The 288,358-nt window shown below is 39.6% G+C and overlaps 1 protein-coding gene across 2 annotated transcripts; it reads left to right on the top strand.

The window, feature by feature from the left end:
• Positions 1 to 47,538: 47,538 nt before the first annotated feature.
• Positions 47,539 to 236,929, top strand: LOC150084592 (uncharacterized). 2 transcript variants are annotated; one of them, XM_090376498.1, is made up of 4 exons: positions 47,539 to 48,016; positions 105,573 to 105,894; positions 203,477 to 203,660; positions 233,446 to 236,929. In XM_090376498.1, exons 2-4 carry the CDS (start codon positions 105,599 to 105,601, stop codon positions 234,880 to 234,882), a joined length of 1,917 nt encoding a protein of 638 aa, XP_090232624.1. In that variant the 5' UTR covers positions 47,539 to 48,016; positions 105,573 to 105,598; the 3' UTR covers positions 234,883 to 236,929. The 2 variants fall into 2 exon arrangements, with proteins under 2 accessions (XP_090232624.1, XP_090232625.1); XM_090376499.1 differs by having other exon boundaries at positions 203,477 to 203,648.
• Positions 236,930 to 288,358: the final 51,429 nt, after the last annotated feature.

A 288,358-nucleotide genomic window follows, 5' to 3' on the forward strand; every position in this document is an offset into this window, starting at 1 on the left:
TGTCACAGGGGAATATGGATCACCAAAAAGCAAATTAGAAATCGAATGAAATGCTCGAAAAGTTCTCTGACTTTAGATGAAATAATCTTTGTCCTCCTGCGCTTCCATAACAAGAAGAAACATCTTCCAAGCAGCCACTTTCTCAGCCTACGTCCGCCTAGATTCTTTTTTGAGAAAAAAAAAATATAAAATCCTACGAGCAGTTTACTTAGGCGATAAAATATACAGTATAATGAAAAAGTTTCTACTCATTCAAAGTTCCACTTCCCGAAGCATTTGAACATGGCTCTGCAACCCTCATTTATCTTCTTTTGGAGATAAGAATATTTTGCCACTACTTCTCCAGGGATAAACTTTACTTTATTGTGTGGCTCTTTCAGTTTTCTCCCTCCTCTGGCAACGCCTTCCACCCTTCAATGAAAGAATACACGGATACGAAGGCAGAAAGCCGCATTGACCGTCCGGAAGAGGATGGGGGGGAACGGACTTCGAGATATATTCTTCCGGTTCTGGAATAACTAAAAGATAAATATCCGTACTCCATCCCAATGTACGCTTATATTTATTGAAGTCTAAGGAATGGAACTACCCAACATCCTGATTAATTTCCCTGAAGGAACATTGAAAGGATGGTCAGTTCTTCCATTGAAGTTTGGAGAGATTTTCTTATCTCTCGAAGTTGTCTCGAGGGTTGTTGCTATATCAACACTGATAACGATGTCATGATGTAGAAACCGAAGGAGTTTGATCAGTGTTTTACCAACGTTGATGCACGAATCAATGAACTGGACAAGATCTTTTCTTAGAATGGAATTCTAGTTCTAATTCAGTGCTGCTGAGTTTGAAGTTCAACCTTTAACGAATGGGTACAGTAAAGTAGGTTTATTTCTTCATAAATGGCCGGGTGCTTCTGGTGTCAATGCGATGATGACCTAAACTTAATTGGAATTCAAACAGCATCCACTCAGCTGTTCTTGAACACAAGGGGTTACCGTTACGTTGTTCTCAGTGACTAATTCTGCTCAAGGACACTCCACCAGTCGTGATTGAGAGATCAGACTTATTCAGTCGTGGTCACGGTTTGATCTAGCGGTACACTGCGTTCACCTGGAGGGATACTTACTTTTTAAAGTTCATCCAATTAGAAATCTTTAGACGGATATACATCTTTTAACATTATCGTAAAGTTTATGGGCTGTTGCAGCAAGTCTGTACGAGCACATATTAACGACGCTTACTAAATGTCGTGAACATAAATCACGATCTCACGTGCGAACTTACCAACCACTCGTCCAAAGGTTGCATATTTCCTTGGGCAAAAGAAATATCCCACCTTTGGAAATACTGTAAACCATATCAAGGATTGGCCGGGTCTTTTATTGACCGAAATAGACGACAGCGCCACCATCAATGTTTATCCTCAGATAGAAATTAATAAATTAGTATCTAAAATAAATGAAATCGATCGCATTGTATGAATTATTTCCATGGTGTCTAAGGCCGCAGTGTATATCAATTGTGTTTGTGTTTGTTGGCGGATGGAAAAAGGAATTCAGCTGAATGAAGGCCTCCTTTGACTGATGCTCCATCTCTCACCTATGGAAATTTAATGTCTATAAGTACTCCAAGTTAATTTAAAGACATATTTGACTGATGCTCCATCTCTCACCTATGGAAATTTAATGTCTATAAGTACTCCAAGTTAATTTAAAGACATATTCAGATATATTTGATTAATACTTTAAAAAAAAAAATAGTTGGCCTTTCAAGTCCCGAAAATTTCTTGATGGAAATCGTTCCCAAAAGCCCTCGATATCAAAAACTACTTTTATGAGATGAATTATAAAAAGTGGGGAGGATATCTAAGATTGAAACTATAAAGGATCGACCTTTATTTGATCACGAGGTGGACTCACAGCCCAGATGTGCATGTAATATTAAGGAAACGCCAGGATAGGCCACCCACATGCACGTGAGAGAGAGAGAGAGAGAGAGACTATCGTCAGTCAACTTAATAACCTTAGCCATTTGTCATTTTGATGATTCTGGACATAGGCGTGTCACCAGCGGTGATGACAGATGATCGACCTGCCACCTCCACCGAAAACGACCAACGTGGTCGAGAGGTTGGGTAGACAGTCCAGGCATGGCAGGTGGTCAGTTGCGTCTCTCGTTCAACCATCAGCAGATAAGACAGGGATACGTGGGCCACGGCATACGGAAAGCAGAGGCGAATTCCAAGCAGAATTTGTCTTTTTGGTTGACAGCCACCAGTGACGTCATCTAAGGCAAAAACCCACTTTTTCTCATATTTTTCTAAATATTAAGGAGTTTTGTGAGTCACTCGCGTAATTGTTGAACATGATGAGCGATGGATATTCAAGTTCCGGCCTTCAAGCACGGTCTGGTTGTATAAGCGCAACACTTTAAAGACATTTATAAGTGATCCTACCAGTTTTTCAGATTTCGAGAGATGAAATTAAAATTTATAAAAATTATTCGACATGCATGGGTGGGTTTAAAAGAGTAGCACGCATTCTCTACCCAGCCTTGAAGGTTTCGCCTAAAGGCAGGGTGTTGTTGGTCACGTTTGTTATCAAGTTGGTAACGCCTAATAAACATTGGCCAGTACGAAACCTATTATTTGGGATTTAAAGCAAAATTCTATCGGTAATACGATGTCTATTGGTTTTTGATACTCTTTAAAGTTTTCTCTGTTACCAATATAAAAACAAAGGGAAGGCTGGAGGGGTTGAAATGGAAATCGAGTCCCTTTATTCCATCAAGGTATACGCCATACTTTGGGTTCAACAAGCGATTAGCAGTGACCTGATAATGATCGGTTGAGGGTGGGGCATTTCTGCCACTGTTCTTACAAACATGAGTAATGCTTCTGGATGCCCCACTTAAAGATATCTGGTTGGTCTTAGCTTCGAAGTACAGTTTGGGAGTGATATCAGAGTGGGTAACACCCTAAGTTTATTTTATTGTCTTAGGGCTGGCTTAATTTTAGCTGAGTTTAATTTAGTCGAAGTTGGGAGGGGGGGAAGAGTTGAGCTGCTTAAAAGATTTTAAGATAACGTAGTAAGCAAACCATTAATAATCCAGAAGTAACGGCTCATAATTATTAGTTTTCAAGGAACTAATATAATTTTTGGTTTCTTTGTTGAGAAGGGAAACTATTTATTTTCCAAGTTATTCGTTGATATCAAGGCAAATTACCACACAGGCAGTTTTTAATTGAATGGCAGGTGGTAAGTTTCTTAATGTCTGAAGTATGTGATGAGAAAGACGTGGACCTGAAATGAACTAAGAGAGTGTGCTGCTGCTATCAACGTTCATGTTTATTATGGTTGAGGGGGTGTGGTTGAGATTGAGGTGCTAGTTTTCCCACCAGCAGAAAAAGGTTATCCACGTTAGTTTGGAAAACTAGGGCATCTTTATTTAGGTTTAGAGATGGTGAAGATTTCAAGTCTTTGGAGAACATTGACCATCTAACATTAGGTTGCAACAGATCGGGGGGATACCGTTATTTTCTCAATACTGGCGAAACCCTCGATGATAAGAGGTAAAAAAACAGATTAAACTGGATTCATTTTTGAAATTAACCACTCTTCTACCATGTTGGTAATGTAAAAGTAGTTTATTAATTAAGCTAATTTCTAAATTTATTACAAAGGTAACGTTTCAGGACCCTTGGCGGATTCCATCATCCGACCATGAAGATTAGAAAAACAGGGACTGGATGAAGTATAATGGACCACATTGAAATAGACAGTCAGGGATCCAGTCAGCCGGATAATAATGCTGGATAAACTCAACTGAAAACTATAAGGTCGTTAAGCTTAGACGTGTATGCTACTCATAGAAAATATAATCCTAAGATTTACTGAGGAAATCAAAGCTAAACATGAAAATTAAATGAAGCTTGTAGATTGCAATTTAGACGAATAATCACAAATAACCTTCTGCGAATCGTCGACCAATTTGTTTCTTGCCAGAGATCTGCTAGCAAGCTTCAGTGCCATTTGTTATCCAAAAGCTCCAACCAATCTTCCATCTTAAAGCTTTGCGACGATGCGGAAAGGTTCATGCCTAAATAATGCCATCCATTCTCACTTCCGGTAAGCTTACCGGAAGTGTTTGCTTGTACCTATACAGATCATTGTCTGTTACTAGGCTACAGGAAATAAACAGCAGATTAGGTTAGCGGCTGCAGGGGACAAAAGCCAGCAGGACCATGGCAAAACATGATTCGTATAACAAGGATTGTTAATGAACACCAATAAAAACAACACCATTTTCATCTGGTCTTTATACTTTGGTTAGCGCAGTGTATACAGAGAACTGTCAAAGTCACTCCTGCCATCTTCAAGAATAAGTAACCCTCCCCCACAATGCCCAACAACAAAGTACAAGTTGTAAATTTTTAAGACAAAGACAAGAGCAGGTGTGCTTCTCCGAAGCGAGCGGATGGGCTGCAATATCCGCACCTAAGATCAAAAGCACGCGCAAACAGCACCTTTGTTCGTAGAAAAACTTCTTGCTGGAAATTTCAGTCTGCCACTACGAGTTCGTTACAAGTACATCACACAGCATTCGGGGTCTAAACAGAAGGTTCTAAAAACCCCCACTTTTCTGTTGCTTAGACTGAGAAAACATCTTAAAAATAAATCAAAAGTTTAAAAGTTGTATCTACTTTTCTTTTCTTCTCTCCCTCTCTAACTTTAAAGCGCTTGTCTTCCCGATGGACTTTGGCCGTAACTTTTCCACCGAAAGTGGCGATCACATCCTATAACTCGCGCGCAGACAAAAGGGAAATCTAATTTGGGCCGGCCTATTCCCTTGCGGGCTGGAGAGCCGTCGACAGCAGGTCACTGTATCGGAAAGGTGAAGGCTTTGAGAGATCCTGCCACTTGCTGCAGGTGATTAGATTTCTGGGCCACTTTATAGTGCTTCAGAGAGCTGTCAAAAGCACTGTCAGGGCACAATGACTGTTGCCGTTCGCGCGCTTCTTATCCCCGCTGTCTTCCGAATGGAACACGGTCCTTAATCGCGGTTTCATTATGTTATTCGGCATCTGAATCTTTGTGGGTAGCTTGCACGACTACAAGGACCGACATTAGTTTCCGATTAGGGGGGTCCATAATAATACGCTAAGTCTGACAGTAAGATAAGCACGTGACAGCAAGACTCGGCGTAAAGTCAACAATAGAAACAGCGGGAGGAATAGCAAATGGCCGGTTTCACTCTACCCCTCACTATTTCCATGGTAGTGGTTCTAAAGAACCAGTGCGAACTGGAACAAAGATAGTACAGCGGGCTATGATGATAAAGAATCCTACTAGAAGATGAAGAAAACAGTTCTTTCATTCGCTACGTAATGAAAGAACTTAAGTGCATTTCTGTAGGGTTTCTCCATAATTAGGGAAGATGATAGTCGCTTAAAATCGTTTGCATTCAGTTTCCTCATTGGCAATTCATCCAAGTGATCTCTGGCTCTCGAAAAATGTCAGGTTTTTGAAAGTACATGGATGGTTCTACGAAGATCCATACTCACCCGAATTCTTGTTTGCAGAGCATTGAACCGAGGCACAAATATTCCTCATCTGGCCGCTGGACAAGGACACAATTTTCAACCAACAGATATACCTCCGGAAGCCATTTTTGTAGAACACCTCTGGCTGTTCTACAAAATTTCAAGGAATTCTGAAATCAGGCTCAAAATTGCCGAGTTATCATATGGGAGATGCTTGCCACCCACAAAAGAATTTCAGGGATATTAACTGAAGAATTTTGAAAATTGTGAGATCGTAGTAATAAGGCGGATGCGGCAACATTTCTGTATGTTGCATTGGTTTTCCTCTGTGTAGGGACAGTGTGGTGGAGCGAGCATACCTTTGGATGGTCAACATTTCTCTCGTTTCTCCTTGATCTACAACCTAATGGGACAGAAGGTTGGAATACTATGTATCCGTGACAGCGGTGTCCTTCTGAAGATAATAAATAAGAACCAAAAAACACTGGTCCAGGAAACCAACAGTATACCTTCCAGAAGATTCATACACTCTTGAATTCTTCGTGAGTGGTTGTTGACAATGTTTCACTGTTCGGAAATACCTTCTGGTATTTCTATGTTTTCATAACTAAGTTTAATAGACAGGTTTCGTCCATAGCAATTAGCCAGGAAAAGGGGTTATTCTGGTCATTTTTAGTCATAAAAAATTTCTCTGAGCAATTATGCCTTACAACTTCTGAAAAGATAACAGTTGATGGATCTACACTGGCCGTGAAGAATGATTTTTCATGGTTTTGCACGGAGCCAATACTCAGATTAACCTCGTAACCCAATTTGCATACCCTTACATGATTCTTCCTTGACTACATCCTTCATAATCTCCTCTGTGACGACAGTTAATAAATAAATAAATTTTCTGTTTATACTCCGAGACGACCAAACGGTCAGAGGAGTTCACAAGATAGACAGAATACAAGAAACAGCACCGTATTCAGTAGTCACGGGCTTGAACCCCGGTCACTCAAGGCACGTGTACTTATGCACCCGCGCGCCTGACCACTATGCTACGGCTTGCTGGACGCTCTGGAATTTCTGCGTCACAAATTCTCATTAGAAACATCTTCTAGCTGTTTTTTTAGGTCTTATTCCCTTGGAGAAACCAGAAAACGGATGTTGACGGATCTGTGCTTCATTTTCTGCTTGGTCACACTTCCCTCGGCACAGCGCAGAGGAAAGCATAGTGTGAGAGGTTACAATTGTGTAAGAAACCAACGGCTACATTTGAACCATCATTTCCGAAGCTCATCTGTACACTCTTGGCATAATCTAGGTGGAGTACGATCCTATCCAAGTATCTTCTGACACCGAGTATATAATCGGCGACTTGAGGTTTAACAGATTGAGTTGCCTTTGGTCAATCCCAAGTTATAAAGTACTTTAGATTGTCCGCGTATTATTGGAATTTTCGGATGGCCGCTTAAAAGGAGCTTTATAACTGCCTCAATGGGGATAGTGGAGAAAATGCCACCCTATGGCACGCCTCTCCTGACGGGGACGACATCCACCGTGATGATGACATTCCATTAATCGCTTCCTGTAGGTCAGACGTGAACAAGATATTTGAAGAGGTAGGTCATCATAAGTCACTAAATAAGGTATCCAGCAAACTATTGGTAGTTGATCTCCACTGAGTGTATATGTGAAGATCTGTTTGCAAAAGAATGCTGGGCGAATGTACGTCGAACTGATTCTCAAAATCTGAAGTGTTGAATTTCAAATTGCAATTTGAAAATGATCTCTTTTTTTTTTTTTTTTTTTTTTTTTTTTTAAAAATTCGTATAGATGATGTTGTTAAAATCTTTAAACTCAGCTTCAAAGCAAAATATTTCAGTAAATGATTCATGGGACAAAAGACGGCAATAATGGACAAGGTTGATGAAAACATATCAGCTTTTAGTACCACTGGTTCAAGGACACCAAAAAGCACCATTTGTCACAGCTGAATCGATTCCAACTATAACCTAAATTGCCAAAGTGATCGAAACCACGTGATCTACTGTCCCAACAATATCCAATTTGTCCTTCTTGCTCTTTGGCCCATCCCAAGGTGGAGAAACCGAAACATGCCAGTCCCTAGGTGGCAATATTTCCCTCACCAAAGTCCCCCGAAGGCTCCTATTTCGGCACATAGGAAGGGGACACACAAAGCAGCAGCTCCAAGGAGCAAACTTTACGCCAGTTCACCTATCTATTGCGGGAACCAGTAACTCCCCTGCAAGTATTTCGCTGTTAACCTCCCACATGTAGTTTTCCCGCTCTGCTTTGCCGAAAGGCAAAGAGCTGTCGCCCACTGCCAGCTGCGTATGCAAATAAGCCATTGTGTCTCAATCAGACTCAGCGGTGTGAGAGTACTCTCCACGAACGGGGTTAGGAGAAGTTGGAGTTCGGGTTGGAGGGGAGAAAAAACGCGTTTATTGACTGCCACATCTAATAGACGTGTCATTTGTTGCTGGCGTATGAACACAAAGGGACCATACAGGCGGGATGGGCTTTGCGGTGAATAATACTGGAACAGAAAGAGACGGGGGGATCTGTTGAAAATCTTGTAAGCCTTGTTTCTGCGTGTGGGCGAGAGAGGAAGGAATCAGCGCGTGATATTTACTCCGCGTAAAACTCCCAGGACAATAGTTTAAACTGTCTTCCTTTCGTTCTTTCTTTTCGTCTTTTTTTTTTTTATACCTTCCCTTTTGTGTGCACCTCTGGTAGAAATCGCACAAAAAAACCGGAGGACATTCTAGATGGGGGGTACAATAGTTCGTGTACAAACTGGATGAACCTTCTTTTGTTAAGATATCTCTTTCTAAACACTCCTGCGCGTGGGAGAGATTGAATTTGGTGGTAAACATAGGTAGCAAAATAGAAATGCACGCTCTACTGTCTATGCTAGCTGAAAGCGGTGATTTTTCTCTTGCCCCTACAGGGATTAATTCTGGACCATTTAAATCCGCATGTAAAATATATTATCCGTAAAGAAGCAAATACAGCTTTTGAATTTAAGCTGAAAAACAGATGCAAGAATCTGACCTTTGTTATTTAAGTTTAACAATAAACATAATTCTGAAATTTGTAGGACCAGAAAACCAAAAATGGAAAAATTAATATTTAATCATTTTTAGCCTTAAAAATGATTAATGTATTAGCTAACATTGATATTTTACCGGGATTTTATCAATGCCGAACTCCAGTGCTCTATCATGTTTGTTGTACCATTCTGTCGGTCCTCATGGTGGTAACAAGATGCTCATGGTATTGATGAGTTACATCTACAGCCAATGACATGCAAATACATAAAAGAAATTGTGGTTCGGTCTACATTACCCACAATTCTTGAGCATTATGATTCAGATCCACTTCGTCGCCTGAAGGAGAAAGAAAAGTTGGTTCCGTGAGTTTGGAGTTGGAAAGACAAAGGGAGCATACAGGCGGAATGGTCCCTTTGTCATAGCCTTGGTAGAAATTGCACAAAAAAAACGGAGGATATCTAGATAAATGTGGACATTCCAGATTTGTTTGGGATGCCATTTTGGAAGACGAATGTCCATGGAAGCATCTCTAGAAAGGTCATGAAGCAGACTGCTGAAGGCCTGTGTGAAGGTGAAAAGGATTTGACTGAGGAATCATTAATTAAACTGACTGTCCTCTTTTCAATGATGTCTAGGATTTTAATAAAACCTTTTGGAGTACCACCGCAGATGTGGAAACAATATTTCATTGTAGGGTGGATTTGGGATTTATAGAGAGTTCGTAAGTGGAAATAAAGGCAATGCCATGTAATATAATCATTACATTACAGCCCACTTAATCAGTACAGCAGAGAAATATTCAATAATTCCGATACATAAAATTATAAACGTAAACTTATAAAGCTTAAAGTGAATAATACAATTTTTTAATGATAGCAGAGTCCTATCAGGAAATCAGTCTAGTACCAGTCTAGTACTAATCAATCTGAAAAAAATACAAAGTTCTTGCTTTTTCTTTAATCTGTAACTTGGAAAAATCTCAAGAGAGAAGGATGCGAAAGAGACTTTCACAATTCATAGATGCAGAAAGCTTCACATAGGCACAGTCCATCAACAAAATAAAGTTCCACATAGTCCTGTGAAACTCATTCCTGCGCAAAGATAGATACTCTATAAACACAGTCCTTCCACAGCAGGTGGAAAAGGTCCTAGTTCGAATCCCGTCAAGGAATTTTTATGGACTTTTCTCAAAGTGGCTGAGTTAGTCGGACTCAGGCAAGGGTTGTATGTTTTTCCTCCAGAAAACAGCATACGGACCGAACGATATATGCAATTACAGGAACTATACTAAGCCTCATAGCCTTAGTCTCATTGGCGCTTAACACATCAACACCTGGAGGTCAGCTGAAGACAAAAAATAAGACGAAAGCTTGCTTAAAAACCATATATGCACGATGATGATGCACGATCCACGAGCGAAGTTGATCAAACGTTATTTATGCATGATCCAAAGTTCCTCAAATGCCATTAATGCATGATCCAAAGCTTTTGAAATGTCAAGAGCAAGTGCTTGAGTTTTTCTGAGATTTCCCATGGAATTTATCCAAAGGTGGTTCAAGTCAAGATGGATAGACAACTGATGGAATCCATATTAGCAATCATTAATCAGATGTAAGGTAAGAGCGAGAGGCTGATGGACTTTAATTAATTTGAAAGAAGTTGAGGTAAGTGCAATGGGAAAATAACTGTAAGGAACCGATCTATCACACTTTTTAGGAATTAGTTGGATATAAGTAAATTTCTATGCAGATCTTTCCATTGGAAGAACAAAGGAGGTATTCAGTGGAACAGGAGGGGATTTCAAAGGTCATCAATGAGAGTAAGACAGAAGGTAAGATGCAAATATGTCAGCTTTATCTTTAGCTGAGGATGCAGTAGAACCATTACGATGATAAGAATAACTTTAAGGACAAGACCTGAGCAAATATTAGGGTCAGAAAAAACAGTAATCCAACCCAAGAAAAGAAATCACTCGGATCATCCGGCTACCCATTTTTCAAAAAGAGAAGGGTCTGAGAAAGGCTATCTAAAAGAGGCTCCATTGGAGGAGACCGCTAAGTTATGATCTGAGGTACCCACGAGAAGACTACTAACTGACTGTGGGTTGTGAAGGATTTTTAGCGAGGAAAACAGTGTAAGGTTATTACATAGGTTTAAAGCCCGCCCCTTATTTTTGTAAAACAATCATTTCGTCTGTCTCCGTGACAGTATAGCGCGTTCACCACTAATCCCATCTGAGACATCGAATGGAAGCCCGGTGGAACTCTTAAAGATCTGTTCACTGGGACTGTAGTTAGTTTATCTCAAAGTGAGCCAGTAGGATTTTCTCGGTTTTTACCCTTCGAAACATCGTAGATTGGCCAGTGAACACACGCTTCGTCAGACATAAAATACAAATCCATAAGAATTCTTTTGCGTAACTTTTCTTACGGAGTTCTTGCTTTGTCTTGAATCACAGGCCACAGTAATTAACCGGGTCGAAGATTTACTTCTAGCGTTTGCTTTGTTTGTTCTCCAACTTTCCTTCATTATCGAAGCACTGCTTGCTGTACCTGCGCTTTGTTTCTACCGCCCCCCCCTCCAACAACAGACACAATCGGAGAAGCACAAACATGACATTCAAGCGGGACCAGCTAGAGATGTCGTTCGCATGTTAAGAAAAAGCTAAAAATCGAATGAGTGAAGTCGTAACCATTATTGACGGACCAGCCGATCTCCCTTTAGCAGATGTAATAATAGTAATCAGCCAGAAAACCAATTGTGGGTGACTATGAGGATGATATTACATTGGGGTAATTCACCCGCGTATAACTGGTATGGTAATATCGAGACGCATCAGAGGCCATACGAATGTTTATTTTAAATGGCAATGATCTGAATAATTATAATAATTACTGGTTAGCTCGGATATTGTTCAGGACGTTACGAGTGATCCTTTAACAGGGAAAGGCGTACCTAATCCCACTTCAGAATTAAAACCTCGTCGATTAACGTTTCTTTCTACACCTCCCTCCTTCCCCAAACAACAATAGATACATCGCGACAGCCCTCCAATAACTCGAAGCTACGATATTTAGCTGTCACATTAATTTCGATCAGTCACCACTCAGCTCTGTTCTGCAGCTCATTATAACAGTCACGTCTATGATATTTGGCTCCACTCGTATGCAGTTGCGGGTTATTGATCCATTGTGACAATGAACTCTGCGAGTCCCGTTTAACTGTAAGGACGCCTGTCACGTGGTTTGCTTTGCGGTAATGATCACATTGTGTGACAGCGCACCCCACCCCTCCAACCTCAAAAACAGAGATGCATTCGTCCCGAAAACACCCCGATATTCTCTGTCCAGGTCATGCGATGGATCCATCGAGGGGCGCAAAAAAATGCGCCTCGTCTTCATCCTCTCCGCATAAGCGTTTCTGGTATTTTGCATTTATTTCCGGAGTTTATGCACGCTTTTCGTCCAGCGCGCCCTACTTTAGTAATCTATCCCTGTAATTAATCTCGACAGAGCTCAGTTTCCTGTTATTAAAGCAGTTAGTTAAGCTAGCAGATGGCAATATCACGTGGTCGGGCGAATGTTTTAATAGCTGGTCATGTGGCAAATAGCGCGAGCGACACTTTTCAAACGAAGCATCGAACTCCACACAAAAATAGACACGCATGTGCAAACACGGAAGTATGCATTACTAACACGAGGTTCTATCGCAAGCTTCCCTCGACACTGCTTTACTCCCAATAACAGCTGAACCATTTATTTTTTTTATTAACCTCAAGTACAAGAAGTTCCAGACTACAACTATTGTATATCATACTAACGATGGGTTGCATTCCTCTTCACGACAGAAACTAACTATTTGCTAAATAACTGGAACAGTTATATAAGTTATGAATCATCAACCAATAAAGCCAAGAAGAAACTGATGCATACTCAAAAGACAAAATTAGCGCTGAAAGGGCCTTACCTATCCACTCTTTTGTAACAACTGAAATTCAATTTTAAGGCGTGCATCAATGGGACCCATCCGACCCACCCTTAGCTTGGCAACTTTCCTTTGGTGAAAACCACTTACAAATGCATCAACAAGTCCATTTGAATAAGAGTCTTGTATCACAGACAGTGTATTTGGAACTTGAACTAAAAGCATAAGGTCACGTGGTTTTTGTCTCATGATTCCTCATACAAGTTGAAGTTTAGCTTCCTAAGACAAACTACATATTAGCTGCAGCTGAAAGTGTTGGAAAAGATTCTTTTTCCTTTGCACAATTTTCACTTAAACAGTCCACACTGGTTTCTTGTTGTATTACATAAGGGAACACTGAAAATTCGGTTGTGTTAAAATCCAGCAACAACCAGTCATTATCTGATACCCAAAACTAGAGTTTATTGTTTTCATAAAGCTCTGTGGTGGACACTCTGTCCTATATATTTGATGTTATATTTATGCCTAGAATTAGATTAGACTAAACTGCTGGAGAAAGATTTGGTGACCTGCTCCAGTATTTTTCACCAGTAAACTTTATGAACGAACTCAAGAATAAATCGATAATGCTAGGAAAGGTCAGTGGAATAACGAGAAAAGGTCGACACCATCAAAAGCGACAATGGCAGGAGCATGAAGGTCTTGGAAGAAACTGGACTGGACAGCATGGAGACACTCGTCCAAGTCTTCGAAAGTCAGCTGCGACTGAATGGATGAAAACAAAAACAAACCACTGTAAAATCTCTTGGATTTCGTAACCGAATTCAAGTTGCTTCAACCGCGTGGATAGCTTTTTCCTGTGTACTCTCATTTTCATTAAATTTATTATTCTAAGATGGAGGAAGACTTAGGTTATACGCCATAGTTTATTATGTCTGTACGAGTGTGTGTTCATGGACTGAGTTGCACGTTATGCGGGCTTGCTTAAAAATCCAGAAAGGTTCACTGGCGAAACCTATTCCCTCCGTTTGAGATCACCTAACTACAGCTTCGGCCTTGATTGAACAGCACTTAGGAAATTCCTCCATTTACTGACGGAATCGAATCCAAACATCTGCAATCAAGTGACGAATCCATTGTACTGTCATGGAGGACTGGCGATAGCGTACTCAAAAAAAAAAAAAAAGGAGAGAAATTGCTCTAAGTTCATCTGTCCAAGTCTTCCCTTAATTTAGGCCAACTTCGTCTCAGAGAAAAAAAAAAACTCCATATCATTTTGCCCACCCAAACCTCTACGAGCTTTCAAATATATCCTATCCAAGTCATCTTGTAGCTGTAAAGTCCGGCCCCACTCAAACCATATAACCGCGGTCTCCTTCCCCTTACACCCACGACTAATCTTATTTCTCTCCGTTGCATCCTTTCAAGAAGATTGGCGTCATTTCTAAGATGTGGCCTCCAAACCTGTATACATCCGCCATACGAGTAGTCCGACCAACGTTTACACAATGGTACAATCACCTCTTTGTCCCTAATAGCGAATTTTCTGTAATCATTGACAAAAATGCAAGGGCTGAGCTGGTTGTCTGCCTGCCTCCACTCCTGAGAGAGCTTCGCATCGTCCCTTTTATCTATCCGTACTTAATATAAGTGACCCAACATTCCCAGCTAAATTCATAGCGATGCATTCACCATGGCAGAGTTTGGGGTCTGTTTCTTTGTGGAGGAATGAAATTAATGGATTAGTTCATTGCTCTTTTTTTATTCTGCAGAAGGCTCAAAAAGCTAAATGACACAAACCACATGACCCACGTGACATCTACAATTCGCAAAGAGTTGCAATCCTGTCATTCTGAGTTACGCTTCAGCTCGGACGCAGAAACCATTTCATGAATGTGGCACAGAAACACAATTACGCTCATTTTTTGTGCTGCGCTGAGAGCGAGTCCCTCCCTCCCTGCCTCCCCTCCTCGTTCTTTCTTTGGCAACCTTATACCGAGGGTGTTCTAGGCGGCTAAGGGAGGGTTTGTCCTATGAAGTTTCCGCTACGGGAGATGTGGAGATCTCATCTGGGTCTGCGGAACCCTAGGGAGGAATGTCATCAAGCGCTGCTGGTGACGGCGATGTTTCCTTGCTTAGCGGTTACCCCCGAGGTCATCCTGCAAAAATGACTGTTCTGCAGCCCGGAAGCACCGGGATATTCTAATAGAAATTATCAGGAGGCAGAAGTTGCCAGAACGTCTGCTTTCTTTTCCGCTAACCTACTAAATATTGGTTGGGCAGCTTTTTATTTTTAATTTTGTTAATATGTTAATATCTGATTGTGTTATCAAGTATCAGAACTTCGAATACAATTTGATCATCTTTTGCGCCAAAGCAACTAAGGCTAAGAGGAGTCAGTCTATAAATTTCCATAGTCTACGGTGGTTTCAACTACTTGTTGGGAGGGATAAATCCCTTAATAAATCATTGGGTAAACCCCGTATCTCTGCTTGAGACCGGCTTACTCAAAACCGTGTGGAAAAGCCAGAACTTCCTGCTGTCTAAGATGGTGCTCGGACCCAGGCCTTTGCGAACGAGCGGCAAGCGACTGAACTGACAGAGGTCACATTGACCATTCTACATTAAATAATTCAGTGATTCAACATATTTCGACCATTAAAAGAATACAACCCTATTTTACCTTTATATTATGATACTTTAAATTATTACTGAGACCTCCACGTTTCTCAATCCCTGTCAGTGATTCTCGCGCATTTTCATATCACCTAAACCTCTCCTAACTAAATAAAACTGATTGGGATCTTTAGCTTTCTTTCCATCTAACATTTCATCCAAGATTCACTAATCCAAGCATTAAAATCTGCATGTTGGAGTAACCGTAGCCCCTCCTTGACGAACATGAAGGTAAATACCGTATTTCGAAAAATACTGCAATGGTGCCGTCCCTACTTAGAGCATCCTACTTCAGCGCGCGGTAGTCAATAGCGAAGCTTAATAATTGGGTACCAGCGAATTCACCTATCACCGCATTTTATGACCTTATCCGTGGACTCGTTTGTTACGCTCCAGCGCTTACTTGAACAGCATTTCAAACAATCCTTGAATAGAGGGAGAAGGGATACTGGCTCAGAGCAGGGGGCGAGGCAAGCTGACATTCGGTTGAACTCCGATAGCGCAAGAAAAATATAATAACGTGGCCTGAACACCCATTTATTCAGTGGGGCACATTGTGGCTCTCCATCCTCCCCGTACCATCTTACAAAACGAATTTCGAAACCTACAACACCCCCCCCCCTTCCACAGACATGCATCAACCCTGAGAGGTTTTAACCAAACTTTGGATCCTCCAATGCATCCACCTAATATGACTTTCCATAGACCGCTCTCTGCTCCCAGTGACTTCGCCAACACCCCTGCACTAGGGTACTTAGCCCACACGCTATAGATAGTGTCACTAGAAGTTTTTATAGCCCAGCTCCGGCGTTTGACGTCTATAAACAGACCCTACGTAAAGGATACACAGTTTACGTTCTCCGGGGGGACCACTAACAACTCCGTGCTGAATTTCTTTCTATACGCTACCGTATTCACTGCTCGAGGAACAATTTCTACTAGTGTACACTTAATTACCCGTCCATACGATGTGTTCCGTTTTGTAGCCAATATTCTATGGTAATGGAAGACGTCCCAGCTGAATCCAAGGTAATATAGGCTTAACATTAGCTCTAATATATCCTACACGCATGATACTATAGAAGATGGAAAGATCACTTGGACTACACTCGATGGATGCTGCGCATATTGCAAAAACATTACCAAAATGCCGATACTTTGATGCGCACATTGATAAATTATCCATGGGCATGCGCGGTGACAGTATCGACTGTTCTGGAAGAAACCTAACTGACATTTTGGATCTAAATGCCAACGGAATATTAACTATAGGTGGAGACAGAGAAGGATGTAATTCTACATTACGTTATGGATAAATGCATGAAGGGGCTGATTAAAACACTTTTAATGATCTTGTGAGAGTCGTGGAGACTGGGAGAAGTTCCAGATGGTTGGCAGTATGGTGGGGTAGTTAGTATGCGCACGAGAGAGGGGAAAGGGACAAATAAAACAGAATTATAGACCGAATATTCTTGTAGTAATGACGCCTAATGGAAAAATTAATTAAAAATCGAGTTTGTGGTTTTTGGGAAAGGGCTTCTTTCTTTTTCAGAAATTTGCTGTAAGCCCTTAAAGAAAGTTAAGTAAGAAATTACAATCAAGTTATGAATCATTAGAGATGTAAATTATGGAAACACCACTGGGATGTTATTATTATTCCTTTGGACATTCCTAACGGGGATGTTATTATTCCTTCGGATTATTCCTTTCGAAAAGTCTGATTGTAACGTTAATGTCAGTGTTTTGAAGTACAGCTTTGTCGGGAAATTGTCATCATGCGATATGAGGAAGTAATTTTAAGTTTGAACAGATGGCTAGAATGGAATGGTTTGAAGGACCACAGCTTTGTTCGTTTGCAACAATAAAATTTTATTAATAATAATATCTTATTATTTTATTAATAAGATTAATTACAAGATTAATGCACTTTTTTGTTTAAAATCTGTCTAAAAAACCTGGTATGGAAATTAGAACAGAAATTGGATTCAGCTGTGCAGTTTTATTAGGTTATATACACTCACTGGCCAAAAAATTAGAAGCCTTTATCCAATATCTAGTAGGGCCACACCTCTTGCACGAACTGGAGCCCGTAAATGCCATGTCTGGACTCCCCCAGACACCACTAGGTGTCTGAAGGAGTCTAGCGCCAGATTGGACCATTCTTCGATCAGGATATTTGAGAGCCTCTGTATTGTGTTAGGTAGAGAACTGCGTAGCCTTGAACTGCCCTCCCCAACATATTCTAGACATTCTCAATTGGATTCAGATCTGAAGAATTAAGAGGCCAGGGTAGATGGAAATCTTTGACAATGTTCCTCTGACCATTAAACATGCCATTTTTGCACGTGGGTAGTAGTGTTGTCATCTTGAAAGGATCCATCGAGATCAGGGCAAAAATTGAGTTTTGGGTGTGAAGTTGGTCATCCGCAAAATATGACAGAATGGAGGCAACACGACGTTCTAACAGTCTGAGCGAGTCAAGTCCGTACCAACAGAATATACCACATACCATGATGCCACATTCAGCCGCTTGACACGAAGCAGTTTGGATCTATGGCTTCACGAGGTTCACGACACACTTCCACTCTACTGTTGGTGCAAAAAAAGTGACTCGTCAGACACCGTGATCGTTTCCACTGTTTCGTCTGGGCGTTGGTGGAACCCGGTCCAGTCGAATCTTGATATTTAAGATAAAGAAGTCGCTTAAGTATACACACACGACTATCAAATCCCATATTCTTCAACCCCCCCCCCCCTCAACACAATTCCTTTGGAAATTGATCTTTCTTTGCCAAAATTGAACTCCCTTGAACTATTGTGGCACTTCTTACTAATAATGAAACACAGTAAGACGTGTTTCCCTTACAAAGATATCCCCGCACAATGGAATGTCTGGTAAGTCGTAGCAAACGTCTTTCGCTATGTATTAGCTTCGTATTCATCTCTGTAGGGTTCAGAGATGAATGCAAGCGGTGTACAGAGAAGGGGAAAGTCTACCGGCGGAACCAATATTCTTCCGCTTCGAACGCGATTAACTTTTCGTATAAAAGTTGTACGAAATCTTATAGAAAAATACTTCTAGCTTTTCTTTTCTCCCCCTCCTCCTAGGTTTATAAATTCGCCTCAGCAAGAAGCATCTCGCTTCGACATTGGTGGAGTAGGCAGAAATTCCTGACGGTCTGCTTTATATAAAGATTAATTCTTATAATCGCTTGCTTCACTGATCGCTGCTAAAAATGGAGTACCACCACAAAATCCTAATCAGACATTGAATAATCGGATGCTGGTAGAATAATATATATATGAAATGAATGAATAAGGGTTTAAAAAATTCAAAGTAGCATAAATTAAGTTCGTTTTATAACCGTACATAAGTGTAGTAAAGCAGACGACTGATAAAGTGTAGTAAAGCAGACGACATACATCGTGAGTCGTCTGCTTTACTGTGAGTCTAAATGAAAAGAATTAAATAACAACTGTTTATACTTTTGACACCTTCCCATATTTCAGATTAAAGCTTTTCAGAATGAAAAAAAAAAAAAAATAAAGATCAATCGGGAGTTTTTCTCTCCATAAAATATTCACTTCGTATTAGGTTCACCTAAAAGCAACCATAGTTTTACCATCGTTCTTTCTCCACTATCGTTGCTTTCTGGTGTGGTCAGTTTCATTAAATCGTACGGCGATATCGACAAAAGCATTCTCGCATTTGGCAAAGTGTACTTCGCCAGCCCAAAACAGGAACGCCTTTGTGGTAACTGTCTGTGAATTTCTCGCGAACGTGGTAAAGAAATTACACCCTACAGAGGTGTACGCCATTTACGGTAGAGACCCAAATGACTGTTATCAAATAAAGACCTTCCGACTGTTTCTTTGTTACGTCGGCCTGCGTACAGATGGGAATAGCCTCTTCCATCACTCACCCTCACCGCTCATCATACCAGTGGGTTTGTTTCGCAAGTTACGCGTAAAAACAATTGCCAGCTGCAATTTTCTTTTTCTTTTCTTTCGATTCGCGTGCCGATTTTCACTTAACATATTGGGCAGGGCGAACTTGATCCGATACGCGACAAATAGAGTAGCGAAGTGCGTCCACGGTTTGAGAAGGTCTCTTTTGCGAGGGAACAAAATAATCCCGTTGTGCAATGACATACAAAGACTGTATATAGCCATTGGTAGTTGAAGTCTGTAATGGATATTTAAAAATAAAGAAGTCCAAATCGCATTCTTGGTATCGTAGCGCAAGTCGGCTGCTTGACCTCAAAGTCGAAGGACTTCAGTTTAAATTACGCCATACTACTTCCACATTACGAAGAGTAATCCCTGATAAAAAAGAATGGAAACAGTTCCCATAAGGAGTACAGTGGAGATCAAACTTCGTCCATCTATAACAAATGCGCTCTGCTGAAACCCCTTTAAAGCGGATGATGAAACAAAGTGCTTCCGCCTCTTCAATACATCGCCGTCTGTGCGAAGCACCAGTACTTCATTACGTCGTTTCAAAAGGGGGATGGTCAGTAAAAGTCTCTTACAAAGGCGGATAGGCAAAATGTCGCTAATGCGTGAGCCATCTCGTGCGTGTAACTCCGGTGACATTTAGGAGGATTCATCGCTGACAGCCGTGCATGTTTCGAGTACCGTACACCTATTTATAAATGGGGTAGCCGTCAAGCGGTTTCCAAAACCTTCAACACTCTAATGAGAAACATCCCGAAAGGTGAAGAAACTCAAGTTTCTTTTAAGAACGAGTGTCTGTAAGCTTCTCAGAAATATACCTGTCACTTAGAAGGAAATAAATCTATCCAAGCATTGAACGTCTAAAAGCAAAATTAATATCGGAGCTTCGTCTCTTCCCCCCACCACCACGACTCCCATTTGTGTGCCTTCTTGTGTTTTGAAAGTGTGGTTGAACCATGAAAATCCCGAAAAAGATATAAATATCCTTCAGGGCAACGGTCGGCTTCATTGTGACGTTATCACTTTCGATTACGGCTACACAGCGACTAGACAAATGACTGAGAAAACGTTTCTCTGGAAACATGCTGTACGGTGAATTATGGCGTCTTCTGACCTTCCAGTCATTAAATGTGATTTTTTTCCAGTGAGTAAGAACAGGAAGATGTCTTCCAACTCATCTCCAGGCCTTAAACATGCATTTTTCCAGGCTGGAAGTAGAACGGCGTCTTGGGACTGTTTATCGGATACTAATAAGTCCTTGTGATTATTGTAAGCCATGCAATCGAGAGGGAAAAAAAGACAGCCAATTTCTTCTTGGTAGTCATTATTATTTAGTTAAGATTCAATTTGCATCTTTCGCTCGGTAAGAATATGCTCCGTTTGGAGAGAAACAAAGTGGAGTTTTTATCTATCGAGGAGTTTACTGACTGATCATTCTCTACCAAATTAAACGGTTTACATTGCACGGATTACTTTATTTGAAAAATGGTTAAATTCTATTTTAATCAAGAATAAAATTTAATGCTAAATCATAAGGGTTTTTTTTTAAATTTCAGATGTATTTATTCTTTCGCCAGTTTATTTGAAGGAAAATCTACAGTACCGGCGTATATCTTTCTTCCTTTCTTGTTTTTTTTTTTTCAATTCTTGGTATTCTAGGTGAGCAAGTGAACCAACCATGAAGTTCCAAGCCCCAGAGAAAACTTATAGGCCCATATATACAAACCAAAATCTGGCTCCCATTCGTAAGTGGTTGTTGGCTGTTAGAAACTGCTTCCAACTGGACATTTTGCTGTCAAAACCCTTGACCGCCCAGAAAATTTCCCTCTCCCTTTCAAAAAGGACAAATCCAGCGAAAGACAGGAAGATGAATATCGTTGCTCTAAGAAACTTCATTTGATATACGGCCTCATTAATTTTGTACCTTTCAGATGGAACCCAAATTCGGTTGATCGAAAGATCCATTTCTTTCACCACTGAGTTGGAACCATAAACAATTTTTCCATTTCTTAGCCATTCCAACAAGTTCGTTTCCCTCTTCAGAGCACAAACAACAGTGATACGTCCAGTGATAACCAATGTTTCGTAGATATAAACCACTTTGGAAAACAGGAATTTCCAAACATAATCCGCGAGTTTACAGATTACGTTGGCTTTATCTAATTTCTGTGCCAGAAATGTAATTTGAGTAGCTGGTATTTTTACGGTATTTTATAGCGATCATGTCATGTGTCATCCAGATGGACATCATTGACCTTCTAATAATGCTATTAACGGCAGTGCCCTAAATGTCAAAGAAACTAATTCGGTTACAGAGCATCTGGCTTTTGCTTTAAGTGCATCCGACGCTGTCTGTGGCAATTAGGGGATGTTTAAACACACGCAAGCCATGCAGTTAAAAAAAGTAAAAACACAGTTCGTTTGTCTCCTTCGTCAGACAATGCTGACAGTCAAAATGTTGTAATTTATACAAAAGGAAGCACGCCGGGCAAAGAAACACTTGAAACGATAAGTTGGGATGTCACTTTTGTCCACAATTTTCTGTCAAAACTAGCTCATTATTTCATTCGAAATCGGTCTTCCTTAAGGATATCACGCGATCATTCAAGGGCTATCTGACAGTTGATAACTTTTAGAACCAACAGCTGGACGAGTAATTTTTAACAATCACAATCCTGCTGACAAATCCCTTACCGATACCATCGTACCTATAAGGGATTTGACGTCACCGGTTGCCATGCGCAGTCGTATCTTCGCCTCACTACCTGTACATTACTGCAAGGAAGCTTCCTTCGTGTGTGAACGCCTGTTTCAGCGATCGCGACTATACCTTTTTCCTCTCAATCCGTTTAACCTGTAGAAATAAGTTGGGTGCGCATTTCTAATATCGAAGACGCATCAAGAAAACACATAAAAATCGATCACAACAATTTCTCGTCCTGAAAGAGCTTCCCCGGTGTTGGTAAACGAAGTTCATATTCGTGACTTCCTCTCATCTGCCGGAATCATTACAAAAACTCTGGAAATGTATTAGAAACTCATTTGCAGCAGGTGCTTCCCATTAATCAGACCATCAATAAATTTAGATTTATTAAAGGCTCTTCCTGTCCTTCCCTCCCTTCCGCTTTTAGGTCACTGAAACTTGGGAAACTTTGCGAAGAAAAATAATATTTGGAAGGCAAACCAAAAAGACAAGAAAAAGTTATAAAAGTTTCTGTGTGAATTTTGAAGCGAATCTGGAGACGATACTACAAGAGAGTTTAATGCTCGAGATAAAGTTTTAAGAGTATTTTATCAATGGAGTAAACTTAGATATTATAAAAGAAGCCACCACGAAAAATCGAGTTAAATATAATAAAGTTCTTAGCTCTTCTTAACATTCTAAGAAAAAAATCGTTGGGCTGTTTGTTTCAAGTTGTGGGATGAAAAACCAGGAAGAACTACAACTCCTTTCAGATGGTGGACTTCAATGCGCTTAAAAGAACAAGTTTTATAAAATTCCAAATCTCCATTTCCATTCCACAATACTGTATTTTGATTCTTCCTCCTTTTAGAGAAGACCTTTGCCAAAATGGATTCTCATCTCCTCTTTTCAGCAACGTTTCCCCCAACTTTCTGATTTATTCCCTTACCATAAAGGCTAGGTCGTTGTCTGCATAATAGGAACTGCTGGTCAGATTACAGTTGGGAGGGTTGTCACTGGGGTGTGTGACTGGTAGGGCTGACAAGTCCCAAAGGTGAAGTGAACTGTCTCGGCCCACACTAAGCCTACGCTACTATTAGAGCGAAAAGCAGGAAAATTAGCCATTAATTAGCATTCATCTATAACGTGTCTGTCCGGTCGGAATGAGTCAGCTTTTAGTTGCCTTCTCGCCTTAGTGGTCAGCTGATGAAGCTGTCAAGCGGCTGTCTCTTACACTGTGGACCAGGGGAAGGAAGGGAGGGAGGGACGAAGAGGGAGGGATCTATAGTCTCTCTTTCATTGTTGGAACTCTGCGCGCGCGCTTGTTAAGCCCATTACTCCTTTGTAGTTAGCCGTGGTCCAGCTCTGCCATTCACAACAAGGCTCCACCACCACCAACGCTCTTCCATATGGTGTTTGGTCTGCACGGAATCTGCTGATTTCGTAAGAGCCTCGGGCACCCACTTCCTGCCCATCCACGCTAAATTGCAGACATTACGTCGACTGCGTCCATTTGTTATGGCCAAGTAAACGAGACATTTTCGGTGTACTAACTGGCACACGACTCCTTTCTCAATCTTCTGCAGCTCACACCTGGCTGGGTTTCTCTGAAACTGCAGAAACTAACTGACCCTTCTTTTCTCCCGCTCTCTTCCTCCCCTACCTTCGCTACGACACTCATAATTCCGACCACCGGTTGATGAGGTATGCGAAGTGTCTGTCTAGAAGCAGGAAATTATCCCAAGCGGTAAAAGGGTAATAATCATTTTTGGTGTGGCGAATCGTGATTCAGATTTAATAATTTTTCGGCCGCTGCTCTCCTTTGGATCTCTTCTCTCTTTGTCATCGGGGGAGGATAATGTTAGCGTGTAATGTGAAGAAGTACTCGGTTGGGCAGTGTAGCTTGAAGGATGACTGTCATCTGGAGACGCATCCTTCGGAGATTTTGTCGACGTCGAGAGATTGTACTTAGAGGAATACGCGGGAGATAATTAGCCATCCGCGAATATGCGATCGCTCAAGCTTCACTATTTACTGTAAATGCAGCACTTGTTGGTCAAAGCACACCAAATACGGAAAAGTTAACAAATTTTGCCGATTTCAAAATGCTTGACTTCGAATCCAAAGTGTTTACGAGTTCAAATTGAAATGCATCTTTAGTAATGATGTTATTTAGTTCTGACTAGGCTATATAATAAATGTATTATTTATAAATTCTGCTGTTGTAATTTGTTTTCAAATCCACATCATTTATTAAAAAAAACACAACATTGTTGATGTCGTGTTCCACTCCCAGTAATATTAAAGATAAAGTAAAAATCCAATAATATTGCTCATAAAATTATGAGCAATATTATTGGATTTTTACTAATAAAAAGAAGGGAACTTTTTACAACTAAGGGGGAATTATATGAATCTCATTTAAATTTGAAAGGGACCTCAAGAAGTCATAAAAAGAGACATGAAAACCATCAGAGACGAATCGCATCTGTGCTATTTTTTGTACGCCGTTTATATTTGGTTTGATGGGATCAGTGCATGCCCAGTTATCTTGATGAAGTCCCAGTTATCGCTTGGACCATCATAAAACATTTACATCGCTTCATATCCTCTAAAAAACCTTCATCATTCCCAACGCCAGCTGCTTTACTTTTTTCCCCCTGCGTGCGAAAATAAAGTTCTTTTTCTACCCCTGGACAATGTTCATCGATGCGAGCAAAATTTCCTTCTGTCAAGGACTCGGACTGCATTCGTACAAATTGTGTTTATTTATACCCAGATAGGACCGCAAAAGCTCACGTGACTGCCGTGTCATGCACTGGTTCGTGCTGAAGCCTTCTCCACCTCTCACTGGTTTCCCTCATCAACTGAGAATGGGCCATTGCGTTTATGAGCTCGACTACAATAGCCTTCAGTGTTCCATAAGGAAGTGTTGAGCACCCTCTGTTACAATAACACCAGTCTTCCGTTGCTTGAAAACTTGAAATGTTTTAAATAAAATATTATAGAGGTTTTAAGGGTTTTTATTTTTTATATATACAGAATGTAGGGGGTTGTTGTTGTGTTATAAACCCCGCTATAGATACAGAGTAGGCTTAGAAGTTTCCCTGAGTTGTTTGCATATCACTGGATCCTTTGTTCATGGTCCTTTGGACCATACTGTTTCCATAGATAGCTGAACGCTATAAAAGCAGTCCTGGACAGTGCTTTGGGGGGGGGGTCTTCAGCAAGGTGGGTCCTTGGAAGATGCATGTCCGAGGCATCCAGATCTGCTATTTAAAGAGCGACAGTATGTAAAGAAATATACCGACTTTTAAAAATCAAAATCATGGTAAGGGAACCCCCAACGGTACTGTGTGTGTACCTTCGTGTCTCCTCTAGGACCGGCACCGGACCTTAAGAACTTCCAAGTTGCAATTAGGACCTGTCTATTATAGATGGTAGTCAGGGGCGTGCTGGATGTGACGAACCCGGACTATGTGACAAGAAGGAGTCCCAAAGATTTTGTCTTTCTAATTATCCATCTAAGGTGGAATTAGCAATCACCAAAAAGCTTACTGGAGAAAAAAGCAAAATACAGCAAATCAGAACCTAATTAGGCACGGATTAATACGATGACTTTACTTTTTCAGCTTCAGTGTAAATAATTTTGTTTTATTAGTAGTTTGTTTAATTTATTCATCCAAACGCGGAAAATGTCGCCAAAATCCGATAAAGACATCAAAATTAAGGAAAAAATCGATTAGGGAATTAACTCATATTCCATAATTTACATTCTTTTCATCCACAAAAAGAAAATTACAAAATATATACACAGTAGCCAAAAAAACAAAAAGATTCGATTCTTTTTTGAACCCGTTAATCATTTTTTTTTTCGGATTGTATACCGTTTTATAGCACTTAATTAATTAAAATTTCATGAGCATCTTAATTGGCCCATCATATGATTTTTTCTTATAAAAACAACAGTTCGTTATTAACCTTTATGACTAAGCTCAAGCGACATTTTTAAAGTCTGTCTGCGTCAGTTTTTACTCGCACTCTTTCCATAACATTCTTTACAATTTTCATTCCCAGTTGACTTTTACATCATCGTTAAGTCTTCGCCTTTCTTCTTAAAGCGAGAGAGGGTGTTTTCCGTTTTATAAATTCCCCCTGTTTATCCAGATCGGGGAATTTATAAATTTTCCAAGTGCACTGTTGAATAGCCCGGAAAACACGTACTTGACGTATTTAAAGTGCCGAACGAGCATAATGACACTGAAAAGCAAATAGCTCTCCGAAGACCCAGGGATATTTCAATGCACGCGGAGAAAGTCAAAGCGAAAATTCGCTAATACCGACACGGCTGTAATGCAGTAGTGACCCCGTGATTTCCAGCGTGGCTACAAATCACAAAATAACGCCACGCGCGTGATATTAGCGTTGGAGGTTGGTGAATGGGTGGCGTCTCGGTTAATGGGCCTAAATTCTCCACGGGATGGTGGGTTCTTTAGTGGGCCTAGTGAGGCGCCTCCGTAGCCAGGTGGGAAGGAGCAGCAGTGCGTAGCACACGCTTCTTGATGAGACCGGGGTTCAAGCCCGTCACCACCAAATACGGAGGATGCGGAAAGGTCAGGGAATGACCACCGCATATCCCGGAGCAATATGGCCTTAGTTGCTAATGCTCCTAAAAAAAAACCAAATAATAACCAAAATAATAGTGGGCCTAGTGAGTTAATGCCTCTGTCACTGATTTCCGTACTGGGCCTGTCAGACCAACGTAAGATGGAGGGATGGTCGGGATGCTCGCACGGGAAGTCGAAGAAAAGATGGATGCACGCCAGCAAACATTTTGTATCCCAACTCTACGTTCGTCTTCTACTTTCTGCATTTTGAGAATAAATAAACAAAACTCTCCGTTTCGTTTATTCTTAAAACAGAGCCGAATTGCCACACATCCCTTTGCACTGGAATCCTTTGTTCCACCCCCCTTTCTTTACCCTACATTTGGGGAAACATCGTAGCCAATATCGGCGCCACTTCCCTAGGCGGGTGGTGTTAATGGAGAAGTTTATTTCCTCGTAATCAGTTAAGAAGGAACCTCAGTCACTGAGCTGCCTTGGACAGATCGCGAGCCATTCACCCTTGTACGTGTGTGTGTACGTGCATGCCGACTAACCAGTAAAACCGGAGTCTAAAGTTTAATGGACCGGGTAACTAACTTTGAGCCGATAAGAGACAAGCTAAACTTCATGGCTACTATAACGTGCGGTCTCTCTGCGCGTGTTCTGCCTCTTGATCTTGACGGTTCGCACTGGATAAAGTTGTAATGACCCTAAGGTGACAAACGTGTTTGCTCATATTCGCTCACTACGTTTAAGCTTCCACAGATTAGGTGGAATATAGAGTGCGCATGTTGTTTTAACCAAATGACCTTTTCCGCTGCTCTTCTACGTCATTTTTACTGCTTGTGGACTGCTTCGGATTTAAGTAAATATGTGTATGTGTACAGCGGCTATATATAAATATATATTCTCAGTAAAGACGTGAATGCTACCGCCGTAAAGTCATGAACTCATAAATCCTCCCATCTACGTAAACACCCGAAGTGCGGTATATTTGTCTCGTGAGATGGCACAATAGTTCGGCAATTAACATTAAACGAGTAGACCAAATGGCGTTATAGTAAATTATTAAATTCAATTTGTATCTCCTTTAATTGGAGAGAGAGAGAGAGATGGAAGGAAAGAGGAGTAGAGCGCACCTACTATTCATTTACAACATCCACGGTTTCCAAGTAACATCGCCTAATTCAATAAAATCCCAATCACCTGACATGAAACTTACCTTATAAGCCTTCAAAGTACTCCCCCTTCAACTCAATACGCGGTTCCCAACGTCTAGTCCAATTTTCAAGTAACACTTCGAAGCCATATTAGAGAGAACTTCTTGCGAACGATATGCATTAGGCTTAGTTAGGCCTAACATTCACTTCTAACGTACAAACAAATGAAACACCATTACTGGCGTTCACTTCTGTGTGTACTCGTAATATCAGCGTGATTGTAATCCTAACTAGGTGGTGTCCACATCGCATTCCCGGCGCGCGATGTCTGTTCATCAAAAATACCTCTGACGTTTACCAATAAATAAACAGGTCGGCACGCGAAGGATTTTCTTGGTCGTACACAAAGCACTCAGATGAGAGTACACTCCGACAAAAGTTTTATTGGCGGCCATACCTCGTGTGTTCTCCTCTTGACAGGCGTCGTAGACACGACGCATGTAGGCGCTGCCTTAAATTAAAATGCGAGTTAACAGACAGCGCAAATATGACGCGGATACATCGAGTGAGCGTCGTGGGTTCAAATTACAACTCGACATAAGCAATGCACGCTGCTGCTATTGTTCAATGATGTAGCCTAACATCCCTGCTGTGTCCTGTCTCTTGTTGGCGTGTAATAGCGTCTCTTTGGTCTTGGATTCTAATGAAATCTGGCATCCGGCTTCCAGTGCAAAAATATTTGCTTCAGAATTCATTTTCTGTCCATGTTAGCATTCGAACTGTCACTTTGCCTACTACTGTACGTCAAATATATAGTTTCATCAGGGTCCCAACTGCATTGACCCTTCAGGTTAGGACCCCGATGTGTGGGTCTTAAGGATGAATACCCTAGTAATGTTATTGCACGTTGCATCATGGACAAAAAGGACAATATAATAAGGAGGAATGCAGTTATTGATTGATTCCAGTCCAAATACATCTTCAAATACACCTTCAAATACATCTCTTTTTGGTAGTGTCATCGAAATCCAATTTGGATCCTTCTTCTCTCCAGAGGAAGATGCATCAAGAATCCAAGCAAAGACTAATCGATTCATCAGTGAAGAGCACTTGGTTCATTTCTCCTGGGTCGGCACCAATTCAAACTCGCTATTCTGTCTCTGGGTCAGGGCCAGATAACGGCCATCTTGCGTGAAGGTGGCAAGAATGACGGTTTGTGTGTTTTTGAACTGCTTCTACGGTCTGCTTACAACGCTACAAGTCACATTCAACTACTTGACCATAGTTTTACTTACACTGTATGTTGCTTCTATTTTTCCTATTTCTTTCCACTTCAAAGAATCATCCAAAGGGTTTCTTTGTGACATTTTTATGCTTTATTTAAATGTCTTATTGAAAGATAGGCTAAAAAAGGCGTTAGGAGAAGCAGGCTAAAGAAAGTTATTCCTTGGTGGCAAAGATAAATACAGATTATGAGAAAAGTGTTCCAAAGTGGTGATTATAAAAGCTGCAACCGATAGGCATAAAACTAGTGGTGAAGTCAAACTGAATGTCCTAAAGGAAGAAGGCCTATGTTATCTACAGTAAAAGATAGAAATATTTGACCCATAAGAGACCGTGGAGTATTCGTTGAGGCTGAGACAAATGATGATCAGGCAAAGTTAAAGACGTGTTCTTAAAAGCATGAATTGGGGTTAAGATATAGTATCCCTAGACCGATATATCCAAGAATAGTACTTTTTGATGTAGAGCAAGACAAAGATCAGGAGGAGCTCTTGAGGCAACTATGGCAAAGAAACTTTAAAGAATACAAAGTGAGTGAAAATAAGTTTATAAAGATGGTGTCGAAATGTTAACAGTAAACAAGAATGATCTTTGGAAAATGGTATGTGGAAGAACGCGATTATCTGTTGGATGGTCGGCTTGTAAATTTAAAGTTTATTCTGTTACGCAGTGTTTTAAGTGTCTTACTTTTGGCAATGTCGCCAAGTATTGAAGAGGGAGATGCTATGTGGACACTGAGCGAAGATTGGTCATTCATATAAAGATTGTCCTGATCGTAGTAAGGAACCGATTTGTTGTAATTTTAAGACACGACATGGGCAGTCATATATTGATATTACAATGACAACATCTTCTGTATTACGGAATATTAGAGGTTGGAAAGTGCAAGAAAGTTATACCACGAGTGACCATAATGGCATTTGCTTCATTTTAAAGAGTAGTGATGATACTAGGTTGTATTACGATGTTGACAGATACGTGGTTAAAAATGCAGCATGGTCTAGGTTTGATACTGAATTTGTGAATTGGACTGAACAGGCCAAACATCTGATCAATATGTAGGGAAATTGACTGAGGTACTATAAAGATCTTGTATGGAAAAGTATGAAGGCTATGGGATGTGTAAATCCATATGAGTTTTGGTGGACGGTAGAATTAACTCAATTAAGTCTTCTTAAGAAGAGGCGACAATTCCAGAGGGAAAGAAGAAATGGTGATCACGAAGTTTGTGATATTTTGAGAGAACAATATCGTGAGTTAAGACTTGGCTACGTTCATGCTGTCAGCAAGACCAAGATTGCCAAATGGAGAGAGTATGTGAGGGAGCAAGGATGCAGAGATCCCTGGAATTCAGTATTCAAAGTTTTAATAAGTAAAAAGCAAATTTTCGAAGTTTCGTATACAATAGGATCGGGAGAAAATAAAATTTTGACTTGGAAGGACTTTGTGGATAGGATTTGATTTTGGGTTTACTGGCTCAACAGCAACCTAGGCTATAACGCGTCAACCACCAGATGATTCCAATGAAGTGGAAGAAAAATTTAGTCTTCAGATGCAGTAGACCATGCGAAGGTAGGCAAATCTCCGGGCCTGGACAAAATTGAGGTATTGATTCTTAAAGGAACATTTAGAATGTTACCAGAGTTATATGTGAATTTATACAATAAATGCTTCTGACCAAGGTGGAAAGTCGCACAAATAAAATTGTTAATAAAAAGTACTGATCATATGTTAAATGAAACAGGAGCGTATCGTTCCATTGCTCTTCTTTCCGTTTTGGCAAAAAACTTATGAACAGTTATGTATAAATGGACTAATGATGATTTATCAAAATAAAGGCTTAGCATCAAATAACCAGTTTGGTTTTAAGAAAGCTTTTTCAACCGAAGATAGCGGTGCACGGTATATTTGATGATTTTAAGGGTGCGTTTGATTGTTTGTGGTGGGATGGCATCTTACATAGGATAAAGGTTGCTGGTTGTCTGGTAGAGTCCCTGCTCATTATATGGTGCTCTTGTCATTATGATTATAAGGAAAACTTATATGGAAATTACATCTTGTCCAGATGAGAATAAAATATATAGTATTACTGATATCAAAATTGAAAAGAAAAGAATCTTGCAAGAGATAATGGTAAAATGGCAAGAAAAATGGAATATGACGGACAAGGGTAGGAAAACCTATGATTTTATTCCAAAAGTTGGAACTGTAGATACCAAAAAGAAAACATGGTTGCAATTTGGTTTACAGGCAATATTTCTGATAACAGGACACGGACTCGCTAGGAGTTTTATACCAGTTGGGGCTTCGGGAAAGCGATTCATGTAACTGCGGAGAACAGGAAACATCTGAGCACGTAATGTCTGAGACGTTTCCAGTCCATGACCTTAGGCATGGACTGGAAACGTCTTCTGGCATCCTGGAGAGGAAGACACTGAGTTCTATTTACGGAGAAGCGTCTTTTTACATATTTTAACAAATATGTTGTCGCTGTATTTAAAAGAAGATGGAACTTGGAACTAGATAGTAGAGGCCCGCCTCCTAGTGGCAGGGGCGGTAACTCTAGTTATTAGGATAGATGGAATACAATCAATATTATATTTTGCTCACGAGAGGCTAAGAGGCCAAATACTTAATATTTTGAGTTAAAATGTTGCGGTTGTTTTATTAAATTAAAATTAATTGCATTCTAAATACTCATTAAACCTAAACCATGAATAGGCTACGGCCTAGGGAATGGAGGCTTAATGGAGATTCAAATGGGAGTACATATAGAAACTGTTGACATTGGAATTTTTAAACGACTAACGGTTATTATGACCTTGAAGCAGCTTTTCAACCAAAATACGGTTTAAAAGCTGCTTCAAGAGGCTTTTCAACCTTATTTTATATTACGGGCTGTAATTCGTTCAAAATCCTCTACAAATCGCGAGGTTTTCATGATTAGAATGTTAGTGGTAGTGGATACTGCACTTGCTCTGATACGACCCTGATAGAACCAAGCTCCAAGGTTCTATCAGACAAAAGGCAACATCCACCTTGCAAAAATTGTATCTGAATGGTTCGAGGAACCTTCCCAAGATTTCCAACGTCTACCCTGGCAGCTTAATTCTTCAGCTCCGAATCCAACTGAGCATGTTTAGAATATATACTAGAAGGGGCAGTTCAAAGCTTCACAGTTCCTCTTTGTCGACCTCAATACAGCAGCTGATTATTCTGATGGAACAATGGTCAACTCAGATGTCAGATTTCCTCACTTAGTGGAATCCATGCCACGACGTTTACGGGCTGTAATTCGCGCAAGATATTAAATAAAGTTTTCTAAGTTTTTGGCCAGTGAGTGTATAAATAAACAAGTTACATAAAAACATGTCATTAATTAACGCATACGTTTTACTTAAACCATCTGGCCGTTGACTACTTCCGCCAAATAAAATGTAGTTCATATTTTTAGAAGAAGAACTCTTGTGTTCAAGTCAGCGAAGAATATGTAATTGTCAAGAAACAATTAACTTGCTTTGCTTAAGTTTCTAGAAATGTAGCGGAAGATTCATTACACCACCTCTCTCGTTAACTGAATAATAATAACTTAGAAGTGTCCGCTTTTTAACGCACTTGACCCTCTTTAAACATGCATGTCGGAAGAAGAAGAGTCACAAGTAGAGCAACAGAAGAAACCTGATAAATCCTGGCTTAAACTTGGCCGGACGAGTGCAACTGGATCTTCCACGATTCACCATTTCCTAATTACACACACGCACATAAGTCTTAATCACAGTTATTTGCAGGCCACATAAAAGAACAGAAATGTGTTTTTTGTTAGCGCTGTTGAGCGAGCGCGATGACTGCGAAGTTTTTGCTCTCCCGCTAACAGCCGAAGGTCGACATAACTATTCATAAAGGCACTTGAGGGCAGTAGAGGTATGTGGAGACATTCCCTCTTAATTCGGCCTTGACTTCCTAGTTTCGCTGCGAATCCACGCCAGCCTCGTTGTACACATGGTCGTATTTCTATTTTCTTTTGTCAGCTAATCGGGCACAATGGCCATTCAAGGATGACGAATTAATTGAAACCATATTCTTCAACTTCTACATTTTGAGAGGGGAAAAAAGCATGCAAAAATTATATTCTGTAATAGTAATAAGCGCAAACTAAAAGCATTCCTGCCACGAATATTTTACAGCTTTTAGTGGCATGTACATCAACTGTGATAGGCAATGTAGTGATTTCTGGTGTTTTTAACAGCCATAATTGATAAATAGAATATCTTCTGGTTAACTACTTAAGAGAGTGTTGCATTAAAGATGTCCACTGAAGGCAACGAAAGATGGGACAAACTAATGGCAGCGATAAGTCATAATGAACATAAAAAGACAACACCACGCTTTTACGCACTGATGCTAAGAGTGTCATTGATAAATTTGTGGTGCTGGTTTGATTAAGCAGTGCTGGCATCTTAGGAATATCATGGTGTTATTATGATATAGTGGATGCAGAATTTGAATAAAGCAAATACAACGTGCACAAGAGGGATGGACTTGACAGAAGGGGAGGAAGGATAATGATTTTAATTCCCAAGCATATAGATTCAGGACGAGTATATCCAGTAGAAGATTATATTGGATCAATATGGTGTGACATTAAGCATTGGGAAAACAAAGATGAGAGAGGAATGGGTAATAAACCAGATGATTTTTATGAGCCATCGTGCAGATCAGCATGTCTTATTGTTGGGTGGGGGGATTTAATTTTCCATTGGCTGATTGTAACTTGTGGATTGGATCACTCATCTATTAGTATAGTCAAAGAATTGGTGGATATTTGCTTCTTGCATCAGCACGTTAGAGGTGCCCTTGTGGCATAAAAGAAATATTCTTGGACTGTTTACTGAGAATACACCGTGTATTATGAATCTTCAAATAACCAGTGAAAAATAGTGATCGGTGTGTATTGAGGTGGGATCTATTTAAAGAGGTAACTACTGTCGAAGGAAAGGGAAAAGGTGATTGTTTTCACAGGGGAATACAGTGGTCTTAGACATTGTTTAATTTTTTTTTTTTTCCAGTGGGATCTAACTGCAACTTTAAGAAATACAAATACCAAATGGGATGTGTTTGAGGAAGTTATTTTGGGAGCTACTATTACCAAAATATATGACAAAAGAACTTGTGACATTAATGTGTCAGAGAGAGAGGGAAGATGCACAAGATGATTATAAACTATCAGAGGATCCTGAATCTTACAATTTTTATATATATAAATAACTCTGTAATAAGGTTAGCTGGGACGTTAAGCTTCTAAGATAGGTTAAGATAAGATCTAAGCTAAGAGCAGCAAGGATTTCTCCGCGTATGTTAGCAGTTAGGAAAAGAATTCACCCTACTGGTCAACTTTACACCTGTGGAAACAGTATAGATGATCCTGAACTGGTTGCTGATAAGCTGAATCCACATTCTATTTTGCATTCGCATTCTCTCTTGAGGAAGTCCTTAAATTTCGGGACTCCAGTGGTCTATCTCATAGTGATTGGTAGTTGAATGATTTATGACAATCGAGAAGGGACTAGAAGCAAGGTTATTACACTTAAAAGCGAAACAAGGAACACGAAGATGGCGGAATCGATCCAATTATGAGGAAGAAGGCAGCAAAAGATGTAAACAGAACTTCAGTTGTTATAATTGGGGCATGGTTGCATTGAGGCAATGTCCCTGGGGATTGGAGACGCCAACGTCTTTCTATGCAAAGGATGATATGACCAACTGCAGACTTGTCAGCTTAGCTTGAGTTCTGTGCCATTGATGATAATGGAGTCCTTAGTTAAGGACGCACTACAAGATAAATTGAAGTAGGTACTTTTAAGGGAATCACAACATGGCTTTGTTTAGAGCAGATCATGTCTGGCTAACCGAATTAGCTGCTATTAGGTTGTCAGTAAAGAACTGGATAGAAAGAATAACACCGGCATCATTTACTCAGATTTCAATTAAAACTTTTGATATGGTCCCATGTGAATGATTCTTGCACAAATTTGAGCAATTGACATTAACGAAAAGTGGACTATGGATAAAGGGATGGTTAAGTAGCAGTAGACAGAGTGCTTTTGAGTAGCCTCTGCTGTTCATGGACCAATGTTACGACTGGGGTCCCACAGGGTTCGGTTCTTGGCTCCTTTCTGTTTCTGATATTCATTAATGGTATTGTGTAGGTATTTCAAGAATAATATCAAAGATTTCCGATGATAAAAAAAGGTGAACAGGATAATGAATGACAGTAATCAGGGTTTTACTACTTTAGTATTAGTACAGTAGTTGCAAAAGAAAGAAAACATCAGCCAAATAAAACCTACACACTTCACCCATCCATACCCTCTATGAATTTGTCTAGTTGAACTTCCTTAAATTTATTCAAGCCACGCACTTCCACAAAAGGCAAATTTCCGCATATCTATCCTTCCTCAACTCGAATTTATGTCCCCTCATGCGAATAGTCTCAGAAAAAGGAAGAATGCCATCAACAGTTTGCTTACTCAATCAAGGCCTTGAACACCTCGATCAGATCTCTCCGCTGGTGCCTAGTCTCCAGACGCTGCAATTTGCAGAATTGAAGCCTTTCTTGATAAGAGAACCCTTTTGTTCCCTTCGCCAATCTCGTTGTCCTTCTCTGCACCCGTTCCAGCAGATCTACATCCTTCCTAAAATGAGGCTTACAGACCTGTATGCAATGCTCAAGATTTGCCTTATACAAAAGGGATAATCACCTCTTTATCCCTGCTAGCAAAGTTTCTGTATATCATTGACAAAGCCTCATGAGCCATCCTGGAAGCCTATCTGCACTGTTCACAGAATTTCATGTCTGACTGCACAATTACCCCCCAGGGCTTTTAAAGTTTCCACTGCCGCCAGTGTAGTACCACACAGTTGATAAGTTACTCTGGAATTACTGCTACCTCTATACAGCACCTTGCATATGTCAATGTTAATTTCGACTGCCATTTCTCAGCCCATCTGCCTAATTTTTTTATATCTTGTCGCAGTAGATCACCCTTATTACTGTCATTAACCATACTGCCAACCTTTTTATCATCCACGAGACTTAAATTAATGTAGATGTACCGAGAAATGGCAGCTGAAGTTTAATACTAGAAAGTGCAATATTTGCATTTGCTCCAAACTGAAGACCATAGATAAAGAAAAGGATTTAGGAGTAACTATACCATCTGATATAAGTTCTCTCTGATCAGTGTGGACAGGCTGCTAGGACAGCACAGAGTCAATGAAGTACAAGACCTTTGTCTGTACAGATAAAGAGGTGGTTATTCTATTATATAAAGCAATGCTTGGATTGCATATTCACTACTGCATAAAGATTTGGAAACTCCATTTGAGGAAAGATGTGAACCTGTTGGAAAGGGTACAGAGAAGAGCGATTGATTAAGGGAGCAAAGGGGTTTTCTTATCACGATTTTATAAGTTATAGTGTCCGGAAACCAGCCATCTGCAGGACGATCTGATCGGGCTGTTGAGGGGTTGAAGGGTTGAATAAACTAACTGGTAAGGGAATTCTTAGATCTAGTCACATGGGAAGGTATAAATTTAAACTAAGCCTCGATAATTGTAGACTGAATACTAAAAAATGTCCTTTAATCAAAGAGTGGTTGAGGGTTAAAAAAAACCATCTAACTTTGTAGAGGTTGGAAGAATATCTAAATTTAAGGAGGGGTTAGATAAATACTTGAAATAAATAGGTATAAGAAAGGAGGGAGGGTGGAGAAACCATCCCCAATAAGCCATGCTGAGTTTCTAAAGCCTAGAACTACGCCACAAGGGTTTCTTCACAATCCTCCTCCTTTCCTCCCTCCATCCATGTCTGCGTACATTTAGTCCCTTCTCGCGATATTTTTCCAGAGCTACCATTATTTCCTCACCAAGTCAACAGTAATGCAAAACATTGTCTTCACTATATTCTTTCTAGTTCTTGTTCCGTATTCAGTATTATTAGGATATTTCTCCTCACTAGTTCCTCGCAAAGTGGAAATCAAACGCATTCCTGCAACTGTATCATCAATCTATTATGGGCAAAGCAAGCGACTTCTAGAATTTTTAACAACCAAAATTGCCACAGAGTATTATGTTGAAGTTGCTCAATGAAGACAAAGATGATACAAGGGAGTATCAAAAAGTTCGTACCTTGTCTAGAAATAATAGCCCTAGAAAGGTGAAACTTCACAGGAACTTTAATCCTTTTCTATTTACTCTCCATGTACAGTAATATATTTATCCCACCCATCTATGGATCGGTTGTTTAATGCCTTGATCATAGAAGTCCGCACTTTTTGCCTGAAACCACGATTCCACTTCACTGATGACTTCCTGAGAAGAATTCAAAGCGACATCCACGCAATTTTTTCTTCATTTCTAGAAACAAGAAGAAGTCTTACGGTGCTTGGTCAAAAGAATAGGGTGGGTTCGCCCTAAAAAAAGTTCTCAACATCCGCATTACACAAATCTAACAGTTGGCGAGAACATTGCATTCGACATTGCTTCTGCAAAGGCATCAACAATCTTGGAACCCATCGTGCGGAGGCGTTAGACATGTTCAGATGGTCATAAAAAATGCTGTGGGCACACCCATAACTAATTCCCACTGCATTTGCGATGAAATGAATTGTCACACGTCTGTCCCTCAGCATCAGCTGCTCAACCTTTGCGACCGTCTCACTGTCTGTCTATGGATGTTGATAGCCTTCCTTCTCGTCAAAGACACTTGTACGACCGCACTGGAACTCCCGTTTCCACTTTTTTACAGTGCCATAGGATGGGCAGTTCTGCCCATACACAGGTTTCATTTCTTCGTCAATTTCTTGAGCTTTCTTGCACTGCAAATGCAGGAACTTGATCACTGCTAGATACTCCACTTTGTTGATCACCTACAGGAATGAAATTTCACATGTTAGCTGTTTAATATGTAGACAACTTATATCAAAATCGGCATCTTCCTACTAATGTTTTATCTAGGTCAGGGTACGAACTTTTTGATACCCCCTCGTATTACTAGAATCACAGTATTATACTGACCCAGTAAAACAACAGTATTTATATATCGATAAATGAAATCTTATTAGATGAAAACTTACTGAATACTTTTTTTTTGTTAAAATATTCTACTTCAAAACATTAAAAAGAGAACCGAAGCACACCAAGCTGAATCCCAAACGTAAGCTTAATTTTTTGTACGTATATTTTTTTCAAATATTCGCTCTTCCTTCGGTGAAATTTTGTTTTGTACGTGGCATTGGTAGTAGCCAAAATTCCTGTTGTTAACATTCCGTTTCAGTGAGCCACTGGTTCAAGCAGAACGATGCAACTCAACATGCCGATGGTGTCATGCTTCAGTTCACCCCGAAATATTCTTCAAGAACGTTCTATTTCAGCATTACCTTGAACTTTTTCTGAGTTTCAGAGAGAGAGAGAGAGAGAGAAGTATTCACTGTCCAACCAGTAAAGCGATTATATCATCGATATGGCTGTCCCGGTAATCGTATTGCCGAATATCCAGCAAACTTAGAAATGTATCTTTGAGATATTTGCTTCTTTTTTCCTTTAACCGTAATGAAAAATTCAAAATCAAGCACTTAAATTCCTTAACAGTCTTAGAATTCTGACAGAATCTTCAAGGTCTTTTGGTAGATTTAACAGTGGACTGCAACAAATGACAAAACAAATTCTTGCTGGACTAATTGGCTGAAGGTTCTCTCGAATTTGCGAAATATTTCGTCAATGATTTATATTTAAGGACCACATGATGCGAGGGTGGTTTAAGCCGGAACGGGAGTTCAAAGTCGCTTCAAGGCAACCTTCAACTATCACAGATTACAACTTCGGGTGAATAACTTTGAACTTTTGCCTCCGCCACTTGGTGACATTCTACTTCCCTCTTATCTCGCCAAATCTTATTGTTCTTCATTGGTTGTTTCCTTATAAGCGAACTCCAACGCGCTGGTGTACCGATAGCGCCTCTCTCGCACCCTCCCTCAACTACGCAAATAACCAGAGTCCTTCAAGAAATACGATAGTGGCGAAGTTCATTTCTGCTTACAGTCCTTAAGGTCACGTGGCTATCCGAAACGACATCGAGAGCATTCCAGTACACTTCTTGGGATTATGCTTAGAATATAAGTGCCCACAGGGGTCGCTGCGCAGATCGAAACGCGCCAACGCAAACGAAGGATTCTGGTTTTGCAAAACACCACAGATATATTCTAATTATAAAACGCAATTTGCGTGCCGGTCTTCGTTTAAAGTAATGACTTCCTTCGTCCGGTAGATGGCGCTGCGGTTCGAGCCGCTTGTTGGGTTTTTAGGTTTTAAAAGGATAGACTTATTTACGACGAAAAAATTCGATTTTTTTTTAAGGAAAATTGCAATGGAAAATGTTCAACGGGAAGGAATGGCCGTCCGGTGAGTCACTGTGTCGCTTTAAATGTCAAAGCACAAAAAAATAAGAAGATTTGCACGCGCTGATACCCGAGCTGTGACTCGTAAATGCGCATAGAATTAAACCACCTGTGTCAACAGCGCATTATCCCGTACCTGGTTTTTGGTGCAGCTTTCTAGGAACTGGAAGAAAGAGAATAACATGTGTCTCTTTTCAACGAAATCTATTCTTTTATCCTCTAATAAAAATTCAAAAATTTACGTCCAAAAAGAGATCGCAATTAGGACTCGTCTTATACTAAAAGGCGATGAAAATTCTGTCCGCAAAAGTTTACTATTATTAATTACACTTTTGCGCGAGCGACCACTTTTTCAAACCAGATGGCGCCTTTGTCTGTTCGTATGGAATTACCCAAATGCTCTTTCAAGACATTTGCGTTTCTTTCTTTATTTCTTTTCTTCTTCTTCTGCTTTTTTTTTTTTTTTTTTTTTTTTTTGAAGACACATTTGGCAAGTTTAAAGTTGAACAGTACTCCGCACACGGCTGTTTTAATGTCTCAATAAAAAAAAAAGACAGTTCGTCAGGGTGAGCCCTTTTTTGATGAAATGCTCAAGTTTACATGGTGGCTTCATCTGTTCTTACCTCTCGTTGTTATACGGGGAAACTCAGACAGCCATCCCCGATAATCGAGGTGGGCGGGGAGACAGAGAGAGAGAGAGAAAGAGAACAAGCTTGTGCGGAGTTGCGAGAAGATATTTTGAGTATCATAAATGGAGCGAAAAAATATTTACAGCAGAAAAGAAAAGCTGAGAAAGAGAGGATCTTAAACAGAAACACTTGCGTCAAATACATAACTTCGCCGTGTTTACAAACAACAGCCTGCAGAAGAGGGGATGGGGGGAGTGGAGAAAGGAAAGAAAGAAAAAAAAACGGCGGCCCCGGAGTTTTTGAGTTTGAAAATAGTCTTGCTAAGAATACTTGTTTAAACGGTCTAGAATAACAGTGAAGGACACTTCTAAGGCGTCAGAAGGGAGTCTGGAAGACAGCCTGCCAGACTGCAGAAGAAACAGTGACCTTGCTATTCAACGCAGAGTTAAAGAACTTTTATTATTATTATTATTATTATTTATTTTTGATAAGAATGAACTCACATCTTTTATTATTGAACGATGAAGGACTCGTATCGTTCATTTTATTCCACCCGCAGCTCATATACCCATTTTTAAATCCATATTTAACGAATGCGATCGTTGTGAAGGCATTCACAATATGAGATATAACTTAAAACGATGCCACCTTAAAAATTTTCTGTTTATTCAGAAATGGCTGTGTATTATGATGCTAAGCACTTTATATACATAGTCTAAATTTGTTCGCAGCTTGAGGCTCTAGCCCTAAATGCGCCTTAGTCCGAATGCGATCTGCAATTAACATCCGGGTCATTGCATACATTCCCTAAAGCTTGCCAACTTGCGAGTCCGTTGCGAAACGGATTACACATTAATCCCTTTGTAATCTTTCTGCAAAAGAATTAATATTGTAATCCTTTTGCAAACAAAAACATTACTTATTAACGCGTTTCCGAAGAAGAAAGGGGAAAAGATTGCACGCAAGAGAAACGGACGCACAATGTTATCCGATGACAAACAACCCATTTTGGGAGGCATTTATATCATTACCATTGACTTACCATTAAACACTGTCTCGTGTATTTATCATCGAACAAACACCGGTTTATTGATCTCCCAAGACTTTATTAATTATTAGAAAAAGAGAAGCCCAGTGTTCCGAGCGCGATAAAAAGTAACTCCGATCCGAGAACGGCCTTATCTTCTTCTCCTAAGTCAATTTAAGGAAGCAGGAACGCATTTAATCCGTCAAAATAACAGTTACCATTGCAGAAATATGACTCGTTTTTAATATCAAAATTCCATTTTCCTACACGCACGCACACACGCGCGCGCGCACGCACAAATTATTGTAGTCGGTGCTAAGAGAAAGAAGAACACAAAATAAAACCTTCGCGTCAATTTGCTCCTCTTTCTGAAACAGATGAGTCCTCTGGGCTTTGCGTCTTTTTCTCCCTCTCTTTTACTTTCCCCTGTCCTCTCCCCCCACCCACCCATCTCTTTTATTTCTGCGAGAGCCAAGTTAGAACTGCGTTCTGCCAAATGCCTAGTCCCTGATTTAGACAGATCGCGTTCTGTCAGCTGTCCGGCCACTTTTGACACCGCATTTAGCATATTGTCTACAGTAAGTTATGCGGAAACTGCTCCCACTAGAAGACTCTTCTGCACTAATGGATCCTGAGCAATGTTCGATGGCACAGTTAGCTAGAATCAGCAGCAGCAGGAAACACGGGAGGATTTTCGAATAGGGAAAAAGCTCCATTTCTGGACCCTGCACATCCCTAGCTAGCGCGTATGATATTCCTCGGATGCAAGCTAGATGCACGACACAAAGCCATTATGTGCCTATGGAAGCCACTGGCTACTGTTTGCGGGGCTTTATTCATCGCCAGGACCTCACTACAGCAGACAACCATCCGTCAATGTCGATCGTCCATTGCATTCTTCGGGGAGCTTCCATAAATATAAAAGTTTCTCGCGAGGAACACATATTGTGTACATTTTTTTGAACAAACAGAATATTCTCTGTACTTACCAGGATCACTATCCGGTCATCATGAAGCACATTATACATACGGAAGGCATTTACAGCTAAATATATAATAAAAATGCGAGGAGGTCGAAAAAAGTGTTCCAGATATTATAAAAGCCCTTCAAAGTGCTTTGCGCACAAGTATAAATAATAATAATAACAAAAAAAAAAAAACTAAATAGCTTTATTTTGCGAAAATGTGTAACCAAATTCGAAAACAACTCGAATGAATAACAAAATTGCGTACCAATAATATACACGCAACAATGCAGAAAAAAATTTGTTTCAGATTGTGCGCAGAAATTTTTGCTTCATTGTTGAGTTTGATTAAAGCTATTTAACAATACAACAATGGACAGAATTTTTTTCCTCATTGTTGAATTTTATTACACTTTTTAACAATACCATAATTAACAACAATGCACAGACTTTCTTTCCAAATTGTTCAGTTTGATTACAGCTTTTAACAATAACATGAGCCACAACAATACACAGACATTTTTCCTCATCGTTGGGTTTGATTAGAGCTATTTAACAATAACAGATCGACAATAATACACAGAAGTTTCTTCTTCATTATAGCGTTTGATAACAATACATCTAAGGCAAACGACAATGTGTGGAATAAAATTTATGTACTTTTGGCCACTAAATCATTAATATAGCACACATTGTTGTCATTTCAGCTAATTATTTCTTTATCTGCTCAAAAGACAGGGTCAGGTTTGTCTGGTAATCCTTAATCTTATTTAAATTCTGTAATTTGATGAAATAAAGCAATGACGTTGATGTTTAGCGATAGTTTGCATTTTACCACCAGTCCTGTTCATTATTTCCTCGGCCTGTTTTTACCACATGAAGACGACGCGCAAATTAAAGAGACGATTTTGTCGAGCAAATTCGGGGATATCACGCGAACCAGTAATGTTTTTCGTACCTCAAAAAACTCATTGTTTTTGATCATCATTTACCCGTAAAATTGTTTCTCTCCATCCGGACTGTTCGTTCTTAGCGCTGCGTCTTAATTCCATTAAGAGTGTTATAATTATGTGAACTGCTCGCTCAAGAGACAGCAAAGTGACTAATAAGACTGCCTGTGATGTCGGAAAGACCGAGCAATTTAATTAGACAATGTAGAGGTTGAATGTAACAATATCTCCGTATTCATAGCGTCTGCACTACACGTTCATTAAGGGAACACGGCCGAGAACACGCGGTTACTAACCGTACTGGTACACAGTGAAAGGAACAAACTTTATGAAAGATTAGTGCGTTGGTCCCTCCCTGGTTTAAGCTGATTAACGCGCAGGTGCGTCTTCCTTGAACAACTTTGCAAGAAACCAGATAGGCGAATTAAAATTTTTTTTTCGCCCTTTCTTTTTCCTCCCTCATGTTTTTGTCAGTTTTATGGTGGCGAATGTCTTTCTGTAGGTCTTTGTGTACTGCATGTTGTCGTACCTTAGGCCTATGGGTATAAGTATATTGCGGTACCTTTCTTAAGTCTTCCTCAGTGGCTTCTAATGATTTTACTCTGATAGAAACTATTCTCATCGCTTCATACATATTTTTCTTTGTATGCCAGTGGATGGAAAACCATACTATGGAAAAAAACTGACCCCCCCCTTCTCTCTCTTTAATTCCCTTTTCCCATGTTTATTTTCTCTTATCTCATAGTATTTTTCTGTCTCTTTTTATCCCTTTTTTTCCATGTTTTTCTTTTTTATTAATTTCTTTTTCTCCCTTTTATATATATTTTCGTTTATTTTTCTCCCTATACCACATTTTCTCTCTTTTTCTACATGTTTTCGCTTACTTTTCTCTCTTTTCTTCCTTTCGTATATATTTTAATTCATTTTCTCTCTTCTCTCTATTTTCCTTTTCTTTTTCTTCTTTTTTTTGTGTGTTTTAATTTATTTTTCTCTTTTTTCTCTCTTTTCTCTATTTTTCCCTTTCTTCCTTTTTCGTATTTTTCTCCCTTTTTGTTTATTTTTTTTCCTTTTCTCTATTTTTCTCACTTTTCTGTATATTTTCTATTCTTTTTCTCCCTTTTCTATATTTTCCATATTTTTTCCGACACTTTTAGGCAGGGTGCCAAATGCACAAAGCTCCTATTGTCCTTCTATCTCAGTTATATATATGTAGATTTCTTTGGCTCCTCAATAGAAGCACTATCATCTCTATTTCGATATTGGTTTAATTTTTCAATCTTCCTTGTTTCCATATCACGTGGTATTTAGTTTTCTTTATATTGATATCTGTTTTTTCGCCCTTTTCCACGTAACTCTTCCACATATCTTCGCATTCTTTCAATTACTGTTGTTAATTTTCATCCTTCTATCTTTCTCTTCATCTCTTTTAGAGTTTGTTCTTTAAAAAACATTTATCTCCTTTTCAATATTCCTCTTCCTTCTAATATATTTTTTTTAATCTAAATTTATATCCATTCCTTTTGAGTTCACAAATGCCGTTTTACAAATTGCAGTCCTCGACCTCAGCTGCTAGGGTCAAGAGCAGATACTGACACACCTATTCCTACGGTGTGCGCTGCTAACTGGACATTATCGATTGCCGAAGACATGTTAGGAAGCCATTCGAATAAGATACCATTCGTCATCAGTTGAAATGGCTGCATCGCAAAACGCAGACGACAATCACTTTCTTCACATATCTTATAGCTGAACCGACCTCCCCCTTCCCACCCACTCGTGCGACTAGCATGTTAGCAATCCAATGCTCTGCTGAAAATCAAATAGTTTCAAATCCAGATCATTAGTCTGGAGGCCTTAATTTCTTTCATCATCATATAGATGTCGCTAGTTGCATCTACGAATATTATTTGATTTTAATTCCCTTTTCTTTTTTCCTGTACAGTTATTTAAACGAATCAAATTTCCGCTATCGGAAAATACCCTCCTAAGTATTTAACCGCAATATCCATTGACTGCAAACGCAGAAGACCAATAAACAGTCGTATGCTCTGTTACGTCATACACCAATACAAAAAAAAAAAAGCAAGTACCATTATTGATATCTGTTTCTTTACCCTTTCAGAAAGAGACGCGAGTTCTTAAGTGTAAAAGAATATATCTACAACTTGGTTGTTGTCTGTCTCAGCCGGTGTATCCCAAAGTCTTTTTTGAGGAGGAGGAGGAGGAGGAGGAGGAGAGGGGTAGGAGGATCAGCGGTTTATTTGTCCTTGAGGGAATTCCCCATATTTCCTTTTCTGAATACATAAAAGAAATAACTCGTGCCTTTTCCACGCCTCCTAGGTTTTCTCCCCCACTCATCCAAATTCCCCAATGTTTTCTTTCCCCTTCGTACCACAAAGAAGCCGTTTGTTCGCAGGGGGGAGGAAGGGAGGGAAGTTAGGATACTCGGATTACATTCCTGCTCGTTTGTATTTGCCTTCTTACTTTCTGTCGGAACCAACAGTGTTTCCTTCTTATTTTTTATGATTTTTTTGGGGAGATGTGGGGAAAGGGGCGCATCGCAGAAATAACGCTGTGCATACCAGAAAGGATGGCCGATGCCGAGAACGAGCTTCCAGAGACCACATTACATAACCAAAGATGAACGCAGACTTTAACCGACAGAGCGTAAAAGAGAACGCTGCGAGGAGGGGGGGGGGGTGAGAGAGAGAGAGAGAGAGAGAGAGATCCCTCGGACTTTTACTCATGAAAACTTTATGTCTTGCAAAAATACAGGCGCGCGCGTGGTAATCCCGTTCAAATGCATCTGTTGGATTCAGATCATTAAGGAAGCGCAAGAAAAACATTGTTAGGAAGCACGCGCATTTGTAACCAGGAGAGCAAAAAGCACCAATTCCGTAGCTTTTGTTCATCATGTTAATCAAGTTTCCCACGTTATCAGCATGAAGCTCCAGTTGTGTTAAAGGTTTCTGAGACAAAATTTTCCCTTTTCATATTTTACTATTTTTATTTTTTTAAAGTAAATAAATCGTCTGTTTATACTCCTGGATGGTCACATAAGGTCAGAGATGTTCGCGAGATAGACAGAATTAAAAAAAAAACATCACCGTATTCAGTATCCCAGCGGGTTTGAATTGTGGTCAGCTCAAATGCGTGTACTACTGTACCCCGGCGTTTGAACACTCAACTACGGCGGCTTCTGTTTTTTTAACCAAAAAGTCTGAAGTTTTCGCAGACGAGAGAACCTGCAAAAAATTCTGAAAGAAAAAAAGAAAAAAATTTTTTTTAATTAAATCAGCCTATAACTGCTCCTCTCGAGTTAGATTTTTGCGCAGCGTGCAATATGGCCTTTAGTTGCCCATGCGCCGTAGAGCCTTTTAGAAAACAACAGCAACAATAAACATTACATTACAATAAACATAATATATTACTGATATTCTGACTGCGTTTTATTTTTCACCCTCAGTGTACTTTCGCCAGTGCGAATGCTCGTGATAATCTAAATCAGAAGTGTCTATTTTTATTTATATTATTTATTTATTTGGCTAGAGGCCAAAACATAAAACGGGGAAGGTGGCGGGCCGCGTGTGTTTTTGCAAACAACAGAACACGGGCCACAAGAGAAGTTCCTCAACTCTAATTATGCAATTTTCAAAATAGGATTCAGTTTTGTTGATCAGCGTTTATATTACAGTTCAATTGTTAAACGCGATAATTAATTAAATACCGAAATCCAGCACTTTTATAACAATAAGCATTCTTATTGCATTTTTGTAATAATATTGTTAAATCGAGGGAATTCACAAAGCATCATAAAAGCAGAAAATCGAATATTCTAAAAACAAATGTTTTTTTTTTTTCGAAATTGTGATAATTTATTTTTAAGCTCGGGGAAGAAGGGGGGGGATCAAATCCGCGTCCTGTTTGTCCCACATGGGGACAAACAGGACGCAGATTTGACACCCTTGAATATCTAAATATAAATTATCGAGTATTTAAAAGAAAAAAAAAACTTTACAATTTGTAATTGTTTTTAGTTTACTAAATACTGTACTGACGAAATTTCGAAGGAGAATCTCTCCTTCGTGCAATGAAAGACGCTTGGAAAATAATTTAAGAAGTCTGCCTGGGACTACGCTGTAACGTAGTCAGAAAAAGAAAAAGGGAAAATAAAAAAAAAAAAAAAAACAGCGAGCGAGCAGAAAAAGTAAAAAATCAAAGACCGGCGCCTCGTCTGATGTTTACGACTCCTCCAAGCCCGCGTGCCGCACAGGTAGCCCTCCTCTGTTCCCGTTCACAATCACGGCGATATTTCCCCGCAGATTTCAAAAACTATGTCCTCGCGCAAGGAGACGATGCTGTCCCGATCTTAATTACAGTTTCTCCATATCACTATTCGGGGGTCATTACGGAGTATGTGCCGGCGGTCTCGTACACTTCGCCAACTGTGGCCCCGACAAGAGCTGTGACACCGAGCGACCTCTCTAGCAACTGGAAGTATTCCGCCCCTCCGCACCCGGCAACCCTCTCCACCCCGTAGTAAGAGTCGACCTGTCCCATGGTGCCTTGGTGTATTGACCTGTCAGCTAACCTAACTGGTGCGCTCATTGAGTGGCTCGACGTCGTCCCGAGACACGCGCCGCTCTCTCTCTGCCTCGTCGTGTGCGTGTGTGTGTATTGTATCTGTGCTGTACGGCGCTGCCGTCGGTAAGCCGGGCCGTGGAGAAAAAAGAAAGAAAAAAAATAATAATAAAAAAAAAGGAGAAAGGGCGAGCAGTTTTGCTGTGTGCTACGTTCCTTCACTGGCTCCTTGTCCGGCCCTTTTCCCCGCAACTGACGGACAAGGGAGGCCACATGGGTCCGTGTACAGCGAGGATCTTTGCCGTGGTGTGCACCGTTTGTATGTTTCCGTCGACGGGAAAGACGCCTGCCATCCTCTATTAGAAACCGCAGTCGGACGGCGTGCGTTCTGTTCCAGCTCGCGCAGCGTGCTATAGCCGAGCACACCTTCACCCGCAGCTTTATAAAAATTTGGATGTGTGTTACCTGTTGTCGACGAATATGATATTTACCTCGCGGAGAAAGAAACATGGAATCAGGTAAGTCGTTTGTTTATTCCGCGCTGCACACACACCTTTCCGTCGTCAGGTGCTGAGACCCCCGCACCTCCGATTTAGCGTTACCTGAAACGTTGCGAGCCACCTCGTTATCAGAGATACACGCAGTCAGTTCGGCATTCGGTAATATCTCGAGAGGTCTCGCAAATCGCGACATTTTGCTGTTCGGTCTACAGATGACAACTGCTGATGAATGGCCGTTAGTGGGGATGTTTCGCTCGGAATGTTTGTTTTATCTGCGCGGTTAAATCGACGGACAGGTAATGCTGTCGAGTGGTTATTCGAGTAGAATGCATTTCGCACGCGTAATTCTTCTAGCGATGTCGGAGAGCCAGAGTTAGGCATTCCACCCTGCATGTTTCGTCTTCATAATGTTGGAATATCTCCAAGGATTTATTTGTCGACTTGCGCTAACAAAGGTCACTCTGTTTGTACAGTACCCAACTGGTTTCTTTAACTTACTGATGTCGTAGACCCCACGACGGCTACCTTCAAGTACCCGCCCTTTTATCCTGTTTTGAATACCAGTTTCTATACTATGTAGTTTAATATGAATCTTGGCAACCCTTGAGACATGAAATCTTTTTGTTTATCTCTCTAAAAATCCACGAAAACGTGTGAGATTGAATACACTTCCCGAAAAATATGCATGCCGACTTAAATATTTAAGAATCTGTACGTGGTATGAAGTGGATTTACTAAATTGGCTTTACTATATGTTTTGAATGTGGCAGTATTTTAAATCATCTATCCATCTGTTTTTCTTCAGTTTGCGAAGTTATCTGTACATACGTGATCATATGTGTATTGTTTTAGGTGTGTGTTAAGGCGTCAATATATATTGGACCTGTAAATGCGTGTATTTTTACAAGAAAAAACAAAAATAGAACTCGGATCTCTTAAAGGAAAGCTCACATACTCCTTGCCTGAAACCGAATAACTTGGCCACGTTTTCAAAAGCCCCTCGTTCATTGACAGCATTCGAACTTGAGTCTTTTCCACCTGGTGTGGAAGGATGGTGATTAGAACCACTCTGCTATATACAAGGGTTGTGCAACTTGTTAAAAATATACGAAGAATCACATCTCTCTAGAGGACAGCACAAATCCCAGAATTGAGAAACCCATGCCTTTCAAAACTAGTGCTCACTCCACGCTATGTTTATGATTGGTGTTTATAGTTTAAAATGATGTTTACAAATTAATGATGGACGTGCGTTCCGAAAATATTTCAGTCCAAATTAACCAAATATAAAAACTGAATGTATTTTTATAGTCAAATATTTTCTCTGTTTTTTAAATGATTTTGAACTAAATGCAATACAATAGCACTTCACAAACAGCGTGCATCCGTGGCTTGTTTCCATTGGCATATTCTTAATTTGTTTTCCACTTTAACTCACATAATTTGTTAGTCACGAGAATCTGATCTTACACCTGCGATCCTCACACATCTCAAAGAAGCCTGATGGATTGTCCCAGTTCACAACAGTATGGATATGATCTTCGACCTTCCGCTTCTATTCCCAGCACGATCCTTCGTCCTCCAGAAACTTCATAAATTACCGCGGGGTTCCTGATATGGGACGCTGTCCGTGGCCGTTGGTATTTCACGCCACCTCCACAACCTACCCGGTGTTTACATACAACGACTTTTAGCCTTTGTTCTTATTCTTTAATGGTGCTGCGCTGCGCAGAGTCTCAACCACTTTCAGCGACACTTCACTAATTAATATTATGCCATTAGACGTGGAAGAATAGTGCCACAAAACCCCAGGCATCGCGGACAGTTCCCTCAAAGTGTGGCACCTCTTTGGTTGGCCATGTTCGTTTAAATTTGTGATGTAGTCCGAAAAATTCGTTTCGCCTGGTGGAGTGCAAATCCTCTGAGTGTTATTCCGCAACTGATTGCCTCCCGAGGGGCTCTAAACGGTTAAGAACTCAGCACTGTTTTCTTTTCGTTAAGCCGATTGTTCCCACAGTTTCTTCTTTTGAAAACTTGCCGACAGTACATTCTTTATGGCGAAGAATGAATCCTGGCGCTCTCAGGCTTTGTAGAGTCACATAAGTAATAGAAAAATGGTAATAGTTTTTATGCTCCTCTTCCTGGCGTATTTTCTGTAATTTCTTCAATTTAAAGACTTCTCAGAAGTTAAGAAGAAAGCTTCGGATATTTTTAAAGTAGAATAAGCATTGATAGTGCGAAAGAAGCCGGTATTTCACAAGGGTCTGGATGAAAAATCTCTAAAACGTCTTTGAATGAAGCCAAAATGTTTCCAGAACCAGAATGCAGTGTTTGATTTTTTTTAATTTTTTTATTTGTGAATATTGTTCTTATTAAAATTAAACAATCAAAGAAAATTGTCCATGTTACAGGAACATAGAGCTAAAGTCAAATAGCAATACTTTTAGATAAGATTCAGATGAAGTAATTAGAAAAATAATTTAATTTCTGTATTGAATATGGCAAACGCTTTTAATGCGTATCAAACCTGTTTCAGAGGATCCGAATTATTTTTAGTATTTGAAACAAAATATGCTAGTATGGATTATTTTACAGCTTCTTAAAAGCTACAAGGTCTTTTCGGTGCGTGTATACGAAATAATCTGGAGTTTTGAGGGAAATAGTCCAGAAGTGAATTTTAACAACGAATATAATCAATGTATCAAACTGCCACAAATTATCCTCCACACAATAAACAAAAAATAATAATAAATAAATAAAAATTGAGGGACTCCCACTTCTCAGTTCTTCCAATGAGAATAACTTAATCTATAGTTATAAACACATTAACAATAATGCTATTTGAAGCTAGAATAGCAATAACTTAATTTATAGTTACGAATACATCAGGCTCAATCCACATTAGCAATAACTTTATTGGAAGTCAAAAAAAACAATAACTTCATTTGTAGTTATATAAGCATAACTTCAAATTATATTAGTATAATTATATATATATATAATTATATAACTAATAACTTCATTTGTAGTCAGGAGTACATTAGCAATACTGACATTTGAAATTAACAAAAGAAATTATGCTATTTTAAATCAACAGTAGGAATAATGTCCTTTGAAGTCAACAAAAGCAATAACTTCATTTGTAGCTACGAGAACATTAACAATAATACCATTTGAAGCAATAACAGAAATAACTTTATTTGTAGTTACTAAATACATCAGGCACACGCTGTATATTAGCAATAATATTATTGGAAGTCAAGAATAGCAATAACTTCATTTGTAGTTATATAAGCAATAACTTCATTTGTAGTTACATAATCAATAACTTCATTTGTAGTTACATAATTAATAACTTCATTTGTAGTTATATAACTTAATTTGTAGTTGTATAAGCAATAACTTTATTTGTAGTTAGGTGGAATACATCAACAATATTGACATTTGAGATTAACAATAGAAATGATACCATGTTAACAATAGAAATAATGTCCTTTGAAGTCAACAATAGAAATAACTTCATTTGTAGTTATATTACTTATTGGCAATAAGTAATATTGGCAATTCATTCATTGTTCACCGCCAATAACATTATCGTCATATTAGCCATAGCTTCTAAATGTTTGGCAATAACCCGAGAGAAATATGTGTTGCTGGGCACAGTAGTCACGATACCAGCTGGTTAACTTGATATTAGTAATGTGGGATGAATGGGAGGGTTTGTCCAGTAAATTCTGCCTCCAAATCTTCTCCAATTCTCCAGGAATAAAAGTTTAAAAGTGACAGTCGTGATTAGTGTTCATTTTGTCTCTTTCGCTACTAGCATATTACGGGGAAAGCCTTGTTAGCTGCCTTGGATAAAAGAAAAAGCCACATTTATCTTGTATTTCTGTCGGAGATCGTTAACAAATCTCACTGCCATTCTTCTGCAGCGACACGTTTAATGAGCAGCAACGTGTACCATTTCTACATAATAACTTGCCAGGGTAACATAATGTACTTTTCGTGTAGAGCGTTCGTTACATCGGTGCTCGATTGTCCCCTAGTTACAGTGTCGAGCGAGGCACTGGCCGTCCATCCGACATCGCAAAATCGATTTTTTTCTCTTTCCTCCCCCCCCACCACTCATCCACCAGAGAAACATTACATGGCGGGCTACATTTAGAAACTTAAAGTCGCCTTCGTTATTTGTGGTTTTAAGTCCATTTCTAGCCATCTGTACTAATGTGAGCTCGTGTGAGTTTTCTCGAGAATGGCGCGTTGGTAACAATTGGAACACTAACAATCGTCCAGAAAAGAAGTCGGGAAATGCAATAATGACACAACCGAACCAAGTGAAGTAGTGGCAACCAGCGAAGGAAAGAATAAATCTGACACCGGGACTAACTGGGTGAGTTACACAATGACCTGCACAACAGCAACGAACAGACTGTAACGATCGCAAGAGAAAACGAAATGACAAGCGTAAAAACTCACACCGATAACGGAGTAAAGGACACAACAATTGGAAAGGCTGACAGTGCAATGGCGGACTTTTCACCACCAGAAATAATCGCCGCCCGAACACTTTGGATAGTGAATAATTAGACCGATAGCATCAACTATTATCGAAATGCCAGCATTAAATTTTCAGCCGGATTCTATAATATTCAAGAAATTACCGACACATTAAGCGTGATGAAGTAAAAAAAAAAAGTTCCATGCTCATAAAAACGGCCATAATGATCAGGTGTAATGGGAAAGATTTAAATTTTGCCTATTTGGGAAATTGTGTAATGTACTCGCTCAAGCATGAAATGAAAAGAGACTATTTAAGCATCCTTGATGGGCTCATCAGGACTTGGAGGTGGCTCTAAATGCGCTTCTGAGGTTAAAGAACTCAAAATTGTGTTTAGTTCAAAGTTAATAATCTTCTGTATGCATAAGTACAACAATCTCGAATGCTCACTGAGAAGGAATCAGCTGAAATGTCTCTTTAGCCTGGTTGCTTTTCTTCATTACTACCAACTCATTTTGCTTTTGACCAAGGAGAATTTCCAACTCCCCGAACTCATATCTCTGATGTTGTATTCACAGACCGAGCCTAAAACGCCCTTTTGTTGTTTAGAGATTAAAAAAAAAAAAAAAAATTACACAAATCACACATGCTAGATATGCTGAAATAAAACTATTGATAATATAATATGTTATTTGGATAAATTTTTATCTCTAGTCATATTCACTTACATTTATTAATGTCTGGTTACATTGACCCTAACTGTATTTTTAGTTATGTTAGCAATATTTTAGATAAATTAGCAATAACTATTTCTATTTACAATAGCAATAACTATTTCTATTTACAATAGCAATAACTTTATTTGTAGTGTGTCTTTATTTCTAGTTACATCGGCAATATTTCTATTTACATCAGCAATAAATTTTATTCCCAGTATGTATGCCTTTATTTCTATTTACATCAGCAATAACTTTATTTCTAGTTACCTCGGCAATATTTCTAGTTTTATCAGCAATAACTTTTATTTCTAGTACGTCTTTATTTTTATTTATTCAGCAATAACTTTATTCTAGTTACATGAGGAATAACTTTATTTCTAGTGTGTCTTTTTTTCTTTTTATATCAGCAATAGTTTATTTCTAGTTACATGAGGAATAACTTTATTTCTAGTGTGTCTTTTTTTCTTTTTATATCAGCAATAGTTTATTTCTAGTTACATCGGCAATATTTCTAGTGTTATCAGCAATAACTTTATTTCTAGTTACATTGGTACTGATTCTAAATGCTCCGTACTATATCACAGAGAAAAATAATTACTCGTCTGTTGAGGACATAGATTTTATGCTATCTGTTTAACTTCACATCTGTATTCTTTTACAATGCTTGCTCTTCTGTTGAAATGTTATTATTAAATGATGCAAGGAAGCAGATGTCTGTTGCATCCGCAAAAAAATCGTTCATACTTTACCCATCACCAAAACGTTAACTTTAATTAGATTAATGTCTATTTTAATTAGAAATTTAAAGAATAATTTAATCGAAAATAATCTGTATATTTTCGCAAAAGTAACTTTGTGAAAATATACAGTTTTTTAAAAAATATTAGAGCTGTGGAAAAATCTCTTTCATCTCACTATTGATGGCAAAAACACCACTAATTGAAACAGATCTGGAGGTGTGAAGTTCAATCCTCGATTTTTATTATCTCCTTCCCAAAGACAGAATTAAGTTATAGAGTTGGAAGGGATGCTTCATCTACAGGAAATATAAACGTCGGATTTTTGTCAGTTCACGATGTGATGTATGCCAAATCGCAAATAAAAGGATTAAGATATAATCAGACTAGCACCTAAAGCTAACATTAAAGAAAAAAGTCGGAATTTCAGGCAGAAAACATCAATTTTCATTAGCGTTCAAATAACTAACATTGGTCAATGAATTGACATGTTATGTAAGCGCCAAACAGATTGTTTTTTTTTAAATTAAGATCTTTAGAAAAATGTCTTAAATTTTCAAGATCTAAAACGTTGAAGAAATTTATTAAAAATATTTATACAGATTTTATAAAGTTTGAAGATCGTTAACTATTTAAACATAACTGCTCTGAGATGTGTTCTTAAATTCTGAAAAACAAAATGGGATCCCAGAAGCATTTTCCACTTATAATCTCTTTGAATTGAACACGACTTCATTACTATTTTGCACATTGAAAGAACGCAAAATAATCTACAGCCTCCCTCGATGATTAGCGACATTTTGAAGTTATACCAATTTGCAAACAGTCGTAAACTGTAAGAGACAGCTCTGCGTGTTTTTTTTTTTTTTTTTCCGGAATTTCTTTCCTTTAGAAAAGAAAAGAATCTTTCTGAATAGTCCCAAACGACATTTTTCCTCCAAGAAAACAAACTTCTCATTACAGTTTTCACTGATGCGCAACACGCACTTTAAGATTTAAAAGACCATTGAGAAAATTACATTAACTATCGCGTTTCATGTCCATCCTTAAATATCTTAATTATGTACAGTCCTGATTAAACAGCCATTATTTACACCGAGTAACTTTTGAAAATTAGATGGTAATCGTTTAAAAATAAAAAAGAAAAGTTATTTTCCACCGAATTAGGCAAAAAAACGTTCTCAGTCATTTTGCCCGCAAAATGGATAAACGACCGCCCTCCGTGAATTGCCACAAAGGGAGAGGGATGTAAATGAGTTAACATAAATGGAGAGGAAACTACCATTGGACAAAGAAATTGGCAACAGTTTTGAGATTTATGTTATGCAAGCAGAGATTCGTGAGAGAAATGTAGATTTTTACCTTTCCAGTATACCTGTAGGAAGCTATGATCGATAGTGGCCACTACGGGGGGAAAGCGTTACCCTTCCTGTAGTCTAGTTAGCACACGTTACGAAGAAAACCATATGGTATCTATGGACGTGACCACACTGAAGAATTTGGGTGTTTCAGGGCTGTTGACCTTATTGATCCCACTGTGTATACGCAATTGACTTATTACTAGAGACGTGTGTTTGTTCTTGTGATTTATCGGTTGAACGTGGGTGGGAAATGGCGGCTAGAAATACTGGCCTCACACCACAGGCCTCAACTAGACTAATGGACGTCCTCTAAGAATAAAACTCTCCCAACTCCATTGGCACTCAAGGTCACGTGAATGGGGTAGTGAAACGTACATATCAGTCGCTTATGTACGAGAAGGGATTCTTCTCTTTGAATATTCAACGTACGCATTTATCGATCCACACTATTTTTGTTGGATACACAAAGGTTATCCATTTTGGCAAATTAAAAAGTTGGCGAACATCCGTGTAAGATAAGATTGGTTGTGTTAATTTCGTTTTAACAACATCCTGACTGTGCTTGGAACAGTTAACTACTTCAGCTGTCAGCAGTAAGTTGTTACGTTGTTGTGACTAAGCCTCTAAACGAAGGTTGCAATTTGATAAGCCGGCCCTTTGAGACATTTAACAGACTGACATACAACAAGAATATGCGAGACAGATTGCCTTTAAAGATTCCGGCAGCCGTTATTAAAAAGACTGCTCTCCAATAACAGCAGGATGCTTTTAAGCCAGCTATCTAAATAGACTTGACTTTGCAACATTTGGTGCATCTACAATAAATCTATTGAGTTAATACTCGGTCTGCTTAATATAAAATGCGCCTCAGCTTAAATTTGATAAACTGCGTGATGATTAAACATTCCTCGAGGGATTTAACCTGTCGTTAAGTCAGTCGAGCGAAAGGAGGTGAACTGACATGTATTACAAAATGCTCCCGATTATCCGGAATGATTGGAAAATAAATAAGTTCGGATAATCGGAAAAATGAAATAAAAAAATCTGTAAGTGTGACAAATATATATAAAAAAAAATTGTGTACGTACTGTATTCATACTTATAAAAGTACATTACAAGGTGAGAAGATTTGAAACGAAATTAAATAAGATTACATTTTTAAGCAGCTAAAAAGCTCATTCGAATGACAACTTTTAAACAGCTAAAGAGCTCATTTGTTGTTCATCTCCTGAATGACAACTTTGAAGCAATAGTAGTTTCTAAAGGTTGCTTTGAATCTGTCAAGCGGATATTTGCTGGTTTAATGTGGCGAACATAAATCTCGCGTGAAATGGTGCTTGTAAATGGCATTCCACTCTTTTTATGCTCGCTTATATAAGCCAACATAAAGGTCTAATGCGCCGATTTATGACATTGGTTTTTGCTAAAATACCGCAGCTGAACCATAAAGTTGACACCTTATGGCCTTAGCAGCCTCGCCGAGTATCCTAAACAACCCATCCGACTCTAAAATTCAGATAAATGTGCCCGTGAATGAAAAGGACTATTAATAACTTGCTGCCTCGGCAATAGTATGTCACCCAAGACATCAACGATAGTATCAAAGGTACTAATACAATGTATTTCTGAAAGCGTAACTTTTTAACTACTTGTTTGAGAGTCGAGAGGTGCTCGCTGCCTGCTGTAATCACTGTTTATGTCCCCTCACATTGCTAAAACACTATTCTCCGAATGGCAGCCATGAAGAACTACGTAAGTTTATTTCTGTTGTTTTTTGAATGGACTTGTTTACGTCTGATCGTCTTACATTGCAATAAATCTTCTGGAAAGAAGAGCTTGTTAGAACGAATGCAAAGCAGGTTATGTTACTGAATCAATACTAGATGGGGGAATAACGGGGATTGTTTGGTCACTACCACCATTCTGAATCATAAAGAGTACTTAATGATTAAGAAATACTGTTACAAATACGATAGCGCTTTGGACGAACTATACGAAAAATCAAAGATTGGCTCGCTAGATTTTGAACTCTTTATCTGGATATATACAACTGCTAAAATATTAGCACCGACTACCCATTGGTTAATCAGATTCCATCTGGCCTAGTCGTCTGTATGCAGCAAGAAACCATTTGCGCCTGCGGCAACCATTGAGACAGCTTCACCACGAGTCTAGATTCGTTATGAGGAAATGACTTCTAAGGATTAACAATCATGCGATCAATGTCATCAAGTGTTAGTTAGTAACAACGATCCCCATTTCCCCCCACCCCTCCCCGCCGGAATGAACGAAATGCCTCTTAAAGACTAATAGGTATTAGATGAAACAAACTTCAGTTTGTTCCTCCCATCTCTGTGCACTTCTCGAGGAGCGATTACGAATTCTGCCTCTGTCGAGATGATGGTAATTAGAATAACTAATGACACGAGGGAAACCGTAACCACACCATCCCTCGGTCTGAACCATTCCAACAAAGGTTGCATTCTCGTGCGCGTTCCCTTGGCAACTGCTTCAAGGTTTTGGGTGGAGTCTTGTGCCAAAATATACAGGGAGGCCAGCAGTCTAGTCCCGGTCTCATGCTCGAAAGCATTTGCCTTGCTGGTGGTGGTGGCGGCTAACACCCTTCGTATTTACACCTCTGAACACACGCGCTTCACCACAGGTGTGTAACAAGACTTACATGCAAAAGAATCCACTCAACTTTTACAACCCGGCGAGACCGCCTCAGTATCCCCCAAAGAAGTTTGTGTTGCAGGAATAGCTTTGTCCTTGAATGTGCCTCGCTTATCCCGAGGCCTCACCTTTGCCGAGCAGGATGTGAAGACGGGAAACCAGTTACGGAGTTATCTGGAGCAAAGCGGAGAAAGGTCATATCTCCGACTACTGCATTCTGCGGTTTGGCCAAAAAAAGAGGAGGAAAACATTAAGGGCACTTTTATCTCGTAGTGGTTTTAACGCGAGTCGTCTTAGATAATGTTTCTTACTATTGGCCACTGGTTACCAGTAAAGCGCTTCGGTTTTCAATCAGCGCTCACAAATGGCGTTCGTCTTCTGTGACGTCATCGCTCGGTTATTAGCCCACCACGACTCTTGGTTGCAGAAGTAAAGTCCAGGATCATCGTGATTTCAAACATTTAAGACAGGTAAGAAATTAACAGTGTACGTTTCCTTTAAAATTTCACCGTATTCTTTTCGAAAGGGGTGAAGTACCCTTCATGGTGTCTTCACTGCTTTCGAAATCAAGTCACGTCCCTGGTTCAACATCCCATGCATGGTAGAATGTGAAATTAGTTGGGCCATAATAGAAACTATTTTACTAACAGGATGGGAGTTTTACATTCGTAGTAGTACAATAAACAAGAATAAATCATACCGTACAATTAATTTTTAGAAAGAAACAAGAATAAATTGCACTGTACATTTAATTTTTAAAAATAAACAAGAATAAATCATACTGTACATTTAATTTTAAAAAATAACAAGAATAAATCGTACTGTACATTTAATTTTAAAAAATAACAAGAATAAATCGTACTGTACTTTTCATTTTTAGAAATAAACAAGAATAAATCGTACTGTACTTTTCATTTTTAGAAATAAACAAGAATAAATGCACTGTACATTTAATTTTAAAAAATAAACAAGAATAAATTGCACTGTACATTTAATTTTAAAAAATAAACAAGAATAAATTGCACTGTACATTTAATTTTAAAAAATAAACAAGAATAAATTGCACTGTACATTTAATTTTAAAAAATAAACAAGAATAAATTGCACTGTACATTTAATTTTTAAAAATAAACAAGAATAAATCGTACTGTACATTTAATTTTAAAAAATAAACAAGAATAATCGCACTGTACTTTTCATTTTTAGAAAGAAACAAGAATAAATTGCACTGTACACTTAATTTTAAAAAAATAAACAAGAATAAATTGCACTGTACACTTAATTTTAAAAAATAAACAAGAATAAATTGCACTGTGCATTTAATTTTTAAAAATGAACAAGAATAAATTGCACTGTGCATTTAATTTTTAAAAATGAACAAGAATAAATCGTACTGTGCATTTAATTTTTAAAAATGAACAAGAATAAATCGTACTGTGCATTTAATTTTTAAAAATAAACAAGAATAAATCGTACTGTAAATTTAATTTTTAAAAATAAACAAGAATAAATCGTACTGTACTTTTAATTTTTTTAAATAAACAAGAATAATCGCACTGTACACTTAATTTTTAAAAATAAACAAGAATAAATTGCACTGTACATTTAATTTTTAGAAATAAAGAAGAATAAATCGTACTGTACATTTAATTTTAAAAAATAAACAAGAATAATCGCACTGTACTTTTCATTTTTAGAAAGAAACAAGAATAAATCGTACTGTACATTTTCTAAATTATATTTTGTCTTCACTTGATAACCAATTCCCGACCATGAAATTTTAATTAAATTAATTCTTTTAATACCAAATAGCATAAATGGGTTCCATTGTTGCGCTCCCTGATGGGATACTTGCGCGAGTTCATTATGAATAATGGTTAGGAAAAATAATTCTACACGAAATTAAGCTTTTAGGCTTAAACTATCTATATTCTACATCAGTAAATAAATGAAAATTAATGTTTTCAATCGATTAATTAAGAAAGTATTATTAGTCTAATATAAAAGCAAGACAACAGCTCGTTTAATCCTTATCGACTTTAGTATTTACAGGATTTGTATTAATCCAAATATACCCGTGACGGATTGTGTTGATTAAGTTTACAAGAGAAGTTTGGTCTGAAAATAGTAAGCTCTGGTGTACATTATTTGAGCGTTGCCTAAATCTGTTCTGCCTCGTTCCTGCCAGTAGAGCGTCTGAGTTTGTATCGATCTCGTGGAAGGTAAACATAATTGCATGACTCGTCCTTCGAGAGCAGTCTCATTGCGACTTTCCAAACGTTCCTAACAACATATTAACAACACTCATTGGCGGTTTAATACTGTCGTTGGTAGGTGGCAGCACCGGGTTAATAGTGATGATCAAAATGAACTGACCTTACACGAGCAGAAAGCTGGTTAACTAGACCTGGAATTTGTTTCCGTCTTTGAGGCGAGATGAGAGAACAAAGGAATAAAGATTATATCAAGAGGGGAGGGGAGGATTAACCTTCTAACGTTGTTTCTTAAAAGAAATGTTGAAGAAATACAAAAGGGACTTTTTGGATTCGGTAAATGGCAAAATAAATGAGAAAAAAAAAAAAAAGAAGTCGGTGTTCAGAGTTTCGATTTGATTGGCTCGTTTAAGGTAATTGATCAAAATTAAGTCTGATCCCACCCCTAGTAATTATCTCACCCTTGAGGTGTTTTGAAAGTGTTTATGGGGCCCCACGTAGATTAAGGAAACGTGAGCCACGCTTTATAATATACAGTAGCTTTAGGAATTCCAAAGTTGCTGTTCGAATAAGATTCAGGTACCTTGACCCTCATTTCGAAAGACTTGGATCATTCGAAACGAGGTACATATTGACACAGACAGAGAGTTTGTTGTTTTTGAGAAACTGCTGGGGCAGCTAAGGATGTGAGGCATCGGAGGAATGTACAGCTTCAAATCCTAAAAGGCCAACTGGGATTGGCCATACGTGATTCTGCTGCCATTAATGCTTATACGAATTACATTTCGAAGGGTTGGTTATTAAACTCTCTCTAAGAAGGAAATTTTACATCGCGGAAATGCCCCTCATTCTCTTGCAGCACCCTAGTTGTTGGCTTGGTGGACTGCGGCCAGCCCAATGTGACATTGCTGTCAGTCAGGATGATCATTATAGGCTTCAGTTTCCATGCGCACTCCAAAATACGTAATTAAGGGGCAGGCTGCCACCCCGCATATAAATGTTTAAAGAGGGACACAATAGAAGAGTAGCTACGATAATGGAACCACTCCGACTCCATGGCGTCGGGCATCGTCGACCAGAGCACGTGGCCCTGTGCGCGCGCGCAAAAAAAAAAAAAAAAAAAGCTCCGGCAACTCGCGCCTCCCCGATATAGTGCTGACGGACGTACAGCTGAGGCTTTTCGGATCAATTAGGAACGGCTTGCCAGTGCAGCTTAGACTCGAATTGGTCTCGGTCACGTGATCTACGGATATGTCCGGATTTTTTTCGGGGGAGACTGCGTTGCTCGTTTCGTTCAGGTGATTTTCACAACTACCCCACCTACGAAGCGTGAAATTTCTCGGTGTGGTTTGTTCTCTTATTCCTAACTTTCCGTGATCAGTGTAGCAATAGCCCTGTCCGTGAAGATTTCGTAGAAACCCCACCTCGTGTGGCAATAGGTTTTATTCTGATATCCGAATAATAAAATCCATAAGGGATAAACGCCACTGCTGCATTTCTGGACCATTTTGTGATTTTGATTTCCTGTTTCGATCGAATAACATCTGTCATTCACCTCCCCCCACCTCCCCGGTTAATAAATGGACCAGTCCAGGTTAGGTACATTTAAGTGCGGGGAAGAAATCCGTAATAAATGCGAGGGTACTTTGGAAAAAAATTATGAGTTTCCCCTTTTCTTTCTTTCTCTTCAGAAGGGTGGTTAGAATGAAAGCCCAAAGTAGCCTAAACCTAATTACAAAAAGAATTTGTTTTTTTTTTTTCATTCTTTTGGTATGCAAACAGAAAATGCCATTTTCTTATCTTTGTGATCTTCAAATTTTTTTTCATATTTTAATGTAGTCGAAATTAAAACTAAAATAAATATTAGAACTAAACTACAACGCCACATTAATACTAATTTGTAACGTTATCCACTGGGCTGATATAATCTTTCAACAGCAAACTTATGCCCAGCCATCTTCCCACTGTGGTGATTTTCATCCTTTTGGTGCATTGGAATTCACTTTTGACTTTAATTGAATCCAATAGCGGGTGAAGTGGTGATGTATATTTTTGTGATGCGAATTTATTGATGTCAAATAATTCTCCAGAAAATATGCTGGAAAATAGCCCTCTATCGAGTGAAATATGTAGGGGGGATAAAAGGTAAAAATGGGGAGAGGTGGGTGGATTAATCCAGATGGGGTCAGCCATAGAATTGTTGTTTTATAAAGTGAACAGTGAAATAAGTTGTTTAACCGTATAAAATTTGGACATCCTGGTTATAGTGCGGTCATTCAACTAGACTTCTTTGAGCGCAATAAACCCTGGGGACTAATGGGGGGCTAAAGAACCGCCACCTTAAGAATAATTCTGTAGATGCGATAAACAATAGCCAGTATTGTTTACTGCAATCTAAAATTTCCTTAAATCGTTCATAATAGTATATTAATGTTTCTTTAATCATTATGAGAGTAGTTTTGTCATCACTGGTTAGCTTTTATTAGGGGTAATAGTTTAAGGCCTATGTAGTTGTAGTCGTATGACAAGACCTCATCAGTTGACGTTTCCAGGTGGGCGAAGGAAGTATTCATCCTAAGTATTCATGAGATTGAATGTTTCGATGGTAGATGAGGCAGCAGAAGCCCAGATTTCAGCTGCGTACAGGAATAAAGGGCGAATTGAGTCTGTATATGTTTTCTGCATCCTAAGTATATTATCTCTCGCGCACCACTTCAAGATATTCATGGAAGTGAAGTTTGGTGTTCAAGGTAACTCTTAAGTCGATATGCTGGATAACAATTGGACCTGATGTGCCTTGATGAGACAAGTTCCTAACAACAAGATCTTAGATTTGAATCAAATAAGGAATCTTACGTTTTACTCTACCAGAATAAGCTTTCGTTAATTTCTTGATTTATATCACAGAAACTGAGAAATGTATTTCCCTCTTCCTAGTTTTTTTGTACTGTATTATAAATAAATCAAATTTACAGAGGGAAAAAAAAAGCTGCCATTTTAGGGCCACTGGAGAATCAACTCATCTGTTCACGTGTAATATGTTTATAAATTGTGTGCATTCTCTGGTCGATTTCCTTATTCTGCTACACCAAAATCCAGATTTTGGGATTAAAAAAAAAAAACGTTATCTACGCTAGAGACCGACAAACTCAGCCATGGAGTGAAGAAAGTCCATAAAATTTCCTCGCGTCATTGATGGGATTCGAACCCGGGCCTTTTCCAGCCGGTTTGGGGCGACAATGATTATAACCACTGCGTTACCCGCGCAGACGAATGACTAATATAGAGCAATCGGACAGTTAATTAGGAATAACCCTAGTGTTGTATTAGATCTCTTATAACAGCATAAATGAAAAGTTTATATTGCCAAGTTCCTGGACAATTGACAGAAGTAGCTAATATCCCAATGGTCCCTTCTGTTCTCATCCTTTAACTTTTCTGCTTGGTGGAGATGCAACAACTGTGCGGGCAAGAACGTTGAGGAGCGGACACACACATGCTTCTAGATTCACTCTTGCATGATGCGTGCAAAAGTCATAACATATTATCCATTAGTAGTGGAGGGGAGATGGGAAGGGTGTCACTTATTCATCCGATTCGCTACAATTTAAATTATACCGCTGTCTAAGGGTTCGTCCACCTTCACGGCTGATTCCAGCTTAACTGGAACATAACCATAGCAACAAGCTATAATACTGCTCCCATCATCTTGTAGCTTTGAGCCATGACCGCGTTTTTTTTTTTTTTTTCTATACCCTGGTCCTGCCGTCTCCACCATGGATCTGTAACCACGATTTGTTGGACCAGCTACCTTTTCTAATTTTCCAGTGTCCACTTCCTCTGAACCTCGGTACATAGTAGGCATATCTCTTCGCTCTTTGTCTCTCCAATAAACAACAACCCTAGTCATTGCTGGTAAACCTGGTATTGTAATTTGTGATCACCCATCATGGTCCCATGTGTAAAAGGTCCACACCGAGTCTTTCACTCCTGGTGCTGAGAACCAGATTGCTTGGTAGACATTATTTTGTCGCCTATAATGATTACTATTGTTCTTAGGAAACTCTTGTTGTTAGGATATGTTACAGGGTGGACGAAGTTGCTCAAATAAAAAGAAAAAGCTTTATGTGATTTGTGAACGGCCCCATTAAAAAAATTCCTTAAATCGGTTATTCTCAACATCGAGTTTCACTGCATTTCAAAATTAGTGACGTCTGTATTAACCTAAAGTATTTATCAGGTTTATAATCTCCATCTGGACTTTACAAAAGATTTAAAAAAGTAATAATTAACAGGCGGAATTAAAAGGAAACAAATTTCGTTTAGACTGGAATAAAAAAGACAAAATCCGAGCGCATCAGTGCTTAACGTGTCACGCAACTGATAATCCTCTCGGAGCTATGACAGTGCACGTTTTGTTCAAAATAAGCCTTTAATGTACGTAAAAGATATCAAATTCCTGGTGCCAAGCAGGTAAAAATGCTTTTGAAGTTTTCTTTTTGGCTTTGGATGCTTTCGTGCAAATCGCTTTTCCTATCTCATGCCAACAGTTTTTTCAGCCAGTTGAGATCAAAGCTGTCAGAGGACATTTTAAACATAAAAATCTACTATAAACAACCGCCAGGAAAAAAAATCTTGTTTGTATGAATTTGAGAATCACAATTCAATGCTGGATTAAAAAATCTAAGTAAAAGAAAAAAAAAAAGATTTGTTTTTAGCTAATAACAATCTCAGTAGATTTTGAAAGCGTTGAGGATAATAAATAAATCCTCTGTTTATACTCCAGGATATACCACACGGTCAGGGGAGTTCACAAGATTGAGCGAATACAAGAAACAACACCGTATTTAGTAATCAGGGGATTGGAACCGCGGTCACTCTGACGCTTGACCACTCGGCTACTGGATAGCATCAGCAAAATGCCTTTTGAAGGTAAATACTTGCTGGAGATTGGAACAGGGCAGAGGAGAGTGTTGCACGGGTCTTCCTGGGATTTTACAGCCCACTGTGTCTTAGACTCTGATGTGGTCATGTCTAGAAGAATGGACATTGAGAGAGGATTTGATTTTAGGACATATGGCTCAGCACTTTCCTAATATTCCCTGCTGAGTTCAACTGGACTGGAAGTGGAATTTCAGTTTAATTAATTACAGTAAAATCCCGGTTATCCGAAACAGTTGGAATTAAGGGTATTTAAGATAGTCGATTTTTTCGAATAATCGATTTTAAATGCATTATTTTGAAGTATGAGAGGGGGTGGAGAAAAAGTGATGTTACCGAAGGAATGTGCATTTCATGAAAAGGGCAGTGCCTAATATAGTGTCCACTCAGTATATTCGTCATAAATATCTTCCCTTCATTTATTTTTCTTCCACCTCGTGTATTGATGATCTTGATAAATCACCTCAAACCATTCTCAGTACACTCCATTCAATGCCTCCTGTGGTCTTCCGTCATAAGGATGTCAGAAGGATTTTGATGAATCTGATGCTAAGAAAGCTCCAGGTCCTGATGGTAATTCTCCTAAAAACCTAGCCTCTGAGACTTACTCCTGTTTTGTGTTGTCTTTTTTCACTTTCTTATTCCAAAAGTGTTTTTCCTTCTGCTTGGAAATTTGCTCATATCCAGCCAGTTCCTAAAATAGGGTGACAAATCCCTTCCATCCAATTATCGTCCCATTGCGATTACTTCTACTCTTTCGAAAGTAATGGAGAAATCAATTAACCGCCAACTCTTAAACTACCTAGAAACATTCCGTCAGTGTCGTTCCACTGATGATTTTCTGGCTTATGTTACCCATTTATGGACAAATTCAATGGAAATGTTTATTGAAACTCAAGCCATTTCTCTTGACATTTCAAAGTCTTTTTATCGTGTTTGGCATAAAGGTCTTGTAAATAAGCTTCCATCCTGTGATTTGCCAGCTGTTCTTTGTAACTGGGTATCTAGTTTTCTCTGTTTCGCAGGCTTCTAGATTCCAACTGCAGGTGATGGTAGACGGCTCTCTGTCTTCTAATGCTGGTGTTCCCCAAGGTTCAGTTCTTTCTCCAACTCTTTTCCTCTTGTATATTAATGACCTTCCATTGACCGGAAATCCTATCCATAGTTTTGCTGACGATGACGCATTGCATTCCACCTTCCAGTTTGAGAAACCTTGCCCTGCTCAAACAGCTTCAATTTCTCGAGTATCCACTTCCAAATCCTTAAATGCTGATCTCCAGGTAATTCTCCAGTGAGGAAAAGATAACTTAATTTCAAATCTTCTAAAACTCAGCCTTGTCTTATATCTTGCAAAAAGGATTCTTCTGCTCCTATGCTTTTCTTCGATGACGCTCCGATTTCTAGGCAACACCATATATCTCTTTTGGGGGTCACCCTGATCACCTCTTGTCATAAGCACATTACAAATATTGCTTCCTCTGCATCAAAAACACTGGGTTTTCTCTTTTACTCTTACTTTACTTTTTTTTCCAAACAGTTGTTGACTTTATAAAAAACGCAAATCCGTCCTACCATGGAATACTGTTCCCACATCTGGGGCGGTGCTCCCACAACGTGTCTCTCGGGCTTCTAGATTACATTCAAAAGAGGGCAGTTAGGTTAATTAATGTCTAATCTCTAACAGTCTCTCCACTCTCTGTGTCATAGACTTTTGTTTCTATTGGGTGCCTTTTCTATAGATACTTGCATGTTCTTCTGAATTGGCTTCTATAATTCCCTCTGTCTTTCAAAGCAGTCCGAACACGTGCCTCAACCAGTCAACATCCATTTACTGTCCAAGTTCCAACTCACAGAACCAAGTTTTCTTCTTCCTCATTTATTCAACTTCAACTTTTCTTGTCTGTAACAAGTTATTATTATTATTATTATTATTATTATTATTATTACAATAACATACCTATGTACATCTAGGCAGACGCCATTAAAGAATTTTTAGTGCGAACCCCCTGGAACACTTTCGCGAATTCCCAGGGGTTCGCGAACCACCGTTTGGGAACCGCTGGTCTAGAGAAGAGTTCCAGTCTACAGAAACTTAAATAAAGTGGAATATACAAATCTGAAAAATGGATAAATTTCATTGGGAAAAAAAAATAAAAGCGAACAAAATTCAGATAATCATTATTGTAATAATTGGAATTATACTATAATTAAAATAATTAATTTTTGGATTCAGTAATTGTTTCTGGAAACTTTGCTACTAGGGACCCGTTCACAAATTTTGACGCAAGAGGGGGGAGGGGCGGGATAGTTGCACAAATATTACGTGACAGGTTATTTTCATAGAAAATAAAAAGATAAAGTGGCTTGAATTGATGTATTTAATTGCTTAATAAAGCAAATCTATTATTAGGAAGTGTTCTACAAAGTGGAGACTTTTTTTTTAAGAGATCGTGATATGTAATTTCTACACGTCCCCTGTGTTTTTAAGAAAACCTTTGGGACTGACACTGTCTAATAACATTTGCTGTACTTTTTCACGTGAAAATAATTTAAGATCCACATTCGTCTTTAAAAAATAAAAATGAACCGTTTGATTTTGCCAGAAAATTATTTTCGATATCCTCAGATTTTCCATTAGAAGAACCCCCTCCCCCCTGAAAAAAGGAATATTTTACAGCCAATCCCTAGTTGGCTGGCATCAGAAGAGCCATTACACAGAGAAAGACAGATTTTAGTATGCAGTTCATGCACGTGGCTGCTTTGCACACTAAAACGAACCCGACAGAGTGTTTTGAATCCAAGAATGCACTGAATAATGCTAATGGTGTGAGGATACTGATTGAATTAGTGCCTCGTTCCATGGGAATGGAGCGAGAGACCCCTCGCCTCCTTGACAATGCATTACCCCGTACTGGTAATGGGTTTTGACTTCTGTCATAGCAACCACGAGTCACCTGTCGTGGGTGCAAAAGTGCTGCTGCCACACCGGTGGCACATATACACAACCGACTGTCGGGCAGAGTTCGTCTCCCTACGGCACTAAGTGAAAGCCTAGCTCTCCCTGACAGGCTAGATTACGGAAAGCGGACTTCCTCAACCTGGTTGTTGCCATTGATGTCATATTCCGGTCTTTAGGCTGTCTCATCCATGATGTAATCGATATTAGACTCGTGTTTCTGTCACTTCATATCGCTACCCATAAATCACAGCGAAAGGCGAGAACGGTTAAGAGCACCCTCTGTCCTAGCGAGCTGGTCAGACGCGAGCCGGTAGGCCTAATGGCACTTTAACTGGTGCCTACTGAATATCGATTATTTTGCGAGCCGCTGTTGCTCCGTGTGTTCGGCTCCATAACCGTTGTCGAGGGTCTCTCGGGAATTTCCTGGGATGCGGCCGTTATTAGTGGTGCGGCCACCAGCATGACCACTGCAGGCGACGTCACGGCCCCCGACATTTAACATGACCGAGCGGTTAACATTTTATTTGCCAAACAGCAAAAGGTAGACTGCATCCGTCCTCAATAAATCCTCCAGACACAGCGAAACGAGCAGTCGCGCGCGTGCTGAGTTGTCCTCTTCGATCCCTTTCACTCCCCACACTGTTTCTAAATCAACCTCCCCCTCGCCCCTCTTCAGAAGAAGAATCTCCGCAGTCTTTATTTTTCTATCTCGTAAACTGGTAGCTTCTACAGTCCTCCCGATTGTCTCCCCCTCCCCAAACTTCCTTCATTGTTTGGGGAGGGGAGACAATCGGGAGGAATGCAGCGTCTTTGCCGTACACCTGTAATAATGGGTTGGATTACACTCCATAGTTCATTTTTGGAAGAAACATCCCTATGTGAGTCAGCTTAAAGCTTTTATTTACAAGTCTTTCCCACTAGGCTGCGCTGTGTGTTCACTCAAACCGGTTTTGAGAAGATTTAAAACACAAGGAGCTGGGAAGAAATAGGGATATAAAAATACCTGGAAAGCTGCGTATCAGAGGGTTGACACACATAAGCGTGTAATTAGACCCACTTAAGTTCGTGCGTAAATAACTGAGCTATCTGATCGGTACATTCTTACAGAGATGTGGCGAGATATCAAAACTTAATTCGTCCTCTTCGGGTCTCGTTGCCGATATCTCATCTTGTTTTCTGGATGTTTGTCACTTCATCTTCCATAGATACGCCACGTAGTGCCAAATAAATATTCCGCGCCCCCTTCTGATAAACATTTAACATTTTTTTCTGAAGTCCCTGAAGTTAATTGGGCACATACGAAGGTGCTTGTGTATTAAGTAACCCACAGAATTGGTCAACGGAAACTGGCCTTAAATCAAGGCAAAATTTGATATTTTCTCACTACTATACTCCACAGTGGGTTATGTAAACACAATAAATAAAGTACAAAATAAATGACACGGAGAAAAACGTGTGCTGCACATTTCTTTGATGGAGCAGACTCGGTTGGCTGGTTGCCAAACAGACTGCGTGGCATTAAGATTCCCTGGGTTTCAGTGCAGTTTCCAACACTTCGTCACGTCTAGTTCCAAGTATATTTGACCGATTGAAAGCCCAGACAAGACCGTTGTATTAAATGCCCCCGATGTACACACCATAAGGTGAAAGAATGGGGAACCTTGTGTCTACCACCACTGAAGAAGATTGTAGCGAGGACTGTAAAATGTCTTAGAATAAGAGTAGATGATAAACCAGACAAATGAATATAAACACTACGATGTTATTAACCGGTGTATAAGGTAACGGGAATTTTCTCCTAATCAGGAAAGATTTAGACGAGAAATAATCTTCTTTCATTGCCAAATCCTATCTGAAAGCGCTTTCAGAGCTGTTTGTGTACCCAAATTTATTTGCCATCTAAAAAAACTCAAAGGAATAAAAATGGTGCGTCGAATTTGGTGAGAAAATGTATATTAAGGGTGCGTGGCTAATTTTTATGATGTAGAAGTTCAATGCTCTGTGTGTGCGCACCATTTCGGAACGAGCAGTTACTCATCTGTCTATCTTACTGTGTCTAGATGCTAGCAATCTGTTTCATGTTGATGGAGGCCATAGATAGAATGGGAGAATATGGTGCGTTAGTGGATGATTGGCGTGATACAGTCACATTACATCTCGCAGGCAAGAGCAGGGGGATGTGTCTCCATGGCAACAGTAATGTCTTGGAGTAGTGGATGGGACCAGATGACATAGTACATTGGGGCTTGGGAAGCGTTCGTATAGGATAGCAAATGGGATCGTTTCCAACATATCTGTGTCGAACTGAACGTTTGGTATGGTAAAATAGGTATACTCAAACAGAAAGACCGGCTCAATATTCATATGTACACGGTGTTCTCTGCCTTAATCCCAGCTATCAGCCAGTAAATGCACCTTTTCTATCTTTAAAAGAAACACTCAGTTCTGGTGACCCAAACTATATTCAGCTCAGCTTGTTGCTGTGAGCAGACGATTCAGTGCGGCAGACGAACAATATTTCGTATTTCAAAAGGTTAACATTAAAGTGGATATAGTCTGGTAACCTACTTTTTTTTTCGTTTATTTGATGATGGTTCGAGGAATCTTCTTAAAATGTTTTGTGGATCATCAATATATGAATTTTTAATAATTTATTTGCTTACAGTTTAAAAATTTCCATTAACTTGCTGGAATATAATGGAGTAAATCTTGTGAGGAATAGACACGCTTGTTTGTCCACCCCCTCCCCTTTTTTTCTGTATCCCAAGTGCCTATCTACCTCCGGTATTTCCTTTTCAAATAAAAAATCGGCCCATCCACCGATACAGACAGGCAGTTAACAGGTTTCCTCCCTTTATCCTAACGTCCGATGCTAACGCCGCCTGTAAAATAACTACCAGCTGTCAACCGAGGCCTTAAAATATTTCTGGCAGAGGTCGTCGATAGCAAACTACCAACTTCTAGCTTTTGACATCGCCGGAAACCGTTCTGTCCCCCGCTGGGTGATGTATGCGATGCTACTCACTACAATATTGAGATTCGAAGAGCCCTGTCACCTGCTTGTTTGTTACCCTTCCCGCTTGTTTCGTTGGGTAAATACAAAGAGGGAGGGACGCATCTAAGATATCGGAAATGGTATTAATGTTGACAACAGAAAGATGTTCCATAAATCACTCCTGTGTCGGCATATTTCTTTTCCTCTTTAAGACTGGGTGAGAAGACAATCCCATTTCTTCCCTCGATTTTCATCTTGGCTAAATATGAAGTCTGGATACGCTGTCACTCTTAAATACAATCAGCTTTCGCCAGGTGTAAGCACATTTTAAGGCTACAGGATACTCTTAACTGCCAGCATATTTGCCTTATCCGCAGTTGTGTTGCCAGTCTTCTTCCGCACCACCCACTTACTTTTTCTTAATGATTTTAGAAGAAGCGCACGAATGCCATATTGAGAAAAGTGGTAAGCACTGGAAGCTATGACAGTTGAATATTTTTAAAACGGTATTAGACCTCACGCATGCCAGAATATTCCAAAATCTATTTGGAATATTCGGGCGTATTCATTTTAAGATTCATTTAGCTATTCCAGGATTAAATATTGTACAATAAATAATCCAAATTCAACTTACCATCTTTTGGGATCTGAAATGACAAGATGTTATTTTTTTTTTTGTATTGGACTAATAAGCTTAAACTGTATGCTGCTACATAACCTTTAGTGTACTTGCACTACAACTGCAAGCAATTGGCAGTTTGTCAGTTCAAAAGTTAATCTTCCGTGGCATTTGTCAAAAACAAGATTGCTAGTGAAGTATCGTGTCATAGTCTGCAGCAAAATGTTCGCGAGTTTGTTTTTTAATAGTGCTCACAAATTTAGAAAAACAAACAGAATCGAAAACCAATTATGGATAAAAGGTAAGCCCTTGTAATACAGAAGAGAAATGCCGACTTAAAAATTGGATCGTCTGCTCCTAATAATGGATCACCTTCTTTCTTTATTGGATCGTCTGCTCCTAATAATGTTTCACCTTCTTTCTTTATTGGATCGTCTGCTCCTAATAATGGATCGTCTTCTTTCTTTATTGGATCGTCCGCTCCTAATAATGCCTGTCTGTTCCTAAATGTCTACTCTTAAGATTGGAAATAATTTATGAGCTTGCGCCGTGTAAAGTGTATTTAGGGTCAAACAGCACCAGTGGTTCCCCCATTTCGCGTAGTATATACTGTCGTGTGTTACAGTACACTGTAAATGCTAGAGATTTAAAAGTGTATGGATATTGTGGCTTGCGCCATGTATGAAGTGGATGCAGACGAAAATTCCGTCTCCCCCTCCTAAACATGTGAAGTTCCGTGTTCATTTTGTTACCCCTGATATCAGGCGCCTGTGCGGCCACGGACTTTTCCATGTTTGCGAGGGAGAGGGGCGCATTTTCTTGTCTGCATCCAGGTACTTGGAAGTTTTGACACTGCCCTATCTGTATGTAAATTGTGGATACAGTCTGTAGACAGCGTTGACCTGCTCATATTAAAATGACACAACTTTAGAGCGATTCTAATTAGGCATTTGTTTGCCTGAAGCTCAGAATAGCTGCAGTAATTTTTATAAAAACAATTAAAAAAAAAAAAAAAAACCTGACCTTATAAAATGCAATTTTTTTTTTCCCCGCTAAAATCTTCCCTTATTCTCAAGGTTAGTATAATTCAAGTTTATAAAAGTATAATTCATTTTATAAAGCCCATGGCTTTATAAAATGTAATTCCTGGTACTGGCTTGCGTTGAATAAAATCTGATGACTTCCAGGTTATTGTGGTGGACTGAATTTTTAACTCTAACACAAAGATTTAGGTCTTGCAGTTACAAAACATTACAAAACAAAGTTATAGAAACAATGTCCTTGTTGGATTTTGTGCAGTGATGATTTCAGTTTAGCCTGAAGGAATGACTGCAAATCTGCAGCGAAAATTGCGTTGAATAATGCGCTACATTCAGGTATGCCATTGGTGATTAGATCTTTGAGTTCTATCGTGTTGTCAGGACCATCATTCTTTTATTAGACCTGCGATCTTATTAACAATAAAATCGTCAGTTATGATTTTATTATTAATTTTGAAGTGCTCGTGAAGGATTCTGTTATTGCTGGAGATTTCAAGTAGGGTGGTAATATTTTTTTTTCTTTCGATTATCTCTGTTGTTCAGGTTATGGATATTGGCCTGTATTTAGCTTCACTGTGGACACTGGAAAGATAGTGGGTTTTATATTCTCCATTTATTTGTGAGATAAGGATGCAGAATGGATTTTTCTTATGTGCACTAGGGGCATGACAATGTACTCAACGGTAGAGCAAGCGGGGGGAAGGGTTTCTAGAGGGTATTTTGCCTACTATTAGTTTTTTTTTACCTAGACATAGGCACTGATTTATCAAATAACACTTTCGCTATTCTCAAATCCGCTTTTCACCTCAAATATTCCTGTTCTTAGTCTACTCCTACATCGAAAAGACTATCCTGTCCAAAGTTGTTCCTTACAGTTCTTAGCCAAGAACAGTATAGCCTGTGGCATGTATTCTAAGGTCTGTCTAGTGGAACAAAACTAGCTCAACTGACCATTCTTTTCTTCGCAACCGATGTGAGGAGTGTACCAATCTCAAATTAAAACTTGGTTCATTACTAGAAGAATTTGAGTCACTGAAGAAAAGGGTTCTTTCCCTAGAAACAAATGCAGCTGGGAGCTCGTCAGGGCTCAAGTATCTCGTGAACTGCGAAGTGATGCACCGCCAACTCGGGCCCCAGAGCAAAATAGTCAAGTCCATACTGCTCTGGAGAAGGAGACTATTGTCAGGGAAACGGGTAATATTTTTTTGTAATAAAGATAGGTAGATCAGAGCCAGGGTGTGTTTGCCAGCAGCAATAGTTTGTCATATTTTAAGGGGGTAAAGAGAGAATCATTATTCTTGTTGTGACCAATGATATTAAACGACCTCCTGAATTTATTGGATAAATATAGGACCATGCTGAAAAAATGCCGCGAGTTATTTCAGAATGTGTATGTCTGCAATTATGGCCAGACACGATAAGAGGGTTTATATGCTGAAAGCCTTGTGGATTAGCTCGAGGGTCTCTGCGAGGATTTTGTAGGAAAATCTTTATCAGGGTGGCCCGCACTTGTGAGTAAAAGGAATCTATTTTGTAGAGACGGTATTCCTTTGAACAAACACGGTGCAAGTGTTTTTGCCTGTGTCATTGAGGATACCTTAAGGGTACAGGGAAACTGCTAGTTGGGGGGGGGAGAGGAGAAAGGTAATATAGACACGCGTTTATCTGATGATATGAGTCAACTATGGCATGTGTAATGTATTTAGGGAAGATAGAAAGAGTATTGTAGTCATGCTTCTTATCAAAAGCAGCCCGACCGCGAAAAGAGCTTTTGCTGGTATGATGCATACCACCATAGAAACTGTGTGATGTGAGTTAGTTAGAAGCAAAGGTATAATGAAAGATGTTGAAGTAGTTAAAAGTAAATGCACGGGATTTGACTGTTTAAGGGGCTACGTGGCATCTATTAATTGGGCGGATTGCAGAAGGAAGACAAATATATTACAATTATGGAATATCTTTAAAGCAATAATCATAAAAGCCATGAACGCATATGTACCATTAAGAAAATATAGCCGTGGAGGATGCCAGGATAGATGAATATGGAGCTGATCATTCTAATGGGACAGAAAAAGAACGCGTGGGAAAGGTAAACTAGCGAGGAAAAGTACTGAAGCATATAACAGTTGATGTCTAATAATACTACAAGATAAAGTTAGGGAGGCGAAGGCTGAGTACGAGAGCAAAGAATACCTTAAGGGGACAAGGAGTTTTTCATGTATGTGAATACAAAGAGAGAGATATGAAATTAGTAATTTCCAAATTAAAGATAACCATTTATTAGAAAAACTTTCGAGGCTAAAGGCAAGTAAGTCTCCTGGAGTTGATGGCATATACCCAGTAATTCTGAGGGAGGTGGCCAGAGAGAGAGAGAGAGAGAGAGCATTTGGCCATTAAAATTAATTGACGTTATCAATGCACTCAGATTCGTTTTGATAGGAGAAGTGCCAATGTGTTGTCAGTTTGGTTCTAAGAGTGAAATTGGCAAACATGGACCGATTAGTCTGACTTCAGTTATAAGTAAAATCGTGGAGGCAGTGATGAAGATTGTAATTCAGAGACACTTAAACAGGAATGGCATTCTGAAGAACACTCAACGTGGTTTTATTAGGTAAAAATCATGTTCAACTAACCTGGTAAGCTATTCTGACACAGTTACTCATGAGCTGGATGAAGGGAACAATTTCGACATACTTTATTTGGGTTTTAGTAAAGCATTTAACTCGGATCCTCATGAGAAGTTACTGTATAAGCTGGAACATGTTGGGATTACTGGAAATATTCTAAGATGGATCACATGGTAGCTGGAGGGCAAAATAAAGAGCGTTGTGATTAATGGAGTCTTCAGGTTATTGTATTGTCAGAAGTAAGGTCGCCCAAGGATCGGTTCTTGGACCACTGTTGTTTCTGATTTTTATAGATGACATCTACGAAGGGATTGAGGGCGTGATGCTAAAATTTACATACGATGTAAAGATTGGGAGAGGCGAGAACGATCAGTGCCAAGCAGCGTTCCTTCAGAATGACTTGAACAACATCTTCAAGAATGGTCGGGAAAATGGCAGCTATGTTTAAATGCAGCAAAATGCAGTTGCAGAACAGTAACTCCAACTTAACTTATACACTCGGTGCGGTTGAATTAAAAAAATAGAGGAAGAAAGGGATCTGGGAGTTACGATAGACAGATAAGTTCTCTGAGCAGTGTAAACAGGCCACGCGAAACTCATGGTGTGCTTTCGATAATTTATCGAACAATAACCTGTAGAGTAGTCCAGTCATAATCCCACTGTATAAAACAATTTTAGGACCGCTTTTGGAATATTGTCCCAAGTATGGAGAACTCATCTGAAAAAAGATATTGAGCTTCTTGAAAGGGTTTAAAGACAGGCAACTCGCATGGTGAGATCAGCCAAAGGTAAGATTATGTGGGCTATAGAGCTTGGCAACCAGGCACATTAGAGGGGGGGGGGGGGGGCTTGAGTGAATTTGGGCTCTGAGACGGATTAGTAAAATGAATCAAGGTGTGGAATTTTCACTGTTATACTAGATTTTAGGAAGTTTTCTTTTAGGCAGGGTTTTCTTTTACTTTCTTCTTAAATAACGCATTAATACAAATTTCTTTATAAAGTTTTCTGCCTCTCAGAATCCCAAAATATGCATCATTGCATTTTGCACAAAGGCAGAAGAACTGAATGTACTAAAGCTGTACGAAAAATTAGACCACTAAATATGCACAATACATATGTAAATATTAGAAATTTAACGCTATAGTAAATATTACTAGAAAGCGATATTTTCATCAGGCAAGCGACGTTACTAGCTTAGGATGTCTGAAGAGTGGGTTGTCATGGTTACTATCCATATTTCGAGTTGTGATGATCTAAAACAGATTATCACAACTTATTTGACTTGTATCAGAGGAATCGGTGACATTGATGATCATTTTGGCCCAGTGACGCTCATGCGGAGTAAACTTGAAGAATATTCATCCATCTGATTATACAATATTCAATGGAAAGATATTTACTCATATAAGTTGTTTCAGCCGAAGACGAAAGAGGAGAGGCGTAAAAAGATAAGAGGCCGCCGTAGCCTAGTGGTCAGGCGCGCGGGTGCATAAGTACACGTGCCTTGAGTGACCGGGGTTCAAGCCCGTGACTGCTGAATACGGTGCTGTTTCTTGTATTCTGTCTATCTTGTGAACTCCTCTGATCATTTGGTCGTCCCGGAGTATAAACAGAAAATTTATTTATTATTTATTATATTGGTATCCATCATGGTACTCCTCTTGCTATCACTAGATTTGCATGAAAGGTCTTGTAGGTAATTGGCAGGAACCTGGGCTCAGGGTTGGTTCTAATATTTTAAGAAGACTGCCAGTAATTTGTATTCCAGGATGTGGAATGGTGTCGAGATGGAAAAGCGATCACTTGTATATGTTACGTCTGAAAATATGATAACTCATTTAGCTTTTTGGGATCTTAAGCAGGATATCCAGAAAGTTTACGATTGTTGATATTTTGGGGAAATACAAATCATTTAAGGAGCTAATTCATTGGGGTGGCCCGAACGGTCTTTTCAAAGATTTTGAGCACAGCACAATCGACTGAGCAGGGCGTGAAGTCTTTGAGTGCCCTCAGATATCTTGTTTTAGGGGGAGGGTCTAAAAAGATAGATGTTGGGTGCTGTAGAGTGTAATGCCCTCGCTCATAGCCCAGTGTATATAATCACCGTCCTCTCCATACCTGGTGGAAAAGGTTCGAATCCCGTCGATGACGCGAGGAACTTTTATTGGCGTTTTTCATAACACGGATGAGTTAGTCTGTTTCAGGAGATGGTCGGATGGTTTTATTTTCTCCAGGAAACTTGAGTCTTTATCCAGAAAACCAACTGAAGAATACATGCAATTACAGACAGTGTTTCTTTGGCGTTTAACGTGCACACCTAACTTAGCAGGGATTAATTTTGAGGTTAGTATTTGATAGAAAATAAATAGTAGTGTCCTAAAATATGTGGGTTACGAATGATGTCTGTTTTCTTTAATGATACAAAGTTTGAAATGTCTGACAAACTTCAATAATCCCAATTAACTGGAAAACAATTTTCGGTATAATTAGAAAACTGCGAATTTTCTATCTAATTCTGAAATCTGAAGTTACCAAGTCCTCGGATGATACCAGTACGCTTTTATTTTGCTGAAGATTCAGAAGCACAATCCATTCTGTTAATCCTGTAGCGTTAATCGATTGTCTTGACTGGAAGCAATTTTAATTTTTAATGAGTTATGAAATGAATTAAATACATGGTGGGAAAACCATTTCTTCACTGAATCCAGCCTTCTGCATTTACATTCGTTAACTACTAAAGGGAGGGGGAATAAAAGTTAATGTCATCGATGACTGTGAGACTTATGGCAAGAGATGAATGCAGATTTATTCGCCACTTCTGCGCGCAGAGACCACGGACATGCTCAAAGACCCATTCGCGACAACTCTTAACAAAATCCTCTTTCAATTGGTTAATTTATTCGGTTAAAGGAAAGGTGTGTTCACGTGAATGGGGCATCCTTTCCGTAATAGTTAGCTGCTCTCTTAGGTGACCCAAAATACGTGGGGACAGCGTACTGGAGGAAGACGCTCCACATCTGCATGCATCAGCGCCCGAAGTCTCGACGGAGGAGCACACTATTTGTCAGGTCGAAGTTTCCCTCCTTTTGCCATCCCTCGTACTTAATCACTGTCGTTGCTAGATGCAACAATGATAATGTAGTCTACACAAAGTAATCGTAAGCTCCTGCTCCGTTGCTTTCTCGTGTAATCTTCCGACTGTGGTTGCCATGGCAATGCCACCTTCGTGTAGCTTATCTGGAAATCCAACATCGCTCTTCGAATCTCTTGTGTTCCACATTTTGTTATATCTACTTTAGAATGCATCGCTGCGAAGGACCCCGAGAAGGTGGCAAGAAGATGAGGTACCGGAGAATCTCTCTGTGTGCCATGGGAATGCCCACGTCGGTTCAAATTTGCAATTCCTCTCCCAGTCAGATATTCACTATGAGGTACGGCATTGTACCGCTGTCATGTACGCGAGTGTGTGTGACATCAGAGGTCTGCATGCAGTTAAGCACAGATTTCGTATGAGTCCGAGGTTAAGTGGGCGTTTTTTTCTTCTTTCGTCTCTCTCTCTCTCTCTCTTTCTTCTAAGCAATAATGCGTTGACAGGATTATGATGTTTGGCCTTAATAGCATAATTTAAAACAGATGGCACTCTTCCTGTGATCCGTTTATCGTATTCCATGCATTTGACCAATTTTATAAGGCCAAGTTGCATGCCAAACGTAACATAAAGATGGTAGATTTTTAACGGATTTTTAGTTCCAGACGAACTTCGACTAATCTTTCCTCGATTTACTTTACACAGAAATTTCCATTTCCATTAAAATTTAAATTAAAATACTTTTCAAGCGTTTCCATTTTTATCTATGTCAGTTTATCGATGTCTTTAACTTTATAAGTCCTGCTAAAGAAAACTGGAGACATCCATGCGGTTTGCTGATAGCTGCTTCCACCTACGGATTCTTTCCAAATTATAAATAAACTAAGCCTCGTTGAAGATACTTGTAAAGAACTTTGGAATTTTCGTTCTATTTTCGTTCTCCACACTGTTCTTTTTGTTGATGATGGAGTCTGTTTTCTTCCTGATGTTTCACAGACCCACTAGGTGAAAATAGCCCAATAAAATCGTCCTATTGTCATACCCGAGGTCTAGTAATTTTCTCTTTCATACTCTCTTTCCAGTCTTTAGTATTTTCTCTCGATGATTTGTCTCCAAGGACAAACAAAACTGTCACCTAACAACCGTACAAGTTTTGAGACATGACATGCATTTGAACAACAACCCGACGGAACTTGTTATCTTAAGGTGTTTTCTGTGGCCATTAGATAAGGTTTGGGGAATAGATGGTCGGCGACTTCTAACACTATAAGACATTTACGGTTCTAAACTTTTGTGTTTGAACTATTCGGGTGTTTTCTCTTCTGCCACTGTTATCAGCGTTCTCTTTAGACTAGATCGGAGTTACTAAACAAACAAAACAACTCCCTCTTGCTGGCTAGACAAAGCAAACAAAGGTTTAGCCAAAGGACAATTTTTAGAGATAAATAAATTTCACGTTGGAAATCCAGATATAACCGAATACCAGATTTAAGATGGGCTAATGGCTTACTTCCTCTGCAACCGTAAAATAAATTCAAAGACTGTTCTACTTTGGCTTCTGTTGCTTTCTCTTTTTTTTTTGGTTAAGGTGGCTAAGGCTATGAGGTGTCAATGTATTGTGTCTGTAAATCAGTGATGCTTCGTGTTTATCCACAACCAAATGAAGCGAGAGGGACCCTTAAAAGCTAACATCGATCATCCAAGATGTGTGTGAAATTCTGGACAGTGTAATTAGCACTTCACCAACTTTCCCTTGGGCAACTGCTAAATAAAGGCCGCCTTTTTTTTTACAAATGCCAGTTTGTGCTCTCAGTGCTAAAGTTTTCAGTTTTTTTTTCTTTCTTTCTGTTTCTCTCGCTTGTCGTGGTTCCAGGAAAAGTTCATCAAGCGGGTCTTTCTCTCACCCTTGGTCATTAGAAACGGAGAATCAAGGTCTCTAATTTTCAAGTCATCTGGTCTGTAGAACAAAGCAGCTTGACTCGTTAACTGCCCTGTCGCCAGGAGCAGATGTCTCCGAGCTGTGTGCCGATTTCTGACTTCTAAGCGTCCTCGCAAACACTGCTTTGTTGTAGTCAGACGAAGCCTGAACGAGACGAAATGCTCCGTCTGCGGTCATAATTAGCAGGAAGTTGAGGCTATTGAAGTCCGTAAAGTGGTGAGGCATCCCACTAGCCACAATGGGAGGGGGATGACGTAAAAGATGGATGAAGTGATGATATGCGGGCTGCTTGGAGCTACTGCACATCGAGAGAGTTATGTGAATGCATCTCGAGAGAAGGATGGGGGTGGACGGATGGGAGGGTAAGGGACAGAGAGAGAGAGAGCGAGAGGATGTAGTGATTGCATTTTTCAACCAAGAGTAATAACGAAATTTAAATCTGCCCTAACCTACAGCCGCAAAAAGGCGTCCGCTTTTTTATGGTTTTCGTATTCTTTTTAAAGGTAGGTCTTCCTATTACCAAAAGGCATATTTCCCTTTTTGGCCAGATCTAGTTCTTTTCATCGAGCAAGTAAGTTATGTGGTATTCTTGCGCTATCTGCTATCACACTCCCGTTGTTATGCAAATTACATTAAGTACAATGCAATACCAGATAGCTCAGAGGTACATTAAAAAAAAAAACTGGAAAAAACTTCGCACAATTCTTGGCCAAAAATATATTTAGCATGAACTTGTATAGCCAAAGAAAATAACTTCACCTGCAAGCATCAACCGCAAAGCCGAGTGATGATAATGAAGTCATTTATTTAGTGGGACTTCCATGGATGAAATGCGATGATTGATCAGCTTCGATTCTTCCTGGGAATCTTTTATTTGTGGCTTGTTGCTAACTTGGCAATGCCGTCGACCTATAAATAATTTGAAGTTCGCAGTACACTATACGATGCCTTTTAAACTGAATATGCAGTTTGAAAGAGTCAGGCAGTAGGACGCAGCATCCTGTTGCAAGAAAACTTGCAGGATAGGCAAACTGCATTTCTAGTTTCAAGACAAATTTGCGAAATAGGCAAACTTTTAAAGAATCAGGAAGTCGGCTGCATCTCTCTCTAATAGTATCCTGCCTATCTTCTAAGGCGACTGAAAAATAGGCAGGATCATTTAAAATCACGACTGGACGTTTATAATCAGCCAAAATCGTAACAGGATACTCCAAATTGAAAAAGAAGCTACGCAGTTTGAAATATTTACGAGGCAAGGACAAAAAAATCCCTTAAACATATTTTCTGACAGCTCAAAGGAAGAAAAAGAGGGGTGGGGAGGAACATTCTTATTCGTTTTCCTATAATTTACCAACTTACGATTACAACGTGCATCCGGGGAGGTCCTCATAGCGCGTGGGCTGGAATAATTTATTTATAAGGGAATAAAAATGTGGTCAACAACTTATTTTCATTCGGCGTATCGTCACGCTGAGCACCGATAACACGCTCGTGGAAAAGCATCGTAGCGCTACAGATAATTTCATAATCAGAAATTGTAAAGTAGGTCGCAAGGATTTAATGGCTGTGGAAGACATTTTTCTCACGAAACTTCCCAGCAAGGCGTAACGAGAAAAACACGTCCTCTCGTACTGGAAAGTAACGCAAGAACAAGGAAAGATCGACAATTGTGTATGAATTATATATCGAAGACCATCCCCGAAGGCAATGGACTCCCGGAGTTTGTAATAAACATGGAAATCACTCGCGTGATAGCCGGTGCTCTATTCAAATTAGATAGAAAACGACTTCGTTTCGGATCGCTGCATGAGTCACATATCCAAGGCAGAATACACACCGCCAATTCGCCTTCTCGTACGCAACTATTAAGCGCAAAATAGATTTCTTTTTCGCTGTACGGACAGGATAGAGTACAGCAGTGACAATGAAGTGTTTCAATTTCTTTCTCTTCATAAACGAAAAAGAAAGTTAGACAGCAGGTAATTAAATGTTTTTGGCCTCCATAGGAGAGGAATTCTAGAAGACTATTCCCTCTTATCTTCTAGAATTTCCTTCTTATCAAACTTCAATTTTTAAAAAAAATCTCTCACCATCCCCTTTCATACCAATCTGCATTTGGCCACTGTATATGGAAGGAACTTAAATTCTGTAGTTTTCATAGATCGGCAAGGAATGGAGGATTAAAATCCATCTCTGGGGGAGCCCCTCAGACTTGATTCTTCTTCCTGATGTTGCGCAAAAAATTCAGAAGTAAACGCGCGAAATATGAGACCGATGAATAGACAGACTGTGTAAGATATGTTTCTATTTGTGCACAGATAAACACACCACGGAGATAAATCCTGATGAGTTATTGCCCTGGATATGTCCCTAAGCCTTTTTCAAGGACATCGGAACACAACTGTTTACAATAATAGGCCGGATGTAGAAGGAGGGTTTCGAATGTTTGTGGGGATGTCATATTGCTCCATTTCTCTTCTCCCATTTCCATGTCCTGGTCACGTTCTCCGAGCAAACTGTGTCATTGTTTGCCACTTGACCTTAGGTAACACAACTCCACAGTGGACAGATGTGCAGAGCTATCTTTTGAACTCCGAGTGTACGGGCATCTTAGTCCCTGTGCAACTTCGACCTTTGCTCTCCGTACTCTTGTCATCACTGAACTTTGCCTGATCGGTCGTGTTCCATCACTCGCGAGATTTATCGCGTTCTTTCATACCGCATATCTCATATATCCTTTAGAAAGCATGACAAAATTACGTTTCGCTACTGGAATATTCCCTGTTGCCGACACACAACGACCAATCGGGTCTTGTAATCGCTCTCTGACATATCGAGGTCACCGAATCCAAAGGTTAACTTGAGGGTTTCGGATACCAGTTTCTCGCAATCCGCTGGTAATCATTTAATGCGTGAATTCAACCACTGCAGTTGTTGGTATCATAAGAAAATGCCCAAGACTTGATGAAAATTTACTTATTTGGAATATCTTCCTGTTTCTGGTTATCTTATATAAGATCAAAAACAAAATTTAAAAATAATATTTCGTCCTTCGATTATTTTAATAGTGTCCTACTGATAATTTCAAATAGGCAGACTTCATCTCTATAGTTTCAGGGTAACTGGAAACAGGCAAACTGAAATATGAGATGTAGTACTATCCTCTGTACATGAAAGAGATCGTTAATACGTGTGCACAGTTACGTGTTAAAATCTAGCCAATGATTGTAATAATTGCTTAAGGATTCCTTTCTTATATTTTCAAGGTTTTATCATATGTGATACCTTTTAAACTGTATCATATGCAGTTGAAAGGGTCAGACAGTAGGCTGCGCTCTTCGGCAAAAAATTTGTAAAATAGGCAGACTGATTTGATCTAGTTTCACGATGACTTGCAAAATAGGCAGGCTGATCTGATCTAGTTTCACGATGACTTGCAGAATAGGTGATCTGATCTAGTTTCACGATGACTTGCAGAATAGGCAGACTGATTTGATCTAGTTTCACGGTGACTTGCAGAATAGGATCAGAGAAGAGGCATGGAGGAGTTGCAAGACGATTTGCATTGACTGGCTTCGTTGTTTGTTATTTGGTTTTTAGGAGCATTAGCAACTAAGGCTATATTGCTCCGGGATATGCGGTGGTCATTCCCTGACCATTCCGCATCCTCCGTATTTGGTGGTGACGGGCTCGAACCCCGGTCTAATCAAGAAGCGTGTGCTACGCACTGCCGCTCCTTCCCACCTGGCTACGGAGGCGCCTTGACTGGCTTCATCCCTCCATTTGCAAAATATAAACTTCTCTACAAATTGGGGGGGGGGGAGACAGTAAGCTGCGACTGTAGAGGTTCAAGCCGACACTGATTTTACCCCTCACAGAAATCAATAAACATTGATCCATCGTGATAATTGATAGAAACACAGGTCGGGTAGGTTTTAATATTTTTAAAATATCATTTTTAAGGATTATATCAACTGTAGTAGAGATACGCTAACTTAACGTTTTCTTAATTCTCTTTCTCTCTCTCTCTCAAGAATTTCGAGAATAAAGGAGCTGCAGAGGGCAAATCTTGATTAAGTTCGTTGATTAGCTCATCTCTACCACACTAAGCACTGCTTTTATTCAATACATCTGAAATGATGTTTTAGCTTTGAGGAGGGACGGTAACTGCCATTCCCCTTCGGTGTCGCTTACCATTTTAGGGTCATTAAATTTCCCCATTACTCCATCTGCGCATTGACGAGACAGGAAGAAAGACAATCATTACTCTCACCAACACTAAGAGGGCGGGGTCGCTGTTTTTGTTCTTTTGCTTTCGGTGCATGCAAATGGTGTGAGCTGTATTTTTCCTGCGGCCGGACATGCGGCAGACGACCTTAATTCATGCAAATGCTACCTTTTATGTTGCAGCGTCTGGGAACGAGGTTTTCTTCATGTGCACTAATCTTAAGACATTGGAACACAATGCCGAAGAAGTTTATAATAATACTGGAAACAAATGCCGTGTCAATAGCTATTAATAACCCCTCTTGTCCCGAGTAACGTTCGCGTTGTGCATATGTCCGTGTGCTTTTCAACTATCACACTGGTTGGGAGGACAGGATTCATCGGGACTAACCACAGTCGCCACTTATCGATCGGCACATAAGTGAAATAGAAGAGCGAACTAAACAGACTTCAACTGCCATTGTTACAGGATAATGGTAAAAGGAATGAGGGACCTTTTGATGAGGGGAGGGGAGAGGTCGGTAATTTTTCTGCTGGCTGCCACGATAACCAAAAAAAAAAAAAAGAACTGACTTTAAACTACTGTTGGAGGCTAACGATCGATCTCAGTACTCTTGGCAAGTTATTTGAAAAGGCTTTTTCCTCAGCCAACGCATTAAAGTCTAAATAACCACACGCCGACATCCGGTAGATGATTATTCAGGGGTGATCCAGTGGAGAGGAGCCGTTATCAAAAGACACAAGATAACGTATTGTCTGTACCCTTGTAAGGAATGACTCATTACTTGGCCTTGCTAAAGATGACACTGCAACTTCTTTTTCCTCGTGATGGACTGTGAATCTGTTGGCCTCTTCTTTGCCGTCTGCTGGTCTTTTGCACCTCGGGGGACTGAGGGGTGAGAGAAGACAAATAAATTAGAGACTTTGGTCACTGTCATGGAAGTCAGCAATTGTCCACGTACTGTAAATCAAAGATGGCGCCGCCGTATCCCTTAGAGACAACACGGAAGGTGAACTTAAGGGTGAGAAAGACGTTTCCTTACCCCCTGCCCGTGCATTCCCAGACAGATAACAATAAAGCCATGACATATAGCCACTAACTTATTTCAGTAAAATGGCTTCTTAACGTAATCCTTAACATCTTCCTTAACTTACGATTGAGATGTTACCCACCGTTTCTTCTGCTGTCATTTTGGTCCTAATGCTCAGTTCTTCTAACTCGAATCGCAGCTTCAAAAAGGAAATACCAAAGCTCCCCTTACACGACCTCTTTTTTTTTTTGCATATAGAGATTACAGTCTTCTACATCCTTTTAAACCAGATTGCCTAATACTGAGAACATTCTCCCCCACGAACTGTGGCTAATAAAACGAATTAAAACATCCCTTTGACTATTATAAACCGAAAGTCAGTCAACTCGACATTTTTGTCTGATGTATCGCCATTTGTAGATAATTGCCATTTTTTTAACCTAATCTATAGGAGTCGCTACAGTGGAACACTCCGACAGAGAGAATGATAGATCGCTACATCCATCAAACCTGTGAAAGAGTCATCCTGTACCTTGACATGGAGAACCCTATCGTATAAAGTTATGGCGAAAAAAGTAGCTGAAGAGGAAGTGCCGTTATCCTCGCAAAAATGATTTGCCGACCAATGAACTCAAAGGAAAACAAAAAAATATTAGCTTACAAGAGGATGGGATAACTTTTGTTTATTTTCTGAGCAGAGTGATGGACAAAGCCAATACTTTTAATGAACCACTTCGGATTGCACGCCTCTGAGTCGTTAGAAACCGTGCTGCTTGGTCGCTATCGTCTTTCCGATGAGGTGGCAATAACCACCGAAACGGCTGGCTGAGGAAAAGTGGATAGGACTTCAATTTGATCATGAATTTCAAGAAAAAATATGACTGCTTTAATGTGCCTTCATTTATGTGTACTTATGATCCAGGAGCGGTCCCAGGTAGGGCCTACAGGGGCTATAGCCCCCTTATAGTCAAATTAACATAATTTTTAACCGCTACATAACGATTGAAGTTTAATAATTCTCCAGAACACTGTTTTATCCTTCCACCCCCCCTTTAACTACTTTATCCTCTTCCTTTAGCAAATCCTGTAACCTCCGTATTGCGATCCGTTGCCTTACTTTTCAAACATCCCTCGTATAAGGCTACTATAGGTTCTGGCGGTTTCTTTACAACACTTCGAAGTCAAAATTATGTAACCAAATCTCGCGATCTTCCATCTGTGTGTATGTGTGTGTGTGCACGCGCATAAAGTCAATTGTTTATTCCATTCATCTTTCCCAAACCTGAAGGCTAAAAAAAGAAACTGATAAATCCGTGAATGTGGAATGACGCATAACTCATCAAAGACATTCTTATCTTGATTTAAAAGAAAAATCTCTTTTAACGACGAAACAAACCCTCCGTGTTCAACCGACCAAGACTCCATTGTTCCATCCTTACAGCGAGAAAAGCCAGACGTATAAATATCATTTTATTTTTTTTTTTAATTGTTCGAAACCCCCACCGGAAATTGAAGTGAAAGATAGCATCTGTCACAAAGACCAGTAGCGAGGAGGTGACACTTGGAGACACCTCATACTCTCTTGGGGGGGAAGAGGATGTGGGCGGACTGTTCTAGGAACCTGTGGTGGTGGTGATGTACACTACGATATGTCATGTTCTCCAGATGGCGACATTTTTAATCTCCTTTAGCATTTCGACTACACCTAGTTCATTCAGCTTTGATTAAATCCAACCATCTCTTCCAATTCTGTTTATCCAGCATCGAAAATTGATGGCCGAGGATTCAACAGCATTATTAACGCACCTAAGAGAACGATTAAAGTCAGATATACGAGGAGGAGACCCAAAAATCGCTGTATAGACTTAAAAGAAGGAAAAAATAAGTTTTAAACTGCGAGCCGTTTAAAGAGAATGACAGAATTCGTTTTTTTCCTTTTTCTTTTTCCAATAAACCTTCGCAGCTGTTTGCGAGGAAGAGCAACCATGCCAACAGGCAGCCGAGCTGATACCGTGAATGCGTGGCACCAGATTGACAGTAATTTACGCCCCCTGACGGGGATACTAGAGAGAGGGCTTACATGTGGAGGTAGTTGTTGTGTTTGTTCTGGCTGTAGATAAGTCAATCATCAGCTCTTTTACCGGAATTCCTGGCAGTGCGAGAGGCCAGAAACCAGTATTTTACAGCGGGCTAGGTGAGGGACGTTCTTCTCCAGACTACGCTATATATTTCCCTGATAGGCTAAAGAAAGTGGGACGCATGACAGCAGATTAAACACAAGCCTCAGATAAACTAAGCTTTATGACAGCTGATGTCTTCTCTTTCCTACAAGTTTCCTGTGGAATAACAAACTTTTATGGTAGCCTGTTTCCTTATGAGGAACACGAAGACTAACCGCTGTATCTCCGATCTACTTATCACACCTGGTCTCACTAAATCACGCCTCAAGTACAGAAAAGAATCAGCGTTGTTCTCTGGCTGAAGCTATAAAAGCGTTGTTCTGATATTTTATATAAGATTGATTAATAGCAGTCGTTAATTGAGTACCGATAAGTCCATGTTCTCTTCAAATAGCGCGAGAATTATGGTGTTTAATGTCTGTGCCATTTTTTTCTGGCGATATTATAGAAATTTATAAATCGCATACGATACTTAGCCAAAGATGAATACCAACAGACAATCGTTTTCTAATCACTCAACAATCATCGGCTCATTGTTGAATTATTGTTGAGCATCAATAATGCAGTCTTTTGGTACTTTTGGTTGAGTTGTCGCCAATTGAAAGAGTATTTCTTTTTATGAAATTAAAATTTTACCAAAGACCTTTATGAGCAACCGCAATGAAATTTTTCATTCTTTCATTCATTCACTGCTGACGAAATCAGAGATAAGTATTCTGTAAACCTTTCTTTCTACGTGGGCCTGTTTCTAATGGATTTATTTCTGTGTACTAGACAGCATTCGGCATTTTAACAGTTGCATTCGTGCAACTTAACCCTGTACTTAACATTCTTTGTAGGACCACACATTGTGTGAAGGAAATCCATAAATTTTCCCTTCCATGTCCATCTTTTGAAGTGTGGGAAGAGAATGGGGTGGGAGTTGATCAGACCATCTGAAATGCGTACGTGACCAAAGCCAAAAAGACCTTTGTGGTTTTCTTCCCCGTAGGAAGCAGGGCTTGTTACTGATGAGTGATTGGGGTAACGAGTGATGCTCAACACGCCACCTCTCCTAGTCTGTTTGGGTATCCACCAAGAACAGACCTCATTGAGCTGGTTGGTTATTTATATGAGGGACGGATCAACACAGTAGTAACCTTACAGTTTAGTTCCTGGATAACTTAAGCGCTGTGAGCAATTAATCTCGAGCTGGGTATCCTTTGGAAGGGGGGTGGAGGGGAGGGAGAGTTAATAAAACTTTCGAATGTTTAAATAAATTAAAGAAAGAGATATTAACTGTTCAGCAATTAAACAATAGTTTATCGTTTATTAAATATACTTTGAAGAAAACTCTGGGGGTTATGGTAGAGTTTTATAATAAATAAAACCGGAGGAGGGGGGGGTGGAGGATCCTTAGATCCCTAAATTTGATCGCCGCTGGTTTATTGTGGGTTCCTATTATGATGGTTTAGTAGAACGTTGCGCGTTAATCGCCAAGGCAGTTTTGGCGAGAAAGGCAAATTGATCATAGGATGCACGCGACCTACAGGCATTATCCTGCCTGTTTGGCGGGATAAAATACCCAAGTTTCTGGAAGGGAGAAGACACGCGGGCTTCGCCCTAGAGCTATTAACTGTGCACTCTGAGAAGGAGGGTTTCAGCTGAGGGTTACATTGTTTTTCATCTCTCCAAACAGGCAAATTGATCATAGGATGCACGCGATCTACAGGCATTAAATACCTCATGGCCTTAGCTACTTTCGTGATAATGATAGATGAACTAATCAACTTTTTACAGTATATAACAGTTGACTATTAAAAAAAGAAAAGTTTACACCCTTGTTTTATATATCCACTCAGGGTTATTGGTACCGCCTCTTGTCCCGAAAAATTCTCGAAAATGATGAAATTACAATCTTGTAGTTATTAAGGAAATTTTCTATTTTTCCAGGGCCAAACGACAGTTTTCTAGCCAAACGCCATTTACCAAAAGGAAGTGACATAAAAGGGGAAAAAAAAGACATTACATGAATAAACTCGTGCCACGCGCTCAACAATATAAATCCCTAGAGTTGGTATCATTGTGTTGTCAGGATTATAAAAAAAAAAAACATATTAATGTTTGGCCTATTACAGAAAATCTAATTAGCGTCTGTCACAAATTAAAAAAAAAAAAGTGGGTGTGAGAGGAATTAACTTCGCTTACACCATGATTACGATAATGAATTCACTATGATAATGTCACTTTAGATGCTGTTGTGGCTGCAAGGATAGCTGGGCTGTTTGGTCCACCTAAAACGAGTCTACGTCAGCTGAAACCCACTAAGCCACTGTTCTCTTTATGGCAAGAGAGACTTCAGGAGCTCCGCTGAAGCATTTGGGGGATGCATTTGCTCGAACGCGCTCTTACTCATGCATCACAGAAATGGTTCTTTCGACATATGCTAGAGAGCGTCCTCCACAATGATCCGGGCAGCCCATCTGCTACACATATCTAACCTATTGAACTGAGAAGTGGATATAAACTATTGATTATCGTAAGCTTCTGCGTGTTTTTCTTTTCTTTTTTTATATCCCAATGGATCTAACCCTAAATGTATCCTTCGAACCACTCAGTATGGTATCTGAAGGGGAAAAAAATGCATACGTCAAGGACCGGCATCAACGATTTCCTAAGACAGGAACTTGGCTCTGCCTTTCTGGAAAGAGCCAAGGGAGGACTGGCTGGGGGAGGAGGTTGGTAAAAAAAGGAGTGAGTGCAAAAGAAAGCGCAGATTTGGCATGAGTCCTAGCGACTACATGAATGTCAAGTATTTATGTAAAAAGTATTAAAGAGTAGGAGCCATGACTTCTCTATAACATTCTTAAATGCCAGCCAAGCCAAGAAAATATGATTACACGAGAAAATAAAAGATTTCCTATTTTAGAATCTTTTAAAATGTCACGCTGTTTTAGGGTTGAAAATAATGGTTTTCTGTCTGCCTTCTCTATTAAAAATATGGTTTATTCTACCTACGCTAATGAATTGTCAGCTAGGAAGTTGGGGTTTAAAAAAAAAAATCTTTTTTTCCCTATTGTTCTACTTTTTTCCGCTTGCTTAGATAACAAAGGAAAGAAATTCGACTGTATGATATTTCCTTGCGGAAACAATTTATTTATCAACCGGTCTACGCAGACGAAAATAGAGAAAAGACTCTTTCGTCTGCGCGTGTAAAATGGCGTTTATCTGAAGTAAGAGAAAAATTTATAAAAAATGATATTTAGTTCGTAGAGGAAATCTGGCTCGAACAGCTGCAGAGAGGAAACTTCAACCAGTTAGTCTTACCTCAATTCCACTTAAAATATAACCGAAATACCTTTTAAAATTAATTAATGAGCTTAATTAAGTAAGATTTCAATTTGTATTCCGGCTAGAAAGGGTCTGGAGAATATTACAACTTCACTTAATTATGGAAGAGTATTTAGTGACTTCGTGCTGGATCCAACACGCGATATGTGCGGATCTTCTTACCAGCACGCTCAATGCTCGATGATAAATATATCAATTTATAATATAAAATTAATAGCTTTATTAATTTTTGATATATCTATCTCGGGATTTATAATTAAAAACCCAGGGCAATTCGTTTGATTATCTTCGTTCGGTTTTTGACTGACTTCTAATCGAGAAACGTTTTCCAGCAGGCAGCGGGTTTATGAGATTTTTTTTTTTTTTTTATTTCTTCGTAGTTCCACAATCTTATTCTCTTAAAGAAATAACTTTTCTCTGACACTATCGACCAGTTGACTTTATTCATCCACCATGATCACGTTCTCTAAGTCTCGATGATTTCTTGAGAAGACTCATCTCTTCCCGTGTTTTTGATTCGCCCCCCCTTCCCTCCACTGCCTTTTCGGTCTTCTATCGACGGCTGTGTGTAGCGGAAGATTGTACACACAGCCGAGAGCGGTACTTCTGTGAGAAGCTTGTAATCTGTACCAGATAACGCTCGGAAAACAAATTAAAAAATTGAAGCAAACCTGCCTCGAAGGCCGGAGGTAAGAGCTTGCCCGTCTGTGAGTCAGACCGAGGAGTGGGACCCCCCACATGTTTGAACAGCTGGATTTCACCAGTCTGGATTGTGTACTCGGAGAATGGTCCACTCGAAGGCTATAACTCCATGGCATCGCCGAATTTCCAGTGGATGATGGGATGCTTGTACTGAGCGAATCACCACGAGGGGATAAGCACTCCTGTTCTAGGATGCCGCTGAAGGATGATTGATTGGTCGCCTTCCCCCGCGCTCATTCCTCCCTGGTTGCTGCCGTCACCATCATGAAGGCAGCAGTCTGCGTTGGGAAAGCGGATGAATGCAACCAGCGCCCTCTGTCGCCGATAACACGAGACTGACTGTCATGTCGCATACTACTCGGGCTCTGTAAGGGCCAGAGGAAATAATTGAGACTTCTTATCACTATTTTCTCTGCGAACGGCTCCTTTTGTCTCCTTAGAGTCGCGCGCTTTTAACCTATTCATAAAGAAAGGGGGCGAGAAGGGGAATTTGTGTACAGGAGTTGACATCCGGTACTGTCGAAGAAGACAACTTGATTGATCACATTCTAAAAAGCGAGTTCTTTGTCGCTTAAGGTTCTATAGGACCTGATAACAGGCTCACATAAACGTTCCATCTATCTATCGGCGGTAAACGCCTTTGTTAAGGTATTTTTAGTCTTCCTAATATCGGATAATTCTGTAACATTTGCTAACAGTTTAAAATTACTTAGTTGGGTTACTTTCCTTGCATCTTCTGCTCGTGTTTTAGCCGTCTTATCCTGTTGCGCAGTTAATAATCAAAGGAGAAGATGCCCCTTGCCATCTATCTTCGATCAGAAAGGGGTTGTATTGCTCTTCAACAATGTCCTTTTTCTTGTGAGTTACGTGGCCGAGGAATTGCTGCGCGATTGGGAAATCTCTGATTAACTGAAGATTACAGAACCGTTCGATTATTCTTCGACGTTCATTGATCATCTTTGAGAACTGCATCTGCAATCCTTAATTCATATTTTCATATGAATTATAATCTGTTAATACTCCGGGACGACCCCACATGATAGATAGAATGCAAGGCCAACATTAGCATCCTACTTTTCCTCTGACTCGATGATCTCGCTAAAGCACTTCCTACCATACTAAATACATTCCACTCAATGCCTTCCGTGGTCATCTGAAAGGATGGTCCTGCGTGACAGTATAATAGTTTCGTCACTTGTCACTCGTTTCGGGAAGTCTGGGTTCGAGTTCCGCCATAGAGTGGATTCATTTCTGAAAGTCTCTTTAATCGGAGCTGAAGATAGCAGGTTTTTCATTCCTCACAATAAAGAAACCAGCATATAAACGCACACTGATGCACCTAAATGAAGAGTGGTACGATATAATCCAAGTTGTTGATGTGCCTATAAACCACCAACAACAGCCAACAGAAAGATATTAGAAGAATTCTGAACAATCTTGATGCTAAGAGGTTTCTGTCCTGATAATATTTCTCCACTTTTTCTCAAAAGAGCTCCATGTTGTTTTATATCGCTTTTTACACCACTAGTGTTTTTTTTCTCCACGCTAATTTTCTCAAATTCAACCGGATCCTAAAAAAAGGGTAACCAATCCCTCCATTCCAACTGTCCCTTAGCAATAACCTTAAAATTTCAAATAATGGAAATCCATCTACCACCAACTCTTAAAACATTTCCAAAATTTCCATCGGATTAATGTTCGTCAATATGGATTTGGTTAGTGTCACTCCACCGATTATATCTTTGGACACATTGAATGAAAAAGTTCGGTGAAACTGACTGAAGCAGTTGCTCTCGACTCTGGTGATAGCAGATGGCTTTGGGTCTTCTAACTTTTCAAGTAATGCCGGTATTTCCAAGATTGATTTCGTTTTCTCCATCTTTTCCTCTTGTATATTAACGACCTTCCACTGACAGGAAATCGTATCCACAGTCTCGCTGATGATCTCACAGTACGTTCCACTTTCCAATTTAAGTAATCTTGCCTACACAAGGAACTTCAACTTCACGAATATCCAGCGCCAGTTTCTTGAGCTCTAATCTCCAGGTAATTTTACAGTGGGGCGAAGAAAACTAAGTTAACTTCAGTCCTTCTTAAAAAATAAACTCAGTCCTACCATCGAACACATTCTTCCCATATTTGGGGTGGCCCTAAACTCCATCCAAGAGAAGTCAATCACTGATTCTTATTCTAATGTCAAAAAGTATCTTACTGATGTCAAAACATTATCTTTTGTCTTCTGAACTTTGAAACCCACACACGACACTAAAATTCTATTAATAATTTTTAACAATTTTTCAAAAGTTTCTGTTTATCTGCATTTCTTGGCGCTTCTTTGTCAATTTGGCTATGATGATTTCTGTATATAACCAATGAAATGATCAGAAAAGAAATAAAAGTAAATATGCGATAATAATAGGTCAGATTTATTAACAATGTTTAACATCTGTACAGAACAGAGTATTAATCTTCGCTACAAGTAAACAACAACCTAAAAAAATCAGAATACAAAATAGAAACCCTTCTCGGATTAATCAGGAGAAAAATTCCTTAAAAATGTGCATTTGAATGCCTTTGTCTTTTGTGGTCAGTTCATTGTCCCGAACCAGATAAGCTCGTCCATCATAGTTTCATCCCTCTTTCCTTGGTACCTTTTCATTAACTGTGTCCTGGTGGAATCTCTTCTCATGCTCATCACTAACATCACCCAGATTTGGGTGATGAGTGCAAGTAATAAATCTTCATTGATTTTTTCTACATCCCATTTTTCCATAATTTTCAATCAACTTCTCGACTACTGTGTCCCTTGCTGTTCAAGCAAGGGAACTTAATGAGACCACCTTACAAACCCAGAAGGAACCCCACCATCTTGAAGACACCACAAACATACCAAGTATACGGACCATACTTGATCTTCTCTAATATTTGCTTCACATTTCTGTAGTCTTCAATATTAACAGACTGCTCGTGGGTAGCACAGCTGGTAGAATCGCTGTCCTTCCCACACTGAGTGGAAAAGACCTGATCTCGAGTCCCGTCGATGATGGGAGAAATATTTATGGGCCTTTTTCACAACGTGGCCGAGTTAGTCGATCCCAGGCGAGGATAGCGTGGTTTTTATTCCCAGAAACGTGGGTTTTTCATCCAGCAAACAGAAAATCGACCACAGAACATATTCAATTTACAGACAGTATACACGGAGCAATGTGGTCTAGTCGCTGATGCTCCTAAAACCCTACTAGAACAACTTTGTTCTTATCAACGACTGGAATAGACATTTGAAAGAGTGAAGGTCGTGTGATTGTGGACGATTGCTTTAACGACATCATTATTGGTGATTTTCCCGGATTACGTAGTGTTTTCAATTAGCTTACTACTGAAGCTGCAGGTTGTTAAACGTGGTTCATTTCCAGATGGGGCTATCTGGACCAGAAGTTTTATTTCATCTACGATACAAGAACAGCTTCACTAGAATAAGCAACTTTATTACAAGGGCGAGGAACAAAAAGCCAAACAAGACGTCACCTTGCGACAAATCCGTATGAATGCGTCTAGAAAGATTTTTGTAATACAGCATGTAAGAAGGCCAATGCACCACCTCTAACACGAAATAAATATTCAACAGAGAGCTAGGCAGATATGTTAACAAAAACTGCTTCGATATTTGCAACTATGGCCATTTCAGCTTTTGCACTGAAAGCATTTATAACAGATGTTTGGACCGACAAGGGATTTGTGTAGTTGATATTTCAGCAAGCCTGGAGTGAAATTGTTTAGGGTTGCTATTTTGTTAATACTGAGCGAACTTTGCTAAAGTTGGAGCCTATATTCAGAGGTAAAAAATACCTCGGAATTGGCAAGCATCAGATGGATGGAGTTGATTGATATGCCAATAAATCACGTTACTGATTGTCTCAGCACTTCTTTAGGTGCCAAAGCAACTAAGATTATGAAAAGTAATTATAATTTGTCTAATTGCTGCCGAAAAACCCGAGTTTCCGGAAGAAAATATACCACGCCACCTCACCTGAGACCGAGTAACTCGGCCACGTTGAGACAAAAGCCCATTAAAGTTCTTTACAACATTGATGGGATTCGATTCAAGCTTTTTTCAACTGGTGTGTCTGGGAGGACAATTTTAACCACTGTGCTACCCGTCAAGGCTACTTTTGGTGAGGGGGGGGGAGGTTGTACAGGAAACTGAAATCTGTATTTCTTTAAAATCAGTTACATTTTAAATACTAATTTGATGTCACTTTAGAACATCTGAGAGGGAGAAAATTGCTCGGTGTGGGTACAGTTGGAAAAATGTATACTTTATTAAAATCTCTGATTAACCTCTTCCATAAACAGCGACTTATTGACGCACGCAAACAATTGATTTAATTCCACTCAACCAAGGTTTATACCACCATTATAACTAGTCATACAGTTACATCTAATTACATGTTTTTTATTACGTGACTGAATTTCCCTACACTACATTATTATAACAAAAGGGCATGAAAATTGATAAAGACTGCGCATATCTCGTTCAAGAACAGTTAATTTCTTTTTTTTTTAATCCTTAAATTGGAAAGTATTTTTTCTCTGAAACGTATTCAATGACATTCTCTATGAATTGTTTTTTTTGGCAACCCTTAATAAATTGAACTGTTATTTAAAATAAATAAATACTTTTTATACGTCTTAGACGACGGCACCGTCTAAGAATTTGATCTTAACTGATTCCTTTGATGTCCTCAATTTCAAGTAAGCGTTGTAGCCAGCCATAGATGAAAAGCAACTAAAATTTAGCCAACATAAAGAGAAATAGCGAAGGAAACATTAAAAGCACAGTCCGGGCGCAACGCTGTTTTAACACAAACACACCACCTCCAGAGAAACCCTGAGGATCAGTTTGAGAGACAATTCAGGTGCAATAATCGGAACGGTTTGAATGCACCATAAATCGTTGGACCTTTTTAAGAAACAGAAGAGACTCGGTCTGGTAATATTGGCATAATTAATGCGCTAAGAATAATTCTGGGATCAAACTTTTTAGCTCCTAAGAAAATGTAAGTTGTATTTCCCTCCCCGCCTTCCTCCTTCAACACCAGCGCGCGCGCGCACACACACCTTCCCGTGTAATTGCCGTCATGACAGCAAATTATCGATATTCATTATGTCGCTAAGATAATGTGAATTTCCAAATAAGAAGTCTGTAGCGTGGCGTAAGAATAAGAATCTCCAGACAGTGCCCCTTCTTTTTTTTTTTTCTTTTATCCATCTAGTTATTGGCAGACTCATTAGCGGAAGGTCAAAAAGACGCTCAACGGAAAGGAATTAGTGAACTTGTTGACTAAGAGGGCGAATTGCGCAAGAGATATCGTCTAAATATCAGTAAAAACGGCTTCAGAAATGTCTTGTCTGTTTTTAGAGCGAAATCGCGATTTGCCACAGGACATTGTTAGCGTAGATGAGTAGTAATTCAGAGGACATTTTCTTCAGTTGGATGAATAATGTAGATGGAGAGAACTGTTGTGCGAGGTTAGCTGGATGACGGTTGTATTATTTTGTTAATGATAACGCCTGGATATTATTTTCTGTTGATCTATTCGCCATGCACAGACGGTGCTAAGCTGCAGCTTGTTTTGTTGATGGTCTATGAGAGATCGATGGTGGGCCGAGATCCAGTGATTAGGGATGATAGAGGGCTTAAGCTCTGGCCACTCTCATCCTGATAGACTACTTTCACAAATAAAAGTAGAAATGGTGTACCCAGAACGGATTATAATCAACAATAATGTTTAGATTGAAATCCGATTCTCCCTTATCACGATGGAATAAGACAAGTATTCAAGTATTTGTGTTTGTTAGGCGGGATCCAGGGTTTCCCCTATACACCGCAGTGTACTCTAAAAGCATATCGCTGAGCCGGCAGAAAAAAAAAAAAAAAAAAAAACTTTTCAAGGAAAGAACAACTAATAAAATGTTTGAACCCGTTACTGTGTGTAAGTGTGTGTTCTGTTGTATGTTGTGTGCCGGCTCCTGGCATTTCGCAGTCTGGGGGCAGAAGCAATTTCCTTCTACCCCCAGACTCCCGTCCCTAGCCACGTGGAGGCAGCCAGGAACAACTATACTTCATACTGATGCAAAACATCAAGAATAAATGGGAAGGACTTAGTAGGAAAATAGTTAGAAGAAAGAAACGGAAGAAATAGGTTAGAAAAGGAAACAGAAGAGGAAAAAAGAATTTCCTCAACACTAGTGGCAAATAATTAAAAACATTTCAACAAATATTGCTTTAAAACTCTTACTATTACAAAATATTATTTATATTTTGTTATATAAAATCTTCCAATTGAAAGCAAAAATAAGTAAGTATATTCAACTACAGTTAAGTTAAATTTGATTCAATAACACCAATTAACTTATTACAACAAAATTCAGCAACTATTGGAACAACACTTAAGTAAATAATTACATTTACCATTTAACTTAATGAATCAACCACCAGCCCGAATGGGGCTGAAATTTACAAAATCTCAATTTCTGAGAAGAGATATACATATATACAAAACTAGAAAACAAACACAGAACAGACTCAAAAACCCAAAAACAAAACCAGGTAATAACTGTAAGTTACAATATAATACAAAAGTTCTAGAAGAGTTAAAACTTTGTTACATATTTACATTTAACTACGAGCTAAGACATCTCATTTACAACAGAAGTACAAGAAGAAAGACTCCACCCTAACCAGGGCAAAACAAAAACTGTGCATTATTATACCTAAAACACAAGAGTTAGATTCCTAATGGTGTCGATGTTATCTAAGAACTATCTGACATTAAGATTTTCCGACGTTTGAAAACCTTATCCGCAAAAGTTGAAAAAGGCCCAAACAATTCCAAAGAGGAAACCAAAAGAGGAAACTCAGAAACATCAAACACGTTTGTTATTAATTGAAAAGGAAGCCGTAAATCAACATATAAAGGACAGTCTAATATTATGTGTGGAACTGTTTCCAATTCACCACACAAACAGTTTGGAGAGTTAGCAAGACCGAAATGAAAAAGCTTAAAATTAATGCTACCGTGCCCAGAAAGAAGAAAGGTGAGATATAGACCTGGCGTAAACCAGGGAAAGTTATCCCTAGTAAAAATTTCTACTGTAGGTTTAAAACTATAAGTTACTCTTCCTTTTGTATTAAGATTCCAATCCTGTTGCCAGGAATCTTTAAAGAGTGCTGTCAACCTTTTACATTCCTCCTTATAGGTAAGATCCAAATTGTTAGAATACTGGTTCAATTGGACAAGAATACCTCGACTTTTATGGAACATAAGAAAATTTTGAATAACCTCATATTGAATTGGTAATTTCCCAGTTAAAACTAACAGGGCTGGGGTAGAAATGGTTCTGCAAGCACGTGATGTTGCTAAAAGGAAAAAACGTTGCGCTTGTATAAGATACTTTGCAACCATAGTTGTAGTACATTTACGGCCCCAAGCACCAGCAGCATAGACAATAATCGGGATAAAGATGCATCTGTAATATGTTCGAAGCACACTGGATTTTAAACCAGAAGTACATCTTGCTATATGAAGTATTTTGCCAGTGAGGATTTTAATTTTCTTTAGCAAGTATTTCGCATGCTGGACGAAATTTAGCTTATTATCCAGCATGACTCCTAAATAGATGGAATAAGACAAATAAGATGCAGAAATTATATTTTCTGATTGAATTAGACTGTGGAAGAGATAATTTAATAGTCCAATCTGTAAAGGGATTTTTAAGCCGGGCTCAGTTCTCTAATACTGTTAAATAAAAGCGAGAAGCTTGCCATCTACTCTACAATCGAATAGCTTAGCAGACGACGCAAAAAAAGATGGCGTACTTGTCGTTTGGATATAAATTTTAACTTCTTTGCTCATAATAATAAAAAAAATAGTTCTTTTAACGTCACGTTCTCAGTTAAATCACATATTAAAGTAATTTACGCAGTTTCCACTACTTTATTTCTTGCTGAGGACACGAAGATCATTGGCACAAACTCATTTAAACACTTTCGAATTTAGCGAAAGCCATATCTCCCCTTATTGGTCCACCAACTTTGTCAATAACACCAAAACTTAGTTTAATCTCGCATAATTCTCGTCCGTCGGAACGCCATCTGCCGGCGTCGGAGCGAAGGTTTATTCCCCCGGTGACGAGCTCGTTATTTCGTGTGCCCACGTGCAGCACGTGAGTAATTGCCACTGTGAGAAAGTAGAGGAATTATGCCGGTGATTTTTGAGAAAACCTATGCTTGATTACTCGTGAAAAGCAAGGGGAGAGAAAGTAAGGGGAAGTTCTTAATGCCACTTCTGCATGTTCCTTTGACAGCTTCGAGTGTCCCGCGTGTCACCCCCGCGACAGGCCTTGATGGATGTGTTGCGTGTAAATGACGCGTGTGTTGAGAAGCAGCGATGCCATCCTCCTCATAACTGTGTCCTTCCTCAGAAACACTGCCGCATCTACGTGTCTTGGGAGAGGGGGTCTGGATGCACGGAAAGTGCTTTGGAAGCGGCACAAAATATCGTAAATATCTTACAAAGAAGTGTAGGCGTTAGTTCCAGGTCCGAGATGTAACTAACCGCGAAACCTGGGTTGGGAATGGAATGAGGTATCTCTAAATTGTCTGTCTGGAGAAGCGCTAATCAACTTTCCCGGATTTTCCCTCCTTTCTCTCATATTCGCTAAACATTACTGCGTGGATTATCAATTCAATTCTTAAATTAATATTACACGGCTGCCTTTCAAAACCCATCATTCTATTATATTTGTTTTTCCTCTAAAATATACAGAACGTCAGTTTACTTAGATAAAAGCCTTCGCTTGTTTTTTTGAAGTGTCAATAACTGGTGCCCCTAAGAGGCAAGTGTGTGTTTAGAGGAGTAGAATTCTGTTTCCTATATTTATTTATAAACAACTATTTTAAAACACAAATTCATTTCTTTAGTGTGCGTACATATAAATATTTCAGTATAACGGTTGTAGATGCTTCTGCAGTATTTCCAGAGCGACTGAAGAATCGTCTTTTTGGTTAGGAGAGCAGTAAAGTAAATCCCTGGCTGCATGTCTGTCCAGAGTATAAAATAATATTGAATTAAAAATGTATGTGACTGAAGCACGTGAACTTTCACTGAGAAAGCTGTTCTTTTCATTACAATCTTTAAAAATCTTAAAAAGGTTAGAGGTGACTTCAACTGGAGCATATCGATAAATAAAAACAAAGCGCCTCTGGGGAATTAAATATATAATATAAAAGGCATGCACACTCAGAAAGGCACTGCTGAAACAGACGAAGATCCCTTCACAAGATGTGTGATATGGGTTACCAGACAGGAGAAAGACACCCAAGTCTAGGGCGGGATCCAGGCTCTCACTCAACCTGTTTTTAAGCAGAAGAAAGAAGTCTAGTCTTAAAAAAAAGCCAGAGCAGTCCTCAACCGGAAAAACTCAATTTCGTTAAAAATTGCACTGGCAGAACATTGGCTAAGGGAAAAGTTCCACGTCAAACGTCCATTAACCATTCTAGGCTCATCTAATTCCAATGGAAAGGCTAGAATTAAACGCACAGTTCACTTATAAAACGCCTAATGCTGCAAAAATCGATCCTGTCCATGGTAAACACCTTACGTTGCCGTCAGTTACTACAGAAGAATTGGTGGAGGAATAAATATGCTCCAGTCAAGCCATTAAGCATCGTAAGTGTAAGAAAACGTTGGTCTAAGAAAACCTACAGCATTTCACTGTCAAATATCTCAGTCCATACTTCTTGGATTCGACGATTAGAATAAAGACTAAATAATCCCAATGTGGTCTCGCATTTGCCTTATACTAAGATGACCTCCATCTAGACAAGAAAATTTCCGTTAAGGCTCACAGGGGAAGAAGTCATTGAAAATGTCTTTTTCCTAACTAGATTTTTATTTATTTATTTTATTATCCAATACATTTGGAGGATGGTCTATTATTATGTTGGCCTTATTTGTTTTTTATTAGAATAATCCGATTCCACCAACCGTAAATATTATCCTTGCTGATGACAATACACTAAATTCCACTTTCCCTTTCGATAACCCCGTTTCAATCCAGAAACCCTCAATATCCGATTTCCCATTTAAAAAATAAATTATAACGCAAGCTCTTTGGAGTCATCCTCTTTGGAAATAATTAAGAAAGAACTAACATACCGAATAATGAATTTCCCAACCAGATAAACGAACGAGACTTGATGCACCGCTCATGTATCACTGTTACAAGCTTCTGTGACCGAATTAGATAACTAAATTTATTCTCTCTCTCTCTCTCTCTCTCTCTCTCTCTCTTCATAGTTATTTTTTACAAAAATTAAATTTTTTTCTTTCTGGTGTAATCCGGAGAATTTTAATTGACCGAAGATGGCAGGGCATTGTCATTAAATCGAAGTTTGATCTCTTGCATCCCACTAGACATTCTGTGGTAATTAGCATCAGTTTCTTTGGTATTGTTGCGTGTTCGGGTTGCAAGCATGCGCAGTTGCAGCCCAAGATTGTCTAATGGACGTAATAGTATTAGATCCACGAATCATTTTAGAAATCAATATTCACTTCAGTACCAACTCAAAAACATTCGTTTCAAAATTATGCTCATTAGGCTTAATGAATTCGCTCACACGAAAGTGAGTACAAACAATGGGACAGATACCTTTTTGGAGTTAATTCTGACTTTTAATTTCGTCTGATATGAAGTTTTTTTAAAATCAAATGAGTCATAATTAGCTTGAAACGATCATTATCTGATCGTTCCAAAGAACCGGCGATGTAAGGATAGTAACACGTGACTCTGCATCCGGTTTCGTGTTTTACTTCTGATGCACAGATTAACTACTAATCTTACCAATAAAGATTACGTTATCGTGTGAATTGAAAACATCTTATACGTGGTGCTTTCGTGTCTACCATAAGGTTTTTTTTCCATTAAAAAGAAAGAAGCATTTATTAGGAACAGACTTCCTCCCAAGTAGAGCTTATATCTGCTTTCTGAAGAGTCACCATCCTGTTTGTTGAGGCGCCAAAGTCCTTCTGTGACGTCTTTTTATATTCTTTACTGATACCACGCTTCAGACCAGATAAACAGAGCGTTATCTCGCGAATCTCCAGGCAGTCAAATGTATCTATCGAGTTCTTTCTTGTACCGTTGTGTCCACGACAGTCTCTTTGGAGAAGCGAAAAGGTGAAAGGGACGAGCTGCCAAATAAAGGGAGCCACACGAGAGTCCAACTCTTTCCATTCCGCTTTCTGCCTCGTAGTACTCCATTGATAAATGGAGTATTAGCGCCAGAGCGATGCACGCTGGGAAATGTTTCGTTTCAAAAGCGTGACAGAGTTTAAAAGCGGATATCCCCGTTTCAATGCAGTCGCATGGAGGAGGCAGAATTCCGACTTGGAAGAGATAGGGAAGGCATTCAAATGTTTCTTTGGCGAGAACCTCCTTTCTTCGTCTTGGAAAATGTTAGCATTCATTAGTAACGGGCTATGTTTGCCGTGGCGAGTAAATGCATTCTCGTTTACGATAAAATAGAAATTTCATTAAGGGATGATCGCCTTCGTTTCCCTTGGAGGAAGTGTCTGTTTCGTGTTGTAAAGTAGCGTTTGATGGAGATTGTTTGCTACTTCTCCCTCCTCCGTCCCCCGTCTTTTACCCCCCTGCATCTCATTATGACACGCGATATTTATTTTAAATTCTGTTGGCGTCGTAGCTGCTCATGCGAAAATCGCTTCTCTCATTTTGTTCGGTATGTTCGCGCGTGTAATGCGATTACGACTTTAAACATCTCTGCAGAGACACAAAAGAAAGGTGAGTGAAGAGAAGAGAAAAGCGAAAGTACTAGGAGACGTCTCCCGTCCTCCTTATTTAGCATTTTGTCTAATGCAATTCACTCGTTCTCGTCTCTTGACTCACTCGAGGATACACCTCCTCCCCCCACTCCGGCACAAAAAAAAAAAAAAAAAAAAAGTTTCCATATTTTGAGAGCGCCACGCTAATTTTATAAAATCGGTTTATTTGTAAACATTTCCCAGTTTATTTATGTGTCGTCGGCGTATGCTAAGTTTATTTATAGTCTCGGTGGCTTTGTTTATGTCCTCATTTTGCTAATTTATTTGTGTATGCATTCGTCGAGAAAGTACGTGTTTGTATACAGATGTCGCTTCAGTCGGGTACTAGGAAAACCAGAGGTCTAATATCAAATACTGCACGATGAACTGCTAAAATATAATGACTGTTTTATTTAACCCAGCTTTTAAGAAAGACAGAAAGAAAAGATCTTCATGTTTCATTTTCTAAATCGGGACAACAGCATAATTCGGAGCTTTTTCTCATATAACTGAAAATAAACAGCGCTATTAAATCTGTCTATCAAACATGCAACAATATTAATGCCTCCATTGTTGTCCGCAGTCCTCCAAGTAATTATTGCAAAAATTGTCATCCTCCAAACTCATTGTTGCAAAAATTGTCATCCTCCAAACTCATTGTTGCAAAATTTACCCAAGACTTAGTCGGGTTCGAGAGTTTATTTTATTTTTACTCTTTCTGTTTCGCCATCCCCGAAGGTAAAGTTTATGGCTATAGGAACTCCGCTAATATAAAAGTCTGCGGATGGAACCCGTGATGAAACGAAGGCGTAATGGCCGCTAGATCCTACAGGAATGTAGTTAGAATAATATCCAGCCATCTCCAGCTTCCTCGCCCCAAGTCACTGCACTCACTTTCATCAAATTCTTTATTTTATTCGCTACTAAATCTAACTTAAAGGATGATAGCAAAATCTCTTCAGTAGCTTTGATTCCGGCACATTTCACTCGGATTAGATAACTCCATCAAGCTTCCTGTTTGGAGTACTTGTTAAAGATTTATCTGCTGACTCTGATCTTCGTGATATTTCTTTTGCCGAATATCTTTCTCCATTTTACCATAAATATAATCAAATTATCACGGCAGGTGCACTGTGCACATGCTCCGAATGGAAAAGAGACGGTATTACTTTGAAATGTGTAAGTCTAGTGTTCATTTCGGGCTCGATATGATATACTTCGTTGCCCGGATATAACGATAGCGTCCTAAGAAATAAATGATATTTGGATCACCGAAAAACCTTCACTTATCGCCGTCTGATGTTTCCCAAAGGGACTCGAATTGTACGCCTCGTATTAGAGCTGATTTCAAACTCGAGGTTTCCTCCTTTTCGAGGAATAAGGGCCGGATTTTGGAGTGACACAGATGCAGAAAAGATATTCTAGTGAATTCTGTATTGGTATCGAGAATTACATAAATTATTAACGTAAAATATTACGGGCAATTCGGTACGTGCTCCGATCTCGGAAGTTTTATGACAATAAGTTGAACAGTTTCAACTTCTTACGTCAAATGACTTGGTAGTCATTTTTTTTTTAATTAAACATGTGGACCTTTATTCAGTCGATGCCAGCAAACAGAAAAATACTGGATTTCTTCTGGAATGAAAAAAAAAAAAAAAAATATATATATATATATGAGGGCTGTTTAAAAAGTAGTGGCAACATAGTTAAATAATTTAAACATTAAATAAGTACGCATTGTTAAAAATGAAGCAATTCAAGGTTATTTTAAAGCGTGTTTTCTCATAAATGTTTTCTTCACTTACAGGTGCCTATCACTGACACGCAGTCACTATGGATCCTGAAGAGAGCCCTCTAGTGGACTTGAGCCCTTACTGGGACGTGGAGGATGCCGAATACGACTACTGCGATTGTCCAGGACCCCCTCCGCCTCCCCAGTTTATGATTCCACCACCACCACCTCCTCTCTCTCTCCAATGTCAAGGGGGAGGCGACGACCTCCAGTATTGCCACATGGAGCCTGTGGGGGCGGAATACACCCAAACGGCATTCCCTTCGTTACCTATCATCGCCGTGTGCTCCTCCGTCGTCTTGGTAGCCATACTGGTAGCCTCCTTCCTGTTATGGAAGTAAGTAGCTCTTCTCATCATTAGGCAACGTAACTATCATTCCGAGGAAATTAATAGAAGCTACGTGACTGCCTCGTATTAATGCTAACGATCTTTCTCCATTTATAAGACAATTCTCGTATTTGCTCTTTGTTTCGATAAATTACCCGCTTATTCTTCAATTTCTTATTTTTTTCAACGTCTGCCTTAAAATTTTATTTCACTTCAGTGGGAATTAATGATTGAGTCGTGACAAAAGGCTATCATTTGGAAACTTAAGCACCAACTCTTTAGTTTCCGTTACTGGAATGAGTTTAAATATCTTTCGAATTAACATTAGTCTGATTTTGATGAATACGAGTATTGTTAAGTCTTTTAAGAAGCTTAGTTTTGGGCTTTATAATTCCACGTCATTAAATTATGCAGTGTTCATTTATTTGGCAAAGAAATAATGTGTAAAAATATTTTAGAAAGATTTTATACATTTTAATGATAAAATTTTAAAAATCATAAGTTGCCCCTTTAGAAGTAGCTTTCCTGCAATGCCTATCCATTGTTTCACATCTTATGAATCATTCGCTTATAACTTTTCATTATTTGGAGCATTTACTATTATCAGCACGTTAGTTTGAAATGTGGATTATTTTGTGTGAAATCATTTAAAATCATGCTTCGATATTAATGATCAACACTCTTTTCCCAATTAATAAATGATTGAACAAGTAAATAACGCTTCTTTTACACTCAAAAATGGCAATTATCAATCTGAAGAGTTTCTATTGGCTTCCTTCCTCTTTTTTGAAATAAAAAATTGCTAAGAAGCAGTTGGCCACTTATTTATCGATAAATAGATTAATTCCTTGTTACCAACGTATAACCGGAAATGGATGATTCACGTTGATGCATTTTTTATACAGAAAGGGGGAAAAGAAAAAAAACAAACTTTTGCAGAGAATTCGCAGATTTATTTTTATATTTATTAGGACTTCCTGTCTTCTTTAATACTATATATTAAGACGTGTGGGTAGCGGAAGTTTCCTTTATTTAATGAGACAGGTGTTTCGTTTTTGAGATGGTGCCAGTGAAGCAGGAAATCCAAAGATAGACGGCGAGGATCTTTGCTGATTCCAGCTGATGGTTAAATGGATAAATGAAAAGAATGCTAATTAACAGACGCCACAAGCCAAGGTATTCTTCCATTTGTTGCCTTCGTTGGGACTACTTTTTCAGTTAACGGTTTAAAATCCCGCCCATAGAAACTCAAAGCCTCATCGATCCTTAAAAACTAATTTTTACTCCCCGCCCCCTTCAATAATTTGAACTGTTCCATTAGATTTTGCACTGTTGCCATAGTAATCTTCAACAATGACGACAGCATACGTGGTGGTGCGCGGCTATGAAAAACGCGCCACGCATGGAAGCAGACGACTTAACTGAGGAATTATTCGTCGGGATGAATTCGCTATAAACAGGAAGTGGAAGCGAGAATATTTCTGCACCGAACAAAGACATTTTTTTATCGGAGGGGTAGCTAGAAAAACGTGCGCATACATTCAGGAAGTTTACGCAGTTTGTTTTAAGCAGACGAAACTTTAAATCGGGAAAGACGTTGTCCTACGTACTTCTTGGCACCGAATACAGCATGTACGTCAGTCCGCGCGAGGTTTAGTCTCTTCCGAAGGCACGTGAACCTTACCATCCTTAGAAATTTATACTTTAGTATGTTGGAACGTCATTTGCAGACAGCAGCGTAGGTTTAAAAAAAAAAAAAAACTGCAACGTCGTGTTTTTATAGACTCCCCTAACCATTTCCAAATGAATAGTTGATGTTTATAAAGGCGCATCAACCCCGAAATCCTCACTAACCCCGGCACATCTGTTGGAATGTAGTCCATACCTCTACATACACTGGCACAGATAGAGAAGAGGTACAAAAAACTAATACTTAGTGACATTAACGTAATTAACTGTGAATCATAACAAATCACTCGGTCTATATATAGCAAGCATGGCTCCCACTCACTCACAGGAACCTCTTTCAGCTGTAGTTGGGCAGGCTATAGCGGCACACTGCTCTACTGTTCTAACAGTTAAGCCTGTTAAGTAATTACGGCGACCGAGGCCATCTGTTACTTGAGTGTCATGCTAGCATGGAACCAGAGGATTAAAAAAAAACAAAATTAAATAAAAAACAGCGAACCATCTGCTGTGACAAAGTACACCTTGGAGACCAATATTTATTCATTTTAATCAAACAATAAACTGCTTTAGGCAGTGGACCATTTTTCTCTTTTATCGGAAATCGAGAGCGTCTCGTTTTGGGCTATCTGTGGCGATACATACGGCACCTTTCTCATTAATAATAGATCGGATCAGGTCTGCTGTGCATGCAATCAAAACTAGCGGATGTCGCCGAGTCCAAGGTGAATCAACGTCACAATTCACTCGCCCCTCCTCTTTTTATCTTTCACGGCGATTTGCTTTCGACTTTTACCCTTGGATTCCCCCGGGTAGATTCGCCCCAGGTCCTCCTTAACTGAGGTTTCGAGCCAGAATGGAATAAACGTGCATTAAGGAGTAGAACGAAGATTTTTATTTTTAATTTATGCACGGTTTGCCACGCGGCATGTCTGAATTCGCAGCATCGTAATAACCTGACATAAAGTTGAGTATTTCGTTAAATTATAACGGGGAGGTGGAGGTCAAAGTTGTTGTTACAAACTGTTGCATTGGGAGGGTTGTTTGAAAAGTTAAAATATCCTGCTTCGCAATTTGTGAACAGTTCCTTAATCAGATTACCACCCTCTTTCTATACACCACTTTTTCAATGCTTCCATTTGATTCTCGAATTGAATCCGAATTTAAAACATTTTGGAAACATTAAACCGCGTGTATCTTAAAAACATATTTTGTAAACTTTGGAAAAATAAACTTTTCTTTTGTGTTACAGCAGACACGGACTCTAAAACTCAGTTCCAGTCTCGCTCTCAGAAAATACTAAGTCCCTCCATAACGTCCCTTAGGTACACGCTGTATTACTCAGGATTTCACTGTTAACATCCAGAGATCGGATTATCTGGGTCCTCTGCTGACTCGGCGATGGAAAGCCCCCTCGCGGCAATGTCGTCCGCTTCCGGAGATGGACAGTCCGCTGACGATGTGCGTTTCACTTTGTCCGGGTTTGCTGGAAGCGTCTGTCCCTCGCGATAGCTTTACGTAGTTACTTGCTGATGACTTGACGCATTCGGTACACGGCTGCCTATTTCCGGTGAGGGAATAGAGCGAAGACAAATCAATGACTCTTCTAAAACACGCGCTTTTGCTGGCTAATAAGAATTGCGAAGAGTTTGGTCTGGTGCTCGAGCGAGATTTCGTTTCGACTTCTTGATAGTCTCTGTGTTAAGTAGACACTTAATTAATGCCAGTCCTTCGAAACGACAGAAAGGTTGTCCAAGAACGCTATAAACTTTGTTAGGAATTTCAAAATAAAGTTAGAAGTGTCTGTTCAAATACAGAGTGGTTTTGTAAACTAACGTTGTTTGGTTTAAAGAGAAGAGATCGATGGAATGGGAGGGAAAAAAAGGAAAAGAAATGTTTAGAAAAAAAAAAAAAAACTAAATAAAATTTATAAAGGAAGTTCAGATCCGTTTCTAACAATTATGTAACAATTGAGTTGCGCGTGTTGACGCAGTGTTGAAATTTATAACAATGACTACCATATTGTTGCGTAACGGTTAGCGAATGAGCTTTCATTGACTTTGATTACCATCAGCTTTGCTCTGTTGACAGTTTTAGAAAATTTCTATGAAACGGTTGCCAAGCGACGCTTCTTCAAACGTGCATGTCATGCCAAATACAATTACTTTTCTCAATTCATCCGCACTCGTTTGTTAATGCATGACATATTCTATAGTCTGCATATCGGAAGATTTCGGCAACAGTATTTCCGGTCTTATCAGCAAAAATTGTATAACTCTTTTCTCGTATCTGCTTTACACCCCCTGTTTTTTTATATATATATATAATAGGCACGTGCTTTCTTTTCCTTTTCATAAAAAATTTAGTTCCATCAGAGCAACTAACCGTGTCCAAAGGTGATTTTGGAATCCAACCAAAACGTAGGCAGCGAAATAGCCTCGTCCACAGGATTTCCTGAACACCATAAATGGGAGCAAGCTATTAATGCTCAGAATTTATCTTTCAAAGTCGCGAAAGCCTATTTGGCCCCTAAAGCATACAAAAGGCCTTAGCCAATATATCGTTTGCCCAAAGAAGAAGAGGAAAAAAAAAAAAAAAAAAATTGAATTTTAGTACCAAGACATCCGTGATGTGGTTTATGGCATCTAGACCACTCTCCCACCACCAGTAGCTGCAACATTCTATCGATATCTGTGGCAAATTATTTTTTCTTTCATTTTAAACTGGCTCGTTGCTGTGATCAATAGTGCTAAAGCAATTAATCAATGTCCCAGATGAAAGATTCTCCAATTAAATTAGATAGTAAATTTAACCATATTTTTCTCTTAACGCTCTAGTTAACATCGTTTTAATTTGTTTGGTCAACGCGGTGCTAAAGTTTTATCACTTTTGGTGGAAAGAAATGTTTGCGTTCGATGTAACTTGCGCAGGAACAACAGCGAACCATAAACTCCTTAATTTTTCACTTATATAAATGAACGGCAAGCGGAGCAAACACATTACACCATGCCTTGAAACCAGTAGAACGTAAATAACATCAAACCCCTGGTTTATGGCCACTAAATTTCGCATCCGCTAAACGACACATTCTGACTAGGCAACGTTGCCAACTTAGTTATGTTTTAGTTCCAGAAAGTAATATTTCGGTTGCTTAAATGAAAGTATTAATGACGCAATATTATTGCTTCTTGTAAATAGACAAACTACAAATATAAAATGTCCACAATCTCCAGAATACATACAAAACAGAAGAAGAAAGTTCCAACCTGATTTCAGTGAAATTCTATTTGCATACACGATTTCAACGATTCTAGATATAAAATGATTTCAAACTACAAACGTAGGTATGATGTTTCTCAACAATTACAAACTACAAACGTAGGTATGATGTTTCTCAACAATTACAAACTACAAACGTAGGTATGATGTTTCTCAACAATTACAAACTAGAAACGTAGGTATGATGTTTCTAAACAATTACAAACTACAAACGTAGGTATGATGTTTCTCAACAATTACAAACTAGAAACGTAGGTATGATGTTTCTAAACAATTACAAACTAGAAACGTAGGTATGATGTTTCTAAACAATTACAAACTAGAAACGTAGGTATGATGTTTCTAAACAATTACAAACTAGAAACGTAGGTATGATGTTTCTAAACAATTACAAACTAGAAACGTAGGTATGATGTTTCTAAACAATTACAAATTAGAAACATAGGTATAATGTTTCTCAACAATTACAAATTAGAAACATAGGTATGATGTTTCAACAATACAATACAAAGGCGTCGTTTAAACTCACTAAAGTGGAATGTACGTGTCTGATGCAACCATTTATCGAACTTTTAGAATAACGCCGCCACATTTATCCGCTTGTTTAGGGACAGTTTCGTTGGATGACACGTTAGCACGCTGAAGGGCAATCTACCTGAACGCTAAAAATGTTTACGTCGGTAGAAGGTTAAAAAAAAAAAAGAAGTAAAATAAAATAAAATAGGAAAAGTAATCAACTTGTATGAGGGAGGAAGGGGAGGTGAAGGTTCCCCCTCCTACACCTGATATTATCTCCACTCGTATCCACAGTTCCAAGACCAACAGACGCTATAATCATAGGCGGCAGACAGCAACCATTACCTTCTCAGCTGTCCGCAGCAACAAAAAAAAAAAGTTTTCTTTTCGCGTGCTTCATCACCCTCTCTCTCTCTCTCGGCGGCTACCAGTCCGTCTAAAAGGCGTCGAGCAGTAATTTTTTGTAGACACACAGAGAGGAAGAGAGAGAGGAGTCATGATATTTCCTCAATGGTCATGCTGTCATGAACACCGGCCGCCATATGCTTTTTTTTTCTTTCTTTTTTCTCTTAGCTGGTAGCTGTTAGAAAATAGCCATTTAAGGAAGATGCTGGAAGGTTAGGCCACCAGTCGCAATTATTACAATCTACAGAGCCGACGGCCTCGCCATTCTACCCTCCATTGACCACACAACTAGCTCTCGCCACCCTCTCTGTCTCCTCCCCCGCTGCAGTTAAAGCCTGGCTATCATGGCAGGACCAGCTGCACGATACTGCTATAAAACCAGCTAACGGGCGCATATCTGAAGGGTAATTTCTGACTTTCTTGCTTATCGACGACATGTATTTGTTTCTTAAGTGGCGGGGTGTGATCAGGCCCGTCTTGAAGCGTTGGTTTACGCTTGTACAAACGCACAGGCGTAAACTTTCTTGGAACGGAAGATGGCAAGAGGTCACACGCACTATTTCTATTTCCCTCCCTATTCGTTTCCCCCCAGTTTCCCCTTGACATTTTCATCGTGAGCGTAGATTGACCATCATAATAACTCTGTAGGCCACTGTTATGGTATATAAAGAATAAAGAAAGCGGACATCTTAATATTCTCCGACCCTGCCTTATTTCAAACATTTCTACTGTGCTTGAAATCAGCAGAAATGTTTGAATCAGCCATCTTGAACAAAAAAGGAAATCTACCTTGAAGGTTAGAATTTAAAAAAAAAACAACAAAAATATATTATTTTTATATTCATACACTGATTTCTATCCTACTTTTTTAAAATTTATTCATGAATTGCAAAACATCCTTTACATTATAAGTTTTAAGAAATCGAGTAGATGGATTTCAACGTGGGCCATCGGAAGTCACCAGAAACAGACTTCTGAAAACAGGACGACCACACTTGCATAAACATTTATAATCAGTTTAATATCATTAACAATTTACATTCCCTAGTCTGTGGTTCTGAAATCTTTGGAGAAGATGCAAACTGGTTAACCTCCATTAGGATCTCTTTCTCATGAATATGGTTCTTAAATTTTATGGCTCTACTTCAGCCTGGATGACCATCACCAGGGTGATGGTCATCCAGGTCATCCATCTTACCAGAGACAACTCACCCTATACAATCCCTTCATCTGGATCTTTATTATCATTTTAACACTGATCAGTGGTTGTTCTACACCGCAAGAGTCATCAATGATAGGGTTCAAACAGCCTTGCACCCTCTGAAATACCACGAACTACTTGGGGACCTTGACAATCCTAAGAATTAATATATAGGCGCCTCCGTAGCCAGGTGGGAAGGAGCAGCAGTGCGTAGCACATGCTTCTTGATTAGACCGGGGTTCGAGCCCGTCACCACCAAATACGGAGGATGCGGAAAGGTCAAGGGAATGACCACCGCATATTCCTGGAGCAATATGGCCTTAGTTGCTAATGCTCCTAAAAACCAAACAACAACAACAATTAATATATACTGCAACTTACTGTATTATATTGTACTATGTACAATGAGTTGAACTAGAGAAAGCTAATGTACAGAGTTTTAATAAATTTTTCTGTAAAATTTTAATATACTGTGGTATATTCTTGGGTTTTGTGTACAGCTACATATTATTGCCAGTCGCTTTGGAGAATCAAAATCTGACCCTACGATTTTAATCCTTCATTCCGTTCACAATGTGTTTTCCATAATGTCACGCACGATTTGACGCTACTCTGCGCGTGACGCTTTGTCTCCTTGTCATACAAATTTAAAACAAAAGGGATATGTTACGGTTTGGTTAACACCATGATTTTTATTTGAAAAAAAAAAAAAACAAACAGATAATGAGATATGTTTGTTTTTTAACAATTATCAGCTACTTCCTTGATAATAGTTTACTAAATAGGAATTTATTCAAACTTTTTTCTGGTTGGTGGCCACACTTGGTTGCGTATATTTCCTGCTTTAGTTTGGCGACCTTAAACTTAAGAATCCGGATTTCCATGACTGGTTTCTTAACGGATGTCATTGATCTTAAATATCCCAATTAGACTTTTAATCGTTGCTATCTGGACAATATTTCCCTTTCTTTATATATATAAATAGTGTCACTCCCCTCGTGATGTATTCATTTCAAGTTTTTCAATTGTCTTTTTTATAAAGAAATGAGTTCGTTTAAATTAGGCTTACGTTCCAAATTTTGCTGGAAACAATATCAGGTGTCAACAGCTGAAAGAAACACATAATTAGACTATGATCTGATGAATTAGGACTACTGTCTTTATATAAACTAGTTGGTATTTATCCCGGGGAAAAGGGGGGATACTGACATCGCTCTATCATTAATATTCATGATCATTAGGCGAACTTGAATATTGTTTTTGTTTGCTAGCTAGAAACTTACGTTACCCTTTTACATACGTGACCCTACAGACTCCAACGACCCGAATTTGTAACAGCGAGGATTATTATTTTTTTTTCGAAATTATTAAAATAATAAAAAGCCATTTAATAACAGACTTAATATGTACAAAGTCTTGAAGAAGATGGGTGTTCGTGTCTCTCATATTAATGGAACAACCGCAGCAGGGTCCATAAAACAGAGGACTAATGGACAAAACGTGACGTTACAAATATCATCTAAACAAACAGCTAACAAGCAGTGTCGGCCTTTTGGACACGGAGAATCGTCCCCTTAAACCCCAACCACCCGTTCATCAATACCAGACCTATAGTTCCGTTAATGATTGTAGATCGTGGATCTCCCATGTGTGATTATAACCGCGTCTTCTGTTCTCGTTAATGAATGGTGTTTCTTTTGTACACTTCTAATGAATATCGCGCCCCCCCCCCCAGCGTTAACGACAGCTCCTGTTGGTATTCCTTTAACGTTTCCCTCTCTAAAATTCTCTCTCTCATCTTTTACTGATTGCCCCCCTTTTTCTCCCGTGCGCAAACTAAGAATTTTACCCCCCGTATCTAAACGAGCCCCCGGATCGCAGACGATGAAAGAATTACCGAAAAATTCCTTATAATTATTTACCTGGTCTCCCATGGCAACAGTGTTTTCCCAATGACCAAGTCCGCGCGGTTATTAAAAAAAGAAAAAAGCGGCGATTATACTCTCTCTTTTTTTTTCTCGGGTCACTACACGACAGATGAGGGTTTTTAGACACTTTTTATCCCCCTAAATTAGGGCGTCTAAGCGCTGAAGGTGTAATTACAATACACTCGGCTCGGGTAATATCGCAAAAATGATTCTTACATTATGTAATTGCGAGAATTCAGGCCGAAACCCGAAGACATTTGACGAAATCGATTCCGTTTAAAAAATGATCCCCGGATTGGCACTTTTCGCGGTGTATAATGCGTACGTAATTATCCTAATTATTTCGAATACTTTGCCACTTGCATATAGTTCGGATGACAGGGATAATGAGTTGTGGTGTGGTCGCTCCCTTCACGAAATTATGTAACCACCGAGGTGTTAGAGCGAGCGGTTTTTTTTTGAGTACCCCGCAACATTTTTATTATTTTTTTTATTTTTCGTTATTAAAGCTTTTTCGCTTTGTTACAATTTGCACGAATTAACCCGGTGGTCGGTTTTGGAAACGGCGGCTTTTATTCGTCGAAATCAAAGATGAAATCTCAACTCGGGTTGCTGAGGTTGGTCCTTGTAATGCTCCCTGTTCTGCTTGTTTTACGGGTAGTAATCAGCTACCAGAGGAAATTTGCTCGATAGTCATTTGGAAAGTGTAAATTTAGGAGTTCAAATATCATCTTTGGCCAGAGGAACTCATTCCTTTTAAATACATTTCAAAGTTATTAATTCATTAAGAAAAAGGAATTTTGGGGGGTTTTGCCCAAGTAGATGTAGTGTGTTTATAAAACCCTTTCCTAGTTTTAAAAAAAATGCTAACTCGAAAACTGTAGGGATTGTGTCGAAAAACTTGCAATATCGAACTTTATATAGTTATACAAACTTTATATATATATCGTAACTATTTATGACTATTGCTATTAATATCTATTTATAAATAATGCTATTTATAACTATTCTCATTTACTAACATCATAAATCATGCTATTTATAACTTGCTATTTATCACCATTCGTAAATAACGCTATTTATAACTATTAATAGCTATTTATCACCATTCGTAAATAACGCTATTTATAACTATTAATAGCTATTTATCACCATTCGTAAATAACGCTATTTATAACTATTAATAGCTATTTATCACTATTCATAAATAACTAGATTTATAACTATTAATAGCTATTTATCACTATTCATAAACAACGCTATTTATAACTATTAATAGCTATTTATCATCATTCATAAACAACGCTATTTATAACTATTAATAGCTATTTATCATCATTCATAAACAACGCTATTTATAACTATTAATAGCTATTTATCATCATTCATAAACAACGCTATTTATAACTATTAATAGCTATTTATCATCATTCATAAACAACGCTATTTATAACTATTAATAGCTATTTATCATCATTCATAAACAACGCTATTTATAACTATTAATAGCTTTTTATCACCATTCATAAACAACGCTATTTATAACTATTAATAGCTTTTTATCACCATTCATAAACAACGCTATTTATAACTATTTATCACCATTCATATAGTGATAAATAGTTTATAAACTATTTATTCACCATTCGTAAATAACGCTATTTATAACTATAAATAGATATTTATCACCATTCATAAATAACGCTATTTATAACTATAAATAGATATTTATCACCATTCATAAATAACGCTATTTATAACTATAAATAGATATTTATCACCATTCATAAATAACGAGATTTATAACTATTAATAGCTATTTATCACCATTCATAAATAACGAGATTTATAACTATTAATAGCTATTTATCACCATTCATAAATAACGAGATTTATAACTATTAATAGCTATTTATCACCATTCATAAATAACGAGATTTATAACTATTAATAGCTATTTATCACCATTCATAAATAACGAGATTTATAACTATTAATAGCTATTTATCACCATTCATAAATAACGAGATTTATAACTATTAATAGCTATTTATCACCATTCATAAATAACTAGATTTATAACTATTAATAGCTATTTATCACCATTCATAAACAACTAGATTTATAACTATTTATCACCATTCATAAATAATGCTATTAATAACTTACTATTTATCGCCATTCATAAATAATGCTATTTATCGCCATTCATAAATAACGCTATTTATCGCCATTCATAAATAACGCTATTTATAACTATTAATAGCTATTTATCACCATTCATAAATAATGCTATTCATAACTTGCTATTTATCGCCATTTATAAATAACGCTATTTATAACCATTGCTATTTACTACTATTTATATTTAATGGATAACTATTTATAGCCGCATAAAGCTTTGTAAAGTTCAATGTAGTTATTTATTTACATAAATTATAACTGATGGATCTCTTCACTTCTTCAACCAAAACTGAAAGGCACAGTGCGACCAAAAATACGGCATTTCTTAATGCTCCAATACTTCATCTCTTGCCCATTCAAAAATTATTAAGTCGAAATTAAGTTTAGTATTACGGGCATCAAGTAGCCTGTTTGGATATCTATTTATTGCTGACTCTACTGAAATCAAGTGAGGTTTAAAGTATCTAAACCAGATATTCCCAATGAAGACATTTAATGGATCATTTAATTATGACAAGCAAAGAAAAAAATGGGAAAATCTGCAAATATTTGGGAATAATATTAGACGACAAATTAAACTCTTCGCTTCATCCGGACGAATTGGCTAATAAAATCAGGGCATTCTGTGTTTCATTAATGAGAATAACTAGAGCAGATTGGGGTTTAAGTAAAAAGACATTAAGGTTATATTATAATTCAGTATTCTTGCCTATACGGTGCAGGGACCTGGTATAACCGGGTAATCAAGATTAGGTTTATAAATAAACTTCGATACAACGGACAGTTTTATTGGTTATGCAGAACAGTTTCCACTTATGCTCTGCAAGTGATAGCTCTAGGGTCTTGCTAAATGTTGTCAAATATATTTGTTTGCACTTGTTCGGACCTTGGAGGGGAGGGGGAAATCACGTGAATTTTACAAAAAATGTTAAATGTCGACTTTCCTAAAGATGACCAAGCCTAAGGGATCCCCTCAACCCGATTTCAATACCGTAGTCCAAACAGCCATTCACTCCTAATATGTTGTTGTTGATGATGATGATAAAAGAGATGATAGCAATGGATGCCAATAAGATGCTGACCAAGATAGTCAGTGATTTCTACCCGAGTTATTTCGGGTTAGATCGACCTTTAAACAACCACTGCGGTGTAATATATTCTACTGCTATATTGATTTTACCATCGCTATTGCCTACGTGAAACACAACGCATCCTTCATTGACAAAAACAGCTGGAATAACACCAGAACACCCTCGTGGGTAGATGTTTACCAAACCCCCCGAGTTCCAAAGAAAACAATCGGTTCTACAGCTGTCGATCTATTTGCGTTTCATCGCCCAATGTAGGCACGAAATGAACCCCGAGGTTGTTGTTCGACATCTCACACTTGGTTCAGCATCCCGTTTCTGACTTTGTGATGAACAGCCTCGTGCGAAATGCACATGCGCAGTTTAAACCACTTGTCAGTAAGCAGATGACTTCAGTGGGTACAAAACCTTTAACCCAATGTACAGGAGTCCGAAAACGAATAACAGGACGTGCAATATAGCGTTACAATATGACGTCACAAGAATAGTATTTTAAGCTCCAAAACATGCAAATCATAGAGGTGATAAAAGGGCTCGCTACTACCCCCGCCCCCCTTATTTTTGATGTAACGTAGTATCGAGCTCACCTAATTACAATTTCTTTTCTGTTAAAAGCAATTTAAATAAACTTACGGAAGATCTGAATAGAGGATGATCATTGGCGAATTGATGGCACATTAGCTGCAAGCTGATGTGCACTTAATGTGTCCATCCCAGAGTCTTAACGTATGAATAATAATACGTTCAAGGTTATGGTAAAAGCAATAGACGCTTCATTTCTAAAGCAAGTTCAATGTCGCAAAGAATTATAACGTTCCAGGAAGACTGCTGTCTAGTCCTACAAAGGTAGCAGCCAAGCAGCTCATCTTCACATCTTTGAGATAGGCTCTTGACTTCAATAACGAAGTCCCAGTTGGAGCTTCCCAGATGTGCCACAGACCAAGAATTTATTTTCATGGAAGATAATGTTCCACCATAAACAACCATAAAATCCCGAGCTTCACATGCAGCTCTGGATTTTATGGTTGTAACTTAACTCTTGTTCAGTAGTGTATGTTACAGTTGGACAATCAGAGGAACAGAAATATGAGTGGCTTTCTAACAAGTGAGAGGATGCCCTCTACACTGTACTATGGGTGTAATTATCCATCAGTTTCCAGATGAAGTGCTTCCAAACAGGTAGACTGGAAGGAATGAACCCATTCTGTGGTCATTATCTTCGCTTGACGTGCAACCCCATGAGCTTCCTTCTGAAGGCATGGAACGGACAGGGTGTACGTTTCATTCGTTCACTCGCGTAAGTTAAGAAAAAAGAACCGCGATTCAAATATGAGCCAATCCTTCCAATTTCGAACATCGTCTGGACGTTCTGCGAGTGATGAAAGGCGCCCATGTGGAAGTTCAAAACTTCAAGAGTTTCTTTTAAAATGCTAACCGCAAAGTGATGAACATTAAAATATTAATCTTCGAAGGATGATGATCCATCTCTGAGAATCTTGCAAATCGACAACGGAACGTCACGGATAGCTGCATGGTGGATTTCCTTCTTTCCACCCATCAGTATTTAAGGTCTTAGTCGATATTAATTTTTCTGCAATTGAGTTCATCTTACTTCCACAAACTTCCGTCAACGGTTCGCCAACAAGAGCTAATAAATAGGCCTTTTTTTTTTTTTTTTTTTTCAGGTGCGTTGGAATATATACATAATGCTCCCATTGTCTTCACTATGTCCGTCCACATGTACAAAGTCGACTCCCAAGTAGATGGATTTTCGCATAATTTTATATTTGGATCCTGTGAAAAAAAATTGTTGAGCCGTTCCGTATTTCACTAAAATCGGACCAATAGAAATCCGGCAATTTATTCCCCCCCATCCTCATATAATAACTGGAATTTAAGTAGATGGATTTTCATTAGAAAAATTAGTAAAATTCTCCCAAGTTTCTTTAAAATTGGACTAATAAAAAGCTGGAAATTGCTATGCGCTGGCTGGAAGGATGGACGGGAAATATGGCGGATGCGCAGAACGGATTTTCCAGCGAATCCCTTATTTGCTTTTCCCATGAATCCGCTTCTACAAGAAAGGTGGCAAGTTAATAATAAAATAGCGTCATTACCCCACTAGGTCTAGTTCGGTATCAATTTGATATAATTTATTTTTCACACAAGAAAATAGAGAAAACAAAACTAATATTTAGCCCGAGTTAACTCGGGCTATATATTAGCTCGTGACCAACATACTGACAATCCCGAGTTAACTCGGGCTAATGTTTACTTCATTTGAGAGCCCGGGAAACCTCTGGATAGTCATTGAGGAGGTCAACATTGTGTAATATGATTGATGTATTGTGCTTACCCAAAAAGCATTTTGACACGTGCAGAATTTACTGTTGAAATTAATTTTCCTCTGTAAATTCATTTGAGTCACAATATATTTAAATAGAGGGGAAAAAAGGAAAAGAAAAAGCTGGAGTCACCACTAAACTCAAATAAATGGCCAGTGGGACATGTCAGAAATATTTTGGGCATGCCTAACTTCATCTACTAGTTTGTTGACCTCCATCGTGATCCCATCCACGGCGGGCAGGCTAACTAACGAATGACGTGAAACTCAACGATTAGTTGACTTGAGCGGACAACCCTCTGGTTCACACGTGAAGCAGAAAGGAATGACAATCACGTCACTTCTCATCATCGTACTCTTACTTCGGGGCAGAGGTCAGCCAGGAGGCTCTTTTTTTAGCATTTTTTTTAAACCAAGTTTACATCCAATTCTTTTGCATGGGCGTAAAAAGAAACCGATTTGAGATCCTTTTTAGGGGACAAATTATTTCTCCTTTCTCTCTCTGGCATGACTTAAAGGGGTCTTTAAAACCTTCATTCTGATTTTGAATATCTTTTTTTTTTAATTGTTCATTGTGGGCAGGGGTATAAAAGAAATAAAAAAAGAATCTCCCGATCCTTCCGAATATATTCTGACGCATGCGTATTGGTACATTCTCGCTGTCTGTCCTGCGATGACTGTTTTAAGGACATTTTTCCTAACGGGAAAGTGAAGCGATCTGCGCATGCTCACATATATCATCTATCTTCGCGCATTCGTTGTTATTTTCATTTTAAATGGCAGCCTAAAGAATAATTGTGAAACTGAAAAAAAAAAAGAATGAGCAGTTCTAGTTTAAAAAAAAAAAGAAAAAAAGTAGCAGACGCCCCAACGGCCGTTTTAGTGATTATAATCATCTCATCGGACGAATTCACAAATAAACGGTAACATACTTGGCTTATTGAGAAGTACCCTTTATTGGACAATTTGGTTTTAACATATTTCATATATTTTCCAACTTGAGGACATTTCTGCATCCACAGATCCACTTTTTCGAGAATTAAATCGTTAACTCTTGCTTCTTTTTCAATTTGTGGTGTCTCTTGGTCCCATACAGTGTGGTTAATCATTGTCCTTTTATAAATCTTCAATCGAAACGGAGATGAAGGACAACTTTATCGCTTTCTTCCCGTTCCACAGATTCTATGACTTTCTTTTCTTCAACTGACTGTTATTTATTGGCGAGAGGTGGCAAAGCGATTCATCAGTGGGCAAATGCTCGTTAGCCAACTCTAAAGGTGCGCGTGCATCCATAACGAGTACCCCGATGGATACGTCCCACCCCCTTTTTTCCCTCCTCTGTATCACTTATGACAAGCATCATTACTCGGGTATGCCATGCCAACTTCTTCCACCCCCACCACCCCCACGCTGTTAACACTTGCGATGAAAAGTTAAACCGACCGTGTCTTGTAAGAAAACCGTCTTCTTTTCTTCGCGGCCAATGATCGCCCGCCAACCTCTCGAGGGCACCTTTGTTTAAGGAGGCTTTAATACAATACCGACAGTGTGATGAAGCTCCCGCTTTGCTCCCTCATGTATTCACTTTTATCGATATTTCCCTGGGAGATATTCGGATAACATTCAACCCAATCAGCACTCTACTTAACCCGGAATGCAGCCGTCCCTTTATTGGTAATGTTAGAATTATCGGTGGATGCTGGCGGAGTATTATATTCCCACACTAAACCCCAGCATTCCGTTGCCTCACTGAATGCAAGATGGCCTCTGTAGCCTATAAAAGTAAGAAGACAATCGAGCGATGACGTCATGCGCATTCTTGGAGAATTAAAAACCAGTTCGGCGACTGCATTTTTTTTCAGTACGCACGCACACACACACACAAGCGGCCTATACGTATAATTTCTGTGTCAGTCGACCTTCGTTCTTGTCTAAATCTCCCTCTACTTTTTTTTCCACGCTTTTATGAAAGGCACACTGAGTCTGAAAGCTCCCGGTCGGATGTATCATCAGTAGCGTGTCCACACACACACAGTCGGGGGGGGGGGGCTCGTAGCTTGCTAAATACTTCTTCCAGCGCGCGCCAGAAGCTGCACAAATGCCCAAAACGGAATGACGTATCCGCGAAGCGCAAATAAGAGCTCACTTACGTCGCGCGCGCTATGTTTTTCTGTTGTTGTTGTCGACACTTTTGTGACCTTTCTCGTCTAGTCAACTGCAGAGGGCCCCGGGGGAAAGGGGGGGGAAGTGTCCCTGCTCACGTGTGCGTGAAATGATGTACGAAACGAGAAGGGAAACGGCAGAGAGAGAGAAAAAAAGAAAGGAAAAAAACCACCAAAAGCTGCACTCGAGGAAGACAACATCAAGTGCATTGTCCGGGTGGATATTCAAGGGCAGTTAAACCGCAACACGAGGGGGCAGTCTTTTTTTTTTCCCTCCCCGCACTCTTCAAAAGATATTTTATGGCATTCCAACCATGAAATGAAGAGGACTTCTTCGACGCACAATACGTATGTAAAATAGCTACCGAACCCGTTCCTCTCTGCCACCATCTTTATAATTAAGTGGTAGCCATAATACGATTTTTCGTTTATGAACCATCAGGGGTCAGGGACCATCTTAATTTCTAAAACCAGACGTGCACGAAGTTGAAAATTAAGAAGAATTGCCCCGCAGAAATCATTTTTACGGCCTCTATAAACCTTTTGGCCGCAGAGGAGCATTCAGCTTCCTACCACCATCCTGTTACTGCCGTAATCACCAAGATCATTATCACCAAGATGCGTAGCCACACGGAAACACAATGAGAAGATCGTAATGAAATTAGTGGAGCAAGAACTCGTTGAAAAGACGCTTCTGCCATCACTGGCCTATTTGAAGTTGCCGAATGATTCACAACTTCTTTTTCTGGAGCAGCCGAGTTCATACGGTTCCGTAAAGAAACACGACTTCCCTATCATTAGCATAACCATAACTCATCAAAGCGTCTTTAAGAAAATACAGTTCTTAAATACCAAAGGAGAAACGGACTTTGAATCAAAGAAGACTTGTATGATTTTTGTAACAATATGTGGCCATATTTCAATGTGAAATAAAGGGCAAATTGGAAACGGACAGGACTTTGAATCAAAGAAGACTTGTATGATTTTTTGTAACAATTTGTGGTTGGATTTGAAGGTGAAATAAAGGGCAAATTGGATATTATCTTTCTAAAATGGCTTCTTTGTCAAAGAAAAAGTAATAATAAATAAATAATCAATAACATACTGGTATCGCGTTAAGATTCTTTTGGAATAATGAAGGCAATAAATCTTTGGTCATAAAAAGACCAATGCCCTAATAAATACGATAATTAAGGTCTAGAAAATGCTCGAGTCAGTGCTAGATAGCTGGTACGATAGATAGCCATGGTCTTCTTCAACCATAGAAATCCCCTAGTGGTTTGTAATGACTTAGGCCTTGCTACATACCATTGAAAGAAGACAAGACAGAGGAGGAAAAAAAAAAAAAAAAAAGGAAACACGAAGTGATGACGCCATCTGGGCTAGGTTGCTTTTAAGGTCATTGGCCACAAGACCAGCTTGCCCGAAGGTGGAATGACAATCCTGCTTTAATGACAGTTGTTCCACCATAATAAACACAGGCTTGTCTTTATAATACATAAACACGTCCTACTGGTAGGACAGGTGGTTTTGATATTTGTCCAGCAGTGCCGTCTGCAAACAGATTACATCACTGCTGATAAATGCACGTAATTTTTTCGCGTGCAGTTTCAAAGAAAACTGCTCGGTTTGGTTTCGTTAAATGGCTGATGATGGATGAAATAATTCAGTCCATTACCCGAGGATGGCCACAGGGAAGGACGATTCTGTAAGATGTTTATCGTCGGAGTACCCGGAATTGTGAGATCCAAAAAAAACTGCCTTTTATTATTTTGAATTGAAATTAATAAAAAATAAATTACAATATTTCTCATCAGAGCTACTTTGGTTGGCCGGACCTACCCAAACATTGTTACTAGCCTTTTTTTTTAAGTAATAATTCATTTCCTGTCGCTAGAGAGCGCTACCGTCAAACAGTTCCGTTGCTTTTCTTGAAGATTTTCACAATTCGTATAACAGAAGAACAATTTCAATGTTTAATTTCAAAATACAGAAGCAGATGCTGGAGAGAAGAGTACAAATCCCTAGATGGACTGCAGATAAAATTACATTGAAATTCTATTTCTCAGTAATTTTATCGCTCTCAGCTTCTGGATCTGATCTCGTAATCATTTAATGTCTTTCATCTTCTCCCACCGAGTTCCTCCTCAACAGTCTTTTGCTATTTTTAATCATAAAATAAACACCGAAGTCCTACAGCCAATTAGACGTGTCCTCTCGGTTGAAATTGCGCACGTGTTTCTCATAATGAGAGCTATTAAATATAGGTTTCGCCTTACGGTGTCACGTGGTTGCTAATTGAAACTAGGAATGGGAAGGGGAAATGGGGAAGGTGAAAATATTTGGCGCATATTTCCATCTTTGTTTAGCAGGTATGAATCCAAAGAGTTCCTGCGCTATTCTTAGATGGACCCAACGCTGAGTCACTGCCGACTCAAATGAGTAATGTGTCCAGAGATATAAATACAAACCTGCGATTTTCATGTAGGTGCGTTTGGTTAATTGGCTGCTAAGCACGCTTTCAGTTACAGTCCAAAGGATCTTAGTTTTCCAGCTTTGAATGATACAGATCCGTGATCGAACCTGTGACTTTCCACTCAGGAAACTGAAGTCGTTACTGACTGAACTCTGAGACTCACTTGAGTATAAATAGTTGAGTTGTCCAGCAATGTTTTTTTCTTGTTTCTTAAAAGAATGTTAAAATAAATTTGCTTTAATTGCCTAACTTTGTATCAGCTATAAAAAGATTGGTTTTCAGGAACCTTACAGCGAAGGGTTTGATTTCGACAGGTAAGTTTTGTGGAGAAAAGAAGATCACTGCTTCACAATGGGATTAAAAAAAGACAAACTGGCCAAGGAGGGATCGCGACAAAAATAAGTGGCACTCCTTCGGCCGTTGCTGCTCATTTTAATCTCTTACGAGCGTAGTCACGTGCATTCCACGCTCGCTTCATTTTGCGAAAACTTTTACGGCCTTGGAGAATTTAAATTCTCATAAACTCCACCTAAAACGGGAATCCTTCAAATCGCGCGCTCAAACACTTCGCATTTTTAGCGAGGGTTTATGGACTTTTGGAAAATACCTCAGCACGGCACACGTTGCCCCCCCCCCCTCCCAACACCCCCCCCCATGTGTTCGTTCGTCCTCATCCTTTACCTCCACGTGGAACGGAAAAGCAAAATTGCGAAAGGGGTGTACGGACTTTTGTCTCTAGTGACAGGTCATATTAACTGTAATCTGTTGTCAGTTGTGCTTTCCAACGGAGGTCACCCGGAGGTGGGATGGTTTCGGCGTCTAAGGTGCAACTCGTAATAAAGAGCGTTATTCAATAGCGGGACTGGTATTGCTGCAGCGTCATCCTCTGCTGCCTTCCCCCCTCCCCTTATCAACCTTTCTAGGCAGATAGGCGTTTGTTTGAAGCCCACTGCCGCTGCCTTTTGTTGCTGGAGGCTCAATAAAGGGTTCTGGCGTGCGGCGCGCGGATAGTGATAACGTAGGAGGTGCGGCTGACTCACCCCATCTGCGGCGACTAACTTGCAGCCTGCGACACATTAGTCCGGTAGTGTTTTACCGTGCACTGCAGGGAACCACTGCGGGGAAACATGACCTAGTTTTAAAGCGCAAAGGGGAAGGTGTAATTAATGTTTAAAAACCTGCTCCCGAAGCATGTATTTTAATATACTGTTGTTCTCCATCATTTGCCGGAATACGATTTGGGCAAAAAAATCTGATTACAAAGGCGGTAATAGCGTCTTAGTCATCACTCTTTACTAGCCGACTTAATTTTTGGTTTACTCTCTCAACTGACGGGGAAAAGCTTCCTCGGTAGCGCAACTTCAATCAATTATCGTCCATTATAAGTGCTCCCTTTCGTTTTTATTTTCATTGCAAGAACTAGTTTGCCCTTTAGTGCCTTATTAACGTAATTCTGTATTGGTTCACACAACGCCCACAGTTAATAAACAATAGTTTTTATTTAAGCTTCTTTACAACAAACAGAATAAAACTTAAATATAGCAATGGAGCATTCAAAAGAGCAGACGACGCACTGCGATGCGCTTTTGATTGTTGCAAATATGCAACAATAAAAAGTCTGTGCATTGTTACACTTAAAGCAACAGCGCCTGTAAATAATACTTTTAAGCGTATTTATAAACCTCTAACTTAGATCAATAAATGATTTTTTGTAGCCCAATTGTGTTTTGCCTTATTAACTAAGAATATTGATTTTGCTTGGTTACGTATGATGCCTAGGAACAATTACAAATTCAAAACTGTTATTTTTTATACCTTCCACGTGCAGTAAAAGCCGTTTGGTATTGAGTTAGGTTATTATAGTCGGATTTCAGATTCAACTGCAGGACGATCAGCGTGAGTATTTCACAACACATAATTTCGAAGTGGAAATACTGTAAAGCTTTCTTTTTCATTTTTTTCTATGCTATGTGGCAATTGGCCGCAATTGTAATTCTATTTAAACTCTCTTTTGCCGAGTTATTCTTGGGGGCAGTGAAGGGCAGGTGCGTGTATTCTTGGAGACTAAATTTAAAAGAAGTCCCAGACGGCTTGTCAGCTATCGATTGCGTAACTTCTTGGAAGAGAGAGTGCAGCCAGCAGGCACGAGAGAGACAGAGAGAGCATCAACTCGATGAGTAATTTATTTGTGAGGACTCCGTCCCATAATCCTCTTTCTCAGGTGTTATCATCGGAAGAGTGGAAGCGAACTGAGCAGTCTCCCGCTCACATGGCAAGTCGCGTGCATTATGGCAGCAGTCACGTGGCTGTAGTTAGCGGGACGCTCAGAAATGGGGGAATGGAATCGTTCGGTGGACTCAATCAGCGGGATTCTTCGACACTCTCCCCCCCCCCCCTCGATGCCGAATCACCCGTACGCGTCAGCAGCAAACAAAGTAAACGTGCTGTCTTGCAGCCCACCCCCCTGGTTTTTATTACTCCATCTTCGTACTGCCTCTCTTTTGTCTTCTCCTCCCCGCTATCCGTTTCATCAAATCCACCTAATCCCCTATTCCTCCGCTCCGTTTCCACCGGGCTTATCTCTCCCCTCATTTGGTTTCGGGGTCTTATCTTTTTCGCCATTCCTCGCGTGGTGCGGCAGACACACACAAGGGCGGATTGCAGACAGAGAGAAAGAGAAAAATAATTCACTAAAGCCCCGACGAAAACACTTGCCAGTTCAGGGCATCGTAGCTCGAGTGATTTGATGCACTCCCGGCCCCAGGGAGTTAATACCAGATTCCCTTTCAGCGCGATAAGATTAATTTGATTACAGTGGGCACGTTTTTTTCTGACCCACATTGGTTTCGGAGCAGGTTTAAAGTGATGATCGGTAGGCTTAACCCTTTCTGCCGGGGTCCAATACGTCAGGCGTTGCGGGGAAACGGTGCGGGCAGAAGAAAAGGTTAAGCAGAACACACCGCCATAACCGGAGTTCCTTGCTCCGTAGTTAAAGAGGATAGCAGCACTTATGACATACACTATCTGCAGGTGCACTTAGGCAGGGGAGTGGGAAGGGGTGGAAGAATGGGCGCATGCGCTTTCAGTTTCCCTGCCTAGTGATTTTTTTATTTTTTTTTTATTTTTACATTTGTAATCCAGTTTCCAACCCTCCAGCATTTTTGTCTTTTTGCCCTCCAGGAATCTTTCACTTTCGACTTTATTCGCCGTATACACGTACGTGGCGCGCGCTGGTCTCGGCGGTGGCGTCTTCGTTTCTCAGAGGACGCGGCAAAAATCTGGAATCCCCCAACTTCACATTTCTGAGCGGGAAACATTACCCCCTTGCGGGTTCCAAAAATGCTTGCAAAGCGGATACCATTATGTGTTCTACGGTTCTCGTGTCCGCCGCCGCCACGTAAATTCGGGCCGAGCCAGGTCAGCGTTTCGGTTAACTACGTTTCTTGCGAAAAAAGCGACCATTCCCAGAGGTAACGTGAGGTTGCCGAAATTGTGTTTCGCATTCCTGCGTGTGATGCTACGTCCCTTCCACCCCCTCGACTCCCCCTTGACATCGCCTCGCTTTCTGCTCCCTTGCTGACGGCTACAAGAAACCCGCTAATCCTGTTGCGATAAGTATCGAATCCAGGCTGACACTCGGAGCTAATGCGAGACTTGAGAAGACCCACAATTTCCAAGCAGGACGAGCTAAACTCTTGTGACAAGAATATCGACCCGCCAGACGTCGCAAAAGTGAATTGGCTTCCTTAAAGCCTCCCCGTGTAAGGCGGTGTTGTCAGGCGTCTGTCTTGTTTGATCGTCAAACATTAGTATCGTTAATAACGTGAATACTCCCTCGCATTTGCTATCGCGATCTCGCTAATCCCGAGATAAAATATCAGTCCTGCACACTCGTTATACAGTGTGACAATATTAGTCCTCAAGAATTCGATGCGTGCACACAATTGACTGCTTGTGTCACTTTGCAAACGTTCAAAGGACCGACTAAGCTCAACTACACACACCCTGGATGACATCTACTTCGAGCAAACTGCCGTAAGATTCTAATATCTGAGAATATCAAGGATATGTGTGTCCCGAGCACCCTGTGAATCGAACAACCTTAATATACTTCGTATTCAGTTCATCTAAATGCCTCCAAGAAGGCTTGAAATCACATTCTGTAATTTCCTTGACCTTCTGCAGTATTGAACGTGATTAATCATTGGCAACTTCTGCTTGATGAGATGTGGGATTTCTGTTATAAGAAGAAATAAAGGGCACGTTGACACTGGATCTGTTATTGATAGCAACCAGCTTAGATGCTGACAGGAAGCCCGATTCATTACAATTTCTAAAGCAATGGAAGTGGATGCTTGCCGATAACGGCAAGAGGAACTACTAGAAATTGTATTACGTTGATTGGACATTTGTCCAAAGCTTCTTGACGGACTTCCAACTCAAATGGACAAAGCGGATAATAAGCATCAGTGCAACTCAATTGAATTTTACATTACTGGAGTCAAAATTGCGCTTATAAAGACGAGTAGCCTTTGTACGCCTTGTGCCTTTTTTAGTATGAAGACTGCTTGTTAAAAATGTAGCACCAACTTTCCAAGAAAACAACGACGTAGCTCATCGCTTCGAAAAGATTGTTGTGAAGTGGACAGTAAACAGAACCATTACTCCAAACTTCAATCCAATGAATAACTTACTTTATGAAGCCGCTATTTTGAAGTTTGTTACCAAAGAACTCTTTCTGAAGATGGGACATTCATTACCGATGAGATCGAGTAGTCGTTTAGACAATAACGTCATTGATTTATGGTAAATACCATATCTATATGGATCCAAAATAAAATATTTTACAGGGTTCAAATTTCTTTCTTTCTTTTTGATGCTCGATATCAAAATGGCGGTAATTAGAACAGTTTGGTTACCCCTGTACTTTTTGACACTTGATATTAATACAGGGCGGTATAATGGGGTAGCAGTTCAGTATCTGAAGGTCAAGACGATCAATATTGATCACCTTAATGCCTTATTGATATAAGGAATTGAAATGATACAAGATGATGATGGATATAAAAGACTAGAAACCATTTTTCTCACATAGCAACACAATACAAAAGATGCACAATTATAATTATCCACGTCCTTATTCCGAGGTAATTTTCTTCCCAATGTCTCTCTGATCCCAAAGATCCAGACGAAAAGAATCTTAACCAAGTACAGAAGTGAGTATTAAAACACTAGCTGTTCGCTCGTGTGCGTGTAATGAGACCTGTAGAAAACCTCCTTCCTGTCTGAAATGTATCAGATGTTTCAGTCATTACTGAGGGAAATGGGTCTCTAATTGCATTAATTTCGCTTGCATTCCAACCACAACCCAAACCACCAGAACCTTAAACACTCTCCGAATGAAATACGGCCACCCCTTCACCCATTATTAACGTGGAAACGAAGACGACTTGGTTTGTAACTGTAAAGAGTCTGCATCAGCCCGAGGGACTTTTCTTCTGTCACCTAACTCCTCCTCCACCCCTTTTCTCCCCACCACATCACAGCCGCAATCGGAAATGTCGAGATTATATTTAATATCAGAAATATAATTATTCGTAAACTCAGGAAATGAGAAAAGTCCGCCGTATTCACACTCGTTCCCCTTTCCTTCCCTCCCTCCCTTCTTACCCTCCTTGGTTCCACCTTCTCGAAACGCCAAGACGAACGTGAGCGTTAATAACCTGTCGCGTTAATGAAAGCGAAATGTTAGCGAGCAATTCTTTTTCGATGGAAACTGTTTCCGCTCTGGGAGATGCAAGTTTTTATTAGGTTTGTACAACTTCGCATGCGAACGTTCCCGTAGTTCGCACAGACGCACACACTCCGCAGTTAGCAACACCAGTTGAGGCGTACATTGTGCTTTGTGTTAATTTAATAGAAAACCCTCTCTAAGGTGTACCGCCTCACAAGTCTCGAGCGTCTACTAAGACGATTATTTTAATCACAGATAAGCGAGTAAATATGTACTTACTGCTGTAGGTGGTAGCGAAGAATTTCTCAGTTAAAGTCTCAGAAATTACGAATGTTTCCAGAAGAATTATAGTTGCAGGACGAGGAAATTGTTGGTAACAGAGTGCGAGACTTGGACTGGCTGCAGGTACTACCTTTGTAGCCGAAGAATGATTTTGTAACTTTTGACTTTCTTTTCCGATAACTCTCATCGTTCAGAATGCAGATTTAGTCGTAGTTGCTAATGGATATGTAACTGCAGGATGCCAATGTAGTTGTAGGATGCGATTGCACATGCAATTGCTAATGGATATGTAGCTGCAAGATGCAATCGCACAGATAGTTTCAGTTGCTAATGGATATGTAGTTGTAGTTGCAGCATGCGATCGCAGAGGTAGTTGCAGGTTCCTAATGGATATGTAGTTATAGTTGCTAACGGACATGTAGTTTCAGGATGCGATTGCACATCTAACTGCAGGATGCCACTGCAGACGTAGTTGCAGGATGCAGACGTAGTTGCAGGATGCAGACGAAGTTGCAGGATGCAAACGTAGATGTAGTTGCAGTTGCTAATATGTATATATATGCAGTTGCAGTTGCTAACGGACATGTAACTTCAGGATGCGATTGCACATCTAACTGCAGGATGCCATTGGAGATGTAGTTGCAGTTGCTAATGGTATGCAGTTGCAGATGTAGTTGCAGTTGCAAATGTAGTTGCAGTTTCTAATGGATATGTAGTTGCAGTTGCAGATGTAGTTGCAATTTCTAATGGATATGTAGTTCAGGATGCGATTGCACATGTAACTGCAGGATACCAGTGCAGATGCAGTTGCTAACGAATATATAGTTGCAGAATGCAATTGCTGATGTAGTTGCAAGATGATTTTTCAGCTTAAAATATTCCAAGTTCTGCGTGAATGTTTTAAGCGAGAATTCTGTTGGAAAGAAAGCACAACGTAAAATTATGACGTTAATTTCTTTACGATCTGATATGCAGAAGCCATTAGCACAGGAAAGGAAAATAGTTCCAGCCTACCTTCATCATACACACACACGTGTCTGCAACAAGAATGGAATCTTTAACGTGCTCGGAGCTGGCCTGTATTAAAATCTGCTTGTTCAATATTTTGTATCGGCAGACTAACGCTACCAGGGTAAATAGCTGCACTGCATATCGAGAGTAAGCATGCGTATCACATCGGGTTTTTTGCTCCGTAGTTAATAGCCCGTGGTTTGCATTCAGATTCCAGAGACCAGTTATCATTAAAGAAGTGCACTTAGGAATCGTTCTGGGCTTCTCTTAAAAATAATCCCAGAAAACATTGCAACGTTATCTCTTCTTATTGCTCTTAGGATAATACAAGAACACGAGGTAATTCAACCCTCTTAGACACATACAGAAAACAGCAAAACGATGCAAATATTTTAGAATAACAGTAATAACTCAAATCCACATAAGTAGGCAAAAATCTAGAGAGATTGGTAGGGACTAAAGAGGACTTAACAGTAAAGTGGATGCATTGAAGGGAATTTTCGTGATCTGCTACGCGTATTTATTCTGTATTGCCACTGGAAAGAAGCAGTATGGATTCTGAATACATAAATTAGTACGTTGTGGTAAAGTGGTGCTTACGGAAAAGCAGGGTTCGATGGGAATTCTCTTGTCTCTTGCGATTGCATAATAATAAATAACGAATTGTCCAAAAGAGGACTATCAAAATTGAAATCGGAAACTCCCTCCTTGAGAAATAGGTTTATTCGAACCTAAATGTTAAAATATGAGATGGACATTTGTCAAGAATCTTGGAAAATGTCTTTCATTGGTTGATCAATATCCGGGATATTACTTTCCTAAATCCCTGTCCAAAATTGGTAATTATACATGGATTCGCGACAGATATTTATGATTTAGAATTATGGCAGAGCAATAAGACCCCCCCCTCCCTTCCCCCAGTAAAAGGCAATGATATTGCCATTAAGCCAGCAATCTTTATTTTCAATAAAGATGATTGGCGAGATTAGGACTTCAACTGTTCTGAAAATTTCAGCATCACAAGCTCAAATGTTTGGATGGTTCTAAGGTGAGTATCAATGTCCTCTGTACCTGTGGCACTACGCAGTGGGTGTAGTATTCCAATTAGTGGAGCGGATCTAGTTTTTATTGAAAATGTCAAGGTTTTCCTAATTACAGACCTGTTTCATCTTTCTAGGTGTTTTGTACAAAATATAAAAAAAACTTGACGAACCACTAGTTGGAATTGCCTTTTTGTTCTTTGGTGTCGCAACCCCTTGTGTCTTAAACTCCCTCGGAAACCTTGTGAAAGCGAAATTTCTCAGAATAGTCCTTTAATATTATCCTTCTCACCGGACTGTGGGTTAATTATTTAACGTCCTTCGAGAAGGCGCATATTTTGCGTTCAGATCTGAAAATGATTCTTAGATGGACGGTAAAGATTAGCACCACGTCCTCTAGACGCTCCGTGACTAGATGTGGGGGAAATAGGAGAATACAGCAGACATTTCGCCAGGGGTCGTGACTGTATCACGGTCACGACCCCATAGTTAGCGCCAAAATACTTGAAAAGGCGGTAGAGCCAGCTCGGCTTACAAGTATTCTGAAAACTCATCAATTGAACTAATCCGAAAGTCAAAGGTTATAGTGGTGGCGGGGAGAGGGAGGGGTTTTGGGAATCACTCGAAAACCTATTTTAGTGTACTATATGCTAAACTGAAGACTGCTGATGGAAACTTTCATTTTTTGGGGGGAAACACAATGAAGGTTATATTATAAACCAATTTTAAATTAATTTTACAATTTATTTTATACAAAATGGGACAGTCGTGTGCATAATTTTTGTTCAAAAAATTTAAATCGCGATAATAGTTGTTAAAATGGGCACATCCAACGCAGAAGAGAGGTGGGGAGAACGGATCGAATAGCAGAGCCACGTGATTTTGTTATTTTTTGCGTCTTAACACGGGAAGGTACCACAGAAGGGCCAGATTGATGCGCCACGTTTAATCTTTCTGCAGGTAATAATTACAAATCCGCAAAGGAATCGCTATTTCCGCAGACTTGAGAAGACTCCACTCGCTGGAAGAACCATTAGGCGACTGACCCGCCACCTATCCCGACTTCTAACCAAGTCGTTTTCTGATGATAATCGCTGATATGATTCCCTCCAGTAATTAGAATCAGGGTTCGGTAAATCGGAATTTCATTGAATTCTAATCGATGTATTCCAATCCACAGATAACCAGAAGTGCCATTAATCAAGTCAAGGAGGGTCTGCCTGCATGATTCTGCTCGACGCAGATATCTCCGTTCAATTAGGTTTTCTTCTTCGCGCAGATTTTTCCGCTTCTTTTACTTTGTTCCAACTCCACCTACCTCCGGTTTAGAAATTTGTTGCCTGCCGCACCTCCCTTAGCGGGCATCTCTCTCTCTCTCTCTCTCTCTCTCTCTCTCTCACAAAGAATAAAACCCTCAAGTGCGCGCGCCAGAGCAAGCGATTATATTTTACATGCAATTATTCTTAGTCGTAATAAATAATGGAACACGTGAATATTTCTGATTTTGATGTTTCCCACAGCAGAAAGTAACCTACGCGTAACCCAGGGCAACGCTACGTCACACAAATAATGATAAACAGCGCAATAAAGATGAACCTCGATTAATAAGAAAAGTTTCTTTGTTTTGTTTTAACTTTTACGTAAGGTAGCGGATTAATCTTTTTTTCTCTCTTAGAATTTGGGAGAATATGATCATTAACTTTTCTCCTGGATGTTGTAGATGGTTATTCGTGCGCGAAATATTCAAGGGGTTTATCCTCAAAGGGTTTAATTGAACAAAAGAAAGAAGCATGAGACAGTTACAGACAACTACACGATTCCGATTTGTATGAACATTATAACGGAATAGATTGCAAAAAAAACCTCTTGGGGTAAGGTGGAAGAAAGCTGATTGGGAGACCATCTCGACAAGAAAAGTATCTTGAATAGATCCAGGGATTCGCTAAGGGGGGGGAAGTCTTTTGACGTTATGTACTTAGACTTCACTAAGGCTGATGTATAAACTGGAAAAAGGTTGAAGTTTTTGGTAAGGTCTCGTGATTAAAAGGTAGGAAACAGATTCATGGAGGAACAGTGTAACAAATGTGGTCCATCCGGTCTCGAATCCCCCCTTTGGATTCCTTCCTCTTTCTTATTTTCAAAGGTGATATTGACGAGGGTATCCAAAATAAGCTATATCAAAGTCTTCTGATAATTTGAAGATGGGAAAGTTGGTTAACAATGCGAGCCAGGCCATGTTTCAAGAAGACTTGGATCGGTTGCATATAAGTCCTAAAAATGGCAAATAAAGTTTAATGCTTATAAATGTAAGGTTATTCGTGTGGGAAACAGCAGTCCTGGACTCGTGTATAAGCTGGAGGAAGCTAATAGTGGTTCAACACACAAAAGACTTGCTATGATTGAATTCAAGAAGGTGTTATGATTCCATCTGACATGAACTTTTCCTCGCATGTAATTAAGAAGACTGCATATGCTAGGAAGACATATGATGTCCTGTCTATGGTATATAGGACCTTTGCTAGTAGTGAGAATTATCCCTCTATACAAGCTGATGGTTAGACCGTATTTTGAATATCGTATCCGGGACTGGAGAACTCACCTAAAAAAAAGGCAACTTTTGGAGAAAGTTCAAAGGCTGACCAGGTTAGCGATAAGTGCAAATCGATACGCAGAAGGGATTGAGTAAAATGAATGGGGGAGGTCTGTTCTCCTTCGTAGGTGAAACAAAATCCAGGAGGCACAAGTATAAATTCTCAGAGAACAGCGAAGGATTTAAAATATTCACTTTTAGCCAACTGGTTGTCGAACATTGGATTAAGCTTACCAAAGTGACAGAGGCAGTGAGTCTGGCTAAGTTCAAAGGGGAATTGGATGGTTACTTTGTGGGAATAGTATAAATATTCTCTTTTGTTTTATTTTTCAGCTGACGCACAAAAGATTCTCTTCCTTCCATTATTTGGCCTTACAAATAATATTCATAGATTTCTTTTGTGTTCTTACAAACCGATACAGAATCGAAACAGCAGAAATGACCCCCCCTCCTCCCTTCTGCTAGGCGCCTCACATCCTGTCTATTTGTTCAGCTAAAATAACCTGTTTTACTTTGATACCGCGTTGTATTTTTCAACTATAATTTGTATCCATCCAGTTTTCCGTTAGAAATGCATTGATACATTCTGGCGGATCGGAACTTCTAATTTACATACAATAGCGCAGATCGTATGGAGTTACGCTCGTGACTGACTGCGCTACGCACACACTGCCCGCTAGTCTTAAACACACATTAATAATGTGCCCGCGTACACGTTGTCCGTCCCTTTCAGTACCAGCTGTACCGTTAGAACACCTGCAGCATGTCAACGGTTCCTGCACCCTTTCTTTCAGCTGTTCCCGTAACCAGCATCAGTCACCGCTGGCACTGATGTTACCTTCAATGACAGTCCCGAAGAGGGGGACTACGGGAGGTCCTTGCTTAACAAATTGAATTTTGAAACTTCCCCTGCCCGTTTTCATTCGTGACAAATCGTATTGCGGAACCTCAACATCTCGAATATTCGGAATTAAATCAACGAGGCCATTTTGACTCCGAATTTTTAACTTTAAGAAAGAACACTGCCATTTTCTCCCCCCATACATCAACTGGAAATGTTCATTGTTTGATATAACAACGTCGAAAAGACGACTGAATTTATTGAACAGACGACTGAATAGGCAACAATGGTAAAATAAATGTTTTTCAGTCTGTCTGCTTAAGATTTGTGCGATCTTTTTTTACTTAGAAAGCCCCGGGCCGTCTTGTCCCTAAAACAGTTTCGTTATAGCAAAGGTCATTAGTAAGCGCGTGTTCTTTCTTATTATCAAATCAAAGTTTGATTAACAGTGGAGAGCAGACGACTCATACGCAACAATGAAAAAAAAAATGGATGAAAGCGCATTAATACAGAAAGAACGAATGGAAAAGGAGGAGGGGGAGAAGATGGGAAGAAGGTGGGGAGGGTGTGGAACCCACTTCTATCCGATGTCCAGAGCGCATCAGCCCAGTTGCAAATGGCGACTGTCGGATGCTTTGATCAGAATGGCTTAAACAGGTAGCTCGGCTATCATGGCATTTCGGCTCGGAGGCAGATGGCCCGTGTCAATCATAGCCATGGCAACAGGGTACAGTCCTAATGAGATACATTTACAGTCCGAAGCTGCTGCTGCCACCGATCAGGTCTTTAGTTTGCCTAGCAGGTCCCCGGGGCTCCTCAGAAGGAATGCACACCACGCCCTGTCTGGTATAACGTCGCCAATTCCGAAACTCGTGGCTCTGGTGCAGTGTGCAGATAAAGAGCCCCGAGTCAGTCTGACAGCGAGACGTATTACCTGTCACGGAGAGCGACTGTCGTGAGAGATGAACTGTTCCCGTGGAATCATTCGGACATGACGTCATCTCGTGACAAAGTTACGTGGAGGTGTACGATTGAATTGTGTGTTACGGGCAGTACGGGGTGTGTGCGTGGGGTGGGGGAAGGGAGGGGAGTCTGGCGTCAGGAGATGGGAACGGTGCTGGCGGTAGAAAATTGTATTTTTTTTTTTTTTTTTTTTTTCTATTAGCCCCGAAGCCAAAATCGGACAGTTTGATGGTCCGTGGATCGTTGCCGATGTCGCTGAGATTTGCTCATGAAATGGCAATCTGAATCCGCATTCGTAATGAGGTGGAAAACGAGATAAAAATAGCGGTAGACTATACAGAATTCGTTTACAGCTCTGAACTGTCATTGCAGAGTCACGCGGTTTTATATTGCCCATGGAGTTCACCTATAGAAAGATCATTTTGTGAATGAAATATTAAATACTGGAGGTTTAGTTAAATTTTAGGTCCCGAAAAATGATTATTTAACTACTAGTGAATAATATATAGTACTTCTAAGATACTACAGCTAGCAAGATGTGGCCCGGAAAAGAAAAACAAGGGATCTAAAAATATCATGGTCCCTTGGCCATTTTTTTTTTTTTAAACTTGAAAGTTGTCGATTTTTTTTTAATCATTTGATATTTTAATTCGTTTTTCAAGTAGTTATTATAATTGCGTACCAAACTGGTTAATGTCGACTTCATTCTGAAGGAGAACAGAATTGGAGTCATAGGTTGGAAAGATTGAACAAGATTGGAAAGGAAGACAAATGTAAAAATCTGATAATGACAACGATTTTATTGGTGGATGAGTTCTGAAGCCTCTACCCTGTGGATAACAGCACACTGATGGGTTTATAACAAGCTGATAGGGCGAAATATTTTTACGGACCTCAGTAATCCGAATCTCGTTAATTCGAAGTGTCAGATTGAAAAATGAAAAACATTATAACCACGTAATAACCTTCATGGATTGACCCGTGATGACGCGACATATTTTAATATGGCAGAGTCCAGACAATTGGACACTCATTAATCCGAGGTAACCCTATCAAAAAGAAGCAATTCTTACCAAATCATGGATTCACATATCAGAACGAAAATACGCAGATTCAGAGGGATTTTTAAATTAAAAACTAGTTAAACGTTGGCTTAAAAATCATGTAACGCACTTTAATTATGATTTGAAAATTATTAATTTTTTTTAAGTTTATGTAAAATCCTACAGCGATGAACGATCGCACAGATTTCTTTTGGTTAGATGAAAATTTAAAAAAAAAATTTTTTATCGATTAAAATTTTAACATTAAGTTATACATTAAGTCATTTAAGCACGACGATAACCAGTCAGAAGATTGGTAGACTTTTCACACGCTCAGTCGACATTATCTTTTTTTGCAGAACATTCAACCAAGCTGAAACTTAATGAAGGCTTCATTTCTACTAAAAATAGGAATAAACTTAAATATTTAGATAATAAAAAAAGTAATTCCCATTTAATATAATTAACTCGCGAGTTAATTTATTGTTAATTTAATCTCGCTTATCATCTGGCTGCAATTTGCGCTTCTCTCCTTTGAACGAATATTCCTGTAAACAATTACAACAGGCGCTCGCCAGACATCGACCATGTTTATTGTTAAGCGAATCTCTAAAAGCACAGCTCGACATTATCGTGTAAAGCACATTGTCCTTTCCATTTATTTACGTACACGAAAATGTTGCCTTGGACGAGACCAAGGACCTCCGTTACAGCCACTCTTGGAGTTGACAGTTTATCTTGTCAAATGTAGAACTGTCGCGCCATTCGGAAACTGCAGTTTTAGTTCCTTATTAGGCACAAGAAACAGTCTGCTTTTTCCCACCAGTTTTTTTTCTGTTAGTGTTCCCTCTAATATAATATTCTTGTTTGTTCTTTTGAATTTTAAAACTTAATTAAAGGTATTAAGCTGTAAAGGTACATTCGTGTAGTAATATTAAGTCATGTTCCCCTATGGAAAAAAGGGAAGTGACGTCGGTATAATATGAAATAAAAATATCAAGTTCATTAGTCAAATTTCATTGTTGTTGATAAAAGTAGAAGTGTCGTCTGCTTGAAACAACAAAAACTCATTGTTGGCTTTCAACGAGTCAAATTTTATTGTCGATGATAAAGGTGGAAGTGTCGTCTGCTTGAAAAACAAGAAACATTCATTGTTGAATTTCAACAATACCCGAAAATGCACGCAAAAATTATTTTTTCTAATAATGTGGAACAAAATTATAAAACTGCTCTTGTTATAAGCAAGTAAATATGGACCTGGCGACTGCAAGAGTACTATAAAAGAAAAATATATCTAAGAAGTGGGGGTGAGCAGTGTCTCTGAAAATGAAAACGCGTTCATTTTCAGAATGTGTGTGTTAAAAAATACTAGGGAATGTCGGCCGCAACACGCTGGTGATGTGGAGTATCGATTGTTGGCGAGACGTGAGAGAATGCTTTCAGTGTCATTTAAGGACAATATGAGGCCATCGTCTGCCCGTTTTTTTTTTCTCTCTCTCTCAGAGGGATATTAAGATTTTTTTTCTAAAGCTTTTCGTTTTAAACGTATGCGCCTGCGTACTTTCTTTAATCACGCATTGATGGAATACTTGCCATAAGCTGATTTCTAACACATTCAGATTATGGTCAGATAACGATCTCAAATACTACTCGGCTCAAAGTGTCACCACATTTCTCCTTCTACGTCACCGGGCAGGCATCTCCTGTTGCCTCACTCGGCGTTAGATGACAGCTTGAAGTCCAACATTCTAAGGAGTGCCACTACACTTGGAGGGAAACGGGGGATCAAGATGCATCGCTATCCCCGGTAGGTTTGATCACATTCGGGGGACAGATAAGTCTTGTTAGGGCACCAGGTGTATTACGATTACTTTAAGATAAGATCTCCACCTCCTTGGCAACCTCAAGTCGATGCAGCGGTTGTTATAAAATCTGCGTCCCGGTTAAGTGTCCTCTTCCCCCCCCCCAACCCCGATCTGCCTGCGGCCATCACTTCGTCCGTCCTTACTGTGACCGGAAGGCGGAGCCGGACTGCACGTCGATTGCTTCGACCTTGGTCCTCACGCACCTCTCGCAGCCAGCAGGAGGGCAGGCAGCATCACCACCCTTCATTTGTTCGGGGGGGGGCCTCCCTCCTCCTTCGTCTTCTCTCCGACCGTCATGTATGACAACGTTGTATCAGCGGGTTCCTTCTTATTGGACAGCGTTTTGCGCACTTCTTTGTATTCACCACCTTCTTGACTGTAATTGCACATTAAGGTTGTTGTGACTGATGGTGACCTTGATATCTCGTGGATCTTCCTCCCCCCCTCCTTTTTCCCACTTCTTCAGTTTCGGGTATTTTACTCGGTACAGTAGACCTCTAATACATCAGCTCAGCGTTAGTTTTTGCACAAATAACAGCGCCGACCAATTAAATGGCGCATGAGCGCGTTCGGCTAATGATATCATGCGCACGTGCTGTAATTGCGATTCGGTTGTTGCAGCTTCTAAGCTGTAACATCGCCGCACAATGTGTTGCAACGTCTTTCCATTGCTTTTAAGTCCTCGACGACTTTCCATCATACATTTCCGATAACCCTCCCACTCCGAAGTCCCTCTTCAAAAACCCCCACCTCCATAAAGTCCTCCTGTTTGTTGTCCGAGAACAGATATCCAGCTCATCTCTGAGCAGCTGTAAAACAAATTGCCAGGGGTGGAAGTGGGAGACGGAGGGGGGTGGAGAAGAATAAGAAGGTGGAGTAGAAAGAAGTCATAAAACCGCCGATATCCATTGCTAATGTGGCTGTCGCGATGTGGTTCCAAGTCCCTCCCAATTCTCCGGTTGTAGTGCTTCGCAGTCACTAAAGATTTTATTACTGCGGAACATGGAACTCCCGTGGCGACAGGATCGTCTGTCCGCTCAGCTCGTTGTCAGCGGGTGCGATCTGTGGAAAAATGACAGACGATCCTCCATCCATGACGCTAATCCTGCAGCTGGAACGAGAAAAAAGTAGCGGCCTGTCGCAGGGATTTTATTACAGATAAACATAAGTCGAAGGTATTACAAAGTAGAGAGAGATTAGCTCCACTTACAGCTAAGCGGCCACCTTCGAGCTGATAGAACGAGAGGGAGAGAGAAATTGATTTCAAACTGAGCTGAGCAGTGCAACTTGGTCTGGTAAGTGTGCAACTCAAAACAAGATTGATAAAATCCGTATCTGATCTGACTGCAACGTTGTCAACGAGGATTAATTTCTTCTAACAAATCCTCATTCCCAAGGCGTTTGCATACTTTGTTTGACTTTTTAATCCTCAATATCAGCGACCTGGATCTATCTAAATAGCGATCGGGACTGCTGGGAAAGTATAAACCTCGATGAGGTCAAAGGTTCCTTACTACTAAAAGCGAAGTTTTGTCGGCTGTCATAATACTTAACATTAACTCCCTTCACGCAGGGTTAGCTCCAGAACTGGCCGACCCGGACACAAAATCAGGGAGTCCGCGTTCAAGTAAAAAAGAAAGAAAAAATAAATAAATATATCAAGAACAGTCAAATTATAGAACCAACTTATGTGCTTAAATGTCAAAACTTTCCAATAGCTTCCAAATCCATTTCCGTGGATTTGGAAGCTATACGTGGTCTCAATTCCATTCTCAATGAACTCTAATTCTACCTACAACTCGCCAAGCCTCACATTTTTTGAAGGAAACTCAATTATCGGTTTCTCAACCACCACTTACTTCATTTGTCCCAATTATTTGTTCTACGATTCCTTCCTCTCTAAAGACGGTACTTGTCCTTATGGCACTTCCTTGTCGCAAACTACCTCACCTGAAATCTCCTCTCCCAAAAATTTCCCTGTTGCCTATCATTCTTTCAAATCTTTTTGACTTGAGTTCCAAACCTTTGTTTTCCTAAATCTGTTCAATGTAGCATATTGAAACTGGTTTGTATCCGAATCTCCAGCTTCTGCTTGAACTAAAGCTCCCGAAAATTAGTGGTTATAATCAACGTCCTGCCACGCCATTGGAACAGGCCCCTAGTTAGAAACCCATCAACGACACGAGGAACTTTACGTGTCTCCAATGAATATTAACGGATATAAATGTGAACAAAGTGCTTCGAGCTATGGTAATTCGTTATATCTCTGCGACCAAAGGCTTTCCACTCTGGATAAACCTAGAATCGAAAGCGGGACTGAAGAATAATTTGTGGATGGGAGCAAATAAAGCCCTGCTGTGATCAGAAGTAAATATCACCAACTATGTAACAGTGGCATACCGTCTGTAATCGATTTTTCTGCTGCAGATTCCATTTCCAGTATCTGAGAAAATGTGCAGACATTCCTGCAGGGACAAGTCTCTGAGTTCACTGTTTGAACTTAAAGAACATCGAGTGAAATTCCTTAAAGTGCGCAATTCACTAGGCAGGTGCAACTCTCTGACACTAGCAACTATTCTTTCGAGTGATTTGCTAAAATTGGAGGATAAAGGTCGCACCGTTTCCCTCGGGAAGGAACGGCTGCTCTTCTACAACACCCTCCGGGGGACTTAAACTCTCGGTAAAAGAAAGAGAATTTGATTTTCGAAGAAGAGACAAAACGTCTCCACTACAACTATCTATCACGTGATTGACATACTCCAGGGTTCTGCATGCGAAGATCAAGGGGGTTGTAGTCGATAAATCGCACCACAAGTAAATAGCCTTTCTTCCTAAGAAACGTTGTCTAGCGACATCATGGACTAGTCCGTGTATAGTACTGAGGCTAAAAAGAACAAGAAAGAAAGAAGCTCATTCGGATATGATTTTCCTGAGATATCCAAGCTCAGTTGTCTTCAGTGTTGGGTGGTTTAAGATAAGCATCAAGGCAAAGAACACCATAACGTGTCCCTTTAAATTAGATAGATTTCGGGCTAGCTTGCATGTATGTAGGAGGAAATATTGGATTAGTTTCTATCTCGCGTAAACTACCCATAGAATCTACAGACAAAATTTATTTGATCAATTTCCTTGTAGACAGATCAGATGCAGCGTGGTTCAGAAGAATACAACCACATGGAGCACCACATGGATCGTCTTTGGGATCCTTTTTGTTCTTGATGTTCGGATTTTTCCTCCACACCGGGTGGAATATATCCGAGTTCGAATCCCGTCGATGACGTGAAGAATTTTTATGGTCCTTTTTCACAACGTTACTGAGTTAGTCAGTGTCAGGAGAGGGTTGAATGGTTTTTTCTCCCGGAAATCAGGTTTTTCATCCATGAAAAAACTCTACCACACAACTTGCAGACAATATACACGGAGCAATATGGATTTATTCTCTGATGCTCCTAAAACCCTACTAGAACAACAATTGCGTGTTATAATATCCCATTAAGGCACTTTGGCCATGGGCTAACAACAAAATATGGGAATATTCTTTAACAAGAAACACGCATGCTTAGAAAACTGGATAGATTAAAATATGTTAAAATAATATATGTAAGTTATGGGTTACAATACAACCGTCAAGCTGACGTGTCCAGATAGTCACAGGACAGCACCAAATTAAAGATGTGCCCGAATTTATCAGACCCAGAGGCACTTAGCTTACTTTTCCCTGAATGGAACGGATTTTCCATTGTGGGAAATTTTGGATAAGTTTTTAAATTTGAAATTTCAGAAGTGCAATCGATAATTTAGCAGTCTGTTTGTTTATTATCATCTTATGATCATTTTTAGGCCATTTAAAAATTCCAAAACAATGTGGAAAGATGGCCAACTTTCTTTCCTACAACAGATATCAGAAACAACAAAAAAAAAAAAAAAAGATCAGAAGGGAAAAAAATCACGAGGGAGGGAAAAAAAGATCAGGAAGAAAAAAAAACCCTGTAGTATCAGTACATCATCATCGAAGTGGGGTGTTCCCCCCCCTCCAAATTCCTGTGTCCTCCTAAAGGTAGTCCCTCTTTCCCAACACACCCATTCCGCGTGCATTTTGTTGGATGTAATCTTCTGTTTCCCACCACCATCACAAGAAAGTACTCTGTCATTTGTGTTGACATAATTCGGAACAAAACGTACTCTTCATCTCTTCGATGCTTCTGGGGAAACCGAGAGAGGGGGAAAGAGACGGTTAAGAGAAGGAAATAGCTGCCAAGTCTTAGCTCTCTATTGATTTTTTTCCCCGCATCTAGCAGCCGAAAGTATCATCCCCAGCTGACTAGTTTGTCTTCCGTTCTCTACCCAACAACACGAGGCAGCCTCTCCAGGCTTGTAGATGTAATCCAAAACGGAGCGGGATAATAGCTTCCACTATTACGACACACGTTATTATAAGAAGAAGAAGATGGTTAGTTCCGTACACTCCCACACCCCCTATCAACTCTCTTCGGATCCCAGAAAACACTTTCATTTCCTCTCTTAATTGTCATTGGCAGAAAAGCTTTTGAAACGAATAACAGTTCAATTTAGGCAACTTTGGGCCTTAAATAAATAAATGGTTCTTTCACCCCTCTCCAAAGTCACGAGAAACTGAATATAGATTTATTTGGACCACGATGCTTTGGAGATCTATCTAAGCAAGAACTAGGATAAGACCAAAATGTGACCCATGCGTTTTGGATTTCCAAAGATGAGATTTGTTTTGATTCAAAAGCCTACGTATTTTGAAATACTTCTTGTATCCACAATGGATATATAAATATCAAACCCTTTTTTTTATCTCTTAAAGAAAAAATCGAAATCTTCTTACGTTTGCTAAAACCAGCAAAAAGGCTGTCGAACTCAATCTGTTTTAGCTATCTTCATTCCACAAAATGTCTGCACTTCTCGTGTCTCTGCCGGATAAATGTTCCCTAAAATAGACAGAGAGAGAGAGAGAGAGAGAGACATAAGAATCATAACTTAGTGGTTTTTACAGAGCGCTGAATTGATTTTGCATTTGGAATATGATAGTGTCTTCGAGAAATGCGGGCATCAAAGCCAGCCAAGTTTATATTCCCTCAGAAGCGATTTCTTTTCGTCGTCCTACCAAAAAGACGATGTCGCCACGAGCGGTTAAGGTTCATGAGCGTTCCGATATGGAATATTCAGCGCGAGTGTTGATGGGCACACACACTTTATTGTGCAGATGTTCGTCACATTTCTCTGTCACTAGTTAAATTTTCTTTCTTGACAGCGATGTAAAAATGACATGTCAATATTCGGAGAAGACGCTAAATGGAATTTTGGAAGCTTTTATATTCTTACGTAAATCCCCCTCCTTCTGGGGGGAGTTTTCTATCACCCGAAGAGATTTTAGATTTGATTTATATTCTGCTTGTAATGAATCTTCAAGTTATCACCAGCGCGTTTTTCGTCTTAGATGTGTCTGACTCGCTCCCGTATGCGTGTTTCGGTTTGTATGAATTTTTGCACGTGGATCGAAACGCTCCACTATTGCTCGCAGCTAACGACACTTCTGTCGAGGCTGCACTATTGCTCGCAGTTCAGCTAATCACACTTCTATCGAGGTAAGCAGCCGATACACGTGGAGAAAAGAGAAATTCGTTTTTGTGTTCCTCTTGAAGAAGGTTTTTGGTTTTTAGCCGAAACGTCTTCGGCATTAAATCTTTGCGTTGAAATTCTATTAGACATTTTAAAGGAGGGTGGCTCAATGGAAAACTTCGCTCCTTTCTTTTGCGAAATGTTAATTTAATAAATTGGCTTTACTGGAAGAAAAAGGATTTTTTTCCCCCTTTAATTAGATTGTGAGGTACGTACAATAGTTAACAGCAGTAGTACTAACAGACGAAGAACAAACATAAGGTTTTCTCGACAACTGAATGCTGTTCTGGCAGGTTACCGCTGGTCGATAAATGAAGTGGTCCAAACGATGAAGTGTTCGAGTCATTTGCTGCTCCATCATGGGGAATGTTGGGGAGTGTTTATCGAGAATTAGCACGATTCTCTGCCTTTCGGAAAAGGGGGGGGAAAGGATGTATCAGGCAGAACAAAAGGAGAGGGAAGTTACAGATTCCGTGGTTGAACATCCCTTTATGATTACTATGCATAACGGCTGGAACAATGAAAACAATTAACGGGAGAAGCCGATCGGGAAGATGTGTATCCCCTTTTTTTAAGGGGGGGGGGAGGAGGAGAAACTATCTTCAATATTAATTAGAAAACAAAACAACGTATGCTTTACTTTTGCTTGTTGATAATTATATCAACATTATCGACTAATCTTTGATGAATCAAAAACAAAACGGACTTATATTGCATTTGCCGGCTTATTAAACTCTAAGTTAAAAACAAAACGAAGGAAATCGGGAAATTATAATTAAAGATGGCCTCTGCATCCCCGAAAATGGCTGCTTCCTTCGCTTCAACAATCCCCTAACGCGATGAAAAATGTTATTTACAAAAACGCTCTACTCTCTCATTACACGCAGGCCAAACCAAATTGCGTGTGTGTGTTCCTGATTCGGATTTGGTTATTTTATTATCTCGGTGTCTGTTTGTGCCAACTGTCAGAGGCGATACGATTTTTCCAGCTTGTTACCTCATCGTTAATAGAGCCGGGGTTACTATTGGGTTGCTACCATTGTGTTCCAGACAGCCCTGCACGGCTCAATCAATCGACTAGTTATTGATGATGGTCAGGGAAGCAAATGCTAGGTTATTTGTCACCGACAAGCCAGACGATCGTATTTGTGTTTCCGCTTCCGTAGTTGCTAAGGGAAGGGGCCACAAAAGAATGGCTCGAAACGCTGCACTTGTTTTTAGGGATGTAGAAGAAAAGTTTTTCTCTGGCATCTGCAATGGAAAATGTCATATTTTTAGAAGGGGATGGGGGAAGAGGGAGGAATAAAAGTTTTTCGTATATTTGGACAAATGGTCCTGGTGTCTTAGAAAGAGGGCAATTTCTATTGATTGATGAAAAGGAAAATTGTCTTTGTAGCATACTATTTAAGTTGAGGATAAAACAAAATGCAAGCAAGCTCTCCGATTTCTTATACCAACTACGCAACCTTTTGTCCAATATCTTCGTCTTATTTGAATATACACGTGAATTAAAGCGAGTGAATTAAAAGAAAGTAATTAGCTGTTTATAGGGGGTTGCCTGGAAACAAATATGCGCAACCAACTCTAGAGTCTTGAAGCAGTTTCTATGGAGGACAATGCCTCACTTTTCTCAAACCGCACGTATTGATTACTTGGAGCTTAAAAAGAACGCTTTGTATCCCATCATAATAAGCCTCTCGCCTTCATGACACACTACTTAGCCGTTTATTGCCATGGGGCAAAAAAAAAAAAGGGAGGAAAAATAATAAGTGGTCTGAAAATGGCAAACCACACAAGTCATTCGTCTACTCTTCTTTCGAATCCGTTTGAATTGTCTATAATATCTTAGAGCTTCCTGTTGCGATATTTTACAAACCTTAAGGGGGCAAAGGAACAAAAGAAAACTCCATTTTTTTTTTTTTTTTTTAAACTCGGCTCTTTATACTCTCCATCGAATTGCTAAATTTTGATTTTCCCGTTTCTTCTCCGGTCTCTTGGAATAAACAACAGATCGAAAGCCATTAAGAAATCCACTTCATCTTTAACTACGGATGGTTTGGATGGAGCACTGGTAGCCTTGTTACCGACAAACGAAAGTAACCACCCACGTGCATCCCAGAAAGACTGACAGTTTCATTTTTGTGCGCATGTTCCTTTATGGTCATCGATCTTATCGTCTTTAGGTTAAACTCCAATAGCCTCAAGGCAGCGGCCATCCAAGGTTAGTCCAAGAACCAATTCAGGAATGTATTAAAGGTAAAAATTATCCCGAATTTATCTCTATAACTTATCAGGGCAAGTCTGCAAAGTTTCTTCTCGCGGCCATCATTATGCTCAAGGTCTTCGATTAAGGAGGGTGTTCTCTTCGTTCGTCTTCAGACATGGCATTTCTTGTTAACCCAAGGGCTGTCTAGCGTAACATTTCTCTTTCGAATACGGGAATTTCGGTTGAAGCATCCATATTGAAACAGCTTCCATCGTTGTGGGCGAATCCTGTTTATAGTCTAAACACAATCTGCTTCGATCAGCTAATGCGTTCTCAGGGCCGAAAAAAATAAATAAATGCATCTAATATCGAAGTACTTTACATTCGTCCCTTCCAAAGTGCTTTATATAAATTCAAGAAGCTTCTTTTTTTCTGATTGTACCTAGATTCCCGCAAGCCAACGGATTTCTGCATTTTAATAACTTCCCCATTAGAATACGCAGTCAAAACCGTGCATCAAAAAGCCCCACACTTATTACAGTCATTGATTTTTTCCCCCCTGTTTGTTGCTGATTCATAAAAAGAGAATCCCCGAAAAATTACTTTTTTAATTCAACTTTTCCGTACCTCCTTTTCCCCGTACCACATCGCAATCCCCCAATATCAGGCGCCTCATTATTTGCTAGTACTTTCACCCCCCCTCGTCCTCCTCCTCCTCTCCAACTTCCTCCCACCCATTCCCTCCGTTGCCGTGAGTTTCCACTAGCAGACGTCTAGGTGGCAGGCTACGAGGGGCGTCTCTTTGAGACAAAGACGTCTTATCGATTGATTTGGTCTCTATTGGTTCGTCCATAACACCACTGGCGCGGGTTCTAATTTCCTGTTCCATTCGGCACACCTGGTTGTATTGTCTTTCCCCAGAACGCTTCAACTGATTACAAAGTTCCACTATACAAGGACTCGTCACACACACATACATACACCTTGTCCCTGGAGACACGACTGTGTCCCTTAATAGGAAGGTCCGCCGAATTCAAATTGAAACAATGCATTTTAACTAAGTGGGGAAATGTTGTCAGCTTGCTTTTCAATACATTCGCTTCCGTATTTTGTTAACTGGCTCAATTAACAGACCCTTCAAGTTTGAAGCTTAACTAACCGATATTAGCATCAGCTGTGCAGTTCTATCGGCGATAGCTCCAACTGATACTGTTTGTTAGTTCACCTGAGTTGCCTTTCGCGATGAAAGAGTACTGCCAAGTGTAAATAAAGGAGCTGCCGGGATGTAATCAAAATTAACTGCCATTTTGCTGAACGAAAGTGCAAATGAATGCCTTCTGACGGATTCCAGCCAAATGTTAGAGTCCACTCAATGCGATGAAATGAATTACGCGGTAGCGTCACTAGAGGGTCTCCGTGATTGTCATTAAGAAGCAAGATGGCGGCTTGTTAAAAACAGCGAAAGAGTTTACTGCCCTTAAACTCCATGATGTGGGATGGAAATCAAATTTCTAAAGGAGGGCTGAAATAGTATCAAAAAAACTTCACTATACTATCATCGTTTTGTTAGAGCATGCGCTGTACCTGTACATAATTTATAGACTATTTAGTAGGTTAACACAAGAGAACACACCTCCGGATTTTAATTCTCATTTCTTTCGCGCTCTCGTGGGTAGCACAGTTGGTAGAATCGCTGTCCTCCTCACACCGGGTGGAGAAGACTTGAGTTCGAGTCCTGTCGATGACGTGAGGAATTTGCAGGCATTTTTCACAACGTGGCTGAGTTAGTCAGTCTCAGGCGAGGGTAACATTGTTTTTTTATCCCGGAAACTCGGGTTTTTCATCCGGCAAAACAGAAAATCGACATCAGACCTTAGTCGCTGATGCTCCAAAAAAAATTCTTTCGTAAATTTGGTTCATATACGCCACACCTACCTGTCTATTGAATGCCTTTGTGGAAATAAACATTTTTGTTTATACTGGTACTGCATTTATTGAAACAAACATTTAAGTCTGCCACTCATGGATCAGATTTATAAACATGTATTTTTGTTCTTGCTCAATTACAGAGAGAGTGGATCAAAAGAAGTTTGAGCTTTTCTGCTGTCAGACGATGAATTGACAACGCCATAAAGCTTCACATCATCTGTGAGCAGTGTCCTCATCAATGGAACAAACGCAAAGTGGAAAACAGATGAGAGATCGTTTAAATAGAGTATAAACATACAAGGGCCTAAAGAAGAACCTTTCAAGACTCCGTGTGATTCAGTTAAAGAAACTGAAGTGACAACAGATAAATAAATTATAAATAGTTGGGCACGTAGATTCAGTAAGGAGAAACAATACAATGGACAGAAAGTTTAAAGACGAGAATATCGGGATGAAAAGAACCAGTATTTTTACAATCACAAAAGAACACCCATCCTCGTCTCTAAATTTTGTCATTATTTCGTTAAAGCTTCATAATGGTTTCATTACAGAAAGAGCAACGAAGCTATAATCAAAGCAAAGAGCGTCTTCACAAAATGCAAAAAAATAAATAAATCCAATAATAATTTTAATATCCAAGCGGTCTTTTCAGAAGTGGGCAACACAGTCCTCGCTGGTGTTTATTTATTATCAAAGGAAATACGTATTTATGGCCTGGGGTCATTTACTTTGCTATTCGTACTCCTTTCTGAATTTCTAATACAGTTATTGCGAAGCAGTTGCAATAATTGTTCCTTGGCCATGTTCGCCACAATCGCTTAAATATTTCTGTTGTTTGTTAATGAATTTTTTTTACTATTATTACAAAGACTAACCATTAGCACGCGGCTCGTATATGGCTAGGTATAATGAACAGTTGCCCAGGGTACCATCGATTGGGAAGCCAAAGAAGACAAGGTTTCCATTATGTCACGGTATCAGGCCAGAGCTGGTGAGGCTCCAGTACAGTAACAATGGGCCAAATATCATTACAGTAGAGTTAACGATGTAGCGAGGAAACAAAACCTCCCATAATAACCGCGGACTAATTACTCGCATACAATGACTTTGGAACTTTTGCTTAATGAGAGCAGATATGGGGTTGTGCAAGGCTCCTCCTGGTTGGATACGCCGCTTTTACTTTCTTCACTGCCTTCTTTTCTTTTGTCTTAAGACGACATTTAAACGATGAAGCCTCTGAAAGCGTGTTTCATATCGTAAACAACAATCAACTCGCTCTGTTTTCTACTTCCTTGGGATTTATTGCATCGTTACACAGTTTACGGTGACCACTGAGGTTCTTTTATGCCACGACGAGCTTGCATTACGGTTCAGCCCTTTTGTTACGCTGTAGCAATTTCGCCAGAGTAAAGTGAAGTTTCCACCTGTCCATGACGCAGTTGAGAAGTTGGAGAGACGCTTTTATTGTCCTCTACTTCGGGTAACCTCATCATCTTCAGGTGAGATTAAATGGGGAGCGATTCAAACTCAAGTATGTCCAGACCTCGTTCTGTATTCCACCTACCAGACATTAACGTTACTGGAGACAGGGGAGGGCTAAAGCAGTGTTCCGCGAAATCATCATTCTTTAATTACCACGTAGCAGTAAACAATCCTCATTATTTTGATCATAAGGAGGGCTATAATCCCTTTAGTCCCATGTCTGGGACCACTTCTCACACAAACCTACACCAATCACATTTCTGCCCCTTTTACAGCTGATTGTGCTTTTCACATCGACGTGAGGAGGAGTTGAGCAGACGTTCCAGATGTCGCCCTTAACATATACACATCTCTGGAACCAATCCTGACTGGAGGTAGGGAAACCAGACACTCTCAGTTAGGATTCACAACCTATGGTTCATTCTAATTAAATCATTTAGGAGTGGTAAGCATGAAAAAGTAGGCATTACAGTCCAGTGACTTGAAACCATGAAGATACCACTATTGGTATCTTCATGGATAAAAATAAATGAATAAAGAAATGTTCCTTCGAATATACAAACTACAATCACGTGACCCTTAAGTTCCTTCCGATAGTATTCTGTCACAGTGTCCAAAAGATCTTGAGGGACTCCTGCAGATCGTTTTTATATCAAGAATTTATTACAACGAGGACCACTGTTATCATAGCCGCTTAAACAGAACCAATTCACTATTAAAAGTGTCCTCTAACATTTTGATAGGTTAGTGTAGAAATCAACGTGCAGGTATCTCTATTCTCAAATAAGCAGTTATACGTGTATCGGTACAAACGAGATCGTTAACAAGGCTAGGAATAGCTCGTTTCCGATCAAACAAAACAAACCTCTTTATAAACCTTAACCAAAGGATTGTCACACTCTGTAATCTGTTCGTTGATGGAATACGTATTGAAAGAGATCGTGGCAGAATCTTCACGCACTTCTCTTAGAGCACTTCGTCTCGTCCTCACCACACTTAATCTTGACTTCCTTATTGGCTTGTTGTACGTTAATACCCTTCGGTTTATTTAAAATGTAAGCCTTGAAACATTGGGTTGTTGTGCCTTCGTAATGTGTTCCATCAGATAATGTCGACATAATGCTAAGTAATATGACCTCTGCTTACGTCACCCGCTACACTTGTTGAGGCGGCTATTTATCACGCCGCAAATGGAAAGGATCCGCTTAAAGGAATGGCTCCAACTTAAAATAATAACTGGACTCTCCATCATAACCACTCTACATCTTCTCACGAACTCGTACATAGATTCATATCGTGGTAATTAGCTTCTCGATTTTGTAATCCCTCTCTCCCTATTTGTTTCTTATTTTGAAGCTTATAATGCACTTTAGCTATATGGGATGATCGACACCTCTCTAGAATATTCCAACCAGTTGCTGTATCTCTAGTAGAGACTCATCATTTTTCCTATGCATCGGGTATCAGTCGGCCAGCGATAGAGGACCACTTCCGGTTGTAAGATAAGGGGAGGGGGTAGATTTGCGTCACTCTGTGACAGAACTAAATGACGTCGTGTAGGGTACTGACAGATTCTAATATGACATGCGGAAAAACCGCATCTTTTTATCAGTAGTTTCACCCTACGGAAGTTGTATATTGGTACAGTGGAGAACCAAAACTAATCTACAGTCCCGGATGTCTATCAGCGCCACGTAAACGTATGACCTTGTGCTGACAATTTCTCCATCCAGGAGGTTTTCGAATTGGCTTTGCCTATTCTGCAAGTTCAACAACAAATCTCAGTTTTGAAGATTTAGTTGGTTAGGAATACATCGTTCTTTGGACAAAAAGTATACTTTATGTAATAAAAACGGATTTCTATAATCTCGAAGCATCAGTGACTCTATTGGGTGTTAGGCGATTACTTGCCGCATGACCATTTCCATTAGTGTGTCTGATCTTTGTGTCTAGGACTGCTAACACTACTGTCTCCATCTGGGTTCAATCTGCTGCCAGGATTGAACAGGCCTTAAAGAATTCTTTTTGTCCTCACAATGAAATTCGAAACCAGAAGAGTCCAAACATGTGGCGAGCCCACTATAATGAATTCTGGTCGTCACCGAGGGCAGTCTGCTGTACGAATTCATCTCTTAATCTTGAGAAATGTTAATACCAATGGATGGAGCTCCAAGAAGCTGGATTTGTAAGAGGAACGCAATGGGAAAATTCTTTTTCAATACTTTGGTAGAACACAAGAATTACAAATTGCCTCTGGCGGTAGTCGATTGTCATGACAACAGATATTGGTTTCTTTGAGTCAAATACTTATTAAGGGAAAGAAAGAGGATTGGGAAATTCGTATATTTTTTCCATTGCCAGAAAATTTTCTAGAGATCTCCGGTGATGAAAATCTAAATCTCCAGAGAAATAATACGCACACCATAAACAAAAAAAAAAACAAAAAAAAAAACTCATTTTCCAATTATTCCTCCTCATTTTTAAAGCTTCGTGTACTTTTAACCAGTAGTTAATCTGATTTATAACGTAGTTCAGTCCTCAGCCGGAAACGTAACCCGCATGACATTACTCCAGTATGCGTTGTAATTATTCTTATCATTTCGAGTCTATACACCCCGCTATCTTGCTTTCCGAGATTATTTTAAATTGTTTCTATTGTTCTGGAAGCCTCTCTGCGTTTTTCCACTCGCTTTTGTTTGATTACTTTGTTCTTTTGTGTTCATTTTAATTTCAGATGTTCTCTTATTCTTTCTGCCCGTCAAATATATTGAATTTCGGGTCAGTGTTCCATCTCACCTCTGCGTTAATGTTAATCACCTCCGTGAAACGTTTGAAACCGGTCTCATTATTCCTTCCCGTATACTTCGGTTTCACACCAATTCTTAAATTCTTCATCTCGCGATATCTGTGTTTTAATTTTTTACGAGTGGTTTTTCGAACCCATCTGGTATTGTTTTTTGTACACACACTGTACATGTATGTATATATATCTTTGTACACCTCCAGGCTCGTTAGGAAAAGACGTACGAAAGAAACTACTGGAGTAAAGTAGGTCGCGGTTGTCTTGCTTATAAAAACCAAGAGCTGTGACAACAGTTTTTTTTTTTTTTTAAGTTTTCATAAAACATTCTGCTTTGCTAGGAAAATTTTGCTTAGCAAGTTGAACAAAACAAGAAACGGATGCGTCAGAAAAACATACACAAAATCCAGCAGTAGGTGTGAAAACCACAGCTCTGTAAGCGGAAAATTAGTAGTTTTTTTTTTTTTTTTTTTTAAAGAGTACTTTTGAAAGTTCTCGCTGCATAGCAATTTTTAATGCCATATCAAAGAATATTTTCTCTATTGTGTGCATTTTTGGTGTCTGCTGTCAAAAAAAACATGAAAGAAAAAAAAAAAAAAGGAGCGTCCTCATCTTCCGAGTTGGTTTACTCCAACGATACAATTTTTCTTTTTTTTTTTTCGTGCTCTGGTATTTCAATAAAGGAAAAAGGAATATGACGTCACACGGACGAAGGAAGTACGAAACTGACGCAAGTTCTCTGCGAAGTTTGATTAGTGGAAAGATCACGTTTGTCCAAGACGAAGTGTGGTCTCCACATGTGAATTCTGCATTAAAAAACCAAGCTCAGTTTCTCGTATTTCGCGTTATTTGAAATGTGTACAGTGGTGGACAATAAAAATGCGATCAAAATAAAATAAAAAATATTTCCAACAAAGTCATTTGGGTAATAAAAGATGCATCCCATCAGTCCCTCTGGTGTGCAAAGAACGTTGGTTTTCGTATTTTAAAAATTCAGTCCCGGGTCGAGTACCAAACAGTCTCATTAACTAGCAGACGACATCCTCATATACGCCTTTGTAGGGAATATTTGAAAAACAGAACAATATAAGCGAATTCTTTCTAATTTTCCTCCTCAAGAAAACTTTCGGACCATCCCGAAAGATGCCAATTCCCTATTCTTATATAGCTTGATATCCTCATCGACTTCGATTCTTCACACCAAAACACGCACTAGACTCTGTATTAATGGAAATGGTCGTATGTGTGGAAAAAAGAGTTAATTAACATCAATGTATCCGAATAAATGGAGGATAATGACAGTGGATTCAGTGATTCCTTCAAAATTATAATACGTGAAACTGTACAGCAGATTTATTGAGAAATTCTTGGTGAGATTATAAATAATAATGGATTTATCGATAGTTTTCATTCCCTTAAATAATTCTCCTACGATGTATTACGTTTTTGTCCATTTTAAACAAGAAATAACAATCATAATAAATTTATGAAATATCCAAATGAAGAAATGGTGGTAAAAAAAGGTTAGAATTTCTTGGTTTTTCTTAAGACGGGAGTTTTGGTAATTATCTTGAGGTAGCTGTGTGCTCTGTTTTGTTTTCATTTTACTAGGGGGGAGGGGAAGTAGCAACCGCTGTTATTCAAATAATCATTCTGATAGGTGGTCGGAATGAGAAAATAACTTGAATATTCATTAATTTTACGCAATGTTCAATGTGAATGCATGCGAACAAAAGAACATGCTTCTTTTGTGAAAGAAGCATATCATTTTCACTTAAATCTTTTAAGTGAAAAGATTTAAATGGATTAAGTAATACCCCTTACCCAAACCGATATGATTTCAACGCTTCGGAATATTTAGCAGCAGACGAATTAAAATGCCCGCAGAAACAATCAAACAACAATAAAAATTAAACTCGCCAAATGGCAGACGATTTTGGAAACTCGAGAAACAATGCAAGCGCATCGTTTGGAAGCAAAGAAATGTAAATACTGTACAGCGCGGACGAATTAATATCTAAAACGAAGCGAAATTTGCTTGGATGACGCCGAGAACTCATTTCTGAAAGGTGAGCCCTTCGTTACCGTTGTCAAAATCTCTTCTCGATGTTCTCCGAGTAAATCCAGCGGCGTTAAAAGTTTGATTAAAGCGCGAACATATTTCTCGCGATGAAATTCCTTCGTCGTATGCCCCGTTTCTAAGCCTGGGAGCCCTCGCAGAGAATGGAGTCACCGTTTGATGGACCTAGCAACCGCGTATAACACGTCCAACTTAGCCGTGTCAGTCTATGTTTGTCGCTTTGACAATCTGCGCGTGTAGAGAGGAAATCCAGTTCCTGGGATAATTGTCAGCAGCATTAGCAACTGATTGGTTGCTGACGCGGTGTTTTGTCATTATGCCACACGGGAAGTCTGACATGAGGAATGAGACACCGGCACGACTCGTGGAATAAATATATCGGTGGTTGGTAGCTATGGCAGTTCGGCGGTAACGTGCGAGTGTAATGAGTTCGTTGTAAACATCTTTGCGCAATGCACCGACTCGCGACACAACCGTGAAATTGTAACTGGTGTTTTAAGACGCTGACGCCGCATAAGTTCCTCTCAAGAAAACTGCCTCGCAGATTTTATTTGTGGTTTCTCATTTCCTTTTCTCCATACATTACGTGAGAGAGTAGACACGCATCCCGTGGTCCTTAGCGCATTACGAATGCCGGCACATTCGGATGTAATGGATTTTTAAAGGTTGCGTCGTTCTCGGCCATATTTGCGGCGGCGGTACGGACGGGGACACCACCCGGCGGAAATAATTCCTCCCCCGTAATCAGCTCAGTACCGATCTGAAGGATTCTCGTCTGCCGACCTTTCTCCGTAAAATATTAGTTGGGGGTGGGGGGGATTGCACTCTAATGGCAGTGAAGAGAGGAAGTCGGAGTACCCGGAGAAAAACCGCGCCGCTGCCTGCGTCGGTTACGAGCCATTTCTAACTGCGCTAGAGAGAGAGACAGGAAAATGAAGTTGACCGTTTGTCTCCTTCTTTAGAATCTCACTGTCGCGTGACCGGCCTAGCAGACGATATCTTTTATCTTTTGGTTTTGTTTACCGCTAACTATGGCGATTTAAAGGTGTGCGCCTAGCAGCGAACTCTGAACGAGGCGTCCATTTAACTGCGGATCACTGGAAACGAGCCAAAGCTGTCTTCTTAAGTATAAAACGAGTGTTAATGACCACGTGCAGAAGTAAGCGACAAGACAAGGAAGACATCTTAAGATAACCGCTAATAGAATACCGTAGGTCTGTCTCAATCGGATGCAAACTTGCGTCTGATGTAAGATTAAAAACTTTCTTTTCACTCGGTGGATTCTAATGACTGTCTCGAGCCGGCGGGGGGTCACGAGAGGGAGAAAAACGGAAGGGGGAGGGGAGAAAAAAGCCAGAGAAACTAGCAATTCGGTTCCAAGCGGTTGAATAATTAATAGACAGTCAACCGCTACAACACACAAACACACTCTGAGGATCGTAGGAAGGGACGGAGTGCTGAAAGGAATTTTACGCATCTGCTCTTCATTCCTTAAACCGTGGTGTGCCACTCGAAGTGGCAGGCCGATCTGACAGTAGCTCGATCAATAAGTGCTTTAAAGATTCACGGAGCGGAACGGGCGACCGCCGAACTTTTAGGCAGCTGTTTTATTAGACGGATAAAACGTTGCCTTTCACACCCAAAGTGTTCATTAGTAGGAAGGACTGCAGCACTTGGCTCACGGGTACCTGAATCGCCTGCAACGCGCACTTATTCTAACCTTCTTCGCGCCCAGTTTGATTAGCTTAGGTAAGGTCGAGTGGTCATTTCTTTAATTAATTGTCGCTTAATCTGAGAATTTCTTTTGATTGAAAATGTGTCTTAGTAATATGGCGCGTTTTTCAAGTAACGTGAAGATGCACCTCCAGGTGGCGCTGGTTTCATCCCCGGATTTCTTTGAAAGGCGACATAAGTAATAATTCTTCGGTTATGACATCTCAAGTTTGCCTCTGGTTCTCACTGTTCAATTTCGCATTGTTTCTAGTGATAGAAACGATTGGCAGGTGGCGCTGATGCTGGAAATTACAGACTTCGTTTTACTAGAAAGATTGTACGTTTTTGGAATGTCATAATACCGAGGGACGGTTGTTTGGGGTAGTATTTAAGTAACTTAATTTCAAGGCAGGTAAAGTAATAATAAAATTACTCAAATGCGTTTCTTTAGTTTTCTTACAATTTAAGGATTGCAAGAACAACGCACAGTAACATTAACCAGCTGTAATTTCTTTATATAATTTGGATCGCTTCAAATATTTTCCTGTTGATGATCATCGCATGGACATAAATGTTTATTCACGAGATCAAATCGAAAAATTCTTAGGTTCAAATGACGAAGTTTATCTTTGGAGGTAGAACTCTGTCATTTGGACTCCTAGAACCTTCTTTCACACCGTGGCTGAGTCAATCAGTCTCGTACAGAGATCGCAAGGCCCTCCCCTCCAAAAAACTTAGGATTTTTATCCCAGGAAACCAACTACAAATTACACAGTCCACAGACACCACATTCTGAGTCCTCTTAGCCTTGTATGCCTCAGTGCAAACACTGAAAAACTCGGCTCGGCTCAGTCGAACCCAGCTCCTTATCCCTTTTATTAATCTTAACATTTCACGATCAGCAATGTCCTGGATGTAGTCTTCTTGTCTTTTAACTGTTTGCTTAAAATATAACCCAAGGGTCAGCGACCATTCATTGATGGTGAATCTATGGTGGCGAATTTCTGAAATTGCAGAATCCATTTACAAAGAAACTGTCTGCCAGTGTCGGTCCATGAAGGGGGTGCAGCGGGGGGTTTCAATCCATGCAAGGGAAACTCCTCCTTGGTGTCCTCTTGAAAAATCATCGCACCGGGGTATTCTAAACTCTACGAACTGCCCTCCTATCTGCCGTTATTTTGCTAAAATGGACGAAGCAGGGTTTCAAAAGCAATTTGGGTGGTTTGAACACGCATGTCTGTCTTTCTGGCGACATTTATGCGCTACATGTTGTAATGTTTAAATAAAATCATCTGGTGGTGCCATTTACCATAGTTTCGGGTGACGTACATGGCCAAACCCTGGTCGAGCTCATTGTGTACGCTTCCCTGTAGTCCAACTATGTTATATTTCCATGCACCGTCGCGCTTGCGAAAAGCAAACCATCCGTAAAAAGAAATAAAACAAAACCGGATAAACCAATCGGCAACCTCGTACTCGAAAAGCCGATTGAAATACGTGATATTTCCATTAGTCCTCCTGCGAGTGATTTGGGTCGCATCGTGGACAGTAATGGTAGCGAACGTCACCAAAGTATGCGTCTTCTAATTCGGCGATGTCAACGCCCATCAAAATAAAGGACACTTCGCGTACTGCCTTCATCTTTGCTGTCATTCTAAAATACGCGTCACTTACTTGACATACTGCATAATGGAGTAGCGCTGTTAACCGCTATGGATGAATAAGCAAACGCTGTTTCCGAGTCAATCGATATAAAGCGGGTCATGGCTGGGCGATATTCGTCTTTTCGCTTTTGCAAGTCACTTCGATTCGTCACACTACACACTAGAAGTTTAGGTGCTAACAATTGGAAATGGACCTTCAGCGTTTGATAGCTCTCGCTCTTCTCGTTCTCATCTATCCGGAATGTGCCGCACTGGGGTCTTGAGGGGCTGATCTCTGGGTCTGTTGTATGGCTGGAGAGTCACTAGAGACAACTGGAGGATGGAGAGGCCAAACGCGTTGAGGAAGCTGCGATGTAACATTTGTAGAGCGAAGTTGAAGAGGCCCAGCGCCGAGCGCGTGTTTTCTAGTACCCTTACGAGACCCAAGCCGGAAAAGGAGTCAACTGGAAGGAGAAATGTTTACACAGCACTAAATGAGCACTTTATACGTCCACACCGACGCGATTTTCAGCGTCCGATACGGCAATAAAACTGCAGCGAGCTCTTCCTCGCCGCTGTTGACAGAATACAAAAGTGGATGGAAGACTCGGCCAGGAAATGCGTCCAGCGGCGATCTGCAATGCCCAAGAAATCTTGTGGGTTATCTCCATTCCTCTCCTGGAAAAGCGATTTGCGTATATATTGTCCACTTCTCCGTGATCGTGTCCTCGATGTCGCATTTTTTTTTCCTGGTGTCCCGTTAAATTAACATTTAGTGCGATTCTTGACAAGATTAACTTGTAATCTGGAGGATTAGGTGTCTGTTTAATCGTGACCTACGCGATAAATCTTGATCAACTGTTCGTCTGATTCAATTATCGCTTTATACGAGGCTTGAGGAGTCCATTGCAGTCTCATTAATGTCAGGAAATGGGCAATCAGAGTGGTCTACTGAGACGGAAAAAATAAACGGAAGCAAATCATTGTGTTTGCCTATTCCAAAAAGGATTGGGAAAATTCCAGAACTAACTATTTGTAATGGACATCGCTATGTACTCTGATAACATCGGTATTAACAGAATATGCAGTAATTCTGTACCAGAAAAATTCGCAGTCTGGGTCATCCCAAATAATTTCCACAAGAAATAAAATAACATGACTGAAAGAGACTCGAACTAAATTTACAGATGGTGGCTTCTTCAATGACTGCGTATCTTGATGAAAATCGGCTGCAGTGTGTTCACAGGCTGATTTGTACGTTGTTAAAAACTGAATAACTCACAGTGTCCTATTTCTTCAGCATAAGATTGGCTAACTCAACTCCATTTGAAAGTAACTTTTAATTCTTCTGGCCTATTACGATGGGACTCGAACCCGAACTCTCTAAACTAGTGGCAAGTGACTAAACTATTGTGCCTAATGGCCAACCCGGGCATGTTCTTACTGTCCAAAAATACATTCATTGGGGAAAAATATATTTTTTAAAATACCTCTGCAGAGAAAACCGAAAGCAGGGTGATTAATATAGAAAGTTTACGTCAAGAAAGCTAGCAGATAGCAAGATCAATAGTGGTATCAGAAACCGGATTTAAAAAACAAAAAAAAATAATAATTAATTTATTAAAGCTCCGGTCAAAGGAAAATTCATAGACAAGGCATAACAGTGGAGATTTAGAAAATTTATTGTCAACTAAATCAGAATAATTTATATCAGACTAAGATTATTTCAACACTCAGCCTAAAACCTGTTATAATTAGAGAATTGTTAACCACAAAGATTTACTCTTAGATGTGAACAAAACCAAATGGTCATGCTGCAATGCGTGCATCTAATCCAGAAGTTCCCATTTATGATTAAGTCAAGTAGACAAATGGGAAGAATGAAGAAAAACCCACTATAACGATCCACACTAAGATTCAGCATAACCTTAATTTAGGCAGCATTTCCGAAATTTTATTTTATTTCTTTGGGAAATTATTTGAAGCGCGAGTGGCCTAGACTTCTGACTCCCTTCTGTCTGTATACATAACTAACAGGCAGCTACTTGTAGCCAATACGGACAATTATTGCAACCCGTGAAAAAGAATTTTGGAAACTCTTAGCGTTTCCAGTGAGGAGCTGAGCTATTTTTCACACGTAAAGGACCGCCAGGATTTTCGCTGTCTTTCCACTCTCTCGTTGTCTCGATTTTCTTCTATTTATCATTTCCGCCGTATTAGATGCAGGTTTAAGGTGCATCTTCCTTTATAATCACACGAATTAGCTCTGAGACAGCTGACAGCCTTAAGACTTTCGTGGCGGAAAAGAAAAGATAGTGAAGGGTTGTCGTGGTCCGTGTTCAGGATGCAGGACTGGCCGAAAGGCTAATTCCCTGGCATTTCTGCTCCGGGGGAAATTAACGCCGTGTCACCTTGCGTTTAGCGCTAGATCATTCGCCGTCGATCCCTTTCTTTTGGTCGCCTTTCGCAGCCGGATCCAATGGCCTCAGCGGAGCGACTTAAAAGAAGCTTGCAAGCATCCATAGTGACGGATAACCACTGTTTTCTTGGATATTGGGGAAGGAAGTGCTGCAGCAGCATGACTGGCTGCTGCGTGGAATGCTGTAGATCAGCCCTCGTTAAAGAATAGGTGTTGTCATGGTGATTCATCGTGTCGCATGAGTAGGAAAATATCTCTGTTTTTTTCGTAGAGATGCAGCTGTCGAAGGCTGAGCGACAGAAAATATTTAAGATTTTGCGAAAAACCTACCCTTAAACTTCCTACTCTTAGAAACCTGTTTCATTTAGTGCATTCTGTTGATATCATGACGTCATAGCCAAAGTTAAATGTTACTGCCTATTTAAGAAAAATAGGCAGTAAGTTATGCAAAGTCTTGAAATTTGTTGAAAATATAATTCATCTATACTGTCTGCTGCCTTTTTAAAGTCTACTCTGATTGGTGTAAATAATCGTTGTTCCCGATTTCATTTCTCCCAAAATAATGATGAAAATCAGCCATCTGGAGATAGCTACAGGACACGAAAGCGACTATTCTGTTATTAACCGAAAATTTGGATCTCAAATTCCTTCGAATTTGGGCTTGAACCGCACTGGGCAAATTCAATTTTATGCATTGCATACTGTGGTCTCAGGGATAGGCCATAAAATATGACTCAATGACGATGTTGCAACCCCTCCCCTTCGGCAGCATTTCCTTTGTGGTTCACTCAGGATGCAAGTCACCCCGTGTTCTGTTTTCTAGAGGAATGTTTCTCGAGACTAAGGGGCAGATGTTGTCTTCTCTGGGTGCCTTTATAATTAGACACACACACGTGTCTGACATGCTCAAAGACTCTAGATGATATCTCCAAATATTCCAGGTGCCATGTACGTACTGCTTTACTTCGATAGTCGGATACGAAGTTTGTCTCCGCCCCTAGCGGCAGTATTACATAGTTTATCAAGCGGCTTGTCACGAAATAAATCTCACAGGGTAACGGGTAGCAACAAATCGCTATCACAGCTGTTAGCGTCCATACCGACCATTACAAGTTGCTCGGGTTGCGAAAACGGTAGGTTCCACTATCAAATAGCGACCCATCACCTCCTTATCAAAATTGCAAAGCTGCCTTTTTTCTTTCTCTTTCTCTCTTTCTTTTTTTTCTCCTCGCTACCATGTGACTGCCGGACACGTCGCGGAGATTTTCACCCAGCGAGTAACCGAGTGGGGTGGGATGGGGATCAAATTGCTTCTGCCTAGTATTTAAAGCCTATTAACTCACGTCTGATTTATAGTGAAGTTACCATCCGGAGGAAAATTAATGACATGATAGCATACTGATCTTGGGCCCTCGGTACCGGGAAATCGTCATCCCATCCTCCTGGTCGGACTTCTGTATGGGGGGGGGGGAGAAAGGAAGGAGGGTAGTGCCTGAAAAAAAAGTAAGACCGGTTTATGATGAGCTGCCTGCAATGTGGACTGGCGGAAAACGGACGCTTGATGAACTACAAGCGGAGCCGATAAACTGCTCCAGATTACAGTGATGTGTCCACAGATACAAGGTTGGTGTGCGCAGTCCAGTTTCTTAACGCTGAAGACACTCCCCGTGTCTGTCAGTTGGATCTTCAGGGTGTACTGGAATTGGTTCAACTGCGTATTAGTGGAATGAATATGACCTCTTTTTCTTTGTCCTTCCTCGGCCTTCGTAGTCTTTTACTTTTCGTACCCCACTGAAGAATAAAATAAGGCACAAACTTAACTGCTTAAACGAACTGCAGGTGGCTACTTTTTCTTATTATAATTGTTAATATTCTTGTAGTGTTCAAAGTATCTGTTAAGTTACGAGTACTCGTGTTTTGGCTGTGATCTCCTAAACAAAGTTTTAGAGTACCTCTTAATCTTTCCAATTGTTGCTAGCCACTTGAAAGGTGGTTGTCTTTCCTTAACGGGAAGGTATTTAAAACCACATCTCAACAAGGAGTATAATGGAGAGGGAGGTTACCTCAGGAGCACTGCATTATAAACCAAGGACAGGAAAAAATCTCTTTGAGAGGGCACCAACCCCTGGTCCTTCCATTGTATGGATTTCAACCGCTCTTTTCACTGACCAGGAAAATAATAGGCGTATTAGTACTGAGCAACTGGGGTTATTCGGTTCTTGTCTATTCATATCCAATTTAGCAGAAAACTCTTTAGAAAATAAGTGAAGTATCATGCATGAATTATTTATCGATTCCAACAATTTTCCAAAAAAATATGGAAAACACGTATGACAACCCCCTTACACTTAGATGATACTTTAAGCGATTTCATTTCTGTAAATAGTAATTAAAATAAACTTTGAAAGCGAGTTTTAGTCAATTTTCTAGCCTCTAGAGCAGAGGAATCTTGCGCACAAGAATATACAGTTCAATGTTTTTTCTTAAAGCATGTCTTGAGTTAATGTTTCACCACGAATACACTGTCCTCTGTGCTGAACCCCATGCTTATTTACTGCTTTCAGTGAGTATGTGCATTAGTACTTTTACTGGTTGTCGACAGATGGCAACGCCCTGCACAGCCGAAATTAATTCTATTTAATGAGAACATTTGGAGAATCTTACAAGAAATGAAATCCATTAGATTAGCATCAACTGGTACTGTAATTCACTGCCGAAAAAGCAATAAATCAGTAGGTTGTATTGCATACTTCGGACGTTGTCCACAATGCTTCCACTTGGTGCTAAAAGATGGATTGATAACTACGAATCTGTTCACATTTAGGAAGATCCAGAAGATCCACCGTTTAAAAAGCATAGCTGGGTGTGGCGATTCTGGATGTAGCTGCTGCTGCACGTGACAATGGCAAATTCTAAGGGAATATTTTAATATTAAAGGAAAAGTTCTTAAAATGCTCCTAACGGCCACGGCAAAGGAGTTCTCAGACGGTTCCTATTCGTGCATACAATATTGAAATGCTGATGATCTGAAAGCTTTCATATATTCCGAAAAGCACACTTCGAGAGAGATTAAACAACTTTCAAAAACATTGAAGAATCCTGCAGTCCTACGTAGCTATTAATGAAGAGTTTACTAGTAGGAATGAGTACCAACTACAATTCCTCATTATTGAGAAATTTGCACAAGGCTTGGTGGGATACCAAACAAAACAATGGCAGAATTTACGAAAAATTCATTCATAGAAAGGTGTTTGCAAATCGATTGCAATCTATGCGACTTTTATAAGGTCAATGACCCTGCCTAATCAGATTCAGAACATCGCGGTAGAGGAGTACTGGCTAATGACACGGGTTAATAAAGTGATGCACAAACTGAACACTGGATGGACGATAGAGTTTCGCATAAACGTCGAGCTTAAGCGTTGCACACATAAGCTACGAGAGAACAAATTAAGGACCCTAAAAATTGATGAAACACGCCTAAGTGGTATAATGGGGTTATCAAAAAACCAGAGGAAGAGCTTCAAGAAACAAAAAAGATAGAGGACTTAATGGAATGAGCGCTCCAGAAAGAATTTTTCCGGTAAACACAATTGACTCAGTTAACCAGTTCGATACAAGGCTTAAGGAATTTTAACAAGAACGAACGGGGCAGAAGGGGGATACCAAGAGAAACCTACAAAGTTGTGTAAAGAAAGATGATGAGTGCGGAAGATACCCAGAATGCAAATCAAAAAGAAGCTGCCCCAAGAGGTATCTGTGGCGGTGCAACAGGGAGCAGAAGAACACCAGGAGTACTCTGCGACTGGTCTGCGAGGAAGCCAGTGTGTCATGAAAAGAATTTTGGTGGACGCTTAAGGTTTGAAGGTCTTATAAAAGTCTTAAAAAGATGAGAAATGGCTAGGATTGCTAATTTAGGCTGCCAAGGATAATTAAATTTAGGTTAAGAATAAATTATTGCATAAATTTTAATGCTGAGAAAGTTATAAAATGTTGAATTGATTTAGAAGTAAAAGAAATACTATAAAATAAAATAATTGAGGTACAAAGAAGGCCGATGTGTTGTAACCATACAGGATTTATGCAAATGATTGTAAAGTAGGTAACGAGGAGATTGTGATTATGTATGACGCATCCTCCTAGCTTCTCTGACTCTTTCAGAGTAATATAAAAGCCCTGCTTGAGTCCGTGGAGGAAAAAGTTACTTGGTTGTGAAACAACAATAAGGCTTCATAACTTCAGTTAGATCTTTGTTGTGGCTGTGGCTACACAGGAAGTTGCAGTATAGGGTCCTTCATGTAGTCTGGAAGTTGCAGTATAGGGTCCTTCATGTATTCTCATTCATTCGATTGGTGGGAACTGGGCGACCATTCTAATAACTTGATTTCATTTCTTTGAAGCCACCGTTAGTGTTTTTTTGGACTGTGGACAGGTGCCAAAATCGTGTTTAAAAATGAAATGCATATTTAGAAAACATCTGACAGCGAAAATTTTGAAAAATCAGCGAAAAGTTTGAGGAGAATAGCTTGGTATTCACTTGAATTAACGGGTCTTCTACAATATGCAAGGGTACCAGCTCTGTGGAATTCAAAACAACGCGAAATCATTACCTAGTGTGATGTTTAAAACACGCATCATGGTACAGACAATCTCAAATTCCTATCCTTTCTTTCTTTCTTTCTTTCTTCGAACATGACCCATTCCCCTACAGGGATCTCAACAGAACGCTTATAAGTTAAAACAACTTACTCTTCGCTCAAAATAACACTAAAATTTGTTAAAACATCCATTTTGATAAGCTTTTTACCCGTGATAATCTTCTATTTCTTTACTTACTCTTTAGAATAGACTTCTTCGTTGGAACACAGGATGGAAATTCAAATTCCTTTACCCTTATTGCACAGCAGGCCTATATGAAGAAGATCGTCATTTACTCGTATTTCAAAGAATTCTAATGATTGAAAAACGATTCTTCTTTACAAACGTACCAAGGGGCATCCGCTTTGCATGATTTGAACTGAAGATATCCATTCTTCCTGTATTCTGCAATGATTCTATATGCTGAAAGCCAAACTATTGAGGTTTTGAGCTATTTCTTTACGACTCCATAAACTTCTATACCGCCAGATAATGTTTTCTTTAAATTCAACTGATGGGCATTTATTTTTGTCTATTTTGAGATAAAAATTTATTAAAAAACACTGTTAAACCACGAGATTCAAACATTTTCAGAAATAAAATTTTTGGGATGCAGTTGTGGTACTAATAAAACAACAGAATGATACCCAAGAGGACCTAAAAGAAAATCTGGAAGACAACAACGGAGTTGGACATATATGAAATTCAAGAGTTATTGGGTGGCCATTGCACAAAACAGAAGGAAATGGAAAGTTTCTGGAGAGGCTGCTGATGATGATGATGTGGTATTTATATTTCAGATGCCTTTTTAGACGTTAATTGTTACTAAGTTCCTGTTGAATTGTTTGAAACTTACAGGTTCAATTAAATACCGCAGTAAGTTTACGAAATATCCTACGTTTATTGTAACTTTGGAAACTTTTTGATCCCACCTAAAGCATCTGATAAGAGATCGCAGAAAACTAAAGTTCCAGCCTTAGATTTGCAACAGTTGGAACTCATTCTAACTGTTGCAAATAGCAATGTGTTCAAGTCAGAGTTAGCAAGTAAAACATAAGTAGTGTGTGGAGCCTGAAAGTTTTCAGTGCGCATGATCAGGGTTTCATCCAAGCAATGGAAGCCACTGTCCTAAAACGAATCAGGACACCACAGTCTGTATTTCCCCATCCAATTTTTTTTCGGGATTGAAAGGGATGCACTAATGATTCCCCTCTTCCTCCCCTTCCCCCCAATATTGATTTCCTCTTTCTGAACAGTTCCCAGATGCGAAAACGATTTGTTTCCTTTAACTTCCTTTGCCTATTTTTGTCTTGGAGAAGTAGCTGCCTCGCGCATCCCACACTTTCCCAAAGAAGGGGTGGGTTATTCTAAGGAAGCGATGTATTATCAGGCTCGGCTCTCTATTATAAGATACTACGGGAGGCCTAAGGCTTTGAAGAATGAAACCGCAGATATGAAAATACATTTTTATTTTCTTCCCCGACCGCTTACTCCGAAGCGTCAGGTAAGTTTTGTTAGACGAGGTGGCGATCGATCTCGTAGCCACACGTCGACACCGAAGAAACTTATTGCAAGGGGGTACTTCCCACATGATGTAGCGGGCAGAAGTTCCATCTATTTTTACATTCTTGGAACTGGCAGCAAACCCCAGCCTTTTCTTCCTATTGCATTTCTCTTATTGGGACGTAGCACTTGTGTAAGGTCCCGAAGTTGAGAAACACGGTCAGTGAGATATTAGTCACCGACGCTGCCTGTTTACGTGCGTATGTTTCTGACAGGCGCGTTTTGTCAGCGCGTGCTCCGTACATTTCTTATTGTCGGATAGCAATTTCATGAATCGTGCACATCGAAGCCCGCCGTATTATTGTCGGTGCATGCTAGAGACATTCGGCATTGTCGACAGGGGGAAAAGGTTGGGGGGGTAGGGGGGTTATTTTCGCGAGATTTGGAGGCACATGAACGGAAGTGGACCGAGTCTTAGACTCCTCAATATCTTCCCTCTTCAGTAGCACACTGGGAGTTTTATTGTCAGTTGCTTAAGAGCTTCTTTCTCCTCTGAACCCCCCCTGGCATTGCACTCTTCCCCCCCCCATCACCACCACCACACTGGGGGGAAGTCGTCCCGGGAGACCAGATGTACCAGGGTCAATAGTGAGAGAGAGAGAGAGAAAAAGCCATTTGGTAAATGAACCGTCACGTGAGAGAAGATTGAAGCTTAGGGAGCCAGTTAGATCCGCTCGAGCATGATTAAAAATAGACATCATGAACACTGATATCAACTACGAGCAGGGACGGCCTAATAAAATCACTCTTTCTGTGTCGTTCTCATTCTGTTAATAGGGTGGATGGAACGCGTTGAAGCGGGGAGGGAAGGAAGAGTAAGGCGATTGCTACTTAAGATCAGTTTTTTTACTCTGTGCATGCGTGGGCGCGATCCCACAGATGATATTTCTTCAAAAATGATATCCAACACTGAATTTCTACTAAAACTATTGATCGGTAGTTTAACTATGTAATTTATTGCTTCATTGCGTCCGGGATGCTGTATCGCGGTGACATCATGATCCTGTCTAGGACTTGTGAATCTGATGGACTCGTGGAATAAATGCATTTCAATATGTTCACTGGAACCAGGATCGACGGCAACGTTGTCTTTATCCGAACTGCAGTTACATCGTAGTAGAGGATGTGACAGAAGACTCGCGAACGCTTTAGACGTATCTGGGGGTGACTTTAAGGTCAAAAAGGTGCCAAATGAGTCAATGCCTTAAGTGAATTCAATTTCAACATAAAAGAAGCACCACTTAACGTTTACTTTGCGCATTACTTTCAACCAGGAGGAAGCAAGTGAAGTGATAAAAACGTTATGCGCCCTTTTGAAATTCTAAATATGTCTCCATGTACTCCAGGAGTTCGCAATATGATGAGAGATGACTTTTCCGGCTTTCCACGAACACTGAAACGTTTTGTGCACTCCGTAGGAGAGGATGGTGTTTCTAGAGAAATGACAGGCGGCTCTGAATATGCCGTGCCTGACACATAGTAACACAATTGCCATTTACGGCTCCTTTTATTGCAAATCGCTTTCATCTGCGTGCTGTACGTCATTTGTTTACCATAAGGTGAAGGATTCGGACAGCCTCTGAAATGTCACCTGTTTTATCAACTGGAGGAGTGCTGTGACGCCTTTGTTCGGCCTATGGATATCCAGACAGGCACTGTAAAGCAAGCCTTTCTACTCTGCGTAAAAAGGAAAGGTGCATCACATAATGCGAAACACTTTCCCTGTGTATTCCATTTTGGATTTTACAGAATGCTAGTGAAAAGCATGGCAGATGGCCTATGGATATCCAAATATATACACAATGGGACGACATTTTGTGCTTTCAGTGAGTGAATTCCTAAATCAGCGACCAACCTGAACTCGCGGGTTTCGCCTGGAATATCCAAAAACAAATCATGATTATCTACTACTGCGCTCAGCTGATTTTCTCTGGGGGTCAAACGGTCCCTCTTTTCTTGCCCAGATTCAAAAGTTGATTGTGGACTTGCGATTGCTCTCATGTCCTCACCTGAGAGGGTGAGGGATAACGGGGAAGAGCTGTTTGTTCCATACAATAAATATCCAGACTGTCTGATTATTTATTCAAGTTTTAATTTTGGCTAATTTTGTTGATCAAGTTCTCTTACCCATAAGTAAGAGCGAATATAAGCTCCTTGGAGCCTTCATGGGTAGCACATTTGGTAGGATCTTTGTCCTCCTCACACTGGATGGAAAAGACCCGACGATGACAGAAGGAATTTTTATGGGTCTTTTTCACAAGGTGGCTTGATTAGTCAGTCTCAAACGAAGGTAGCATGGTCTCTTTTTTTTTTGTTTCTTTGAAGTTGTTCACAGCTGTTAAAATTTCTTGCTTCGGTTCTTGGACTCAGTGCACAATGTTCCTATAAGCAACATCCGTAAGAAAGAAGTTTCTATACGTAACATCCCTATAAGACGGTTGCCGGCATCATCAATACCTGAAACGTTCAGGAAATTGATTATACAAAATTCAGTCGTGAAACTATTCACTGATAGCATCCATTAAAGCACAAAAAAAAAAAAAAATGGTCTAAATTGACACCCACAGCTTGGAATGGAATAAATGGTTCATAGAGATGTAGGGGGTACGGGGAAGGGGGTAGAATCAACGATATCGCGAATCAAAACAGTACACAAGGTTGATCATTTCTTGAGAGCATTCCAGTCTCCACAGTTTCATATTCTGTCCATATAAGCAACTCTGCTTGTTAGAACAACAGAATTATTCTCCAAAAGGCCACAGAAGTCGACTATCCTGCCGCCAAGAGATTGTTGCAGTTGATCTTTATATGGAAACAGTCCACCATCTTTTCGAACAATCTTACATTGACGACTCTGTTAATTCAAGTTATTGGTAAAACCTTTTATAAATATTCCAGAACCTGCCCAAGTTGAGAAGAATATAGCCAATTGATTTTAGATAAACAGGTTGAATTTCAGAAAATAAAACTACTTTAAAATATAAAAGATATTTCGAAGAATAAAACTAAAAGATGAAATTAAGCTGAAAGAAGGAGGATCTGTCCAGCGCATTGCGTTCTTTGTTTTTATCCTTCTAACTGAGGGCATTTATATTAAGTTAGACTTAAATCGAGCAAGGGCGTTGACAGTTTCCCTGTTAGCCTCGATGTGAATGGTCGACAAGGACTCATTTGTAAGATAAATAGGCCGTGATCTAGGGTACGTCAATTTTCTTTAGAACATTGATCTTTTGCATGTCCCAGGTACTTTCGCCGCTCAGTATCTATAAGAATGGCGAGCAAAAGAGAGCAGCTTTACTGTCAACAGCTACGATAAAGGTGATGGGCGTTTTGTCGTCTAGTCTAACCTGGTTCTCACTTAGCTATCTTTTATGAGCACTCTGCTGCAGAGAGTATCGTCATGAAGTAGTCAAGGCAAGTTCGGATGGTGAACGTTTGTCATCCCGGTTGAATGTAGTAGGAAAGCGAGCTTTAACAGGCGATAGAAAACAGCTGCCTGGACTAACCGTAATGGAAAAAATAGTTTCTGCACCGGCCAACGAGGGATATTTATTGGGTGCACTAGACAGCGCTCATAACAGTAAATATATAACAAAGAAGAAACGCACGCCTTTCGAAGCAGATATCGAATTTCTATAGCCTACAAGCTACTTCTAGATAAAGACAGCCAAGTCCAACATTAACAGCAGAAAGGTGTTTTTTTTTTATGAGTTTCCTCCGCGCTGTCATGTCCAACGCATTTTGGATGTTTTTGTTGCATGATTCCATTAGATGCGTTTGACTCGCATTAACTCTATCAACAATTATGGCCATACCCGTCTGGGCCATTTATAGCCCAGACGGGTATGGCCATAATTCCAACTAGACACCATCTATATGGGATCACTATAAATGTCCTTCTGCCTGTAGTTGTACATATGAGTATTAAGAATTTTATGGAAGTCTTAACTCAACTTCCACCTTCTCTCTCCTTGCGGTATGATACCGTTTTATAACCTCATATGAGTCCAACTATATTTATATTTTAATTATAATATAAGGTACATCGATATACGTCGATAAGGGTACTCATGTCAGTGAAAAACAATATGCCTTAATTACCGCACCAAAGAACTAATGTATATTATGCAAAAGGTCCCAAGTTCCTTTGACGGTTCCTCGCCGGTTTCCATGAGGTCATCGCTAGATCTGTTTTGAATTCCACTGGATATTCATATAAGTCAATCATAAAGCTATAATAAACACTTTAAGGTTTGAAATTTGATTTCCAAAATGCTTTTGTATTAGAAGAAGTCGGCTGATTTTTACCTTTCAAAGACCATCTTGAAATGTTTTGCCTAATTTATTCAGCTCAACATCTACGACGAATTTGCTAAGTATTTGGGTGGAAAAAGAACCTCGCGCTTAGGAAGTAGGCAACACATTTATGTTTATTCGATATCAAAATTTCTTTTGACATGTCTAGAATTCCCGACAGATGCGAGGAGATGTCGCTAAAGAAAGGGAGAGTTTTGTGATAAACAAACTGCTTTGGTAGGCAATGATTGAAAACAGTCGCAACTTTCTCTTTTGCTCTTCGTCAGAGAGAGAGAGAGAGGTCTCGTGCCAACAAAGTTAGTTGCATGTTCCATCTCATAGGAAATGTGCCTTCATTGCCAGCAGTGAGAAGTAAGTGTGGACAGAAAGAACTATTATTATACGTCTGGCGGTGTGATTGATTCATTGAAATAGCAGTACAGAAACTCATAATTCAATAGTAGCGTTGGGGTAATAACAGCTTCTGCACCCTGGTGCAAACGATGGAAGACTCCCGCTTTTGGGAACTGTTTCTTAGAATACCAAGAAAAGTATGGGTTAGTATAGAACCTTAAAGCCTCCAGGAGCGCTCAGCCAATAGACACAGTGCGACACCAAATGACAGAAGGCAAAAATACAAACGACAACAGGACAAATCTACATAAAAATTCTGCAGCAGACAATAGCTGGATGGAAATTTAACATTGGATAGATAGTATATAAGAATGCGTAAAAGTTTATCTTCATCCTATGCATCGTCTTTTGATTACATAGCTGTTATGATTTATGTTGTTGTGTATAGATTGTATCTACTCTGTCTTTTACTCATGGCCGCGCAGCAATACTGGGTATTTTCGTCCGTCTGACTGGTTTATGAACGCCTCTTATGTACGATGTCGAAGTTCGACAATATTATTATAATTATTTGGAAGAGATGTAACAAGAAAATCATATTACTGGCAACTATATAAAAGCCTAAGATAAATAACAAATAAGTTAAGCTTGTACTGAGACAGGAAATCTGTTAAATGTTAAGATCTATAGGTAGAACCTCACTAATTTGGGCTAAAAGAGGTAGTCAATTAGAGTATCGAGTAAACTTTTGCATTCGTGCAATTTAACTTAACTTTTTTCTTATGACTCCCAGGCCTATAAGATAAAATTTAATAAAATTTCATCGGAAGGATGCGCGGGATAAAAATGTCTTAATATTTTCTGAATTTGAATTTTTCCTTCAAAACGATTTTATTTCTTTTACAAGGTGACTCTAAAACTATTTTAAAAGAATCTTCGGAATTGTATCATTAAGTTCTTGTTTTAGGAAAAATCTCTGTTAACAAAATGCACGTATAAACAAGAAGGGAATCCGAATTATCGAGACTCCGAATTAGCGAAGTTCGAAACCGTGACTTTTTATGGTGTATATATTTTTTGTAGAAAAATACTTGGGAGTTAAAATTAACCACACATTTCAGTTTAAATTATATTTGTACCTTTTAAATTTTAAAATAAAGAAATGTAAACTAACATATTCGAAAGCCGTTATAAGTTTAAAGAAATTTGAATTTTACATTAGAGAGATACTTAAAAAATTAAATTTTTAAAATTTGCTATTATTATATTATTACTGGGTGACGTATGTTTAACTAGTTGGTAAGGGATTTTAACCCCTTAAGTTTCTATACATTTCTGATTTGAAATTTAATAAATTGTATCATAAATGTTCGCTTTGTTCTCATCGGCTAAAAAGAATAACTGGAAAAACTGATGCTGTTTGTTATCGCGGTTGTTTTCCCAACATATTTTGTTATTATTAAGATTACAATTAGAACTAAGAAGCTCCTCGTGCCGAGTGATAATAGAACTATTACTTATACTGGACGTAAAGTCCTTAAAACTCTTATTTGAATTTTCTTTCGGATGTTTCTTTCCACCATATGAGGACTTCAACTTCTTAATTGAGTCATGGAAAAAGTCTTCTGATAAAGCACCGTAGTCCAAGAGCGGTGTCATTAAATGACACCCCCCATAGAAGATAATCAGCTGTGAATCAGGTTTATTTCTCTAAGTGTCAGAAGTGCTAAATAAACTCTTTTTGCCGCATCTCGTGGGATTATTTTCTCACTGTTGATTGGCTATCTGCGTGCCTTCGATCACGTCTCGTCTCTGCTAGGAGGCTCTCGCCTGCTTGCTCACTCCATAACTTAATGCCAGGGTAAAAAAAGAAAGAAACAGCCGCAACATTTTTTTTTCCTTTGATTTCCCAACCACTAAGCTCCTCGAACGCCGTGCTGACATACTCTGGTATAAGATCTCGAAAGTTATCAGTTGAACGAAAGAAGGCGGTCCACTTTACAAGTGGTTTCTCTCCTTGCTTCACCCCAGCGGTTGGGTAGTCACACGGCCATGCGGGGCTGCTGTTCCTATGTATAAAAGATGCGTGATTTTTATCTCTCCAGCCAGCGCCTAACAAGTGCGCTCGTGCTACGACTAAACTCTGCGCACGCCGTCTCTGTTCGTTCTCTCTTCTCTCCCCCCTCTTTCTCTTCCCCTACCCCTCGAAGTTCTTCGGATTCAGCAGACTAGAATCACGTGATCGTGGTACTGAGCGCGTGGTCTGTGTTCCCTCTAGTTAATGATCTTGGTCACGACACGGGCCATATTCGCTGCCTAATGTAGTTTTGCTCGCTCTTCACATTCGTCTAGGTGTTTCCCTCTCTTTCAATTTTCTGTTTTCGCCTGTTTCGTTCTTTCATTCTCTGCCCATTGTTCGTTTATCCCCCCTTCTAATTCTTAGCGCTGTCCCTCTCTCTCTTTAATCTTATATTTTCGTTTCCAGTTTGTTTCTTGCCCTAATATATTAGTCTCTGTGTTACCCGCCCTCCTCTAAGCTTGCCCAATCCTCCTCCCACCAACTGCCTATTTTACTTCGGTTTTCACTCTTTCATATGAACTGAAAACAGCATCATGAGAGCCATTTCTCGTTCTTTGTGTTCTTACGATTTCCAACGACACAGCCATTAAAAATCTATGGAAATATTTTTAAAAGAACCGAGTCTTTTAAAAAATCCTCCAACGAGGCGAAACAACTGTTGTAAAGCTCCATGTATTGTATTTATCTTGGAAGGACCATATTCAAAACTATTTGATACTGGAGATTTTGGCTTAACATTATTGTTATAACAAAAATCATTTAGTTATTTTTGAATAACAGGTTTGGAATAACAGGTTCTGTTATTTTGGAAAAAAACAGTTCCTTATTTTCCGAAATTTCTTAACACGAAAGGCAGCAATGAATTACCAAACGATTAATTCTCGAGCATATTACGAAATCTCGTAGTACCAGACGATATCGGAATTCCCATAATGCACCGCTTGGCTACCTGTGAATTTTTGTCATGTTATAAATGTATTCGTCAATATTCCTGTCAGGCCATCGAAATGAACTGCTGCTTAAAGAAAAAAATAATAATAAAAAAGGGGGCCCTTTCTATAGATGCGAGTGCATATTTAGGTGATCTGATCGATAATAATTATCTCTGCACCAGCCAAGGTTATTGACTTTGTGTCCTGAGCATAATTTACTGTAAAAGGTAATTACAGGTTTGTCCATTAAACGTTACATGTTAAGGCAGACCCACGTCGAAAACACAGGGGGGGGACACGAGGAAAGTACATATTAGGAGCACGCGCTAAACAGTACACCACCGGAAAATTTTAGGTCTGTCAGGCAGGAGAGCCCAGTAATTTCTAGGCAAAATAGCCGAGTTGCCGAGCAAAATACAGGTTTTTAAGCGATGGCAATTTATAAGCGTAGTTAAATGTCAAACATTGATTTTTCTTTTAATTTCCCGATAATAAATAATGAAAACAAACCTGAAAATATGGTCAGAAAGACAGAGTAATTGAGGGCTTGTATTAATCGAAAACAAGCCTGTCGCTGTTAGACGTGTTAACAGTAACCCTGATTAGACTGTTTAGACCGGTGGTGTGCCAACCTGTTTTTACTTGGTGATCCCCCACCAAAACTTATATTATGATTTTAACTGTAAAATTCAGTGAGAAAAGTGTGGAAAATATAAAAGAAAAATATAATTTCATTCGTAAATAAATATATATAATTTACAAGAAAATAAAGATTTATTTGTAATTCGTATGTTAGCCAAGAAGAACTGTTGAGTATTTGATCAACAGAACTGCGTTAATATAAAATTACTGAGTATTGAAATAAATCAATTTAAACTTCATCTTTGTCTTGTAACCCTCCGAAATTGCGCATCACTGAGTTTGATTAACTCGAGAGCAACTCAGATAATGATGCGACCATTGTATTGTAATTCTGTGTGTTCCAAAGCCAGCTTGTCTGTTTCATGGGATGAAAAACCGGAGTTTCTTTGGAAACCTATAGAATGGAGTGCATTTGGACATACACACGGATGATATCTCCAGAATCTGCCGATCAGTTGGTGTAATCACAGTCCTTCCACACCGTAAAATTATGGAAAGAGCCTAGGTTCGAATCCCATCAATGACGCCAGGAATTTTTATGGGCTGTTTAAACAACATGGCTGAGCTAACCAGTCTCAGGCGAAGGTTGCATGATTCTCCCACCCAGCTGGTTTTCGGTCCAGGAATCAGACAAATCCACCATGGAATATATAATAATAATAAAAAAAGATCTAATGAACTGTTTCCTAATATTTGCCAATAATTGGATCATTTAAGAACTGTGATCAGAGGTAAGACGTTTAACAAAGAATCTTTGCAATTCCTATCGCTGTTTCGCTTGGCGCTGCAGCCGAATTGGAGAATTTCTGTAAACAACACCATCGCCGATCTCTTTTCCTTGACACCAGCGGGGCCAAAATGAAAAGGCTTCTTTTTCAATATTTCCTCTCCGTTTGCCAATATAAGTGCCACCATTTGGCCCTACCTTGCTTTATTAAAGCTATTTATTTCATACCCTTTATGGGGAGTTATTACCCATCTGCTGTCTTCATCCGAGATCTGCTTTCCTCTCCATTTCCTCCCGAACTACATTGTTTCCGTTAACGCAAGAAAACGAGCAAAAGTTGTGGCATGTTAAGAAAAACCAGGAGACTCGTGTGTTTGACCTGTTCTTTTCTTTTGGTCTCCTGTAAATGACCCGTAGCGTTTACAGTAGCTCGCAGTTTTTTTTCTTCCATCAGCGCAGCACGTGTCGTATTGACTGGCGTTTTTCGGGCTGGCTTCAGTCGCATTATCAGCGCCCACCGTCTGTATAGCAGTGAGCACAGGGGCGGAGCTTCGGGTCCAATTTGTCTTTCGCGTCCTTCAACTACAGGCTGGTCATTACGTGTATTGTATTGGCATTAATGGTATACTTCGTAATGAGGTGTGCATCACAGACCATTAGTACTTGTAGCCTTAATGTATCACCTGAGAGCAACACGCATCACCTTCTCATTGTTCCTCCTCCATCCTCCCTACGAGTTCAACTCCGGCTGCCAACTGCGAATGCACTTTATTGCGATTCTCCCATTTTCAGAATCTTCTCTTGATTTTTATTTCTTCTCAATTACGAGCGCAAACCACGCGCTCCTTGCCGCCTTCTATTTAGTCTGACACAAGACGACCTGGTGATTAATCCCGCCCCCTTTCCCCCAGTCACGCTCCACCAATTGGTGCTATCTAATAAATGCCAATTTACACCCCTTGATGCATCTCTATCGCATACCTAAGGAGCCATTACGGATGTATTTCTTATTACCCAGTGGTGTAAAGTTAATGTTGTCACGCTATCCCACCTCTAAGATTGTTCTACTTAGAGGAGCGAGCATTATCGTCTTCGGCAATTTGCAGCTTCTAATGACCACTCCTTACTGGGCATTGAAGCATCTGCACAGAAATAGATTTATTCCTGTTGGCCATCGGCTCCAATGAACGGTTTCGGTGCTCACATCAGTCTTTCTTAAAGAGCATTTATTGAAAAATATTGTGAAGTACTCGTGCATTAATAACTGAAATGGTTAATTATCATTTCAATATTCTTCGCATATAGAATTTTAAAATTCCTGCCCTTTTAATGAGGACAGAGTTGCAAACGTTCGGAAATTGCTGAAAGAGATCTTCGTTTGACCCTCAGAATGGTGGCTGATGAGTTGAATATGAATAAGGAGACGATTCGTCAAATTCTGCAAGATTTAGGAAGAAGGAAGATCTGTTCAAAATTTGTGCCTCATAGCCCCAACGAAGAGAAGAAGCAATAAAGAATGTCATCATGCAAAATCATCCAGACAAGATAATCCGAATTTACTCGACTGCATTGTCACTGGAGATGAGTGTTGGGTGTTTCAGTAGGACCCAGAGACGAAGCATCAGAGGATGCAATGGATTTCGAAATCATTACTAATGCCCAAAAAGAAGTCTAGGATAACTTACATTCATCATATAATGCTGATAATGTTTTTGGATAAACAGGGTGATTCACGAGGAATTTGTACCTGAAGGGATGAGTCAATGATGCGTTCTACATACAGGCGCTTCAAAAGACTGTTGAAATGCAATTCCCGGGTGAGGCAGCAATTTCGAGAGCGCAGCCGATTCTTGTTGCACGATAATGTACGGCCCATTCAGCATTTGTGAAGACATTTCTGGAGAAACAAGGCATTGTACAGATCAACCATCTATCCTACTGATCCGATCTAGCACCAGTGGACTTCTCCCTCTTTTTCCAGGGTGAAAACTATCCTTAAAATAAAGAGATTTCAAGATGTTGAAGACAAAGGAAAACGTAACCACTTTGGACGCTTTCCCTGGTTTTTTTCAGAAACTTTTATAACGGCATAATAAGTGTATTTAATCAGGCTGTGATTACTTTGAATAAAAGCATTTCTGAGCTCCTTCACTTTGTGCTCTTTATATTGCGCCACTCTGGGAATTTTACTGCCACACCTCGTAAATTGAAACAAACAGACAAAAATGGGGGTACATAGTGAAACAGGCAGACGGAAACTACTGGGTTATATACTGAAACACAGACAGGTATGTATAAAAACCGACAGATGGAGATAAATTAAAATAGATATACGTTGAATTAGACAGATGTAAGTTCATTAAAATAGGCAGAGATAGGTATAAGCTGAAAGACAGATGTAAGTTCATTAAAATAGGCAGAGGTAGGTATATGCTGAAAGACAGATGTGGGTACATTATAATAGGCAGAGATAGGTATATGTTGCATCAGACAGATGTAAGTACATTAAAATAGGCAGAGATAAGCATATGTTGACACAAGCAGGGACAAAAGCATTAAATAAGCGAATTTAAGTGTAAAAGTTTGTAGAATTCGAACCTCACAGCTTATTCCAATATCTCTTTTAATCATCAACGAATATATTCATTCACTACACATGAAATGGTTGTTATGTAACTTAAGTTCATCAAGACGGTGAATGTTTTGTTCTTTAATGACATAAAAACGTTTCCAGCAACTACTTTAAATCCTTATGCAAATGGTGCTTACTTAATAATATCGCATGGATTATTTCATCGTTCTTGAAACAAATGGGTAGAGAATGGAACATCAAAACAGACACTTGTCTGATAATAACAGCGAATCTGCACAAAAAAAAAAGAGAAATATTAAGGCTACTTGAGAACTGTGTGTGCATGACATCTGTAAATTGCGTGTGTTCTCCGGTCGGCTTGGTTTTTTAACGAAATAACCGAGTTTCCGGTGGAGGGAACCTTGCTATTCTCGCCTGAGACCGACTGACTCAGCCACGAAGTGAAAAAAAAAAAGCTCATAAAAGTTCCTCGCCTAATTAACGGGATTCGAACCCGGGTTTTTTGTACCGAGTTTGAGGAACAGAGTGGTTATAACCACTGCGAATCTGTACAGCTTTACTGACACATAATTCGCACGACGTATTCTACTTTTCCCACTGAGCTTTCATTATTTTTGCAGTATTTATCTGTCGCGAGCAATCAGTTCACCCTTTAAAAAAAAATTTAAATAAAAATATTCCTGTTCGAGCATATTTTAATTTTTTTAGTACGTTTCTGAATGAAGAGGAAGAATAAATATAAGATGATAGATCTAAAAACGCAGGGTTTATCTGCATAATGCAATACTCTGCATGCTGAACACATTTAGCCACAAATGACTGCGGTAAATTCAAGATGTAAACCAACAAAATAAAACTCAGAACCAGGTACAGACAGAAAACGCGCTCGCTTTTCATTCGGGATGCAAGCTCTTCTGTGTCCAATACGTTGATCAAATGACAGTGACCAAGGCACATATTGGCGGAAGAAGAAGAAGAAGTGTGGTCGTCATCCCCGTACATAATATATAATTTATATTCACGCAATTATATAATATTAACATATATATAAAGTGTACACAGCATATCGATTTCGGTACGCATTCCTTCGCTGCGCAGAGTGCTCATGTATATTACCCAGGGGCACAAAGTAGAACTCCCAGAAATCGAAATCCGCGTTCAATCGAGTTAACAAGGCCCTCCCCAACATTTTCCATCTCTTCTCTAAACTCTGAGAACACACCCGAGGCGTGCGGTTCTCAAAGGTAAAAATCCCATTTTCTTCCTATCTCCAGTTCCCCATATATCGGCTTGATTATTTAAAAACGATGGATGGTTTGATCGATAAGAGACTCTCTGCTTATCGAATAGTTTCCCAGTAGAAAATGATTTTCAAGATTAAGAGTCAGAAATGTATTAAAATGTCCAAAGATTTTTTTTTCCCCTCCTCCTCCTCCTTCTTCTTCTTTCCCCGAGTTAAACGGAAAAACGAAGGGGGAAAAAAAGTTAGTAGTTAAAAGTTTTGAAATCTGTTCGATAAAATGCACGACAGGGTATTAAAAAAAAATTTATCTAGTTAAAAAAGGACTTGATAGCCCTCGCTGACAATTGCTGCCTTCGCTATTGACATTTCCTGAACTAGAAAATAACTTATTTTGAAGAACTTGTGATTCTTCGAATTGTATTTTGCTGTTGCAGAAGGGGATTGTCAACTACCGGCTCGTTATGTACTCGACACAATTTTTTTTCTCTCTTTTTCATGCTCGAAGAATATTTCTTTGAATAGTAAATAAAATTCTTTCGATTCGGGCAACAATATCGGGTTGTTGAAGAAACATTTTCTTGCGGATGAGTTGGTTCGGTTAGACTGTGTGATAATGGGTTTTTCTCCGGGTTTCCATAGCAGACAAACAAAATATGCTTTACAACACGCACGTTACCACATCCAGAGATCTAATTAACCATCACTTATTTAAAATTCCAAGCACAAAAGCCAGAAATATGTTCTATAGTGCATAAATTGCTGTACACATGTGTTCTTTAAGGGGTCATGTCGATGTAGTCATCACCATAAGCAGAGTACATGGTCCTCTTTAAACTTGTCGGCTTAAAAAAAAAAATCTTTAAAGAAGGGTGAGTCCAGAGGAGGGTGGATAAAGTGAGTGTAACGCACTCTGGCTCTGGACCCAACAAATGGGACCCCTCACTCTTGCCTTGATTCAGAGCATCCCCTCCTTAGGAAGGAGAAACTCCTCTTGTCCCCAACTTTAATTCTTTCCTTCCAGATCTTTGAACTCTTGGACCGGTCTTGCCCTAAACCAATATCAACTTCTTTCGGTTGATAAATAAAGAGTGCCTATCAAATTCTTCCTTGAATTTTGTCCAGCTCTCCACCTCGACCACACTTGCAAGCAACTTATTCATAGCACGCTGTCCAAGATCAAGTCTACTGTTCCGTCTTAAGATTTTACAGTTGTGCCCTCTTATTGCCTTACATTCCAGTGGAACACTCCCCCCTCCTCCGCCCAGAGCCCTTATACACTTTAATGGAATCTACCCTAAGGTATCTACTTGCTAAACTCTGAGGGCAGCATCTTGTGAGTCATTCCTCATGCGGATAATACTTAGTGGTATTCTTTGCATTTTCTGTAGAGATTCCATATCTTTCTTAAGAAGATCTTCCATAATATCCAGGGTAGCGTTACAATCTCAATCTCTCGGCCTCTTTAGAAAACAATTCCAGAAAGGGGAAGAGATTTTATCCCTGCCTTTTATTTGTTTCGCAACCACAGTGCTACACGCGAGGGCTATAATTTAGAAACTATTCTTTCTTCATGGCTACACACGATGACTTATGATAGCGTGTAGGTATACGCAGTTCTCTCTGTCCAAGATTTGAGCCTGCACTACATCATAAATACGTGATGCCTGCTTTTGTTCTTTGGGTATTTTATAAGAGTGACCAATACCAACTTGGTCACGATTTAAGGAAGCTTTGCGATGTTCAAAATAACTGTGTATTTTGAACATCGCAAAGCTTCCTTCAGTCACAACGCAGTAATTTCTAATTTGCCGTGTTTCTTGCATTAGTGGGAGATATAATTATAGATATTTAACGTAATTTCTAGCATCTGCTCGCGAGCAGTCCTTTTGCTGACTAAACATTACATGTGGACTGTATCCGGCAGTGCGATCAAAACAACTTAGAGCGAAAGAGAGAGCAGTATTCAGAAGGTAATTAAAACTCCCATCCCTAACTCCTTGTTTGTTTTGTGTCGACAACCTAGGGCTGGTAATTAAGCACAAAAGGAAAGTGCGCCACCTTCAGAGCAAACAATGGTACCATCTCTCATTACGTGGTCCCGTAGCTTGTCCAACAGTGCAGCGTGTATAGATTTCCCATACATACCTTCAGCTACTCCGACTGTCACCAAAGAAAGCCGTCCACCCACACACACACACCGGTACTTCCATCTCCTCGTGAGCCTACCCTTCCAAGTTAAACCCAAATTATCTTAGCCCGCGGCCTTTGTTTAATTTTCTTCTGCAGACAATGTTTTTCTTAATCCGCCACAATTTCAAATTGCTAATGAAGCCACTGCCATCGATCCATTTATATTCCCAGTAGTTAGTCGATTCCCTCATAGTCTTTTAACCGACTCAGAATTACGGATGGCTGGAAAAGCAGTCGGTTATTCGCGAAACAGCTCACTTCGCTCGAAAGCTTGTAATTTTCTCTTGAATGGAAGCGAGTGTGTGCGCGTGTGGTTAATAGAGTCCGAGAATACTGGAGAGTCTGTGCAGGGCAAGAATTAATTCTCCTCCGAGATAGAGAGGATTATACGAGAGTGAATCACACGATGGCGATGTGTATACTGTAAAGTTAATCACTCTGTTTGCTTGTAGTTATCATTAGTGTTAGAAGAGGCAGAAGGACCGAGGTGTTGTTGCTGAAGTCGATCGTAGATTGCACAAATAAAATCTGCGACGAACATTTCTGTTTTAAATGAAGCTTTGCCAGTTCTCATGGTAGCTGACTCTAAAATAAGTACTGTAATGGACTATAAAAACGGTCTACTAGCTCAGACTGGTCCCTTGAACTAAATATTGACAGCTCTGCACTTCATTGGCATCTTGTTAATGAATCCACACAGTTCATTCTTGGAAATAGATGACCTTAGAAATGGGCTTGAAGGTCAGCCATGTGTCATTTCTGAGTACATGACTAGGCTGTCTCTAGATTCGTATACACCAACAATCATGAAAGGATAAAGCAGAATCGGAACCCGTTATCAGTAGGGACACAAGTACATTGGGTCCATGTGGGATTTCCATGCTGGAACTCGGAGTAGCTGAAGAGCAAAACGCCATTTTTCCCAGTTTCTGGTTGGTCTAGGTGGTGACCGTGATATCAGGGACTCTCTACAGATGTAATCTGCTGTCTTGATGTTGGTGTACGGTGCCAAGTGGCTTCCAAAATAATGGAAATCGTTACTCCACATCTCCCACGTTTCTAAATGCATGCTCTTTTGATGTCTTCTACCACCGACTGCTGACACTTCAAAATATGTTCATTTCACGCCCAATGTCCACTTTGACGCATTCTGCTCTAAACTAGTGACTCTTAACCTTTGTGATTCAAAGAATCAATCATTTTTCAGTTGAACAAATTTCATGCAAGCCACCGTCAGCTTCTACCTTTTGATTTATACCAAAAATAATCTTAATTTAATATTATTGAAGTACTATTAGCATGGATTCGCACAGATATCAGCCATGGAGACGTGCTTCTAATAAAATTAACTTGTCCTTCTGTTTAAGTTTTTCTTTTTAATATGAAGACAATTCAAAAACTGAAGATTTGTACATCAAAAGCTGACAACATGTTAAAACTCGTTCATGTGGACATGAATTGTTTGATACAACAACTCAATGCGACCTGTATGCACGAGACGTCCATACGCGGAATGAAGAATAGAGGTTGCAAGAGAAGCGGGGTTATTAAGGTGGTTTTGGGCTCTGATCACGTTCAGTTACGTAACCACCAATAGGGGTATCTTTGTAGAAGGAATCGAGATCGGAGACAAAATTCAAATCTGTTTTATTGGCTTCACTCGTGAGACAATTAATGAAGGCATGCCTGCCGTAATTAGTTGTGCAGTTGATGGTGGTGAAAGTGAGATGCGAAGGAAGTTGACAAGCGGTATTAAATTTGACAGCGTTTGAAAGGTCAGGGCAATTATATTTGGCGCAGGAAATAAAGTTGATTATATAGTCGACGATCAGAACAAGACGAGGAGTGATGGAGCTATCATTCTTCGAACAAGCGAATCTCACACGCATCTCTTTTGAAACTTTACGAGGATTTCAGCAAGGATCGCGTGATGAGGGATCCAAATGGGGGATACACAATCTAGGAAGTTTAACAAGAGAGGCACGCGTGTTCATTGAGAGATTATGGCTCGTTTGAAGAGAAAACAGAATACTGTTTGGTAATTTGTTTACTTTTTTTCGTTTAAATTTCTCATTACACGACAACTTGTGGTTTTATGCATGCAAGATATTTTTTAAGGAATACTACGATATATAATTGAAATCAAAATGTATAAATTTTTCCCCGTCTTGGTTGAACGACTCCTAAAAGATTATTCCATTTTAGGAATAGATTTTTCTGTGTTCACGAAGCTTTTCTGTATTCTGGGTTAATTGTAGAGGGCAATGAGGGACGAAGGAAGAGATCAGAGGAGAAAACTTCACTGCAAAGAAGCTAAAATTAAAATGAGTACAGGAAGACATCACAGAGATATTTAGAAAGAGAAAACTGAGATGGGGAGGACATACAGCAAATGTCGAGGGAAAAAGACATGAGTATGCACTACTCAGATAAGCTCCCATTGTCTGAAGGCCGTTGGGAAGATTTCTATGATGGGGTGAAAGCAGATGTTTGGAAGAGAAGGGAAGAGAGGATAGACATAACTGGATGGAGCTGACGCAAGATAAGGCAAGATGGACATCAGTTGTCAAGGTCTCCGTGGGGTGAGTAAACAGGTATAAAGCATATATTGACCATAATTGAGAAATACGTTCCAAGATGGGCAGGAAAATCTTTTACACAAAATGCTTTTATGTAAGAAAGGCTGGGCCTGAATCTTCTCACTATACGCTAAACAAAACCTGGTCCCTTTAGTAGGTTTCTTTACCGTGTTATTAATGAAGGTACCTAATTCTTTTGTTACACCAATCCTTAAGAACAAGCCGCTAATTGAATACATGGTCTAATATTTTCTTGTTGTAAATATTATACGCGTGTTGATTTTGTCACTTGTTACCATTTTGTGAGGGCTTGGCTTAAACTCCATCACCTACTGCAGAAATTTCTTGGAGGACTGCTCACCCTTAGTTGGTCTGCGAGGTAAGCACAGTCGATATATTAACCGTCCACCACAAAGAGTGGAAAAGGCCCAGGTTCGAATCCCATCAACGAGGAGAGCAACTTTTATGGGATTTTTTTTCACTGTGGCCCAGTTAGTCGCTCTCAGGCGTGGACAGCAAAATTTCCTGCTTGAAAATCCGGGTTTTTCGTCCAGCAAAACAGATAAATCGACCAGAGAACACGCACACAATTTATTGACATAAAACGCATGGGCAGGCAGCCCTAATATGGCAGTTTTTTGTTGTTTTTTTTCCCTAACCTTAGTTGTAGTCAGCAAGAGGTTTACAGTTTTTTCATGGCAATTTTTTTGGGGGTTTTCTTGCTAAAAATATGGATTCCAGCCCACAACTCGTTTAGAGGACCAAGAGTTAATTCTCTCAACTTTTCGATCAGTGTCCCAATACATACAAAATTATCTATTGGGATTATGCACACATAAAGGTTGTCCTACGTGACAGTATAGTGGTTTTGTCACTAGTTTGAAGAGGACTGGATCCATTTTCCGAATCCAGACCTCTTCAAAATCCAATTTTTAAAGTCCTCTTCAATGGAGGCCGTTGTCTGCCGATCCCAAGTCCAGGGAATGAGGCTATCCACTGAGTTATTCGAGGTTTTTCAGCCCATATAACAATAAAATTTGGCCGTGAACACAGTTCCGCACACAAAATACACCATACAGATATACTTCAGAGCGTACCTCTAAAATTTTTGATACTATCTTCATATTTTGCGCCTGTGACACTCAGACTGCCATAATTATTTACAGATCCCAGAGCAGAGTGGGTAATGAAGCACCCGGAAGACGTTAGAAAATTTCCTCTTATCATACACGAAGACGACCACAGTTAAGAAATTCCTACTTGCCAATTTCCCGTTGTGGCGTCCATTTTTAAGATAAGAAAGAGTATAAAATTCTACAGATACAGGTGTGGCGTGTAAAGGGGAGGAAGATTAATAAGTAATTCCGTACCTGCGAACGATGCCAAAACTTTTCGATCATTACACGAAAAAAGCCGACAGCGAGAAGATGAGTTCCAAAGAGTGGAAAAAAGTCTGCCTTTTATTAATCCTGTATGTTCGCGCTTCCTATCCCGATATCAATAAACGCACGGACCAGATCATACACACGATCATAAAGCAGGGCGTGTAGTACCATTTACCGTAACATATGCGTCAGATAATGTGCCTCTTCATCACTGCCTTTCCTTTATCCATCCCTCGGAATCATGGCTTAAAGTTGTTCACTCCATTTTGCGCAATAAAAACAAGAATAATCTCTTTCTGGAAGACATTTAAATTCTGGCTGGTGAGGGCATAGAAAAGTACAGCTGACGAGGCCTAAACAATACACGTGTGTCGGTGGCGTCCCAGACATTGATTTCTGTCTGGAAGTCGACCATCTACGAGAAGTAAGCCTTTCTGTTGGGCGTGCCTGTTTGAATAAAGGATGGCTATTGTCTCTCTGCGTACTTGAGACAAAACCCCGAGTGTCTTGAATGATTCTTCAGATGAAACGTGGACAATCGACTAGCGAATAAAATAATAATGAAACCAACCAGGAATAGAATGAAGAAATTATGCGTACTTGGTTATAATTGGATGAGGCGGAAAAAGTTATCTCCAAATACTAGAATAATAGTATCAAAGCTAATCAAGGGTGAGGGCACTGTTTTATTTTATTTTTTTTTTTTTTGGAACCCGCGGGAGGGCAGGAAAGAATTTAAGACATAAGTGTGTAAGACGTAGGGCAAGAAATCAGTTCCTATAAATTCTGAAAGTAAGGAGGATAATTTCTTTTAATTTACAGTCGTGTTTGATCTCAGTAAAATCTATTAGATCTAAATAATCCCATGAGTAGAAATCTTCCCTCATCTATCAATGCGGTCTTCTGCTTTCTGTTTACAATATTAAAAGGTTTTGAAATATTTCCGCTGGCCTCAGTATTTGTTGTCGTTGAAACAAGGGTCCCCTCTGATTTTTTTCTTCCGCTGCCTTGGTTGACAGGAAAAATACTGTACTTTACACTTATTGCCAACTGCAGACAAGAAGAGGAGTATTATAAAAGCTTTCTCGGCCATGTTTGTTGGAAAGTGTGTACCGACTTCGTCCCTGGCATTTCATCATTCTGCCCCAGTTGGTAGAACAGTGCGCTTCCATTACCGGCAGAGGGACAATTGTCTCACCATGGACAGGCACGCCTGTCTATCTATGGAAATAGCCAGGTGCTGTCGTCTGGAAACCAATGAGCACTGGAGCACATACAGGGTATATTGCTAAATAACGCGTACACACCATATTGGAAGAGCGACCTCTAGTACGGACGCTGTCATGTTAGCGCTGTGGGCACCAAAACGCACTGATTGGATTCAACTTTCTATTTGATACAAAACTTCGAGAACTTCGGAATTAACTACGGCTTGAAATAGCCTAACTTTAGCATAATTGAAATGATTTCGGTAAAACACGTGCAGATATGTTCAACCCCCCCATCCCCCAAAGTTTAAACAGTGCTGTAATGCTAGAAGTTATAATTTCTGTGTAGACAAAACCCCTGCCGTTCCTTAAGGGCAAAAAAAGTCTAGATCCTAACAATTAAAACTTTGTAACTCTGCAACAATTAAAACTTTGCAACTCTGCAACAATTATTTATTTTTATTAATTAAAAATAAACAAAAATCACGATCATTGTTTAACTGTTCATGACTTATTTGTTGACCATTTTCACCTATCTGATGTCACCGACCGTAAGAAATGCGCTCGTGAGGTTAACAACTGCTAAGCAGGTGCAGGTTTAAGTAACAAAGTCTTCATAGTGTGTAATTTTTCTGCATACATTTATGATTACCCCCATAATTATGCCGCATACTGTCTAAGGTCGATTTTTTTTTTTTTTTTTTTTTGTCTTTTGAAAGTTAGAAATGAAGGATTAACTTTCCAATGTTACTTTCAGGTACAGTATAACCTACGAAAAATCTGATTTCCTTAAACTTGCATCTGATTTATCAAGACGTCCATCTTGAATTATCAGATTTTCCCAGGCTTTTGCAGACATTAATTATAGAGATGAATGTAGCGTTCCATTTTACCTCGCTCCATTGACTGTTCGGTTTACAATGGAGGGAAAAATTCTTTAAGTTCATCGCAGGGTAGTCCCGTGGGTAATTATTGGCGATCAGATACGGAGAAACTGAATGAGTAGTTAGATGGATATCGCTGATCTGGGAATAATCTCTTTTCAGCTGACAGAATCTTATCATAGGGGTAAGATGCAGTAGCAAAACGCCCTTCTTCCGGCTGTCATCTCCGTGAACAGTTCTACAATATCCTCCCTTTATCGGTTAGTCTCTGACGAAGAACGTGAAGGAGGCGAATCTTGAAGATACAGATAAGATACTTTGTAGGACCTTGCAAATTATGAACATTCAAATAGTATGTCTGGTAGATTGGTGATTTCTTATTACTTTTAGTTTTTGTTATAAAGGATTTGTCTGGGACTTCCGTTTGACTTTTAGTTTAAGGCTCTAGGAGTACGAAAGTGACGTCTAGTGTCTCTTTTTTTTTAAATATATTTTCAGCGAGGGATAATTGTCTAAAAGTCAAATAACTGTATTTTCGTTTTATTTGTGTTGAGTTCTCCAAACAGAGAAATTGCCCGATTTGAGAAAGCTCGAGACATTAAACAATATAAAACTTCATAAAACGGTTTACTCGCTAAGAAGAGATGAAAATAGCGTTGACAGACAGCCAATTACCTTCCTAGACATTCTCATTCTCTGCAGAAACTCTTTTAAATCGCTGAACTCTGGGAAGCACCATCAGCAAAGCCTGGAATAGATTCTGATGATCTGTTTACAAGTTCTGGGTTTCAGAGACGAATTAGCAAAGCAGATTAAGACACTTTATGCCTCTGCTCTAATTGAATTCCGTACCTCGCTAAGCAAAACTGTTTTCGGGGAAAATATCTTTTCGATACTCGAGGAGTGAATGCTGATAATGCCTCCACTGGCTGCCATTTAAATACGAAAAGAAACCGTAATCACAAACGCGAGGATTTCCCACTTTGATCTCCTCTCCCCTCCCCTTCCCCCTCTTAATTTCTTCATCGCACATCGTATTAAAAGCAAACGTGCGGTAAGCGGGTAGTTGCCCATGACGTCACACCCGCACGTGTGGAGTTCAGCGGGGCAACAGCCCGCAGAAGGTGAAGAAGGACGAGCTCTGTTAGTGCTGTCTACCACGCTTACCACTGTCGACGCCCGAAGACCCACGTGGGAAACAGCAGTTGGCTGTTAATCGAGGTAATCACACGGAGAGCGACGTGCATTTTACCCTTTTACCTTCTGCAAAGCCCGCTAAGGCCGAGGATTTCGTATGAGAGCTGTGCTCGGAGTAACCGTGCCAATCACGGAGATTCTCGCAGCTGGAGGTATCAGCCCGAAATCTGGAGGGCAGGAAACTTGGACGAAAAGCGCGTGCAGCTTAAACATCGAATACGATACCCACGTACTGTAGGGAAGTCCTGTGCGCTTTGCTAGTTCCTCTCTTTTAGCCTCCATTCAACCTTAAACGGAGAGAAGTGCGAGTACTGACTTATCTGGAGCGAATTGAGCCCTGTCCCCTCAATAGACTGTTGGGGGCGGGAGAAGTGGGCTTGTTTGCTACGCAAGAAGAATCGTGGTTCGATCGTACTGCCCATTCCTTTAATTTTTCATTTTAGCATTCAGTTGATCAAGTCCACAAAAGTAAAAGTTTTGTAATCGTTCTCCATTCCTTCTTCATTTTGTAGCCGTTGAGCTTCGAAAGGTCCATTTCGAGAGGTTCTGAGACGCGCAGAACTGGAAGTTTGAAAATCAAAACTTAAATGTTTCTACTAAGATAATTGCCGAAGCTCATGGACAGAAGTTAGTTATTTCGAAAATCAGTTGAGAACAAGCCTTCTTTTACCATTATGCAGCTAGCATAATAGGAGGGACGTTTAAATATTTCCTGGCCTGAGTATGAATGAGTAATAGAACAGTGTTAAAAATTTCTGCGCTTAATGTGGGTCCGACTCATGGATGAGATGGATCCTCATCTTATTCCGGCTGAGACGAAGGAGAAGTTCAAATAGTGGAAACACAGCTCTTCTGCCCCTCCATAGAAAGCCAAGTGGATTCTTTCTGCTGGCAAGGTGATGGCATCGATTTTTTTGGGATGCTGATAGATTTTTTTTTTTTTTTTTTTTTTTGATTTGGTAGTTGTTGGCGCATCGGCTTCTGTGGCCATATTGCACCTCCCAAGGTTTTTGCAGTACTTTGATCCAAGCCCGAGGCGGGAATCGAACCCGCGACCTTTGGGTTGCCGGGCAGGTACTTTACCCACTCGGCTAGCCCGGTCGGCTAATGCTGATAGAGGGTTACATCCAAGGGCATATTACACAGACCATGCTTGTGAACTCCTTGTGAGGCATTTCCGTTTGCGTGAAACGGAAATGCCTCACAAGGAGTTTTGTTCCACCAGGACAACGGGTCTGCTCACAAGCCTGCCATTGCCAGTGCAGCTTTGAAATCTTGGACCATCCCCCATATTCATCATATCTATCACTATCAGAGTTTCACCTATATCATAATTTGAAAATACACCTGGGTGGCATCCATTTTTCCACCGACAGTGGCATCATTGTTGTAGTGGATGCATTCCTGGAGGCTCAAAAGAAAACTTTTCTTCGCAGCTGGAATCAACGCGTTGCAGATTCGGTGGCAAAAGTATATTGATCCCAAAGATGATTATGTTGAAAATAACACGCTACCAGACTTCTCAAATAAACCCTTCTTCATACAAGGCCACGAATTTTTCAAACGTCCCTCGTACTTCAGTACCACACTTCTATAAATGAGTATTCCTTTAGGAGAATTGTAATGCGCATATATATATATATATATATGCAAATACTTGAGATCTGACATTTGGGTATCAGCCACAGGAAGCTGAAGTAATATTCATGAAAAGTCTACCCGAAACTTTAAGCTTAGACAACAGAATCCTTTGGTTGGTTTCCCATCCCATTTTTGATTATTGTAATATTATTGGTCCCCAAAACAAATTAATTAATAATTAATTAAATTATTATGCTTGTGAACAAAAACAAAGACTGTTTTTGTTGTTTGGAATAACCGTTGGATATTCACGATTTTTGTCTCATTAAATGTCGTGGTAACCCGATGAATCCGAGAATGCTTCAAAATGGAGTGGGACATATCGATTTAGCATCCTTTTCGAATTCAAAATGTGGATATTGATGTTAAAAATTGTGAAAAACTTTTGGTTTTGAAAGTTTGCGATAAAAAATATTATTTAATACATAGAAAGTTCAGAATCACAACGAAATTGTCAAAAGACTTTTTTTCTTGACTTTACTTAAGAGAAATCTTTGATGTGAATTCTTTAATCGATTAATGCAGATGCAATAACAACACTTCATGGAACGTATGCCGAGATATTAATAGCTGCAAGGTACACAAGAATACAGTGGTTTTACTCTAGGGGTATCTCCGAGCAGGAGGCGAAACTGTTGCAGTCGGACGTCCTCTGCTTTCCACGGGCATTGATTTTAATGGAACTCATCATTAGTATTGGTCCCCACCTTTCCATCCTCGGGCTCTGATAACTGGGTGTAGTTGAACCTACGCCCTAAGACCAGCCCTGGCTGCCACATACAGGGGTGGGGATGTAGTATGTTTAAAAATAACAGGTTAGTCAGCATTGCGTGCCACTTTCAATTTGGGTCTTCACTATCGGTTCCAGATTGCCTTCAAACAAACCCAGGTGGCACAAACAGAAACGTTCACTTTTATTTATCAGCTTCGAGTTGAATTCTAACGACCCTTCGCTTTTCGCATAAAAAGAATTATTATCGCGAGGGGTTAGTTTTTCATTAAACCTCCTCCTCCTCACTTCCTGGAAATCCGCTCGTAAAATGTCCGCGAGTTTCATGTCCGCTAACTCTTCCGCAGATCACGTGCAGTGATAAAAACTGGCACTCCCGTCTTACCCTTCCCCTCCATGGTTTCTGCACGCACACACCACAAACATAGCTGCAGACATCGCTTTGTCGGTTGAAGTGGTGACATACTCAGTGTTTCTGGCCGCTCATTACATGGACCGAATCTGCCAAAGAAATGGTTGGAAAATCGATTTCGTCGACGTACAAAACTGCAACGCAAAGGAGTACGGTGGGAAGGGGGAGAGGGGGGGGTGAGCTGTTGTTTTATGCAATGTAAATAAGGTCCCTAATTAGTTTTTATAAATCCTTCATCGCGAAAATAATTAAGTGTCGGACCGAGTTCTTAAAATCGATTGTAGACAGTTCTCTACACAAAAGAACAGATTCCAGCCTTGACGGCCTGTCACTGGACTGTGCACGCTGCGAAAATGCTAGCGAAGACCACCCTGATATAAATTATAAGTGGCTATCATTATGCACCTCAGAAAGGTGAAACTAGTATCTTCCTAAGTGTGTGTGTTGTTTATTTCTTCAGCCTAATTTACAAGTAAAATTTTAAGTCCAACCGTGTTCTTGTATGACCCCTTGCGGCTAGCTCATCTCCGTTGTGAATCATGATGATCACTCCACGCGCTCACCGTACATGCACGTCCACGGTGATCAATAGATACGGAAAGTGCAATAACTGGGATATCTATTACGCACGTGGTGGAAGAGATATAATCGCATGCATGACACCCAGGGGAAGACTGCAAGGACACTTGGGGAATCTTTGCGGTGGTAGATTCACCACACATCACCTGTCATCTCAGTAGTAGATGTTCAACATGGAACTGCAAACTCCGTATATGTGTTTCCATTGGATGTTTTAAAATGAGATCGGTTTACAAAATTATGATAAATATTTAATGATATTAAAGAGGAATTCAGTAAATATTCAGCATTTAGGCAGCAGCTGCTTAGGCTATTGCCTAAATATTATCTAAGCGTTATTTTAAAATCTGTTTAGATGTACTGCCTAATATTATCTTATAGGCAGTACATGCGAGGTTAAAAAAATCTTTTTTTAGGCTACTGCCTATATATGAAGAGCGTCTATATTTAGTCAGCAAGATAAATATAGCGGGGCAAAGCGACAGCAAAGAAAAACTAAAATTCTGGTAAAGGCATTTTATTGTATGCACACAAAACTACAAAGAACGAAGTCGCTAAACAAATCTTTGCTTATTCGTACTCGCAAGGATTTTTGATTTCGTTACACGATTTCGTGGTGCCTTATGGGAAATAGAGAGAAATTACACGAGAACTCTTTCAGGTAGTGTTGGGGTTCGTGATTAAGGACAGAAAGACATAATTAGTTTGCCATCCCCAAGAGGACCGAGAGCGGAAAGCGACGTTTATTGACTGCAAGAATCCAAAGGAGAAATGGCTTTCACAAGCTTCTCTCAGTGACTTAATTTTGCTGAGGGCCTTTCAGACAGTCGCGACCAAGACTTGCCCGGGAAAAAATAGCTTAGTGAGTTGACTTCTGCAAACTGGTACTTTATCTTGGAACATGTGTCTAACTTTACAAATGTCTCGAAAGTATTTGTCGACCAACCCCCGCTAGAGGGCTTAGTGTATCTCTCGGAACATCTTTTTTATGTCGCCATTAATCCCAATCAGCTATTTGCTAAATGGCGCTCTGAAGGCACTCAAAAACCCCGAGGGATCTTTGGACGGCCAAGAGTGTGGCCCACTTCTTATCTATCCCGGAAGGAAGGGAGGGACGGAGGGAGGCAAGGAGCTGTGTTGGAGCAGGTTGTTTGTCTGAGGTAAGATAGATGTCAATTGAAGGTGGAGGGAGCCCCTTACTCTAAAGAAGGGCGGTGGGAACACATTGTCCCCCCCCCTCGATTGCAGTGTCAAGCTAAAAACAATAGCGAATGTCCTCATTACAGTAGTTGACAAGACTCCTAATGACGTTTCTTTTAAGAAATGTTCCTTAATCAATACGGAGAAGGCAAAAATAAGTCATATCCTTAGAAATGTAAGATACCGGCAGTCAGTCTTCTATTGAGAGATGTTTGGAATATATATATATATAAAAGCATTGCTCCGACTACCTAATAACTCATGTTTTTATTTTCATAAGTGGAAAATTAGGCCATATGATTTCAACCATATAAAAATTAGGCTTTATGATTTCGACCAAAGAAAAATTAGGCCTTATGATTTCGACCAAAGAAAAATTAGGCCTTATGATTTCAACCATACAAAAATTAGGCATTTTACAGCGATTTAAAATCTAACTCCAACAAATTACCTTCAGAATTGATCTTTGCTTTGCATTTCTTATCCTCTGGTTATTGGACAGATAGGAAGCTCTGGGTGTATACGACGAAATAATTAATAACTGCAGTTCCAGTTCTTGTCTTCTCGGATCTATCTAAAAATAACCAATTGTCCCTGGCCCTACCGCTTTGAATTGACTGCCTTGTTGATAACCGGCAAACGACAAGGTCCATAATCCATCAAAAGTCATTCAGAAGCAACTTTAATTCTGCGATTAATATTCATTAGCGATAAGCAAAATGCATATTATACAACTGTTATCAGCCGGCATCTAGCAACAAATAAGGGAGACCCCGATATGCGAATGGATATATTTAGAAGTCCGTTATTATTCAGACATTTAGGCCTAACGTGATAACAAAAGAACAACCGTTATCTAAAAGATGAATTATTCCATTTCCATCAGGGGTTGTGTGTATCTTTAGTCTTCTGTTATCCATCTCATTTCGGTGACTTCCTATCCCCACCGGAAACCCACAGATAAGGAAAAGACTATAGGAATTAAGAAAATCCAATAGTGTGCAGCATTATGATAAATCGTGTAGCCCAATGATACTCGATTACAGAGAAGAGAGAGAAAGAGAGTGTGTGTGGAGGGGAGGGGGGGCGAGATCGAGTCTCTCTAGTCTTCTGTTTCTTGACAGCTTTGTGATTGATGATGACATTGTCATAACGGAGTCTCTGTCTTTTTGATTATTCTAATGGCGAAGATTTGTTTTAAGCGTTACTATAAGGATTACTCGTGAAAATGTTACCGAACGATATGGATTGCTAGAGGAAGGAGGCTGAGGAGGGGAGAGAAGAAGAAGAAGAAGAAGAGAAGGCGCGAAGTCAAGACAAGCAGAGTCTTTGATATTGATTAACTTTACACCAGCTGGTGTATGGGACGGAATTTTCGGTACACAATTTCTTCTTCCTTATGACTCCGATATGTATCTGAAATTTATTAGAACTCACGCGCTTCTGGTTTGCCATTGTTGCGTTTTGAAAATGCTGTTTATGTAAGGTAATATTACTCCATATCGATTGGATTCTACTCGGCAAACAACAAGCCCAGGATTCGTTGTAAACATTCACCATTCTTTTGTCATCAAAACTAAGAAATCCAGTGAGCGCCATATTTGATCGACCAAAGTATTTATAGATGGATTCTCTTTCTTTTTCTCTCTCTTACTATTACCAAAGGTGATTCACCTTTATGAGAATGCAGCCGAATATGCCTTCCCGCTCCCGACGAAATGTTATAAATGATAATGCGAAGTCTGTTGTCTTGTGTGGTCTGCCAAGGAAACGAGACAGTAGGCTAGGTGGAAGAATGAACAAGGGAAGGCAGAGGGTAATCTCTCTCTCTCTCTCTCTCTCTCTCTCTCTATACACGTTCGGCGGGTGCTTTGCTCAGGCGCCAGCTACTGGGTAGGTGTGTCACAAATGGTGCAATTAGACGGCTTTCTTGAAGTAAGGTGACTAGAGATATTTAAGTAGTTGTCAAGACAGAAGTAGCGGTGGATATGCGGAATTCTCCCATTCGAGAGAGACAATCCTCTTCTCGCGAGCAGAAGAAATGCGTCCAGGCTATAACAAAGGTGTATTAATGGGGTCTATTTTAGAAACGACTTGCGTTTCGTCCGTAAGAAAAGCGGGAGTTTGTTTCTTAAAGGAATCCTGTGTCTTAAAACAAATGACTGCGGAGAGGACTAACAAGAATAGATCAAGATCTAGTTAAGTTGAGTTGATAACCAAAATGTATTTTATTTTTCTAATCTGCAATAATACCATTTTTATTTTCAATAGATAACCAAAGCAGATCTGCACGTAGGGACTGTACAATTAATTGAACAATATTCATCCGCATGCTCCAAACACTACGATTTCTGAATCTCGAATAACAACAACATACTATTGTGCAATGAATGATCTTTTGAGCAATTATATTTGTACTTAGCAGATAAAATCATCTCGGGAACCAAGCACGCTTGCTCTTCTGGAGTCGATTACTGCGTTAAACTGTCTTTCTTACTTTATTTCATTAAATTGGGATATTTAGAATTGCACGTATTTCACACAAACAATTATGCGATTTCTGCCCCCTTATAATATCGGCACGCTAATTTTGAGGATATTTTCAATATTTTAGCCTCTGTTATTGAAATTTTTTGCTTATAAGCCAAATTTTATTGACATCAATGCAGCTTGGAAAGCTTAAAATTAGCGCGACTTAATGGTATCGACAACACAGATGCTATTGCTATTATATAAGATTGTAATATTGTGAACATCGTTCCACGCTGTCTATGGATATCAGAAATTTTCGGATTGTATCGTTAATGTACAAAAATCGATCCAGTGTGCCTCTTTTTCCTGTTTTTAGGAAGCGTGATTCATTAGAACCGGTATCAAATATCCTGCTTTCCTATAGGAAAGCGCTGGAAAAAAAGCTTCGTGACTAATGGTTTTGGGAAACAGACAGAGCCATTAATTAAGAGATAAGGATTGTAATAATTAGTCTGGCATGGCTTCCGGAAGTGGAAGGCATTTTCAGGCAGGACCGACTTCTAGAATAAAACAAAACACGTACGTCCAAAGAGAAGTCACGAATGCAGGTAAAAGTAATATTTTACACCTAACAGCGCCATTAATTTGCACATCCAAATAGCTATTTGCAAACGCCAATGCAGCTTTGGAGAAAACTTCTGAAACAAACCCAATGTATACGATAGGGGATTGATAGCAACTAATAGAAAACGAATTTACAAAACTACAGAAAATTTTGGTGATAAACGGTTTTGTTTTGGCAAACCGGCATCAAAATTAAATCTCGGCTGGGGGTGTTTTAGCCGTTAAAAACGATTCTTCTTTTATTGTCCTCACCTGACAATGAGATGCGGTATTTGCTGCAAACACTCGCTATAAATCAAAGATTTCTATTCTATCAGTCACCACTAAATGAAATCCTGCGAATAAGTTCCGGAGCTGGGATATGCAATCTGCGTTCCTTTTAAGTTCGCAGTTAATTAGCGCTTTCAGATTTACCAATATCGTTTGGAATTCATCCGGGGCTCCAGTTGAACAAACTATGCGCGAGGGACGGAAACGGTGGCATGTAGCTGTAGTTTTAAATTTGATCCATGACTGGTTTACGCCATCCGAAATGAATTTGGTGATTTGAGTACATTTCCGTGTTTTGGTATGGGCCTCAGGATATTCGCTTACTGAAAACGATTCTCAGAGTCGTTTACTGAAGACGATGCCAATTGTAGTAACTGTTATAGGCGCACTATGGCAGGAATGACGTTGCGTTTAATAAAATTTGACCCCTTTTGGACAGAATTTTTTTGTCCTCCGTTTTTTTGATTATAAGGATGAGCGAAATTCCCTAGTAGAGGAAATATGTTTGTCTCTGTGCTAACGTAGTGATACTACACTGCTCGACAAAATTAACAGAACACATACAAAACGTGGTATAACTCGTGCAGCTTATGATGTTACGTGGGTGTACCATAGAAAACGATGAAATCAGAAGACGGCAAGAAACCAAACAGGTCACATTACAGAGGTCGATACAGGATACTCTAAAATGTGGCCAAATGACATCAGTATGGAGTATGATCCCCTCAAACGTCTAAATAGGCCTGACACGGTGAACCATGATCGATATAAGGACGTCTATAAGATTCGGTGGCAACAAATCCCATTCATCCACCAGCTCAGACCTTACTCACCAAGTGACAGAAGATTTAGCCGTGGGAGTGGAATGCGACGCCCAAGAGCGTTTCCCACACACATTGGATTAGATTTAGGTCTGTGATCGTGCTGGCCACGGCAGTCGTTGGATATTTTCAGTTTCAAGATATTCCTCCACCACTTGAACTCTATGTGCGGTGGTGTTCTCGTGCAGGAAAAGAAAATCTGGACCAACCGCACCCCAAAAAAAGTCGCACTTAGGGTTCGAAGATCTGTTTTCGGTACCTCTACGCAGTTACGGTATCCTTATCAAAAATATGAAGAGGAGTGAGGCCGTTGATCATCATTCCGTCCCACAAGAAAACACCGCCTCCACCTAAGTGTCCCTTTCTATGATGTTGGAGGGATGGTACTGCATTCCTCGTTGTCTCCAGATAAAATAACGTCTAGAATCTGTTTGTAGGCTAAATCGGGACTCATCAGAAAACAGAGCTGAACCCCATTTGTCAGGGCTTTAAGTCACATGTTCATGGCACCAGTTTTGACGAGCCCTGAAGTGGTTTGGGGTTAATAGGTTACAAACCAATAGCTTCCTTGCGTAGAGTTCACTTGATTTGGGCCTCCTTAACGCAGTCCGGTTGAAATTTTTTTTCATCTGAGGCCGCAGCAACCTCAAGGGACAGTTGATGACAAGACATCGTAGGGTTCCGTCTTGCTGTTAGAGCCAGATAGCTGTCTATTCTGGTTGATCGTAGCATTTGGGCAACCTTGCCCAGCCAGCTCTTCTTGTAATGGTTCCTCTGTCCTGAAACTGCTTCCATATTTCAAGTCGTCCAACGGCCCGCCATCTCAAAGAATCATCTAAACGACGATTACTTGCCATCTTGAGTACTGGAGACGTGCTTATCCTACTTAGCACGCCAAATAACGGGAATGAAGTGATGTAATCACAATCCACGTTTTTTAGGTTTTACACTGCTCAACAAATAATTTTGTTCAGCAGTGCATTTTTAGAGGTACTGTCTCTTATAAGACTTACTCCAGAAGCGACATAAGAAATTTGCTAACTACAGTTAAGAAACTGTGAGTACCAAACAATCAATGACTAAAGTGAAATTACATTAAAGTCATACGATAACAAAAAGAGTCTGCAAGACACTGGAGGAACATTTCTAAGAATCAGAGACACCAGAAAAATGAATGATAAAGAATAGCATTATTAAAATCAAAATATGCCTGTTCTGGATAATTTGGAAAGGTCAATAGAGTGTAGAGAATTGAGTTGTAGGGGTGGAGAGGAGGGGAAGAGACTGGAGAGACGAACCAAGAGAAATGTTTGCCACATCCCTTGAAGTGACCCTGAATATGCAAGTATAACGTGGATCGCTTTGTAAGAACTCCCCTCTATATGTGTATTAGGTAATCTGTCCCAAACTAACTATTCTAGATTTTATAATCTGGAATGCCTCCATCCACTGACGCCAAAGTTGCAAAAGTAGACATGACTTGACAAGCTGGCATTTTTGTTATCAGCATACTAAATTCCCATTTTCTTATTATATTAATCAGAAGAAACGTGAAATACATGTTCTTTCAATTGTTTGTAAAATGCAGAAGGGAAATAAGTAACGTATATTACAAAAATGTTGACCATAATGAGATCTTGTTGAGTATTATTATTATTTTTTTAATCTAGGAGGAAATAAGTAATTACAAAAGAGTCGAGCGAATATTATTCTGAGGCCAATTACCTTTGTTATCAATTAGTAATTGATTTTTCATATCTGTTACCACGGGGCAAAAAAAAAAACATTAATTTAAAAAATTACAATCTAACACGCCTGAAATGTAACACACTGCGTGCATTCTTAATAAATAAAATCTCCAATAAAAATATTGTGTAGATTGAACGAAAAATTGGAGATTGGTAGAAATATTGTAATTCCCACTAATTTCCGGCAGGTGTCGCTCGCTATACAAGACATACACCACTTAAAAACGAGCGTATTTTATAAGTATTAAAGAAGAATAAACCATTTCTTGCCGTAGCTACTCCCAGTTCTCCCCTTTACTGGTAAATTATAGGGATTGTTTCTCCCCCCCCCCCATTCAACTGCTTCACCAATCGTAAATGAACGCTGCAGAAGGCGTACCCTTAGAAACTGTAACCTCGGTGCTGTCACTGAGCTATTGTCTAATTTGTAACCACGTTCAGCATGGCTTCCTGTGAATAACAACATTCTCCTGGGGATGCTTTTGATTGGTCGTTGTCGTTCGTGTTACTTAGTGATACTGGCATGATGTTTAGCTTAATTCATCCCTTCATGTCCAAACTGGCTCTTCCCCCCGTGACTCATTTTAAACGCACAGTTTTAACAGTTAATGCTATTTAGACCACTTTTTTTTTTGATTTCCGTAGCATTAGTCCCTTAGGGAGTACTTCGACACAAAACCCAAGACTTTGTAGGATAACTGGATGCTGCTAATAATGTCAAAAGAGACCATTAGTTGAATTCCCTTTGGGCCTACAAGCCAGGATAAATAAAACACAACCACTCTGCCTTCCCAATACGTCATCAGAAAGAACAATTTATTTCCAACGTTGGATGAAAATCGCTTTTCCACCGATAGAATTAAATATAAAAGATTTATTTAGAAAATTAAGGATTTTTCCAAGGATCTAAATGGCCCCAAAGAGTTCCAATTCACTGTTAATAAAGCCGCATCTTTTAACCATTGCAAACTACAGCGAGATGACAGAAAAATTAAGAATTTTATCGCTGGTTAGGTGTACCAGCAGAGGAAAATTATGGAAGTTATAACACTCAATACATCCGACTTCTTCGAGACTGGAAATTAAGCGCAGTGGCGCCCTCTCTCCCCACGTTAGTAAACTGCGTCTGGCGATGAGTTATGACCTGAATTTAACACTACCGATCGTTCATCCAGGAGACGCACGAGGAAGAAAAAATATTTAATATAACTGAACTTTGCGGAGTGCTCTAAGCAGAAGGCTCTAAAAATACTGTCGGGTGAAAAGGTAGGATAAAAGAAAGGCGAAATGTTCAACTAACAACACACCCAAACACACGCACAAAAGCCTTTGTTGACAAGATGTAATGTTACTCTATTTCTGGGTTGTCTGAAGCACTGATGATCTTCGATTGCCGGCCCTGCTGACACGAAGGCAATACGGCTGCGTTCTTTAGAGTCGGCTATTGATTTTAAAGCACATGTTTCCAAGAGCTACCTTAACATTAGCATATAGCTGATACTTCGGGGGGAAGCGAGAGAGAAAGAGGGGGTGAGGAGGGAGAGAACTCGGGCTTTAGAGAAAGGAATCGTAAAATATCGTCTTTATGCAAATAAAATATATATAATCGAATCCGTATTAGAAATGGTAATATGGATCTAATACATTATCAGCGGTGAGGTTGGAACGGGTGATCACGAAGGATGTGGGATAAAAAAAAAAAACCTCATTCGGATGAGAATACAAACGAAGCAATGTCAGAGCTGATTTAATGCCATCCGTGACGTTGTGGTGGTTTATTTAATCGTTTAGATGGGTCTAGGTTCGATTCCTAAAAAGCCTCTTTGATCTAGAATATAGTTAGCGATCTCAGGTGAGGGGAGTAGAGTTTTTCATCCCGCAGAACGAAAAAAATTAGCCAGTGAACACGTACTATATGCAGACATAATACATAAATATTAATAATTATTATTATTTTATTTATATTCTACAGACCTTTTTTTGTGTGTTATCATTCGCTAAATTTTCATTTTTTCGTTCTATTCCAGACACAAGAAGAAAGTCCAGAACTTCCTGCCATGTAAGAACGAGCACCAAGGCCATTGTGACATTGCTAGCTCCAACGGTGTTACCTACGATGACGTCCTCCTCAACCATCATCCGACACGGTTGCCTCAACATCCTCACGTGCCGGATACACAGACTTTAACTCCGATAGAGGTGAATGAAATGGTATTGGATTTATTAGGATTATTTCTGGCATGAATCTGTGCTTAAAATATTGAAATGTAGTAGAGGTACAACGTTCAGGCTCATTCTTCGCTATCTTCTTCATGAACGTTAAATTCATAATTCGGCAGCAATAACGTAAAACGAAGAAAAAGATAAAATAGAATGAATCTGAAGGTGAATTTACTTTCAAAATGACTTTCTTTTTTTTTTTTTTTGTTGTTGTTTCCTCGTATTTTTGTGTGTAGATTGTAAGAAAAAATAAATAAAAAAAACATTATGTTTGCAGCCATTACGTATCACTAGTTTAACAATACTTCATGGTGCTAGAATCTCCAAATGGCTAGTCGGATCCGTGTGACCTCGTTTGTTTCCAGGAGCAAGCGTACGGACTACTTTCTTTTTTCCTTTCTCTCTCTCTCTCCTTTTACTCTCACCGTGTAGATATTTTTTATCTGTCTATCTAGCTTGGCTATGCGATATGTGGATATCGAGTGGTCGTTTAAAGAACGCAGCTGTGACCTCCACGCGAGAATCCTCGCTTTCCTTCCCAGGTATTGTTACGTCTACTGGCAGTTCGGATCACGTGACCCCCCCTCTCTTTTCCCCATCCCCCATTCGTTGGATTCGCCTGCCATGCAGGAAGAATTGACGCCTACGGAGTGTTGTGCTCCTAAACAATTTCTGAACCGTTCTTTGATTAGTTTCGAAGCTCGTATCTCCAGCTTTATGGAATTTTCTGCTTTCTGAGTTTTAAAGCAATTTTTATGAGCACGATTTCAGAGAAGCGAACCGTAACGCGGTATTCTTTTCCTCCCATTTAGGTGCGAAAACGTTGAAAATCGAAGAAACCTACTTAGATGAAACTTAAAGACACTAATAATGCGCAAAATGCAAGGAGGTACCCTGTTAAACGTAGTCTTAAACACGTATTTTTAATCTAAAGACTGCAACGTTTCGAGCGCCGTTATTCTGCCCTTCTTCAGATACGCAACAATATAAGTCCTTTTAAATCACCGTAATTGTTATGAGCGAAAAACTAAAAAAAAAAAAAAAATGTATTTTCATTTGAAAACCGGATATAACGCGTCTTTATCCTTAATTTCTATTTATGGCATTTCTTAGTTTTTCCTTAATAACAGCGGTCTCAAATCTCTGCCACAATCCAACTGCCTCTACATGGAAGTATCCGTCTCCTACCGCGCTAATTATTTGGCTTAATAAAAACAGACAGCGTCCATGGACAATAATAGTAGCTTGGCTAAAGGAAACGCTCGTTATAATGAGGCGCTTATGCCAGACAACACCCGTAACGGTCATGTGATCAGGCTTGCAGCATTCGCTGTCATTGATCAAAGGCCTCACACCGCATGGACAGAGCTAAAACGGATATTCCCAGATCAAAATTATCTGGCTTTTATATCAATTCCCGTTACTGGGCTCAGACAGACAACTTTAGCTTTTAATTACTTGAGAGCTTTAGCGTGTACACTTAATTAAAATTTCAACGCCAGGCTAAAAGTCGTTTTCCATAGTTTTCCTTGCCGTTACGCATTTCCAAATTTGCTAATACCCTCTAATTGTATCTTTATAAATTATTCATTCCTGACAAATTGCTGGATGACGTCGAGTATGTGTTAGTGCCATGGTACGAGGTCTTTGCGTTGTGTAAGACAATATATACAGGGTTGGAACAGGTTCTACTTTTCACAGGCCACTTGTGTTTTATAACGTTAATTCGCTATGACGTCATATCAATGAACCTACTTAGGGTCGCATTAATGGAATTATAATAGGTTAGATGAGAAGGGAGGGAGTGGAATAGATTCCACCCAATAACCACCATTTACTGAAATTTCAAACAACTTAATAATAATGAAACTTGACGAAGATTGGAAATATAACTTTGGTGAATGCAAGCGACCCCTGCTTGCCAACATTAAAGGGAACAGATGGGAATTTGTGAGGGGAGGGTAGGGAGCTCATCTCGTGTTAAAGATACAACCAGGAAAAGCTCCAGTTATTTGTTGATGACTAGGGGAAGCTGTCTTAACGGACTCGACTGGGTATCCAAACAGATGGGGTGACCATCAGTGTCATTACACATTGTTATCTTCTGGCAAACTACCCAATGAGCTCTTGTTGGTACGGAGCAGGGGAGGAAGGAGAGTGGATCACGCTGACACCACTTATTACCTAAGCAGTTAACGAGTTGAATCGACCATAGACAGAAACATTATTTGCAGTTCGTAGGAGGGAATGAGCGTGTAAATAACCCCCCCCCCCATTAGAGATTTAGTCGAAGAATGGGGAGAAAAAAAAAAAGAAAGCGTGGAGTTTAGAATCAAAGGTGTGTGCGGAGGATTTAGCGAGGATTAAATCGCTACTGAGAAAGAAAGAATGAATGGAAATGGTAAACAAGTCCGTCGATCGTTTTCCTTCTTCGTGAATCAAGAGTTCAGCCATTCGTGATTGGATTCGTAATAGAGGGATTAATGGCGCTTAAACCCGCTGATTGTGACTGCAACCCATCTAGCAGTCAGGATAAAGAAAAAGGTAACTGAAGACATTTTTGCCTATTCGAAAATAAACGAATCCCTCCGACAGCCATCTTTAACAAGCCTCGTCTACGCAGGTATCTGATCAAATCAACTTTACAATTTTCACGGTTCTCTCCCCCCCCCACCAATGTCATGGTAACCGAATAGCAACGCACGATACGGCATTCCTCCCTTCGGTATTAAACATGGGATATGGCTTCCAGTTCGCGAGTCTGAGGTGGGTTGGCTCCAAAAAATATATCCCTTGGGTCCGAGAGCCTTCGCAGTTAATAATTCAGAAGCAATGCTCTTTGATCTTTCCTTGTTCCTTTGCCTACTTCAATCTTTTTCTGTAACCATGCCAATAAAAGAAGTAGAATTGTATATATCGGCAAGGAGATGGTGGAATAAACGAGTTGATGGACATAGTTCGAATCTTATATCCCCTCTTCCATCAGGGTATCTGTCTTTATTATAATCTCCCGCTGTACATTCACAAAAGGAATTCTCGGACTCTTTCTTCGGATTTTAATATTATCTGCGTATTAGGCTAACACCTTAATCCCTTTAGATGGCAAACAATTGAAAATCGAAGTCACACAGAAGTAGAATTTCATTGTTTTTTAAAAAAAACAATAAAATTTCTCAGTACTCCTTTGAACACTGTTAATTTCAAATAGCTTCTTTGGCCGTTAACTGTCTCGTTTCTTGGAAGTGTTGTCTGGTAGGTTAGTAAAGCAAGTTGAGAAAGGTCCATATGGATGGAGAGAAAAAGCTTATTCCTTCCATGTTATTCCGTTTGAAGATTCTCCTTTTTAAGGTGGGCGCTGCCGCGCGAGCAGATGGGAAAATTCACATATTCAAAACGGAAGGCAAAGTCGCTGTGAATGTTTTGCGAATCATAAATATCTCACCTCCCTTCCCCCTCCCCTCCAAAGCCTGCCTGCACTTTCGTAAACTCTGACTGAGAAAAGGGCTTTATTCTCCACTCGTCTTCGGGGACCGGCAAAGTACTGGCAACACATCGAAGGATATTCTACGAGTGTCGTGGCTTGTTTATTCTATGTCATTCTCACTAGAAAAACTATCATCCGGGGACTGACATAAAGCGAGCTGAATTCCAGATAGCTGAAAATCTCATTTTAATATAAGCTTATGTAAACACGTTCAGTATATTGCTTTATATTCTGATAAGGGAATGCCTTTCCCCGGGCTTTTGAATAATGAAAGTACACCTGACTGCGCATATCAACCCAGCACGTGTTTCTCCAAGCAAGTGGGATGCACTGTGTGTACTAGAAGTGGTGTTGCTGCTCACAAATTCGAGCGGCTAATGTAGCCTGTTATAGCCAAGATCGTAAAAAAAGTCTCGGATTAAACGAGATTATGCAGCAAAGATACGCTCTAAACGAGTATTATTTTAAACGCGCTATATAACTTAAAATAATAAAATACATCTGCGTTGCGATGGTATGAATAAATTAAAAAAAATGTTAGTTAAAATGCATCGTGTCAAGAAGGTAATCTTGTTAAAGACACCACTGAAGAATACAGATCTTCCCATTCCTCATCATTTTGTCGCATTTTTCCACTAATTTCTAGGTACCCTGACAATAAAATTCGACAGTTCTTGAGTTAAAGAAAAAAGGTGGGGGGAATAAGTTAGTTTTGACCATCCAAGAAATGATCAGAGGGAGAAAAAGGCCTGGAGATACGTTGCTGCTCCATTATTCTTGCAACGTAGGGTGTGGCGTTATTATGGAAGCGCATTACAATTAACCAATGAAGGTCGTTTTGGAATTAAAGCTTGCCTTGAAGGGTCCATCCATTTAAATTGTCTTGAAGCTAGACTACGCTTCGTTATAACGGTCGAAAATTTATCTCCATCATACCCCACCACCATATGAATCTGCAGTAAGGCTTTCAGTAAGACGACAACTTTTCTTGTGATCTAATCGGTACCTTTTTAGGCGAATTTCGCATACTAGTTCCACCACCCACTTCTCATCAATCGCTGTTCGTTTCAAAAATGGCTCGCGAACTTGCCTTGCTCCTAGAGAGGGACAAATAGATCCTGTTGCTATCCATATTTTAAAGTTCCTTTGTTGGGTATAGAAAAAGCTTTCGTTTACTTTGTAATCCAAAACCAGACATATATCAGAAATCTTGAGGTAGGAGTCCTGCATGGGTGTGTCATGTCGGGATTACTGTTTACCGCCCTGTTTATCCCAAAACCTCAAGACTGACAAGATAACCCACTCTATTCTGACGTTATAAAACCACCTCCCACTACCAACTAAGATAACTGCCAATGATTACGTCAACCAGATATTTCTCGCTCACTTGGAACTGTTAGATGACACATGCTGTACGCTCACTATCATCGCTATGATCTGGATTGATCATTATTATTTACTAGTGGTAGCAGTGACAAATGATTCAAGAAAGCAAGCTTAAAAAGCATTAGCCAAAAAAAAAAAAAAGTCTTCCCACATCATCCATCCATCCCCTCCAATATATTTTCTAGTTTTTCCTTGAATTTATTTAAACTACACATCTCAACAACAACAGATGGAAGTTTGTTCCAACAATCAACACCCGCTGGCTGAAGGCACATCTAGTAGTGGTGCATCTTGTTTCTTTCCCGAAACCACCCATTCTCAAGCAGAACCGGAGCCCTTCTTGGTATGACCACCCTCTTTTTTACCTTGCCCTTCTCTACACCCATTCTTACAGATAATTTCCTTACACAGAACCACAGAATTAGCAGTCAAATACCAAATCTACAAAACCACTGCAGATGCGTCCAAATATTCAACCCATCTCGATCTTTATGATCCAGATGCGTTGAATTACACTGTGCAATTCAACTGTAATAAGTATTCATATTAAAAAAAAAATAGATGTTAATATTTACGTGTTTTCTTTTCCTTGTACAGAGCCAGAAGTGTGGATGGACTTATGTCGCAGGTAATACAGATATGAAGGTTCAACAGAAATGAAAAACTATAGACTGTAGCATACTGTTGATGTGCTGATAATGACCATTGTTACGTCACAATATTAAATTGCCATTTTTCATGTGCGACGAGCCAAACAGGTCAAATAATGTTGAGATATCTTCCACAATAAATACTGCAATAGAACACTTAAACTTTCCGAATTTCAAAATTATTATAAGACGAATTCTTCTCTAAAACAAGTCCAGTATGACGCAGTTAAAGCTCTTGGGCTGCCCACTGCCAACGTAACTAGGCTTACAAATCTTTGAAAACAAACAGATAAAGAGAGAAAAATAAATGGAGCTTTTGGCCAGGGATGATTCTTTTGTGCGTACCAAAAGATTCCTCCTTCGAGAAAAGTAAGTTGGAAACCTGAAACTTTTTCCAGTAACCTGATGTGAAACATTCTAGCTAACATTCTGGTAGCTCTCTTTAGCTAGAAAGTTTATCTACCGCTAGTTATATCTCGCATGATTTTTCTTTTTCGTTTTGTTTCGTGTTTGTATCTTCCATCCCCTCCATCCCCCCAATGTCCCCCCTTCCTTCTCCTCAGATCTGAGCGATGTTTCTCACCATTAGTCATCCTGCCAAGAAGAGATTACGGGAACACCATCATTTTTCTTCATGTCAATATAAAGATCGGAGTTAGTTCATGAAAACTTCCACTGAGCAGACCCATCAGTAGATCATTTAGTCCGGCATTTGGTGGTCACCGTTCGAGATTTCTTCCTACAGGGATTTTAAGATGCATCTGAAGACGGCAAAGAAGAAAAAAAGGAAAAGAGAGAGAGAGGAATATATCCCCTACAGCATCACACCTCTAGACATCACGGGCTTGTCAACGTCACCACTTGTATACGGGGAAGATCGGGGGAAGGGGGAACCAACACGATCAAAGAAGGAGGGGGGAAGTTTCCTAATGTCTTTCGGTCGACTGCCGTGAAATATTGCTTCTACTTCTCTAGGCCTAATGACATCTTGGGAAAGAAACTCGCAGAGCTAGTAGAAATCAGATGCTGGATATCCCCAATCTTGGTTACTAGGCAACCAAGTTCATTCCTATAGAGTTTGTCCATCGATTTTGTACAATATTGAATAACTTACGCAGGGTTTAGTGTCAAAGATAACTTTGGCTATTTTTAGACTAGCTAACCCCCCCCCCCTTACGTCATCCGTAGGCTAATGTTACACACCCTGTCCAGTGTTTCGTAATTATATGAAAAAATTTCAAACGAAACGAACTCCACTGGAATACTGCATGCGAATTCTTAGCGGGCATCTGTTCACCGCTGTTAATAATGTACAAAAAGAAAAAAAAAATCTTTTTTAATACAGAATAGCGTACGTAGACCACATCAGCCAAGATTAATGCACCAGAATGTTTTATTCCTAACGTTAATAAAAAGCAACTGCGGAGAATAAAAACTCGATATGTAGGGCCATAAAACATCCGGTGTATTATCGCGAGGCTTACCAGCATAATTCCACTGCACCCGATCATTAAGTATATATAGCAATTCTTCGAAAATTCGTGATTGCTTTCGTTCATCCAGCAACTGCCACAGATTTTTCTCGGTTTTGCATAGCCAAGCAGATAAAAAGACAGTTAAGTCGCTTTATCACCAACGCTTTGCCTCTCTGGTAATATGGATTACTGTCGGCGACTACAAAATGGCTGTCCTTCGCTTAAAACGTACCCGATTTAAAACGTAGTCAAAATTACCTGAAAAAGAAAGGAGATTCACTTTATATGAACCGAACCCTATATGGCTGTTTGTATACACACTTAAGAATATTTTAAATTGGAGACTTTCCCAGAAGGATCTGAAACGGTTGGGTTTTTCACTGATGAGTGCCCCTTTACCCGCTGAATGGACGGAAGAGCCATCCAGACAGATGTTTAGTATTAGAATGGCCAAGGAAGTCTGACTTTTGCTGCATCAGCCAAAAAAAAGAGTAAAATAACAATAATAATATTGATAAAATTAAATAAAAGAAAAGGAAATGGACAACCTATGCATTTCCCTCCTCCTGTGGGTAATTAGCTGACCTTTGAATTTCTCCCAAACTATCGGCCTCTCCCACCCATGTAGGTAACTTATTCCAGTAATTTATAACTCGCTGGCTGAAATAAAAATTCCTGCAATCCAATCTAAACGTCTCCAACCCCCGCAACAGGAATTTCTGGTCCCTAGTTCTAGAATCATTTATAACAGTAAAAAGTTCGTCGTCACTCATTTTACTTATGCCTCTCGAAGCCTTAAATACCTCAATCAAGTCTCCTCTAAGGTGCCTAGTTTCCAAGCTCTGCAACCCACATATCCCGTCTTTTCTCATATGGACGCCTTTCTGCCGATCGCACCAGGCGGGTTACCCGTCTTTGTACCCTTTCAAGAAACACAATGTCTTTCTTTAGGTGCCGTCTCCACACCTGAACACAGTATCCTAACAATAGCCTTATATAATGGGAGATTATGATGTCCTTATCTCTACTAACAAATGTTTGATAAATCATCGATAGGACACCGTAGGTCTTCCTTGCAACCAGTCTACAATGCTCGGCGAACTTCATGTCTGAACATATCGTAACACCCAAGTCTCCCTTTCCTACACTACCAGCTTTAGTTCAACTACACCAAGCGTATAAGTTATTTTGGGGTTACTGTTCCCCAAGTATAATACCTTACACTTAATGGATTAAAGCATAGCTACCATTTTTCTGACCATCCCTGGAGTCTATCTAGGTCATTCTGAAGAAGCTCTGCTTGGCGGCGATCATTAACTACTCTACCGATCTTTGCATCATCTGCAAATTTAGACATCACGCCCTCTATCCCCTCGTCGATGCCATTTATGAAAATCAAAAACAACAGTGGTCCTAATACTGATCCTTGGGAAACCCCACTTCTTACATCAACCCAATCTGAGGAATAACCATTTATCGCAACCCTCTACCTCCTGCCCTGATGCCATTCAACTATCCATCTAAGGATTTTCCCTGTGATTCCAACCTGCTCCAGCTTATAAAGTAACTGCTCATGTGGGACTGAGTCAAATGCTTTGCTGAAATCCAAATAAACAATGTCGAAATTATTCCCTAAATCCAGCTCGTGAGTGACCCTTTCGAAATAGCGAACCAGGTTTGTTAAACATGATTTTCCCTTTACAAACCCATGCTGAGTGTCCTTCAAAATTTCATTTCTATCTAAATGATCCTGAATTCCACCCTTGATCATTGCCTCCATGATTTTCTCTAAAACTGAAGTTAGACTGACTGGTCGATAATTTCCCACTTCACTCTTTGAACTGCACTTATGTATTGGCGATTTATTGGCACTTTTTCAATCCAACGGAATCGCTCCCGAGTCCAGTGATCTCCCATAATTAGCCTCAATGTACTCACTTGCCGTCTCCCTTAAGATTATAAGGTACATGCCATCAACCCCAGGAGCCCTACAGGCGAGTAAGGCTCCTGGTATATGTGCATTATGTCTGTAAATTTCGTGTTTTCCATGGTGGGTTTCGTGTGTTAGCTGGATGGAAAACAGTGCAGGGAAATGAACTACGCAACCCTCGCTTTCTTTCGTGCGTTATATAAATAGCTGCACTGCAGAAGCCAATCAGTAGCTGACTACATTAGCCCCAAATATTCCCCAGTGGTTGCAGTCTAGGCCTGTTTTTTTTTTTAATTCAAGGGTCATCTCGCTTAAATCTTAGAAGGATACATATATCGCTGTAACTGAACTGCAAATAGCATCTCCAAAAAGAGCTTAAAGTTGTGGGCCGCAACAAGATATACAGTGTCCGTAACAGGAACGATTATCAAACAGTTTCTGATGTAGAGCTATCTCCAAGGTCCTCTTGTTCCTAGAAGAGAGAAATAATGAAGCTCGCAGATATGAGCAAAAATCCTCTCAAGTTTCCAAGATTTTTCAACAATTCGCCTCGCCTCAATGCCGTCCACAGTATAGAAACGTTGTTAGCGGCAAGACTTACTTTAAAAGCATCAGCATGTCTCACATTAAGTTGCCTTCCCCATCACTTACTACTTTTTAGCGGCACACTGAGAGGAAACATACGTTAACCCTAGCGGCAATAAATATCCAACGTCTTCTCTTCTGCCGCCGTACAGCGTCTCTTCTTTCTCCCCAAGCCGAGCCGATAATTTCAGGACATCATTCACAGGGAGTTATCTGGCCAGGATGCGGGATAAGGAGCCATCTTTTCCCACCATTAAAGTCATAATCACAACATAGTTGGAGAGAGCAAAGGCAGGTCGATTTTTATAAAACTAACGTCTTTTCCTTTTTATGCATGCAAAATCACAACTGGCTGGCAGGCGTTCGCTCTCTTCCACGAGCGCTTCCACGTCACACGAGCGATTTTAACCATTCCTTGTCCTATTAATTCTTGGCCACAGATTTTCTGTATCTATGGAAACTATGCCTTGCCATCCTTCGACTTCCTTCCCTCCACACCTCCCACAAACTTCGGCTAACTTCCTTACCACCTAAGTCCATCTGATCAACTTTAATGGCGCTTTTATTGCCAACATTAATATTCCAGCACAGGAAAGAATGCCATCTCTTCCCCCTGTCCCCTTAGTGAGGCTGGACGACCACGAATAGTCGACATTCTAATCTTGCACTTGAAAATATGGGGAGTTTTCTCGGTCTGCGATACGATAATTGGGTATGCCATAATTGCAGCGTCTCTTGTTTGTCCAGTGAGACTCTTCAAGCGTTTTATTTGGGAATTCGAGACATTCAGGGTCCTTTATTGCAGTCTATGTTGTCTTTATCTCTTTTTGGCTTTTTAATCCGTCCACTGCGCCCCATTTTTTATTTTTTAGCAGTCCCACGTTTTAAGTAGACATTGCTTTTAATTCTAAGTTATTTACTTAAAACATAAAGAGTTATTAAAAGGCCAAAGGATAAATTGAATTGGAATTTCTGGTCTGGACTGCTTAAATTCAGGTTCTGCTAATTCGAAAGAACCACCTTCATTTGGATGATATTAACATTTCTTTTTGGCTACAGTGAAATGTCACATTTTATTATTTTTGTGAAGCGCATCTACAAATGCGACTTTAGGGCCGCATGCGGCTGTACTTATATATACAATCCATCTGTAGACTCACCCATCTGTTTGCTCATGCGCAATAAAAAGCCCTTCGAATCAAGTGGTCAATATTTCTTAAAAAAAAAAAACAAATGGGTCACAGAGGGATAAATGCGTCATATTCGACAACGTCCTTATCCTCTGCATTCATCCCAGAGATGGGAGCTTCATGGGTTGAGTATTAGAAACTCCTTCCATACTGCGTAGACGGTATTGATTTTTTTTTCCTCTTTTTTTTAACCCTCCGAAATCAACCAGCGTAATGGAAACAAAAATTTGCATTGATTTTCCAGCATGGATGTTAGTTTCACCCTGTGACCCCCTAATGTTTCGTGATCTTCCCAACATGCCATGCGCTCCCTCATCCAAGGCAGTATCTCTATATCGATCTAAATAGAAGCGCCGTGCCTTAGTAACAATTGCACCGAAGGGAGGCAAATCTTTGTTCAGGAATTTCTGATACTTTATGCTGATATTATATCACGATATGAAGATAAATTTGAGTTTATGGTCGTTCCGCCATCCCCCTCCTACCCCTCTATGTGCCCTGGGCTGACACCAATTTGTGCCAGCAGCATGCCCGGTGTCTTTAGTAGCAGAATCTCGCTCTCCCTCTCTGTCGGCCGTCAACAATTTCATTACGCCCTCGCACGCACTGTGGCAACCCCCATAACTGTACTTATTAGCCAATTCGGGAGGGGATGGGGGAAAAACTAGGGGGAAAAAACATATTCGTGGGAGGTGGAGTATAATCATTTCTATGTTCCCGCGAGAGATGTCAAGTGGGAAAGCAAATGTGGATGCTGGAAAGTGCTCTGTCGATCCAATTTAATTGTCACGCGCGACTTAACTACACATGCGAGCTGCAACTTCAGGTTTAGTCATCCACGCCTTTAGTCTCGAACCGCCTCCCTGCCCTCCAACACACAGGTAGGGTTCTCGACTGCGGGTTTCCTCTTCACTGGCTGGATTATGTGTATTCATCCGCCCTGCCACGATTTCGTCTTTACAACTTGGTCAAGCGATTTCCTATTTATCGATCCCTTTTACAACTCTCTTTCTTTCCGCGTGTGCATCTTTCCATTGTCTACTACCACCACCACCAAGCAATTTTCTGCAGGGGTGGATAGAAGTCAGCGCATCGCCATTTAAGTCTACAACAACTAATGGACGGCTCCTCATCCATTTCACCCCTTTTTCTCTTTCCACTCTTCTGTGGAAGGATGAAAAATGACCGAGTTTCATTTCCATTTGCCCTCCCCTCCTCACCCTTGCCTGTCATTAACTAGAAACTCGGAGACCAGAGGAGATTCTAACAACCTCACCAGTAAACGGATGCACTAGCTCCTATTAGTCGTTCGGCGTAGCGATAATCTTCGAGGGAGGGAGGAACCGGGGGGGAGGTAAGAGTTTGCTATTGACTGGTGTGTTGTAGCTCTAAATGTACACACTAATGAGGCCGGGTTGTACTGTTAGGACTTAGAAAAGTACACCGCAAGAAACTTGATAAAATCCCTTCGAGTGCCTGTTAAAAGTTGAACAGGCAGCACGAGAACCTCACTTAGATGCAATTCTGCTGGGTTTCAGCTCTCAAGAAGTTCGAATTTCGTAGAATTTAGTTTCTTTTGGAATTAAACACCGGACGTTTCTGTCACTCATCGAAGCTGTGAACCAAGAACGTACAGTTAAAGTATCCGAATCCCTAGATGCGATCCCCTGGTCAGAAAATCTCAATGGAATCTTCGGGAGAGAGCTGGGGGACACAGGGCATGGGTGATTTTGGGAACCAATACCCTCATCCCCATAGGAAATTTCGAGAACCAGTACCTTCACTCCACAGGAAATTTTGAATGGTTCTAGTTTGTCCCGAGTCGATCACTGAAAGTAATTGGAACTCGTGACATTTCCAGTGACCTCCCGTGGTCGTATTTCAAGAGTACACTTTTTATACCGGAAGTTTGCAATCCATCACCTCATCACGCCGCGTTTATTGTAATGTCAACGTTTACAGTTACCGTGGCAACCCTGAACGAGTTACCATGGCGACGGTAAATTTGGATTAAAAGAAGAAGAACCGCGAACACTGTGCCGTGACAAAAACATTGCTGAGGCGTTTTCTTTCTTTTTTTTTCCCTTTCTCTTTCTCTTTTTTTTTTTTTTTTATCACGTACAGAGATGAACGGACTATTTTATTCAGCTTTCGGAATACAAAGTCCGTTTTTCTAAAAACAATTGATTCCGAATACGCATTTTTGAAGTGGACAGCTGTTATCGATTAGCGTCACGCTGCAAATAATACCACGATTCTCACGAAAACCCAAAAATTAGTTTTCCTGTGCTGCTGGTGGTGATGGTTTTTTCTTATTATTATTTCTTCATTCTTTTTCCTTTTCTGCACTACATTGTATTCATACCTGCTGGTCTGTATGGGCAAAGTGATGTGGTTGCCAGCGCGACAAGGGCCGCTTAAAACCTTTTCGCAGCCACGCAGCTACACGGCTTCTCTCCCTCTCCCTTCCGACGCCCTTACCCCCCCCCCACCGCTCTCATCACCGCCACTGTGTTCAGTCTGCGATTTCGCCCATTCACCAACTCAATTTCATGCTTGACAGCGTCCGTTTCCCGCCGCTCGTTTCTGCTGTCCTATCTGGAGGACCCCGACATTCACTGCTGATTTCGTGCTGCTTTCTGTCTTGTCGGACTGGGGCGGCAGACGCAGCGCCATGCTCGATGGAGTATGAGAGGCGGGCGAAGGTAGTAGAGGACGAGAAGAAATCGTGACTTCAGGTGGTTGCCTTGATAAGCCTTTGAGGTCCTCTTCTCCATTTCTGTTCGTGGATGGCGATATTGGTTCTACTTCTCTTGCTAGTGAACTTCGCTACGAGAGAGAATTTGAAGTCTCTAGTGCACGAAATTGGATTTGAACAACGTCAGTGTCTCCTCTTTCCCCCATCCCTTCAATTTTTTTTTCTTTCTTCGTACTTTCGGTGAATATTTGTGTTCGAAAACTTCATCGTCTGTCAGCCAAAATTAAATATACCTCCATTAGTACCACTTCTGCGGCATAAAACAACTCATTTCTGTGTACAATATCCCCATGACTATTTTACGATACTAAAAAAACTAGTTAGCTTCGAAAAATAAAAATTATCACTCAAGAGAGGCTGGCGTTTCCTGTCCAGGAATAATATGCCTATCAATTCATGCGAGCTAAATACAAATATCATCGGGTAATATTCGATTATAATATTATCGACAAAATTCCCCTTTAAGAATACACTTATTCTTTCCTGTTTTTCAATAAATATACAGTAATTCACGCAATATCTACTGCGGACTACTATTATCAGAAATCGGCATTCAACAATCGCATGAGTTATCAGAAATTGGCATTCAACAATGGAATGTGTTATCAAAAATTGGCATTCAACAATGGAATGTGTTATCAAAAATTGGCATTCAACAATCGAATGTGTTATCAAAAATTGGCATTCAACAATCGAATGTGTTATCAGAAATTGGCATTCAACAATCGAATGTGTTATCAGAAATTGGCATTCAACAATCGCATGTATTATCTATTCAGTTGGAAAGCTAATATTGTCCATTGTTTAAACAAGTCTCCATCGTTTGGTTACAATACAATTTCCATTGTTTTGGAAAAAAGTACGTGTTAATAATACGAATATGGCTGTCGTCTGCCTATTTATGAAATGACTAATCTGAATTAATGTCGCCTCTACGGATTATTTATTTTAATTAAATTTCCACCGTTTGTGAAGCCTAAATAGGCAATATCAGATTCATTCTTTTGGGAATTGGGAATGCATCGTACTGTCAGCTTATTCTTTTCCCCCAAATTAATTAGTGAACTCAGTTTCGGCGCTAATAATGATAATCTTTGTCTTCATCTTACGAGGGACTCTTCGCTTGGCCATAAACTAGTGGGTGATCAATATTAAATGAATCTACATTCGCTGTCATTTAGCTGTACTGAATTAAAGTAGCGTAGTCCACGATGGAGGGCTATTATTTATGCAACCATCGTACACAGCGGGCAAGAGCCCCTGTTAGATGTTAAAATACTAATACCTCTCAAACGAGAAATGTAATTTTGGTTGAGTGAAGCAGCCGTACGTAGGTATGCTTGACGTGCGAAATTTTTCATGTAAGGACGAGCTGTCCAGGGTAATATGTCACGTAAGTCCGGCATCTCCGAAAGCACGACAAAAAGAAGTTATTACACGCTCGCGAGGCACAGAAGAAGAAAAAAAAAAAGTAATTTCGTAGAATATTGCATATGCATTGTTTACCACCCTCGCTTGTCACATGTTCCATTGTCGGACTGCAATGAAACGGAACCTTTATTCAAACATGGAAATTTATTCAGCGTTTGTCATATGGCAAAATCCTCTCCTCTCGTCGGAATAGAAAATGCGCGTGTTGCACGCCTTTCATTTTTGATGTTTATGACTCGTAGCTCAACGAGTTCTGATAAAGCAACTTTTACATCGGAGAAAACAAAAACAAACAAACAGATGAGTATTAAACAAAATGATATAACATCGCTCGGGAGCCCGCAGGATGAGACGGGCAACGGGAACAATCGAGCGACCTCTTGCGTCAGGAGTAATTTATCGTTGCGAACACGTTTCTCGGAGACGCTGTCTCGTCCCTGACTTTCCATTACAGACCCACATGAGTCATTCTGCAGTGCCTACAACTTAAACCACACTGACGCCTCGAAGAGGATTTTTTTTCCTAAAGAGAATATCTTCTTATTCACGTGAGCAAAGAAGTTACCATCATTAGAGGGAACCTTAAAATACCTGCTGTTGCACCCGGCATGAGGTGTAGGGAGACAACTTCAGAATACTACAGGTACCATAAGAGCCCCGATGGAGACTACTTTTCGTGTGCCCCTCCTCTTTATCGAAACCAAAGTTGGTTTAATTTGCATCAGATTGTAATTGAACAATCGATAGAAAAAGACGGTTTTTGAATTGACTATAACAGAGAAAATTTCAATGGGCAGGTCAAGGTCATTCACATTACAATGGCACCTATTCCCATCGACCACACACGCGCTGTTACGTAAGCAGTCGGTTCCACGAATTATGTTGGTGTACAGAACGAGAGAGAGAGAGAGAGAGAGAGAGAGATAGAGATAAGAGGCCAGTTACGAATGACCTCGCCTATAGAATTGTCCTCCACTGTAATCTGTGGACAATATGCCAACCATAACGCGGTTTAAAGCTGCTTCTCAATGTGTGACTGTTTCACACATTGAGTTGGGAAACGTTATCTACGGGTTCTCGTGTTTTGTTGCCAACGTGGCAGAGCAGTGGATATGCTCACCTGCCACCATTTTGAAAAATGTCTAATGCTCAGCCCCTGTCCTATCATTAATTCTCTATATTAGATGTTTTCCTCGGGAAAAGTGAGTTAACAGGTCTCACGTAGGATTTACAGGCACCATATACTGCCTCTTTGTGGTCTTCAGGCACAATCCACCTGGATGGGTGTTGAATCCGATGGGTTATTAAAGGATATTCTGAGTGCTGCATTTGCTTACCTTCTCGACTCTCCAAGGACAATTAACAAGGTTGCATATTAATGTACATTAATCGGCAAAAGCCGAGTTTGAATGGATCTAAAATTCATTCAAAGATCCGAGTATGGATCTAAAAGCAAACTAATTTGGTTTAAAATTCATCGATTTCATATTGTGAAGCAAGTCGCCAGTTTGTACGCGATAAGACAATCTCTTCAACTTCCGCTTGGGTAGTGACACATCACCAGTGAAGAGCAACACACATCTTAGGGAGCAATGCTATTTATTTGGAATGCAAGATTGGGGAATCTCGTGGTGACTCGCTGCTCAATATGAGACTGATGCAGTTTCTAACAAAGTTAGTTTAGAAGGGTAATTTCAGATGTTATAAACAAGATCATTCGCCCTTCGCGTGGTAGATTTATAAATTTCTTTACAATTGAGGCGTGCCTGGATCTAATATCAATTCAGATGGTCGCAATAGTGTTTTATCTTTCAACATCTACTTAGAATAGCTGCAACTATCTGTTTCTCAGAGATGACTTGTGAACGCCAGATTCCTTAACACACCCACAGAGCCAAGGACAAGGGTCAAATATGGCACGCCACACATCGAGCAATCTTACAAAGTTTTCCTCCAAGTGTGAACAACAAGGTAGTACTGTCCAAGCTGAAGACGATCCTGCTGCGATCCAGTCAGGTTATGTTAAACGCTATATTTTAATTTCTTGTTGTCTGTACATTACGGTGATGGTTTATCGCAAAGCTGCCAGCCTCGCGCACCGTGTAAAATATGTGAACTGAGTGCAGAAACTTGCATTAGCAATTCCCCCAGTGGCCTTTCAACTACATATTCTATCAGAAGCTAACATTTATTCTGTCGTCCATTAAATGAATGGTTGTGTGTTCCCTTTTACGAACCCCGAATTAATATAAGCTAGTCACGTGATGTTGGAAAGGTTTGGGGGGGGGGGAGGGGAGGGGAGGGGAGGAAGAATCCATCGGTGAAAAAAAAAATGACCCCCCCCGAACTCCTATTCTTGCTGCGTGTATTGCATGACGTGATTTCCCTATCATTGTGAGCACACTTCTCGCATGAAGTAAAACCAACCACGTACCAATTCCCCCCCCCCCCAGCATTGCCTCCCCCCTCTCTTTCACGTGTTTCGGCTCTGACAGAAACCAATTGAAAAACGTGAAATGAAGAGTTTTGGCGCTTCTGTTTTTCCTCGTGCAGTTGTCGTTGCAAGTGTCAGCCATCTTGACAATAGATCTATAGGCGGCATGGATGTCACGTAAACCTATCGACCTCTGTCATGAAACGCCCCGTTATTTACTGGCGGAACGTGAAGCTAACGGTAAACTTCGCTTTCCACGCTTGTAAAGAGCTGCGCTTCGGACCAGTGCTCGTATTATTGATGAGATCATGAACAGCAACACGGTCACGGTACTCTTTTTTTTTTTTTTTCCCTTCCTTTCCCCACCCCCTCCTCCCCTTCTTCTTCTTTACAAGCCGCAAACCGATCGTCTGCGAAAGATGCATAATTTCTACGCGCTCCAAACCCTAGTCGGTTCCATTAGGGTTGTGAACTATAGCAAATTACCATTTGGTTCTGCTGGTAATTCAGCGTCCTACAGAAGCGGAAATGACGTCACCGGTTTTTAAAGCTCGTTTCCGCTTGTTCCATCAAGAGAGAAAGCCTCAACTTCCATTTCCCGCCACAAAAAGTGCCTTCTTCCTAGAATTACGTGAATTTCAACTCCAAAATCAGGGCACCATTATGAGAGACCGCTTTTGTTAAAACTCCCATTTTCGACGTTACCCCCTCCCCCCCCTTCTCGCGAGCTCCAAACACCCTTCCGCATCTCTGATCTCCGATGCATAACCAGCAATCTGTCTTCTAAAGCCCTGTCTAAAACCTTTCCCTAAAACTATCTTAATCTTGATTGCATTATTTTCTGTTCGTCAGCGCCGCCATGACAAACTCTACATATAATCCGTAGATGATGTCAACACTGCGTTTCCACCGTCCCACTAATCCTCAGGAGATTTTCTGCCCACTGCTCTCGTCTCCTACTCAATATTTAATTTCTCCAGCGACTGCACATAACGTGATTCTTCGCTAGCGTCCTCTGTGCGTCTCTCTCTCTCTCTCTCTCTCTCTCTCTCTCTCTCTCTCTACCAACCCCCACTTGAGTTCGCTTGTAGCTCTCAGTCTGTCAATGGCATCGTAGTTTGGACACTCAAGTGGACAACACAATCGATAAGTAAGAACTCGCGATGCAGTTGGAAACTATGTACCTAAGCTCTCCTGTCCTGGCTGGTGCCTGTAGCACAGGCGATGTCACGTTCTTCTCTGTCCTGTCCTCTCCTTTATGAGACCTATTTATTTCGCAACTGCCTCGGCTACCGAAATGCGTTTTAGAAACACGTGATTGCTTTCTCCTTCCTGTATCGAAATACTTCTCATGCACACGCTCCTTAGATTTTCTTTTCTTTTTTTTTAAACACCAGTTATTAGTCGAATGTTTTGTTTCTTTCGATTATTCGCGAATTTTCCAAAAATTACTTTCAGCTACTAAACCCTCCTTCCTAAAAAGCAATAATGACCCAGTTTACCACGTGCCATTAAGCCAGGTCCTTTGAAAGTTGCAAACGATACGAAGTCAGTGGCTTAAGTCTCCTAATAAAAATCTCCCGAGTCGCTGCTGTTGAAGTTTTGGTAATGATCTTCCAATAATGTGGTCTGCTAATTCTTTAGTATCGTTGAAGTCTTCCCTGATGACTGTAGATAAGTTCTGTCTCTAAGGGTTCAGCAGATCGATAGCTACATTCCTACTTCCCCAAATGGTGTTTCTTTCCATCTTCACATGTGCCCAGTTTAACAGAGCTTCAGCTGGAGTTTGTTTTCTATTAGATACTATTCATTTCTCTCTCGCGAAAAAAAAGAAGCGTCCAATAGTCCATCGATCCATCCAACATGTATTCTAGTCTCTAAGAAAGAAGGTAGCTAAGAGAGTGCAAAATAACTTTCCCCGGGACATTCTGAAATCGGAAAGGTTAGGAATTTCTCCTGAAACTTGAAGTCGAAGTTCATATCTAAGCGAAAAGGAAATCGTTTATAAAAACGGGTCCACGCGTTCAGAATTGAGCAGTAGAAAACAATCTTTTATTGCTGTAGGTTAGCCATGAAAGGAAACGTTTAATATTGCGATCTGTTCTTCTGTAAAAGCTCTTTTCGATGACCATCCATTTTCATATATTTCCAGGACACCAAAATCCGAATGGAATGCAAATTTTAATTATAAAATTCGGTTAAATGTGTCGTATGTTCATAACTCCACATTCTCCTGACTGACGTCTTTCCTTTTAGAGAACTCTTAAGCTGAAGACATGCCCGTGTGAAATCCAAAATGATGCCACAGCAGGAGGAGGAATTCTATTTGCCGTGTTAGACAATGATGGAGACGTAATCGAGTTATTTCAGAAGGAGAAGAGGTTGCGTAACAGATTCAATTGGTGGCGAAAATCCTCATGGATAGCTTTATCGATTTAGAAGAAAGAATTTCCTTACTCAGACTAGCTTGGCTCCATCCCATGCAAATTTGATTTCATCGTGAAGCAGTGACAACACCGCGTATTCCTCGATATTAGGAGATCTCGAGGTTGACAGAAAGCATTTTTCTTTCGGAACAGTTCTATGTTACCACTTCTGTCGTAAGCATGGAATTCGACATTAATTCTTGAATTCGATGGAATTTTAACCACAGTTGTATTGTGACGCGTATTCGTTGGAACTACGATTGGATGGCTTTGAAATGCCATTTTTTTTTCTAGATACCTAAATGGTACTAAATTTCGGTGGGTGACAATCCTCTTCCTAATTTTCAAGCTCGAAGCAGAATGAAGTTTAATTTAGAAACAAAGGTTTCAGTTGTCTTTTAAGATTTTTGGTTGGTACCTTATGTAGAGCGGATCCAGAACATTAGTTGAGCACCACCACCATTGTACACTGTAATAATACAGAAACTCTGCAAAATGGCCAGAAATGTGTGCAATGTTGTGACACTGGGTCTGGCCACACTGTCACCAGGAAGGCGAGCACCTGGACAGCCTGCCCAGTGCTCGTCTACGCCAGGAGGTGATGAATTAAAACCTTGATAATGAGCGACTAGGTTTGCATTCAGATGTTGTTTTCAACCCAGCTTGTATAAATTGTTGTCTTCTTTGAAGTGGTATCTACTTCACCAGTACCTCCAATTTCAATGTTCTTATTTGGGAAACAATTAGAATCAAAGTCTATGCCGAAAGCATCGAAGTCCTGAGGTTTAGCCTCAATTACGTTTGAGTCCTGACGAATAGCACAGTTGGTAGTTTGAGTCCTGACGTTTGAGTCCTGACGAATAGCACAGGTGAAAAGACCTGCGTTTGAATCCCGTCAACGATGGGGAGAATTCTTATGGGCCTATTTCGCAAACTGGTTCAGTTAGAAATGTCGGGCGAGAGTTGCATGGTTTTTTCTTCCAGCAAACAGCAAAATCGACCACAGAAGCAACCCTCTCCTTGCTTTGCTTAACATACATAAATAACGTAAGATTTGCTGATGACATTGTGCTGATCGCATCACCACTTGAAAGACTCGTTAATTTTTAAGGCTTTGCAAACATTAGGCCTATAAATTAATATAAGTAAATCAAAAGTAATGTACAATGAACGTATTATAAACCCAAAGACAACTGGAGAAAAGCACAACCAACGACGAGGAAGACACAAAGATCTATGGTAGAATAACAAAAAATAGATTGGTGGATAATCTAGCAAACATGAGTTAAGACAAGATCAAAGAAAATAAATCCAAATGGGCAAGACATGTAATATGGATGAAAAATAACAGGACTAAGAAAACAATTGAGTGGACCCCAAAGAGTGGTAAATGAAGACGGAGAAGGCCAGTATCAAGGTGAAGCAATGGGATAAAAACACAGGACATTTATGGAGTGGGAAAGTTGAAGGCCAGAAAAGGTGGAGGATCCGAATTCATTTACGGTCTTAGTGAGGAAATAATCCCTCATAAATGTAGAAGACACTCTGTATACAAAAATTTACCATTTAGTTTAATTGCAGTCGAGTAGACTGATCCATAATTGCTAGCTGGGTCTGTACATTGATACGTACGTTGCAAAATACTTGGCAGTGCAGCAGTCGCCTCAGTGCAATCAAATGCGTCTCATAGGAAACAAATTACTCGCGTGTAATTTGTGTAAGTATTTTTGAAATATCATTCAATCTAAATTTAAAACATTCTCTTTACGACTTGTAGGTGTGCGTGCGCGCGCTCGATGAGCGTATAAATCCACGGGATACGCGCATTTTCATAGAAATTTCGCTCGGCATAACAACGTAATAACGGCTGTTTTATGTGCCACATTAAATGGTGCTAATGGTCCAGTTAATTTAGTTTGCTTTCAATAAGAAATTAGTCCCGCTCTACGTGAAAAGTCATAAACATCATTAGGATTGTTCCATTATGACATCCGGTTGATGGCAAGTGATGAAAATCCACGTTTTCATAGGACCTATGTTAGAGTTTATATAAGAGACTTTTCGTAAAGAAATGAATGTCACATAGGAGATAATATATCAGAGTGGAAGACGATTTTACAAATTATTCAAATAGATCAGTATTCAAAATAAATATTTTTATCTAAAGATTTCGTTATAATTTTAAAAATTAATGAAAGTTGTTTATTTTATTTCTTTATTTTTACTGCGGTAACACCACTACCATAAAAACAGTATTTGTTGTGAAGACTCAGCTGTTTGGTAGCATATTTGAAACTACCCATTAAATGGTATGGCTGTTGCATTGTAAGACTTCATCAAGGAATGAAAGCATGCATTTTTCTTCGTTTCTTAATGGAACTTATAGAGGAATATGTGGAGTCAAACTTCTTACAGAGGTCATCTCGTAAATCATGGAATACTACTTCCTTACTCCAAAGTATCCAGGATCCCTCCTGTCCAACAACTTTTTGGGAGGAATTTTTATAGGCTTTTAACAGTAATAGTACAGTAATAATAATGGAAGCATGTGATGGAAGAAAGCAAGCGTATGAGCTTAGGTAGCATCAGCCAAAAAAAAAAAAAAAAAATTCACACAACCATTCCCTCTAAAAGTTTATCCAGTTCCTCCTTGAATTTAATTAAGCTACCAACTTCCACAACGACAGATGGAAGTTTGTTCCAGCAATTAACCACCCGCTGGCTAAAGGCAAATTCCGCACATCTATCCTACAACTGCCTTTCCTCAATTTGAATTTATGACCCCTTAAGTTCGTAATCTCAGCAAGTGGAAGGATCCCATCAGAATTCAGCGTGCTCAACCCATTCAAGGCCTTATACACCTCAATCAGATCAACCCGCAGATGCCTAATCTCCAGCCGCTGCAATTCACAGAACTTTAAGCCTCTCTTGGTAAGAGGATCCCTTCGTTCCCCTCACCTATCTTGTTGCCCTTCTCTGTACACGCTCAAGCAAATCTACATCCTTTCTAAAATGCGGCCTCCAGACCTGTACGTAGTACTCAAGGCGTGGCTTGACCATTGCCTTATACAAAGAGATAATCACCTCCTTTTCCCTGCTGGAAAATTCCTCTGGCAGACTGCACAATTACTCCCAGGTCTTTTTCATTTTCTACCACCCTAAGTGTAGTACCACACAGTTGGTACGTTCCTCTGGGGTTACTGCTACCCATATGCAGTGCTTTGCATTTGTTAATGTTAAACTTCAGTTGCCACTTCTCAGCCCATCTGCCCAAATTTTCTTGATCCTGTTGCAGTAGCACATTGTCATTAACAACCCTGCCAACTTTTGTATCATCTGCAAACTTCGACACAGCCTGATATGCCTTCATCAATATCATTGATAAATATACAAAACAACAGCGGGGACTCCACTAATAACATTAGTCCACGAAGAGCAGCGTCCATTGATTACTACTCTGTCTTCTCCCACTCAACCACCCATTTATCCATTGTAGCAACTTACCCTTAATGCCATTCTGCTCCAATTCATGTGTGAACGTAGATGCAAAATACGTATTCAGATTATGAGCTGACTGAGCAGGATCATCAACAGTCGAACCATCGACATCAAGTGGACCAATAAGATTCATCCCCTTCCTTTTAAAGTTTATATAAGTAAAGAAGTCCTTGCTGTTTTTCTTAGCATCTTTTGCCAAAGATTTCTCGTAATCTGCCTTCGCCTGCCTAACCTCCTTTGTGACCTGATTACAGACTAGCTTGTATCTATCATAGGCTTCTGAATCGCGTGATAATTTATATGCATCCCATGCATTTTTCTTCTCTACCACGAGTCCCAATTTGACAACCATTTAGGCCCAAACTTGAACAATATTTCTTAATCGGTATGAAACTTTTAGTAGCTTCCACGATTAATTCCTTGAATTCTTCCCACTTAGAAGTTGCTGTTGGTAACATCATCAGTTGGTCCCACTGTACAGAATTTTTTCCCACCTTGACCAAATTAGTGTGCATTGAGCGAGGGCCCGCAGAGTTATGCCCATGTAGAACGTATATACACTAACGTAAAAATAAATAAGTTCATTTGGCGAACAGCCGGACTGTCCGTCCAAGTTCGAAATGTCAAAGTCAGCCTGTCTTTAAGAATAATTTAAAAGTTGATAAGATTTTTGTATAATAATACCGAAATTAAGAACTTCGTGTTTTTGACACCTTTTGTCCTTATTAATTCTTGTTAAGCGTAATTACAATTTTTTTTTGTCAATGAACTACTTATTGCAATGACCACTTTCCCTTTCAGTACGCTGCATACTGTGTTGAGCATTTTATCTCCCATTAATACATCCGCCAAATTGAGTTTTTGTTTTTCATTAAACAATCATTAAGAGAATTTCTAATTAACATTCTTTTTTCTTTCTTTCTTTTCCTCCCAATTCTTTTCTGCGTAATTAGAAGATTAAAACAGTGTCTGGAGATGCTGTTTTCACAAAATGATTCCCTTTTGTAAAGAAACTAAAACATTCTCGTATTAAATATTGCCAGAAAACTGTTTCCTCGGTTAACAGGTTTAATTATAAAGTTGATTATTTTTCATAAACGTATTATTAGTCTCGGATTCAGAAGCATTGATGAGATGGACGCCACCTGTCGTCTATTAGTTGGATAATTAAAACGTCATTTCAGCACGATTAGTTGTTAACACACGGGCGCCAATTCTCTATCTCCATACAAGTTCCTTCCACAGAACAGTGGTTGTGGAGAGAATGAACGATAGCCTTAATTGACGCCAATAGAAGTTCTTATGCAAGCTGGAATTTCTGGGATGATGCGTGGTATACATTGTAGCAGATATGATCATCATTAAATGTTTGGTGACTTTTTAAGAATCGACTCCAATCAGAATTTAGCGTAGTAAGAATTGGAGCTGTTGCTACTGGAGTTTACTGTTTGGGCAGTCCTTGTACAAGTTATTCTAACACCGTTTTTCACTTACTCCTAGGAATCTCCATGATGAATCAATCTGGCCATTGTAAAAGCTATAAATAACTTCAAATTCAGTGGATGGAATGATTAATTAGATGTCGCAAGCAACAGGAATGAAGTATACAAAGACTTTTAAATTTCATCCAACGGCAGGCGCGTCTAATTAACAAAACAATAGACAATGGATAACTGGGCCAAAACCATTTGTCATTAAGCAGTTGGTTTTTACATCGCAAAAGAACATTATCCTGAACAGACAACTCACTGAGGTTTATCCGCAGTTGCATTTTTTAAAAGCGCATGATACCAGGATATCCAAACAGTGGAGGAATTTGAGAAACTGTCCAATTTTATCCCGAATAAGCAAGCCAGTATATATTTAGCCAGCGTCTTCTTTAACTCAATATTTGGCATTTATTCCTAGACAGTTCTTGACTGTCTCGGAGTAATTTTAACATAACCCAGGAAATTCCTTGATAATTTCAGAATTTTTAGCTAAACTAACACTCTAAACACGTGATTTGCAATTAGTTCGACAGTGCGTACTCAGAATTCAACCGAATGTACCAAACACCTTAATTAGGGGATAGCTGCATGTATGCCGTGGTCTAATAAGCTTGTAATCATCTCTCTATATGCTGGTGTCTTCATGAATGAACCATTATGGTAATTGTAAAGCGCTAGACAGAGAAACTATTTTAAAAGCGGGATAAGTGCAAATTCTGGTCCTTCACATTTTCTATCAGCCCACATACATTGGGTATACGAACAGTCCCAACACGAAAAACACTCTCCTTTCTTCATAACACGGCTGATACGCGTGTGGTGGCTGATGAATGAGAATTTCCATACACTTCCGTGCTGTAATAATAGATTAATTTCTTGAAAAATTCTTTCTGAGGTCAATTTTCTGTTTTCTGGATGAAAAACAGTGCTATCTATGCCTCACACTGAATGACTCAGCCACAGCGTGAAAAAGGCCCATAAAAGTTTATCGTGTCACTGATGGGATTCGAATCCGGGCCTTTTTCCCCCGTTGTTGGGAGGATGGTGGCGTTGCCACTGTGCTACTACACGCGCAGACATCAGGCCTATAACTACGGAAGAAAAGAAAACCGAAGAACCCTTTGTCGGTCACAGACAATGAAGAGTCTGAAATACGAGTCTACTGACTAGGTACTCTAGTTGGTAAAATTCGCTTGTTTAAGTCCCTGTTTACTTCGCTGCTCCTTTCCTTGTCTTTATCTTTCTCAGCAAAGATTACAGCTTCAAAATGGATAGACTTCTGAGTTCCTTTCTTGTATCCATTTTTAAGAATGCAGTTTCGACATTTCTTCAATTGTATCTAGCATTCCGTTCAAGAAGTTCTTCGTTGGTCAAGTATTCATCACGTATAAATCGACCCTGCTTGTCTTTTTGGCAGCTTCCACTTAGTTTCTTTGTATCCAGTGCTGGTTCTTCCAATCAGAAGTAATTTTAGATACAACCAGGCCATTCTTGTTCTCCAACCTGCAGTCATATTTTATGTCCTTACTTCCTTCCATCAGCATTTTGGACTCAATTTAAAAAAGGACTATTGAGGTAAAAACCAATAAATGAATCTTGGAAGACTACTGATTGATGGGGGGGGCCTTGTCTTACATTTCTAGAAAATATTTTTAAGGTGTCGTTATAACGAGATTGGGTATTTCTCAAATCGAATATTGATGTCGTTATAATGAATCGTGGTTAAGCGGAATGTCCCTAAGCGAGGTACGTCTGTTTAAACGTCGTTCTCGCTAAACCAGGCGGCCTTGTATGTCTACAAGTCTTTGTCTGCCTACATATTTAAGGTGTAGTTTGGGTTCCCCTAAATGCTTTGTTAAACGCTGCTGAAGATGGAAAAGGCGTGATCTGTTCTGTGAATGGGGCACTAAAGAAACTGGTTGGAGAAGGTAAAGTCCCGGTTAATGAGCACCATTAGGAAAACAATAGGGGATGTGTCGCGGTTGTTTCAAATGACCTGGTAATTGCGAACTAAGCATCCGTGGAATGAATAGTTACAAAAGGGGACCTTCTTATTAAAAAGGCAACACCGGTCCAGGTGCCTTTATTTATAGTCTGCGTTTTATGTCCCTTTTAATCTTCAGAGAAAAAAAAAAAAGATGCTAAAATCGCTCTTTCCACACTGGAAATATGACTGCGTTTCAGATACATCCTACAAGCGATGGGCTAAAAAACAAAGAAAAAAAAGTAACTCGGTACTTTTCTAAACTACTTATTTGTAGTACAGACCTCTCGAGGGGGGTGAGTTGTTCGTCATTGTCTAGAGAGGCAACTTTATCTTGCGCTCCATCACCGTGATGAGGAATTACCGAGAGGATGCGGAAGATAGTAAGAAACAACAACAAAAAAATCCACGTACGTTTTTCGGGAACGTATTAGACCCGAGGTATTTGTTGGCTTCGCAGCCTCGTGTCTACCAAAGCGTTTCCTGACGTGACGATAATCCCCTGTCTTTAGCGTGACACCACACAAACAGTGAGCTGCAGACAGGTTTTAGGTGGTATTAGTGGACATGACAGCGACCAATGGTGATTGTTATTAACACTTCACAAAGACTGCTTTTGATTCACTAACACGGCGAAATAAAGGCCGTGTCGGACACACTTTCTTCTCTGTTGCCAACTAATATTCCAAAGCACGGGTTAGAATTAAAACGAGCGGGCGGAAAATTATCAATCAAAAACGTAACTGTTCTTAACAATCCAAGTCCAGGAGTCATTTTCAATGGAGGAATACTACCCAGATGAATCGGGATTTAATTTATACTAAAAGGGACCAACAAACCACGCCATTTCCCCCCCCATGAAAACATTCGGGGCAATGTTAAAAGTATTCCGTATTGCACTTGGGCTGCTGCCCACGAAACCGACAACAGCTGTACCTCGAAGCACGCCACGAAGTTTGGCTACGCCACCATAAATTCCCATGCGCAAGCACGAAATTCGATGCCCTACCCAAAGGCAGACACAGCAAACACGTGCAAGAGTGACAATGGGAAAGAATTAAATCTATTCTGCCTCCGGCGCACCCTTTCCCTGCAACATCCACACGCTAAGAAGAGATGGAGGAAGACAAATGAGCCACTGAATGAAGCAGTTCTGAAGAAGAGCAGGATATTTAATTCCCACATGTCCTAATACTTTTTTCGATCTTGGTGTACATGACGTAGGCGAATCTTTCGCATTGCATATTTTGAAAAACAGAAAAGGAAAATCTGTTAAATTTTTCCTATGATTTTTCCTCTCTCTACCAGTGATGCAGTTGAGGAAGAATTTTCGCTTCAAGCCACGGCCATAAGTGAATATTCCCGATCCCATTATCATGCGCGCGCGTTTTGCACGGAAGATCCCAGCCACCCCTTTTTTCGTACAGGACCATTAGTCATCTCATAACCAGTAGTGGCCTAAGGCTGCATCCTGTTCTACGCCCGTGGACTAGTTTGTTAAAATAAGCGTATGATGCAATTATGGATGACGTCACAGGCTGCTGCTGCTACGAGAGCAGGATTCTGTTGTTAAAAATTTAACACCCTTCAAGCAAACAGCGAGAGATAGGAAAAAAAAAAAAGAACCACCGGAAACTGGTATAGTTAAACCTTCACCAGTTCACGTGCAGTGGCTATGGTCTTAAAAGAAAACGCATTGCTTTACGCGTCATTGTGATTTCAGCTTGATCGCCCTCTAAACTGACAACATCGAAGACAAAACCCTTGTTCTAAGCCTAACAATGAGTGCAGGCTCCATTAACCTTGTTAGATTTGTGTGTCAGTGGCAGTGAGTGCGTATATGTCGCCACTTGCCATAATTACAACCAACAATAAGTTAATTACGACGTAGCCTCGTAAAAATGACACCACAGTTTTTATTTCTTCTTTTTTTCTATAAACCCCGCGTCTCGAAGGGGGTACAGAAGTAAAAACTTAATTAAGAACGCGGCCCCATTCCCCAGGGTACCAGTATCGATTCGGCATCATCGTCAGCAAGCAGGTAGATGGTCCAATTGTTAACGTGGTTCGCGAAGAGACCCGTGCATCGATGAAAGTCTGGATTTATTCCTCAGCGTTGGTAACAGACACCCGGATGATTCGCCCACAAAGGATGTCACAGCTAACGTTATTCCATATCGGAGATTGACTCCAAGAAGAACTAAAAAAAAAAGATGGAACCTCGTCCATCTAATCGTATGTTGACAGTTCGTTGCCGATTTGCTAATAGGCTTAATTTTATTTCTTCCACCACCCTCTTCTCCAACTTTCTAATTACCGCGGGTTCCTTGTGGATGTCTTGTGTGAAATCAACCCTGAAACGTGATGGTTTTCTTAGCTCCCGGCACTAATTAATCTCAGCCCCGTTATTGGTTACTCTAAGAAATGGTTCTATTAAAAGTTCAACCCTTATGCGGGAAATTTACAAGTTTGTGGGCAGATAGCGTTCGTGAAGAATATTCCCTGAAGACAGCAGTGACTGGAACTTTATTCGTGTTAATAAATATGAGGGGAAAGTAAGAGCTAACCATCCCATTTGTTGTGCGTGAGAAGCATTTGGGCATTACATTAAGTGACTCCGGTAATTATGGATTTGTTACAGCAGTGAGGAGGGAACAGAATGTTTCTCGTCGAAGGAGTTCCTTGGCTTGTTTCTTTTAATTCCGCTTCTTTTCGTTTAAATTACTGTCATTTGTTTACCATCGGTCTTTCTTCCATTGCCATACTTGCAACTGCAACATTAACAATCAGCAGACGACAGCTGCAGGGAATGTTACGCAACAATGAAATGCCAAAACGCGATGTTAACAATCAGCAGACGACAGCTGTAGAAAACGTTACGCAACAATGAAATGCCAAACGGCGATGTTAAGCTGGCATTTTGGCACCGAATTCTATTAAGTATCCATATTTTCTTGTTTATGTATATTTAAAAAGCGTTTTTTGCTAATTAAAAATTTTATTATAAGCTGATTTAATTACCAAAAACTAATTTAAGTCTTTTCTTTTCTTGCAGCTTCTTGATGTGAAGTACGGTAACTACGGTCCGCATCATCTTGCTCAACTACGACACGGCACGTTCCCATTTCCGGCTAAAGAAAACGCTGTACGACCACCAAAAGGGAAAGAACACTTCAACCCTATTTACGAAGAAGTGTCCGGAGGTTCCGAAGACAAGGGTGACACGAGGAGTTACGATTCGGACATTGAAGACAGCGAGGTCGAGGCCCGAACCATTGCCAGCGAAGACGAGTTTGCCGAAGACGAGCTTAGCCTTGCCGAGTTTCCTCGGGAGGGAAGTCGACCATGTTCGGGAACAAGCAGTGTGCAAGGCTCAACAGGAGGTGACCTTTGTCGCGACGCTGGTTCCGGTTTCAGTGATAACGCCGCCAGTGAGGAAGGCAGTTCGGAACGCAGAGGGGTGAAAGGCCTCTTGCGGACAAAGGACAACGGGAGTGCAGGAAGGGGTTCAAAGAAGCATACTCACTCTCTAGAGAGGAACAAGGACGGTCACCATAGTGACGGATTCCATGCCAAACAGAACTATTACATGGGGAAAACCATGCTCGGTCCGGATTTAGCCTATCCTGACATTGCAGCTGCGGGCAACGTTTATCCTCAGCGAGACACGGCCATTACAGTCGGTGGAGAGGTAAAGGACTTAGATCTGAAGTCACCCAGCACAGCTCCGGATCTATCTGGATCCCCGTCAGACCCCACACCCTATGCACAGTCAGGAGGGCGGGCAGCACCTAACACTGCTCCCCACAACGAAACGACACACCACAACGTACCATCCCCTCTGAGTGTTTATCATGCGGGAGCTTTGATGTCCTCCCACCTTCCGTCGGACTCTCCCCCTCCTCCACCGTACACACCAGCCCACCCTGCGTCGGGAGGAAGGGAAGCTATTCCTGCCGTCTACAACCCGCACCTGCCCCCTTCCTTGAAGACACCGCGCATGCCTGGTGTTGTGCTGTCTGAACTGAACCAAAAACTTTCCACAAACGGCGGTCCTCGACCCGGCTTGCCTGCGCGAGCCGTAGCCGGACCGATGTTCGCCGTCGGCCCCGAAGAACCATACCCTCCCCCACATGGCATGGGTCCCGTAGTCAGAGGGCGAGAAGGCGACTTCTCCACCTTCCACATGGCTCATAACGTGCGACCGCCATCGGCTCCGGACGAAAACATTTATTCCACCATCGACGAGGATGGTTCGACGGAAGGGAACTGTCCACCGATGACTACACCGAATGTCACTAGTCGCAAACCCGTAGAAACTAAACAAGCCTTCGGGAGGTCGTTGGTCGGAGAGAGACCCCCTGTGCCAAAGGAACATAGCAAAGGTAAAGGGCAAAGCCAAAACATTCCAAGCCAACGGTCATTGGAGGACGACAATGGGTCGTACGGAGATATCAGGCCAACCTTCAGCAGTCGGACTCCTTGTACATGACGAGTAATGTCTGGTGCATCCGCGACAGCTTTGTACAAAGTCTAATTAAGGTCGTCATATGTCGCCTGACTGAGCAGTGCCAACAGGTAGCAATGGCGTCAACACCGATGTCCGGTCCTCTGGCGGCAGCGGCGGCGTCTTGAATTCTGGTCGGTTAGTGAAGTGAAGTAGCTCGGTCTTTGTTGTGCAAGTGTGTAAGTGCTCACCTGAAAGTCAGTAAGTCGTGTGTAGCCTCGTGACCAGACGTAGAAAGAGGCCTAGAGCGTGTAATGACTTAACTGTGATATGGCCGATTATGTAAGTGGCGCGAAGGGATATAACGTTCCGGGGGGGAGGGAGATCACTGAGTGTTTTTTTTTTTTTTTCAACCTCGGGGAAGGGACGGGGAATTTCGTCACTGCAAACTGCTCAATATTTGCTAATAAGGGTTTCCGTTTGTGTACAGTAAATGCCTTCCGGCTCTTGTCCTCCTCTCAACAGGCATTGAAGATTGTCGCGATGAAATGTCGAGTGTCACGAAAGCAAATCACTCCAAATTCATCTAGGGGATATCGGTATTGGGTCTAAAATCCCTCGCAGAAGAAGTAGTTGTTGCGAAAATGGCAGTAGAAAGAATGTGACTTTGTTCGAGGAACAGAACAACAATTATGCACTTCGAGAAAATTTTCTATGCAAAAAACGAGATGATTAATGCACGCAGAAGTTGCATTTTCCATTATTAATCCGATATCGAAATAAGTACGAGTAAAACTAGAATGCTTAAAACCTTTCCGGAGTAAATATCTGTCCGTTATGTACACTACGATGAATACTGTACAGAATGTTAAAATATCAAAGAATATACCGATGTTTCTCTGGTTCGAGTGTTAAATCGTTTCTAGACGAGTTCAGTTGTCACTGTTCAATATAAAAACGCTAAGCAATAACTTGGCAGACTGCCAAATGCCGAGAAAATTTGTTATTGTTGGGCTAGATTGGTGCAGTTTCTATTATGGATTGATCAATATTACTGGAATGGATTTCGGTTTCAAAGTAGGGACATAAAATTATCGTGAAGGGTTATCTGGTGCAAGGGGAGGAGGGGGGTAGAACTGGCCCTAACTGCAATAGAGCAGCTAATTATGTACACGCAGGTGGTTCACTAAATAGCTTACAATACGCTAATTCTGATGGAATCGTTGATGGTGAATAACGCTTTTTTTCCTCTGGTAATCCGTATACCCTTCCCTTTCTATATGTATAAAGTTTGAGAGTTGCTATTCACTAGGGAACTTCTGATTTCCTATTTGTGCAATAAGGTGAAAGACTTGAGTGAGCGGAATCGGGTACTCTAGCCATTTTGAGGGGGGTGGAAGGTGTATTTTTAAGAAAGGAAGTTAGCAAAAGATCTTACAGCATGTGTAAGATGCGATATTTGTCAAAAAGAAGATTTATAGGCAGATGCAATGAATGACATCATACCACAATGAATTATGGGCCAGAATTCGGTCCCCACGCTGTATAATAAAAAGATATTCAGCTATTGACAGTTCATAAACAGTCCAATGTGGCAGAATTAGCTTCGTTGTCAATTTCCACTTGTGATATATCGGAAAAGAGCAATTTCCCCGCCTTTGTAAATGTTGCCACCCCAATGGGTTCAACTGGTGTATTTCAAAGAGGAATATCATTTTGGTATTCCATTAGTCAGCAGGCTTAATTATCCGTTATAATCCTAGTCTCATTTCCCCGGGGGGGTGTTGCAAAGGCGGGTTATCTAAAAATACAACTTAACCCTGTCAGTGTACCGAGTTCGTTTTATGAAAACAAAGCGAATCCCAAAACTTGCAGTCATAAACAGTTGGTAACTCAGAGTAAAACCTTAAGCTTCTCCAATTCCAGGCACCCAACTGGAATTTTGTAATTGTGATTCTTGAGAAATGATTTAGCAATAAAGGAGTGTGCCGCCATCATTAAAAATGATTCGTTATTTTAATGTATTATTGTACATAAATTTAAGAGAGGAGGAGGAGGAGGTGGTGAGAGAGAGAGATATAATCACGAAGTATGGCAGGATTATCCATACGAAAATTTTTTAAAAAAATTTATAAATAAAAATAAGGATTATTTAAATCAAAACGCTTAAATATTATACAGATATGTTTTATACGTATTCAGACAATCAGCTATGTTTGTTCTGCTGCCATTTTCCTACGTCATGGGCTGGGGGGGGGGGGCAGAGAGAGAGAGAGAGTATCGCGACCTCTAACGGAAGCCAGTTTCTACGTCACGTTACCAAAGTTATCAGAATGCTAGACTTAGACGGTTAAATGTATTTTTCAAGGACTATTTAGAATGGAAAAAAAAAAAAGAAACACACAATACAGTTAGCCGGCCATTTTACGGAACTTTGTACCACACCCACATAATGGAAAGTGTGAGGAATTATGGGTATTTGTATGATTATACAGTTTTGTGTTAGGTTAGAGTTTTTTCTTAGAGAAATTTTTGTGGCATTTGCTATGAAAACAAAGCTCTTTATAACCGCAGTTGGTTACGATTGATATACATGATTTCCCATAATGCCTTAACTTCCTGTTTGTGCCACGCTAAATTGCAATTATTGCAAGCTGTAAATTCATTCCCTCGTTTGTATTTTGTATGACCTTTCAGTGTTAGGTAAGCATGACTGTATGAATGTGTCAGATATGTCATGTTCTCTTATTGTGCGCGACTTCTGTTGAACTGGGGAAAAAACAGACCTCACTGATGAGGGGAGGAAGAGACCCACCTGTCTTCTATTGTCATTTCACCGTTCCTATTCCCGGCAGAGCTTTGCTCCTGTATTTTGCCTGCCTAGCAGTGCTTGTCGGAAGGACTGAGAGATGGCTAAGCGGCACATATCAGCTCCTTCTTGTACTGATTATTTAACAAGATTATGGAATGATCGCATGGGTTATTACAATAAAGGCGCTAGTATGAGCCTCCCCATTAATAAACCTTGGTGTATGTGTCTTTCTTTCGGTTGAAATTGATCTACAAACATCCAGCAGTTAAGACAGACTCATCCTCTTACACTGACACACACACATTGTACCATGTTACCACAGGTTCATACTTCTAGGAGTCCAAAGGGACTCTTTGGGCAACTAAGAGTCCAAAGTCTTAGTCCAACTAAGAGTCTCTTTGGACTCTTAGTTTCCCAGCTTTGAAGGTGCCCAAAGGGACCTTGCAAATAATTATTAAAGACAATAAATATGAGAATTGGTAAACCGCTGTATTTCCACATTTTTGGGACAAAAATTTTGGTTAAATCCAGAACACGGATACCGGTGGCTTCTTTTGCTTGAATCCATCTCGAATTAGTGGCCTAAAGTAATCTAACCTTTCTTCACTAGCCAAAAATTAGTCTATTATAAAATCCACACTTCTTTTGCTTGAATCCGTTCAGAATTTCGCCATGTCCGCAACGCGGTAACCCGGGTGTACCCATGTTCTGGATTCAGCCAAAATTTAAACTTTTCTTAAAGCACCTTCACCAAGGTATTCTGAAACAGGTTTCAGGGTACACCAGGTATTGCCATAAGTACTGTGACTTGTTACTAAAATAATAAGTTTATTGATCTCTATACCAGGAAATTTGAAGGAACTCTCTATAAATTTCTACGTACAGAATATCATTTACCAGCCAAATAAAACCAAAATAGTGGATGAATGAATCTGTATCTTTAACTTAAGTGAGAGCTTGATATTTCAATAAAAAACTGAACTTCGATACGATACTGACCATTATGAAGCTAAATTATCTTTCTGTTCCATTGCTGACAAGTTGTTGCTTTGAGAGATTCATACTGCAGTACCCATCGAACATCGCTCATTTCAACCATCGTAGAAGACCCCCCTCTCTACCTTCCTTGACTAAGGCGTGATGACAACGTTGTATGCATACGACAAGTTTAAGACCTGATTTAATCAGCCGATATGTGTTTATAGAGACACCAGTTTATTTGGCCAATATCTTCTGCTTTTTGAAGTGGATTTTGTTGAACTCTCTTCTAATTCTCGTAAATGGTTAACAACTCAATAAATAAATTAAACACTCATTTTAAAAAAGCTGCAACGTTTTAAAAACATTCCAGTGTCCATGAAAAGCAACGAGTGTGATATAATTCGCGTTAATTCTTCAAAGCACGTAGTTCAACTCGCTGTCTGCGTGCCCTCATAGGTAGGGCTTTATAAGCTACGTCACAAATAGCACATTCGGTATTCATGACAAGACTAAAATGAATTTCTCCGTTTCGAATTTCAAATACCAGAAAAGTTACGTTTTCTTAATGAAGTTACTTAAAAATGCCAGTCGTATTAACGAAAGACCCTGTAAGGTCAGAAGATAAATAATAACCATATTTTTGAGATCGTTGATATCAAGCATTTAACAGAGAAGGATGGGATAACTGATTTGAATTGAAGCTCGTGAATCCTGTGGAAAAAAAGTCCAGGAAAAGGGTCAGACTGGAAAATTCTTGGAACACGTTGGAAATATATAACAAAAGCACATGGAAGATATTTCCTTTCCCAAAGATTATCCGAAAAGGAAGGCAGTGATATTTCAGAAATTTTTCATATTAATGATTTTATTCTTTTCCAATTTTTAAACAAGGGAACGTGGGGATTTGATATATTTTCATGGGCTTTATGACGAGTTTACGACCTGATTTAATCATGCTTCTGGAGACACCAGTTTCTTTGACCATTACCTTCTTCCTGTGAAATGGATTTTGTGGAATTTTGCTTGAAACTGCTTTAACAGGCGCGTACAGTTATACAGCCCACTGGTTGGCCAATGATTGGGCGATCTATTACTGACTTAAAACTAGCCACAAAAGGGAAAAATCGTTTCCCGATTTTAAACCAAAGCCAACTGGGTGAAATAATTTCGGGATCCACTCCCCACGCTGGTTACGCAAAGGAATAGATCGTCCAATCACTGAGAACCTGTGGGGGAAGCTAGGCCAACTCTTCATTCCTTTCGCAAAGATCCATGGGTAAGCACTATAAAGTAAATTTCAACCAAAGAAGACCTAAAATTGTCATAATTCGGTTTTCAATCAAATTAACTTCGTTGGCCTATTTCTGAAAAGAAGTGCTAATAATTAAGTCTAATTATTACTGACTTGACAGTATTCCTCTTATAACCGAAGGATTATGCTTTAACATCTGTTAACACTAGCACTTAACTGCAACGAAAGAGCATATTTAAATCTTAAAGATTTAAATATGCTCTTTTGCTCATTTTTTAAAGTCCTTGATGATGGTGGTGGCAGAAAGATCGATTACTTTGGTAAGTTGTATGCTTAAGATTTAATCGGACTGTTGCAGTCTAAGTCAAAACCGGAAGTATTATACTCACTTCCTGCTGAATGTCACGGGTATTTTCATCTACTTAATCCGTCAGTATTTATAACAGCTGCACAGAACTACATCTTCACAACTTTGTAGGCTAATCTAAGGAGAACGAATTTGTCAAGCAAAATATTCCACAGGACGGGATTTCGAGTAGCGAATGCTTCTGCCAGTATCACGATCCTTGTCTCTGGGAACAGTTTCGGCCTTTTGTTAGCAAATACCTCAGGGACGGTAGTTACCATTTGTTACAGGACATCTTTGATGTATGTGAAGAGGGGGCTCAGCGGGAAACATTTTATTTCAATAGTGTGGGTAGTCGACGTACCCGTTATTGGCACTGTGTACAAATGATTGTACATAGTGCGGAGGAGGAGGAAGGGAAGATGACTGTCCTCCCCTCTCCCTATTGAAGGATTTTTAAATGCTGGGTGATTTCTGGATGCAAGTTGTAACGTCTTTGCGATATTTAAGCTTCGATTCAGTCCGATACCAATACGACTTTATACATCAATCATTAAGTAGCCACTGAATTAGTGTTAACCCCACATTTAGAGTTTATCGGTCGGTTAACATGCCTTGGTACATACGATACGCAGTTTGTGAACCCAGGCAGCAAAAGAACCTGGTGGCCTCCTAAATTATTACAAACAAGAGGAGAGTCCGGTAAGTAAGGTGCAGATGACTGCTCTGTCGATTCGCCCATTGACAAATGAGTGCAACAGTTATCACAGAAGAGAATCATAACAATTATCTTTCTACATAATAGCTACCACGTATCCATAAAAAAAATTCCTTGGATCCTGTGGAGAGAATAAATTATTGCCAGCAAATGTAGCCACCATTGTGACTACACCATATATTCATCAGTCGCAAATTGTTCCCCAACAGGTGTTGTTCCAGTGGCTCAAAGAGATGGTATTCCGAAGGCACAAGGTCTGGACTGTGTGGTGGATGCAGGATACCTCCTATATTGCTAAGACCGTCTCCATTGGGTTTGGTTGTTTGTGGTGTAGCTTGGTCTAATAATGCTGGTATCTCTTCAAGTTTAATCCTCCGTACTGTGTCTCAGCGATATCACACGCAAATAAATACATATGAAGTACTTCCGACTGTTTCTGCATACTGCTACTCTTCAACCACATGAGGGATATTTTTAGTCTACTTATCCGTTTCCAGTTATGTCCGTCTACACCCACCTTCCCGGAAAGCCCTGATTTATAAAATATATATTTGTAAAAACAGCTGACCCTTCGCCTATCAAATGCAGCCTTATTTCAACTGGGTATATACAGTATATATATTTTTTACAATGAAATGTCGATAATCCGAACGCCCATTATCCGAACCAACAAAGGATCTCGTGTTTAATGTCATCCTCAAGTGTGTATATTACTCATTTTATATAAGTTTAAATAAAGCAAATCGATTATCCAATATGGTTCCATTGTATTTGCGAGCATAAAGGAGCGAAAGTTAAAAATAAGGCATGAAATATTACAATCAAAATTAACGCCAAACATATATGTAAACAGAAAGTTCCTCTAAAAGTTTTTTATCTTTTTAGCCGGACGCAAACAACCCCCTTCATTTGAAAGAGAGTTCAATGTTCTCACTGGTAACTAACTCAGTGCCAAAATTTCTTTCGACCGATAATTAGAATTCCAACATGATCCGAGACCTTTTAGAGACATCGCGACTGTAACGAATAACTGAAATTGAACACCAAAAGCAAAAGAATCCGGGACTGGGAGATGCACGACAGCTCTCTATAGACATCGCTAATCGCATTTGCCCTTTTAAGTAACAGCGTATCGAGTTGTAGTTAGCTGGAAGATGTGTCACTGAAAGGAACAAGCACACCGCTTCATCCGAGATGTCTCAAACGTGCCACCAAGTCCATGCGTTCTCTTTCAGTTTCGGAGTGTATGAAAGACTGGAATAAGCAAAGGGAAAAAGCAAATAAGAAAGCCTGCTGGTAGTTTTCTCGGCTTAAGGAATGGGAAAATAGTAACCCAAAGGCATCCGAACAAATACTTATTTTCAATTTTCTATATGGGGTCCTGTCATAGTAAAATGGACAACAGAAGTTTCATTCAACAAAATGGATACTGTTTGTTAAAAACATTCCCGGGAAAAAACAGGAAGAAAGCAAAACAAGGAAAAACTAGTTAGCCAAATTAAGCGGAAGTTGATATAAATAATGCCTAATAAAAAACGATTTAAAATTTTATGCTTAAAAACCTAAACGCAAAGGAGATATCGCTATGTATAAATCTTCTTTGCAGACAGGGAACTCCAGTGTTCGTTTTATCTTGGCAGAGCATTGTATAATTAAGAGTAACAAAGACCTGGAACCTTACTTTAAGCAAACTGTGGCTCCAGTTATTCTTTTATAGGTTCTCTATGGTGGGGCTGCATGTTTTCTTTAACCAATAAACGGTACTATAGGTTCTAATTCATTTCGTGTTTAGGATTTTCAGAAAAAAAAAATGCTCTTTATTGTACAACAAGAAAATAAACATCACTTGCACAAGCCTATCACAGCCACAAAGCCAGAGATAAACTCTGAAATAATAATAAATATCATTCTGGATTAAAAAATCAGATTTTCCGAGAATTTAAAAACAATACCTTCAAACTTGACCAGTAAATTGCTCTCATCTGACTTCCTCCTATCCGATGGGATTGGCAAAGAGAACCCTGAATTCAAAAATGATTCAGGCCAGTGAGTTTGATCAAAAGAAAGAACACAAGGATACATGCTCTAAAGAAGAAACTGCAACTTTTATGTTGACGTGATCTCCATTCCACACCCTTTTTCCAGAAGAACCGCTAGTAAACAGGTAAGATTCATTTCTATCCAGGATTCCGAAAGCTATCTAAAGTATTCATCCATACGACCAAAGAATCCACAACGTGACTCTAATCTAATCCACTAGTTGGGATAAAAGACCAGTCTTTAGAATGGCACACATCTCGTAGATAAAAACTTAGTTTTTCAAGAACCTGGCCCACATCATGCAGAAAAGGTGCTTATCTCAGACATTACAACCTGGATGTACGACCAGCATTGCTTAAAACAATTACCAATCGACAAAGCAAATATAGGGTTGGACTTTCGCAGACTCCACTCACTTGAAGTACGCTAAACTGTATTTCGCTTCTTTAGAGTGGAGTGGTTCTGTTACAAAAATTATAAAGAACTTACTATTCACATGAGTTAGAACAGCTTCTACCGTAATTTAAATTTAAACATTAGAAAGCCTTGGGTAATTTCGAGGAAATTGCAAATTCCCAAGAGGAATTTGAGATTTCAGGCAAAATGCTGTAAAAACCATGTTTATTTTCCGAATTTAAAAGAAAACCTTTTCGAATACCTCAGAGATCATTAATTGTTGAAAGAGATAGTTAAATATTTCCAGAAAAATAAAGCTTTGTAGGCATTCTGCTTCACGTATTTCTTTGAATATCAAGCGAATCTATTTTCTGGACGATTAAGCAAGTCGCACGCGACAATACTGAGGAAATTTCTTCATGAAGTGATCAAGCATCACTCTCGGGAATTATTTAAGAAAAGATAGTTTTGATGACTTCCTTTTTGGTATATTTGTTCCTAAACCACGCATCAGTAGTGATGCGTAGCCATAACTATGGTTATTATGGGAAGCATTTGCAAATATTTATTTTAAAATAAAGAGGTTACTCCCATGTATAAAATACTTAGTAGATCAAGAATGTGGTCACGCTGATTACATTACATTAAATGCTATAAAATATATATTTTTTGGTCGTTGATTGTGGCGGATTTAAATATAAGAGGGGAATGTGGCCGGTGGGAGGGACCCCTCGAAATAACTATATCGAATGCCTTGAAAGTCCATTAAATCAAAAAAGTATTATTTATTTAATTATTTTTAATTTATTGAGTAAAGCGGCCCCTAGCCAAAAATATCTAGGAAATCCGCTATGCATATAGACATGGTCAAATATTAACACTAATCTTATATACATGAAACATTGTACATATCAATTAATTCAATTAGCACATGACGAACCACCTATACTGTACAATGGTCATCCCGAATTCAGCTACAGCACAACGAGCTGGACAAGCAAGCTAAAACTGAAACCAATGAAGAGGCACTGTCCAAAGATGAGTACCATATCCTAGAGACTGAGCATCGCTGGTAATCTCCAAAAGACAAACAGTTTAAGGAACGGCAATCCACCAGCAGTCAGAGAGCTCAACAGAAGTTACTCGTATTAACTGGCAAAACCAAGCTGGAAAAAGGTGTTATTGCAGGACAAATAAGGCTTCTTGCCATGTGGATAAAGGCATACTTTTAAAAGGAAGGCCAAAGAATTCGGGGAAGCAGCCTTCTTCTCAATCAACCAAAAAATAAATAAAACAGAATATTTATATTAATCCCATCCCCACAAAGTGCATCCAATTCTGCTTTGAACCCATCTAGATTCACTGCCTCTGCCACTCTGGGAGGCAACTTATTACACTTTTCGAAAACCAGCTTCCCTTAGACGAACTTCATGAGATACAGTCATCTGTTATTTCTCAGATTTCACATTTGTGCCCCTCCCAGTTCGTGTTCAACCTACCATGGAGCGAACAAACCTTTCTCATTCACTCCCCTCAGCGCTTTATACACCTCAACTAGATTTCCCCTTAGTTGTCAAATTTTTCAGTTTACACCTCACTTGTTACACTGATCCACCCTAAAGAGTGATCATTAGTGACAACCATCTGTCTCCTATCTTTTAACCAGTCTGCAATCCAGTGTAGGCTCTTACCAATAACTCAACTTCTTCCAGTTTATACAGCAGCCTTCCACGAGGAAAGGTATCAAAAGCTTTACCAAAGTATTTCTTTTCATACTATCTCGAGAAAAGGACCGTAAATTGGAAATCACGTGCACAACTGTGAAAAGAGACGGGGATGGGTGCAGAATTCTAAACACCTGAGCCCAGAAGCCCTATAACGTAAAAATAACGACACACACACATCAGATAAATACTGTAATGTTCAAAGTATCTTCCATCCACAGAAAACAGTGTTCGGTTTAAAATGGAGTTAAAATTTGGTTCGATTTTACTGTAGCATAGATTTTCTCCCACTTTAATTTGTCTATTCTAAGTATGGTTATGTAACTATCTGTTATAGTATTAGTTAAAGACATCAAACGAAGGATAGTGGTATATTACGATGATCTTTACGAATGTAGATACTAGTTTGAGTTTTCTTGTGGATACTGAATATATAATCGTAATTTTACACGAAATATTCCGAAAAAGCATTCCTGCTTAAGGTCTTGAAATCCACGATTGCTTGTTGAGTGTCCATACGCAACGCTATCGCTATACCAACTTTTTTTCCCTTTTTTTTGGTGATGGAAGTGTTGATTATGGTGATTACGTTTTAATAATGTTTTTTTTTCTTTTAAAGTTTCAAAGTTCCTAATTTTTAAACATCTCGCTTTCCGCCTTCATCTTTTTATCAACAATCACCAAAATAGATGATGATGGTAAGTATCCTGTCCGAGGGCAAATACTTGCCCTAGGATTATACCATCGATTAAACAGGTTATATGCTGTGGTATCCTATTACTTTCCATATGTGTGTATATGGGTTTATAACCGCATGTGCTGAGGCCAGTTTTCCTGTTTTTTTTGGAGTTAAAATACTCGCCACTTCCTCTTGAGAGCGGCTGACCAAATCGGAGGGGAAAGGCCATCATAAAATCTTTTGATCTTAGATGGGACATGAACTTAGAACATTTTTTTAGGTAAAAAGTCAGTTTGGTTTTCTTCCTAAAGAAAACCTCTCTCTCTCTCACCCACACACAATCTTGGACGCATTAGAATCAAATCTTTATTTCCGAAATATTAAATATTATTAATCGCAATGAGCCCCAGAATGAATGTTTCGAGAGTTGAGATTTTAATAATTTCGTGTAAAACGTGGTTGACCTGTGGTCATAACATGGCTGAAAATTTGAGAATCGCGTGTACACTGTAAAACGAGCCAATGACCAAAGTTTCTGTGGTCATTGATATTTTACCTTGTATCAACTATTTTTGTACAGGTGTACTGTTAAATGTTCATGTGATGGCCTCTATACGCTTGCAGATGAAGCACCTAGACGAGCTGACAACCATCTGGTGCTTGTAGTGGATGATTCTTGAACAGCACAAAGTATTTGCAATTCAACGCCCATGTATCTCGTGGCCATCGGTGTCAACAGTTTCTGGTAATAAAATGAGTTTTAGCAACCGTGTTTCAATATGGAGGATCAAAATAAAACATTCCCTTCTTATGTATTATAAACGTGGTTTCTATCAAACTGTAAACATTAACTGTACTGATGAGCGTGGGAGCGAACAGACAGTGGTCTCGTAAGCCGCCTTTCTATTTTTTGGAAAATAGACTACTAAAGGTGAATACTGTATATAAAAACATTATACCTAACCTACATAACACAGACACGTCGTGCATAATATACAAAATATACCCAACAGACAGTTAATGTTTCTATTTTCTTTTTTGTTTCTACCCATCACGATTGTTCTCTTGCACATAAGTAATCACAATTGATGAAGGTCCTCAAAGATAATACTAATTCAGATCGTGCATCCACAGCTACATTTCAAGTAATCTTAATAGTTCGTTATAACTATAGCAATATACTGCGAGCAATATATACTCTGAACGTCATAATAAAATACTATGAAGCCGATCCCGAAGACGAAGAACCCAAAGTCTCATAAAGATTTCAGATCCATAGCAATAAGCTGCACCTTGCTAAAAATATTCGAAAAACTGATGCACTCCGCAATCCCGCTCACCACATTACTATCACTAAAAGATCGACCAATACCAATATTTTGGTCATTCTAATCAATCCAGGGGATCCTCAACAACAAATCCCTACTTGACCACATCTTCCTTGACATCAAGTCTGCTTTTGATATAGTCACTGTCCTGGCTATTCTTAATATTCTGTAAACCTAGATAAACATTCATGGAAAAATTCTTCTGATCTTGGCAGCCGTCCTTCAAGAGAGAGAGAGAGAGAGAGAGAGGCACCTTACAATCACCCACCATCAGTTTCTCCGTGAATACACCACTGCAAGAGGAGTCCCAAAATGTGGGGTTCTTTCCTTTTCAATCATCCTGATATGCTATCGCATGCGGACGACCTCAATCTCTCTATCTATTCTGATCACTCAAATCAAGTCCCCACGCATAAACTAGACAGGCTACTCAATTATTAGTTGACTTCCAGATCTGTTTAAACTCAAATCGTCTTCAGATTAACCACAATAAATCAGCTCAAATAACATTTACGAATAGAAAACAGAAGAATGATATTCACATCAATAACCCTCAAATTCAAAAAGTCAAATCCCATAAAGGCCTTGGTCTCGTCTGGGATGAGAATTTTATATTTCTCAAGCACTAAAGAAACAAAAAGCCAGAATAGTAGCGGCCCTGGGGAACATCAAACAATAAATTGCCGGTATTAACAACTCTAAAATGATTGTACCGTATACTCAATGGTACATTACCCAAGTGTTCATGTCTGCATCTGTAATCTGGTCACTGCCCCATTGTCACCTGGCGGACTTTCTCAACACTGAATACTGGATCCTCCGACAGTTAAATAGAGTTACTCGGAACCCACCAACCATCTCGAAGTCTGTGATATTTGCTAACCTGCAAGTTATCCCATAGAAATAACTTTTTCAGCTAGAAATATCACTATCCTGAGGGAGATTGATACCCCCGACATCGCCAGGGTTCTGAAAGACCCTCAAGCAAAAGGAAGGAAACACTGCACCGGTAGCAACCAATGGCGCTCTAAACTCAATAACCTCAACTGCCTCGAACACCTCTTCCCAGCCAATAGAGTTCATCTGGGCAACATGCTCTGCCTGAATGTGGAGAAGATGTGCAACTCTAAGAAATACAGAGCTCAAACATTGCCACAAACATTCCAGCTCATTCAGTTCTAATGACAGCCTATCACTGAAATTTTTTGTCCTAATGGTTAACTGTAATGTACTGCCATTATCGATGATCTAATGTATTTATGTAATCGATACAATTTAAAATAATAAATCCATATGCTAATGTTAGTCAAAATAGCTATGAAACCTGCAAACCTCCTAGTACGTATGCTGTACAGTGGTTAAAACTGAATAAATAATAATAATGATCACAATTTAACAAACCCTTTCAGATAATTTAACAAACGTTTAGAGGGAGCATTTTCTGTGTCAAGATCTGAATGGTTTAGATACACTGTACTCCCATTGCGCCGCTCTGCTGTACATCTTGTTATTGTCATGCGTGACAATAACAAGATGTTTATGTTTAGTAGTGAAGGTTACGGGGTTATATTTCAGCGCATGTCTTGAAATAATTTGAATTTACTACTTTACTGTGTAGGGCAAAGGTAACGCAATATTAAGAGTTAAAAGCGCGCATAGCTTTTGTTATAAATTTAATTGGAAGTTTTTCTTCCATACACCACTTGGCTGCGCACTTAGACTCGATACATTATTTACCGGTCGACGTAAATTTGTTAACAGAAGCCAACGTCATCTGATAAGAGCTCAGTAAGGCTCAAAACAGCTGTCACGTTGGAGCTCTAAATTTTAAATTAATAATGGCGTCGCCTGTTTTTTGATGATTTCATTTATTTAAAACAATATTAGCAATTTAGATCCACTTATGGATTACGGTATTAGCTGTAACGTGAGACAAGCCCAAGCCTTGAAGTCCGAATGCGGATCTCTGTCTCAACATAGGTTTAACCAAGACATTACAACTGAACGCAGAAATGCTGTTTAAATGACTTGAAAAATATAAGACACATTTCTAACTTCCGTGTTAATTGGGTATTGTGAAACCACGAAACTAGAAATCTGCACATAAGGCATTAGAAGCAGGTGCACCATTAACAGAGTGGAAGAACGGTAGGGTGGAGCTTTATCTGCTGTCCTATTTGCAGCAGCACTGGAGTACTCGCTATCCCAACCCGATTTCCAATCCTCTTCTGACGATTTAAAACTCAATATTGCATCGTCTGATCCAAACGATTATCATGGGCTATACAACTGGCCAATCAAAAAAGCCAAAATCTTGAAAATTACCTAATCTCCCATTGGACTTGAAACCAAACCAAGAATGTTCTTCATCAGAGACTACGCAGTAATATCAGGGTAAGAATTATTATGGCTTAGCTATGAGAAAAGTTTCATCTCATACAGTTTTAGATCTAACATGAAACATGAAGGTTTACTATTTAATCAGCATCTCTTCAACACCAAAACTATCATATCGTTTTGTCATATTGCCAAAGCCAAATTCCGATCATATAAGCCCATTTAGAAGTCTCTAGTCGATTTGCCTGTTTTTCTGAAGAAAAACTCGAGTATCTGGAGAGAAATATGCCTTTCACTGTCCATATCTCCATTCCAGCACTTTCATCCGTTGTACAACATGATCCATAGGAAATTTCAAGAAAATACCTTAGAAGTCATCAGTCATTCTCCAGCTGCGGGGCATTGTTGTTTTTGTTAACACAATGCAAATTAGGCGAACACAATGAGGCGTGTTATCTGCACTGCTTTTTACAGTTACACTAGAAACCTTATTCACTAATTACGATTTCTCATCCTACGCCGATTGTATTAAAGGGTATCACATCCGATTGCGCGGACAGTATTCCTATAATTCAAAAGAGAAAATAAAATGCAAGATAATTTTAAATCTACCGACGCATGATTGGGTTAGGGAACAACATTGATAGATCTGCCCAGATGACCTTTACAAGAAGAATAACGTTAAAGCCTCCATACAGAATACTTCCATTAAGAAAGCGCAAACAGAGGCCAACCTGGAGAGAAAAGCTTTTGCTTTTGTAGCATCCTTTGAAAGCTACAAAAGCAAAATTCTTTGCAGCATTATGGACATTCAACAAGAGATGCTGGATGTATAAAAAAACACAAAATTGATTGTCCATTATGTACAAAGATGCCTTACCCCAATTGTTCTGTACGCGTCTGCCATTTGGTCACCGACTCCCCAGTCCTAACATTAGGAAATTCTTGCTATTGAGTACTGGGTTCTCAGATGGATTATTAGAGCTACCAAAAACCTCGAACTTAGTCTTCTTTGCAACGCTCAACATAACCCCGTGGAAACAGATTCTAATAGAAAGAAGCATCATCACTCTTGCGTGTAGATCAACCTCAATCCAGTCAAGGAAGGACTACCTACTTCTCCGCCCCAGATACACCCAATTGAGTTCTCGACAAGGTATGTTTCTTTCAAACATCTTACAACTTAACTCAATTATGAAAACTGCGAAGTGATAAGATGTATAAAAATACAGTAATGACAGGACTGACCGTCCCTCACTCATTTCGATTGTGCACAGACACCAATCACTTTTAGTAAACATTTCGTGGTCCAGTGGGGCCGATACTCCTCAGGAATGATTCGCTGAGGTAGAGTGGGTAGGCAGGACGAAAAATGTGATGTCCCAACTGCGGCGACAGGAGAGGTATTCCGAAGACGTGTGCAAGGTTGACCAAGGATAAAATCGCCAGCGAACAACCAATACAGGAAGATGACAATAGAGCAACTGTCTTCCGAGTTTGCAGATCCTTAGAATGGAATATCTTCCGCCGAAACTGGGGAAAGAAGTCTGAGGAAGACTATCCAAAGAGAGAGAGAGAGAGAGAGAGAGAGTAGATATTTTTTTAATGGCATCTGAAGTCTTTAGATTTGAATCCCATTGAGCATACGTGAGATTTTTTTTGGGAAAAATTTCTAATCGTTGGGCTGTTAACCACGTCACAGCACCTTACATGGGTTGCTAACTGCTGTTCCGCAACCGGATATGTTCTAAGGTCGATTTACCCATTTGTTGAATAAAACTAAGTTTTGCCTATACCGCTATGTTTAGTTTTAATATTAATTTTTAAAAGCGTAATTATTAGAGTACGTTTTGCTGTTTAAAATCAGAATAACGAACATTCTCAAACAGAGGCATTACACGCTCCTAAAAGCTGGTGTACCATCGCATCGGCCTGTGCGATCACTATTATTACAACACTGTCTCAAAAACAAATTTTGATCCTTACAAAAAAATTCTTATAGTTGGCTATCCATCCAGGCGTCCACAGTATCCAGCGCAGAATCATTTATTTGCAAATTATCTACCCAGAAGGTATTTCTTTATATTTATGAATAGATGAAAGTCATTGGAGCCAATTCTAGGGTGGAGTGATGAGGTACCAATTCAAATGACGCATCTGAAATTGCAGTTCAAAGCGATATTTGTGTACAGGGACATAATTCTAATGAAATAGCGCACGATGGGCCAATTTTCCTCGCTTCTCCATTTGATGGCCTCATGCAACTTAGGAATTAGGTTAACATTGTATTGAGCTGTGAGGATAACACCCTAAGAATCAAAAAAAATAAAAATAAAAAATAATGCCATCACATTATTTTGCTGATAAATTTTTTGAAGGTGGAGATCGATGATGCGTCCACTCCATTCTTTGTTGTTTTGACTCAGAGTCAAAGTGATGGAGCCATGTTTCACTCATAGTCATGTGTCTGTCAGAAGTCTTTTGGGTGTTGACGGGGTACATGGAGAGAAGACACTGACTTGTCAAAGTTCGCATGAGCTTCCAGTCGGGTGTCAGCGTTCGAGGCACCCATCTTGCTGCGCATTTTTTCTTGCCCAGAATATCAGTCAGTATGGCCCGTTCTGTACCATATGACAACCACTGAGGTAGGCAATTGTCTTATGGTGACACAATGGTCCTTCAGCACAATGTTTTGAACTTTTAAGGCAAATATCATGACAGATTTTAGCCATGATTATGAGAGCATTCCTGAATTCAGGGTAGATCACTATAGACTGGAAATGTGCAAATGTATCTCCAGTTCAGAAAAGGGGAATAAAAGGGACACATTACTGATTACAGATCTGTTAACTAAATTTATATTCCAGGGAAAATAATGGAGTCGCTGATTAAAGAACAGTAGAGGATCAACTGGATGGGAATACTGCAGTCAAAGCATGGATTTGTTCAGGAGTTATCTAGTTTGACCAATCTGATTGGATATTATAAAGTAGAAACAAACGAACTGGATGCAAAAATATAATTTTGACATCATGTACTTAGATTTCAGGAAAGCTTTTAATACTGTTTTACACAAAAGACTGCTGTACAGATTGGAGCAGTGTGACATTAAGGGCAAGTTGCTGCTATGGATGAAGGGACAGTTGAGTGGTTGAAGGCAGAGAGTGATTATTAATGGACACTGCTCTTCTTGGACTAATGTTATTAGCGAAGCTCCAGAGGGTTCGGTAATGGGCAGACTGTTGTTTTCTAAATTTATTAATGATGAAGGCAGATCTAGACAAAATAAGGGACAATTGTGCAGTCAGATATGAAGTTCTCCGAGCAGTGTACAAGCTGTAAGGATAGCTCATGGGGGTTTTGTCATTGATATAAAGAAATTTTGCAGCAAAGACAAGGAGATGATTATTCCTTTGTATAAGGAAATGGTTAGGCAACATCTTGAGTGCTGAATACAGTCCTCATTTTAGGAAATGACATGGATCTGTTGAAACGGGTGCAGAGAAGGGAAACAGAATTTGAGGTGATCAAAAGGGTGCTCTTACCAGGAATTGCTTAAGTTCTGCAAATTGCAGCATCTAGAGACTCGAAACCTGCGAGGTGATTTGAATGAGGTTTTAAGACGTTGAATGGAATAAGCAAGCTGAATGCTGATCTTCCTCTTTCTCAGACTACACACACAAGGGGAAATAAATTTAAATTGCGCATGAATGGTTGCAAGTCTGGTGTGTGGAAATTTTCTTTCAGTCAGAGGGTGGTTGATTGCTGGAAAAACTTCCATCTGTTGTCGTTGTTGTAGAAGTGGGTAGTTCGAATAAATTCATGGAAGAACTAAATAAATTGTTAGAGGGGGATGGACAGATGAAATGGGAAGTGTTGGCTCTTTTGCTTGAAAGCAAGAAAAAAGCTGTATAATCTTGCTTTCTTGCATCAAATGCTGACATTTTCAGGCGTGGTCGTAGTTTTTGGAGCTCCTCACTTATGTTCATCTTCACACGATTCCACACTTACACTTACGGGACCACTGTTTAACTATATTGTATGATGGAGCAGGGTTACATACCGTGTCGGCCACGTCTTTGCGAATATCACTCATAAACCTCTTTTTTCGCAAAATATTTCACAACAGCTCTAACCTCAGTTTTTTCCATTTCTTAAAGAGGTGGTACTCCTTCAGTCAGTTGCAACGAAAAGAAGATTATTTTGCGTGACTTCTATTTTCGTGTACGTGCATCAGAGATATGCAGGAACAAAATGCTATTTGAAAAGAACTTGAAATGTTCATTTCAAAATTAAAAGTTGCTTCTGTTTGACCACCAATATCATAATTTTCTCTGCAAATCTCTAGGGTTGCAAGCTCGTCTGTAAAGAACTACAACTGGATATAATAAAGCCGGAATTTGAGTATAAGCTCGTAAATTATTGTCAAAAATAATTTAATAAAAATTAAGGACCCAATGTAGAGTCCCGTGAAACCCCAAAATTTTATAGAAAAAAGATGGAATTGCACTCCTAGCCAGTACTGATCAGATGGCATAAAGCCAAGCTGATAGCCGTCATTGAAAATGGATAAACATTTGGACAGTGTTCCAAATTCTTTGTTAAAACGCTAATTAAAGAACAGGAACAATAATTACTTAGAACCTTTTGTTTCCTTTTCTCTTAAAAATTGAAATGATACCCATTTGTTTCACATTGCTGGATAACACCCCATGGGAACACCAATTAAAGAGCTGAACAAGAATGATAATTGGGACGATACATATTTCTTAAATAGTATAAAGTAAAAGGTCAGCTCCAGAAGTGATATTTGCCTTGATTTCAAGAACAGCCTTTATTAACCCTGGCTTCCTGTGAAATAATTAGACTAACACAATCAAGCTTGACATCATTTAAATTGGTAGGCAACCTGGGAAGGAGGTCAGGCTGAGCGTATCATCCAAAAGTTTTGCAAAGAGGTTAGCTTTCCCAGAGGGAATGTAATAAATTGTGTTTATCTTGTAAAGCTCGAATAAATGAAGAGTTGTTAGGGAAGCTGAAGGACCAGAAAGATTTTACTTAATTCCTATAAGAGGGGCTTTTCCTTACAAACCACTATTCAAATCGCAGTTTATAACTTCACATTTTTCAGCGTCTCATTTCTGTTTATGGCAGGTGATGTGTGATTCATCTTCATTCATTCATTTTATTTTCATGTCTGATATAGACACGAACCTTTTGGGATGCCAACTTTTCAATACAATTTGAATTACTTTAAAAAACCAAAGACTGTACACGATAGGAAATATAGTAAACAAGGTTTATAGTCAATAGGTTGGCTAGTATTTTTTTTTTCTGATGAACACCAGGGTAGCTAATACCACGAGGCATTAGCGTACTGCTCCAGTAATCTGCGCGTTTTGCCGAATCAAACTACTGCCAGGAGCTGAGGGAAAAACTATCGTCTAATTTATAGTTAGAATAAATTGGATTTTCATAAGTGAGAATGTGCAATGAAATAGACTCGGGCACAATTTTTTTTTAAGATTAAAACTTTCTCCTTTGCTGCGCTGACATTTTTGTTTATTACTTACCATCTTCATATAAAATTGAATTAAGCATTGGAGAATGAAATTCCTTAAAGTAAATCATTTTGTTGCATTATTCCCAAGATATCTCTTTATATAAATTAGTAATTCTGCTTAGAGAAATGCGCTACATTTTTGAATAACAAGAGTTTCTTTCCTGCATATTTAATGGGTATTCAGAATCAATGACTAATGTCCCCGACTTCAGGTGAAATGTTAGAAGATTCTGAAATGAATTTTCTCAGTGTTCCTCTCTCTTTCTCTCTCTATTTTTATTTTTTTATTATTATTATCATTTATGATGCGGATGGGAAAAAAGATAGGGAAGTCTGTTAGAGCATATTACTACTAAAGTAAAGTGACAAAATTAATCTCCGGTGGGAAATCTCATATATCTCAAGTTGTGCTTCAAATTCATATTTCATTAAAGTGGAGAAAAACTATCTTATCTCGCTATAATTGATGTGTAATAACAAAAAAAAACAGCATCTTCAAAAACATAATTATTTTTGCATGAACTGATTCTCAAAGTGAAGGGTTGTTCATGGAAATAGCTTCCAAAGGTTCCTTTCTATATTAAGCTCCAGTGAGCACATTGATTTCCAAAAAACGAGACACTTTAAATTAAGAATCTACTATCAAAATATCTTAAAATTGCTCCTTACACATCTTAAGATATGAACTGGGAACCAGTGTCGTGGTGTTATTCTCAAAAGCTGCGTGAAATTAGTGCAAAACTGGGAGTTCATTGAACGCGCAAGTTTATAAAAAGATACTCAGTTACTCAACTTTCTGCAAAACATGAAAACGAATTGATTGATATTCCCATGGCTTTTGGTTAACACTTTCCACTGACAGAGGATGGTTGTAGATTAGCGTTGGAAAATATAGATATATAGATAAATCTGAAGCAAAATTTTTAAAAGCACATTTCTTTAAAGGAGCATCAAATAAAACTCTGTTTCTCTTATTAGTAGCCGTATTTTGGAAATGGTTCCATCGTAAATGTGCCAGGAGAGAATACCTGCCACCAAAGGATCCGGGTCTTTGCCACATCATAGTAACTTGTCTCGATAACGGATCCTAGAGTAAATCCAAAAAGTTGACATCGATGCAATTTTGTTTAGTGAACTGGACATGCTTTCATCCAAGAGTCTTGTCTGCCCTCGTACCAACAAACCTCTTCATTTTTAATAATATAGGTGGAGCTAGTGTCTTTCACCTTTCTAAATTGGACATCCAGAAGAACAAAATGATTTTTAGTATATTTCCACGCTCTTTCCTGTTGATTCTAACATCACAAAATCAAAGTTGATTTTTTTAAACTGATGTGTTTATTTATAGGCGCCGTCCCTATCTTCCATTATTCAATTTTATGACTTTACAACGCGTTAATATTTTTACCGGCACACCAACTATACGAATGCATCCTTGGCTCTTCCATTCATACTTGTATATTAGCAACCTTCAATAACACAGACAAAGATAAATGAGGTTCCCGTCGGAAGAATCTCATCGCTGACCAATAAAAATACCGAAATTCTAGCAGCTGTAAAATGTCATTTTGATAGATGCTTGCTGATTACTTAACCCAAACAAAATCTCCAGTAGCTGAACTTTAAAAAAAAAAAACATAATAATAAAAATAAGTAGGAAGACTAGACACTTTCGATTTAATGTCACGTCACGGTGAAAGACAGGCCAATCAAGGAAAATGTACGAGTTGTACAATATTTTGATTGGTTAAGAACTTTGCAGATTACTCATGGTTAGTGTCAATAGTGAGAGTAAACCAAGATAATGATTATTTAAAACAACCTTACGTAGACAAATCTTCTATCTCCTGCTGTCAGTACGGGCATTTTGCCAGTAATAGATATCTGAATTATCCTTTCTATTCTATCCCTAACATCATTTGTGTTTATACTGGTTTCATTAATTAATCATACTTTTCAAAAATTTCACGAAGTCTAGAGATAGGCAAGTAGCTCTCTCTCTCACTCTCTTTCTCTCTCTCTCTACAATGATTGATGGGCAAAAGTAACACTTCCTCAGTTCCCCATTACCAACTAAAAACTTCCATTTCTAGCAAGCTGGCGTACTTGAATAGTTTCTGGATATTATTTGATTAATGATGGTCCATTCTATTACACCATTTAGCCTTTGTTGTCTCGGTAGCTAGCATTATCTGTAACTGATATTCTTTTCTAGGGAGGGGGGGAGGAGGAAAGAGATACCCTCCGGATATAACAACGAAGGGGATAGGGCAATTCCAAGTTATTTTCTTGTTTTAATCGTTTCAATTTGGACACTCGCTCTTTTGGGAAAACCAATGTATCTCTTAATGATAAATGCAAAAGTGGGTATGGAACAGAGTCGCACAATCAGAAAGAGTATAATTTATAGTTTCGGGGGTTTTAAAAAAAAAGAAATGAAGCCAATAACAGGCGTAGGTAGATCTGGTTAAGAACGTTTTGAGATTGGAGAAATATAACCGATGTTTTTTCTCAGTAATTCTCCGATAAATTCGATTTCTTTTTTTTAATTCATTCGTTGAAGTCTATTAAAATGCGAAATGATTGGTTTCTCAGAATTTGAGCGCAGGTAAGGCTATGACGCAAATTGAAATAGAACAGAAAAACTGAGAAACAAAAAATATGTTTAAGTTGTTAGAAATTAAATATCTCTTTATATGGAAACAAAGTTTTCACTAACCACTTCCAGATAGTTTAATTTCAATCCATTTTTACTACGCAGAACACATATTTTGACCGTTATAGGACTTGAATCCGCTTTTTATAGAAAGGCAAAATTTAAATGAAAATGCAAAGATCTTTTCAATGGCTTTGGTCTCTCAAATTAAGACAATCACCAAAAAATGCTTATATTTTATTAAAATACAACAAAAATTGATGAGAAAAGAAACGTAGGACGAACAATACGCTTTTGGAAAGCTGATGGAGTTGAGACCCAGAACTGTGTATGAGTTGTTATTGTTAAACTTCGTACAATTGCTATTAAATCTGCTTGTCCAATATGAAAGATACGGTGACTGATAACTGAGATGGATGTATTGCATATTTGGCACTATTTCTGAATGATTTTAAGTGAAGATCAATGTTTCCTGATATCCTGCAAGTGGTGTCAATATTATCATTTGGTTATTATGGATAGAATTAATGCCGAACAATGCGAATCTTGTATTCGAGTGACAAATGATCAGACTATGCCGTTATAGGTCTAGTACGATCGTTTGTTTCGAACTTTGAACCATAGTCAGATGAGTATTAGAAAGTTGGAAGTTCGGAAACAGTTGGATAATGCATTAATTTATAATACAAACCAGTGAAAGCGTGGGCAGGAAAATTAGAGAGGGCAGATACTGCCACCAGATTGTTACTGTCCCATCTATCCAAGGTTTGTAATCAATAATCTTCGTTTTAGGTAGCAGGGCACACTCCGTGTGCCCTACTACCTAAACTGAAGATTAGCGATTGACTATTTGCGATTGACCCATGGGTTTTATTAGCATTTTTTAATTGACGGATTAACAGAATCCCAAATAATTTATTTTGCCCTAAATGACCCGGAATTGTTTAATTATAATCAGTAGTTTAATTGCATACAGTCTAGTCTGGTTCGTATACATAATCTAGAATAGTTTAAGTCCGGTTTGTACATAAGAAATGGTGATAAAGTGAGCGAGACACATTTTGTACCATCCCTAAAGACGTCTCAATGCTAGTGGGGAGGGGAGAATTATTCTAGTGGCCACTGAGACGCTCTTTATCGCTTTCGATCAATTCCATTAACACTTCTTAACAAACCATTTAAAAATTCTCTTCTTTACCCCCTGTAGGAATAGGGAAAAGTTTGTTTCTAGTTACCGAAGGTGATTTGGCGAAGTAAATGAACAAGAGACGATCAGACTATTTTACATTACTTTCTCTTTATAGAGAGTGTCGTTCCTAAAACCCCAGGGAACGTCTCGCTATTCGCTAATTGAAGTTAGGTTTCAGAAACAACTTCATTAAATGTCTTAAAAGTTTGTTTACAAGATTTTTTTAACTTAAATTTGAAGAACAGAACCGCCTTCTCTGCTATGTGCAATCAGATAACTTTACTACCAATTCACATTGTAGTTAGTTAATGGGTAAGAGTTTGAAAACGATGTCATCCAGAAGAAGAGAAATAAGAGACAAATAATATACTACATTATCATAATATATTCAATACACTTAACAAGAAATTACTCCCCTTTTTCTGGTGCTTTAATATAGAAGCTTCTATGAGTATTGATATGATTCAACACCACATAAGAGGAATTCAGTACTGAATCCATCGTTTATTCTCATTTTAAAATGGCATGATCCGCATATTCGTTGGTAACAAAGGCGTCACATTATGGACAGATGGCGAAAATATTTGCAAATGCGTAAGGTAGTTTCGAGTGTTAACTGTAAGCTAATTACCACATTACTTCCAGGAAGGAACTTTCCACCAAAACCAAGGTGTCCTGAATGCCTTCAACAAAACTGAATATTTTCTGTAAGTTGATGTTCGCCGTTCTCCCAATCTCTAACTCCATTAGGATGTTACTTCAACTGTCATCAAGCCTTTATCCATTAAGAACTGAACTTGCTCATTTTCTCATTATTTTTATAGCTTTTTAGCAGCGGTGCCCAATTCGGGATCAAGACTGCCTATGGAGATGATGCCCCTGATTCGATTATTCAAGACTTGTTTAAAATAATAGGATAACAAGTAACCTTCACGATTACCAATGACAATCGATAATATCGTAAATCTAAATAGCAAATCCAGTATAACTGCCTAAAATTTTGGGAAAGTTTAATATAAAAACCTTAAAAGAAACCTACAATATTCAATATCTAAATAATTTACTGCTCACTTCCCCTCTGGGCGTGTCGTAGGCCATGTCCTGTGTGATACCACTGCCACACCTAAAATAACACACTAAACAGGGACCATCCCTCCATTCCCCGACTCCCCAGTGAAGACTCTGATCCTCGTTCTATAATTCAAGAGCTGTAGAACAAATGAATTGACTGAAATATCCAGAGGCCAGTTCGGCCTTCTTGTTTAAAATGCTATTGGCAATTATTCTTCATGTGTGCATTTTTTAAACTGAATTCACATATTTTAAAGCATAAATCTCATAAATGTAAACAGATCGCCTTAGAATTACTATGCCCCTGATAAGATGACATTTCAGAAGAGATTTAAGACGGGTTTGTCCTTTTTTTTCCTCTAAAAATTGATTCAACTTAATATCATTAATTTGGGTATAGCGTGCGGTAAGAGGAGCTCATATTACCCACACCCTCTGCAGACTTCGATATCAAATGTTTTTCCTCCCCAAAGAATAACCATCGTCAAATATCGATGTTATCGGCAAATACCGGAGAATTAATAGTAGTCTGATAATTAACGAGAAAAATGGACTGGCAAGATTCTTAAGGTATGGAAAAAAACTTTTCCCTGGAGGTGGACAGCAGAAACATTAATTGTAAGAGACCTTAAACTGACAAAATTTCCATCTGCCTCGTCATTATTAAGAAATCAGATAACAGCGTGCTGGGAGATTATCACCAGGAACAACGTGTTGGGTTTTAGGCACATTAGAGACTTAGACTTGATTGCACCAGTGTGGGCGGATTTTATTGAAATTCAGAATCTACTTGTTTCAAAAAGGTCCCAGAGGGACAAGCGGCATAAAAGTGGGAAATACATGCATTTTGAGTATTGGATAAATAAATTTTGTTTATAATCGAGGACAGAATATACTTGCAAGGTAAAAGAGTTCGGATGGTGCAACTGACAAGGCAGACAAAGCTAAAAAGGAGTTGCTCTTACACACAGACAGCCTGGCTCACCTCCTAGAGGTGGTGGCGGGCAAGGTAGAGTCCCGCTAGGGATTCTGCTGTCAAGTAGCTAGAGAAACAACAAAACTCAACACAACTAGCATTTATAGAATTCTGTATACTTCACAAGAGTACTAATGGCGCAGTTGTGGGAGACCACCGGTGGTGTCTTACCCTAAATACTATGTCACCATGAACAGAACTGTGCATAAAGTTAAGAAATGAGCTTTGCCGTTACTCCTATAATTCTTTCCTGACTAAGAAATACCATCAGAAACTGAGAAGCCTGCTAAAATCAAAGCTGAATGGTGGGAATATTGTCACAGCCATAAACACGTAGGCAGTCCCAGTAATAACGTACTCTTTCGGGATCATAGACTGGACCTATACGGAGCTGTAAGAGATTATGAGATCAACCAGGATAATGATGACCAACACCACGCGAAGTCGGCCATCGAGAGACTGACCATTGCCCTTAAAAAAGAAGAGAGGGGATTGAATGGCTTCACTGAAGAAAAGAAGTAGGCGATTAAGCATCTGAGGGATTACAACCAGGAAAACACAGCACCAAACTACCAAGCCATAAGAAAGATAGACAAACGGCACAACGCTGAACCTCAACAAGGAGACCACACTAACAAAGACAGAAAAGCGACGAACACACTATGGCAAACATTGCAAAGACCTCCATCAAGACTACATCGATAACATGGTTTTGAATGTTTGACTCACGAACGGAAGGTTCCTCCCCGAGACCGAAGGATTCATGCTCACCATCCAAGACCAGGTAATAACTTACAGGAAATACATCGCCAATGACCCCAGAATAACAGATGACACATGCCGACGATGCCACCTGGCCCCAGAAACAATCCAGAGCATCAGCATAGAATGCAAGGTGATCACACAGACGTAGTACACTCTCGGATGACTAGATGGCCAGGAAATTACATCAGAACAAAGCGCAAAAATACCAGTTGATCAAAGAAAGTTTACCGTATTACAAGTACGGGCCTCAGGCCGTACTAGAGACCTCTACTCGCAGACTATATTGGGTCCGTGCCATCATAACGGACAAGACGATCCCGCACAACAGACCAGACATAACCCTCATTGACAAGAAGGAAGTGGCTACCTACCTGAACGACACCAGCAACCTCCAGAAAACATACGAGGAAAAGATCAAGAAGTACTCGGACCTAAGACAGGAAGTCATGTGCCATATGGAACAAATAATGACATCCCAATCATGTCAACCAGTTAACGCTACGGCCAAACCGGCTGTGGCCGGGGGTCTTACCCGAAGAGTGGTCTCATTTTCAGTGTAAATTTCTCAAGTAGTGATAAAAATTTCTAATTATAATAATAAACAAAGAAAACGTGTAATATAAAAGCATACTTAACTTGTTAAGTGTTTAAGTGTTAAGTGTTAAATAATTTAAAAGTTTCTATTAAAACTGTTTTTATTATTACTTTATTTTTCAAATCAAAAAACATAAAACATTTTTGACCTCTCATTTTTATCAAGGAATTATGCACAATATAAATATAAAAACCTATGTAATATTTGTATTTATATGCATGTGCTATATATATATATATATTAAAGGGGCCTCAATTTTAAATATGGCCGGGGAAGGGGGCTATTTCATCCTTAGTCCGGCCCTGATGTCAACCGGTGCTAAAGAAACTCCAGAAGAACCTAGCAGCAACAAACCTCCCAGAGAACACACATGAAACTCCAGAAAGCCGCGATTCTGAACACCTGTAGGATAGCAAGAGAGTTCCTCGACCAAGAGCAATAATAATAACAGTAATTGGACACAGCCAACCACCCCATGCACTTGGTACCAGTACCCGTCAAGGGGCGAAAAAAATATCCCATAAAAAAGGAGAAGATTGTTTTTATACTAATAATAATGTATGCCGATTTTTGTAGGGGGTGGGAACGAGGGCTGTGAAATTGCAACCGGACCTGAAATTTTCCCAAGGACCAATAGAATTGGTTTAAAATTCGGCCTCAACTTTTCGTTATAGAATAATACGTCATATGTACTTTTATTTCTTATAATTCTAATGATACCGGCGAACAGGTATCATTAGAAAACCAAACAGAGAAAGCTAGATCTACATTTCGTTTAAATATTTATTCGCATCGACAATATCGTATCCTGTCATCACCTTCCTATTTTCAGAATCTGCATTAAGGGCACGGTTCGTCCATGTTTTCTCTTCTGACCTAATTTCAGAAAGGTAAACAGACTGAAATTCAAAATGCGAGCGCTGTAAATAAGACTCGATTACGAAGTGCCCTAAACATAAGAAAGGATATATCACTTTCCATTATGCATTAGAGAATATCCTTGTATACACTTCCACCAAAGTGTTATTAGACTTGCGTGTCTTGTGTCTATAGATGGGCGATCAATTTGGGCAATAATAGCTTGCTCATTGAACTATATTTGGTTCTCAGCAATCAATTCGAAAAACAAATGAAATGCAATAAAAACAAATACGCGATACATTTGCTGAGCTCTCATTCTACAGGACGAAAGAAGCTGTTCTAAATCGCCAAAGATTTTCTGTTTGTTGCTGAACACATTACGAGCTAATTTTGTAACGAAAAACCGTCACGAGAGAAGCGTTGCGGAAGTGACGTCATATTCAGCTTCCGCCAGAAGCGAATTATTCTAATTTGTATTGTTGCAATCTTCAGATTCCGCCAGAAGCGAATTATTGTAATTTGTATTGTTGCAATCGTACTTGTACGATGGCAACAATAATTTATCTTCTACTGGACCAAATTTAATGAAATTTTGCACGGAGCTTCATCTTAGCGTCATTAACCAGTTGGACTGTTGGAGAAAATATACAACGCCATTTTAAACGGCTTCCAAAAATATCCATCCATTATTTTTAATTATTTGATCAACGGTTTCGAAAAGACAAAACTCGCTATGATCGACAACCGAAAAAGCAGAACATGGCTCTTAAAAAGCGAGATTAGTTCATCGCTTCGCCACCATGTGGCGGGGTAATCGCTCAGATCGATCATTCGCTAACATAATTGTGTTTTACAGCATCAGCAGTGTCGGTGTCTCTGTTCGCCCCACGACTGTTGACTTCACTATGGGGGATAAAAAAAAAAAGTGTGTGGAGGGGGTTGGGGTAGGGGAGGGAACAGATTTAGAGCGCATGAGAGTTAGGTTTATGAATAATTATATTTCTTAGCTTTCATCGCAGTAACTGTTCCCACTTATTAATCATTCAGGGTTGGTGATAGTGTGACAAATTGTACAAATGTCGCAACTTCTGGCTTAGCGGTATGTCACCGCCAAGAGAGTTATATCTAATGCAAATTAGCCGATTGCGCAGTAACGGCAGCCACCAGGAAATGAAAGTTTTAACTCGCAGAGAAGTGAGCGAACACAGCTTTTATACATATTTATAAATAAATCAAAAACTGCAAACCTTGCAGCCTGGAATTCTTCTTACTATTTAGAAAATTGTTAATAAATACTCGTAATAGTGTCTGTAGAAGCAGGGATGGTAAACTATTTCGTATCACTTGGAAATTAGAACACACGGGTGTTATCTTTGGGATGAAAAATATGGAGTTGGATGAAAATGATAGAACATCTCTTGGAATGAGTTAATAGAAATACATTTGTGGGACCCAAATGATGAAGTTCTTCAGATATGGTTCCATCAATAAGGCTCAATGATTTAAATTCTTCATAATCTTAATTTGCAATTATCTTTTTAATTGCAAATTAAGATTATTAAGATTCATGCGGGTTTAAAAATAGGATATTTCGAAATAATAATAATATATCTCAAGAAATACCAATATCAGATTCATGAGAAAGCAGCCTGAAGCCCCGTCTACGTTATTGAGTTATGGTTTAGCACAGATACTTTACAGTTCAATGAATTTCACTTGAGAAGGCTTCTTGTTTGCTGAGTTCTTCGATAAAGTGAGCAATGTATTTTGTGCTAACACACTGATAGACCATTGCGTCTTCACAAATGTGTTTTAATACATCTAGCATAATGGAATGAAGTTGGTTTGGAAACATGCGAATTGCTATAAATCTTCGCCGACTGAAAGCCTTCCATACCCAAAAACTTTAGGCCTGATTTTTACAAGGAAATACCGAATATCTAATCGGAATTGATCTGTATATTTTGCAAAATGTAAATTAGTGAAGACTTTAAGAAAGCCTACAACTGCCATCCTTCAACTTTTGAAGGTTATCCAGGAGCCATTACAAGATCGCCCAAGGACTACGTCAACCAGAACAGGCCGCTTTCTGGTTCTAAGAGGAAGACGGAACCCTACGATCGTAAGGGTGATTTTAATTCTATTGGCACTGCTATGGCCAAATTAGCTTATACTACAAGGTGTCTGATAAGACATTCACTATTTTTAAATTCATCTAACTTCTTTATGTTTTAAGCGATTTTAATGAAATCAATATTAAAACACTGAGGTCTCTGGCACTATATTTTAAAATTCTATGCGTGCCCCAACATATTCCACACATTTACTTAAATAAGCCGGTACTGATACCCATTGCTCAAGGAACTGATTATACACCAAACCAATGATGTACGGATATCATCTACAGAATGACACCGCCCGGCAAAATCACAGAACAAAATGCTTTTTGTGAATATTTTAGTGTGAACAGTGTAGCCGAAGAATAATTGATATAATACGCATACTGATAAGCAAATTCCGAGAATCCAATAGAAATCGATCTACCACCTTAGAGACATATACATTATGCAAATTATTCATGCTTATAAAAATACGGGTTGCAACCACATCAACTTCATTCCCATTTTTTTGGCTTGCTCAGTCGGACAGCCACATCCCCAGTACTCAGAATGGCAAGTCATCATTATTTATATGATTCTTTGAGATGGCGGACCGATGGATGACTTGAAGCCGGGCAGTCGCAGGTGGTGCTACCTCCGCCTAATGGATCACGCAGCGTCGTCTCGGCACTATGGAAGCAGTTTCAGGAGACAGGAGCCATTACAAGATCGCCCAAGGGCTATGTCAACCAGAACAGGCCGCTATCTGGTTCCAAGAGGAAGAGAGAACCCTACGATGTCCTGTCATCAACAGTCTCTTGAGGTTGCTGCGGCCACAGATGAAAGCATTTCAAACCGCACTGTGTTAGGAAGACTCAATTGAAGTGGACTCTACGCAAGGAAGCCAGTGGTTTGGATCCCATTAACCCCCAAACCACCGCAGAGCTCGTCGAAACTGGTGCCATGAATATGTGGCTTGGGATCTCTGACAAATGGAGTACAGTTCTGTTCTCTGATGGGTCCCGTTTTATCTTACAAACAGATTCTATAAGTTATTTCATCTGGAGAGACAACAAGGAATGCGGTATCATCTCTCCAACATCAGAGAAAGCGACACTTACGATGGGGACGGTGTTCCCGTGTGAGAAGGAATAATGATCAACGGCCGCACCCCCTCTTCATGTTGTTGATAGGGGACCATAACTGTGCAGAGGTGCCGAGAACAGATCATGCAATCCGATATGCGCCATTTTAGGGATCAAATGATGTAGGGGTACGGTTGTAGGGGTACAGTTGGCCCAGATTTTCTTTTCATGCACGACAACGCCAATGCACACAGACTCAAGTGGTGGAGGAATATCTTGAAACTAAAGATATCCAACGACTGCCGTGGCCAGCACGATCAGACTTAAAATCCGATCGATCATTGTGGGGCGTCGCCGACAGCCAACTGCTCGGTCACTGGTGATCTAAGGTCTCCGTTGGTGGAAGAATGAGATTTGTTGCCAAAGAATCTTATAGGAACCCTTTTATCGAGCAGGTTCACCGCTATCAGGCCTGTTTAGAGGTTGGACGGGATCATACGCAGTACTGATGTAATGTGACCATATTTCCGAGCATTGTATCGACTGGTGTAATGAACAGAATCTTATAGACACCCTTATACCGAGGTGACGGACTATGGTCTGTGCAATCTGATGTCTGGACAGCTTGTTAACTCTCGGTCTTCCGTCTTTTCACAATGATGCTTGAAGCTGATTGCAGAAGGTTTAAATGAAGAGTAACAGCACGTGAACTCGTCACTTCTGTAGCTGGTTTTACAAAACACGAGTGTTATAGGTCCAAGCGGCAAAACACCAAAACCAGCTATAAAAGTGTTTATAGCTGTTCTGCGTTAGCAACTAAATTCATCGCTTTGACCTCCTGGAATGTTCATATACTCTATTAGGCTTAGGTTTTCACTGACATCCTGCTTAGAGACAGCACTGGTTTTACATACAATATTCAGCACGAAATTACAGACACAATATACTGAGACACCTCATAGCCTTAGTTGCTTTCACCATCAGCATGCATATAACCTAACAAAAATTATCCCAAAAATGAAGTGAATACTGCCTTTGTATTTTTATAAACAATACCAAATTATTTATTATGTAATAAGGACCAGACGAAATAAGAATTCAACAGAAAATTTATTTATTTTATTACTTTGTCTCTCTCTTTTGGCATGAGACCAAAGCGTCTTAGAAATTGAAAGACGGACTTTCCCAACTGTTTCACCAAACACATTGGAACTTCAACGAAACAAACAAAATCGTCAACAGAATCAATGGAAGGTAAAACCGCAGAACTTTGGATGCGTATTCCATTGGTCCAAAGAGGTTCATCTCCCATCAACCAAATCGTTCCTCCATTAGAAGCCGTAAAATAACTTCCAACCAAGGATGATCTTTTAAATAAGCCGCGTGTTCGTTATTTACTTTATGGCGTTGATAAGGTGAGGTAAGAAGCGTGTTCTGTCTGTGGCGTGTATACCCTAAAAATCGTTCGCCTCACAGAACGAGGCACCTAAAATAGGCGCAAAGTTGTGCAAGTTTAATGGACGCGATAAATAATACAGCATTGCGTCCGTGCACTTGATCGTAATGTTAGACTAAAAGAGTGCCTCTTAGCTCTTGGTTAAAAATTAAACGGGAAAACACGTGTGCATTATGTCTTCGGTCATTGTATATTTATCGATCGAGACGATGCAGTGAATTAATAGACCGGACTTTATTTGATATCGTTTATTATAGTTTCTACTAAGAACAAACTGTTTAAAAAAATTCCAAGATCATTCAACTCTAACAAAAAAAAAACCAAATATATCAGAATTTTTCTTAGCTTTCTCGTCACCTTTAAATGAGTTCCACGAAGGTGAGACGAGGTTTCTGAACAAATAATATTCAATTAGGGCATATGCAACCCAGGCTTTGTGCACGGGTGCTTAGTCGTGGAGAAGAAAACCCTACGACCCAACTTTTCTCGTATTTTTTCCCACCGAATTGCAGATTTTAAGTCTGACTTAAGGTTAGTACAATACTCCCTGTTATTGTGATTTTAGGTGCAAGGTAATCAAATACCAACAATCCTTTTGGGTCCAAGAAATTTGAGGCCAGCACTTTTCCAGCTGATGATTGGGTTCGATGATATTCCGGGTTGGAGATCTCTTGTGCTTCCACTGCACGCTTTCTAACTTCGATTCAGGGTCTTAAAAACGTAGCCATCTTTCATCAACAGTTACCACACAAGAGAGAAATCTATCTGGGTTAGCAAGAATTAATTTTAAATTCTCTTTTGATGACTCCACTCTCTGATGTTTGTCAATAATGGAATGATTTCTGAGAACCCATCTTGCACAAACTTTGAATTTTCCCAAATGCTAATGCACTATTGTTAAAATGCTCCGATGGAAAATGTTAAGTACTTTTTTCTAAGTTCAGACACTTTAATTCTTCTGTTCATAATTTTTTTAACGATTGCAATCACTTGCTGAAGTGATTTCTTCATATGGTCAACCGGACCTTGAATCATTCTCGACTGACTCCCGCCTTCTTTGAACTCAGACAATCTTGCAACTTTTAAGAGTTTTGGAACCCCAGTATATTCCTATTTCTCAAATACTCCCTTCTGCCGGTGAAGAATGGGCTGTTGTCCATTCTTCACTGGCAGAAGAACGTAAACACGAATTTTAAACCAACAGCTGTATAGTTGGAATCATAAAAGAGCTCATGTCGTGATTCAGTATCCAGCAAAGAGTTGCACGGCTTTTTCGTTCCAGAAAGTAGGGTTTTTCATCCCCAAAACAGGCAAACCTAACCATAGAATAAACGTAATTATCAACACGATATGTAATGATTCATGGCCGCAGTCCTCGGCAAAAGCCTGTCTCCTAAAGAGCCAAGTCCAAGTCATCGTCTGCAGCGATATCCACTTCTTTCAGAGTTTGGTATGGTGCCAAGGATTTTGGGAAAATTAAAATTTTTCTAAAAAACTTTTCCATCAGAAAACGAAGTTTTCCATCTTCTCCACTGGTCTCATGGAGCACGTAGAAACTGCATGTTCTAACTGTAACAAAACTTCGATTCAAACTATGCAAAATGATTTGAAAAACTGTAAAGGAGTGGAGTGGACTGGAGTTAACGCCTTCTCATGTGCAAGGTAATAATTTGCTGGAAATCCACTTCTTAAAATAGCGGCAGTTATCCGAAAGAAGAATAATTAAGAAGACCCGAGTTCAGGACTGATCTTTAATATTTTTCATTAGTGCTAAAGTGTCCAGAAAGTTGCTTCTTACATCACACTGAACTGATGATCCAGAAGATAACATTAAGCAGAATCTATTGACGTCGGATAAACCAATGTCCGTTACAAGCAGGTTTTCCATTAATCGACTTTGCAGTTCGAAAGATATAAATCATTTCGGAAAATTCTTTACGTCGAAAACTAAAATATCGAAGAATTTTATTTATTTTTACTTTTGTTAGAAAAGGGTAGAGAACTGTGGCAAGTATAAAAGGGACCCTTCTTTCCATAAAGCTCCTCTTCGCATTTGTAAATGTAATTCCCCTGGCAGCAACAACAACAATAAAATCCGTGTTAGCTTTTGAAAAAGTTTGCGTTTTAAAAGAATACGTTTTGGAATCATTTCATGGCATAACAGCATCTTGCAGGGTTATTGACAACCCCCCACGACGGTCCATCATTCATGGTCTATCTAATGATATATATATCGGGAATGGAGTGTGCGCAAAGTTCTTAATGATAGTAGTCCGATTGGGAACTGCACAGAGCTGCCTTCCCTTTTGCTTATGGTTTTCTTGTTTATCGGTTTCTTTCATTATTTATTCATATAGGAAAATATTCTGAAGAAGTGCGCGAGAAAGGAAGAAAAGATTGAGAAAATGTGGAAGGAGAATTTTCAAATCTTCCATACGCTTCTACTACTGGCATTCATACACCTTAAAGACGAAAGAAGAATTTATGGACAGTAAAACGTGTTTCCTTCTACGCCCCTCCCGACAGCGATAGTTACACACAGACAGTGTACAGAAGCATCTTCCTGCATGGTGTGCGCCTGCGTCACTTAGACCCAAATCACACAATAGTGAAACTGCGTAATCGAAGAAGAAACGGCGCACGCGAAATGACCATTAGGCCTAGCGACGCTCTCCTACCACGAGGTCGGGAATTAAGTCTCCTGTACATTGTCCCAGCCGTCCCATTAAGGAAAAACAGGGGTGAACAGGGTGCATTAAGGAATACACAAGCGGGGGGAAAATAAGGTTTGAATGTTTCCGTTTTGGCCTGTTATATCAAACAGCTTTAATGACAAAGCAATGTATATAACATTCGTAAAAATTATTCTCCAGGAAAAACCCGGTTGGTGGAAAGATGCTTTAGCAAAGAAGCGTCTGGGAAACAAACACATGTAAATAGGGAAGATATTTTACAGAAAGCACATCTGCGCCGAGCGATGGTCAATACGGTTCCGTCGCGCCTTTGTGTGCGCGTGCATGAGTGCTCGCACACAATCTATCCTACCAAAAACCTTCAGACAGATATGGAAGTGAGCGTCTAATCACGTTCCCAATCCAAGGAGTGGTCTGGGGTGTATTAGAGTAAGCAACTGAGGCAGCTAAGGCTATAAGGCGTCAGCGTATAGTGTCTTTAAACTTCGGGTGGTCGGTTACTTATTCTTAGGGATGGAAAATCTTGCAGTCCTCACTCGAGGCTGACTAACTCCATCATGCTTTGGAAATGTCGATAAAAATGGCTTCCTTTCGCAACGGGACTGTAACCCAGACGTTGAAAGTGACGTTGTCTACTGCCCTGTCATGACATGACATGGGATACTGCGACAGAACTATATTCCAAAGACTACGCTATGAATATCAAATACAGTGCAGTAATTCGTGATGCCCTAATGAGGACACAAGTTCTGTGGTGTGACAATGATTCAATTTCACAACAGCAAGATTTGGAGGTATGCAGTGCAGTTAACTAACGACCTCCATAGCCGAGTGGTCAGGAGCGGAAGTGCAGTAGCACACGCTCTTTGAATAGACCGGGGTTCAAGTCTATGACTGCTAAATACGATCTATCTGCCAATCAGCACTGGAACACAGTGGCAGATTATGGTCCATTTCCTTCAACATAAACTGTTGAGGAGGCTTCCATTCTGCAGTGAGTTGATAATAGCTACAGTTTACCTTTTGATGAGTGGGATGCTACTCACGCTGTTATGGGCTGAGACCATTGGTTTTCGCTCTCCCCATACACATCAGCGAGTGCTGCAACAATCAGGATTCTATGCGGAATAAGGACCAATCGTTTTGAACCTCGCCACTAGTGAAGAGAATGAGTCAAAGTCCTTAAGTGACCTCTACTGGATATCTTCGATTCAGATTGTAGTGTCGCACCTGGAACACTGAAACCTGACTAACTGCGACCTCAGACTTATTGGAACTCAGCGCAGGATGAATCCCAAAGAACATTGTAACTACACCAAAAGCGGCCCAGTTCATTACCGCTGTTGTAACAAACGCGTCCTAAATCGCCATAATCTCGATAGGGAAGTGTATTAAACAGTTTCCTAAGGGGGGGATTCCTCATATTCCACCTAGAACAACTGCAGAAGGCAGTCGATTATAAGTCATATCTGTGTGAATCAAGTTGGTTTTCTTAACTATTGTATTTCGCCGCCACTCGTTAACTTTGCTATAAATTAAAATGCTAATTAAGTTCCAAGACTGTTCATTCGCACTCATCTCTATGCTAATTTGTATTTCTCATCATCTGGATGCCCATTTAGTGTCACTAGCGAAGCATTTCCAAACAGCGTTGCATCATAACAGGTGATAAGCAGGTCGGTGTATGCAGCTCTATCTGTTGAAACGTTTAATTGGCTGAAACAGGTGGCGAAGAATGAATTCTTCCCAGAACTCCAATGGGCACCGGCTGACGTTATTTTAATAACTTTTACAATCGTTAAATTTGTAACAAACTTTCCACTTTCCGAACCCTTGCTGTTCAGTTAGTAGGAAAGTGCAAACGGGGTATTATTCTTTAAAGTTAGTTAAAATTAAGACGAAATTAAGGATCCGTTTTTCCATTTCAACGCACGTGCGAAAACATTTCGGAAAAGAGGACCAAGTTTAGCCCACTCGAATAACTTAATACTTCGGTACACAACTAATGATTTCAAGAAAATATTTCTCCCGACTCTCAGCATCTCTTGTAGACGATCTTCAAGGTTCGATTGCAGCGACCACTTAAAGATGGTGATGCATCAAAGTTGTTTTGGAAACTTCGATCCATTAATTCGCAAAATATACGACTCTGTTAATTAAGACGGAGGATTGAGAGACACAAGTAGAACGGTCTTTAAAATTCCTACTGTGTAAATCCCATCTTTCTTTTACCAATAACCAGGTAATTCATCATTAGCCAGACAACTTAAACGTGTGACAAGTGGCCTGAAGGTAAGAGCTCCTTATCAAATCTTCCTTATTACACGCTATTAACGGATGTCATTTAATCAAGCGTTCGTCCCCCAACTGATGTCATGTTTACACGCAAAGGTTCACCTCTCAAAATTTTGACATCGAACCTGCACGTAGACAAACTTAATTATCTCAGGTTAAGTGATGTCGCCTCTTTCTTTTCACCCCGTTCCACTGCTCCACCTGCCTTAATACTGCGTGCCAAAACTTTCATTGATTCAAATTCCAAAACGGCCAAAACAAGAATTAATTTCCTTAAAGAAGTCAAATGACAGCGGAGATAGAATGATAGATGGACAGAATGAAAGAAACTTGTAACGAGTTTTAGATTTAAGAAATTCAGATGCATATTTGGCACTCATGTTTGGATATTTATCAAAAGAGGGGTCTTGGGTTTTCCTGTAAAGGGAGGGGAGTAATGAAACTGCTCGTGGTTGGTCTGAGATGTAAACAAATTAAGATGATAATTAGGATTTTTAAAACCCAAAAAAGTTACCATTTCCGGTTACTAGAAATTGTCTATTTCTAGAAGGTCTAATATTTGACTTTATTTTTAAGGTCTTTAACTTAATCATTGGTAAAACACTCTGTAATCCAAAGAAAAAGTCACCAATCAAAAAGTAAATAATTTGCTTCGAAAATGTTTGACATGTGTAGATTCTGGAATTTTAAAAGAATATTTATAATATCTTAAATGGAGTAACCAAAGATTTAAGTGGCAATTCTTCTTTTCTTATATTAATGCGTGAATCTATTTCTTATTAACTATTTATCACATCCTAAAGATGTTTATCCTTCATGCGATTCCTTAAAATTTAAACCATACGATTCGACTCACAAGTGGGCGGTTGTTGAAACAAACGAGTCCATTAAACCAAAGTCCAACTTTGTGATGCATTCGCTATCTTTAAGGCAATGAAACGACTGAAGGGTATCAAGAGACTGAGAAAGAAGCTATGGGTTAGCATGGGGTATGCTTATTGTTGCACATAATTTAGGACGATTTTTCTTATTGTTAATTAAGCAAGATGGAAGTTTATTCCAGCAATCAATTATCCGTCTGCTGAAGACAAACTTCTGCACATCTATCCTGCAACCATCTTTCCTCAAGTTGAATTTATGTCCCCTCATGTGTGTAGTCTGATCAAGAGGAAGGATGCCATCAGCTTGCTCAATCCATTCAAAGACTTAAACACCTCAAACAAGATCCATCGTAAATGACGGATCCTGTTTTTTTTTTCATGAGCGTAAGTCTTTATTCGCTTTCTACTGGAAAAAGGTAAGATGAGTTGACTTTTTTTTTTTTACTTAAACCAATTAGAAGCGTATAACTTCCCCCTACGACGGCAGGATGCTCCGGAGGTTTTATCAGGTAGTTTTTCAAAAAAAATTTACATCTTTGTAGTAGGAATTCTAACAAAGACAAATTAATGCAGTCTGCTCATTGATAAGAACTGGTTCTAGTTGTGTTTCTTCCACGCTCGCAGAAGGATTATCATTTCGAATATATCTCAGTACGTTTTAAGGCGATTAAACTATCCTCATTAAGTAATGGTAATTTTTTGATGTAAGAATGAGATTATCTGTGGAATCTTGTAAGAATGAGAGATCATCTGTGGAATCATTTAACTCATTATTTGTGGATAAAATTTGCTTATAAATCCTGGAATGGAATTGCACCTTAATCCTGCTTTAACCTTTGAAAATTTCTAAGATAAATTTCCAAAATAAAATCTAATTAAGTCCTACATGCATTTGACACTGTTGGTTTTCAGTCTTCATTTCAAACAATTTAAATTCGTGTTTTTTTCTTCTTCTTCTTTAATGCTGCCGAATGGCGTTTGCGACTTCGTTTTGATATTGTTCTCTGTCTAGCGCTGCGTGTAGAATTTGTGCTGTTGTCATGTGAAGCCAGGTGTTGATGTTATCTAGCCATGCCATTTTCGGTCTGCCTGGGCGTTTCTTGCCTTCGATCTTTCCCTCCAGGATGAGTGGTAGTAGGTGATATTTTTGTTGGTTCCTAGCGATGTGACCTAGGTATTTGCATTTCCTGCTGATGATGGTTTTGAGCAGGTCCCGTTCCGTGTGCATGTCCTGCAGGACCTGTGCGTTGGTTATCTTGGCTGTCCACGGAATTTTCAGCATTCTTCGGTAGAGCCACATTTCGAAGGCCTGGAGCTTTTTTGTAGTGGCTGATGTTAAGAGTCCAGGTTTCTACACCGTAGAGCAGTATTGGCCAGATGTAGCATTTCAATGTGCGTAATTTGAGCACGATGTTCAAGCTTCTGTCGGTGAGGAGGGTTCTCCATTTGGTGAATGCCTGCCTGGCTTGTTCAATTCTGCTTTTGATTTCGGCCTCATGGTTCAGCTGGTCATCAATGAGCACTCCGAGATACTTGAAGCGGTGTATTTGCTCTAATTTTACGTTGTTTAGTTTGATCGTGATTTTGCTTGCAGTCCTGCTGACCTTCATCACCTTTGTTTTCTTTTTGTTGATTCGTAGCCCCCATGCTTGGCTTTCTATGTCCACTTCGTTCAAGATGGTCTGTAAATCTTGTTCTGAATCCGCTATTAGTGCTGTGTCATCGGCATATCTTAAGTTATTGATGTAGTGTCCGTTAACTTTTATGCCGATGTTCTTGTCAGCCAGTGTTTGGTCGAAGATCATTTCCGAATAGATGTTAAAAAGAATGGGAGATAATGGACAGCCTTGCCGGACGCCTTTTTTTATTGGAATTGGGTCTGTCAGATCGTTGTCATAGCGAAGCCGGGCTGTTTGATTCCAGTAGAGAGTTGTAATAAAGTTGATATCATTGTTTTCAAGCCCAAGTTTTCTCAGTCGGTCAATTAGGCGGTCGTGGTCTACTGAATCGAAGGCTTTCTCGTAGTCAATAAAACATATATACACGTCTTTTTGATGTTCATAGCACCTTTGTAGCAATATTTGTAAACAGAAAATTGCTTCTCTGGTGCCTAGTCCCCTGCAGAATCCGAACTGTGTGTTTCCTAGTGCACTTTCGCACTTACATCTTATCCTTTGCTGAATCACCTTGAGGAAGACTTTTAGCACCTGGCTCATTAGACTGATCAGCCTGAAGTCTTCGCATTTCCGGCTGGTAGCCTTTTTTGGTAGGGCCACAAAGATGGATTGGAGCCATTCGGATGGAATGTCGTTGTTGCTGTAGATTTGATTGAACCATTTCGTTAGTTGTTGGATGTTGCTGTAGTCTAGTTGTTTCAGCAGTTCCACATGAATCTGATCGTGTTTTTTTAACAAACTATTTATGACATCTTAAAATTAGAATTTCTCCAGTCACTTCCGAATAAGATTTAGGAACAACGTAGAGGAACCTGATGCATCCAATAAGCCCGGATGGGCACAGGTAGATTAAAAAACAAATTAGTAAAAATCATCAGAGAAATAAATATGAAACCACCAAACAAAAACGTTAGTAAGAACCGTGAAATCTTCCCCTTGATGACGAAATATAAACGAAAGGAACTCGGGACGCTGAGAGACATATTTGACATTCCCAGGAAATTTTTCTACATTAGTTTTATGGGCAGCGAAAATGCCTATATTTCTCATTACGTATTCTTTAAGTTATAGGCCATTACTATTTAATTATATGACTTCAACTAAATCACTGATAATTACGTCAGTGAGTCTTATATGAGAGCTGAAATTTGTCTGGAGAATTTTCAGATACCCCTGGTACGTTGGCAGTAATTACTCCGCCCTGTTCCTTCGTCCCGTGACGTTGTCCGTTACAAAAAAAGCACTGAAAGTTAAATAACGGAGAGAGAGAGAGAGAGAGAGAGAGAGAGAAAGAGAGAGAGACCCAATTACGACAGTGCCAAAAAGACGAGATAAAAATCTCCAATAAACCTACTAAATAATGACCCCATGATGTATGACCTAATAGACGTCATTAGGGCGACTGGTTTATCCTTCGAAAGGAAGAATAAATCAATGAGAGCGCGCGCGCACACACACACTAGCCGGGTTACGCAGATAATCAGGGAAAAGAAGAGTCACCAGACTACAGATATGTCAATAAAAATAAATCAAATGTTCTGCAAGAGAAAAAGCCATGCGGATTAATTATTCATCGTGGATGGAGAAAAGTTGATGGATATCTTTAAAGGCAGAAACAGGCTGAAAGAAACAGGAATTGATTGATACGATAAATATATATGAGAGAACTGTGTTATGAGGAATCATACACCACGGATTCGTCTTTCAGTCTTCTCAATAGGGGCGAATTCAAACAGAGGAACATAATAAATATACGTCAAAGAATACAAGAGATTCTCTCTCTCCACACGTTTTTATTTTATTTACCATGTTCGATGTCCCTGAACAACAATCAGTGTTGCCATTTTAGCGGTTTTCCCGCTAGATTTAGCGGAATTGCTTCAGGTTTAGCGGATAAAAATATGAAATAGCGGATAGCGGATTTTTTAGCAGGAAGAGTATAAATGTTTAGCATTTTATGTATTTTGGCAATGTAACATTTATATTAAGAAATATTCATTTAAGAAATATTAAATTAATTGTTCAATTAATTATTTAATTAACAATAAAAATAATTCATAATTGAAATAGTAGGGATATCATATTTCATAGTTTTTTTTTATAAAGCGAAGAATCGGTTTTATATTATTCTGGATTTCCCTGAGGAGAACCCCAACAATTTTACGTAGTTACGCTCGCGGTCAAACGACCTGATCATTGGGTCATAGCTTTAAATTGTTGAATCAAATCTAAAAATGTGGAAAAAATTCTAATGACGCCTTTTTTTGAAACAGCGAAGGAATGGCATTGGATAATTTTTCTTCGTCGTATTTGTTTGGCTTCCAAGAAATGCGATCCGAATTACCGACATCTCTTTCAACGTTTCTAATAACCACAGAGCAATAAGTAATAAGAGTAATAAGTATTTCTAATAACCACAGAGCAATAAGTAATAAGAGTAATAAGTATTTCTAATAACCACAGTGTAATAATATCTTAGTTTAGTCAGTCCTCGTATAGCACGATAGTTGTATTCCTAGAAACCCTCGTGCAATTCAAAATCGTGCGTTTAGTAAATCCACCAGCCGACAAAATCAATTCAAATATTTATACAGTGCCATAAACGATTGTGCAGATCCAAAAAAGATAGTTCATTCGTGTCAAACAAGGTGGTTATCCATTGAAGTTGCTATAACAAGAATTTTAGAACAGTATATTGAATTAAAAGCCCATTTTGAAATAACTCGTTTGACCGACAAATGTTATACTGCAGAACTTCTTTATTCAATGTTCAAAGATGAAAGTAATTTAGCATATCTTTTATTTTAAAACCTATCTTATCTGAAGTACAAAGAGTAAACAAATCTTTTGAATCAAATACTGCCGATCCTACATTATTACTACATGATTTAAACATGCTATTGTCGATGATTGCCAATGAAATGTTTTTGCCAAATACACATATTGAAAGGATAGAAGAGGACATTAATAATTATTTAGACCCTAAGCCATATTTAGGTTACCAATTTGAAAGAAAAATAAATGAATTAATAATAAATAAACTTATCACAACAACAGATGAAATTTCAATAAGAGAGAGATGCCGTAATTTCTTGATTGATTTGTATCAATAATTAAAACAACGCCTTCCGGACAACATAAAAGAATTAGAAAAAATGTCATTAATCTCAGTTAACAATATATTAAAGCAACAAAAAGAACCACTGATAAATTTATTACAAAATTTAAAATTTTCTGAAGTAGAAATTGAAAAAATTGAGCAACAGTATATAAACATTACTCTCGTTAAATGGGAAAACATCAACAATACAATGAAGAGGTCAGAAGTTTCGAAATATCGAGATGCAAGCGGTAAAAATCCATTTAAAGAAATTAGCGATTTGCATTGGGTATTTTAATTTTGCCATTATCCAATGCAGATGTGGAAAGAATATTCAGCAACTTAAATCTAGTAAAAAACAAAACACGCAACAGAATGAGTGTTGGCATGGTTAATGCAATCTTATCAGTACGATACGGGCTCAAAAGAGTTGAAAAGTGTTGTAAAAATTATGTTTTACTTGAAGAAGTGCTTCGCAAAATAGGTACACATGAAGCATATGATGAGGAGGTATTGAATTTCGAAATTAATTTAGATTTTTAGATATTGATTTTATATTAAAAACAGAAAAATAAATAACTATTTATATATACTATTTGTTTGTTTGTTTTTATTCACTACAAAGTACAAACAAATGAAAATTTAAAAAATTTGGCGGGTCAAGTGCTAAAAATAGCGGATTTTGAGTATGCGGCAAGCGGGAAATATTATTAAGAGTTGGCAACACTGACAACAATGAGTCATAATCATGCCTCTGCCTATGCGTCCGTCAGTGGTTGTTATGGTAACCGATTCTGGTGTTGTCGCTTTGAGTCGATGTCAGGTTTTTTGGTACATGGTTGTTATAAAGAAATTTGCATTTTTCGCCAAACTTGTCTTTTCCTGTTTCCATAGAAGGCTTAGGCAGAAAGTTAAGTCCAAAGGTACTTGAAATGAATTCTCAGATACTGTTAATTTTGTCCAAAAAGTGGCGTGGTGAAGAGACAAGTCCGGAAAACAAAATCAATAAAATTGAGCGAGGACATTAAACATTGAGAGAGGACAATAAAGCATTCGCTATTGAAATGTTAAAAATTAAGAAAGCCCACTGATGCTTGCAAAAAGTGTCACGAGATTCGACTGGATCCTTTCTCTCTCTCTCTTTTTCAATTATAAGTTTAGCTAAAGGATATTTAATTTTATCTCCTGATTGCTGCCTTGATCTCGACATATTTCTCCTCCGGGCCATATCTATGGAATGACCGTCTTGAAGATGATGAAGTGAATTCTAATTGGTCATTGCGGGCTCATATCTGATGCAGAAGGAACTCGCTCTGTGTCTTCGACAGAGGGATGTTTTCGTTTTAAACACTTTTGGGTCGAAATCAGGCAATCTATCACTTTTAATCAAACCACTTGCTGTAACCTATAAGCTTGTCAAAATTAATCTTTATCTCTGGCTTGGTCAGTTGTCAAAACTACAGTTGCACATTTTCGTGAGCTGGAAGACAAAAGTTGCCTTAACGGTACATAGACCGTGTTTTATTACAACTATTGTAGGAAGTGGAAGCATTTCAGTGGGACTTACACGGTTGGTGCTCTAACATGAAACAATCAGATCATTTTGCGGTCAGTTCCATGATGCTGTGGTTGTATTCCGAAACATGATTATGGTATGCAAGAATCTTTTAATAATTAGTAAAGAAATTGCAGTTAAAATGTTGATATCAAACATCATCATTGGTGGAAGACTGATTGCTACTGCAGTTCCTCTTATACCGGTGAGTATCTAGCTAAATTAGCCTGTGCTTCCAAGGGGAAAGTCAATGTTGAGATTAATCTTGCTTTGATGAACAATTTTAATTATTTCTAATGTTGTCTACTGATAAAATGATTTTATAGTTTTGAAACATTTTTGATCGAAACCTGATGAAAAAGAACTTAACGTTACTACTTAATATAACATACCCTATAGGTCTGCTCTCTTGGGTAGCACGCGTGGTATTATTAGCATCGTTATCATCCTCCCTATACCGGGTGGAAAAGACCAGAGTTTGAGACCCGTCGATGACGCGAGGAATTTTTGTGGGCCTAAAATTTTTCGGATTTTTTTCTCCCGGAAACTCGGGTTTTTCGGCCAACAAACAGACCACAGAACATTCAATAATTTTATATATGTCTGTAATTTACAGACATTATATAGAGCGCAATATGGCCTATGTTACTGATGCGCCTAAAACCCTACAAAAACAAACAAACCTATATGTCTAAGTATCCTGAAGGTATCAGAGTTTTGTTGATCCAAAGTTTTTGGATAACCATCCTCTCACACTGTGTGGAAAACACCTGGTTTAGAATCCTGTAAATGATAGGAGGAATTTTTGCGGTCTTTTTCACAACATGGCCGAATTATGATCTCGCGCGAAGGTTGCATGGTTTTTATATCCAGAAAACAGGCAAACCTACTGAAGAATGCGCACAATTATAGATACAATGTATCTATAATGATCTGATGATCTGATGATAAACCATATTAGGCGTTACAGACGCAAAAACGGCTTTAAGCACAGCTGGGACCATTGTTTTCTTTAATGGTAACTTCCTGAAATCCAAAGTCCTCTCGCTAATTATGATTGCAACCTTTGAAAAACCTAAAGATACAAACTGAAAGAAAATTGGCTCTTCATGTATCTTTATGAAAGTTAGCTAATCATTCACTGTACGTTCTGATAGTTACTCGCTCAGTTAAGTTCAAATGCTAACAATGATTAAATCGAGCAAGAGATAATTCCTTGGGAAGCCCCAGTCTTTCCGGCTACCATAGGAACCTTTTTGGCTTTTTCTCTTTGCTGATAAGTGGGTTAGCTTCAGGGCATAGCGATGGATTTCCTTCACAGACTCCAGGTTCCATTCTCACAAATCATCTTCAAGGAAAATTTCGTAGAAAAACGTAAATCCAAAACCGAAGTAAACGCTTAAATTTTGTCCCATTATCAGAAGAATAAGTCTTATTCTCTTTTTTTTCCGCATTCCAGTGATAATTCGTTGAAAAGAACCGCCAGGAAAAGAGCAATTTTAATCTTCAAGAGATCGCCACGTGCAGTGACGTACATATGACGTCACTAACCCATCAGACGAGAAAGATATGCCATTAATCACTGTCCAAATGTCGTAACTTCAGAGACTCAGTAATGGCAAACTCTGTTAGAACAACTACGATAGCATCAAGCAGTCACAAACAGACACCTCGTCCTGGGAAAACATTTTAATGGGCACGCTATTGATTTCGTGACAAACAGGTGGAAGTGACCGGGTCCAGGAGCAGACAGGGGTAGATAAAGGTTCTTGTTGCTATTCAAAGAGGAAGGGTGGGAAGAGTTGACTTGTCGACGATGCCAGTTAGAAGATAACAGATGATGAGCACAATAAAGGAAATCATGATTAGAAGTAGCACTTAAATGTCTGCCGTTAGCAGGGTTCTGTAATAAGATGCACAGGCCTCTTACAACTGGATCTTTATTTCGGTGCTACGGAAGAATGTGCAATGAAGAGATCGATGAGATAATTGCATATAGGAGTACGTCGCAATGAATGTCATGGTTATCCTCACAATATGACAGAAGAATAGCACATTGGGCAAGAATTGGTTCTACAAACAATATCCCAAGTTTCAACCAACTGCATTTTCTAAGTTTGTCAACAATTAACTAAAATCATTTGGCTTTTTGTACAGTGAGTAGCCACTTTATTAGCTATACCTACCTAACAGTGAGTAAGTCCCTCCCCCCCACCTTTATTCTCAGAACTCTCTGTATTCGTAGTCACAAAGACTGAATGAGGTGTTGAACGTATGTCACAGGGACGCTGTTCCATGATGACTGGCTGCTTCCCACAGCTGTTAGAAATTGTAAGGATGAGGATCTCCACCCTGAACAGCTCGTTCCATCTCATCCTATTCTCGATTCAATTAATGTCTGGTGAATGGGGAAGCTACCCAGTAGGCTGAATTCACTCTTATGTTCCTGTAATCAGTTCTGTACAATTCTGGCCTCGTGACATAGCGCATTATTTTGTTGGAAGAACCCGTCGATGATGGTCACACTGCGGTCATGAAGGGATCGCCTGGCCAGAAAATTTAAAGATAACCTGTGGAATTCGAGCGTTGTTCCACTGGTATCAAAGGGCTTCAGTGTGCACTTCAAAGGGCTTCACAGCCGATAACAGAACCGGGTTCCGGTTCTGTTATCGGCTGTGAAGTCTCATTTGTAACAAGTTATGAGGTGAGACTTTCTGAAATGTCTCTTTGGTTCCTGCTATTGTACTGGGCTGTTCTTTGATGATATGTAGCCATTTTGTAACCTTGAAGAAATCTTATCAGCCTCCCTTGGATTCCCGAATTAACAAGCTGTTTCCGTCAACAGGATAGTCGTTGGCTGGATGTTATATAGTTATTCGACTATTCCCGATACACCAGAGACAGTCTGTCTTGCGTGTGTGAAAATCCCAGCAAGCTTGTATTTCCGAGATAAAGTGTGTCTGATGCCAATTACCATATAATGTTCAAAATGACTTAAATCTTTCGTTCCTCCCACTGAACTGCAACCATACAACATCCCTATGTATCTGTCCACCTTATTTATATCGCATGGAACGAACGTGTGATGCGGTTACTGAAGAAGCGATCCATTTCATGAAAAAGATAGGTATATCTAATAAAGTAGCTAATCAGTGTATGTTTTAAAGCTCAAAATTTATAAGTGGAAACACCAAATTCAAAAAAGAAAATTAGAACAAAACTAAACTAGAAATACATTAGGAAACAGATACAATACAAAGATCTCAATCAGTCTTTAAATCTTTTTGTCTCTTTGGCTTGAATATCTTTAAATCTTTCATACAAATTCCGAAGTACATTTGTTTCCTGGTTCATACAAATAGGGCACAAAAAAACCTATACATATTATAACATATTAGCACGAATTATATTTCTTTTTTGTCATTCACTTATTCTAACCCCTTGGAGACATTCATTCCTTGTTCATGAATGAACTCCAGGAACTTGGTGGTTACGCCATAAATTCTACACCTCCAGAAATAGGTTAAAATCTCCTGGAAAAGACTATGGGTATCTGGAATCGATTGAAGAGTCCGGAGGTCAATAAAACTAGTGTACCCAAACTGTTTTAGTGACGTCACATGCTATAAAACTGTCATGTCCGTCTGTACTTCACTAAGCCTTCGTCAAAATAGAAGAGTTGTGCTCAAAAGGTTGAAGACCTCCACGATCAATGAAAAGCAATGGGGAAGCATCAGAAAAATCTTGTTTCTCTAAATTGCAATAGATGCGATGTCTCAGTTCGGTCAGCTGCAGGTGGATTTCCTTGAATAAGAACAGAAGAGCAACATATCCAGGACACATCGTGGGATTATGGAGTCGCTCGGTGTATTCCTTATTAACGAGTCATTTCGTGGCATCCCATTCCGTTAAGGACCGTCGACCAAAGGTCACCGCACTGTCGCATTAAGGTAACTGTTGCCACCAAAAGGTAAAAAACATAAAGCGAAGTCCATTCCACTTGCCCTCCTGACTAATGTCCGAGCTATCCGGTAATGAAAGTGACAAGATCCAGCCGTTAATATTTATTGCTATAATATTTTAGAGCGTGTCCCCAGATACATCAATCTTAAACATTTATATTGTTTCTGGCTGCACGCAGCCTTCCCTACCAGTGGCTCCACTGTGGCGGCAGCGATGTTTAGTCGCGTGCAATACCCTTCGGTTGGTTCCGAGCTTCTAATCCTGCTAACTCTTCTACGCATTGGCATGACTTCTTCGGCGTAATGAATGCAGCTCTTAGAAGATAAATTGCTACCGTTAACAACAGAAAACCATTAGCATTGCCAGTGTCCATAAAAACCAGATATGCAGTTAGAGAAATGGAGTACGCTGTTCCTACGGTGGCGCATATAAAGCGCACGAGATTTAATCAGTTTCAGAACCACTACGACGGTTGATTGCTAAGCAGTTATTCAAACACCTGGCAGAATAAAAAATGACCACTGGTCTACCTTAGTAAAGTGGATTCTTTAAAATGCTCGGTGCACTTGTATGCCCTTTTGGTAAATGGTTTACAGTGGTCTGAATAGATGTACTACACGCAGAATGGAAAAATATCCCAGTTAAACATTTAAAGAAGAAGGAGATCAAGATCGCAGCAGTTGTTGTTACAATTAAGATGAATTCCAAGGTACCCAAAATAAGGGTTAATGATTTATATAGCAGAATGGACATGTAGGACCAGAGGAATTGATATATCGACAATAATTTACGGATATTTTGCAATATTTCACGTGTCACGTGCCGAATTGAATTTCCTTGTAAGCAGTTTCTCCACCCTCGTCTCCTCCCCCCAACTAATTTACGATCCCTGTCCTTCAACGTCATTTCAAAAAGGCCCGAGTTCGAACCCCATGAAGACGGCAGGAATGTTTAATGGACTTTATCATGTGTGGTCGAGTTAATCGATATCGGGAAAAGATAACAGAGCTTTTCATCCCGGTAAACCGACCATAGAATACACAAAATTTAAAAAACCTCGTGGCTTTTTCTGCCTCTGCACAAAATCCGACACACTCAGTATTCTCTGATGCCAACACACATTCTGTGGTTAAAATACCCGCCCTAAAATTATACTGGGTGCAATTAAAGAAGGATGCAAACCTACTGAACCATATATTAGAGAAGAGGAGAACTGCTTCATTTGAAAGTTACATGAACGTTATGTGAAACTGCGTTAAGCGAAACAAGTATTCTCACGTACTTGCCTTTTATAAAGAAAGATTCGTTCCAGGAAAAAAAAAAATGCTGAAACGTAAAATGATTTCCCAAATGCAGAAATGCTTTTGACAGAACTAGTAAAGCACTTTATAATAATTTCAATAAAATTTCAAACACGATGATCCGCTACTTAAAAATATATTCTGAAAATTTTTAGGATGCGTCATATATTCGGTACAATACGGTATTCTTTTATCAACCGTCGTATATAAGAGGCATAAACTACGATTAACGAACACTGCCAGAGCTGATAAACACGTGAAATTCCATCCAGCCATAAAGCGCACGAGGAATTACAGCCGATATCAAAATTTCAAACAAAACAAATCAAAAAAAAAAAAATCTGAAAATTTTGATTACAGTATCTTTTTCATAATTAAAGGAGTTGTTTAAAATTTCTTTCTCTCCTCAGTTATATTTTCGCCTTCCAACTGCGGGATCCTCTCGGATGCAGCCAGTGCAAACAAAGCTAATCGCAAAAACAAAAAAAGAAACTTCAAATTAAGATAGAGTCGTTTGTAAAAATCGAGTGGCTGAATTTGCATCCGAGCTTCCCGGCAGTGTCGAAACAGACTGTAATGATGTTAACAATTGGAATAAAAACATCTTGAGTGCAGGCTAATCACTCATTTTGACTCGAGCGAGACCCTCCCTTTTAGAAGCTTGATAGTTCGTACAGCTGAACGGTAGAAAACTTTCTACCCACTTTCTCCAGTTACCTGAGGTATTAGTTAATGTCGGACTCCATCTCCAGCGGAAGTCAACAATTAGGTCTGATGGATGACTCTCTCTCTGCCGTGGTTAGCTTACAATGCAGGGCGGTCCCAGCTCTCTCTCTCTCTGAAGAACACAGGACAATGCGGGGAAATGTCGCCTGATACGAGTGTAATTTGGCTTAAATGTAATGATAACTGTCCAAAGCATTGAAGAAACCTACTTCAAGGCTCCAATTACCCAAAGGAATGTGGTAATTACTTGATATTGTAACTGGTGTCGTCCTATTTACGTTTTTTTTTCTGATTATTTGATGTGTATCTGCGTATGAGACAAAGATGGCATGCTTACCATCACTTATAACTGTTGTGGTGCACAACTTCATAGATTGTAGGCTTTTTTCTTTTTTTTATTCCTTCAAATTAAGGGAAACTCTGGCGTAATGTGTTACACAGAGATGGCCATCTGTGAAAATTATATATAAGAACTGTGCCAGAGGCAAGAAGGAGTGGATAATATTGATTGCATGTCCCGTGAAACATAGCTATTTCATCTTAGTGGTTCAGAGATCCGCTATCTGATACTTTGTTCCTTTCCTGTTGCAGATGTCAACACATGATCACAAAGTATGCATGTAGAGCGATGCTACAGTGTACCCACCACTGGTCTCCCCCCTTTCCAAAGAAAGGGACACGCCTTAGATGCCTTCTGGCGTTTAAAACTCTTCTATTTTACACACATACAAATATTTGCTAAAATAGTTTTGTCATACGATTTCGCATCAAGCAAACGGTGGGATGTTCATCGAGATTCATCCTGTGACGTCTGGTATGATGACCGTCATGGCTCTGGTCTTCTCTTCTCATGTTTTTCTGAAAATACATTTGCAATATAGAGAAGTATTTTGGATATAAAAAAATTATCATTGAGGGCAAAGGGTCCTTCGTAAATATTTCACACATTTCAGAAGATTATCATAAATTAACTTCCAGTGACTGGAAGATTGGCTTCTTCCAGTGACTGGAAATCCTATCCATAGTTTTGCAGATGATAGCACGTTGCATTACCCTTTCCAGATTGAAAAACCTTGCCTTATACGAACAGCTTCATCTTTTCGAATATCCACCACCAATTCATTTAATTCGAATCTCCAGGTAATTCTCCAATAGAGGCGAAAATAATTTTAATCTTTATAAAATTCAGTCGTTTCTTATACTTCGTCAAAAGGATTCGTCTATATGCTTATCTTCGATAACACTCAAATTTACAGAGAAGACCACACAGCTCCATTTGTACATTGCGCCCACACATATGATGAGGGCGCGATGTACAAACCTCTATTCAAACGGGGAGCAGTCAGGTTAATTAATGGCCCATAGTCTCTCCACTCTATCTCATAGAACGTTCCGTTTCTGATGCATGCCTTTTCTACAGATACGTCCATGGACTCTGCTCTTCTGAATTGGTGTCTATAATTCTCTCTCTTCCAAACCAGTTCAATCACGTGCCACATCCAGTCACTGTCCAACTCCAAACTCAATTTTTCGCTTCCTCATTAATCCCTTCTACCAATATTTTCTAGAATAACCTGGCTTCAAATGTATTTACTGAAAATTACAATCTACAAAAATTCAAGTCTAATATCTTCTTCTAACTTCTCAACCTTCACGCAGGGAACTACCGCTTCTAAATAACTTTCGTGTTTGGGATTTTAATGAATTAATTATTATGATATATTAATTTAATTAATATATCATAATTACTAATATGGCTTATAAACACTTCAGAAGATTATTCTATCTTTTTATTTTTGTGATAAGGGGAAAAGGTTACGCAGAAGGTCTAAAGTTTAGCGATTTGATCTTTCGTTGACTTTGTCTTTACATATCTTCCCGGTACACCAGCATTTCATTAAAAGTTCTAGATCATTAAAACGCAAATGAACAGAGAGAACATTTGCATTTTAATGATCTGAAGGTAGTCATCAGCTTTCCCGGACAAATTATAATTTTATTTATTATACGTCCTACTTGAACCAGATGACATCAACCTAAAGATGAGGGCTTCTTTACATTAATTATACCTAGCTGTACAAGCTGTCTTAAAGGTTTCTACTAACCTCTCATACAGATGTACATTTGTATTAATTCGAATAGTAGTGGCCATGTTGTTTCCAAATAACGGGGGTAAAAAAAATAATAAAAACTACCTGTCAGAGTGTCCTAACTCGAGCTGCGATCTTCTTATCTGTAAATGGGAGATCGAAATAAAGACGCCCCTTTGGGATGCTCTAAACACCTTCGTATAAACTGTAAATTTGGTTTCGATTCGACCGTAAAAACATAAAAGGTTATCTGGACACGCTCATTGACCCCATCAGTGTTTCTAGCCTTTAGTAACTCTCTTTTTGGAGGTT

This window comes from Mastigoproctus giganteus, chromosome 6, assembly GCF_048544385.1.
Source record: "Mastigoproctus giganteus isolate SK-2022 chromosome 6, ASM4854438v1, whole genome shotgun sequence".
Taxonomy (NCBI): Eukaryota; Metazoa; Arthropoda; class Arachnida; order Uropygi; family Thelyphonidae; genus Mastigoproctus; species Mastigoproctus giganteus.

Bases quoted from the DNA above. Each gene is read 5' to 3' on its own strand.
- LOC150084592 (XM_090376498.1), top strand. From the start codon at position 105,599: ATGGATCCTGAAGAGAGCCCTCTAGTGGACTTGAGCCCTTACTGGGAC. The intron at 105,895-203,476 runs GTAAGTAGCTCT...GTTCTATTCCAG, and splicing joins GCCTCCTTCCTGTTATGGAA to ACACAAGAAGAAAGTCCAGA. The intron at 203,661-233,445 runs GTATTGGATTTA...CTTTTCTTGCAG, and splicing joins CGATAGAGGTGAATGAAATG to CTTCTTGATGTGAAGTACGG.